Consider the following 243,793-nt stretch of genomic DNA (forward strand, 5'->3'; position numbering starts at 1 on the left):
CCCAAAAAGCTTCTGTGCTTCTTTTCGACTGAGAAAATGGGTCAGTCACCAAAGGGGCCCATCTCTGCCACAGTTGCTGGGTGGCTCTCCCACAGGGTTGGAAGGAGGCTGCTGGGCACTTGGGCACAGGTTGGCTACCCCTGATCATTTCCCCAGGAGGGCAGGCTTCCGACCCCAGCCCCTCCCTGGCCCACCCTGGTGAGTTCCTCCTCCAGCCCCTCCCCCCCCCACCCCCACCCCCACCCCCACCCTCCGGTGTCTTTTGGACGACAATGAGGATCATCTCAGCCCATTAGTGAGACTAATACCATGAAGCCTCATTTAGGGAAGATTTTCCCACCACTTCCCAACAACTTTTGAGCTCTGCCCTCCAAAGAGTTTGGATGGAATGGTCTCATACTCTGAACTCTTGGAAGCCCCCAGAGTCTGGGGTGCTCTTTGCCTTACATGTACCTGACCACAAGGAGCCACGCAAGGGGGTCTTCCTAAAGATCAGTCCTATGCTCCCCTGGTGGCGCAGTGGTTAAGAATCTACCTGCCAATGCAGGGGACACTGGTTCGATCCCTGGTCCAGGAAGATCCCACATGCCGCGGAGCAACTAAGCCCGTGTGCCACAACTATTGAGCCTGCACGCCTAGAGACTGTGAGCCACAACTACTGAACCTACGTGCCACAACTACTGAAGCCTGCGCACCTAGAGCCCGTGCTCTGCAACAGGAGAAGCCACTGCAATGAGAAGTGTGCGCACCGCAAAGAAGAGTAGCCCCCACCGCAACTGGAGAAAGCCCATGCACAACAACGAAGACCCAACGTAGCCAAAAATAATAAATTTTTAAAAAAGATCAGTCCTACTGCTGGCAGCTTCTATTTTTAATTTTTAAAACGGAAACGTTAGTTTTCTGTGAATGGGCAATAAATTTCACTCAAAAATCAAAAAATACAAAGGGATACACAGTGAAAAGGCACCCTCCAATCTTGTCCCAGCCCCCCGCTTAGGGACAATATTAGGGACTAGCCAATATTACAGTTTGGAAACTGATAATACATAATCTTTTTCACACCTTGTTTTCTTTAATTATCATCCCATCTCAGTGCATAACTTGGTTATATCTTAACTTATTTAACCCATCCTTTATTAGCTTGTTTCCAATCTTTTGCTAATCAGTCAACAGTACAACAAATACCCTTATAAAGTCAAAAGGGTTCTGCACCCAAATTCCAATGTGTAGATAGGGGTTTTCCCCCCACACCACCAAGCAATGCTCTGACACCAGCTGGGTATCCTACAGTTCAATTCAGTTCTACACTATCTATCTGATAGCATCAGATTGCACAGGTTAAGGGCTCAGTCCTACAAGACTGCCCACACCCCCCTTCAAAGGCTGATCACAAGCCTAGGTTATTGCCTGTACTTCTGACTGGCTACAGATCAGAGGCTCCAGCAACCCCCTCCTTAGTTTCAATTAATTTACTAGAGCAGCTCACAGAACTCAGAGAAACATTTTACTTACTAGATTACTGGTTTATTACAAGAGGATTTAATTCAGGAACAGACAGATGGAAGAGATGCATGGAACAAGGTACTTGGAAAGGGTAAGGAGTTTCCATGCTCTCTCCCAGAGCGCTACCCTCACCAATCTCCGTGTGTTCACCAACCCGACGCTCTCAGAACCCGCTCCTTTTGGGTTTTTATGGAGGCTTCAGCACACAGGCATGATTGATTAAATCATTGGCCATTGGTGATTGAACTCAATCTCCAGCCCCTCCCCCTCCCAGGAGGTCGGGGAGGTGGGACTGAAAGTTCTAACTCTCTAATTACATGGTTGGGTCTCCTGGCAACCAGCCCCTAACCATAGGTCATATTAACATAACAAAAGACACCTTTACCACTCTCCTCACTTCGGAAATTCCAAGGGTTTTAGGAGCTCTGTGCCAGCCACAGGACCAAGACCAAATGTATAAATCACAATATCACAAAAGGGCATCATTGCTCATGATAAATCAATGAGTTAAATGGTAAACGTACCCACCTAACTCATAGATGGTGGGATGGGGATTCAAACCAAGGTTCTCTAAGCTAGGGTTTAGGATCTTAACCATGAAGCTAAACTGCATTTTTGGTCCCTCTCAATCTGAAGAAACAGAGTGTTACTGTCCAGGTAATTTTCCAATGAATTGCTCTTAAAGTGAACATTTTTAACATGTTTAACATGTTTAACATTTTAACATTTAACATGTTAACATTTAACATAAACATAACATTTAACATAACATAACATTTAACATAAACATAACATTTAACATAAACATTTAACATGTTTAACATTTTAACATGTTTAAGAATATTTTGTTTCCTTTTCTGTGAAATAGCTCTATATAGTCTTTGACCATTTTCCACTAGGTTACTGGCTTGTTCCCTTACCAATTGTAGAAACTCTTAATATATTAGAGAAATTAGCCCTTTCTGTATTCAAAATCGAAAATGTATTTCACTGTTTGTCATTTTTCTTTTGACAGCTTGTATAGAGGTTTCTGCCATGAAGAAATTAGATTTTATATGATCATATTTATTCATTTTTAAATTTTATGGATGCTGGACTTCGTTTCATACTTGGACAAGATTTTCATTTATGAAATAATAAAAAAATTCTCCAGTGGATTTTTCAAGTATTTTTATAGTTTCTTAGGGGGTTTTTTTTGGACATCTAAATATTTGGTGATCTTGAAATATGTCCTAGTTCAAGATATGGATTTGAGGGTTTTTTCTTCCAGTTGGCTACTCAGTTGTCCCCAACACTGTTTTTTTTTTAGTTATCTATATCTCCCATTAATTTATATACACTTATAATATATCAAATTTCACTGAAAACATTCAAGTGATACCTTCTTCTAGTTTATAAAAAAAACTGAGTATAGACACCCCTTATGAATACCAGGGACACCTTAAATATTTGGTATCAGAGACCACCAACAATAGGATTCTGGTTAAAGCGTATTCTTGTAAATCTCCCTGATGAAATCCCTTTAAAGCGATGATTAAAAAGAGTATGTCAAAATGTAGGGGAAATGCTTCTGATGCAAATGTCAAGTGAAAAAGGAAGGATATAAACTTTATGCAAACCAAGAATATGACCACATTCTGAAAACATGCATAGCAAAAATCATATGAGCAAAACACCAGAGGATAATAGTGGTTTTGTTGGGAGGAGAGACAAGAGATTCCCCCTACCTTTTTTTCCCTGAATTTTTTGAAAGCGGTGGTATAATTTTCAAATTTAATTTTTAATAATGGCAGACTGTCCATATGGGTTTTTCTCCTCTGTCTCAGGAGACCTCATTACAATGATAGTAAAGAAATAAAAAGATTACAAACCTATGAGGAAAGAAGAAAAACAAAGGAAGCAAAATATCTCATGGTTGAAAAATTCCAACACATTTTTGGGAGAGGGCAAGCTGGTGGAGGAGTGGTAACAGACACCACAGAGCTGTGAAGGAAGCGACAAGAAGGCGCTGGGTGGGGTGGTGATTAAAGTAAAACATGTCACTTGTGGACAGGACTCCAGACTCCCCTCCTGGGAGATGTCGCTGACTCACTGTGCGTGCCCTCCAGCCAAGACACTTAGAAGTGCTCCTGCCTCTTTTCTCCCAGCTGAACAAGGAACACTGTGTTTAAAGTCTCTAGCTTCCACTTGGGGCTGTGGGGAGGTTAATTACTATTTGAGAAGGTATGTGAGCTGGTGGGATAAAAGACCCAACAGGCAGGAGGAGGGTTATTACCAGTCATGTAACCCTTTAAATCCCATGATCCTCTCATGCACCCAGGAGGCCAGCACTCTGGGTTTAGAGTTGGGCAGTGCAGGTGCAGCCTAATGCACGCTGTGGCCAAATGGTCACATCACTATCAGAACAGGGCGGGGGTGGCCAACTTAAAGGTATGAATGGACGTGAGACTCCCAGCCGGGATACCAGCCCAGGCACATCCTTGAACTAGTGACCTGTCCTCCTTGGTCCCCTACCCAATGCCCCTGTTCCTCCCCAAATCTGGAGCCCTGTCTTTTTAAAATTTATTTTATTGAATTATAGTTGATTTACAATGCTGTATTAATTTTTGCTGTATAGCAAAGTGATTCAGCTATACATATATATATATTCTTTTTCATATTCTTTTCCATTATGGTTTATCACAGGATACTGAATTTAGTTCCCTGTGCTACACAGTAGGACCTTGTTGTTCATCCATTCTACATATAATAGTTGGCATCTGCTAACCCCAAACTCCCAATCCATCCCTCCCCCACTCCCCCTTCCCCTTGGCAACCACAATTTCGTTCTCTATATCTGTGAGTCTGTTTCGTAAATAAGTTCTTTAGTGTCATATTTTATTTATTTATTTATTTGGTTGCGCTGGGTCTTAGTTGCGGCTCGCATGCTCCTTAGTGGTAGCAGGCGGGCTCCTTACTTGTGGCATGCGAACTCTTAGTTGCAACATGCACGTGGGATCTAGTTCCCTGACCAGGGATCGAACCCGGGCCCCCTGTACTGGGAGTGCAGAGTCTTATCCACTGCGCCACCAGGGAAGTCCCTGTGTCATATTTTAGATTGCACTTATAAGTGATACCATATGCTATTTGTCTTTTTCTTTCTAACTTACTTCACTTAGTAAGATAATCTCTAGGTCCATCCATGTTGCTACAAGTGGCATTATTTCTTTTTTTTTTTTTAGTTTTTTTTTTAATTGAAGTAAAATTGTTTTACAATGTTATATTAGTTTCTGCTGCACAACGAAGTGAACCAGCTATATGTATACATATATACCCTCCCTCTTGGACCTCCCTCCCACCCCCTATTTCATTCTTTTTTATGGCTGAGTAGTGTTCCATTGTACATAAGTACCACATCTTCTTTTTTTTTTTTTTTTTTTTTTTTTAATTATTTATTTATTTACGCCTGTGTTGGGTCTTCGTTTCTGTGCGAGGGCTTTCTCTAGTTGCGGCAAGCGGGGGCCACTCTTCATCGCGGTGCGCGGGCCTCTCACTATCGCGGCCTCTCTTGTTGCGGAGCACAGGCTCCAGAAGCGCAGGCTCAGAAGTTGTGGCTCACGGGCCCAGTTGCTCCGCGGCATGTGGGATCTTCCCAGACCAGGGCTCGAACCCGTGTCCCCTGCATTGGCAGGCAGATTCTGAACCACTGCGCCACCAGGGAAGCCCCACATCTTCTTTATCCATTCATCTGTTGATGGACATTTAGGTTGTTTCCATGTCTTGGCTATTGCGAATAGTGCTGCTATGAACATAGGGGTGCATGTGTCTTTTTGAATTAGAGTTTTTGTCCAGATATATGCCCAGGAGTGGGATTGCTGGATCATATGGCAACTCTATTTTTAGTTTTTTAAGGAACCTCCATACTGTTTTCCATACTGGCTGCACCAGTTTACATTCCCACCAACAGTGTAGGAGGGTTCCCTTTCTGGAGCCCTGTCTTAAGTTCTTACTTAGAGCTCCTTGCTGCCCTGCCTTAATCCTACTTATCAAGACAAGTCCAGTCTCCGCACGCTGGGAGCCCCGATACCCTAGAATTGCTACTCAGAATGCAGTGCTCTTGTCAAGATGTCCAAATGTGGTACAATTTGGTGATCTCCAATAAATTGATGGTGTTAGCACACCACACACACACACACAAACTTGATTTCAAGAACTTGCCAGTGGGCTAGGATCCAGTCTCCTTTCTATGGCTTGGAAACCAGATGGGACTAAAAATATTCATGTATTTATTCAGTCAATTGTCTTCATTCTTTCTTTGAGGGAATGAATTTCTAAGCCCAGAAATGTAGCTTTGAAGACCACAATAATCATTCATTGAAAATCCGCTCTATAGGTCAGTCCCTGTCCTAGACCCTATGAAAATGCAAAGAAATACAACTCCTACCTCAGAGCTAGCTAGACTATTTACACTCCTTTTAAAGATCTAAGCGTTCTTTTCTCAATGAGGGCGGGAACCATGTCTGGCTTATTTGTGCTGTATATTGCAGTAATTCATCCAGTAGATATTTACTGAACACCTACTATGTGCCAGGCCCTGATTCAGGCACTGGAAATACAACAGTGAATGAAAACAAAGTATCTATTCTCAATCTAGATTCTAGTAAGAGAGATAGACAATAAATTAATGAAGAAAGAAACCCGTAATATGTGAAGCAGTGATAAATGCTTAGGAAAGATTAAGAAGGGTAAGGAGACAAAAGTGTTGGAGGATGCTATTTCACAGAGGTTTGTCAGGGGAGAGTTCTCTGATGAGGAGAAGTTCAAGCAGAGACTTGATTAGGCGAGGAAGCAGGCTGTGTAGAGATCTGGAAGCAGAGGGAGCTGGAAGTACAAAATCCTCAAGGGAGGAACAACCAACAGTGCATGTTGGAGAACAACATATTGAGTGGAGTGAGCAAAGTTCGGGTGCAGTCGGAAATGGGGGTTGGGGAGAGGGAGTGGCATTGCCATGTAGGGCCTTTTAGATAAGGACTTTGTGTAAGCTTTGTATAGAAATACAACACAGGTAGAGAAAAGTACACAAATTGTAAATGTACAACTCAATGAATTTTCACCAACTGGATCCACCCATTTAAACCACCTTCCCAACTGAACTTCAGAACACTGCCAGCAACCCTGAAGCCTCTCTCATGCCTCCTTTGTCATTATCACCCCAAGGATAACCACGACTTCGACTTCTATTACTGTAGATTAATTTTGCCTGTTTTTGAACTACATGCAAATGGAATCATACAGTATTACCCTTTGGTGTCTGACTTTGTTCACTTAACGTTATGTTCGTGAGATTTGTCCATGTTGTTACGTATAGTCATGGTTTGTTTTTCATTACTGTGTGGTATTGCGCTGTGTGAATAAACTACCATTTCTCTCTCTATTCTACCACTGATCAGCATTTGGATTGTTTCCAATTTGAGGACTATTTCGAATAATACTGCTATGAGCATTCTCGTTTGTGTCTTTTGGAACACGTGAGTATGCATTTCAGTTGAGTAACTATCAGGGATGGGATCTGGGGGCATGGGTTTTTCTTTGGTAGACACTACCAAACTGTCTTCAGATTTTGCTTTTTAATCTGAGTGAAAAGGGAAATCATTTGAAGGTTCAAAGTAGAGAAATAGCATAATCTGACCTACATCTTTAAAGGATCACTTACTAGAAGTCTTTAAAGATTACATTTTTCAAAAGTTCAGCACATGAAATAAAACCCAAGCTAGCTGGAGCCAGCACTAAAAGCATGACTCCAAAGTTATATCTCTAGCCAGGACCTCTACTCTGAACCACAGACCCATGTCTGCAAAGCCTACTCGACAACTCTACGTGGATGTCTAATAGGCATCTCAAACTTTCTATGGCCAAAACCAAATTCTTGATATTCTTCCCCGGACCAGCTCCTCCTACAGGGGTCCCCATCTTAATTAATAGCGGCTCCATTCTTCAATTTACTTGGGCTAAAAACATTGGTGTTATCTTGGTCTCCTTGTATTTTTTCACACCCTGTATCCTATCAGCAGATCCTGTGAGCTCTATCTTCAGAATATTCTGGAACCACTGGTCACCATACCCCCTGCCCTACCTCTCTAGACCATCATTATCTCTCCCCTAGACTATTGCAGTGCCCATCTAAGTGGTCTCCTAGCTCCCTGTCACTCTTCTATTAAAATTCTCCTGTGGTATCCCATATCACAGAGTGACAACCAAAGTCCTCACTACTACTCACAGGTTACAGCATGGTGTGGTTCCCTTTACCTCTCTGGCTTTGACTCCTGTGCCTTTCCCCTCCTCACTCCATTGTAGCCACACTGGCCTTTCCCCTGTTCACCAAACAGCCCAGGCACACTTCCACCTCAGGGCCTTTGCACGTGCTACTGCCTCTGCCTAGAATGCTCTTGCCCCCCACTGCTCACTCCCTTGCCTCCTTCCAGTCTTTACTCAAAACTTCCTCTTCCAACAAAGACTTCTCGAGCCACCTTGTTGAACATTTCATGCTTCTCTCTGTGCTCAACATTTCACATTTGCTTTCCCAGCTTTGTTTTCTCCACTTAGCATTTATCACTATCTTACATGCCATAATTTTTATATGCTTTATCTTGTTTATCAGCTGTCCCTGCCAGTGGATCATACCTAATTGCCATGAGGACATTGATTTTTATGTTTTGTTTACCTCCGTAGCCCAGCATCTAGAATAGGCTTGGCACATAGTAGGTACTAAATAAATATTTATTGTCTGAGTGAATGAATGGATGGAAAGGATCCTTGCCCCAGATCCTTTCTTGATTACCTGTGCCTGAGAAGCTGATGACAAATCAGAGGTGGTTTCTAAGCATCTCCAGTAAGTTGGAGTTGCCGATAGAAACATTTTCCTTCTATCCTCTCCCTTCCTGGCATGCAGGGACCTGGGAAAAGCGGAGATGCTGATCGATATCTCTGACTGGGAAGGAAGATGGGATTAGGTACTAGAAATTAGAGGAAGGATGTCTCCGCCCGTCTGCTCCCAGCAACAGAGGCTGCGATCTGCCTGGCAAGTCGCCTGCTCTCAGAAACAGGATGTGTCCAGAGAGGAAGTGACTGCAGACATGGTTGGGGGGGAAATGCCCTGTGCCTGAGACAGAACACTTGAGGCTAGTCATTCTGGAGCCTTCCAAGGGTCCATTCCTGGGGGATGAGTAAATTCTGCTCCATGGTCTCGTGGTGACTCACTGTATCTTGGGGAATGTGCAGCCCAGCCCTAAGACAGGGCGAACAGGTGTTTCCTTCTTTGGGGTTCCCAGCTTGGGTGACTGATTGCTGAAGGGGAGAGAATGTTGATTCCAAGCCCACAGCCAGCTCTGGTGGGCTGCGAGATTAACCTGCTTCTGTGCCAGCGTCTTCCTGGGGATGGTATGAGCGAGGAAGTGAACACTTGGCAAGGCAGCAGGTCTTGGTGCCGTGTCTGCCATCTGGGGGAGGAATAACTCAGTGACAGAGAGAGGATCGAGAGCGGCTGTGTGAAGGCTCTGTAGGAAATGTCAAAGGGAGTAGCTTTCTAGCAAGTCGTTTTACTAATCTTGATTTGAGGTCAGAGGTTAGACGGTCTAAAAGCCCATTGCCCAGGGATCTCTAGGAAACCTGCTTTCTGTGCCTTTCCCCAGAGTGGGCAAGGAAGCAAACTTGGCCTGAACGAGCCCGGGGCCCACGCTCAGGGGCCCCAGCAGAGGAATCTCCCAGCATTGCTGAGGTGGTCCAGCCTCAAGACCATGGAGGCTGTGGCCTGAAGTCTTATTTGGCAGCCAGGAGAGAGAAAAACAGTTCCTGCAGACTCTCCACAGCAGCTCTGCCCTGGTGGGCTCAAAAATTTGGACTCTGCATTTTGGCCAAAGGGCATTAATGTCATAAAACCCGTACCAGGAAACTTTTGATGAAAAATAGCTTGGCCGTTTAAGGAAAGAACCACAGGGCTTCCCTGGTGGCGCAGTGGCTGAGAATCCGCCTGCCAATGCAGGGGACATGAGTTCGAGCCCTGGTCCGGGAAGATCCCACATGCCGCGGAGCAACTAAGCCCGTGAGTCACAACTACTGAGCCTGCGCGTCTGGAGCTTGTGCTCCAGAACAAGAGAGGCCACGACGGTGAGAGGCCCGCGCACCGCGATGAAGAGTGGCCCCCGCTCGCCACAACTAGAGAAAGCCCTCGCACAGAAACGAAGACCAAACACAGCCAAAAATAAATAAATAAATAATAAATAAATAAATTTAAAAAAAAGAAAAGAACCACAAACACAGTGCTCAGCATAGAAATGGGCTGATGCATCAATTCAAGTTCCCAGAAGAACAGAAAAAGCAAGAAAACTCTCTCAACACTTGGCGTGACCACAGCAATCTCCAGACAAGCTCTGGGCCTTGTGTTTATGGTGAAATGCAGTGAGCAGCTCAAAGCTTGGAATGTTATTATGAACATTATGATTATTATAATAAAAGCTGAGGTATTTTTTTTTCTTTCTCTCTGAAAACCAAAGCAAGCATCTTTAAGCTTGTCTTTGATAAGACGTTAAAGGTAGCAGGAGGTCTTATCCTGCCAGGCTTCTTCTAATACATTTATTTACAGAAAAGAGCTCATATGGTGCAAAGCATCTGCAACCTACTTTTTTTGCTTAAGCAATTTGTCATGAGCATCTTTTTACGTCAATATGTAAAAATCTACATTCTTCTATGTGCTTCCTGTAGACTGAGAAACAAAGGGATCTTTCTTGATGGAAGACATGGAATCATCTTGGGAATGGCCTGGAGGTGGGCCCCAAAGCAGGCATCCATTCTGCTAAATTCTCTTTTAAATGTTCCCACAGGAGGAGCTCACCACCCCAGCCCTTGGTCACGTTTAGCAGAAACTGGTCCATCTTTTTTCTGAGCCCCCTCTTCTGTGTGACAGCCAGAAAGGTGGGAACACCTCTAGGCCGTCTTGAGTTCTCCCCTCCTGTAATTTCCCTTCACCTTACTCCCATCTCACTTTTTCCTTTCTAGAAGCTGGAGATGGAAGGCTAAGCAACCGATCTTTCCGGTAGCGTGAAGAACCCTTCCAGTTTGCCTGAGAATGAGGGTTTTTCCCGGAACATGGGACTTTGAGTTTTAAAATCAGGAGAGTTCCAGGAAAACCAGGAAGGTTAGTCACCCTATTCCCAGAATCATGGGGGGTGAGGGGAGACATGGTCAAATTTGACTAAGTTGCTAGAGATCCCCTTTTCACAGTTCTACCCAGGTCAGGTTGGAAGTTTCTGAAAGGCACGCTCTCTGAGATTCGACTGGGCCTGCTTAGGTCCCAAGTCCACCCTGGAAACAGTCGCCAGGACAGGGGATGGATGCTTGGGCGGCAGAGGAGAACTAGCCACCAGGAAGGGGACCCGCTGAGGACGACGACCCCTTCCACTCAGCAGAGGCTTCACGGGGCTGAAACCAGCCACAACCTCTCCCCAGACTCTCCCATTTGGCCTCACGTGAAATGGCTTAATCTCACTGAGCCTCTGTTTCCTCATCTGAAAGTGAGAAGAGGATTAGGATGCAGTGACATATGTCTGGCCCTTAGCAATATCGAGAAATCTCTAGTGACATGTGGAGGGCTCTCCAAGGTGCTGGAGTGGAGGTCAGGGGACGGTTCAGTAGAAGGTCATGCTGTCACCGCCCACCCAGCCGGGCAGTTCCCCTTGTCCTCCCAGAGCCAGCCAGCCATTCACTCATCTCCACTAAAGGCAGCAAGGTCAAGGGCCATTCAGACCCTCTGGGTCAGTTTGGTTAGGGGGCGGTTTGCACAAAGCTTTGCTTGTTAACTTTATTGGGCCCAGAAGGCGCACATTATAGAACACAATGTTCATGCCAGTGTCTCCGACCACAAACCCCAAGAGTCCAAATGTAGAGACACTCAGGAAGTCTAAAGGGTCCTCTCGTCTTCAGAGGCCCAACCCAGCTCACAGGAATGGCATGCATCAAAAGGCAGGAAGTCCCTACAAGTCTGTCCCATCAAGCCACCAGACACTGGTCACCTTTCTGTGGCTGCACAAGAAGTCAAGTTCTCAGGGAGGGGTGAGGTGATCTGGGACCTTTGAGGCCAGGGTGGAACCCATGCCTGAGAAACGAGGCCACCACAGGAAGCGGGCTCCCCTCTGGTGATAGAGGGACTCAGAACTGGGCCTCAGCTCCCTCATGGGATAAGTGACATTTTGGTTCCTGTTTCCTTCCCTCTCTGTTTTTCTTCTTTTTTTTTTCTGCATACATTCTCCAAGGAAGTATCAAACATGTACTGCAACTCCCAGGAACAAGTCCCCAGAGAAACAGGGAGAAGAGTGGGTGGCCTTCCTTCAAGATCTGATGTATCAAAGGCCCGGGACAGTCCTGGCCCATCACTCTCCACTGCCACCCGTGCCTCACCACTGACTTGGTGGCCCAGGGTGCCAGCTCCCTGTCCTGGGCTTCCTCAGGGGTAAGAGGGAAGGTAAAGGAAGAGAAACGGGATGGCTTGCACCAACGGGATGGCCTGGCGGGTCACAAAGTCGGGCTTGGTCATGATGGCTCCGGGGGGATTTCTCTGCAGCCCATGGTCCGGTCCCGTGAAGAGAGAAAGAAAGAGAGAGAATCTCTTAGTGAGCTGAAGCAGCATCTTTGCAGAAGAAGGGAGAATAAATAACACGTCGGCCAGGAAGACCTCCTGGCCTCCTGAAGGCATCTAAAGGTAAAACACACCAACTGGTCATAGGAGTCCTGCTTAAGGCAGAAGCAACCCAGAAAGTGAAAGTAAAGAAGGCACAGGAGATCAAGAACAGGATGGGAGGAAAAGAGAGGCAGAGAGGGAGACAAATCCTTAGGGAGAGAGGGCAGTGGTGTGCAGCTCCTATTGGCTAAAGCCCTGTCTAGGCCACTGAATGCTGCTAGAAGATTTAGTTATCACAGCATCTTACACATAAGAAAACCGAGCGAATTCCCTGGCTGTCCACTGTTTAGGACTCAGCGTTTTCACTGCCAGGACCCAGGTTCAATCCCTTGTGGGGTAACTGAGATACCACAAGCCATGCAGCACAGACAAAAAAAAAGAAAAAAGAAAAACAACAACAACAACCAAGACCCATGAAGTTAAATTCTTCACCCTAGGACCACAGGCAGGTATTAGCTGAATCAGAATTTGAACCCAGGGCTGTCTGACTCCAAGGTGCAGGCTTTTAATACAACTCTACACTTTATCTGTAATTGCCTCAGAGCTGCCTGCTTTGGGTCCACACTTGATCCATGGCTGCTTCTCGTTGCTTATAATTTTTAAAATAATCACCATGTAAAAGAAAATTTTAAATCATAAGGTTAAGTCAATATATACTGAATGGTATATTAAATAGGAAATGGATTTGGCTGCTGTGACAGAGAATCAAAATAACAGTGGTTTAAAGAAACTAAGTTTCACTACCTAACAGCATACACAAAAATAAACTCCAAATGGCTTAAAGACTTAAATATAAGACCAGACACTATAAAACTTTTAGAGGAAAACATAGGAAAAACCCTCTTTGACATAAACCACAGCAAGATCTTTTTTGACCCACCTCCTAGAGTAACAGAAATAAAAACAAAAATAAACAAATGGGACTTAATTAAACTTAAAAGCTTTTGCACAGCAAAGGAAACCATAAACAAGACAAAAAGACAACCCTCAGAATGGGAGAAAATATTTGCAAATGAAACAACAGACAAAGGATTAATCTCCAAAATATACAAACAGTTCATGGAGCTCAATATCAAAAAAACAGACAATCCAGTTAAAAAATGGGCGGAAGACCTAAATAGACATTTCACCAAGGAAGACATACAGACGGCCAAGAGGCACATGAAAAGATACTCAACATCACTAATTAGAGAAATGCAAATCAAAACTACAATGAGATAATCACCTCACGCCGGTCAGAATGGCCATTATCAAAAAAGCTAGAAACAGTAAATGCTGGAAGGGGTGTGGTGAAAAGGGAACCCTCCTACACTGTTGGTGGGAATGTAAATTGATACAACCACTATGGAAAACAGTATGGAGTTTCCTTAAAAAACTAAAAATAGAACTACCATATGACCCAGCAATCCCACTACTGGGCATATACCCAGAGAAAACCATAATTCAAAAAGAGACATGTACCCACAATGTTCATTGCAGCTCTATTTACAATAGCCAGGACATGGAACCAGCCTAAATGTCCATCGACAGATGAATGGATAAAGAAGATGTGGCACATATATACAATGGAATATTACTCAGCCATAAAAAGAAACAAAATTGAGTTATTTGTAGTGAGGTGGATGGACCTAGAGTCTGTCATACAGAGTAAAGTAAGTCAGAAAGAGAAAAACAAATACTGTATGCTAATGTATATACATGGAATCTAAAAAAAAAAAAAAGTGGTACTGATGAACCTAGTTGCAGGGCAGGAATAAAGAGGTAGGCATAGAGAATGGACTTGATGACATGGGGTGGGAGGGAGAAGCTGGGGAGAAATGAGAGTAGCATCGACGTATACACACTACCGGATGTAAAATAGTTGGCTAATGGGAAGCAGCAGCATGGCACAGGGAGATCAGCTCGGTGCTTTGCGATGACCTAGAGGGGTGGGATAGGGAGGATGGGAGGGAGGCTCAAGAGGGAGGGGATATGGGGACACGTGTATGCATATGGCTGATTCGTTTTGTTGTGCAACAGAAACTAAAACGGTATTGTGAAACAATTATACTCCAATAAAGATCTATTAAAAAAAAAAAAAGAAGTTAAGTTTCTCTCTCTGTTAGCAGTCCTTAGCTGTCGGGGCCAGCCTCTTTCTGTCTTGTTGCTCCTCCATCCCAAGAGCATGGTTCAAGATGGCTCAACCCATGACATTCACACTCTAGCCAGAAGAAGGGGGCGAAAGGAAGGGGAAGGCACAACTTTCCTTTAAGGACACAGCCTGGAAGTTGAACACATTATTTCTCCTCACATTTTACAGACTAGAACATGGTCATAATAACCACATCTAGGGGCAAATGGAGTAGAGGTGAGCCTGAGAGGGTGGTCCCCTCGGCCCTTCAGGCAATTAGGGGAGGCCAGCATGGTGGGTATCTCTAGCCACAAGCAGCCTGGTGGATTACCCCAGCACACCATGCAAAAGTCCAACTTTCTGTGTGTATCATGATGTGCAAATGTTGGGTTCCATTGACTTGTAAGGCTATAACTAGGTGGCATAGAGATCTGGAAAAGAACAGGAAAACATTACAAAAAAAAAAGAATAGGAAAATATTCTCCTGGTATTGTATGGTGGGGGATGGATATTAAGGACAAGAACGTTAGGACAAACCCCCTTGACTCTCACAAAAAGAAGAATCACCGGTACAAGGACATTTCCCTCAAAACTAATTGCAACTGGGGAAACGATCCTTTAGTTGGCTAGAAAATAAAAACAGAGAATTAAAAATCCCAAACAATATATTTGCCGAGTGGAGTCATTAGGGACTAGAAAATAAATTAAAATGATCAAGTAAGATTGATCTCAGGAATTCAATAATTGCTAGACATCAGAATTATACATATGATAATAATAACAGTCTTGCTGGACGTTTTGACCCTTCAAATCCACTCTTCACCCTTCCCCATCCTGTTTTATGTCCCTGGTATCTAAGGGCCACATCAATGGGCTTCCTCACCCTGGTTTCTTTCTTTTTTATTTATTTATTTATTTATTTATTTATTTATTTATTTATGGCTGTGTTGGGTCTTCGTTTCTGTGCGCAGGCTTTCTCTAGTTGCGGCGAGCGGGGGCTACTCTTCACCGCGGTGCGCGGGCTTCTCATTGTCGTGGCTTCTCTTGTTGTGGAGCACAGGCGCTACACGTGCAGGCTCAGTAGTTGTGACTCACGGGCTTAGTTGCTCCGTGGCATGTGGGATCTTCCCAGACCAGGGCTCGAACCCGTGTCCTCTGCATTGGCAGGCAGATTCTTAACCACTGCGCCACCAGGGAAGCCCCCCTCACCCTGGTTTCTGATAGGCTCAGCCAATGGGGGCACCAAGAGAACACCAGAGGAAGGGACCATGGTCGGGGTGCTCATTCCTCTAGCTGCCTGTCTGAGAGCTTGCCACCGGGCTGCTACATCCCTCGACCGAAGGTCACAGCTCCTGTCAGGCAGCCCTCTCCATCTCTGGATTTCAGTCACCACTCCTGCCCTTGCCCTTTCAGGACCAGGCATGGCAAAGCATTCCACTCTTCCTTGTTGTTTTCCTCATCTTCCTTTCATTAAACTCTCCTCATATTACCCAATTTGAATGGGCTACCTGTTTCCTGCTAGTAATTGGTACCAGGGGTGGTCCAGTACCAAGGGCAGCCCCTCAAAATAGAATCCCGTGATGGGTTGCTTATATAATTGAGGAGAGCGGCAATAACCTCCTTGTAGGAGTGGTGGGCACAGAGGGGTCATGTGTAATCAATGGCATTCAGTGGCATTATCATCACTCAACTTATTGGGGGTGGCATGGGATGAAGGGCAGGTAGAGGATAAGGCACTAGGATCTGGAGTGACTTGGGCACTTTTATACTATGGCAATAATGGTCATTATAAAGATTGTGGAGTCACTTGGCTTCTACTGACATCACCAGAGAAAATACGTGGGGAAAAGGAAAAACTGAAAGCTGTGAATGTCGAACTGAGAATCCAATGGACAGTGAGAAAGGCTTGGTGGCAGCTTTGAAGGCGCCCTCATTTCCTGTCCTTGCAGACTGTATATGGCTGAAGACTGAACCCAGGACCTCACTCTACATAAAGCAGAAATGCAGCTCCAATTAAATGTTCAGGGAAGGGCACAGTGGGGAAGTGGTGGGACCCTGAGGCTTAGGATGGGGACATCTGAGTATCTACAGATAAGGGTGAGAAGTCTGAACTCTCAAGTCCCCTTGAACTTTGCTTATCATCTCAGGTAATCCTTCTCCTGTCTGGGGAACCAACTCATCCCTGCCTTCAGCGATTGCGTTTAGGATGGTTGCTTCACAAAACGGATGTCCAATCTCCTCATTCCTCCAGGACCAAAAGGAGTGTTAGATTCCCAACTTAGCCCAGCTGGCCTGCTCCAGAAGGAGATGGCCTACACACGGAAAGAGTTGCAGGACCTTGCCAATTCAAAGGAAGAGTCCTGGGAGCATATATGTCTGGGAATGGATTCTAAGCACGATAACCTAAGGAGGGTAAATAAAGGTTTGATTGGGTTGAATTCACTGACATGGATGTAGCCAGGTTCGGGCATTGGAGTTTGGCATGAATAATCTCCTACAATGGCTAATTCAGACTGAATTTAATTGTGACCTAAAGTTAATGAGGTTGAGATGCCGAAAATTCCCCGGCATGCTGAGTGTAGAAGAAGGAGTCTGAAAGCTCAAAGAAATAGGGATGTTTAAATGAGTCAATTATATGTGACCTCTCAGCCAACCATATCTCCCTTCCTCTACCTCAAGGCCTGGACGATATTCCCTTTACCAAGACATTTACAGAAATGTGACGGGGGCGCCAGTCTCCTTCAGGAGCTCTGTGGTGACTGTCACTGTGGACTGGAGATGAGGTCAAGGGTGTCACAGAGGAATAGGAGTCTTTGATCTCAATGAGAATAGCCAAATGCCAGAAGGGTAGAGGCCAGGTGGGTGTCTGTCAGACACCACATGGCACAATTACTACTTAATAAACAACAGAGAGGAATAGTAATCAGACTACACTGACTTGTGGGGATCTATATTGATGGCCAATTGATCACAGGGTTCCTGGGAATTAAGTAGGTGAGTGGCCTCGTAAGATGCTACTTGACACGTAAGGAGGAAAAATTCCAGGTCTGTTGGGTAGAAATCTAACTCAAGTTTCCCTGATAGTTACCATGGCCTCCTGTGCAGTTCCCAGAGCTACCATTTTACAGGTCCAGGTCCCACTGACTGAGAGAGAGGCCAAGACCTTTTGAGACAAGGTCTGTAATGCAGCCACAGGTATATACTGTGAATATTTCCCCAAACCCTCCATAGAGGGCCCCAGGGCCAGTTACCATGGTGGCTGTGCTCTAGGGGAAAAGATACATCCAGACTTTCTTGGGGTTCTTAGATATTGGCTCTGAATGGATGTCTCTGGAGACCCCAAAGACCACTGCAGTCTACTGGTCAGAATAAGAATTTATGGAGACCAGATGTAAATGGAATCCTGGCCCAAGTCCAGGGCCCTGTGGTTCTTTTCCTAGTCTCTGAATGTATACAAGGAAGACACACTTCGTGTGGTAGGCAGAATAATGGTCCTCCCCCGCAAAGATGTGTGCATCCTTATCTCCAGAACCTGTGAATATGTTACTTTACCGGGCAAAGGAGAATTAAGGTAGCAGATGGAATTAAGTCTGCTAATCAGATTTCCTTGAAATAGGGAGATTCTCCTGGAGAATGTGGTCCCAATGTAATCACAAGTGTCCTTAAATGTGGAGGAGAGAGGCAGAAGAGTCAGTGTCAGAGTGATGCAGAAAGATTTGACCAGCCATCTCTGGCTTTAAAAATGAAGAGGCCACAAGCCAAGGAATGCACACAGCCTCCAGGAGCTAAAAAAGGCGAGAAAATGGATCCTCCCCTAGACCCTTCAGAAAGGAATGGAGCCCTGTGGACACCCTGATTTTAACTCATTGAGACTCATTTCAGACTTCTGACCTCCCAAACTGTGAGATAATCACTATGCGTTGTTTAAAGCCACAAAATTTGTGGCAGTCTGTTACAGTGCCATACACTCAGTAAAGGGCAGAATTCCCACATTGGTGCTCTGACCCGCGCAGTGAGGATATTATGGTAGGAATGGCCAGATAGAAGCTATGGAACTTCCCTCTTACCCAATGCCCCACCAGCAAATCAAAAACAGGACCACACCCCAATGTTCACTGCAGCACTATTTAAAATAGCCAAGCCATGGAAGCAACCTAAATGTCCATAGACGGATGAATGGATAAAGATGTGGTGTATATATACAATGGAATATTACTCAGCCATAAAAAAAGAATGAATTTATGCCATTTGCAGCAACATGGATGGACCTAGAGATTATCATACTTAGTGAAGTAAGTCAGACAGAGAAAGACAAGTATCATGATATCACTTATATGTGGAATCTTTAAAAAAAAAAAAAGATACAAATGAACTTATTTCCAAAGCGAAAGAGACTCACAGACATAGGAAACAAACTTCTGGTTACCAAAGGGGAAAGGGAGGTGGGGGGAGGGCTAAATTAGGAGGTCAGGATTAACACATACATACTACTATATAGAAAAACGATAACCTACTGTATAGCACAGGGAGCTATACCTGAATACATATATGTATGTATGTACAACTGAACCGCTGTGCTATACACCTGAAACTAACATGATATTGTAAATCAACTATACTTCAATTAAAAACAAAACAGGACTTGGGCTTCCCTGGTGGCGCAGTGGTTGAGAATCTGCCTGCCAATGCAGGGGACACGGGTTCGAGCCCTGGTCTGGGAAGATCCCACGTGCCACGGAGCAGCGAGGCCCGTGAGCCACAATTACTGAGCCTGTGCGTCTGGAGCTGGTGCTCCGCAACAAGAGAGGCCGCGATAGTGAGAGGCCCGCGCACCGCGATGAAGAGTGGCCCCCGCTTGCCACAACTAGAGAAAGCCCTTGCACAGAAACGAAGACCCAACACAGCCATAAATAAATAAATAAAAACAAATACTTTAAAAAAAAAAACAAAAAAAAACAAAACAGGACTTCCCTGGTGGCACAGTGGTTAAGAATCCGCCTGCCAATACAGGGGACACGGGTTCGAGCCCTGGTCCAGGAAGATCCCACGTGCCACGAAGCAACTAAGCCCGTGTGCCACAACTACTGAGCCTGCGCTCTAGAGCCTGTGAGCCTCAACTACTGAGCCCATGTGCCACAACTACTGAAGCCTGCGTGCCTAGAGCCCGTGCTCCACATCAAGAGAAGCCACCGCAATGAGAAGCCTGCGCACTGCAATGAAGAGTAGCCCCCGCTCAACGCAACTAGAGAAAGCCCACGCACATCAGTGAAGACCCAATGCAGTCAAAAATAAATAAATAAACAGAAAAAAACAAAACAGGGAGTTTCTGGCGGGCCAGTGGTTAGGACTCGGCACTTTCACTGCCATGGGCCCAGGTTCAATCCCTGGTCAGGGAACTAAGATCCCGCAAGCTGTGTGGTAAGGCCAAACAAACAAAAAACAAACAAAAAAAACCAAAAACCAAACCAGGACCAAACCCCTAGGGAAACTGCAGTAATTAGTGTCACCATCAAAGACCTGAAATATGCAAGGACAGGCCCTATAACACCCCTGTCTGAATAGTGTAAGTCCCAAGTGGTTACGGAGAATGTCAGGAGATTTACCCAGATGTAATCAGGTGCCAGCTGTGCCAATTATAGCTACAATTCTAGGCACTTAATACATAGCTACTCACCAGAAAAACACTTTTTCCCTATGCCCATCAGGAAAGAAAATCACAAGGAGGGACCAATACAGATGGTCTTTACTGTTTTGCCTTAGGGTTCCCTTAGCTCTCCTTTCTCCCCCATATTCTAGTCCTGAAAGCGTTGATAATCTTGATAGCCCACAGAACATCACGTTGGTTCATTACAGTGATGAGCTGCAAGTAGTAATCACCTTAGATATCTTAGTAAACCAACACATTCCAGAGGGTAGAAGATAAACCCCATAGCCTTTCAAAGCCTACCATATTGTGAAGTTTTTAGGGTCCAGCAGTCTGGGGCATGTGAGAACATCCCTTCTAAAATAAAAGATAAGTTTTTGCACTTTGCATTGTTCACCATGAGGAAAAAGGTGCAACCCTGGTAGACCTCTGAATTTCAGAGATGGCATATATCACATCTGGACATGCCACTCTGGGTGACCTGAAGTCTGCCAGTGTTGGTGGGACGTGGAGTAAGAAAGAACTCTCTAGCAGTCCATGCTACACTGCAGACTGCCCTGCCTTTGGGCCTTATGACTCAGCACACCTAATGAAACTGGAAGAGATACTCTCTGGAGCACTGACAAGCCCCAACAGGAGAGTGACAGATTGGAGAAAGGTCATGTCTTCTTCTACCAGCAACTATTCTCCATTTGAAAAGCAGCTCCTGGTTTGCTTCTGGGCCCAGGTAGAGTGTCAACACATGACCACAGGCCACCAAGTCACGTGCACGGCAGCGCTCCAGCGTTCCACTATCGAATGCAGTTGGTATACCTGGATCCAGGCCTGAGAGGATCCAGGAGGCACAAGTGTTCATATGAGCGGGTGACAAGGAGTTCCTGCTGCTTCATCATCTTTCCCTCAATCCTATACCTATGGACTTGGGGCAGTTTCCTTATGACCAGTTAAAAGAGGAGGAAGAAGACCAGTAGGCCTGGTTTCTGGCTGAGTTCGTACTGTATGCTGGCATCAGCTGAAGTAGATGACAACTACATCCTACTCAGGCATAGCCCTGAACAACAGTGGTGAAGGAAAATCTTCCCAGTGGGCAGAACTTCAGACCAAACAACTGGTTTGTCCCCTTCGTGTGGAATGAAAGGTGTCCTGTGATATGTCTCCACACTGACACATTGCCGGTGGCTGATGGGCTGGCTGACTGGTCAGGGGCTTAGAAAGTACAAGACTGGAAAGTTGGTGGCAAGAAGTTTCTAGAGAATAAACCCACATACCTACAGTCAATTAATCTTTGACAAAGAAGGCAAGAATATACAATGGAGAGAAGACAGTCTCTTCAGCAAGTGGTGTTGGGAAAGTTGGACAGCCACATGTAAATCAGTGAAGTTAGAATACTCCCTCGCAGCATACCCAAAAATAAGCTCAAAATGGCTTAAAGACAAATATAAGACATGACACCATAAAACTCCTAGAAGAGAACACAGGCAAAACATTCTCTGACGTAAATCGTACCAATGTTTTTCCAAGTCTCCCAAGGCAATAGAAATAAAAGCAAAAGTAAACAAATTGGACCTAATCAAACGTATAAGCTTTTGCACAGCAAAGGAAACCATAAACAAAATGAAAAGACAACCTATAGAATGGGAGAAAATATTTGCAAACGATGCAACTGACCAGGGCTTAATTTCTAAAATATACAAACAGCTCATACAACTCAATAACAAAACAAGAGAACTATATCCAATCTCCTGAGATAAACCATAATGGAAAAGAAAGAATGTCTCTATGTGTATAACTGAGTCACTTTACTGTACAGCAGAGATTGGCACAGCATTGTAAATCAACTCTACATCAATTAAAAAAAAAAGTTAAAAGACAAAAAAAAAACCCCCAAAAAACAAAAAAAACAAACAACCCAATCAAAAAAATGGGCAGAAGACCAAAATAGACATTTCTCCAAAGAAGACATACAGATGGCCAATAAACACATGAAAAGATGCTCAACATCACTAATTATTAGAGAAATGCAAATCAAAACCACAATGAAAAAAAAAAAAACCACAATGAGATATCACCTCATACCAGTCAGAATGGCCATCATTAAAAAAGCCTACAAATAACAAATGCTGAAAAGGGTGTGGAGAAAAGGGAACCCTCCTAGGGACTTCCCTGGTGGTCCAGTGGTTAAGAATCTGCCTTCCAATGCAGGGGATGCGGGTTCGATACCAGGTGGGGGAACTAAGATCTCAAGTGCTGCGGTGCAACTAAGCCCATGTGCCACAACTAGAGAGAAGTCCGCGTGCTGCGATGAAGATCCCATGTGCTGCAACTAAGACCCAATGCAGACGAATAAATAAATAAATAAATTTTTTTTAAAAAAAGGGAACCCGGGCTTCCCTGGCGGCGCAGTGTTTGAGAGTCTGCCTGCAAATGCAGGGGACACGGGTTCGAGCCCTGGTCTGGGAAGATCCCACATGCCACGGAGCAACTAAGCCCGTGCGCCACAACTACTGAGTCTGCGCCTCTGGAGCCTGTGCTCTGCAACGAGAGGCCGCAACAGTGAGAGGCCCGCGCACCGCGATGAAGAGTGGCCCCCGCTCGCCACAACTGGAGAAAGCCTTCACACAGAAACGAAGAACCAGCACAGCCAAAAATAAATAAATAAAAAAATTAATTAATTAATTAAAAAAAAAAGTGTCTGTTAAGAGCAGACATTTAAGAGAAAAAAAAAAAGGGCTTCCCTGGTGGCGCAGTGGTTGAGAATCTGCCTGCCAATGCAGGGGGCACAGGTTCGAGCCCTGGTCTGGGAAGATCCCACATGCCACGGAGCAACTGGGCCCATGAGCCACAACTACTGAGCCTGCACGTCTGGAGCCTGTGCTCCGCAACAGGAGAGGCCGCGACAGTGAGAGGCCCGCGCACCGCGATGAAGAGTGGCCCCCGCTTGCCGCAACTAGAGAAAGCCCTCGCACAGAAACGAAGACCCAACGCAGCCAAAAATAAATAAATTAATTAATTAATTTAAAAAAAAAAAAAAAGGGAACCCTCCTACACTGTTGGTGGGAATGTAAATTGGTGCAGCCACTATGGAAAACAGTATGGAGGTTCCTTAAAAAGTAAAATAGGGACTTCCCCGGTGGTCCAGTGGTTAAGACTCCGTGCTTCCACGACAGGGGCCATGGGTTCGATCCCCAGTTGGGGAGCTAAGATCCCACATGGCTCGAGGCCAAAAAACCAAAACATAAAACAGAAGAAATATTGTAACAAATTCAATAAAGACTTTAAAAATTGTCCACATCAAAAGAAAAAAATGTTTTTAAAGTTTCTGGGGGAGACCTATGTGGATGGACCCTTTGGAATGGGCCCAGGATGTGAAAATATTTATGCCCCACATATATGCTTAATAAGAGCCACATATATGCCCATAAATGAGGTGGATAGGATGATCCACCCTGTGGATGTCATTTGGGCTCTTCTTCCATTCACCCCAGTGCTTCCTCAACGCCCATGGCCAAAGTGGCCACGGCAGCCAGGATGGAATCTACGCCTGCACTCAGCAACAAAGACTTCCCCTTACCCAAGCCAATCGGACTACTGCTACTGCTAAGGGCCCTTTCTGCGAACAGAGGTCAACACCCATCTCTCAATATGGCATCCTTCCCAGGGTGGAGAGACCAGCCAGCCACCTCGTAACATGTGGACTCCTTCCATCACGGGCAGGGCTGTGCCTTATCCTCACAGGAACAGATGTATATTCCAGGTTCAGATTACCTTCCCTGCTTGCAGTGCTTCTGCCAATACCATAATTTGTGGATTTACAGAATAGCTTATCCATCACTGTATACTCCACAAGATGTCATCTCCAAACACTTTTTTTTAAAATTAATTAATTAATTTATTTATTTATGACTATGTTGGGTCTTCGTTTCTGTGCGAGGGCCTTCTCCAGTTGTGGCAAGCGGGGGCCACTCTTCATTGCGGTGCACGCGCCGCGCCTCTCACTATCGCGGCCTCTCTCGTTGCGGAGCACAGGCTCCAGACGCGCAGGCTCAGTAATTGTGGCTCACGGGCCCAGTTGCTCCGCGGCATGTGGGATCTTCCCAGACCAGGGCTCGAACCCGTGTCCCCTGCATTGGCAGGCAGACTCTCAACCACTGCGCCACCAGGGAAGCCCCAAACACTTTTAATGCAAAAGAAGTACAGCAATGGGCTCACATCCACAGAATTCACTGGTCTTAACACATGTCCCACCACCCAGAAGCAGCTGGTTTGGAAAAGAGAAGAATGGACTACTGAAGACTCAGTTATAGGATCAGCTAGGAGATGACACCCAGTGGGGTAGGTGTGTTGGCCTACCAGGTGTGACTTTATGTTTTAAAAAGCTGCCAATACTTGGAGTTGTCTTCTTCAAAACTAGAAAGCATAGGTCTAGGAAACAGGAGTCGCACAGGAATGGCCACTCTCACTCTTATACCTAATAATGCACTTGAAGAAGTCCTGCTTTACCTCCCTTTGGCCTTGGATTTGGGGGTTTGAAGGTTCTAGTGCCTGAGGTGGGGATTGTTTCCACTAGGTAATTGTTCCACCACACTCATGGTTCTAAGGAATTGGAAGCTTAAACTTCTCCCTGGCCATTTGGGGATCTTCATGTTACTAAACCAGCAGGCAGAGAAGGAGATCCCTGTACTGGCTGGGGTGATTGATTCTGATTTCAAGGGAAAATTTGATTTCTGCTGCAAAATGGAGGGGAAGAAGGACCATGTCTGGAACCCAGGAGATTCACTGAGTTGTCTCCTAGTTCTTCCTTTCTCGGGGATACTGATCAATGAAAAACTGTGGTGCCCAATAAAGACCAAACCACCAAGGTCTCATCAAGCAAAGACCCTGTCCAATGGAGCTGGTAGAAGGTAAGGGGACAATGGAGTTAGTGGTAGAAGCTGGTGGCTCTGGGAGCAACTTGGGCCTCATGACCTGTTACAGAGGCTGGGGCTGTCACCTCTTTTTTCTATCCTTTAGCTTATATGAAGAAAAGCTGAAGTTTCAGCTGAGAGTGGTAATAGGACCAAATTGACATCACTATGCAATGACACAATATTAATGAGACTCAATGGGCCCCCTTTACCAAAGCCACTCATTTCTCAATGGATGAAGGAAGAGTGCCTGCTGACAGGCAAAATTGCAGACTGGGATGATATCTTCTGTTTGTCCTCTCCTCCAGATTCAGTTTCCATCCTCCTCTGTGCCCTGCTCTATGCCATAGGAGAATGCCCTGTGTGAACTACAACGAGGGGGCCCCTCACCTCTGGTGACCACTCATGTTTGACCAAAGGGAGTGCTCACAAGAGATAGGAGAGTGGGTTCCCTTTTCTCCCTCCCTGAAGGGTCACTGTAGATTGGCTGCATCCCTTGACCAAATGCCCTGCCAAATGAGCAGTCAAGGGGCCCAATCTACACAGCCTTCTCTACATCTATATCCCAGTAACTGCCCCTCTTCTTACCCCTCCGGGTCCAAAGGTGGTAAAGGCTGCCCAATGTTCTTAATCCTGGCCACCTCTACAACTACCCCACACCGTAATGGTTAATTTTATGCATCAACTTGACTGGACTTAGGGATGCCCAGACAGCTGCTAAAACGTTATTTCTGGGTGCACCTGTGAGGGTGTTTCTGGAAGAGATTAGCATTTGAATCAGTAAACTGAGTAAAGAAGGTTGTCTTCACCAATGTGGATGACCACCATCCAATCCACTGAAAGCCCAAATAGAACAAAAAGGCAGAGGAAAGGCCAATTTGCTCTCTCTGTTGAGCTGGGACATCCATCTTCTCCCACCCTCAGACATTGGCATTCCTGGTTCTCAGGCCTTTGGACTTGGACTGGGACTTACACCATTGGCTCCCCTGGTTCTCAGGCTTTGGGGTCTCAACTGGAACTTATACCACTAGCTTTTCTGGGCTTCCAGCTTGCAGATGGAAGATTGTGGGAATTCTCAGTCTCCATAATGCATGAGCCAATCCCTCATAATAAATCCCTTTCTATATATCTATATCTATATCTATATATCCTATTGGTTCTGTTTCTCTGGAGAACCCTGACTGATACACACACCTATGTAAATAATCCCTTTATTAAACTCGCCTCTAATTTCAAGTGGGATCCTAACCAACATAATAGCTTACATAGCTTAAATAGCATTTTATACGCCAAGTATTGGTAATAAGATCTTTACATACATCAATTCATTTAATCCTCCCTAGAACCCCATGAAGTAGCTACTGTTGTTATCCATAATTTACAGATGGGAAACTAAAGTACAGAAAAGTGAAGTAACTTATTCAAGATCACACAGCTACTGACCTAATGCAAGTTGGCTCCAGAATCTATGCTCGTAACCACTGCACTAATCTGTGTCCCTTAATGACCAAGCTAGCTAGTGGGGACTTGAGTGTTTATAATTGTAGTGGGCATTTCTCATTCTTTTTGGCCACCCCGCATCTGAACCCTCTTCCCATGTATCTAGGGTACAAGCATATGACCTAGGCTCAGCCATTCAAAAACATCCAGCCCAGAGTTGCATGGTCCATGAGTAACTCCATCTCTAGTGACACAGGATAGAGTTCTTGGCTTAACTGTGGCAGTCCTGCTGGTGGATTCACCACCATTTAGTGCTTGAGGTGTCAGCAGTGTATCTAGAACTCAAAGGACTGGTCCTAAAATTCTGAAAGAGGCCATTCTCCTCCTCAAGAATTGTTTTTCTGCCTAAATCAGCTAGAGTTGATTCTTGAATCCTGCAACCAGGAACTCTGATTGGTGCTCTTGTTTGTTCTCTATTTCTCTATGTTTGATGTATTTCATAATAAAGAAAATGAATGTAATCTACTATATTAATAGCTTAAGGAAGAAAATGATCATCTCAATAAAAGCAGAAGAAGAATTCAATAGCATTCAACATTTGTAAATAATAATAAACTCATAGGAAACCAGACTAGCTGCCAACTTCCTTAACCTGATGAAGTTTTCTATCAATGTGTTTAGGAAAAATAATGAAAACGCGGAAAGCCTTCTCTCTGAGACCAGAAAAAGAAAATGAAAGCCCATTGTCAGTAATTCTCTTTAACATTGTATTGGAAGGCCTAGGCAATGCAATAAAGATAAGAAAAAGAAATTAAGAGGTATCAATTAAGAAGGAAGATACAAACAGCATTTATTTGCAGAAGATATAATAACTACATAGGAAACTCCAAGAGAATCTTTGGACAAAATACTAGACTTAAAAGAGTTGAGAATGGTGTCTGGATATAATATCAGAATACAAAAACCTGACAGCGTTCTTAGACAATGGAATAATCAATTAGAAAAAAAATCCCTTGTATAATAACAACATAAGCTCTAGGATGCTTAAGAATAAATCTATCAAAATATGTTCAAAACCTCTATGGAGAAATCACCTACCATTATTGAAGGGCATAAGAATAAGACCTAGGGCTTCCCTGGTGGCGCAGTGGTTAAGAATCTGCCTGCCAATGCAGGGGACACGGGTTTGATCCCTGGTCCGGGAATGATCCCGCATGCCGCGGAGCGGCTGGGCCCGTGAGCCACAATCACTGAGCCTGCGCATCTGGAGCCTGTGCTCCGCAACAAGAGAGGCCGCGATAGTGAGAGGCCCGCGCACCGTGATGAAGAGTGGCCCCCACTTGCCACAAGTGGAGAAAGCCCTCGCACAGAAACAAAGACCCAACACAGCCATAAATAAATAAATAAAAATAAAGGAAAAAAAAAAAAAAAAAGAATAAGACCTATATCCACAAACAGAGAAATATAACCTGTTCAGAGATGGCTCAATATTGTAAAGATGTCATTTTCCCCCAAAATTAATCTATACTTTATAATCTATAATGAAACTTCAATAAAAATCTAAATAGTTTTTTCTTATTGAATTGATAAAAATTTTTAAAAGGCTAAGAAATAGCTGAAGAAGAACAATGTAGTGAGACTTGCCCTTCCAAATGCTGTAATAATAGTATAATAAAGACAGAGTGGTATTCATGCAGGGAAAAACAAAGAGACCAATGGAACAGAATAGAGAGGCCAGAAACTGACCCATATCATATAAAAACAATATATGGCAGAGGGGACATTACAAATCAGTGAAAATAAGATGACTATATCATTTAAAAGTGGTCCTGGAAGAATTAGTTATACAAATGGGAGAAAATAGTTAAATCCTTACTTCACAGAATACACAAAAATAAATTCTGGGGCTTCCCTGGTGGCGCAGTGGTTGAGAATCTGCCTGCCAATGCAGGGGACACGGGTTCGAGCCCTGGTCTGGGAAGATCCCACATGCCGCGGAGCAGCTGGGCCCGTGAGCCACAGCTACTGAGCCTGCGCGTCTGGAGCCTGTGCTCCGCAACAAGAGAGGCCGTGACAGTGAAAGGCCCGCGCACCGCAATGAAGAGTGGCCCCCGCTTGCTGCAACTAGAGAAAGCCCTCGCACAGAAACGAAGACCCAACACAGCCAAAAATAAATTAATTAATTAATTAATTTTAAAAAAATAAATAAATTCTGGATGGATTGGAGAACTAAATGCTGAAGCAAAACTTTAAAACTTTCAGAAAAAAATATAGAGAATAGTCTTTATAGCATTGGGTAGAAGAAGATTTCTTAAATAAGACACAAACAGGATAAACTATAAAATTGGGAAAAATAAACACTTCTGTACCGAAAATAAGAAAGAAAGGAAAATAAAAGACCATAATCACAGCAAAAATAAAGTCACAGACTTTAGGATTCATTTTCAGAAGAAATAAAGAACTCCTATCAAAGCAAGAAGAAAATGACAAAAAAACCCAAGTGGAAAAATGGACAAAGGATTTTAAAAGGAAACTCAGAAATGGTCAAGAGTGTGAAGGAAGAGTTCCTAAACTCATTAACAGGAAAATGCAAATTAAAATCACCCTGAGAGACCACTTTACATCCTTTAAATTGGCAAGAATTTAAAAGACTGACAATGTCAAGCTTTGGCAAAAATGTGCACAAATAGGAACTCACATGCACTGCAGGCAAGAGTGTAAATTGGTACAACTACTTTGAATAAAAAGTTGGCCACAGCTAGTGAAAATCAATGGTGAACAAATCCTTCAATCCAGCAATTTTCTTCTGGGTTTACACCATAAGCAAGCTCTCACTCACTTACCCAAAGAGGGAGAAACAAGAATGTCCACTGCAACTCTGTAATAGCAAAGACACTGCAAACAACTCAATTATCCATCAAAAAAATACTGGATAAGTAAATTGCAGTAGAATTGTACATGCCCAAATACCATGCAGAAGCTTAAAAAAAACTAGAGCTACATATATCATCATGGATAAATTTCAGAAACATAAATTTGAAAGCATGCTGAAATAGGGACTTCCCTGGTGGCACAGTGGTTAGGAATCCGCCTGCCAATGCAGGGGACACAGGTTCAAACCCTGGTCCAGGAAGATCCCACATGCCGCAGAGCAGCTAAGCCCGTGCGCCACAACTACTGAGCCTGCGTTCTAGAGCCCATGAGCCACAACTACTGAGCCCACATGCCACAACTACTGAAGCCCACCCGCCTAGAGCCCATGCTCTGCAACAAGAGAAGCCACCTCAATGAGAAGCCTGTGCACCGCAACGAAGAGTAGCCCCCGCTCGTCATAACTAGAGAAAGCCCGCGCGCAGCAGCGAAGACCCAACGCAGCCAAAATATAAATAAATAAATAAATAAATTGAAACATGCTGAAGTATAATATATACATGATGTAATTTAAATAGAGTTAATAAACAGCCCAAACAACAGTTCTATATATTATTTGTGGATGCTATATATGTTGTAGAATTATGAAGACATCATAGAAATTCAGGAGAGTAGTTACCTCTGGAGAAGGGAGGAAAGGACACAAGATTGGTGAGAGTTACACTTCAGGACTAATGGTAGCAAACTCTATCTGTAATGCTTCATTTCCTTAAAAATAAAATAAAACATTGGAAGCAAATATAGCAAAATGTTAAAAGTTACTCAAATAGATAGTAGGTGCAGAGGAGACTATACTAAACTCTGAACTTTTGCTTAAAGTGTTTAACAATTTTTTTACATAGAGCCCTTTTTTGCAGAAATTGACAAGCTGACCCTAAGATTCATATAGAAATGGAAGGGACACAGAATAACCAAAATAATCTACACAAAAAAGAACAAAGTTGGAGGACTCACACCTCCCAATTCCAAAACGTACTACAAATCTACAGTAATCAAGGCAGTGCCCTACTGGCATAAAGATAGACATATAGATCAAAGGAACAGAACTGAGAGTCCAGAAATAAACCCTTACATTTATGGTCCATTGACTTTCAACAAGGGTCCCCAGACAATTCAGTGGGGAAAGATTAATCTTTTCTATAAATGGTGTTGGGACAACTGGATATCCACACGCAAAAGAATGAAGTTGGACCCCCTACCTCACACCACGTATAAAATTTAACTCAAAATGGATCAAAGACCTAACTGTAAGAGCTAAGGCAGTAAAACTCTTAGGAGAAAACATAGACATAAATCTTTGTGACTTTGGATTAGATAATGATTTCTGAGATATGACACCAAAAGCACAGCAATAAAATTAAAAATAGATAAATTGGACTTCATTATAATTTCAAACTTTTGTGCTTCAAAGGACACTGTCAAGAAAGTGAAAAGACAACCTACAGAATGAGAGAAAATATTTGCAAATCATATATCTGATAAAGGCCTAGTGTGCAAAATATACTAAGAACTCTTACAACTCAACAATAAAATGACAAATAATCCAATTAGAAAGTGGGTGAAGGATCTGAATAGACATTTCTCCAAAGAAGATATACCAGTGGCCAATAAGCACATGAAAAATACACACAACATCAATAGTCATTAGGGAAATGCAGATCAAAACCACGAGATACCATTTCACACCCACTAGATTGCTATAGTCAAATAGATGGATAATAAGAAGTGTTGGGGAGGATGTGGAAAAACTGGAACCCTCATACATTGCTAGTGAGAATGGAAAACATTTGACAGTTCCTCAAAATATTAAATGTAGAGTTGCCCTATAACCCAGCAATTCCACTTCTAGCCATATACCCAAGAGAACTGAAAACATATGTCTGCATAAAAACTTGTACACAATGTTCATAGCAGCATTATTCATAATAGCCCCAAAATGGAAATAACCCAAATGTCCATCAACTGATGAATGGATAAACAAAATGTGATATGTCCATATAACAGGAATATTATTTGGCAATAAAAATAAATGAGGGGGGGCTTCCCTGGTGGCACAGTGGTTGAGAATCTGCCTGCTAATGCAGGGGACACGGGTTCGAGCCCTGGTCTGGGAAGATCCCACATGCCGCGGAGCAACTGGGCCCGTGAGCCACAACTACTGAGCCTGCGCGTCTGGAGCCTGTGCTCCGCAACAACAATGGCCGCGATAGTGAGAGGCCCGCGCACCGCGATGAAGAGTGGTCCCCACTTGCCGCAACTAGAGAAAGCCCTCGCACAGAAACGAAGACCCAACGCAGCCAAAAATAAATAAATAAAAATAAATAAATTATTAAAAAAAAAAAAAATAAATGAGGAACTTATATCTCAACAAAGCTGTTGAAAATTTTTTTAAATGTTAAAGCTCAAAAAATAAATAAATAAATGAGGAACCGATACACGCTACAACATGGATGAACCTGGAAAGCATTATGCTCAGTGAAAGAAGCCAGACATAAAAGTCCACATATTGTATGATCCCATTTGTATGAAATGTGCAGAAGAGGCAAATCCAGAGACACAGAAAGCAGATGAGTGGTTGCTTATAGCTGGGGAGGAGGGGTAAACGGGGAGTGACTGCTAATAGGTACGGGGTTTCTTTGGGGAGTGAAGAAATGTTCTGAAATTAGATAGTGGTGATGGTTGTATAACTCTGTGAATAGACTAGAAGTACTGAATCATACACTTCAAAAGGGTCAATTTTATGGTAAATGAATTATACTTTGATTAAAAAAAAATGCATTGCAGATCCTACGTTGGAGTTTGTAAACCGCTCTTTCCCTCCCCCACTTCTCCCCCGGAGAAGGCTCAGGACAGCATACAGGTGTATGACTTAGAGGTTGCTCAGACTCCTGTCCTCCCTGGGAGACCATGAGGAAATGAAGCTGGAGCCCTGTGTCAGAAGTCCAGTCTTACAGGCTGCTCTGTGGCATCAAGAGTGTTTGCCACTTTATCCCATAGCCAAGCAAAACACACACTCGATTGCCGGAAACAGATGAGCTCTGGAGTGCATGCGATGGCTTAAAAAGTTGCTCCATATTTAAGATGGCATCATTGCCTTGAATGTACATGTGAGGCTGCTCTAATCACGTCATGATAATCGGTGGTGGTCTCTCGATGCGCAATCACTTTCACTCGTTTCATGAGCAGATCTGAATACAGTTGCATTTCAAATATCTAAACTATTTGTAAATAAAAATATGCGTATTTCATATGTGTGTGTATTCATTCACTTATCCATCCATCTAACAAATAGATGTACCTAACAAAGGAGCACCTATTACTTGCCAGGCACTGTTCTAGGCACTGGGGAGACGAGATGAACAGAGGAGAAAATGCTCCGACTCTAATGGAGATTACGTTCTAGTCGGGGAGACCGAAAATGAACATAGATCATATAAAGCAGGTGGTGATAAATGCTATACTGTCAGCGAGAGCAGGTTGAGGGGATCAAGTATCTGGATAGCGGACAGGACATTCACGGTTGGCTTCTCTGACAGGGTGACGCTGAGCAGAGATCTGGATGAGAGGCATGGGGAGCAATGACAAACTTTGCACACACCAAAAAGCACACACGTCCCGAGGTGGAAGCAAGCTTGGTGAGTCTGAATCACAGAAAGGAGGCTAGCATAGCTGGAACGGAGTGAACAAGGGAGAGAGGTGGTAGAAGGTGCAGCTGGGGAAGATGCTAGGTGCCACCCATGCCTAGATGTCACTATCCGGACTTGGCATAAATACAAGGTGACATGGGAGGTCCAGGGAGGGTTGCAGGCAGGGAAGCCATATGTTCTGCTTTGTATTAAGAGGCCGGCCCACTGTGACTCTGTGCAGAGGATGGAGTGTAGGGGGGCAGGAATGGAGGCAGAGAGACACAGCTTTCCATGTACAAGCAGAGATAAAGGTCAGACAGATACATAGCCAACTCTCAGTGCAGTTAACCTCCAAGTCACATTTAACTTTCTATTCTTTGATATAGTTTGGATTTGTTATAATGGGTATGCATTAATTTGGATGTTAGAATACAGATGTTTTAAAAGGTAACCTCTCATCTGGAACCCTTGTGCATTGCTGGTGGGGATATTAAATGATGCAGCCACTGTGGAAAACAGTATGGTGGTTCTGCAAAATGTTAAGCATAGGGACTTCCCCGGTGGTCCAGTGGTCAAGACTCTGTGCTTCCAATGCATGGGGCACAGGTTCGATCCCTAGTCAGGGAACTAAGACCGCACATGCCGCGTGGGCAAAAAAAAAAAAAAAAAAAAAAGTTAAGCATAGAATTACCGTATGATCTAGCAATTCCGTTGCTAGGTATATACCCCAGAGAACTGAAAGCAGGGACTCAGATACCTATAAGTTAATGATCACAACAGCATTATTCACAATAGTCCAAAAGTAGAAACAACCCAAATGTTTATCAACAGATGAATGGATAAACAAAATGTGGTGTATATATGCAATAGAATATTACAGCTTTAAAAAGAAATGAAGTTCTGATACATGCTGCAACATGGATGAAACTAGAAAGCATTATGCTAAGTGAAATAAGCCAGATACAAAAGGACAAATATATGATTCCACTTATATGAGGTACTAAGGCTAGGCAAATTCATAGAGACAGAAAATATAACAGATTAATAGGGGCTGGGGGCAGGGAATGGGGAGTTCTGTTTAATAGGTACAGAGTTTCTCTTTGGGATGATAAAAAAAGTTCTGGAAATGGGTAGTGGTGATGGTTGTACAATGTTGTGAACACACTTAAAGCCAGTGAATCGCACACTTTAAAATGGTTAAGATGGTCAATTTTATGTTATGCATATTCTACTGCAATTTTAAAAATCTGAACAAAAAGAAAGACGATAACCATTCAGGAACAGTTAGGAGACAAACCCCCTTTCCCCACATTTATCAAAGAAGGGTGACATTTAAAGACGGTGGGGAGAAATCTGCATAAATGCTGTCTAGAGAGCAGACACTTGGGATGAATACGCTTCTGCAAGATAATGACATCATATGTCTAAAACTCTCCTCTATTAAGAAAAAATGCCTGTGATGTGGTCTACAGCAGCACTGTCCAGTAGAAATACAATGTGAGATGTGTGTAATTTTACATTTCTAGTAGTCACATTAGAAAAAAAAAAAAACCAACTGGGAGGAGGATTTATTTTTACAAAATATTTGTTTAACCCAGCATATACAAGATATCATCTCAGCTTTAAATAATATAAAAAATCAGTAAGGAGATATAGTACTTTCATTACTTTTTTCATACTAAGTCAAGAGCCGATGTGTATTTTGCTCTTGCCATCCATCTCAGTTCGAACCAGCCACATTTCAACGCTCAAGGGCCATATGTGGCCCCTGGCTTCCATCCTGGAAAACTCCAGGCTAGTTTGAGGGGCAAGATTCTGAACGAGCACTCAGTCCCCTGGCCTCCTGCTCAGCTCCATCACTAACAACCACGGGGCCTATGGAAAGTGCCTTAATAGCTGTGAATCTCAGTCCTAGTCCTGAGAAATTCCTAATAAAATGGAGTTAAGAGTTCACCTGCCTAGACCATAGGGTTATTGGAAGACTCCAGCGAGACAATATACAACTATAAAGGTTCATACAGTTGTGATGTTTGATTGAATCTATGTATCAATACCAAAATGCAATATATTAAAATTATAGTCGGAACTTCCCTGGGGTTAAGGATCCACCTGCCAATGCAGGGGACATGGGTTTGATCCCTGGTCTGGGAAGATCCCACATGCCGTGGAGCAACTAAGCCCGTGTGCCACAACTATTGAGCTCACATGCCACAACTACTGAGCCCGCATGCTGCAACTACTGAAGCCCAAGCACCTAGAGCCCGTGCTCTGCAACAAGAGAAGCCACCACAACGAAGAGTAGCCCCTGCTCGCCGCAACTAGAGAAAGCCTGCGCGCAAGACCCAACGCAGCCAAAAAAAATTATAGTCTTAGGTAATCATAACCATAGGCAAGATAAATACTTCTGGACAGGAATTCCCTGACAGTCCAGTGGTTAGGTCTCCATGCTTCCACTGCAGGGGCACGGGTTCGATCCCTGGTCAGGGAACTAGGATCCCGTGTGCTACGTGGCGTGGCCAAAAAAATAAAAATTAAATTAAAAAAAAATACTTCTGGACAAGTGAACTTGGGGGGAGGCATGCAGGGAGGGTGAAAGGAGAAGGTCATGGCAGTAAGCATCCGTAGACAACTCCAGACTAGTCTTCTCCAGGAAGAGAAGCCCCAAAGCCGCAGTCACTGACTTGTGAGTGTGTGGAGCCTGAGAAGCACATGGTCATAATTGCTCTGCAAGTGGATTTTCTTCCAGGCTCTAAGATGCTATTTCTCAAAGGAAGGAGCTCAGAGCCTTCTTGTTTATGAATTTATTTTTCAGGGGTGGGGTGATTTAAAGAGCCGGAGCTGTTTCCTGACAGTGTACGCTGAGCCGGCCTGGAAGCCTCAGGCCCCAGCCAGGCTGACCACGAGCCAGACCCAGAGTAAGCTTCGTCCCACACTTCCTGTCGGGTCCAGCAGCCTGAGTTTCCTGGTGACCCTTTCCTGCACCCAGCTGATTCAAAGGCCTGGCAAGACCTGGTGCCAGCCAAGAAAATCTGAGGCAGCCAGGTTTGTTATTTCAAATCTCTAACCCTGCAGACCTCTGTGCTTGGCTGGAAAATAGAAAGTTAAAACAAGGATGCACGTGAGAGCTGTGATTTATGATACAAGTGGGCAAAAATCCCTGCCTGACCAGCCTTCATTAAATTGGAAAAGTGTCAGCCCATTTCAAATTTAATGAATTTAACTAGTATGGTAAAATAATAAAAATGATGAACAGTGGGAATGTAAAGATGATACAGCCATTCTAGAAAACAGTTTGTCAGTTTCTTAGAAAGTTAAATATACACTTACCATAAGATGCAGCAGTGGCACTCCTGGGAATTTATCCCAGAGAAATGAAAACATGTGTTTTCCTGTATACCAAAGTTTATAGCAGCTTTGTTTGTAATAGTCCTGTATTAGTCAGGGTTCTTCAGAGAAACAGAACAAATAGGGAGAGAGTTTGAGAGAGAGAGAGATTTATCATAAGGAATTGGCTCACATGATCACAGAGGCTGACAAGTTCCAAGTTTCGCAGTTGGCGAGCTGGAAACGGAAGAGAGACAATGGTGTAGTTCCAGTCTGAGTCCAAAGGCCTGAAACCCAGAAAGAGCTGATGTTTCAGTTTGAGTCTAAAGGCAAGAAAAATCGACATCCCAGCTCAAGGCACATCAGGCAGGAAAATCAGCATATAAAGTTTCATAGAATTACACACCCCCCCAAAAAAGAATGCATGGCTTTTTTTTTTTAAATGATGACGTCTATAGTATCATGTTCCCAGCACTACTCTTGCAACTTTACGTACATAACACATGAAATTGAAAGTAACCATGTGAATAAACACTACTGACTCATTTTATTTTCTTTAAACTTTTGTTTAAATTTATTTTATTTATTTATTTTTGGCTGTGTTGGGTCTTCCTTGCTGCGCACGGGCTTTCTCTAGTTGCGGCGAGCAGGGGCTGCTCTTCATTATGGTGCACAGGCTTCTCCTTGTGGTGTCTTGTTGCGGAGCATGGGCTCTAGGCGCGCAGGCCTCAGTAGTTGTGGCACGCAGGCTCAGTAGTTGTGGCTCGTGGGCTCTAGCGTGCAGGCTCAGTAGTTGTGGCGCATGGGCTTAGTTGCTCTGAGGCATGTGGCACCTTCCCGGACCAGGGCTCGAACCCGTGTCCTCTGCACTGGCAGGCGGATTCTTAACCACTGCACCACCAGGGAACCCTACTGACCCATTTTAAAGAGGAAGAAACATGCTCAGAGAGTGCAAGTACCCACATACAATCACACAGCAGGGAAGCGGCAAAACCAGGACTTAAACCGAATCTGTGTGACTCCAAGCCTTTTGCTCTTCCCCCTGCCTGCCTCAAGTAACCTCCTAATCCATAAATAAACTCCAAAGAATGGAGCCTCCATCGCTCACACAGTAGATCATTCCAGCCCTGATGTCATCTCAAGCCACAGCTGAGCATCCTACACTTGTCCTTCTCACACGCCCTGAACCCCTCACAGCTGCAGCTGGGTCTTGAGATAAATGCAGAAAATCCTACTCTATGAAAAGGTGGTAAGAATTAGCAGAAAGTTGAGGCCACTGAAGAGTGAACTACACGACGAGTCCAGATAGGCAGATGGCTCAGCCCAGGGTCAGGGGTCCCGGAGTAAAGGGAGCAGCTTTCCTCCATAAACCTTACTTAGATGGTGACTGGCTTTTTAAGGGTGTGTGTGTCTCCTTCAGCATGCCTCCCCTCACCCCCTCCAGGCTGAGCTAGGAGCCCCCGCTTCAATGCTCTCATCAACAGGATTTATCAGGGACTTACCATATGGTTCTAGAATCACTAGTGTGTATGCTGATGATCTAGGAGCCTAGCACAGAACTTGGCCTGAGTAGGGGCTCAGTGAGCGTTTGTTGAGTGAATAAATAAACTATAAGAATCTAACACAGGGGTTGTGGACGAAAATCCCTTCAGAAGCCAGGCAGGATGGACCAAGACATCATCATACTGAGTGAAGTCAGACAGACAAAGACAAGTATCTTATGATATCACTTATATGTGGAATCTAAAAAAATGGTACAAATGAACCTATTTACAAAACAGAAATAGAGTCACAGATGTAGAAGACAAACTTATGGCTGCAGAGGGGAAAAGTGGGGGGGGGGGGAATAAATTGGGAGATTGGGATTGACATATACACACTACTATATATAAAATACATAACTAATAAGAACGTACTGTATAGCACAGGGAACTCTACTCAATACTCTGTAAGGACCTGTATGGGAATAGAATCTAAAAAAAAAAGTGTATATATGTATATGTATAACTGATTCACTTCGCTGTACAGCAGAAATTAACACAACATTGTAAATCAACTATACTCCAATAAAAATCAATTAAGAGAAAAAGAAGCCAGGCAGACAATACAAGTGATTGAGGCCGAGGGTGGTGAGCAGTAGGGAGTGGTGAGGCGTAGAGTGAAACGGAGCACACACGCCACGTCTAAAGAGGCAGCCACTACTCAGCTCCAGCCACTTGCTGCCATGGGGGAATGTGGACCATCTATTGCCTCATCTGATTTTTCAAGAGAAGCCAAAATCCAGACTTTTATGATGAGCTCCTGATTTTTTTCATGTTGTGAACTAATTTTACACTTTTTAAATTAAGTGAGGGCCAAACAAAACACATATGCTGGTTGACCACTGCCCAGAAGACATGTTTAGAACTTCTACTCTGAAACCTAGGATGTTCTGCAGTTTCTGATGCAGTGATAGTGATTTTGCTGATAACTGATAGGCAAAGAGGTCAAGAGCAGGCAAAGGAAAGCCAATGTCACCATCATCCATAAGCCAGTTCCATTTGGATGGCCTCCTCTGTAGGTGTCCCACTGGGAGAGGTCCAGAGAGCAGGCAGAAACTCTGAAGGCCGGGAAGGAGGGTGGGGGGAACAGATGGCCTTGTGACTGCTAGCTGGTTTGGTTATAGGATTCTTATATAACTCATGGAAAATGCATCTTTTTTGAATCATCAGATTATTTTCATCCTGGCACTAGAGGCACAAAGACCAGACAATCTCATCTAATGGACAAAAGATGGGCTTGCCAGCTCTGTTTAAAGAGGAGCCCTCATTGCCTCTTGCACCAGACACAGGGAATTTAAGACAAGACTGGACGGGGCTCTGGGGAAGAGACCATGGGTGGTGAATCACCCTGGCTGACAGAACTAATATGGATGTAAAGTCTCCCCACATCCCACCCTTCACTTCAATACCAGGGACCTTTCTCATCTCCCACACTGGCCAGTTCTTCTTCTCAAACAAGGCAAGTGGCACAAAGCTCAGAATGGTGCAGTTTCAAATCCTCCCTCCACCATTTCCTGGCTGTGAGTTTAGGCAGGTGAAAGCTTTGGAATCTCAGTTTTCTCCAGCTTTAAAATGTAACTAACACGTGTGATATGACACACCCCTTGATAAGCTATAATAAGAAGGGCACTTTATCTCTTCGGTATCTGTTCCCAGAATCTACATCCCCAGTCTTACCATGAGAAAACATCTGACGAGCCCAAATTGAGGAACGTTATACAAAATGTCTGAGTGGACTCTTTGATAGTGTCAAGATAAAGAAAAACAAGGATTGACAGAAACCATCATAAATTGGAGGAGACTAAGAAGACGGGACAACTCAGTGCAAGGTGGTACCTGCGATTGGATGCTGGGATCGGAAAAGGTCGTGAGTGGAACTGGTGAGACCCAAATAAAGTCTGTAGTTTAGTTTTTAAATCATGGGACTGGTAGCTCTTCCTCTTCAAATCCCTTTCCCCTTTCTCTTCTTTTCTCAAACAATTCAGTCCTCAAACTTAGTTGGGACAGAGCAAGGTGGGCGTCCACCGTCAAAGGAGGTGGGGAGCTGTGGTGACCCAGAGTGGGTGCCCACGGAGGGGGAACCTGACATAAGGAGTCAGAGCCCGAGCAGCGTGGGAAGAGTGTCCATCCAGGAGCGGCCTGGAATGAGGGGTCAGAGGCCAACAGTGAGAGGAAAGCATGGCTGTTCGAGAAGAGAGTGACAAGTAAGGAAGGGAGAAGGCTGGAACGAACCCCGTGGTGCTGGATGGGAATCGGACACATCAGTGTGAACTCATGGCTCGCAGGATGTACAGAGAGATACATGAATCATTACAGAGGTGAGTGTTTAATAGGTCGAGTTTCAGTTTTGCAAGATGTGGACGGATGGTGGTGATGGTTGTACAACAATGTGAATGTACTTAAGGCCGCTAAGCTGTACACTTAAAAATGGTTAAGATGGGGGACTTCCCTGGTGGTCCAGTGGTAAAGAATCCACCTTACAATGCAAGGGGCTCAGGTTCGACCCCTGGTCAGGGAACTAAGATCCCACATGCCGCGGGGCAACTAAGCCCGTGCACCACGACTACTGAGCTTGTGCGCCTCAATTAGAGAGCCTGCGTGCCGCAAACTACAGAGCCCACGTGCTCTGGAGCCTGCACGCCACGACTAGAGAGAAGCCCGCGCACCACAACGAAAGATCCCGCACGCCTCATTGAAGATCCCGCGTGCCGCAACTAAGACCCGACGCAGCCAAAAATAAATTAAAAAAATAAAAAGGTTAAGATGGCAAATTTTACATTATGTTTATCTTACCACAGTTTTTTAAAATGATAAATAAATGTAGATGTAAATGATTGTGTGTGTGTCACGTTGTATGTGTGTGTCATATTGTGTGTGTGTGTGTGTGTACACACCTACATTCCCTCCCTCTGTCCACTGAAAAGGACTGGGAGGCCTTGCCCTGGTAGCAATGAGCACAGTTAGTATTCAGATCTTGACTTCTAAATACCATTTTCACTAAAACCAACCATGTTCCTTGGAGAAATGGCTGATCCCAGGGTTGAGACAGGAAAATACAAGATGAGCCTAGAACATCTAGTGCTAGAAAGCTCAAAGAATGACAGGTCATGGCCAAAGGACACAGCAACTAGCTTGAATGGGCTCCCACCAGCCACACAGGGAATAATTTAATTATCAAAATAAGTAATGAGAGTAACGGACTGTAAGCCACTGAATCCACGAGCCCCTGCAGACATAAATAAAGTACGTGCCCGAGATCATGAGGGGGAAGGTGGACACTCACTCTCTTTTTCCTGTTTCATTTTTTCCTATTTAAAAAAAAAAATGCTTTGAGTGGAAAAGATATGACACATAGAGCAAACTAGAGGCCCATAAGATTCCTAGAGAGACAGTCCAGGACATATGGACTTCTGAGATCTGCCCAGTGTCATTTCCTGTTGGTGGGGAGGGAAGGTGCAGGAGGTGCCAGTGAGGCATGGGACGTGGGAGGGGAGCGGGAAGGCGGGGATGGGGCTGGGCTACCAGCTGCTGCTTCTGACGGCCCCCCGCAGTGGTCTCTGCCCTGCAGAGTGAGGTGCTCCACCTCTGGTTCACATCGAAGGGTAAAAGCAAACGGGTTTCTGAGCTGGAAGAAGCCCGGAAGACTTGGCCAAGCCTGCTGCTTAGACACGAGGACACAGCATCACCTCTTCCGTGGGTCACCGGGCCTGGCCAGCTCCCCAAGGCCTGCAAAGGGGCCGTGGTTGGAATGAGGCCATCTGCTTGGAACCCCATTATCTGGGCCCAGTTCTGCCTAATGTACAAAACAGCATCATCATGTGTACAGAGGGGCAGGTTCTATGCCTTGCTGATGACTCATTTCAGGACCGGAATGAGGCTGGAGCTGCGCACACACCAAATGCAATCGCCTCCACCTACAGGGCTTGTCTGTGCCTCCCGTGGTACCTCCCTTGACTGGGAAGGCACAACTGCTTGCTGTGGAATCTTGAGAAATTTCTTAACTTCTCTGAGCCCCAGTTTTTCCATCTGGAAAATGGGAACAAAAATTCCTTCCTCACGGGCCACAGTAAGCCTATTAGAGTCACGGGACAAAAGGCCCATTCAAACCCAGAAAGCTCTCCATCCGTGTCTACCATTCCTATTGGTCATTTGTATACCAGTATTCTCTCTTCTATTGCGTAGTAAAAATCTTAGGGGGGAAAAAAAGGACTTTTTCTTCCAGGCTTTGTACCCCAGCAATTAGTACCATCTCTGACAGTATGAGGCAGGAGACAGACAGATGACATTTCAGTTTCTGGTTTTACTATTTGGTGGCTGTGTGACTCCAAAAGGAAGCTTCCTTAACCTCTCTGAGCCTCAGTTTCTTTCTCTGTAAAGGTGGAATCCTTGCCCCTGTGACCCACATGTTTGTGAGAATTGAGAAAGGCAATGCATGTCAGGGTATATGTGCTATTTTCCTTCCCAGGCTCATATTAAAGGCTCAAAGAATAGCTGTTGAGTTGAAGGAACGCACATCAGGAAAACATCTCTTAAAACCATCCAGCTTTGGCCCTTTCTCTGCCTGGCATTAGTTCTTTCCTCTTCAAATATTGGCAGCTGCCAGAAAAGAGCTGATTCATTCTGAGGAGAGCTCTGAGTCTCACATCCCAGCCAGTGGAGGTCTCAGCTTCCTACCTTGGTCTCGCCTGTTGCTGTCCTCAAATATATAGAAAGGGCATCGCCTCTTTGCCAGATGCAACCAGCTTCTCTTCTCCGGTGCCCCCCTGGGTGTTCCCTGGGAGCCACGTGGCTTCAGTGGGACTCTCATCTGTGGCTAAGAGCCCCGGCCGGAAACCAGGTCTGCAGAGCAAAAGGGTCTGGGTTCTGGGGTACCACCTTCCTTGGTCCTTTGGACCAAGAAGAAGGTGAAACCAGAGAGGCTGGTTACACCTCAGCAAACCATTTGGCCTCCTTGTGCCTCAGTTTTCTTATCTGTTAAAAAGGCTTATAGATACTACCCACCTTACAGAGTGCAATGAGGCTTCCTTAGAGGTTCGAGTATGTAAGGGGCATACTTAGTACAGTACCTGGCACATAATAACTGCTCACTCAGTGATCACTATTATGAATGTTAGCTCTCATTTGGAATCTCTCCAGCCCTAAATAATTCCTCCTGAGTAGCTTAGAAGTTGCCAGGGTTCAAGCTCAACTCTGCTTTACCAGAGGAACTGCGGGAGAGAGTTAGTCTCTCACTTGGTTTCTCTCTCTTCCTTTCACAAGTGAGGAATCCAGGGACTTCCCTGGTGGTCCAGTGGTTAGGACTCTCAGCTTCCACTGCAGGGGACACGGGTTCGATCCCTGGCTGGGGAACTAAGATCCCACGAGCTACACCGTGCAGCCAAAAAAAAAAAAAAGTGAATCATCTGATCACCCAGATCCCAATACACCCAATGAACCCCTCTCCTCCTCCAAAAATTATATAAATCCCTCAAACAATCACCCACTCAACTACCAGCCACAATCTAACTACCCCCCTGAAACTTGGACACTGCTCAGTGTAATCAACACACAAAATTGAAAGCTTTTGCTTTAAGCTCTTATTTGAAACCTTGAAACAAGAAAAACAGCAGAAGAAGCAGCCTTCCCCATCTCTGTGAAATCCTAAGTTAAAAAAAAACTCAAAATAAAAAACCAAAGATAAATTTTATATATAATTTAAAAATATAATTGCATACTCTATTCCATAATACAATTATTATATATTAACAAAATAATTCTAGAATATACATCATTTCCATGCGTGTGTATACACTCAACCAAAGGCTAAGAGAAAGCCTGTCGCACTCAAAAGCGAAATGGAACAAATTACACAGCCTTTGCATGACAAGAAAGAGCTAGAGGAATAACTTTGTGGAGGGCCGCCAAGTTTTCTCTGAAGCAGCTGTTGAAATTTGCTTCATGATTACAGTGGGATGTGATTGTAGGTGAGGATTGGGGACAGGTTCTTTGAGTAACTGTTTAGATCATTTTGCACAGCCTTAAATATATTGTGCTCTCAAAAAAATCTATTCACTTATCTATCTGTCTGAAATTTGTCTCCCTCCATCCTTAAACTCCTGCTTTTTAAAATTAACACTAATTGAGAGCTTACTTGTTTAGCTGTTTATCTATTCACCCTTAAAACATCCCTAGGAGTTTGATACTAGTTTCATCCCCAATTGGCTGACTTGGAAGGTGAGGCACAGAGCAGTTAAGTAACTTTCTGGAGGTCACACAGCTATGCAGTGCCAGAGTCAGAATTCAAACTCAAATCTGTCTGATTCCAGAGCCCACACTCTTAACCACTAGGCTCTACTGCCTCCCTGTGGTGGGTTTTCCAGTCAGGAGGAAGCCACCAGCTTTCACAAATCCCTCCCTACCCGATAACACACAGAACTCAGTGCCCCCCTGTTGCTTCTCATAACAAGCCCCACACCTTGTGTTTACATTTTCAACACGCATAAAATATTAATCCACCAGGAGAAAAAAATACATTGGTTTGAGTTTTTTTAAACCAATAACTTCCACTTTCTCTGACTCTAGGCCATCGTAAGGAAAGCATTTTTTTCTCACCCTCCTATGTGAAACCAAAAGAATTTACTCACTGTCAACTCTGGATCTGGGGTAGGTTACATCTCCGAAGTTTTAGAAACATCTTGCTCTTCACATCGGTGTTTCAGATACCTCCAGATGGCAGGGAGGCAGGTTTATTTTCCTCCTGCTAAAACTTTTAACGTTTAAAGCAAAAGTTTTTGGCCTCGGAGGCTGGTTTCACGCTACGGTGGGTGAGGCTTGGGGTGGCGGGGGAGGAGGGTCCTGGTGGGTGGGGCTGGTTTGATGTATCTGGTGGGATTAGGAGCAAACGTGTAGAAGATTAGAACAGAGCCGACGGGGTCTGTGTGAGATGGATTGAATTAAGGCTTGATTAGCTATTTGGTTCTTTACTATTTACCAAGTAATGTGGAGGATGACAGAAAAGCAGCCCAAGAAAAGGGCAAAGAAAAGAGTGGGGGAGGTGATGCCACCTGGGACGTATCATTCCCCTTCTCTGCGCCTCGGCTTACCCATTTGAGAAAGAGGAGGTGGAATTAGTCTCTTCTCTCCCTTGCGGATCTAATTCCATGACTGATATGTGCCTTCTCTTCATTTCTCCCAAATTGTTGTCCCAGTTTTCTGAGTTTTCACTGGTACCATCATGAAGGCACTCTGTGCCCATCTATTGGGAAAGTAAGTGTGTGCGTGTGTGTGTGTGTGTGTGCATTCAGTGTGAATGACTGTTTTATGCATATCATATGCCTGCCACTGTTTTGGGTACTGTGATTAGTGCAGCAGACAAGGTAAAACCCTGTACACACAAATATCCAAGTCCTCCTCTTCCTGGACACACCACTGAACTACACTTCCTGGCCTCCTGGGAAGTTAGGCAGAATCACAGAACAGTTCTGGCTGGTGAAATGTGGGCAGAAGTGATGTATGTGATTTCCAGGCCTGGTTCCTAAGAACACAGCTGTGGTCGTCCATGCTCTGTCTATCTTCCCTGTTTGGTTGGTCAGATACTAAACCCCTAGAAAATGACAGAGCCATTTGTGGATGGAAGAAACCTGAGTCCCTGAATGAGCATGTGGAGCAGAGCCCCCCCACCCCCGCCCCACACACAGACACACGAACCTGCATCAGAATGTGATGTGAGCAAGAACTAACCTCTTTGTGTTAAGCCACTGAGATTTTAGGGTTCTTGGGCCTATAAGCAATGCTCTTTTGGGAAATAAAAGCACTGCAAACAAAGTAAAGGGATAGTGATTAGGGAAAGGGGTGATGTCATGAAGGTTTTAGGAAGAGGTAACATTTGAGGCAAGACCTAAGGATGAGAAGAATGAGTCACATGGAGATGTGTGGGGAGACTACCTCAGGAAGAGGGAACAGCACAAGCAAAGGCCCTGTGGCAGCAGCAAGGTTACAGTTTGAGGAATAGAGGCAAGGCCAGTGTAGCTGGAGCACAGTGAGCTTGGGAAAGTGTGAGAGATGAGGTCAGAGGGGTGGGTGCCCGATGGCAGCTAGTTCACAGAAGGCCTTGTAGGCTGCAGTGGGTTTTATTCTAAGTGTGATGTGAAGCCATTGGAAAGTATGAAATGGAGGCATGATAGGATTTGATTTGTGTTTTTAAAAGACCCCTCTGTGGCTGAAGTCAGATTGGTGGTTACTTCTGGCAGCTGGGGAGTGGGGACTAGGGGCTAAGGTTATGGAGGGGAGGGTTGAGGGAAAGATTAGTAGGTGATTGACTGGAGAGGGGCCTGAAGGAACCTTCTGGGGTCCCAGAAATGTCCCATATCTTGATCCAGATGGTGGTTACCTGGGTGTGTCCATAGGTAAAAATGCATTGAGCTATACGCTTAAGATTAGAGCATTTAACACACATTACTGTGGGTATATTTACCTCAATAAAATCAAATAAAGACAAACGAAGCAACCTAATGTCCATCGACAGATGAATGGATAAAGAAGATGTGGTACAGGGACTTCCCTGGCGGTCCAGTGGTTAAGACTCCGCGCTTCCACTGAAGCGGGTGTGGGTTCGATCCCTGGTCCAGGAACTAAGATCCCACAGGCTGCACAGTGCAGCCAAAAAAAAAAAAAAAAGAAGCAGATGTGGTACATATATACAACAGAATATTACTCAGCCTTAAAAAAAAATGAAAAAATGCCATTTGCAGCAACATGGATGGACCTAGAGATTATCATACTAAGTGAAGTAAGTCAGACAGAGACAGACAAATATCATATGACATCACCTATATGTGGAATCTAAAAAAAAAATGATACAAATAAATTTATCTACAAAACAGAAACAGACTCACAGACTTCAAAAACAAACTTATGATTACCAAAGGGGAAAGGTGGGGGGGCCGATAAATTAGAAGGTTGGGATTAACATATACACACTATTATATATAAAATAGATAGGACTTCCCTGGTGGCGCAGTGCTTAAGAATCCGCCTGCCAATGCAGGGGACACGGGTTCGAGCCCTGGTCCGGGAAGATCCCACATGCCGCGGAGCAACTAAGCCCGTGTGCCACAACTACTGAGCCTGTGCTCTAGAGCCCGTGAGCCTCAACTACTGAAGCCCGCGTGCCTAGAGCCCATGCTCCGCAACAAGAGAAGCTACCGCAATGAGAAGCCCGTGCACCGCAATGAAGAGTAGACCCCGCCCGCCGCAACTAGAGAAAGCCCACGCGCAGCAACGAAGACCCAACACAGCCATAAATAAATAAATAAATAAATAAAATAAAATAGATAACCAATGAGGACCTACTGTATAGCACAGGGAACTCTCCCCAGTACTCTGTAATAACCTATATGGGAAAAGAATCTGAAAAAGAATGGATATATGTGTATGTATAACTGAATCACTTTGCTGTACACCTGAAACTAACACAACATTGTAAATCAACTGTACTCCAATATAAAATAAAAAGTAAATTTTAAAAAAGTCATGGGAATTCCCAGGTTGTCCAGTGGTTAGGACTCCGAGCTCTCACAGCTGAGGGCCCGGGTTCAATCCCTGCTTGGGGAATTAAGATCCCTCAAGCTGTGTGTCACAGCAACCCCCCTCACCCCCCCCCCAAAAAAAGTAAATTAAAAAAAGACAAATGAAAAGGAGAAATCCAGGGGAAGTTGTTGTAAGAGTGAGCAAGTTTCGCCAAAAAACAAGTCCCGGGGACTCCCTGGTGGTCCAGTGATTAGGTTGCAGGCTTTCACTGCCAAGGGCGCTGGTTCGATCCCTGGTCGGGGAACTAAGATCCCACAAGCCAGGCGTCTCAGCCAAAGAACAAACAGAAAACAAGTCCCTCTGGCTGCTGCATGAACTGGAGGGGTACTTGCTGTTCCAGTTTTATCTCTGTTAGGGAGACAGGGAGAAGAAAGGGAGCATGTCCTTCTCATTGCCACCGGCTTGAGTTTTACCTTTTAAAGGCAAATTGGGTTCATGTTCTTCTTTTTCCCCGTTCTACCTCGAGAGACAGAGTCTCTGCCTCTACTGTCCACGTCCCGGCCCATCTCTGCCCTGCACGGCCACGTGCTGCCCTGCCTCTGTGCTGTTTCCATCCTGCAGTGCAGTGTCATCCGTCCGGGAGGCCATATTCAAACGCTGCCAATGGCCTCAATAATCAATGTAATGTAATTTTTCCCCCAGTCAAGGATCCAGTCTCAGATCAGGAACTGCATTTAATTGTTATGGATTGAATAGTTTCCCCTCAAAAAAAAAAAAAGATATGCTGAAGTTCTAACCCCCAGGACCTAAGAATGTGACTTTATTTGGAAATACGGTCTTTACAGAGGTAATCAGGTTAAACTGAGGTTATTAGAGTGAGCACTAATCCAATATGAATGGAGTTCTTTTATTTTATTATTTTTTTAAATTTTATTTACTTTTTTTTTTTTTGGCCACTCTGCACAGCTTGTGGGATCCTAATTCCCCAAGCAGGGATTGAACCCGGGCCCTTGGCAGTGAAAGCACCGAGTCCTAACCACTGGACCACCAGGGAATTCCCAAATGGAGTCCTTTTAAAAAGGGAAATTTGGACACAGAGACAGGCATGCATCGAGGGACAAGGACGCGAAGGAAGGCAGGGAGAAGACGCCATCCACCTACAAGCCCAGGACAGAGGTTTGTTACAGACCCTTCCCTCACATTCCTCAGAAGGAACAAACCCTGCTGACACCTTGACCTCAGACTCGTGGCCTCCAGAACTTGAGACAATAAATTTCTGTTCTTTAAGCCCCCCAGTTTGTGGTATTCTGTTACTGCAGCTCTAGGAGACTAAGACAGTTGTCCGGTCACTTTAATAGCCCTTCTGACTCGATTGAAAAAGAGCAGATGATCCACCATGGGCCCTGAAGCCGTAGGCTGCCTGGCTTTTGGAGCAAGTTTTCGGGCATCCATAGCACCCATCTGGTGAGATCTGACTGGACTTTCTGCCTTTAAATGTCCACCTGGGGTGTTGGGTGGGCCAGTGCCCAGGGCTGGGCCCTGGGGGAACCCACAGGACACGAAGACTTGGACGCTGCCCTCAGGCTGCCCATGGGCAGCAGGATGGAGGGGACACCCTTCCCCCAAGGAACAAGGTAGACACAGTTTGGTGAGGGCGGCAGGAGGAGGAGGCCAAAGGGGGCAGCAGAGAGAAGGGAGGGACCACGTGGGGATGTCCAGGGGGCTCCCTGGGTGAGGGGAAGGTTTCTCAGGTTTTCTCCATGAAGGACAGTTTTTAAGGGTTTTTTGTTTGTTTGCTTTGGGGTTTTGGGGGTTTTTCTGGCTGTGCTGTGCAGCTGGTGGGATCTTAGTTCCCTGACCAGGGATCAAACCTGCGCCCTCGGCAGTGAAAACGCAGAGTCCTAACCACTGGACCACCAGGGAATTCCCCAGTTTTTAAGTTTGCCAAAAAGAAAGATTGAAGTAAAATTCCTGGTCTCTGTCTATTGGCTGAATTTCCCTGTGGCTGTCTCTTGCTGAAGGTGGGACAAACGGTGACAGCCTGGGGTCTCCCTGGCAGCTGGGCCTTGAGGAAGGAGAAAAGAAATAGCTGCTTGCTGAATAGGCCCTGTCGGAGAAACAGAGCAGCTCATTCACTGCAGGAAAAACAGGACCTCAAAGCTCTGGGGCCCGACCGGGAACCGTGCAAAAAGTGGTTCCTTTTCCACAAAGATCGCTCACAAGATGCACAATGCACTTGATTCCCAGGGCACCTAGGTGCGGTGAGAGGTGCGTCTTCAACACCCCATGGTTTGGGAGAGTGTCATCACCCGCAGGGCTGAGCCCAGGAACCCAGGGTGCTTCCAGGAGCTTAGACCTAGACCTGAATGGGCTGAAAGATCACCAATGTAAGATATATGGCTAAGAGGGAGGACACAAGCCAACACTGAGTCACTTGGAACCTTTAGACCAGGGTTTTTCAACCTAGCACTATCGACATTTTGGACAAGATCTTTATTGACATTTGGACAAGATTCTTTATTGCGGGGGGTCTGTTCTGTGCATTATAGTACATTCAGCAGGATTCCTGACGTCTACACACTCAGATGCCAGTGGCGTCCCTTTCCCCAAGATGCGACAACCCTGAACGTCTCCAGATTGTCAAATATCCCCTTGGGGGTTGCAAAATCACCTTTGATTGAGAAACACTGCTTTATATAAAAATTCACCTTAGACTTGTTAAATTTTTTTGCAATTACCTGAAATCTACCTCAAAAGTCTAAATGACCCAATTTCAACACCGGTATTTGAACCCCACTGAATGCAACAGAAAGCAAATCAAGGAGGCAATTAATTACATACTGCCTAACTTGCTGCTTCCTTGTAGCTCCAGTTGCATTTGGCAGTTGGCTTTCCTTGCTCTCCACTGTTTGAATTGTTGCTGTGCAGGGCAAAAACAGCGTCGGCTCCACCTCAGAGCTGGCCGCATGTCAACAACGGCTGGGAGGACTCTCATGGGGCTTTCCAAGCTTAATTAGTTCATATTTGTCAAGTTCCTTAGGAAGCTCAGGCCAGGATGCTATGGGAAGTCCAAGTTACTGGGATTCTCGCCACACTCTTTAAAAGAACATTCCCACATAAAAAGGCCGGGGTGAGCCAGAAAAGAGCTCATAGGAGCGTGTGTGTGAATAGTGAAGGCGTCCTTGGGAAGTGCATTTGAGACCATAAAGAAAGAGAGTAATACTTTCCAACTTTCTGGCCCTCCTCCTATTCTCTAGAGCAGGAAATTATTTAAAGTATTTCCTGAACAGCTGAAGTATGTTAGAAACCTGCTAGCATTCTCTACATTATCTCCAGGAAATAGACCCCGAAGAATTTCTTTGCAACAAGAAACTATTTGGGCTCTGTTGCTCATTTCCACCTGAATGGGATGGATACTCTCATTCTGGGAACTGGAGATAGCAATCTTGTTAGATCATTTTGATGTCATACTCAGCGTATGTCTCTTAGCATGTGTGTGTGTGTGTGTGTGTGTGTGTGTGTGTGTGTGTGTGTGTGTGTGGAGACAGAGAGAAACTTTCTTTGCCAGGTAATTTAGCTTCATCAGTAATAGCTCGCTAGTTATCTAGTTGCCCCCACTTAATCTCCAGGGTGGGGTAAGAATGAGGTCAACCTCTTCTGTTTTAGGCAGAATTCTAGAATGTGCAACAAAAGGAAACTGATTAGTCCCATCCCACCTCTAGAGATTTGCTCTCTCCAAGGCTTGAGCCCATAAATCTCTCAGGGTGGGGGTCCACAGGCATGCTGCCCCCCAAGCCAAGTTTAAGCCTCCCAAGCAAATCGATGTTGGGATGTTGGTGAGGTCATGGGACAGAGAGCCATCTGGGAGCCAGCTGTGACTTTGGCTAGCAAATTTCCCCAGCCTCCTAGGAGAAGGGCAAGCATGATTACCACAGCAGAAATACCAGGGGGAAATGGCAGTCGTTACATCCAGAGCAAAGCACAAGGCCTAGAAAGAAAGCCAATTTCCGAAGAGAATGACAGATCTGATTATGCTGGTGAAGGCCAGGCAAGTTCCCTGCTTCCTTAAGAACAGTTAGGAACCATTTCCCCTGCGGCAGCCGTGCTCAGGATCCAACCCTGGGAAGTGTGTGATTTGCCTCTTGGAGACCTGGCTGTCAGCAGGAGGATGGGGAGCCAAACAGTATTTTTGTTACCGCCCACCCTCTGGGGCCTCCAGGGAAGCCAAACTTGAGGCCAAAGAGAGAAATACAAACCCCTGCCATCTTCTCTTTCCGGGGACAAAGGCACCACATTCTTCGTGTGCTTCATCATGCTTTTGGAATGAATGTCCACCAAATGCCATCTTTTAGGGACAGCCGTTAAAACTCCCGTTCAACCTGAGTTCTTTAGTCAAATTACAGCTAAATTCTTGGCCTGAGGTCTTAAAGGACTGCGTGAAGCGGGCTCAGATGGTGACGTTAAAGAACATAAAGCATGCCTCAAATGTGTAGAAAATAAATTGGAAAGATCTACACCTGAAGTTTCTAATACTTTGAAGGTGGCTACACCTTTAAGAACCTAATTTTCATCAGCGTATGAGCCCCTTTCTCAGAAAAGCTCATACTCACGTATCTAACAGTAATCTTTGCATACGATTTCAGGGGTTCATGGGCCCCTTAAGGTGTATCCTGGATCTCAGGTTATTCACATTAAAAATTTCTATCTCTACAATCTACTATGTATAAAACAAATAAGCTACAAGGATATATTGTACAGCACAGGGAATATAGCCAATATTTTATAATAACTATAAATGGAGTATAATCTATAAAAATTTTGAATCACTATTGTACAATTAGTTGTACACCTGAAACTAATATTGTAAATCAACTGTACCTCAATAAAAAAAATCCAATACTGTTCATGTGTTTAGGTAAATGCCTTGTGGTTAAATTTTTTCCTTGTATTCTTTTTTAATAAAATTTAAAATAACTTGAAAAAAAAAGAATTCCTATCTATGAAAAAATATACAATCCAATGGTGGGGCTTTAGGCTATTTTAATCTTTGTGGTGGTGTATTTTTTTAATTTTCCAAAATTAGAATTAGTTCTGTAACTAGGAAAAGTTATTTTACAAAGTTACCAAAAAGAAAGAAAAGAAGGAAGTTTCATATTCACTAAGTTAATGTTTCCTTGGAATGACAGAGACATTGGCTGAAAAGATGGGCAAAAATGTAGTGGGGGGATAGTCACTGGTCACCTAAAAGTTTGGTCCAAGCCAAAGAGTTTGAAAAGGTCTTCTCATTTCTACGTGTTTTTCCACATTTCTCCTGTTGTCCAACAGTTTTGCTAAAAAATCATATGTGTCTTTTGTAGCTACAATCAGAACAGCCTTCTGATACTGAGATATTTATATTATCCTTCAACTTTTCATTCATTTAGAATGAATTCAAAGTTTTCTGATTCATCCAGTCCTTCCTCAAGTTCCCTTGTGTTTGTGGCTAAGCTTCCAATATCTCTACCTGAACCTGTTCAAGTTCTAAACATTCAACCTTTTTCAGAGGAGAAAATACAGCTTTGTTTGGCTGTCTCACTGTGAAATGTTTGCTCACTTAAGGAACTTTATATCACTCTTAAGTAAAGGCCGATTTGTTGTGTATACTGACAAGTTTCTAAGCAAACCATCACCAGGTTGGCTTGGGTGGCTCAGATGGGGCTGTTCTCATGGCTGGTGAGACAACAGATGAGGAGGTGCCCCAAATAAACTGCTCAACAGAATTCAGAGAAAGGGGAATGGGGGCGGGGCCCAGGAAGAGAACGCAGAGCTCTTGCAGGGTTTAGCTGCAAAGGCCATCCCGGAAAAAGCTGGTGAGCCTTGGGCCAGTTCCAGTTTGGAAAGCTCTGGCAAGCCTGTAACAAACCTAAAGGCTGACAGAACATCCAACGCTGGGATAGACTCCTACCATTGAGTATAGAAACAAGCCATGTAATGTCTCATGTTGATGTATATCTGTGACTGATAAGAGGGGGAAAAAAAAGGGAGAGTAATAACAAACTTAGTCTAGGAGATAAAATGTGCCAAAATAGAGGTCTGTGGAAGAACTGAAGGAAAACTTTGCTGTTAAAAGTTTGGGAATAGCTGTTCTATGACTACAATACTTAGCTAGGATATTAATACTATATAGTAATTAGTACCTGTACTTATATTGTACATCAGAGATTGTGCTACTTTAACAGCCCAAAGGTCACTCACTCACTAAAATATAGTAGAGACAGATTTTGAACTCAGGCTGATCTGGCTCCTAATTACTAGTCCATTCCATAGCACTACCTCTCCAAACTAGGACAGGGAAAGACATTTTTGATTGTGAAAAGTGTGGGAGGAATGAACAAACTGATCAATTTAAGAGGGTTTGGTGAGTACAACTCCTACACAGTGTTATGAAACTGTCCCAAATATTTAGGAGGAACTGGGCATTTGTGGACACCAGAATTATGCTTTCAAACTATGCCCAAAACATGCCATTTAACATACAAGTGCTCAAAATTAAATTGCTCTTCTGCCCTCAAAAAGCCCTACTTGATAGCTTGAGTGTTTTTTATCATCTTTATTAGCTGGGGTTACGAAAGTTAAACCAGCGATGTTACTAAAACACTTTTCACGAACACTTTCCCTTGGGGGAGGGGAGCACCGCATGATTTGGCCAGGTTTTGTTAATCACAAATTAGGTCAACAGCCCAACCTCAAAAGAAAGCACCATTAATGACATATTTCAAGGGCTTTGCAAAATCAGCCAGCTGGGTCTTGGCAAGCTTCAGCAAGAGTGGAGGGAGGGAAGGAGTGGCCAGCTACACTTTCCTTAATGGCCTTCTGAACTTGGGGTCCTGTAGCTCACAAGGTTTCCAACTGCCCATACAAACAAAACTGAAGACTTTGCTTCCACTGCTATTTAGAATGGAAAGGAACCTGCCACTTTGGTGACCACAATTTTGGTTTTAATTCTTGGTTCTGGGAAGCTCAAAAAAATAAATAAATGAATAAACAAGAGCAATTTTAGAGGCCTAATGCTGAAGCAAAAATCCTATTTAACAATGAGGATTTACTGTAACAAGAAATTATCCAGAATTTCTTTTCAGTGATGCAGCCACAGAAAGGCTGAAGAGAGGGAGGGAAAAAAATCAAACATGGGTAAGAAAAGGAATGTTTATTTCCTACCTTAATTCTAAAAATAGTTAAGTTGCTTGATAGGATTTAAAGCCAAGATACAATGTAGCAATTTAAAGAATCAGGGACTTCCCTGGTGGCACAGTGGTTAAGAATCCACCTGCCAGTGAAGGGCACATGGGTTCGAGCCCTGGTCCGGGAAGATCCCACATGCCGCGGAGCAACTAAGCCCGTGAGCCACAACTACTGAGCCTGCTTTCTAGAGCCCGCGAGCCACAACTACTGAGCCTGCGTGCCACAGTTACTGAAGCCTGCGCACCTAGAGCCCGTGCTCCACAACAAGAGAAGCCACCACAATGAGAAGCCCATGCACCGCAACGAAGAGTAGTCCCCGCTTGCCACAACTAGAGAAAGCCCGCACGCAGCAAAGAAGACCCAACACAGCCAAGAAAAAAAAAAAAAAAAGAATCAATACTCCAGGAAATATTTAGCACTGACGTTCAATCTTTTAATGATAATGTTAACTTTTTTTTTTTGGGCTGCGTGGCATGTGGGATCTTAACTCCCCAACCAGGGATCGAACCCACAGCCCGCTGCATTGGAAGCACATAGTGTTAACCACTGGACCACCAGGGAAGTCCCGATAATGTTAACTTTTTAAAGATTTTTGCAACAAGCAAAATAAGTGTCTGCAGTTTTTACTTTTATATTTCACTAAAATTTTGTGTTACCTTCCCACCCTTACTTACAACTAATACAAAAATCAGTTATAGGCAAAGATAATTTATTAAAACCTTAGATGAGATTTAAAACTGCTAGCTTGAAAATGTAGTGTGTTAATAAAAGTAATTTAGACATTATCATTTTACGAAAGAGGGAAAAGTTGGTGGCTATAGAGTGTTTTATCACTTTTTAAGATCAAGCTGAATATAAAACCTCAAAAAATACCTAAGATTTTATCCAGTTAAGTTCAATAAAAACATACAAATGCCTCTCTGGATTTTAACTCCAAGGAAACTAGTGTTAAGAATTTTATCTAAAATATGAAAATGTATTTTTAGAAATCAGCTGCCTCCTGTCCATTACTTCAGAGTCACGCCTTTACGGTAACAAATCCAGGCCTTGTATTCTTATCAAAGTGTGTATTACACTAGTCCCTTTAAAGCCATAAAGCTCCACCTACCTTAAAGCAAAAGCCTAGGATGTCCAGGTTTACTTCCACATTTTCTCAAGTGAAAGACTTCTGGATGCAGCAACCAAGAAGGGACTTATGCTGGGGAAAGGGGAGGGAAGAAGGGGAGTGGAGCACGAGGCAGGCAGGGAAGGGAGGTCAGGCTGCAGAGCCGCAGTCTGGTTACTTCTCTCCTCCCCCGCCAACCCCCCACAGCCCCGCTTTTTAAAAAAATTTATTTTATTTATTTATTTTTGGCTGCGTTGGGTCTTCATTGCTGCACGCAGGCTTTCTGTAGTTGCAGAGAGCAGGGGCTACTCTTCGTTGCGGTGCGTGGGCTTCTCACTGCAGTGGCTTCTCTTGTTGCAGAGCACAGACTCCAGGCATGTGGGCTTCAGTAGTTGTGGCACACGGGCTTCGTTGCTCCGCGGTATGTGGGATCTTCCCGGACCAGGTCTCGAACCCGTGTTCCCTGCATTGGCAGGCAGATTCTTAACCACTGCACCACCAGGGAAGTCCCAGCTTTTATCTTCTGCGGTGGGAAAAGGCAGTGGAGGCTTTGCTCATCACTTTTCCACCAGTCAAAAAAGCAGCCAAAAATAAATTTAAAAAAAAAAGGCAGAAACTAACAGTTGTACTTTAAAGATGCATTTCGTTTTCCTGAGACTTCTGGGATACTGTAGCTAACACTCCACCCCCCAACCCCTTCCTTTTCTGCTAACAGCATAGCAACTCCTTCAAGTAGTGGCTTTCACAACCCAGGCTGCACAGATGGAGCACCTGGGGATTAAATTAAAAACTTAAGTACACTATTTCAACCCCACCCCTTACCAATTAAACTTTCCCAGCTGTTGATGCCAAGGTGCAGCCTTGAAACCACTTTCAGCCTTGAAGTTTCGGAGGAATGAATTCCACTTGTAGCTCCAGGAGAAATTTATGATTAAATTTAAGATTTTTATCCCATCTCCCTGGCCAGAAAGCCTTGAAAAGACATTGGCTGAGGGCTTCTGCGAAATTTTATTTGTTCTTTGGTGAAAACTTGTGAAAAAAATTTTTCTGACTGGTGTGAAATGGATGTGAAGACTGGAAGTGCCAATGGCCATTTTCACCAACCAAGAGGGGAAGCAGCCTGGAGCAAAGCCAGAATTCAGAAGTGGGCAGGGAGTTATCAATCTTGTATCCTTGATGACATAACAAACCTTACGTTAAATGATGTCTGCAACCAAAACTACACCCCTGGTTAGAGTCACATCCGTTCAATTCAGCTCCCCTTCATTTGCAGCCTTTAAGAGCTCTAAATTAGAAAGTAACACATCGGCATGGTGAAGTAAAGAAAAGGGTGGAATCTAATCTTTATTTACAGGACACTGCAAGGTATGAAATTCCACATAGAAATAAGAAACCCATTGAGAGGAGAGGCTTCATACAGTATGTACAGTTTGGAACTGTTCAAGTATAGTTTCTTTGTAAAAAGTGCTACAATAACAAACCACGTGTAAAGAGTTCTTAGTAGAGAAACAGTAAGACAAACTTCTACCAAACATAGTACACAACAAACAACTTTATGCCTCAGATGTACGATCTAAAAGTTGAAGGTCCCAGCAGCGCCATCCTGAACTTGGAATGTATACCCTTCAGAGGTAGTTTCTGGCACAACATTTTGATCTTCCTCTTCCTGGAAGTATTTAAAAACAAACAATATAATCCCATAAATATGGCACATTTCTAAGAGGTAGCTGCCTAGAAGTCTATATTTACTCTTTTTTCTTCTTTTATCTCAATTTATTTAGGCTAAAAACAAAAACAAAAAAAAGTTTACTCATTTCTCCCGCCTCTGGCAACCACCAATCTGTTCTCTGTATCTATGAGCTTGTGTGTGTGTGTTTTTTAACATTCCACATATAAGAGAGATCTTATGGTATTTGTCTTCCTCTGTCTGACTCATTTCACTTAACATAATGCCTATAAGGTATTCACTCTTAAAGTCTTCATTTGTGTATTTCACCTTTAATCCTGAAACACACTTCAATATCTCAAATAGTGGAGGGAGGGCTACTGAAACCTGCCTGAGAGGGGAAGGTTCTGAATGGGTTAGGAAATGCTACTACAACATGGATACAACTAGAGATTATCATACTAAGTGAAATAAGTCAGAAAGACAAATACCGTATGATATTACTTACATGTGGAATCTAAACTAGGACACAAATGAACCTATCTGTGAAACAGAATCACAGACATCAAGAACAGACTGGTGGTTGCCAAGGGGGAGGGGAAGGGGGAAGGATGGAGTGAGAGGCTGGCGTTAAGTGTAAGCTATTATACATAGAATGGATAAACAACAAGTTCCTACTGTACAGCACAGAGAACTATAGTCAATATCCTATGATAAACCATAGTGGAAAAGAATATATACAAAAAAGTATATATATATGTATAACTGAATCACTTTGCTGTACAGCAGTAATTAACACAACATTGTAAATCAACGATATTTCAATAAAAAATTATAATATTAAAAGAAAAAAATTTTTAAAGAAAGCTTCTACAATTAACAGAAAAATAGAGATTTTTTTTAACCTGTCACTTTTCAGTAGGCAAGAGCAAAACCGATTAGGCCAGAGGATGGCTGTGGGGTCGGCCTACTTCTCCAACTCCTACACAAACTCAGTCTCAAGATATTCCAAGATTCATGGGACTTCCCTGGTGGCGCAGTGGTTAAGACTCCGCGCTCCCAATGCAGGGTGCCCAGGTTCGATCCCTGGTCAGGGAACTAGAGCCCACAAGCATGCCGCAACTAAGACCCGGCACAACCAAATAAATAAATTCAACAACAAAAAAAAGATATTCTAAGATTCGTGAGGCTCTTCATTCGAAAGTAAATTGGTGACTTTTTAATATCTCAAGTTACAAAGATGGTATTATCATCAAGCCAAACATTAGAGGAGCAAATATGTATGTTATCTCCTACTTACACTGATATTTTACTGTATTTAATCAGGGCTCATTAAAAAAGTATGAGGAAAAAAAATCTTACAGGCTTAATCCTAAGTGTGTATTTTCCCAGTTCTTATTAACATTACCAGGTTACTCACCTCCACAGAGAAATACTTCTCAATCAAGTTTAATGAAGCTTTGTACACAGACTCATTTTCATGGTTTTGTAGAGCTTCAATTTTGTCCAAACCTCCACATTCTTCAATCATTATACTAAGTTTCTCAGTTTCACCTAGTTTTTCAGCAGCCTAAAAAAAATTTCCAAGTTTAGTAGCTTAAACTTTGTTCTGTTTTAATGAAGAAAACAATGTCTACATTTGACTATCAACATATATCAGACAGAAATAAACACAACAGTTCCTTCCACAATCCTATGAGATAAAACTATCTCCATTTTTATCTACATTTTACATTTTTTAAAAATTCAAGGGAATCAGACCTGTACTTGCTCTTAGCAACTACTTCTGCAGCCTTCAGCCACAAAGATCTTAGTATAGTTCTCAACCTTTTCTGTGCATCAAAATCACCTCGGCAACTTTAAAAATGACGCTATATCCAGGTTCAACTGGTCTGTGATGGGAATAGGAAATTACTAGTGTAAAAGCACCCCAGATAATCCCAAGATGTATGTAGTCAAGGAAGAGAACCATTGTCTGAGAGTAAAGATGGCCTACGGTATGTAAAAACAAATTCCCTGGACTAGATTATTTGATGATATCAAGAACCTATTAGGTGTAAGAATGATATTCTGGCTAAATATGTTTTAAAGTTCTCAACTTTTAGGAGAAACATAAATTTTTAAAAATGAAATAACTCACTTGCTTCAAAATAAAATTGTAGGGCTTCCCTGGTGGCGCAGCAGTTAAGAATCCGCCTGCCAAAGCAGGGGACACGGGTTTAAGCCCTGGTCTGGGAAGATCCCACATGCCGTGGAGCAACTAAGCCCGTGCGCCACAACTACTGAGCCTACGCTCTAGAGCCCGTGAGCCACAATTACTGAGCCCACATGCCACAACTACTGAAGCCCACGTGCCTAGAGCCCGTGCTCCACAACAAGAGAAGCCACCGCAATGAGAAGACTGCGCACCGCAACGAAGAGTAGCCCCTGCTCGCCGCAACTAGAGAAAGCCCGCGCGCAGCAACAAAGACCCAATGCAGCCAAAAATAAATAAATAAATAAATAAATTTTAAAAAAATAAAATTTTAGGTAAGGTGAGTAGAAAAAGAGGCCAAGGGCTTCCCTGGTGGTGCAGTGGTTGAGAATCCGCCTGCCAATGCAGGGGACACAGGTTCGAGCCCTGGTCTGGGAAGATCCCACATGCCGCGGAGTAACTGGGCCCGTGAGCCACAACTACTGAGCCTGCGCGTCTGGAGCCTGTGCTCCGCAACAAGAGAGGCCACGATAGTGAGAGGCCCGCGCACCGCGATGAAGAGTGGCCCCCGCTTGCCGCAACTAGAGAAAGCCCTCGCACAGAAACGAAGACCCAACACAGCCAAAAATAAATAAATAAAATTAAAAAAAAAAAAAAAAAGAAAAACAGGCCAAATGTTGACAATTATTTATGCTAGGTGATGGATATACTAGGGATCATTACTCTAAACTCAACTTTGATATGTACAAATTTCCATAATCTAAAGTTTAAAGTTGTTGAGTAAGACCTACCTACCACCAAACACTATGACAAGTGCCATGTGCTAGCATGCTTGGATCAATTAGGAACGGAACCAGAAGAAAAATATAATTAACTAGGTCATTCAAATTTAATCTCACCAAAATTCAGTATGAAACTGGGGAATTAAAAATTCTTGACAAAATAAATAGGTATGAATAGTGTCCACATATGTACCTGACCTCAATTCAGGTGACATCATGCACCTGTCATCTCCTTTGTATCTCTTACAATCCCTTGTCACACCTTTTATCAAGAGTGTGGCCCCCATAAATGTCTCTCTGATTCTGTGGCCCCCTGAGTAAGCTCAGCTGCCCCCACCCCGATCACCTACATAGCAAACCAATTATCAAGTCCAAATTCAAACACATGCCACCTTCTTAAGACTTACCTGAAAGATATTTGAGATGGCATCCAGAATAACCAGAATAATTTTAGTGTCTTTCGCAGTTAGGAGGTTCATCAACGGTTCTATTATGCCACAATGAACAAGGTACACGATCTGCTCAACTGTTCCGCCGCTTGTGTAGTTGGTCACAGCCCATACAGCTTCCTTTTGTGTCTTAAAGTCGGCCTAATTAACATAAGAAAACAGGTTTATTTCAGAATAGTCATAAAAATAAGATTCCAAAAGTACTGTTTCAGAAAAACGGTGACTAAAACTACCAACTGGTCCTACCCAAGCTTAAGTAAAAGAAATGACTATAATTCAGCAAAGGCAGTTAAGTAGAACTTAACATTAGCACATTAAGAATCTACCAAGTGCCTGTCCATAAACACTAACAATCCCTTATTAAGTCCTAAAACTTCATTACCTTAGAGAGAACGCCAACAAGGAATGGGACTAATCCATGATTTACAACTTGCTGTATCTGGTCCTGGCGGCCAGCCGTGATGTTTGACATTGTCCACGTAGCTTCCTTCTGAATATTAGTTTTGGAGTTTGTTAGCAGGCTGGGAAAGATGGCAAGTGCTCCTGCATCTATTACAACCTGAGTCTGTTCATCTGTCCCAGTGACAATATTCCCTATGGCTCTTAGCGCGGGAGTCTGAAAAGGAAAAAAATGTTGACGCTGGCGGTTATCTTTTATCTTTTCCAGAACTGCTCAAAATCTCTATACCCTAAAAGTTTTGACAAGTAAGAGGCTCATTATATGGCCTAAAATAGACAATATGTCAATATTAGTACCAGTTGATTATGCTCCTTATACTTTATATTCTCACCTGAAAGTTCACTTACCACAATCGGCAATTCAGTAGCTCCTAAAAGCTTCACAAGTTGGGGTACAACCCCAGTTTTCACAACCATTTCAATCCGTTCATTTGGACCATCGGTAAGGTAGGAAATAGCCCAGCAGGTATCAGCTAAAACTTCTGGATCATCGTGATGCAGGAGACGAACTAAAGTAGGAAGAATTTGTTCAACAGCATCTAAGGGGGGTGCAGGATTCTTGTTGCGACAAAGATTTGAAAGTGTCCAGGTAAGATTACGTAAGTAACCACACTGGGGGAAAAGAAAAATGCAATGAAGTGCTCTGTTTTTTGAGAATGTGGGAAAATTAGAATCAATGAATAACTTGATGTATGTTAAGTAACTTACTGCTAAAGATGACAAATCAGGAACCGCCAAAAGTGCCAACAGCGGGTCAACTGCACCATACTTGATAACCAAGTCTCGGAAAACCGAGCCATCACCTTTAAAAAAAAAAGGCAAAGTTAACCATAACTACTTGTCTAGCACCATCAATTTCAGTGACTGAGTGCACCAGTGTCTTGACGCAAAGAAAACACTCTCAGAAATTCCTTAAATTAGATGCCACTTCCACCCCTTATACGCACTGGAAGCAAGTAAGTTCAAAACCCAACACAGACATCACTATTACTTATGACAAGGCACTTCTACCAACCTCAGTGTGACTGGAGACACTCAGTCAAAAGAATTTTAAATCCAAGTACCTGCAATGTTTCCTAGAGCCCATACAGCTTGTTCACTGATGTGAGTGTGGGGAGATGCCAACAGAGAAATGAATGCTGGGATAGCACCTCCATCTACCACAGCCTTGGTCTGTTCTGATGTCCCGGAAGCAATGTTAGTGAGGGCCCAAGCAGATTCAAACTGAATGGGACTACAATCAGTTCTGCCCAAGAAGGACACAAATTTTGGAATCAAACCAGCCCGGATTATGCTGTCTATAGGGGGCTGTTTTTCCCTGGAAAGCAGTTTCCTAAGGGAAAGCAAAAAGAGAAACAAAAGTTGAAGGTGATTAACAAAACAGGTTCATATAAAAAAACAATTTAAAATGCAACTCAAGAGTTTAGAACTTTAAACCACCTTTTACAGTAAAGCACTAAATGCTGAGACATCCTGGAATTTAGGAGGAGCTGAGCAGACTGGTTGCATGGCGCTACCGTAAGTTGCGTCGTAAACTACTTTTTTTCCAAAGCTGAGATATTACCAATAATATAGAACCTTCTCTCTGCATCTCTGCAGAAATCTACTTTAGATCTTATCACTTTTTAAAAACGTTGACAATCTGATAGCATCGCACTCTGTTAATTTAATTTGCATTTCTCTACCACTAGTGAAGCTAAACATCTTTTCCATGATCATTTGTCAACTGGATTTGCTTTTCCCCACACTGTCAAGCTACAGAAATTATTAATCCTTTCTATTATGGATATCACAAATATTTGTGTAAGGTGGGAGATAAGAGTCTACATATATTTATTTCCTAAATGGATGGACCATTCTAAATAAATGTGCTAATCCCACTTCCTAAATAATTCCTCCTTTCCCTGACACTGACTTGAAATGGCACTGTGACAAAAACTTTGTAATTCTGTTAAAAAGTACACCAAAAGGTTAACAGTGATTATCACTGGAGGTAGACGGAATTACAGAAAATTTTACATCCTCTTAAGGGAAGATTCTAATGAAAATAGGCCTAGGCCTGGCTTAACCTTTACTTGACCCACACCACCTGCTCATCACTTTCCCACCAAAAAATGTAAAAAGGCTGATTTCTTAGGTTACCCATGCTATAGCAGACAAGACTTACCTAGCAGCTTGAGTAGCTTGGAGCTGGCTTTCCAAATTGTTGCTATTTATGCCTTTGACAATGTCATCAACAGACCAATTTACAGTGCCCTACAAGAAGAGTGGAATTAATTTTGCAAATTATCATTTTTAAGATTAAATACAGGGCTTCCCTGGTGGCGTAGTAGTTAAGAATCCGCCTGCCAATGCAGGGGACATGGGTTCAAGCCCTGGTCCGGGAAGATCCCACATGCCACGGAGCAACTAAGCCTATGCGCCACAACTACTGAGCCTGTGCTCTAAAGCCCATGCACCACAACTACTGAGCCCGTGTGCCACAACTACTGAAGCCCACGCGCCTAGAGCCCGTGCTCCACAACAAGAGAAGCCACTGCAGTGAAAAGCCTGAGCACCACTAATGAAGAGTAGCCCCTGTTCGCTGCAACCACAGAAAAGCCCGTGTGCAGCAATGAAGACCCAATGCAGCCAAAAATAAAATAAAATAAATAAATTTATTTTAAAAAAAGAATTAAATACAAACAATAAAATCCCAACGTGAAGACATTCCTAAGTTTATAATCAGTTACTACGAGTTTAGCCCTACATTAAAATTTGCCTGTTAATGAAATATTCATTTTTAATATGTAGAACAATTCTCAAACTTGGTGTCATGATTAAACAAAGTCTCAAGTAATGGAGTATCCCAGCATTTAGTCACTAAAGTAGCTGTGAACAACTTTAAAAAAATGAATTTGAGCACTGTGAAGGTTATTCCTATCTTAGTCTAAATCACTTGTATTTAGGTATGCTGGGAATTTTCATATCTAAGTTTGTTATCTATTCATTTCCGCAGTAGTGTTGCAAATATAAATGTATCGGTTGTGATCATAGGTTTGAGTTAACTGTAGCGTTGGTTTGAGAACCAATGCTACAGTTAGCTCAGAAAGACAGTGTCCCTTTCTCCCTATAAGCTTACAACTTAACTAGGAAAATGTGACAAGTAAACAACCATATAATAAATGGCTATATGTATAACACTATATATATAGTGTTACATGTATATAGTGTTATACAGAATTTACTCTTCTTTTTTGGTGCAGAATGGGGTGCTACAGGAATTCTGAGAAGGGAGCGTTTTTCCTGTTAGGCTAACCAAAGAGTGCTATAAAGGAGAAGATGGGATTTGAGTATAAAACTCGAGAAATAGCACATAGGTGGAATTCAATAAAAAAAAAAAAAAACACTGATAAAATACGGAGCGCTAAAGTAAAGCATAACGTGAAAAAAAACTAGGAAAGTGCCCAATATCTTTGAAAGATGAAAGACATAAATTTGAAAATCTAAGATGGGTCTAATTTACAAAAAACATTAAAAAAATAAGGATTTAAAACCATAACGTTTCTAAGGTGTTTAAAGCAGTATTTTAGGAAAATTTTTAGGTAAGTAGCATGTGGCACAGAATGAAGGGCAAGATAAAATTAGGAAACTACTGAAAGTATTTCAGTACTGAGGAAAAAGACCTGAATAAAGCTGGTGACAAGTACAAAAAATAGAGAAGAAAGAAAGGGAGGAAGGAAAAGAGAAAGAGAAAGAAAGAGGTAGAAATAAGATGGTTCTGGATACGATTAACTTTCAATTAACAATTGAACGGCCAGGTCGAGGTATGAGCTGGCAACTGGAAATGCAGAGAAACTTGAAGGGAGATCAGAGCTAAAGACAACCTTAGAATAAGCTTCAGTAGATTACGTAGGGTGGGCAGGAAAAAGACAACGCATCAGAATTACTGACTGGGAGCACACAAAAACAGATCTTCACATTTGATAGTTAAAACCACAAAGCTAGGAATGTTATTTAAATTTCTAAGAGAAGCCCCATATTGATTTTTCTGGGTTTACCGTAATTCACAAGCTAAAATATCCTTACCTGGTTGTTGCGGTTTTCCTGCAGTGGAGAAGCAGCATCGTCTGGAAAAGAGCTGACATTTCTCCTTTTCAGCATCTGGTCATCCTTCTTAGCTTTCCTGAGCTCCACATTAACTTCTATTCGGCGCCGCCTCATTTCCTTGAGAAAAGACAACATATCATCTCACCTATTACATCAGTTTTTGTTGTCAAGTGAGGGCACTTTTTCAAATTCGCTCAAAATTTTGACCCCCTTTCCAAATATATTCCCGTTTAAAAAATATCATAGGAAAGCAACAGAAGGTACTCACTGTACTGTCTTTCCCCTTGTTCTTGAATCTGTTAAGGCGGGCAGCTGGTGAATTAGCATTCTCATTGGTGGACATGGTTATCAGACAAAGGGAGAAAGCTGTAAGATGAGGGAGAGAAAAAAATTTCCCTTTTATCATTTTGATTTGCAGTAAGATGAGCATTAATGGAATTACCAAACACATACTGAGTCTACATTTCTATATTAGAGGAGGAACTTCCTTTTTCAGCACTATTAAACAGCTTTGGCCAAATGATCTTTGGCCCCTCCCCTCTGAAGGGCTGAGACTTCCTGGAGCAGTACTGTCCACCAGAAATATAATGCGGGCTGCATAAATTTAAGTTTCCTAGTAGCCACATTTTTAAGAAAGCAAAAAGGAACAAATGGAATTAACTTCAATAATATATTCTATTTAAGCCAACACGTATTTTCTCATTTCAACACGTTACATCAAAAAATTACTGAGATATTTTACATTCTTTTTTCATACTAATTCTTCGAGATCTTGCGGGGACTTTAAGCTTACAGCATAACTCAATTCAGACTAGCCACATGCGTTTGGGGACTACCACACCGGACAGTGTGCCTCTAAACTCTATATCAGACCCATAAATAGTTAATTGAAGACAAAGTAGGGGAAATGAGGTTACAGTTTAAATCTATGTCCTAGGGGCCATAAATTCAGATCCTCTGGAGCCTCTACTGTCTTTAAAAGGCCAAAACAGGTACATTCTCCACGTCTGAAAATTTTTAAAAATCGGATTTATCATTACATTGTGGAGTCTTTCATAAAATTTCCTGCCCACCCACCCTGAACACCTGCGACGCAGTTCTGCATCTTCAGCATCTCACATATATTTTCATTTCCAGAAATTCTGAGCGAATCCACTAAATTAGGCTGATATCAGCTGTGCTTCACTCAAACTCAGCTACTTAAGAACAATCTCCAAAAGAGCACAAAAGTAAACGTCCTCCTTACAAGTGGCTATCTTTAATTCCATTCTGTTCTTTTACGAAATTGTGACACAGCCAAACCAGGGCCTACGTATTAAGAGACGTTCAGAACTTCCAACTGCCACCTCCATCTCCAGTCCCTTCCCTGCCCCACCCCCCACCCCCGACCCCATTTCGGGGAAACAGCAGCGGGAACGGGCGGAGGAGGAGCCAGAGGCGCTGGGCCCCCTACCGAGGCTTTCCTCCTCGGGCCTCACTCTGATTCTCTCTCAAAGACGATCGCGGCTGTTCGCAGGGCCTCGAGCCCTAAAGCCAAGCACTCGCATGGTGCAACGCCCGTCTCGTCAACGAACTACGCCCCCGAGGCCTCCTCAACCAGAGAGGCCAAAGCCAGGCCGGGCATCTACCCCGGGCCTCCCCTCCCGCCGCCTGCAATCCGAGCGCGGCCTTGCGGGCCAGCCGTTGCCGCTCGGGCCGTGCTGCGGCCTCAGTTCGTACCTACAGAGCCGGCTCAAGCTTCTACAGGAGGCGGTGCGGGCCGCACAGGCTGCGGATCGACTGCGCTCTAAACGTCCACCACGGTCAGCCAGAGGACGGTGTGGCTCGAGCAGCCGGCCGGCGCGATTTAAATTTCCCGGTGGCCCCGCATTCCGATTGGCTGGTTCGAGCTTACGCTGTGCGCCCATTGGTGGATTTGAAAAACACGTTGGGGAGGGAGTCAGAGGGCCCCGAAGAAGAGAGGATAGCATCGCGAGATAAGGGAGAGGCCGGGCTATCCCAGAGCGCCTTGCAGTTCGGAGGGGAAAGACTCCAGATCCCGGCACGCAGCGCGAAGAGCCAGTTCCCAGTCCGCCATGGCTGGAGCGTTGGCTCTTAGCAGTGCGTTTATGCCTGTACGGTGGATGGTAGTTTCCCTGGATGTTTGCCTTAAACAAGTACCACAAATGATTTCCAAAATAATTCTCTTTCAAAATCTTGATATAGAAATATATTGCTATGCATTTTTCCCCTGATAAGACTCAGAAGGAACTTGGTCGGGGTTTCTGGCCATCAAGGAGGGGAGGGGTAAGGCAGATATGTGCTGCATTTTTTTAGGTGGTGTTGACGTTGTTGTTTAACTTGCGTCATAAAAGACTGCATAGAAGGCACAAATGTGGTAACAAAAGGTTTATTATGCCTGTTTCTCCAGTCTTATTTCTAATAATTTCAAATACAGTACAGCTGCAAATCTTTATACATATTTGCCAAATGTTAACATCTGCCACATTTACTATTTCTCTATGTAAATATATATATACACGGCTTTTACATATTACTCTTTGAACCATTTGAGAGCAAGTCTGAGAAATCATGTCCCTTTACCCCTAAATATTTCGGCTCGTATCTTGTAAGAATTCTGTTATATAACCACACCACAATCATCAAATTCAAGACAACTGAACTTTGATGTGATAACTTATTTATAGTCTGTGTTCAAATTTTGTCAATTGTTATAGTAATGACCTATGCTATATTTTATACATTTCTGAATAAAATGTTTGTATTTTCTCGTACTTTTTAAAAAAGCATCAATGATGGTTATCAGAACCTCAGGATTATGGGCCACTTTGTTGTCTTTCTGCAACTTTTCTGTATTCTGAAAAGGGTATTTTTAAGAAAAGCTGTATTAGCTTATTTTTTACTATAAATTCAAACAATGAACTTCATCCCTTCTCGCAGGCATTTTTGCCAGCCTCACTCATTGTGTAGCAGCTATGAGAGTCATAGGAGGTTGATTTCTACTCCCACCTAACCAGTCACCACAATCCTATCCCCCTAAATGCAAAAATGTGGAAGGATTTCACCTCCAAACCTGTCACTGCAAGGCATTCTCTTGGCTACTGTGAATGGTTCTGGGGCAGTCATGTGACCTAAATTCATCCAGTTGGGAAGCCTGTGCCTTTTGTTTAATGATTAGAGGTTGGAAAGCAGGCTCTGTTCTTCTGAACGGAGAGATGTGAGTAACAGAAATCTGAATTAGACAGTCCAGAAATCTGAATTAGACAGTCGTAGAGAAACCAGGATCAACAGCCTGCCTTACCTCAGAAAGCTGCAATTATATAACTTTGAAATTACATCATCCAATACATTTCCTTTGTTGTTTAAGCCCGTTAAATTGGGTTTTCTTTTTTTTTTTTAATTTCTTTTTGGCTGCGTTGGGCCTTTGTTGCTGCGAGTGGGGTTCCTCTAGTTACGGCTAGGGGGGCTACTCTTTGTTGTGGTGCGCAGGCTTCTCTTGTTGCAGAGCACGGGCTCTAGGCGCGCGGGCTCAGTAGCTGTGGTGCACGGGCTTAGTTGTTCCGCAGCATGTGGGATCTTCCCAGAGGAGGGCTCGAACCCATGTCCCCTGCGTTGGCAGGTGGATTCTTAGCGGTTGGATTCTTAACCACTGCGCCACCAGGGAAGCCCCAAATTGGGTTTTCTTTTGCTTGCAAATATTGGGTACTATGTGCCCAGAATTGTCCTAAGTGTTTTACCTTTATGAATACATTTAATCTTCACAACTCTGTGAGGTAGTATTATTTGTTCCATTTCACAGAAGAGTGGGTGGTTAAGTAACTTGTACAGGTTCGCACAGGAGTAAATGGCAGACAGGATTCAAACCCAGGCCATCTCATTCCAGGATCCGTGCTCTCTGACCACTATTCTGTACTTTCACCTGAAAATAACCTGAAACAGAAGTAAAATGTCAAAAGTGAAAGTTGCCTTCGAAAGATACAACCTTGTCCTGGGAAAGCATACACCCCAACTCTTCCTATTGTAGTTTGGATGGAGATTCAGGAGAGGGTCTGTCTGGCCTAAGCCAATCATTACATTCCATACCCCAGACACAGGAATTTGGTGATGAAGATGTAACACAATGCAGTAAAATATATACTGAGGCTTTTGTGAGATATCCCCTCTCTTCCAGTGGACTGCGTGCCGTGATGACGTGAGCCTGAGTATGAAGCTGCTCCAGAGAAGCAAACCCAAGTGTGCCCAAGTCTGAATAATTATAGTTTACCTGTCAGTCATTCTTTCAAGAACTATGTTCCACTGAAAAAGCAGCCAGTTTAGCCTGCAACTCAAACATTGAACAAATGTTTTCCTCAATTCTGTGGTAAAAGTGATTTATGCATAATTCCCATTTTGTCACACAAAATATTAAAAAGATGTGTACTCAAGGGTCGAGATTTAAATTAATAATTCTTATAGTGTCATCAAGGGTGTTCTTAAGTGAAGCTGGCCCAAATTCCCTCCCCTCCCTCCACTGCACAAAGGTGAAGAATAACGATTATTGCTAACAGTGTCACTGCCTTGATTCATCAAGGTGTCAGTTTTACCCACCATTGCTTCTGCACCATCGTTGCTATATGATTATTTATTATTCACTAATAATGTCCTAGTTTTTGTGAAAAGCATTTCCTGGATGACTCAGGATCCACAGGTAATAAAACTGACACATAACACACAGACACGTAAGATTTGAAAGATGCACACCAAAATGTTAATAGTGGTTAACTCTGAATGGTAAAATTATAATCAATTTCAATTTTTGTTTGGCTTACCCCCATTTTATACAATTTAAAAATGAACAGGTATTATGTGTCTAAGAAGAAAACAAAATCGTGTATTTTTAAAAATAACAAATGCAGCACCTTTATATGCAACAAGCATACAGATACTATGCATGGAACCAGAAAATCTCTAAATCTTTATCGAAGACCTAGCTTTAAGATAAAAACAAAACAAAATTCGTATTATTTTGTATTTAGGGACCTCGTTATATTTATTTTCCCTTCAATTCGGAAAGAAGAGATGGGGAGAAAAATGGATGTAGGTGAGCGGGTGAGAAGGGCAGATTTGAAGAAAAGCCTCTTCACCCTGGAAACTCCCAACAGCTCCCAGCACATAATGTTATCCAATTAACGTACTTTGAAAAAATGCAGGGGAAAAAAAAGGGAAGGAGGCAGCTGTTAGGGACGGGAAGGTTGGGGGGATGCGGTAGGACCTCACCCCAGAGGAAGGTCGCAGGAACTCTGCAAAATGCAGAGGCCCAGGACCGCCCTGGTAAATAGAATTAGAACGGGGAGAGACCAGGCACTGAAATTTTGTTTAGAGTTCCTCCGCCCCACACCAAGTGCGCCTAGTATGCTGCCAGGACTGAGACCCTTCCGAAAACCCAAGAGGAAACAGCTCCCCCAGAAACACCCAGAGCCACCCGCGTGCGGGCCACGCAGTACCAGGGAAAGGCGGTGGGGCAGACCCTGCGCATGCGCGCGGAGGCTCTGGCGGCGGGACGGGTGGAGGGCGCAGGAGTGCGCAGGCGCGTGCTGCAGGCACTGGGGGCGGCTCCCAAATCACAGACCGCCGGAAGGGAGGCCGCAGAGCGCGAGGGCGGTGCGCGATGATGGCATTGCGTAAGGGGACGGTGTGAGAACCCGGATCCCGTGGTGACCCAGTGGCCTAATGGATAAGGCATCAGCCTCCGGAGCTGGGGATTGTGGGTTCGAGTCCCATCTGGGTCGCAGGAAGATTAGTTTTGGGGGAGAGAAACGCGGGGATGAACACGAAAGTAGATTTTGAAATGTCGTAATTTCGCTTTCTCTACAGCGATCTCGAGGGCTATCCGATTTACAAATTAGGAAATGCATCCCCGGGTTCTAACAGCACTGTAATTGAGACCTTGCAAGTGAAAGCAAAAATCTGACCCAAAAGAGGAGCATTTACTCTTGCTTAGTTTATACTGATCTTTAAAAGAGAAAAGCCTTAGGAAACGCAACTGCCAACTGGACAGATGGCATAATCTCTTTTTCTATCTTTTAAAAATGGGTTTCATCATGGGCAGCCACACATGCAAAACTGCCTCCCCATTCTTATCCCAAGGGGTGTGTGAGCAGATTCAGCTGTGCTGGGTCCAAACATTTATTTCCAGTACTAAGGAGAATATATAAGCAACTGTGTTTTTACTTGTGTTAAAACATACAAATATAATAAATACAATTTATGGTTTCTGTCCCTAAAGTATAATGAACAACAAATTGTAGTTGGAACGTAAGGTGTGTGTGTGTGTGTGTGTGTGTGTGTGTATTTAATTTGCAAATTAGTGTAATAAAAGAAATACAATCAGAGTTTAAGTTTGTCAGACTGGTTCAGTTGACTAGCTTGAAAAGTTTAAACTCTTCTTCTAAAACTTGTACAAGAGGAATATCGAGGAGTGAATTCCTGCTTCTGAAAAACAACTTAAATACTAAGTGCGATGTGGTATCCTGGATTTGAGCCTGAAAAAGATAAAGGGCATTAGTGGAAAAACCAGTGGAATCTGAATACATTCTGGAGTTTAGTTACCAACAGTATGCCAAGTTGTGACAAGTGTACATGGTAATGTAAGATGTTAGCATCAGGGGAAACTGAGTGAAGGGTATATGGGAGCCCTCTGTTCTATCTTTGCAACTGTCATGTAAATCTGAAATTATTCCAAAATTAAAGTTTATTAAAGAAAAAAAAACCTAAACAATCAATGGGGAAATTTAGCTGATACCTTTACCCCCCACCCTTTTTTTTTCTTTTTTGGCCACGCCGAGCGGGATCTTAGTTCCCCGGACCACCCATCAAACCCATGCCCCCTGCATTGGGAGCGCAGAGTCTTAACTACTGGATCGCCAGGGAAGTGCCCCCCACGTTTTTTAAGATTAGGAATGTAGTGCTGAATTTAAAAACCGGAACACATTAACAAATAAATAAGACCAGGACATAATTTCCAGCTGCATTCTTGGTACCTCAGCGCTGACGGCCACATTAGGTCCTTGCTACAGTAGGTGCTCAAAAAATCGGAGCTGCATTGTCTCCTGACTCCTACCTGTAGGCAGCATCTGGGGACAACGGACAGTGACAATGTCTCCGTGGTCCAAAGGCAAGATTGCTCTCATACACAATACTCAGCCTGAGGACTGGGCAGGACAAACTCCTCACAGGTCCTCCCCTCTCTGGGCTTCTGACTGGCCTGCTGGGCCTCCAGCAAGCTCACCTGACCCTCCCACCTCATTTCTCTCCTTCAGCCTCTCCTCTCAGCCCAGCTCCTTCTCTCTGGCAGATGTTTTGTGACTCATTCACCATAGTTCATTTGGCTGAAGTCAATGCCTACTGAACACCCCACATTCAAGTCATTCCATGCAAATTCCACATTTTCCTCTTCCCTCATCTCCATCATCTCCCCCGTGTTTTCCCTCTTCTGTCTCACATGAAGAGATGTCTCTTCTCCAGTCCCAGGCCAGTCCCAGGCCAGTCCCTCCCTCTGATTTTGCTTTGAACCCCTCTCTCCTCAGGAAACTTGTCTGACACTTAGTAGACACTCAGAAGGTGGAAGCCTGTTAATTCCCCCCCTTGACTATGTCTTTCGTTTGCCTCTACTGGCTCTTTCCTTTGAGCCCCAAATATTCTACAGATTCTCCAGTCCTTAAAAGCTCACCCTCGGTCCTGGGCACCTGGCATGAGTCCTGGGTACCTCCCTCCATGCAGTCAGGTTGCCTCAAGGGCGGCTCCTGAGTACCCAGGGTCTCCTTCCCTTCACCTGCCATGTTCTCTTCATTCCTCTGTCGCTGGCCACACTCCTCCTGGAGAGGGACCTCTTAATTGGCAAATTTAAGAAATACCTTTCAGTCCTTTTCTTGCTTGACTTTGACCTGAAGTTTGAAATTCTATTTATTTATTTATTTATTTATTTATTTATTTATTTATTTTTCGCTGCATTGGGTCTTCGTTGCTGCGCGCGGGCTTCCTCTAGTTGTGGCGAGCGGGGGCTACTCTTCGTTGTGGTGCGCAGGCTTCTCATTGCAGTGGCTTCTCTTGCTGTGGAACACGGGCTCTAGGCCTGCGGGCTTCAGTAGTTGTGGCACGTGGGCTCAGTAGTTGTGGCTCGCAGGCTCTAGGTTGCAGGCTCAGTAGTTGTGGCGCACGGGCTTAGTTGCTCCATGGCATGTGGGATCTTCCTGGACCAGGGCTTGAACCCATATGCCCTGCATTGGCAGGCGGATTCTTAACCACTGTGCCACCAGGGAAGCCTCCGGTCCTTTCTTCTTGAAACACACCCTTTTCTCAGGCTTCCAGAAAAATGTCTTTTTTCTCGGTTCTCCAGTCAATTTCTCAATCTCCTTTGCTAGTTCCATCTTGTTTCCAACAATGGAAACAAACCAGCCCAACCTGAGCAAAGCAAGTGAGAATTCATTGGAAAGACATGGGGAAGGGAGGTGCTTACTAAATAGGAGGGCAAAACTGGAGGACCAGTCGTGGGAACCAGCAAGAATAAGGACACACCGATGGCCCCCCAAAAGCAAGAAGCTGGAAGCACAGTGACTCTCAGAGCCAGGGACACTTGTCAGGGACACTGCTGCCAGCATTGCCACTTTTCATGCAGCTAGACCTGCAATAAGTGCCTCTGATAGTTTTCTTCATCCTAGGGTCACTTGCTCCAGAATCAAGTTTCCCAGGAAAAGCTTACAATTGGCCCAACTTTCTCCTGTTGATTCATGGGGCCACAAAGGGATCACCCTCCCACCAATTCTTCCCATAAAGGGGAAGAGGTAATTCCTTAAAAAGAAAAAGAGGCATGAATGCTAACTAGCCATGCAAAACATTGGCACCTATCCTCAACACAAATGTTGTACATTTTATTTTGAGTATTCCATATTAATTGTTCCACCATGACTGTTGATTTTAGGTGATGTAGACTGGGTTTTTTTTTTTTTTCTCATTCAACTTTGTTTTAATGAGTCTCAAAATCCTCTGACAGATTTTTGGTCCAGTTGCTTCCATTAAAAAGTTCTGATTTTAAGAACTAATAACTTAAAACTGCCACAGACACACACACACACACACACACACACACACACACACACACGCAGACCTGGTAACCTTGCCATCTTACAATGCACAGGTTAGCCCCATAACAAAGAATCATCTGGCCCGTTGTCTAGGAACTGCCTTAGAAGCTTGACAAACAGGGATGGTATGACTATATCATTGATGGACCTCATGAAAAACATTTTAGGGCCTTACTAATTGTCCCCTTTTTTATCATTTTTCCTTTGACCCCAAGCAGTCTCAGGGGCAACGTGAGGAGTGGGTCAAAGGGTACAATATTAGTATTGTATTAGTCCAAATTTTCAAAACTCATTTAAGAATGTCAGAAGGTACACCAGAATTAATATTAAAATACAAGCCAATGATATTAACATTCAGAATGATCATACGTTTAAATTTTACCGGATTTCAGTATTAAAAACTACAGTAAAGTTGCCATTTTTCTCCACTCCTCTCGAAAAATCCTACAAAAGCACAAGGGGAATGAGAAGCAGAACCACAAACAACACCATCAATGAAACTAGGAGATATCTGCAACTCCTCAAATAGAAGAAGAAAGGGCTACCAAAAGCAATGAGGAACCAACACGGATAGATGCCAATTAGAAGAGGATGCTCATGGACGCAGATCTTAGGAAATGCCAGCAGAGGGCGCTTCTCCAAGGGGAGGGTCGCACCCTGAGAGGCAAAACAATAATCCCTTGTTTGCAGTAAGACTGGGATGTGCGGACAGCGTCCTGTCCTCACAGGGACAGACACGTGTTCTGGGTATGGATTTGTCTTCTTTGCCTGCAGGGCTTCTGCTAGCACGACCATTCCTGGACTTAGACACTGCCAGAATGCGCAGGTCCAGTAACCAAGGAGAGGAGGTAGGGGTGGCTTCTCCCACTATGACCCCTAATAATTCCCTGGAAGAATCTTTTTGCTTTCCTTGACAGTGATCTGAGACTCAGTGGGTCTAGAGGTTCTAGTGCCCGGTGGAGAGATCTTTAGGCCAGGAAATACTATCATGGCTCCATTCAATTGGATCTGAGGCTGCCCCTTGGCCATCTGGGACTCCTCAGGCTGCTGAATCAATAGGCAGAGAAGGGGGGTGGTCACTGTTATGAGCTGAATGTTTATGTTACCCCCAAATCGATGGGTAGAAGCCACAGTGTTATGGTATCAGGAGGTGAGGCTTTTAGATGAGGTCATGAGGGTGGAGCCCCAGGATGGGATTAGTGTCCTTATAAAACAAAGAAGGGTCCAGAGCCCTTTCTCTGTCTCTGTCTCTCTCTGTCTCTCTGTTGCGCTCTGTCTGTCTGTCTCTCTCTCTCTGACATGTGAGGAGACAGCAAGAAGGCAGCCATCTGGGAGCCAGGAAGAGAGCTCTCACCAGAGCCCAACCATACTGATACCCTGATCTCAGACTTCCAGCCCCAGAACTATGAGAAATGAATGTTTGTGGTTTAAGCCGTGCAGGCTGTGGTACTTTGTTATAGCAGCCCCAGGTATGACAGTCCCTGAACTAAGCCTTGGTGAACGATGTGATTACCAACGGGAAAACGGTTCACTACTTAGTGGAGGAAAGAGGAAATGTCTGGAATCCAGGGATTCACTGGGGCCACATCTTAGTGTACCCTTGTCCCAAAGACCCAGTTAATGGGAAAGCACAGCAATCCAATAAAGACAGGACCACCAAGAACTCAGGTCCTACGGGAAAAAAGTTTTGAGTCTCCTTACCAGGCATAGACCCCTGCCCAGCTGAGGGTAGGAGGAACAGGGAATAAATGATGGAAGAAGGTAGTTAAGATGATCAACTTAGACCTCACGGCCATTTGCAGAGGAACCTTCTAACAGCTACATTTATGTTAATTGGATCTTTTCCCTTCTCTTTAATTTCTGCCTTATATAAAGAGCACTGGTAGTAGCTAATAGTTTTGGAATCCATTAATTACTAGCTGTATAACCTTGGGCAAGTTACTTAACCTTTCTCTTATCCCTAAACTGGGATAATAAAAGTATAAGCTCATATATTTATACAAAGATTTAATACTTGGAACGGTGCTCAGTAGATGGCAGCTATTATTATTGTTATTAACAATAGATTTTCCTTCACATTTCATTGTAATATTAGACAAGGCAGTTCCCAAATTAAGAAGGGAAAGATTTCCCAATTTTATTACTCATTTCAGAGATGATTTATTGAACTACAATTGCATATTTATATGGAATGTTCCAAAATTTGTAATTATAATTTTTAAACCCCTCAAAATTAATTTGTAAGATATCTTTTTATTATAGTTGACAAAATCATAATAGGAAAAACATCCAGGAGAATGGTAGAGACCCCAAGTTCAGCATAATGATTACCTCTGGGAAGGAAAAGAAATTGGATGAGGGAGGAGCCTAAGGGGCCTTCAACTGTGTATTAGTTATTTATTGCCACAAAACGAATTACCCCAAAATTTAGCAGCTTAAAACAATGAACATTATTACTCACACTTTCTCTGGGCCAGGAATCTGGGAGTGGTTTACCGGGTGGTTCAGGTCTCTCAGGGGGAGGTTTCAGTCAAGCTCTGCACTGGGGCTGCAGTCTTATCTGGAGGCTCAACTGGGAGAGGATCTGCCTTCAGGCTAACTTACTAGCTGTTGGCAGACCTCAGCTTCTCACTGACTGTTGGCTGAAGACTTCAGTTGCTTCCTTGCTGTGGGCCTCTCACAGACTGCCTGAGTGTCCTCCCAACACAGCAGCTGGCTTCCCCAGAGGAAATGATCTAAAAGAAAGAGGTGAGAGTTCAGTCTTTTTGTAACCTAGTCTTGGAAGTGTATATTTTCACTTTTTCCTTATGCTATTGGTCACTCTGACCAGTCCTGCTACAACTACAGGGGACTTGTAGTGGGAAGGGACTACACAAGGTGTGAATACCAGGAAGTAGGGATCACTGGGGACCAGTCATCCTGGAGACTGGCTACCACTAACTATATCTGTAATATTTTAACATTAAAAAAACATGAAGCAAATATGGAAAAAATTATTAAGATTTGATAAAACTGGGAAACTGGGTCACGTTTATGCAGGTATTCATTATATTATTTTCAATAGCTTTCTTTTTTTTCTTTTTTCTTTTTTCGCCACCCTTCGCGGCTTGTGGGATCTTAGTTCCTCGACCAGGGATTGAACCCTTGCCCTTTGCAGTGGAAGCGGGGAGCCCTGACCACTGCACCACCAGGGAAGTCCCAACGGTAACATTTCTTATTTAAGATATCAAAAATTAATAGATCAGGGACTTCCCTGGTGGCACAGTGGTTAAAAATCCGCCTGCCAATGCAGCGGACACCGGTTTGATCCCTGGTCTGGGGAGATTCCACAGGCCTCAGAGCAACTAAGACCACGAGCCACAACTGCTGAGCCTGCATGCCACAGCTACTGAAGCCTGAGAGCCTAGAGCCCGTGCTCCGCAATGAGAAGTCTGTGCACCACAAGGAAGAGGAGCCCCAGCTGGAGGCAACTAGAGAAACCCATGAGCAGCAATGAAGACCCAATGCAGCCAAAAATATATTTTAAAAAAAATTTAGTAGATCAAACTATACAGCACTTCAACACCACAGAACACCTCCCCCTCTGTATTCTTTCCAGTCACTACCCATCCCCAGGATAACCATAACCTGACTTTTAACTCCATAGATTAATTTTGTCTATTTGTGAATTTATAGAAATGAAATTACATAGTATATAGTCTTTTGTGTCAGACTTCTTTTACTTGATATCATGTTTATGAGATTCATCTATACTTTGCTTTTGTAACTGTAGCTCATTTAATTTCATTGCTGTCTAGCAATGATTATGGTTCACGATTTTGTCCCCAGGAGACATCGCAATGTCTGGAGACAGTTTAGATCGTCACAACTGGAGGTGGGGGGCGCTACTGGTATCCAGTAGATAAAGCCAGAGATACCGGTTAACAATGCATGATAAAGAATTATCTTGCCCAAAATGTCAATAGTGCCGAGGTGGAGAAACCCTGCTCTAGAGTATTTCAGTATGTCTCAATGCATTCATTCCTTTGTTAACGGGGACACGGAACATTTTACAACAGCAAAAATTGAAAACAGCCTAAAATGTTCACAAATGATGGTTTGTCTAAATGAGAACATATTATGGACTTATGAGATTTCGTATCTACAAAGAGTTTGTAATAATATTTTAATTTTCATTGAATAAAAGCTGAATACAAAATTGTATACATGACAGGTGAAATGGGGAAGTGCCCTTGTCATGGTGTCATGTGAACAACAGGATCCAAAATAGTGTTGGTCCTCTGATGGCATCTGTGTGAAATGGTATCTAAGAAAGAGCCTGGAAGGAAAAACATGGGACTATTGCAGTGATTGTTGGTTTTTTTTTTTCCTTTAATTAATTAATTAAGGCTGCGTTGGGTCTTGGTTGCTGCACGCGGGCTTTCTCTAGTTGCGGTGAGCGGGGGCTACTCTTCTATGCAGTGCACGGGCTTCTAGGCACGCGGGCTTCAGTAGTTGTGGCATGTGGGCTCAGTAGTCGTGGCTCGCGGGCTCTAGAGTGCAGGCTCAGTAGTTGCGGCGCATGGGCTTAGTTGCTCCATGGCATGTGGGATCTTCCCAGACCAGGGCTTGAACCCACGTCCCCTGCATTGGCAGGCGGATTCTTAACCACTGCGCCACCAGGGAAGTGATTGATGGTGGTAGTTCTTGTGTCTACTATTTTTATTTTCCAAATTTTTCATTACAGTAACGTAGAGTGATAGGAAAACAAAATCAAGAATTAAAAAGCAGCTACTTAGGGAATTCCCTCGAGGTCCGGTGGTTAGGACTCGGTGCTTTCATCACTGCTGAGGGCCTGGGTTCGACCCCTGGTCGGGGAACTAAGATCCCACAAGACGAGTGGCATGGCCAATAAATTTTAAAAATTAAATAAATTAAATTTAAAAATAAACAGCAGCTACTTACCATTGTCTGTGGAGAGTCCATCTATAGGGCATCGAGGCTCTCAGCATCTTCCCCCATTGGGGCTCCTTCCCTAGTGTGCTGCCAGGCTTCCTGGGCCTGGGTAGATTCACATGCTCTCTCGTACCCCAGTGCCATTGCATGTGCTGTTGTCTCAGCCTGCAATGCCTGCCCTCCTTGGTCTATCTGGTGAGTCCCAGTCATTCTTCAAACCAGTTTACGTGATGTCTCCTGTAGCCTTTTAATATTGCACTTAACACTATAACGGAACGTTATTCCCCACAGCAGTCTGTGAGCCACTTGAGGGGAGGATTTATGTCCCAGTATTCCAGGACCTAGCCTGGTGCCTGTAGGAGTAAACCTAGCAGCTATCTGTGAAAGCCTGAAGAATCTGGGGAGACCTCGGCCCCAATCAGGATGGTCCTGAACTCGAACGAGAACATGACCCTAATTTACCTAATGGGAACCAGAGCAACAGTACTGTACTCTTTTTGAAGAAAGATGATGACGACGGGTATTTCCAGCTTCTAAAACGCCTGGCACATGGTGTTTCTTTGTTTTTGCTTTTGTTTTTCCTTGGCTGTGCTGCGAAGCTTGTGGGATCTTAGTTCCCCAACTAGGGATTGAACCTGGGCCCTGGCAGTGAAAGCGCCAAGTCCTAACCACTGGACCACCAGGGAATTCCCGGGGCACATAGTGTTTTGATACCAAGTGGTGGGCTGCAATTCAATTCTGACAGTAACCCCCCAGAGTTAGCGCAGACCTCACTAGTTAAAGGGCAGATGACCCAGAACAAGACTGCCCTCATTTCAGACAGCTGGGTATAAATCTAGGGGGTTCTCATGATTCCTCTCAGGCTTGATAATTCTCTACAACAACTCACAAAACTCAGGAAAGTGCTCTACTTACGATCAAAGTTTTATTATAAAGGATACAGATCAGACCCAGCCAAATGAAGAGACACATAGGGCAAGATCTGGGAGGGTCCCAGATGCTTCAGGGTTTTCTCTCCACGGATCACAGTGCATCACCCTTCTAGCACATCAATGTGGTCACCGACCAGGAAGCTCCACTGAGTTGTCAATGGGTTTCATTAAGCAGGCATGATGGATTAAATCATTGACCATCTGATTGAACCCAATCTCCAGCCTCTCTCCGCCCCCTGGAGGTCAGACAGGCTCAAAGTCCCAACCCTCTAATTACATGGTTGGTCTTTCTGATGACCAGCTCCCAGCCCTAAGCTATCAAGGGGCCCTCCAAGAGTCACTGCATTAGCATAAACTCAGGTGGGATCCAGGAAGCTCGTGAATCATTAAGATGCTTCCATCACTTGGGAAATTCCAAGAGTTAGAAGCTCCATGCCAGGAACCTGGCACAAGTCCTTTACTATATAACACACAGTAGATGCTCAACAATTATTTGCAAGGCAGAAAGATACACTCAAAATGCCAGAAATTGGCAGGGGAGAGGAAGGTAATTAGGCTCTTAGGTTCTTCCACCTGACACGTGGAAGATAGGCATGTAAAGGTGGACATATTAGGTTATGAGAAACCAATACCTTTAAACATTCCAATTATAGGACGAACTCCCCATGCTCTGGCTTATATTACCAAGCACTCTGATGATAATTTGGCTTCCCAGGTGACTTGTTTTTAGAAAGAGAACTCTAGCCAGGCTGACACGAGCCTGCAGGTCTGCCTGAGTCGATTTCTTGTTGTAAATTAATAAAGTGGCATTCTGACTTACATAGTTCAGTCTCTTCGAGCTCTCTGTGCTTTCCACCATGAATATGGCTTCTGCTCCTGCAAGCCATGTGCTGCCCAAGACGCAGCCTTGGACCCTGGTAAGTTCTTCCAGGCTGGTGCCACCCTGGGAGCCTCTGGGAGCCTTCCAGTCAGCTCTCTGCCTCTACATTTCAGGGTGTGGGCTTCAGGGCATTCACAACATTCCTGCAACAGAAGAGTTTCGGGAACACCCCAAACTGGATCTGAGTGACTTGAATATTATCTCAGGCAGCTATGTCTGAGATGTGGTTGTAACTGAGAAAGCTTAAGCCTAGTTAATTTTATTCCACTTGACTTAAAGAGTATGTGAAAGAAGGGGATCTAAGGACATCTATAAATTATAAACCCCAAAGCACGAATTTCACAGTGTTTTTTGGTCTGGGCCAGAATCTGGACACACTGACTCTGGTGTACCTAAGCCTTGCAGTGACTGAAGAGATATACTCTTTTGGAGGAAATAGAGAATTTGCTCCTCTAAAACTCAAATGAGGGAAGATTAGCCCACCTTCAACTGCAATTTGACTTAGTGCTCAACAAGCAATCTCCTGATTAATCATTAGACCTCTGAATCACCTTTGCTATATCCTCTCTATTACAAATTAATAAGTGACATTCTGGTTTATACATCTGCTTTTTATGAGTTTGGTTAACGTGAGTTGGTCCCACAAATCTAATCCACTGACAAAACTGAGTTTCAAGCTGAGGAAAGTTGAGAACTAGACTACAGACATAGTGACCCCCTCCAACATATTGTCAGCCTGTGACTAGACAGCCAACTCCTCCCTAGAACACATTTATCTCACCACATCCCTCAAACCAACACACACCGAATTCAGGAACCTGTTCTACAGTATCCCTGAGTCACGTTCTCTTTGGATACCCCCAATGGCCAGGACCTCATTGTCACAACACCTCAAAGCAGCCTGCTTTCTTGGAGATCTCAGTTGTTAGAATATTGTTTCTTAAACTGAAATTAAACCTGTCACTTCATAACTTCTACTTACTGGTTCTTTCCCAAAATATAACAAATATTTTTCTGTGCCTAGGCTGCCTATTCTCAGTTCCTCCAAAAGAACTTGACCATGATGGACTCCAGCCCTCTCACCACCCAGTTGTTTTCCTTCTAGCTTTCCAGTGTCTTTCTTGAAAACATGATCCCCCCTGCCCCAAATCTGATCGGTCCACTAGCACTATTATTTTTGAGACATAAGATATTAGTGCAGCAAAAGTTTGTTATTTCTTTTAGCAGTTGCATCTCACTGTTGGCTCACGTGCTTCAGATAAAAATGCCTTCATCTCAATGCATTTCCCCTTCCTTTTGGATTTGAAGCTATTGAAATGAGATACATGTCGGTAAGGCTGTGGGTTTACTATGGTGAGCTTACTTCCCCCTTTGGTGAATGCCGTTTCTGTTCAGTCTGAGGGACAGGGTCCTTAGCTCAGGACAAATATACAGAGCCATTTCAAGAATTCAGACCTAAGTAGTGAATGAGTTTTTCTTAGAAAGAAAAAAGAAAAATCCACCTTTCTTGAGGAAATGAGCCATCATTAGAGAGCTGGGAATGATTTTTACTTTTTTATTCTCTAGCTCCTGGTGGGTAAAAGGCACTCGCATGGGCTTGATGAATCTAGCCAACCAGCTACCAATTTCAACTGGGGACAGGGGGAGGGAAAAGAAAAGCTATTTTACTGAGGCTTTTTCCCTTTCTGATTCTAGAATATAAATATTGTATATATAGTAAAACAGTGTAACCAGACCTAGGATGTAGTGACTTGGTTCCTTTCAGAATCCCTGAGACAATCTGGGATGAATTTTCTGTCATCTGGAATCTCCTCCTTTCCACAAGCCCAAACTGTCTTAAGCTCTAATTTGCCTATTTGTTGTTGACTTAATCTAGACAAATCTGCCTATCACTCACACTCCCCCACCCTGTCCCTCAGCCCCTCAACATCCTTCTCCTCTCCACTGGCCACCCCACGCTCTCCTCCACCCAACCCCGGCCCGCAAACCCACACGGGTTTAAAGTGTAGGTTTTGATGCTCTCATTGCCCACGGATCGCAGGACAGACGTTCCCAGGGACAACTTTGAGAGGCCACGTGCTCGTCCCCCTAAGGAGATGGGAGAAATCCCTGCAGCTCGGTTTTGTTCCAATGGTCTGTTCAGTGAGTGATTCCCGTTTCCCCAAAGGCTGCCCCTCATTAGCATGAACGGGGGTGGGGGGGTGGAGAAGGGGTGGGGGGAGAGAAAGAGCAAAAGCCCAGGCTCAGTTTTAGAGCCTGGGAACCGTGTCTACAAACATGACAGCTAGAGCTTTCTGGCTCCTCTGTTTGATCGTTGGATCATCTCCCGAAGCCCCAGTGGCGGAGAGAAAAGGTAAGATCGATGAAACGCTGAGCCCTGGGAGAGGGGCTGGGATCCGGGGGCGAGCTGGGGAGAGGGCGCGATGAAGGGCGGGACGAGAAAGGGGTCAGGGCTTGCCAGAGAGGAGATTCCAGGTCCGGGTTCGTATTCGAAAGGAGCAAAATGTGTCCCCAAGATTGTGTGTGTCTTGGCAGCCTTTATAGGAATGAAGCCAGTTGTTCAGCTACTGAAATGATCTCGAGCGAGCCGGGCAGGCTGGAGAAACTTTGCATGTTAAGTAGTTGCTCCATCACAGAGGAGGGAAAGTGTCAAAAGGGGTCGTGGCGCGCCTTTCGGGGGCCGTGCGGGCCGGGCTCGCGGGACGCGGCGGGCGGCGGGCGCCCGGAGGAGCGCGGGGTCCGCCCAGCGCCCAGGTCCCCGTCCCGCCGGCGATCAGAGGAGCTGGGTGCGCCCCGCCGGGGCTGGGAGCGGAGGGAGCCGAAATCGGACCTTTCTCCCCTCTCCCTGCAGCCGCCAACCAATGGCCTTGGGACACCTGAGTCTTTAAAACACACACACACACACACACACACACACACACACACACACACACAATTTCATGCCTGAGATGAAAATTACGGAGGGAATGAAGAAATAAGAGGTTCTCTGCGGGGAGGTGTTTTTGTTTGGCTTTTACTTGGATGTTCTGTTTGATTCACTATCTCTGGGAAAAATAGCTTCCGCACCTCACAGGGTAATTTACTTTGGGTTATTTTTCCACATGGAAATTGAATGACTTCAGTGGCATTTAACCCAAATATCAGACAATCTTTCCCATGACAACAGATGGTGATATCAATGGGGAAGCAGTTGTGAGGTCAACAGTTGACAGTCAGGAATTGGATATCCACCAGAACTTTATTCAGCTGTGTATGGGCAACGTTGAACATAATGAGCCAGAATCAACCTCTCTGCAAAAACATGAACTATAATCAGCTATTATTGCTGGGTGAAAGCTGATTTTAAAGGAGACTGTCAATTTGGCAAGATAAATCACTTTAAATGAAGTGTTGCAAGAACTGCAAATGGGCAGACCAAGCTCTTCGATGCCAGAGAGAAATGCTGAAAACCAGCCGTTAAAATAATAGAAAAAATAAAGATGGGCTCTTGTGCCCGTCTGGAGGGCACAGGGACCCAGGCAAACGGGGAGGTGATATTGTGTAACTGGGCATGGAAATTGGCCCAGCTTCTAAGCTTGTTGAAGTTTGCTCAACAACCTGCCTGCAGAACTGGGGAAAATCACTAATAATTTAAAAAATTTGTTTTCATGCCGTTTGCCATTTAGGAGCTTTTCCTCCACCATGGGAAGGGGTGGGGGTCGGGCAGTGTAAGCGATGCGGGTGCTTTTACACTTAACCAGGGGTCTCTGCGCCCAGCCACGCTTTAAACCTCCTTCTAAGCTGCGGTTTACTACTAAGTGGTGTCCAAGAAGCCAGATAAAAATCCACTCACAGATGCTAGACTCTGCACAGACCAACATGACAGTGTAAACACGGATGGGAAAACCAAATAGTTCTGTTGTCAGGGGCGCTTAAACAATTAGGAGAACCTGTAATATGAGACCTTTCCCCCTGGGGTTTGCTCTTGGTACTTTCTCAACAAACTGTACATAGCAAAAAGGCGGATGTTTACATATATATTAAAGAAAGGGCAAAAGAGTTTGTTATTTAACCAAAGTTGTCAGTTATCTTTAGTCCTAGAACAAATAGGTGGTTGTAATTTGAAAAGCTATTGATTTGCAAAGCCTCCTTAACAAAATGAAATGTTCCCATGTGGTGAGAAAAATGTTCTTAGTTGCCCTCATTCTTAGAGGGCAAGACCCTCATCTCCGTCTCCTTGGGGCCTAGGAAATGTGGGCTCACCACCAGCCGGGGCGCCTTCCTCTTCCCCCTCCCGTTCTCTTTCCTTCACTTCCATGTCTGCTGCCCTCTCCACGTCGCCTCTCGCAGGTGTACGCTACGTTTACATTGTCCCCCATCTCCTCTCCCCAACCAGAGCCATTTCTTCTTCCCCCCTGTCGGCCTCTCCTCCCCTCCACAGCCTCATCTCTGACCGCCTTCCCTCCTCTCTCAGCCTCCCCGGCCTCCCCTCCCCTCCTCTCGGCCTCCCTCCCCTCTCTTCTCTGCCTCTCCCCTTCCCCCCCCACCCCCGTCCCCTTCCCTCCCCTCTCAGTCTCCCCTTTCCCCACCCCTCCCCTCTCCTCTCAGCCTCCCCGGCCTCTCCTACCCTGACGGCCTCCCCGGCCTCTCCTCTTCTCTCCCTACAGCCTCGCCGCCCCACAACCGGAAGCCCGACCCCGGCGGCGGCCCGAGTGCGGAGACTCCTGGGCCCCGGCCGCAGTCGGTCCCCGAGACCCCGCGGCGGCCGCGCGCAGCAGAGGCCGCTCCCCGCGCCTGGTCCGACCTGCGGCGCCGGAAGCCCCAGCCGGCCGCCGAGAACCGGGCCGGCTTCCGGGAGGCCGCGCGCGCGCCCGCTGGCCCGCCGAGCCCGCGCCTCTCTCAGGCCGAGAACCGTGCGTCGCCGCGCCGCGTGCCCGCGCTGGAGGACTCCCCGCGGCGCGCGCGCGCCCGGGCCCTGCGCCTCCCGGCCGCGCGGCCTCCTACGCGCGCCGCCGAGGCCCCCGCTGACCCCGCCCACCCCAACCGGCCGCGCGCGGCCGCACCGCCCCCGGAACCCGCGCCCGCGCCGCCGCCGCGCCTCAGCCCACAGCGGAGGGAGGATGCGGAGCCCGGCGCCGAGTCCTGCGCGCGCGCCTGCAGGGCGGACTTGGACGAGCGCGAGTCCTACTGCGCCAGCGAGTTCGGTGAGCCCCGCCCGCAGCTCCTCCCGGGCCCGGGCGGCCGAGCCCAGGCCGCGGGGCGAGCCTTTCCGAGCCGAGAGCGCCGGGCTGTGCACCGGGACCCCTAAACCAAACCCTAGAGAAACCCACCCACTCGGTCCTGCAGGCCCCAGAGCCGTGTCGACTATTTCGTGATTTGTTAGAAACGCACTGGGGAGAGAAAGAGGATGTGAGCGCTATGCATTTCTCCAAACTCTTTGTTTTTTGAAAGCAGCAGTCAACGGAATCGTGCATGATGTGGACGTCCTCGGCACAGGGATCCGGCTGGTGACTCTGCTGGTGGACCGGGACGGGCTGTACAAGATGAACCGCCTGTACATCACTCCGGACGGGTTTTTCTTCCGAGTCCACATATTAGCCCTAGACTCCTCTAGTTGCAATAAGCCATGCCCCGAATTTAAACCTGGTATTGAAACTCATCTAAGTGATCATTTTATATATGTTCTTTATGTCACCATTGTAACTTTGACATGTCACAGCCCGGTCTCTATCGGTTACCCCAGTACCTTTTTTTTGGGGGGGGGAGGGCTATTCTAAAATGAATAGAATTTAGAAGACAGGTATTATTTCGGCCACTCTGTGATTTAAATTCCATCAGCGCCTCCGGTTAAAGATGGGAACTGAGCGGATTCCGGTTAAAGATGGGAACTGAGCGGATTGGCACAAAGCAAACACTCAATATTTGTTGACAAGTGGAGTGAATGACGAAACACTGTTGCCAGACGGGATGCCTAAGGGGCTTTTTAAACTGAGTTTAGAGACGTCTTTTGCTGGGCGCGTGTGTTTGGGGGGGGCGGGTAATGCCCACTCCCACGTCTTTCTAGAGATGTGCTCTGTAAAATCCTGCTGGCACTGTTGTGATTAGGACCTTTGTTTCTAGTGCTGGCTGTTTACAGGCTGAGTAATCTGATTATCTTATAAAGGTCACTAGGCTATTTCCACCTGCTGTCTGAGGTTTAAATGTCTGAGATTCAGCATGTGCAGCAAGATAAGAGATTCAAGCTTAGGCATTTCTTAAAAGCCTTACATTTTCTTATTGTTACGTGGTATTTGAAAGATAACTACGAATTTATATTTTGGTTTTTTTTTTTTTCAGGCAGCAGGTATATTGTGATGGGCCACATCTACCATAAGAGAAGGCAGCTACCTACAGCTCTGCTTCAGGTCCTGAGAGGGCGCCTCCGACCAGGAGATGGACTTCTCAGGAGCAGCAGCAGCTATGTGAAAAGATTTAACCGGAAAAGGGATGGGCAAGTGCAAGGGGCAATTCACACCCAGTGCATTTGAAACATACCAGCCTGGCATTTCTGGATCATAAGAGACTTGGAATTCAGCAGCAAGACAGGAAAGGCCTATCATTAAGTAATCGGATTTTCCTTTAGAACAGGGCACACAGCTCCTTTCGGAACTAGTTGCAAAGTGCCAACTCTCATCTTCAGGTTGTCACTTTTGTACAAAATGCTTCATCAATGGTTATGCTTCTGAGCTCTGTGGTGAAGTTATTCAACTGGTGTGCCGGTTACTCACACAAGCTCAGGTAACTGACCTGTCCAGTTAACAGATCACTGCTTCATGTCGTTTATTTTTAATTATTTTAATTTAAATACATTCTTCAGTAGAAATAGTTCACAAAAACATTTCCTTGATTTTAAATATACAATTTTGAATAGTTTATATCATGTATCAAACCAAATTTTATACTAAAACCATCACATTTTAAATTCTGTACATAACAGTAAGTGCACTAGTCAGACGTATGAAATGTCATTTAGATCACATTTAGATCAAACACTAAAGTCAGAGCCCGAGACAAGTATTAAAGTTTTACATTTAGAGTACTGAAGGGCTTAGTCAAGCAAACAAATGTTTGTTCAAACAAGTGTTCCTGATGTACCAAAATATAAGATACAGTTTATTTTCATGCCTCCCTGCTTCTAAAATCCTATGTTTTGTGCCATGCTGGCAGCTATCCCAATACCAAACATATTCTGGGCGTATCTGATGTCATTTTTCTATTAAGACCAAGTATCATGTTTGTGTTTGTAAAGCAGTAAATCTTTCTGTGAAATCAGATCATGGATGCACCTGGTTTTTTCAGCCTCACTGAGCCCCAAAAGGTTTGGGAAAAAGCATTTCTCAAACTTACTCCAAAAACCCTGGAACCAATATTTAATGACGGCTTGCAAGCACGTGAATTTTAAACGTTTTCCAGTTGGCTTGAAAAAGATTTAATCACGAACTGAATTTATTATTGATTTTATACCTCAGCCCACAAAGACATTAACAATTTTTTTTTCAGAAGACCAAGCTGTGCTTTAATTTGAAACGCTGTGAATAGAGACACTGATAATCCATGGTTGAAGATTACTGCCTAAAGAAAGATAGAAAAAAGAACTCCACTGAGGAGACAAAAACAGTCCATTTGGTGTCAGATGAGATGCACTCTGGAGCTCAGGATGTGTCATTAGTCCGTAATGGCAGAGTCTTTAAAGGCCTCGCAGAAGCACTATATACACACAGGATGTCAGGACAGCACAGAGAGACTGTAAGACATAACAACTGATTGTGATGGGAGATACTGTTACCTTATTTGTCCCAAACAGGGGGCAAAGAGGTAAAATAAAAGTTGAGAGGTTGTGACTATGCCGTGGTAAAGCATTAACTGAGGGATTTTTTTAGCGAATTTGCCAAGAATGAGTTGTGCCCAAGCTTATTAAAAATTATCTTAGAATTGCTTCTTGGGAATCCACTGCATTATTACACAAACCATTGGCAGTAGATTAGAGTATGCAGTGAATGAAGAGCTTCTGGGTTAGTTTTCTTTAAGATAAAAATTAACTAAGACAGAAGTAGCACCGGTCACAAAAACCAAAGCCGAACTTTTAAATGTCACATGGCTAAGTGGTGATCCTGAGTAACATGGTGGAGAAAATTACAAAATGGCCAAATAGATAAATTATTAGTTGGATGGCCAGATGTTAGAGCATAAAGAGAAGTGTTATAAATAGCTCTGGTTTAAAAGATAGAAAAAAAGTCACTTTGATATAAGCCTGAGGGTTAGGGTTTGATTAGATTGCTTTGATAATAGTTTCTGAGAAGTTTTGGAATCACACCAAAAGTGCCAAAACTGTGATCTGTGTGATACTTGGAGGTCACACGGTTAGTATGTACACCTTGGCAAACACAAGCAGGCCAGTTTCTTAGAAACGTTGTTAAACTTAAGGCCATCATTCAAGACCAGGTTTGCAATGAGAGATGAGCGAGGCTCGGGACTTCCCTGGCGGTCCAGTGGTTAAGACTCTGTGCACTCTCACTGCAGGGGGTTCGGGTTCAATTCCTGGTCGGGGAACTAAGAGCCTGCATGCCAAGAGGCACCGCCAAAAAAAAAAAAAAAAAAAAAAAAAAGAAAGTGATTGAGGCTCAAATGAGGTAGAACAGTGGTGCATATGGGGATATATGCACAGGAGGCGGTGCACAACAGGCTGGGAATTCCAGGTTAGGCAAAAAAGTTTAAGGAGAGTCTTCTCAATATTCAGTCAGTACCTTCAGTACAATCTTTTAATTTTATGGAAAATTTTAATTCCCAAATTCACTGTAGTTCCGAATCCTTTTCTCCTGTTGATAGATTTTCCTTAGCACGTGGGTTTGTGCTCCAAAGACTAAAGGATCACGGGCACAATAAAATACCCTGTTGCCTTCAAGAGGAGCTCAACACATCCCTCCTTCCATTCAGCTGTTGGAACTCAAGCGGAAAAAAGTGTTTTTCTTTTGGTAGGGAAAGGTCCATAAAACATACTTTTTTTTTTTTTTTTTGTACTAGCTTTTAACTGTCTTTGAAAGGTATCACTTAGCACTGTTTATATTTCTCTTAAAATCATTTTTAAGGTTGATCAAACACAGGTATATGCAAACACCTAAAAACTGACCCACTACCTACAATGAGTAACTTCAGTTTCGGGTACAGGACTTTATCATTTAAAAAATATAGCACTTATTTCTTTAGTTGAATTTGGTCCAAATTGGATCAAGCGGGGTGTGATCTCCCAGGAAATGTCTTTTTCGGTATCTTGTTCCAAGTATCCAGAAGTACTTCAGAATATTTCAATTTATTAAAAATCCTTCCCCCAAGTACTTATAAGACATTACTTTGCTCATGAGAGATCACCATTCTCATTTTAAGGACAAGAAATCTGACACTTATGGGTAATGGCCTCAGTCATGAGGCTAAGTGTGTAGATTTAAAAGGTCACCGCACTGGCTCTTTAGTATCAGAAACACACAAAGATGCAGGGAGTTTGCCTAACAAATGAACAGAAATAGGGAAAGAACTTTTATTTGCAGATTCCAGGAAGGTAGATTACAAACAGCAGCAAATCTCAGAGTCTCTTAATAACACTCCAGGCCACTTGAAATATAAAAAGGTAATTGTTTTACTTTAGAAAATATCTCTGAAAGTTCACAATTTTTTAAAACTACTGCAGGACATTAACTAAAGTGCAAATCCTGCAGAATTTGGGTAGGAGAAAAAAGCCTTACCAATATTATGAAAATACTTTTTATGAAATGGTTTCAAGGATTGTGAACCTGGCAGATGAAATATAACAAGCATTGAAAATACTTTTAGCAAAGGAAATCTGTTGATGCAAATTAAACATATATACAAGCCCAAAGACTGTGTAGAAAAAGCCTAACAGTATAACAAATGTGCATTCTACTACTTGGATTATTGAAAGCAAAATAGCTGTAATACGTATATTTTATTGAGTAGCAGAAGCTTGTCAAATACTCGTAGAAAAGCAGCTTTTGAAACTCAGTATGTTATAAGAATGCACGTTTTTCCAAAAATTACTTTTGCAGCACTAAAGCTCTGTAGTTGATAAAACTATAAAATGTCTATGTATTTATATGGTGATAGAAACTGCAAAAGGCTTTATACTATTAAATACATATATGAAATTAACATATTCCTGGCCTGAGGATTCCCACAAAATTTACCTTTTTTGTACAATTAGGCAATGCCAACATCTACAGAAAATATGTTAACCAACCAACCACTATTTCATTAGAAACCGCACCAAATCCAATGTCAAAAACATTACTTTATTTTTCTAGGATGAAATGTCCTATTACGTACAAAAAGAACTGCTGTTTAAATTTGCCACAATCTCTTAAAAACATAGCAATCTATTGCCTACAGGTAGGAAAGTTCTTGCTGCAACAAATTGTAAATGATTAAGCCCATCTATATCTATATATATATGAATAAATAGTACAGAAATACTGTGACATGATGAGATGCAGAATAATTTTATAATTCATTAAAATGTAGGATTCTTGCATCAGCACAGTGTATACAATATGTAACATTTTTTAAAAGTAAAAGGACAAAATAACCTATATTTGACTACTTCCATGTTAGTATTTTAAGCAAAAACTTTGTTTCCATGTTTTCAATATTGAGCAATTAGTCTCTTTAGTTTGTAAGCATAAGTTTAAGTGATATTTTTATGTACAAAAAGGAATGGGCTTCATTAGATAAAATTAACCCAGAATAACTTGTACACCTGAGCCTGTAAGAAGAAAGAACTGGGAACTGTAGCAACATCTTTCTTTTAAGAAACTAAGGTCCGGGAAAGGTTTTGCATAGCAGGGTGATGTTAAACAGAAAGAAACTTCTAAAAAACAATAAATGGATAAATTCCAGAACTTGGTAGGACAAAGCTAATACGAATTAGTGCAAAATCTAGTAAAATTTTTGCAAAGCTGCATAAACCAACTATGGCAGATCTCACAGAAGCTATTATTACAATGAAGAAATACAACATGTAAGATTAGAACACTGAAAGGAAAAACATGCAAAATACGCCTTCCTCTGCTGCTTCCATTTTTTCCCCCTACTGTTTACACTACTTCTTCTTATGTGGGAAAAAACTCAACCAACAAACAAATACAAAAAGGATGAAGTCATTTTAAAAAATGCCCTTCATAAAATATAAGTAGTGGTCTGTAACTGATAATTTGCCTGGTATCATATAACATACAGATGAAGGCAATGTGTATTTTGTCACATTACCTTTTTTATTAGTCTGATCAATTGATGCAACAGGATTAGCACCCCTGAATATTCTTCTTCGATGTGATGACAGTGGGCTGGGAATTATAAAATGAAGGACCACTACTACCCTGGAGAAATCCAGGTACAATCAGATCCTTCTGCCTTTTATTTATTTACCTTGCAGCCCTCCCTTTCCCCTCAATGGCTTACAGAGAATCATTAGCGCACATTCAAAGACACCGTCTGTGGGAGAAAAATTATCTCCATTTATTTTGTTTCATATACATCCATAGTTGAATTTTAATACAAAAAGAAAAAAAATTAGAATCTGACAAATGTTTACAAACAAGATACCTTCAAATAGATTTTACTCATTTTAACCTGGTGCAGAGTAAATGACAAATTGTACTGTTATATTCAAGGCAACAGAGTCTGTAGTCCAGGACCACTTAGCCCAACCTTTATGCAAGCTTAATTTTTATCTACTATGAACAATAAACTCATTGTTGATTCCCAGTTGTGTGTGTGTGCACATGTGTACATAGCAGCTCCTTTCATAGAAAGAAAAGACATCTAGAGGTCGTCTTGTACTTTTACCTACAGGAATCATGATAAGATACAGAATGGATTACATGTAACCGGGGCTGGATTTTATAAGAAAAAATAATTAGCTGACAAATGAGGGCAGCAATAAAAAAGCGTCTTTTTTGCAACAATAAATAAATACAGTCGAAAGTTTTCTGTGAGACTCTAAACCAGCTTCTTCACTGAAGAGCAGACGTGGCATTTCCATGGAGTTACACTTGACCCCATATTATCATTTTTTCTTTCTTTCTTTCTTTTTTTTTTTTCTTCAATAAACAAAGTTTTCCCGCTTCTGCCACAATAGTAAAACCATTTGATCTTGACAAGATAATGGTGTCGTTGACTTTGCTTTTCCCTTGTCCGTTGGACAAAATTGGCCAAGAATATAATTGGACTGTTATGACCAATAAAAACGAAGTTTAGGTCAAGTCTTGTCAGGATAACCTGACTAAAAACATCTGGCTCCTTAATTTAAAACAGTTCAGACAACCAGATTCTTGCTGTGTTTTATGTTAGGTTAACACGCTGAACTTTAAGAAGCTGTAGACTGCAGTTTGTTGTTATGAGACCTACAGAATACAGAAAAAAGGGAACAATTAAGCACCCTTCATTTTTGAAAACAGTGATGCTTTATGTGGATGCCAAGGTCAGTCTGTCTGGGGAAAGCAGCCATGTTCTTTCATTCACCCTTGGCAAGCAAATTATATGAGAACAAGTAAGAAATTTTTACCCTACAAAATTAAAAATTTTCATTGTACACTAAACATGATAATTCACTGGAAAAAGCCAATATTAAAAAAAGAAATATAAATATATATACATATATATATGTCCAATACATTTTTAGCCAAAGGGACAAATAGAGACATTTACAGAAGCATTACCATTGTGGTAAAAGGTGTGTGTGTGTGCGTGTGTGTGTGTGTGTGTGTGTGTGTGTACGCACACGTTTATTTACATTGAGTTGGGGAATATGAAGGAAAAAAAATAAAATATTAAAAGGAGAGAAATAACAGTATTAAAATCACATTTTTCTATTAAATTTCAGAAAGTGTCCTTTCTAGTTTCACAGTTTTATTAACAACTTTTGTTAGTAAACCAAGTAACTGTACAACTGTACAAGTATGTTCTATTGCAATAGTGTATATAAATACAGTCTTCTCGGAGTTTACAATTCTTAAATACATTGTTCAACATGGCTGCTAGAATAAATTGTTTACTACTATACATCTTTTTTTAAACATTAAAAAATTATATTAACTCATCTGAACTCTGGGGGGCAATTTTGAATTAGGTAATCAAGTGGTACAATAAAAGAGTGACCCCAACATCCAGTTCTGATTCCAGTTAAAAATTCAGACTAAAGATATCACAATCTGTAAGAAAAGAAAGAACATGGATGATATAAATGATGAATTATAACAAAGAACAGTTATGAAAATAATGCTGGAGATCACAAATTAAAAATGGGGAAAATACAGCAAAGGAAACCCTGGAAATCCATAAAAAATAATATTTCAGTGACTGGCTACATATATGTTTCATTCTGCCCTAAATCTAGAAATCAACAAAAATCCCCTAACATCTCTTCACATATCATTTTATTTACATAAAGCAGACTTGAGCAAACTTCTCAGCTGGCTCCCATGTTCTTTAATAAAAATTACACAAACCAGAATATAATAAAAAGCTACATGAAACCACCAAATGGCAAGCTCTCCCGAGTGGCCCCTTCACCGTGCAGACCCAGCCTCTGGGCCTCCTCTCCTTTCCCCAGTCCCTTGGTTTTGCAGCAGGCCCACCTCAGCAGTTGCCGCCACCACCCCCCCCTCTGCGTCCTGCCTGCAAGCCTGGCAGCAGGGTGGGATTCAAATCCCCCAGCTTCTACTTCCACCAAAGGCTAAAGCCTTTTCAGCTGAAAAAAGCTGTTTTAGAAATTTAATTGGAGTAATAACTACGAGAGGTACGAAGCAAGAAGCAAAAAAGCACGGAAGGCTTATAGTAAGTTGTGGTCCTCTGCCCTATCTTTACTCAACCTGAAAACCAGGCTCTCTAGGATGAATGACTTGGAACTTTCAGTTCTTAGGTAGTTAGATTTCTTACACTACTATTTCTTATTTTATCAACTTTATATTGTTTAAATCCTGCTATGGCAAACGAGAACTGAGCTCACGTAACCATTTTCCCTCCTCCCTTCTTGAGTACAAGTTTTATTTTTCTGTAATTTAAAATTAAATCTTTCCATGCTTTGTCTGTAGACATTCCAAAAGTTGAAAATCAATGTACTGTTTACATGACTATGTAAATATTTTTCTCTGTAGCACCTACTCTTTTGCTAGGAGGGCATTCTTAGTAACCTATACAACTTTTTGCCTTTCATGGAGTTTCTAATTGACTTTCATTTCCCCCCTTACATTCTTAAGTTATCTAATGTATGAATCAATTTTTTTCCCTCCAGACGCATCCCTCTTGGGAGTGCTCCATTCTCCTGCTCCAATTTGAACTGCCTGCTGTACAAATGTCACTCTGGGTCAGAGTCGTTCTCTTTGCTTTCTTGAAATCCAAGGTCTTTTGTTTTCTTGATTTGCTTCTTTATTTTGCTAGTGCACATCTTAAAATACCTTGCTAAGAAAGTATGCAAGGAAAAGAAGCCCTTTCTGAATCCTTATATGACTTGAAAGTGTACTTATTCTGCCTCTACGCTTGACTGGCTAGACACAGACTTCATTTTTCCTCAGACTTTTGGATTTATTCTTCCATAATCCTCTAGCATTCCACGTTGCTAGAGAAAAGTCTGATAACCAGTCTAATTCCTGTTAATCTATAAGTTGTTTTATCCTCTTTACAAGCTTTCAGAAGAGCTTCTTCCATCCTTAGCCTCTGGAGATTTTACAGTGATGTGTATGTGCAGTGGACCTTGTCGCACTTGTCCAGCTGGCTTACACGTTTGTTTATCCACTCCACTCCATCTCCCTATCCCACAGGAACATGAGCTCCGTGGAGAGCAGGAACTTGGTTTGTTCTGCTGCTATAGTCAATTCTGACACGCAGCCGGGGCTCAATAACCATTTTCTGAATGAACAGTTTTGCTTGGATTTGAAGTTGTGTGCCTCTCACTGGTTTGGAAATTTTTCTTATATTAGAGTAGTCTTTTGATAATTTCCTCTCCTCTGTCTTCTCTGTTCTTTCTCGTGGGAATTTCCATGAAATGAATATGGATACTTTGTAACATTTTCTTCTTTCCTATTTTTCATCCCCTTGTCGTTTTGCTCTTTACACTGAGAGGTCCTTGATTTTAACTTTCAATGTGTGCAGTAAGTTTAAAAAAATTTCCAGTTACTCTCTTTTTCTCAGATTGTTCTTTATTTCTAATATCCTGTTCACTGTTTTGCAGATGCAGTATCTTCTAAAATTTCTCTCGGGACATGACTTAGAGGCTTGTTTTGTTTTTTTAAAGCTCTCTCTTGTTCTCTCTGGAATCTATTTTTCGGTTACACCTTGACCTTTTTCTCCTTTACACTGCAGGCTTTCCTTACCTATCCGTCCGTCCCTGTCTGTTCCCACTTATGAAGAGCAAGTTAACAGCCTAGATGGGTGCCTGGAGAACCCTGTGCATGTGTGTGTGGCTTACTGACTGGCAGGCTTTGCTTTAGATCAGAGTTTTCAGTCTCAACACAACTGACATTTTGGAGCTGGATAATTCTTTGCTGTGAGGGCTATCCTACGCACTGTGGGACGTTTAGCAGCATCTCTGGCCTCTACTGATTAGATGCCAGTACCACTAACCACCTCCAAGTGTGACAAACGGCAATGTCTCTAAACATCGCTAAATATCCCTTACGGGGTCGGGGTGAGTAAATTATCCTGTTGAGAGCCCCAGTGTTAGAATGAGGGAGCCGATCCTTCAGAGATCAGGGGAACTTTCCTCTGGGTCCCATTCTCTTCTGTCTAGTTCTCTGCAGACGGTTTATTCTCCTTCTTCGGAGAAGAACCCTGTGTTCTTCCAGTTCTTTGGGCTGCCTACGCAGGCTGCACACTGGGGTTAAAGGAGGCTGTGACTAGCCCAGATATCGATCTTCAGTTAACCCCTCTCTCCTCCTACTCTCTAGAGCCTTCGAGTCTATTTCAGAGTCTCCGTGTTGGAGGCCGTCTGGGGTCCTACTGGTCGGCAGGCTGTCACGTCTGCTGAGGAGCCCAGCCCGCGAGGAGGAGTCTGGCTGCGCTGGCCCGCCTTCGTCGGCCGGTCGCCTTCCATCTGCTGAAATCTCATCAGCTAACTAACTTCTACCATATTCCTTTCACCACTCTGAGTTTATCCCTTTCTATTCCTTTATTATTATTTTCCTGGGGACTCTGTCATATTAAAGTTAAGTCCTCTTCCATTTTAAGTTTTACAGCTAACGGGTTAACAGATAGGCAACAATAAAAATGGGAAAGTTTTAGAGATTCTGTGAAGTCTCTTGGTTGGTGGTCTATACAGCCTGCCTGCCCACCTGCTTTCCTTCCCTCCTTGCCTATAGTTTTTGACTCCTTCACTGAGAAGGTGATTGGATACTTCAGTTGTGCTTGTCCTTCACTTTTAGTTTACGCAAACTGACTCTGAAGTACAGTTCTTGATCTACCTTGTTACAGGCGAAGGAGAGAAACAAAATACCCTGAAGATTTGCCTCAGAGAAAAATGACTAGGTAGAGCACTGATTCTTATGCTTTGGTATGCAGAGTCCCTTGGGAGTTCATTAGGGAATACAGATGCCCAGACCCCGGCCCAGCCAAGATCTACCCAGTCTGACTAGGGAGGATCAAGCTTGCGGGCTGGTGGATGGGGGATGGTGAACAATGAATCTCAGGGCTACAGAGCGGTGGCAGCTCTCAAAGAAAAGGGAAACAGGCTTCCGTTGAAAGGAAGAAAGTCATGGGCTTGGGAAGGAGCAGGTGCGGAAGGTCAGAAACAGAAGGCACGAAGGTCACAGTACCTGACTAGCATGCAAAGCTGCTCAATGTTTTTATGTTACTAGAGGTTCAAAGAAAAGGTCTGTGGACTTGGATTAAAGTCTAGTTTTGCCCACAGAAAAAATCCAGAAGAATAAAACAATTTATGATTTCAAAGACACAGCAAACACAAATGAAAGCGCTTAAATCCCCACTTCGTGGTCTTCCCCTTACTCTACCCTACAGGACAGTCTGTTTTTTAAAACATTATTTTGTTGAATTCTACCAGTCTTTGAGCATTTCACCTACTATATATATGCTATGTTGAGTATTAGTTTCATAGTTTAAAAAAAATTTTTTTTGGCTGCGCGGCTTGCGGGATCTTAGTTGCCCGACCAGGGATCGAACTCCGGCCCCCTGCAGTGACAGCGTGGAGTCCTAACCACTGGACCGCCAGGGAAGTCCCAGAACAGTCATTTTTATACTTCCGTAAACTCAGTGAGAGCAAGAACTCTTACTACTACTATCTTTGTATGTGCCCCATGGCATTTAAGACAGCATCTTACATTCTGTAAGCATTTGATAAATGCTTTTTGAATTTTAAAAAGTGACTATAATTTTAAGCAGATCATAAACAAACCCAGCAATTTCTCGCTAGGAACTGAATTAGTTCAGAGCGCTGAACACATCTGCTTACCTGCTAGCCTTGAATCCTTTCAATTTCTGTACAAAGAATGATTCAAGAACTTCTGCACACTGGTAAAAAGGGGAGTCACTTGGATTGTAGTAACGACAATTATCAAAAATTTTGGTCATATCTGCTACAAATTCCGTCAGCTTTTCATAATATCTTCTTTGTACTCTTTCTTCCATGGTGGCAAGGTCTTAAAAACACAAAATGTAAAAGATTTTCAAAGCTTTAAGGTTGTTCCAATGTGAATACTGCCTGCAGTTCTGACAAATAAGAATACATAACATCTTGCCCAAGCAGTCCTGGAACCAGGCTGGTTTACCAGTGAAGACTACGTAGCAATTCTTGAAGAAAATAGAAGCACTTTTCCAATTTTGTTTTTGATTCGGGGTCTACAAGATAAATCTTGGCTACCGTTAAGAAGGGTCTTTTACTTTCAATTAACTACAGAGAATAGCTCTTTATTCAATTGGTTTGAAACAAAGGAAACACTACACCAACATGAACAATACATATCTAAGTATAACACACTTTCACATGCAAACAATTGATTAAATACCTTACATGTACAAAGAGAAGGAGGAGTCCAGAATTAAGAATAAAATCTCTGTGGTTTTGTGAGCCTTGTATTAGACTTTAATAATATAATTTTGTTTCCTTTTAAATTTTTATTGTTACCTTTTATTGGTGACAAGTGATACTGACTTACCGATTATGTTGGTAATGATATAAAGTGTCTACTTAAAATGAACTTAAGGGGAAAATATTAGCTGATATGAATAAAAATAGCAGTATGTAATAGTAGAGATAGTATGCAGAAATGAAAAAAATGACTAGGGTGGTACACAGGTAACTGCTTTGGAATACTGAGCTAAATCCACCCAAAATAACAGTGGGTCGCAGGAGAGTTGTGCTTGAAGGAAAATTCCATATACAATATGACATAAAAACCTGGGAGAGTAAAAGGTCAGTGATCTCAAATCAATCTAGGATTGATAGACAACACAATTCCTAACTAAATCTCAATAATTATTTTAGAATTTGAGAAAATAATTTTAAAGTACATTCAAAAAATAAAAGTGTAAGAATATCTAAGAAACATTTGAAAAATAAAAGTAAAGGGAGAAAATTTAATCTATGAGACATTAAAAAAAATTATAGGGACTTCCCTGGTGGCGCAGTGGTTAAGAATCCACCTGCCAATGCAGGGGACATGGGTTCGAGCCCTGGTCCGGGAAGATCCCACAGGCTGCGGAGCAACGAAGCCCATGTGCCACAACTACTGAGCCTGCGTGCCTAGAGTCCACGCTCCGCAACAAGAGAAGCCACTGCAATAAGAAGCCCGCGCACCGCAATGAAGACCCAATGCAACCAAAAATAAATAAATAAATTTATATAAAAAAATTTATAAAGCTGTGATAACAAAAAGTGTGGCATTGCACAACATGATACAAACATTAATGGAACTGAATTCAAAACAGGAACAGACCTAACTGTATTCAACGTAAGAATTTCACCTATGTTGAGGATGTCATTTCAAATAAGCAGACAGGAAGAATTCATTAATAAACTGGGTTGAGGCAACTGCCTACCTATATTTGAAGAAAAATTCTACCTCACACTATATGCCAAAGTAATCCGAGGTGGATTAAAATTTAAGGACAAAAATGAATGTAGTTAATCACTGAATTGTTCATATAAAAGTAGTTAAAATGGCAATTTTATGTTATACATATAATATTTTAACATACAAACACATCTTTGATAGTTCCAGTTTACGCAGGTAGGGGAAAAACGTGTAAACAAGAACAACTGCAAAAATGCACCCAGCCTGATTAAATTCCAAACAAGACTTGGGCGCATCCATTCTGTGTAGGTCACATAAGCTGTACAGGTAGGCAGAAAGCTTAACACAGCCTGCCAGAATATCACCATATTCAGACTTAAGTTCTGGGCACTTCCGGACTGACTAATTGTAATAAAGTATGTGAGTAGTGTTTGGACATTTTATGATTTCAACTTAATTAGTATCCCTTAAAAAAAAAAAAAAAGTACTAGGAGAACATACAGGTAAGTATTCATGTACCTGGGGTAGGGAAAAAGGCTAAAAATACAACTCTAAAGGTAGAATTCATAATGATTAATAGATTTGAATTAAAAAAATGTTAAAAACTATCATATGACCAAAAAATTGCCATAAAACATTAAAATATCCTTAGTTTATAAATAACCCTTAAGTAACACTGACAACAGTATGAATATCTCAAGAGCAAAATGGCAAAATACATAAATAGGGAACTCATGCAGAAGTACAAACAGTAATAAGCACATCACTAGTTACTGAAGACAGGCAAAGCCAAACAGTCACTTCCTTTGCCCAAATTAGCAGAAATTAAAAATTATATAACATCAGCCTATTAACAGAGGCTACCTCTAAAGGTGGATGAAAGTGGTGGTAAATTTTACATTTTACTCCCTATATCTCTGTAACATCTGCATTTGTACATCAAACATATTCTTTCAAAATAAATATTTGCAAAGAAAAATTTTTCTCCTCGAAAGAGTGATAATGCTCAGGGTTTTCAAGTGTGCAGAGAAAAGGGTACAGATATACGCTATCAGTGGAAACTGGTTCAATCTGCTGAAGTGCAATTTGAAAATACTTACCAAAAGCCTAAAAAGTATACATACCCTTTGGTACAGAAATTCTATTTCTAGAAATTTTTCCTAAGAAAACAAACAAGAACAGGGCAGATGCACAAAGATGTTCACAGAAGTGTCATTTATAGCAGCAAAAACTGCAGACTGCTGAAAAATCCATTATGGAGGGGTGATTAAATAAATTACCTTAACGTCATACAATTAAAAACGATGTAGGGGGACATCCCTGGTGGTGCAGTGGTTAAGAATCTGCCTGCCAATGCAGGGGACACGGGTTCGAGCCCTGGTCCGGAAGACCCCACATGCCACTGAGCAACTACGTCCGTGTGCCACAACTACTGAGCCTGTGCTCTAGAGTCCATGAGCCACAACTACTGAGCCCCCATGCCACAACTACTGAAGCCCATGCGCCTAAAGCCCGTGCTCCGCAACGAGACGCCACCGCAATGAGAAGCCTGCACACCGCAACAAAGAGTAGCCCTGCTCACCGCAACTAGAGAAAGCCCACACACAGCAATGAAGACCCAACGCAGCCAAAAGTAAAATAAATAAATAAATAAATTTATAATCAATCAATCAATCAATCACATTAGTCTGTATCTTTCCAGACATTTGCTATGCATCTCTAAACACAGGTACGTACCCTTAGAAAACATACAACTGTTTACTGCTTAAAACCTAGGGATTGCTCTGTAACTTTCCTATTTCTTTCAACAATATGCTTGGGAGACCTGTATTATCTGTATGTACATACCCACATAAAATGCTGTTTATCTTGGTGGTATTAAAAAAAGAAAAGAAAAAGACAGGAAAACATTCTAGCTCTTCAAGAAAAGAATTTTGGCTAAATAAGTTACAGCATATTCAATTTACAGACTATACAAAGCCATTAATATCGTGTTATTGAAGATTAATGACACAGGAAAATGACTGCCAGACACAAACATTCACTATATGATCTCAATATTTTTCTTTTTTTTTAAAAAAATATGTTTTCAATTTTTACATACACACACACACACGAGCACACCAAAATGTGGTAGCATTCAGTGAGAAAAAGATCAAAAGTGCATTTATCTTTTCTTACTTTTTTTATTTCCTAAATTTTCTATAATCATGTTATTTTTAGAAGCAAAAGACATCTATTTATTTAAATAAACACCCCAGGTACTTTCTCAAAGGAGATTATCCAAATCTGAAATGTGTATAATGATTAATTTCTTCTATCTTAGACATGAGGAGGATAGAGGTAACGGCTACTTACTTATTTATGGTTTTTCTTCCCAAAGATAAGCCCTCATTTATCTCTTCTTCATGTTTCCGCATCTTTGAAGTTGCCGTCAATACAACCCCTGTCTTTTCTTTTCTTTTATTTCTTAAAAACCTGGTTGAACTTTAATTCCTTGAATTTTTTCCTTTTATTTTTAAACTGAGGTATAATTGACATAGAATACTGTGGTACCTTTATGTATACAATGCGATGATTTTTTTTTTTTAATTTATATATTTTTGGCTGCGTTGGGTCTTCGTTGTTGCGCGGGCTTTCTCTAGATGTAGTGAGTGGGGGCTACTCTTTGTTGCGGTGCGCGGGCTTCTCATTGCGGTGGCTTCTCTTGTTGCGGAGCACGGGCTCTAGGCACACGGGTTTCAGTAGTTGCAGCACGCAGGCTCAATAGTTGTGGCACACGGGCTTAGTTGCTCCACAGCATGTGGGATCTTCCCGGACCAGGGATCGAACCCGTGTCCCCTGCATTGGCAGGCGGATTCTTAACCACTGTGCCACCAGGGAAGTCCCAATGCGATGATTTGATGTTTGTATATATTGAGAAACGATCACCACAATACTTTTATTTAACATCCATCACCGCACGCATATAGTTACAAACTTTTTTTTTTTGGTGATGAGAACTTTTAAGATCCGTTCTCCTAGCAACTTTCAAATATACAATAAAACCATACCCATTTAAAAAATGCTTAGCTGGCCATCTGGAATATTTTCATCAGCTAGAGCTAATTTTTTGGCAGTTTTGGAAGCTTTTAGCTATGTTTTAATTTCTATAACTTCTTTCGTAGATAAAGTATTTTTAATATAATCACTGGTAGCTGTTCATCTTAATACAGTAAATCCCCTACATATGAATGAGTTCTGTTCCGAGAGCACGTTCATAAGTCTGACAAAGTTAGCCTAGGTACCCAACTAACACAATCAGCTATATAGTACTATATTATAATAGGTTTGTAATACTTTTCACACAAATAATACATAGAAAACATTTTTAATCTTACAGTACAGTATAGTACTGTATACTTGAAAAGTATACAGTAGTACCAGCTACATCACCAATGCTTTTACGCTTGCTTCCAGACATCCTGGGCTTGAAATAAAGATACTGTACTACTGTACTCTATACAGTACTGTACAGTAAAGTACACAAAAGCACAACCACTTGTAGAGGATGCACACATGTGACAATGTACACCAGACACGTGAACTAACTTACAGGACTGGACATGCAAATGCACGTTCGCATCTTTGAAAGTTCGCAACTTGAAGGTTTGTTATGTAGGGGACTTACTGTACAGTTACTTGCAGCTGTTATTTAGTACCATTTTTATTTTCTGGGCAATGAGGCTATATTCTCTTGGATTTCTACCTTTGCTCTCCTTCAGGAAAAGATGAAGAAGAGGTGACAGGAAAGATGAGAGGCTCACAGGGACCCCAATCCGTTCACTGATTTCATTCATTGTACAGTAGAGAATACTCTGCTCATCCTTTGATTTAGCTACTCCTCTACTGATGGCTATTTATTTCATTTTCAGTATTTCTGCAATTATGTACACTGCTGTGATGAACAACATACTTGTGCACATGTAAATCCTAAGAGGTGAAACTGCTGGGTCCAAAGGTACACATACTTGAACTTTAATACGTACTCCCAGTTTATCCTACAAATGACTGTATACCAGTTTGGACTCCCAGCAGTCTTGCTCAGCATATCTTCAAGATATATCAATTTTTTGGATGATAAATGAAGTAGCTGCTGAGACTTCTGAAAAAACTCCATGTTCAACTCAAGCACTTACCCATAGGTTCCTTAATAACACCGTAATAATCTGGTGCATCATTAGGATCCACTGGTTCAAGGAAAGGCCAGGCCATCTTATGGGCCTATAATGAAAAAAAAAAAAAAAAAAAAAGACATCATTATTGTCAGGTGGAAATGATAATTTCACTTAAGTTCCCCATTTGAGTTCTTGCATCCATCGACCTTTAAACTGGAAAAGTCAGTTTTAAACTCGAGAGATGAAATTATTTATACTTAGATGATTTTGGCTGTGGTCACAAATTATCTCAGACGAGCATGCTCTGTGATAATGGTTCTCAAAGAGAGGTCTGGGACCTTAGCCTGCAGCGGGGATGGTGGTGCACTAGCTTAGGGGTCAAGGAATCTGTACTCTGGTCCCTTCACGATGACCTGCCAGCTGAGCGATGTTGGCACTGCAATCACACCTATTAAACTGGAGTGGGATGGATTCCAAGTGTGGAATGGTTACCTCTGCAGGCTAATGACGTGGCAGAGGTGTGATGGTGATGTTAAATAACATTCAACCACATATCGAGACTATTGTTCTCGTTTCAGTTCTTTCAACGCTTCTCATTATGATTACAACAGGAGGAAGTGTCAATCTAGCGCTCCTGTGTCTGGAATACATCTCTAATACTTACTAGTCTTAGAAGCCACCCCCATCTTCCTTCTTATTTTTAATAAGGGAGGGAAGGCTTCGGCTCAGAGCCTTAGATAAGCATTTGTATCTCACTAGAATTTAATCAAATTGCTTTTCAATCAATGGTGGTAAGATAGTTTTCTTTAAAAATAAAATTTAGGTTAAAAATAATAAGTCATTTTAAACATGAGCATCAGCTAAACAACAGCTGAGCTAGTGTGTGGCTCTGATTAACCTCACGACGTCGGCATGGGAAGGACTGAAGTCTGTGGAGCACTTCAGCTGGGAGTCACTAGATAGTCAGGTGCTCTAAGATTGTAAAGGTCAAACCCCAGGTGTGTTTCCAAGGTCAGGCTGGTTGTTCTCATCTTTAAATGCTGCACAGAGAGTGGTTTCTCACCTGTAAAGAACGCAGCACCCTCTTCAAACCCTCATAATCTTTCTCTGTTAGCGGCGTGAGCACTGTCATGGCATCCTCTGTTGACTGGCACTGTGGACAGACATACTCGTCAATGAGTTCTGCCTCACTTTGCAAGATGCCAACGCAGCGCCCGTGGTACCAATTCTGACACCGATCACAGCCAATATAAAATCTGCAAGATCCGAAATGGAAATGTGAGTTCAAAACAGATGGGATCACATTACTTATAATTTACTTTAAAAAGTAATAAAACATGCATCGAAAATATTCTAACCCTGGGATATAAAATAGTTTTAGTATTATAATTGTTTTAATACTTTTGAAGAGTGACATTCCAATGAGTTACTTTAGTATTTCTGATGTTAAGAACAAGCACTAAAGGTTTAAGAACACTGTCAAAATTGGAGAACCAATATGAAGAAAAATGTAAAACATTTAATTGACTTTAAAGCTCAAAACAAAATAAAGACAAAAATCTTTCAACTAATACCATATCAAATGGGAAGCTGATATTGGCCACCCAACTGGGAGTTCAAAATCCTAAAAGCTGTTTAACAGAGTCTCGGAGCTTGTACCCAAATTAGTGTTTTTCTAACCTGCAATAAAGCACCATTTCAAAACACTGATAAAGTCCAAACAAGTCAGGCTATTTTAATCTCATTAATTTCTACGTTACATATTGAAGAATCAAGTCTACCATTAAACCACATTTTCCCCAATGCATCTCAAACATTCACTATGAAGCAACATAAATTTTGAAGGGGAGGTAAAGAGGGAAGAAGAGAAAAAAAATTGGAAAAGAATTTGTAATGTAAGTGTATAATATATGCAGAAAAATACCTTGCTTTTTATTTTAAAACAAATAAGTAACCAGTCAGAGCAATTTGGCTTCCTAAATTATTAAATATGATGCTCTTATCAGAACTCACTGTGACTCATCATAAGGTGTTCTGCAGATACAGTACAATTCCTCACTGTTGCCCTCTTGTGCCCGTTTACAATCATTACAGATGTACACATCCATTTTCTTAGCCTCCTTTTCTGTGATGCCAACACATTCTCCATGATACCAGTTAGTACAAAGATCACAGCCAATATAGAACCTAAAAGCATTCACAATGAAAATGACAATGTAATTGTCATTTTGAGCTGCATGGTACGTAAGTCTGTCTTCCCTGTCCTGATTCACGTTCTTACAGGATAACTTTCTGCAATGAGTCAGCTAAACATCCTGAATCCAACCATTCTAACCCTGACAAACTACAGCATCTGATGCTATATCAAGTGTGGGGACATAGAGTCGCTCGCATCAATTTCAACAAATACACTGTTTAGTGAAATGTGGGTCTTTAAAAACACACTGGAATTTGAAAAAATAAACAACACACTGATGGTAATGTCTCCCTCTTAATGAATGTGTGTAAAACTGTAACAGGCACAAAAACCAAAGCCAAAGAATCAAAGACTTACATCTGTCAAACCTATGCCACAGAAGCCATTTCAAAATCAGGGCTATTTCTTAGATAGGTTTGAAAATGTATCTCACGATTTAAATTTGAAAACAAAGCAAAGCGCAAACACCAAGTAGAAGTTATGCTACAAGGAACATGCAGGAGGTCAGCCAGGTGTAGAAGATAAATGGTCAAAACATGGTATGAAGAAGAAAACTAAAAAAGGTACATGTAGTAATTCAGTTTCTACCAAGTTTTCTAAGTAAATATTGGAATTTAATCTAATTTTAACAGACTATGACATGGGCCAGTTTTTCAGTTAATAGAATGTGTGTGACTATGTGGAGTGGCCAGGTTAATTAGCTGGTGAGGATCTACTTCAATTCAAAAACAGGGACACACGGTGTGGAGAGTGATGTAAGGACAGTTAATCTAAAACCGCAAGAGGGTCTACAAGATGGGGCCGTATGAGTGTGTAACTGTGGGTAGTAATCAGTTAATTAATCCTCAAGTCTTTTGTCATGTAAGATCCCAAATGGTAAAGTGAAAAGCATCTCTATGACAAATATACAGTGTATCAAAGTGTTGACGAATGCTCTGGAGGAACGCCTTGTCAAAGTCATGGCAAGAATAAGCGTGAATTGCAGGGAACGAGACTGGCCTTGCTGATACCGTTGGTTCTACCAAGGTGTTTCTTGGCAGACTTGCCTTAGAAGTAGTCCTTCCACCTAACCTGCTTTTGAACGCAAAGGAATAATGGTTGTGTGGTGTATCCTATTGCCACTAACTTTTTTCTTTTGAATTATGACTCCCGCATGATTTTCACTGCCGCACGTGGAGGCCTTCAGGGCGTTTTGGTATGCTGCCTTCACCAGGTGGTGGGTTGTGTGTTCTGGAAGTGAGCTCAGGACCTGAATTTCAGGTTTTAGTCACTCTCACTACATTCGCAGCCTACTTTGGAACAAGAGATCACAAAATACTCCTTAAAAACCACTAACTCTTCCCAACTAGAATAGGGAATGAATGAAGCCGGTATACTGAAAATGTGAATAATAAAAAACTAAAAAATATGAAATATCCCCAAAATAATGAGGTAATCTCAATAGAATGAGCATACGTACACATGTGCCGCATCTTATGCAATTTAGGTGTTAAAAAAAAGTTGTGTGTGAAATGAATTTCTATGATCTGAATATTTTAAATAGGCCAAAACAACTTGTTATTTAAGGAAATTCCATAAGCAGATCTTTTTGTAAAGAAAGAAAATCTTTTGTAAAGAAAGTAAATTTACAAAAATTGTATTGGACTTGTACTGGACTAAGGGGAAAATCAATCAATAGGGTTCTACTTTTTATATCATGTCTAATTTCTCATAAAGCAAGACAATGAAAAGTGAAGATGCCTACACTGATCTGTGTTTGATTCAACGCACAGCTAAATCTACCAACAAAAAGTTTTGATTTAGCACTTGCAAACAGACTGTAATTTAAATAGCACCACTAAAGCAGCTTCAATGTTACAACTTAAACATCATTAAACAGACAATTTTATTTTATAAATTGATTAGGCATCCACTTACAGTAGACATTAAGCATTCCTAATTCTAAATGATCATACTTTTTTAGCACAATCAAATAAACTTTTGGGTACTGTAAAATTAACACTGTGGTTAATTTTGGCTTTAAAAAGTTGGCCTGCATTTGAATGTTGAAAATGGAAGCTAAATACCTAGTTGAGTGATAATAATGATAGGAAAAAAAAAAGTGTAACCATGCTTATGGATTACTGTCTCTAAAATCGTGTATATATCACCAAATACAAGTTACAACTGTCAAAAGCAGCTTTCAGCTGCCATGCTTATCAAATTTTTGAGTGTAGTACTTGAGGAATGAGTGAAAGAATCACTTTTTGTATTTTTCTGACTTTTGTCCCCAATAAGAAAGTGGGAACTTTGACAAAAATAATATTAGGTTACAGTATTCTAATACAAAAAACATAGAATTACTTAAAATTAAATGCTAAAAATCCAAAACCACTCAAACTCAAAAGCCCCTTGCACCATTTGTATGTAGGTCATCTTTAGGATTGGATGTAATCGTGGGGTTGGGAAGATTCCAGAACAGATGATCTCAACTTTGGGCGGTGACAGTAATACACCTTTCTCCAGACGGCATTACTAATTGATCTGGAGTTGATCCAGAGAGAAGAGGAGACAGCAAAGGAGCAACAGAAAGCTTATCTGACAGAAAAGAATATGATGAAGGACAAACACGAATCATGAACACGTGGAAAAAGAACCAAACTTTTATTCTAGTGTCAAGGTTAAAAATATCAGCTGCAAAACCACAGATGAAATATTATTATCCTTATTTTTAACTATTATTTACATTGCTACTGATATACTCATTTTCTTCAAAACTGGAAACTGAGCTAAACTTTTAAGAAAATAAACTAGAGCTCAAAAAGATCTACTCACTTAGATTCATCGTAAGGCGTTTTACAAATACAGTAAAGCTTTGTGTCCTTCTTCGTTTCCTTTGAGGTAGTAGAGATCATTTTCTTCTTCTTTGACTTGGAGCTTGAGTCTCTTTCCTCTTCTCGCTTCCTCTTCTGGGAAGCCACAGGCAGCGTGGCCGTGGCCGTGGCCGTGGCTAGGGGGCCCGAGTGCTGCGGCTGGGGCGGAGGTGGCGGGGAAGGCGGAGGGGCTGGAGGTGCCGGTGGTGCGGCGGGGGAGGTTGCAGCAACAGCTGTGGCCTGCACCATGTCTTTTTCCTTCTTAATTTTCAGGTCCCTCTTGAGCTCTTCCTGTTGTCAATCAAAGAATATAAGACCATCAACTAACTTATGTAACGTTCTGGCCAGAGGACGTTACATCACCTCCCTTGTCTGAGTAGCTCCACAGTTCACTCTAAAGTGAGGGAGTCTTGCTAACTCCGAACAAGAGGGTTCTTACTACACCTTAAACCCAATTAAAACAACTAGAAACAGAAGATGAAGACTACACAACAACTAGAAAACTGCTAGTTCTCTTCAAAGGAGGTCTGACAGAAAGATGAGCAAGTGTGTAGAAAGAACGGCCCCTCCCACATGCCAGGGTCCTGCCCTGGTCATTGCAGTCATCACTCAGGACATGATTTCAAGTGTCCTCGCCCGCTGGCTGCTTTCTTCCGGCCAATCTCCTTGTGTCTCCTTAGAGTGAGTCTCGACATGAACTGGACATGATACTCCAGATGTGGCCTGACCAGCCCAGAGCAGAGTAAGACAGATGTGCCTCATTTACTGCGCTCCTGTGGCTAGAATTTAAGACTGCAACGAGAGCTATTTTCTCAATACAAATTTTGCATAAATTAAAATACTTTTTCCCATGTGAGGTATTTTACAGACACACCTCTGCTACCTAGTGCTACAACTTATTCTTAGAAATGATGATGAAAGAACTTTTATTTCCCTTGGACTTCCCTGGTGGCGCAATGGTTAAGAATCCGCCTGCCAATGCAGGGGACATGGGTTCGAGCCCTGACCCAGGAAGATCCCACATGCCGCGGAGCAACTAAGCCCGTGTGCCACAACTACTAAGCCTGTGCTCTAGAGCCCGCGAGCCACAACTACTGAAGCCCATGCGCCTAGAGCCCATGCTCCGCAACAAGAGAAGTCACCGCAATGAGAAGCCTGCACACCGCAACAAAGAGTAGCCCCCGCTCGCTGCAACCAGAGAAAGCCCGCGCGCAGCAACGATGACCCAATGCAGCCAAAAATAAATAATAAATAGATTTTTTAAAAAAAAGAACTTTTATTTCCCTAGAGAAAAATCACTGTGATTGGCATTCATGAACAAGCTTGGTGTAATTAAATCAGAGCTATGACCAAGTTTTTAAACATCAAAAAAATCCTAACAAATAAACCAGAATGATCCTGGTTTAATGAACCTCTTTCCTCTATCTGGAGTCTAAATAGTCTTATAACTGAGAAGATATGCTGTGTGACAATTCTACAGTCCTTCTCTATTTAAAAACGAAGTCTGAACTTTTTCCTAGGGAACAAAGTAAATCTTGAGTTTCATTTTCCTAATAATATGATGTGTTTATAACATAAAGAGATGGATTTTAGGAAAATCAAGATCGTCAAGACAGGTACATACTTTGACATACCTCTTCAAGAACATTCCCATGGTAGTAAGATATAAAAAAGAGAAAACTGAAAAGACAGCCATGCTTGAATAAGATATAAATGTCTCTATGGAACGGAAACACAAAACCATGACCAGGGCTAAAACTGCAGGCCTCCTGGGCTCCAGATTCAGAACTGGGAAGTGCAGGCTCCCTGCTGGATGTTAAAGGCTGGCTGTGCTACACTAGGCTTCTCGAGGGAGGAAACAAAAACAAAACTCCTCTCACCTAAAATTCCAAATGCAAAATCAAATGAAAAACAATAAAAACATGTAATGTAAAAAAAAAAAAAAGAAAAAGAAACCAACAAAAATCAATAACCGAATCTGAATTTACTCCAAGTGAATTTTTATGTTTTATAGAACAATCTGACAAAAAACTTTATAATATGTATGAGATATTCAAAGAGTTAAATGAAGGCATAAGTTCTATTAAAAATGAGTAAGAAATATTGAAAAGACAAGCAGAGGGGGATGGAGGAGGGAGGAAAAGGTAGAAGACAACACATTTTTAGGACAGTGAAACTATTCTGTATGATACTGTAATATGATTCTGTATTGTTATGTAACATGATTATATGATATCACGCATTTGTCAAATGCACAGAACTATACAACACAAAGAGTGAAACTTAATGTAAACTATGGACTTTAGTTAGTTAATAATAATGTATCAATACTGGCTTATGAATTGTACAAATATGCCACCCTAATGCAAGATGTTAATAATAGGAGAAACTGGGGTTGGGGGTAGTATGTGAGAACTCTCTGCTTTCTGCATAATTTTTATGTAAATTTAAAACTGCTCTTAAAAATGAAGTCTATTTTTTAAAAAGGCAAGCATAAATGATATAAGAACAGGTAGATATAAAGGACCAATCACATATGTTGAAAATAAAAAATAAAATCTTTATAATTAAAAATAATTTTTAAAATATGCTAGTACATATACGTTTGAATGTTGTTCCTCAAACTAAAACATCTTAGCAATAAATTCTATAGTTAAAATAGTGCTGAACGTTTTCTTTAAGTATAATTTTTCTTCCTCATTAGATAAGCAATACACTGTCAGAGACAACACCACGACTGTATACTAGAATATTTGCGGTAGTTGTTAACATTTTTAAATGGCTGCATAGTAAGTACAGTGCAGAAAAAAAAAAATGTTCAGTATATGTTGTCTCCAGCGTGATTCTGATTTTGTTTAAAATGTGTTTATATATGAATACATTTATTAAAAATAATATGGGGCTTCCCTGGTGGCGCAGTGGTTGAGAATCTGCCTGCCAATGCAGGGGACACGGGTTCGAGCCCTGGTCTGGGAAGATCCCACATGCCGCGGAGCAACTGGGCCCGTGAGCCACAACTACTGAGCCTGCGTGTCTGGAGCCTGTGCTCCGCAACAAGAGAGGCCGCGATAGTGAGAGGCCCGCGCACCGCGATGAAGAGTGGCCCCCGCTCGCCGCAACTAGAGAAAGCCCTCGCACAGAAACGAAGACCCGACACAGCCAAAAATAAATAAATAAATAAATAAAGGAGTTCCTAAAAAAAAAAAATGTATAAGCTATATCCTAAAATTATTTTAAAATGGTCATCTTTGGAGGGAGGATGATCAAAGATTACCGGCTCTTATTTTTGTTTACTGGGACAATGGTCGTGGTCTCAGTATTTATCTAACAGTGACTACCTTACTGAACTCCCTCTTAGATCTTAATAATTTTTCTTTGGGGTTTTGATATAATAATCATATCATACATAATAACAAATTTTATCTCCTTTCTTTGGCTTAACCTTAGCTAGAATTTCTAGAGATGCTAAGAAATAATGTTGATTCTGGGCACTACCGTCTGGTTTCTGACTTCAGTGGGAAGATCTCTAATGTCTCAGAGTTATGTGCAGTGTTTGTTAGTAGGATGATCGGTGTTTTCTTAACATCTCTCACCTTCTTAAAAAGTACAAGGCACTTCTAGGGATGCTTTATATAGCCCACTTCTCTTTTAAAAAACTGTTTAAATATGTATGAATAGATGTCTTCTTTCAATTTTCAACAAATTCCCTAAGTAAGCAGAGGATTAGCCGTGCCTGTAGGATCATTTATAAGTCAAGGAAGAAATCTGGTCTTATTTAATGAGCACACTTATTTTTCTTTCAACATTATTTTGCAGTTTCTCTGTCTACCTTTCTCATGAAACGTGGCTCCTGATAACTTTTGGCAAGACTGCGTCACAGACAATAAGGGCTATTGCCAAGAGGGTCCTCGAGTGTTTTAATCAAAAGACTAACCTCTCCGAGTGGCTAGTTTAGAGATTACAATATACATGTAGATACAAAAATCTCTGTCGTGTTTTAAAAGACATTATGTCCCACTGCTTCTCACTCTAGGGACAAAAATGTAAAATCTAGAAAACAAGCTCAAATTTTAAGCTTAATCGAAATTTCAAGGGGAAAAGAAGAATAAAATTCGATGCCAAACACTGGACACAGGAGGATAGAAAACGCCTTCTTACCTGCACTTCAATTTGTAGATCTTTGTCCAGCAGCGCTCTCTTTTTCAGTATTTCGGCTTTGAGCTGCTCTTTGTGCTTGAACAGCAGTGCAGAGAGCTTGCTGGCGTTCTGTTTGCTACGTTTCTGTTCCACGCTCTCCTCTCGCTTCCGTTTTTTTGCTGCCTGTTTTTCTTCTTTATCTATCTTATCCAAAATATACTTCATCACCTGGTTACAGACAATCATCCTAGAGAGAAATACACAATCTATGTAATGCTGGGCATTTCATTCTGAAAGGCTTAAGACATAGTTTTTCTATGTCTTTACAGTTGGTACAAACTTTCTGTGACTGGGAAGCTTCAGAGTGACTGGAACCAGTTATGAGCATCTATTAGTACTGAGTGTTCTCATTTAATAAACTTCAATCAAGATAAAAACAATACAAACTCAGAACTCCTGTGTGTGTGTGTGTGTATTAAAGAGAAGAGACTGCTATACAGTGAGACCCAGTGTAATGGGTTATAAACATTTCTCCCTACCTTTGATTCTCTTCTCTTTCAGCTGGAGTCATGGTCTTTTTCTGTTTTAAATGTTCTATTACAGCATTATGCTTCATCACCACCTTCAGGACAGAACAAAATCCAAAAATGCATATTTTATAATGACTACAAGTTGGTACACAGGTAACAACAGTAGAAATCTGAGCACATGTATGTGTTTCCCAAAGAAACTAAGAATTTTATATCATAATACAAATAAAATGAGAGCTACTGTGTGGCCCGGGTGCTTATCACGTACTGGGCACTGTGCCCAGGGAAGCAGCTGACATTACCTTGTTTATTCACTGTAACAACGCTGAAAGGTAGGGACACTTTTATAAATGAGATAGTGAGACATAAAGAACTTACTAACTTGTTTGAGATTAAAAATTAATACAGCTCTAATTTTAACCCAGCTATCATCCTCCAATAACCATGTTTTTAACATTATGCTCTCCGTCCCCGGCATTCATTTTAAAGATCACCCCACCCCTGCCCCAGTGCCACCTTGTACAGAGATTAGGGTAAAGAGAGACATTGTAATAATTCTCAGTTCATGGACCATACACTGCTAAAAGCTGGATAATAGGGACTTCCCTGGTGGCGCAGTGGTTGAGAATCTGCCTGCCAATGCAGGGGACATGGGTTCGAGCCCTGGTCTGGGAAGATCTCACATGCCGCGGAGCAACTGGGCCCGTGCGCCACAACTACTGAGCCTGCGCGTCCGGAGCCTGTGCTCCACAACAAGAGAGGCCCACTCACCGCGATGAAGAGTGGCCTCCACTTGCCACAACTAGAGAAAGCCCTCACACAGAAACGAAGACCCAACACAGCCATAAATAAATAAATAAATTAATTAATTTTTAAAAAGCTGGATAATAATGCATTTTAACACATTATATGTGACGTTAATTTTTTAAGAATATTACTACACATCTTCAAAATCTCTCTGCTGCTTAAAACACTTCTAACAACATTACAATCATCAAAGTTGCTAAGAGACTAGATCTTAATTATTCCAACCACTAAAAGGAAATGAAAATTATGTGACATGATAGGGGAGTTAATTATTGCTACAATGGCAGTCATATTACAAGATGTGAATGTATCAAATCAACAAGACATATACCTTAAATTAAATTTATACAATGTTATATGTCAAATATATTTCAATAAAAAATAAAAAGTGCTTCTACATACATGACCTCATTTAATCATTACAGTAACCTTGTGTGGCTGAAAGAGAGAGAGTTTTAATGAGGATATAGCTCAGGGGAGGTCAGTGGGTTTCACAGACTGTAAACGGGAGACCCAGGAACTGGGTTCTCCTGACTTGGGAACACTTGAAACCCACACAAACTCCTGACTAGCGCGGAGCGCTGCACATTCTCCCGCAAGGCTATAGAGGACGTCTGTCACTATACATGTGGCTTCGTTTCAAGCAGAATAATTCTAACTCATCTAAATTGCCTGACTTCACTACAAAGCTACTGCACAATGCCACTTTTTATTTATGTTATGGAGTAATACTATTTAAAACTTTTTTTTTACAAAGGTGTGGCTGGAAACACAAATGAGTTTAATCTGCCTATAAAATTTGCTTAGTCTACGCGCAAACTAAGGAATGACAACTGCAAATAACTTCAAAGAAATTGCTACGATGCCTGAAGTGGCTTCAAAACTTAGTTAAACCTTCAGGTTTCATATCAATGAGACTTAAACTTCCTAAGTCCACTCTTTCCATCTTAGTTCTCCCAAAATACACGGAGTTTTTCCAGTAAGCACTGACTGTTTATATCCAACAAGAGTTCCAAACCATAACAGTCATTCAGTACGTTTTGGTCAATCCAGTGCTGCTTCTAACCTGAAGCATCAATGACTTTTGTGTCTTATTTAAGGAAAGCTAACACAACCAAACACTAAGTCTAATGCACAGCACAATAATTCAAGCTACTGAACATGCTGCTTTTACTGAGTGACTTTACCTGTTTCTGAATGATTTCACTTTGATTAGAAGCTTGGAGGGTGTGTTCCCGCTTAATCTCTATCTGCTGCTGCTTCTTCTTTTGCTGCTGGTCCCTGAGTTGCTGAACCCTTTGCAACTGCTCTTGCACACTGGCTGCCTGTACTGTGACCACATTCTGAGTCTGGTGAGTCTGCACAGGGCTGCTTTGCTGCATCTGAACGGGTAACTGGAGTTTGATCTGCTGGGGCACACCACCTTGCTGAGCCTGTATCTGAGCCACAACCTGCGACTGGATCTGGGAGAGAACCTGGACTTGCTGCAGCTGCGGCACAGCCAGGACTTGGGGCTGAGGCTGCTGTACTTGGAGCGGAGGGCGGGACGGGGACGAAACAGTAACTTGGCTTAACGTTTGTCCTGATGAAAGAGTTTGAGTTGAAGACTGTACCTGGGGTTGTGACTGTGGCTGGCCCTGGGAAGGTGGCTGAAGAGATGTGTGTGGCTGAATTGGAATCGGCTGTGAGGCTGTAGTCTGACCCTGGGACTGCTGTCCAGGAGACACTTGGGATGGAGCTGATGGATGCATTCGAGTCTGTGGCGGACTCTGGACGCGAGCAGGAGACTGTCCTTGGACATTACTCTGAGGCTGACACTGTCCTGCACCTTGGGGTTTGGAGGACTGAGCTTGGGTGGGCTGTGCTTCAGGAGGGACGTGGGAGGCAGCAGTTGCTTGGGTCTGGGCTTCAGGCTGAGCTGGGGACGGGGGTTGGGTTGGGGGCTGGGGCTGAGTTGAAGGCTGTGCGGGCTGAGCAGTCTGAGGCTGGGCTTCTGCAGGACTCACGCTCGACGGCTGAGCTGGAGACAGGCTCTTGGCTGGCTGCACCTGTGTCAGGGGCGATAATTTACTCTGTCTTTGTTCACTTGTACCTGTGAAAAGGAAAGACCAAATATTTCTTACTCTAGAACATCAGACTGTGGCTTAAGGAGAACTTGAAGGGGATTTTCTAAAGGTGAGAATTCTGCATTTCAGTACAGAAGACTGATGCCCTAGAAATGCTCCATCTAGAAACACCTAGGTCAGGACTCTCCTAAATTGGGGAACACGGGCCCTGTTCATGGCTGCCCTCCGCACATTTTGCTAAGTCTCCAGAGGGCTGGCTTCCAAAGCAAGGCGCAGTCTCTGGAAATCAGCCAGGTCTCTGGAAATCAGCCAGGTCTCTGGCCCAGGCTAAGGCCAGTCCACATTCCTCTCCTATGGCGTGGCGCCAGTGAGTGACGGCCGCTTGCAGCAGGAGGCTCACCAAGTGCTCTGGTCCTGAAGCTCCCAGTCGTAGGTTATGAGCTGGAAATACCCACCTGCCCTGAGAGCACGTCATCACTCAGTCAGCTCCTACAGGCTTGGTGAGGAGTTAGGAGTGGGCACAGTCACCACGGTACTTTACTATTTTGTGCCAACCCCCCACTTTCTATAGTTTTTAACGGGGGGTGGTGGTGACAGGGAGGCTGTCAGAGCAAGAGATCTGGTCAAGCTCTTGTGAGGCTGACCAGTCAGCTGTGACACTCACCAGCTTGAGGCACATCCTCCCAAAGATAAATACCGGTCCTCTGGCCCCCTCTGCCACCCAGCAACCCGTGACACTAACATGCAGCATTTCCGAGAAGCCCAGGTTCTACCTGCTGCTGTAGTGGAAACAGTGGTGGTGGTGGTGCTGGTTGCCGTGGCCGTTGTTGCCAGTGGGGTGAAGAGGAACCGCTGCACGGTACCGTTTGGCATCGCGGCTTGCATCAGCTGCTGTCCTGGACCGGGAAGTATAGTCACCCCTTGAGGTATCAACTGCAATTGTCCAGTAGTTTGGCCTTGTCCTTGAATCACTACTGTCAAACCTTGATTGCCACCCTACGGAAAAACACACAACATGTAAACAGTGTTCAAAGCATCGATCTGCAAGTATACCATTTTTATGTTGAACAGATCCTTTAAAATAATGAACCTATGTATTTGAATGTCTATGGAATGGTACCAAGAAAAATTCAGATAAGCTAAAATAAGAATATTTATTTTAAAAGACTGATGCTGTTTAGTGGAAAAAACATGAACTAACAATCCAGAGTTCCAGTCCGAGTTCTCCAAATGGACAGCCAGGTTATCTGTCTATAAGTAACGTCGCTCCTCTGGATCTAAATTTCACAATCTATAAAATAAGGGCGTGAAGTGAATAACTAAGGTCTGCACAAAATTCTGATTTTAAATCACCTCATTTATATTCATATTATTTTATAACTTTCAAAGCATCTTTAGACATACTTTAGACATGCCTCATTTGATTCTCACAATAGACTTGTGACTTTGTGGATTAGGGAGAGAAAATATTACTACAATCTTCCTACCAATTAGGAAACTCAAGTTAGAAAGTTCAAGTCTCTTACCCAGAGTGAGAGAGCAAGTTCAAGGTGAGATATAATGAGAAGCCCAGGTCTCCTAGTTTCAGTTTTTTCACTATGTACCAAATGACCTATGGAGTGTGTTGGTGTGTGCCAACGTATAGAAAGCTTAGGGTTCTAGACATGGAATGCAAACGCCAGGTGAGGAAGGTCACTAATGTCTGAGTAGTCATCCAAATGGGGACTAGGAACTAAAAACTCCATCTGCACTGCCTCTTCTGTCCAGGACTTCTTAATCCTCAACTATCAGGAACGTGGCGGAGAATTAGAAAGCAAACGTAAAAACAAGCCACCCTAAGTTCCCAACAGCCAAAACTGAGCAAACGTAAAAACAAGCCACCCTAAGTTCCCAACAGCCAAAACTGAGCAAACGTAAAAACAAGCCACCCTAAGTTCCCAACAGCCAAAACTGAGCAAACGTAAAAACAAGCCACCCTAAGTTCCCAACGGCCAGAACTGATGCTACAAAGTTCCTACAGTGATGCTAAGCTCCAGGCCTCCATGTACTTTACTCAGGAGTCCCTTACTACAGCGGTCCCCAACCTTTTGGGCACCAGGGACTGGTTCCATGGAAGACAATTTTTCCACGGACGGGGTGGGGGTGGGTGGGTGTGTGGGTGATGGTTCAGGCGGGAATGCGAGGGATGGGGAGCGATGGGGGGCGGCAGATGAAGCTTCGCTCGCTCGCCCACCGCTCACCTCCTGCCCTGTGGCCTGGCTCCGAACAGGCCGCAAACCGGTTGAGGACCCCTGCCTTATTCACTGTTGCTTTTCTAAAACATTTCTGTGCACAGTCAAAACTACATAAAACACCAAGTATAGTTTAAAGAATAATTATAAAGTGAACGTCTATAAAACCAGCATCATCAGGTCATCACTGCCAGTATCCAAGAAGGCCCCCACGTGACCTGCTCTGATCTTAATTCCCCTCCTTTGCCCTAGAGGTAAGCACTACTCTCACTGTTATAATAACTGCAGTTCTTCATAGTGTGGCCACTTAGGTATAGCTCTCTAAGGGCCACAGACTCACAACTTCAAGAGCACCATTCAGGAAGAATTCGGATGGTGTCCCTTCCAGGTAGGCAACGCAGCAGGCCCATAACCCTACACATGTAGCTAGTTTTGCCTGTTTCTGAATCTTATGCAAATAGATCATAATGTAATTCTGTTTGTTACTTGCTTTTTTATTTAGCTCAGCAATGTAGTTCTATGTGGCTGTAGTTTGTTCATTTCCATTGTTGTAGGAAGGCAACTTATTTATCTAATTGACTGTAGATTGATATTTGGGTTGTTGCAAGTTTTTGACTCGTATGAACAATGCTGCTGTATATATTCATGTCCATCATCCTGGTGCTCAGATGAACAAGAACTTCCCCAGGAAACACACCTAGAAGGAGAACTACTGTGACGTGGGGCATGTGTCTCAACTTTGCTACATAGTGTCTACAGTTTTCCAAGGTGGCTAAACCAATTTATACTAATACCAGATGTGTATGAGAGTTCATTCTCCTCCATGTCTTTGCCATCTCTTGATTTTGTCTGACATTTTAGTTTAAACCAATCTCTTAGATACATGGTTTTAATACGCATTTCCCTCATTACTAACAAAATTCAGCAGTTTTTTGGATTTATGGACGTTTAGATTTCCTCTTTTCTCAACAAGTTTGTTTGCTCTTTTTTCCTACTGAGCTATCTGGATTTTTTTCCTTCTTAATTTGTAGTAGTAATTCTTCATGTATTCTGCAGAATAGTCCTTGGCTGGTTGTATTTATACCTTCCCTCATTCTTTTCACTCTTTTATAATGTTTGATGAACTGAAGTTCTTATTTCTAAGGTTGTTGAATTTATAAATCTTTTCCTTTATGGCTAGTATTTTCTGTCTTTAAGAAAGCCTTTCCTGGGCTTCCCTGGTGGTGCAGTGGTTAAGAATCCACCTGCCAATGCAGGGGACATGGGTTCCAGCCCTGGTCCAGGAAGATCTCACATGCCACGGAGCAACTAAGCCCGTGTGCCACAACTAATGAGCCCGTGAGCCACAACTACTGAAGCCCGCATGCCTAGAGCCCGTGCTCCACAACAAGAGAAGCCACCGCAATGAGAAGCCCGCGCACCACAACAAAGAGTGGCCCCGCTCACCACAACTAGAGAAAGCCCACGTGCAGCAACAAACACCCAAGGCAGTCAAGAATAAAATAAATAAAATAAATAAATTTTAAAAAAAAAGCCTTTCCTACCTTCTGAAAGTATTATAGTTTTACCTTTCACAGTCAGGACTTTTATCTTCCTGGAACTGAGTTTATGAGTGAGATAGTGGTCTAAGTTCATGGTTTGCCATATATACTCAACTGACCCAGGACCCTTTATTGAAAAGTCTGTCCTTTCAATTATCTGCAATGCCACCCATGTCATATAACAAGTGTCCACACATACACATGGGTCCCTTTCTACTGTTCTGTATCTATTGGTCTATCTATCCTTGTGTCTGTACCTGACTATATTAATTAGTGAAACACCATAATAAGTTTTGTTATCAGGCTACCATATAGGGCAAATCCTCCTTTTCTTCAAAAGTGTTACAGTTATTCTTGATCCTTTAAACTTCCATATAAATTTAAAAAATCAGCTTGTCAGGTTTCAAAACATCTCTCTCGGGATTTTGATGGGAACTGCATTCAATCTATTGATTACTATTGGAAGAACTGATAATAGTATTGAGTGTGGCAAGAAAACAGCTTAATGTACTCAAATTTTATTTATCCCAAGCAAACTGGTTAACTAATTTTTTTTTAAAATAAATTTATTTATTTATTTATTTTGGCTGCATTGGGTCTTTGTTGCTGCATTGGGTCTTTGTTGCTTCCTCAACTAGGAAGTCCCTAGTTGAGGGTTATTATACCCTGCCCTTAAGAAGTATTTTGGGGGCTTCCCTAGTGGTGCAGTGGTTAAGAATCCGCTTGCCAATGCAGGGGACACGGGTTCGAGCCCTGGTCCCGGAAGATCCCACATGCTGTGGAGCAACTAAGCCCGTGCACCACAACTACCGAGCGTGCGCCCTAGAGCCCGTGAGCCACAACTACTGAGCCCATGTGCCACAACTACTGAAGCCCACACACCTAGAGCCCGTGCTCCACAACAAGAGAAGCCACTGCAATGAGAAGCCCATGCACCTCAATGAAGAGTAGCCCCCGCTCGCCACAACTAGAGAAAGCCCGTGTGCAGCAACAAAGAACCAACACAGCCAAAAAGAAATAAATAAAACAAATTTATTAAAAAAAAAAAAAAAGTATTTTTGTTTGACTCTAGGAACCAGCCATTTAAAAAAGTAAGTACATTTTTATTTTTTATTTTTTTTTTTTAAATATTTATTTATTTATTGGCTGCGTTGGGTCTTCGTTGCTGCGCGTGGGCTTTCTCTAGTTGCGGGAGCAGGGGCTACTCTTCATTGCAGTGCGTGGGCTTCTCATTGTTGTGGTTTCTCTTGCTGTGGAGCACGGGCTCTAGGCGCGCAAGCTTCAGTAGTTGTGGCATGTGGGCTCAGCAGCCGTGGCTCGTGGGCTCTAGAGCTCAGGCTCAGTAATTGTGGCGCACGGGCCCAGCTGCTCCGCGGCATGTGGGATCTTCCTGAGCCAGGGCTCAAACCCGTGTGCCCTGCACTGGCAGGCGGATTCTTAACCACTGTGCCATCAGGGAAGCCCGTAAGTACATTTTTAAACATCCAAAGATAAGTACATGTTTTAAAGCTTACAGCAAGAGTAAGTAAGATCACTTGTAAAGTTAAAATGGAAGTCACATTACTTACGTGGCCCTGTGTTAACTGGGTGAGTTGAGCCATGGTAAGCTTCACCTGTCCTTGTTGGGGGCGAGGGGGCTGTGAGGTTGAAGACTGTAGACTTGCAGTGGGTGCTCCTGAAGTTAATCCTTTCTGTGCAGGTGTTGAGGAAACTGTACTAGGGGCAGAGATCGCAGTGGAAACAGGCTGCCCTCTGATGATCTGCGTCACCACCTGTTGAGGAGTACCTATGTAAAGAGCAAAACATTAGAATGCTCCTGTGCCCTAAGCAATACTCTGCATTGAAATGTCATTCAACACTTCAGATGAATGTATTCTTCTCAATTTTCAAACAGACTTACGAGATGCTGACAGACTGATGCATTCAGTCATATATCCACACCCAAAGGACCCACCTGGTTGTCAGTGAGCCTGTTTTCACTCAGCTCACTAACAACCACTCCCCCATTCCTGCTCTCTGCAGTAGTCAAAAAATAATAATAATAATAATAATAATGCTCTTCCTATGAATCTAAAGCCAAAATGACAATAGGGAAGATGGAAGAGCCTATGTAAAATGTGCCATTAGGCTGCCTTTCCTTAGGAATGTAAATGAAAAGATAATAATCTAATATATAATTAATTCATGTGATTTTTAAACAAAACATATAGAATTTGGAATATTCTGGGCCAATTATATTTATAAATGAGTTTTTCTTACAGCTATCTGCAACTTAGTTTGGGAGAACCAAGAGGGCAAGAACCCCTGTAATCCTCAATACTAGAGCAAGGTGCTCAACAAATGCTTCCACAGTTACTGTTGAATAAACATCTATAGAATGAATGAAGTTTAACTGAAATGGCTCTATAGTCTTCTAAAAACTTCTGTTTCTCATTTAACCTGATGAAACTAGAAGAAAAAGCAGGTGGTAATTATTTGGCAGCTAATTTTACACTTACAAAATCTGAATTCATTATTAATTAGTAAATAATATTGTATTTCTGAAATTTTGTATTCACTTCCTGTTTTTCTTATGTCTACATATATATTTCTGTGTATATTTCTTTTAATGACCGGTGCCTAATATTATTGCATTATGTATAAAATTAAACCTATTTTGACATTTAGAACACTTTCCCTTTTTCTTTTTTTAAATAACACCCTGGTGAAATCCCTGCTTATAAATTTTTATGTGCTTCTAATTATTTCCTTAGAATAAACTCCTCCCAAAATTACTGGATTCATAGCAGGAACATAGTACTAAATGGAATTTAGAAAGGTTATACCCATTCATACTTCCATCACCACTGGGTGCCCATTTCACTGAACCCTTGCCAACCCTATCACTAAAGTATCACATTCCAGCAATCAGAAATAGTATGATAGCATCACAGTGTCTGCATTACTTCAGTTGGTCTACTTTCCTTTGGTATCATGCTCCTAAATTCTGGGGGCTTGTAAACATGCTATAGAAACTGGCAGTGTAAGTTTTTCATCATTACTCTTTCTTCTAAACTTTACTTGGTTATTGTTGTCCACTTATTCTTCAAGATGAATCAAAAAACAGTTAAGTATATATAGACAAGTGCTTGAATTTGAGAACTTCTGGACCCCAGCACTCTGTCCTTGTACTGCAGTTTGAGGAATAGTTAATGAAAAGTTACTTTCGTTTATCACCTTGTATTTTCTTTTTTCCATCTTTATTGGACTATAATTGCTTTTCAATGTGTTAGTTTCTGCTGTACAACAAAGTAAATCAGCTCCATATGTGTACGTACATCCTTATATCACCTTGTACTGATATGGTGTCACCATAAACACAGATGGATAAAAGGGCTGGTATTGACTGATTATATGATGGTCATTCAGATGATCCCCAATATGTACATGTTCATTTATGTTTAGATCATCATCAAAATACAAATCCAAAAATTAAAACACTTTTTATTATAACCTGGAAGTGTTCAACTTTGGGAAAGGCTAGCGTGGTGGTAGGAATAGGGATAAGTTGACCTACACACACTCAGACACACACTACACACATCCATCCACCCTCTACCTCTCTGACCACAACTCCTAAGACTCTTACTGTCTTTACTGGGCCCCACCAGCCTCACTGGCCACCTTGCTTTTCATACGACACACCAGACACACTCATATGTGAAGCTATATATTCACATATGCAAGTCTAAGTATATTACCATTTATCATCCATAAACTTTTCTTCTTCTTTACATTAGTTTTATCTTTCCTTTTAGTTGGCTGCCTAACTGACAGCTATTTTTAAACATGAATAGATACTGAATTTTACCAATTGTCTCTGTAGCATTAACTGAAATAAGGAATCATACTTTCTTCTCTGGGGTAAATTTTGCTTAGGCATTAGGATATTTCCTTAAAAAATATACTATGCTAGGTTTCATATTAGAATTATGCTAAATTTGTAAAATGAATGGGAAAGAATTTATCTACCCCTTTCCCCTTATGGCCTGCAACTATTTTTTATAAGAAGGAAATTGTTTCCTAACCATTTCAAAGAATTTTACCCATAAAACCATGAGGTCTGGAATTCTTTTTTGTAGGTAATACTATGGCAACTTTCCAAATTTCTTTCCTTGATGTGAGTCATTAAGACTTGACATTTATAAGCACAGTATATAATTACGCCTTGTTATTCAAACAGATTTAGTTCCTTCTATTTTCATTGCACTTTCTCATTCCTACTTTTTCTAAACTAGCATTTTGTTCCCTTTTCTCAAGATAAGACTTGCAAAAAAAAAAATGGTTTAATATTTGCCTTTTCTGTCTTACAATCATTACTTGTACTTTACTTCCTTCTTCCTGTTTTCATTTAAGACTTGTTTTATATATTTTTCTAACTTCTGGTTAAGATTTAATATGGGTTTTTTTTGGTCTATTTTGTTCACCAATGTGTTTCAACTGCCTAGAGCAGGTGCTCAAAAATATTTGTTCAATGAATGAATTTGCCTCTCAGTTCAGCTTTGCAGCCTGGCTTAGCTGCTACTTGATAATCTGTTTGTAATGACACAGTTGATGTTTCTTTAACATAAAAGTTACTTTTGAGAACATAACGTTTTTAAATTCCAAGCAAGTAAAGGTTCTTAGTATAATACCTTAATATTAATTTCTAGCTTTACTACAAAAAATGTAGCCTATACACATTCTACTTTTTGGAATTCATCAAGGTTTTACCTGTGGCTCATTGTAAGACCATTTTCATACAAATAGCTCATAAATATTTAAAACTAATGTGTATTCCTAAAGGTACAAAAGCTGATACAGTCTGTTTCTGGTCTACTATGCTTCTGTTAATCCCTCCTTGATTTCAAATAGTTTTTGCTTTATACACTTCAAAGACATCTTATTTAAAGACCCAAGATTGCACCTTCACTGCAATCTATATCTTTAAGCCAATATAAAGTGACTTTCTTTGTCCTAGTTATTGTTTCTTTAAAATACTGAATTCGACTCTGTTCAATATTCGTAGGATTATGCATGTCTTCCCTCCGCCTCTCCCTTCTTTCTTTCTTTTTTTGTCCTTTATTTCATGTGTCTTTGACCATCTTTTTATTTTTTATGTTTTACCTTCTGTGGTAATTTGCTTTTAGATATGTTTTTCATAAATGCACAGTTCGATTTCTTTTTTCACTCAATCTTTACAGGCTTCAACTTTTAATATGGGAGCTTTAACTTATTTACATTAAAAAGGGCAGGCACTGCCTTTGTAATCTGGTTTTATGCTTTCCACTTAAATGCTTCTTAGCCATTTCCTTGATTTTATCTTTTGCCACACAGACTGTTTTCTTTGCTTATTCTCTTTACTCCAATGATCTGAATGTATATATCCCATTTACTAGAGGTTTTAAGAACATTTTTAACAAGCATACTTGGACCTGCTTTTCTCTTATTGACAATGCCAGAAATGAAATAAAATCTATGGGTGTGTCCCATGATGAATCAGAAATTTAGTATGCTTCCAAATCTCAATTCATATTGGTATTTTCCAGTATGTAGAGTGCCAAATACAGAGTATTATAGATTTCCTAGACTGACTCTTTAGATGTAAAATGATAATACTGGATGGGTGAATACCTGGCTGTACCATCACAGGTGTTCGAATAATTGCCTTTCCTAGTGTTGACTGTTGGAGTGGTGTTCTAATCACCGTCATACCAGGGCGGATCTGAGGCCCTGTGATTACCTACAAATAACACAAAGGACAATGAATTAAAATGTTTTTAAAAGACTAAAGCATGATGGACTTAGAACAGAGATCTTTAAACATTCTATATTGATAAACATGTCTACAGAAATTACAGAGGCTCTTGGACATTACATATTAAATTATATTAAGCATCAGAATAAAGATAGAACTTTGAGGGGAGAAAATGTAATTTAAATGAGATCACATGAAATTCCTTGTCACTGATACCAAGAATAGCCTACAGACTAAAAGGAAGGATACAAGACCTAAGAAAGCTCTGCTCTATAACCACCACAGTTGCTCACAGGAAAATGATGAGTCCTATTTTCCCTGAGCTCCAATCCTTATCTGTAACCCAGAGAACACAGGTGCAAGATCAGAGACCAGAAGTTCTTTCATAATTTAAAGGAGAGACTACACAGCATATTATTTTCAGTGTTAGGTTCAGAACATTCTCAAGTCTGCAAAACATTAAACGTTTTCCATAATACTAGTGCCAAAGAAATGATGTATATAATATGTGTGCATATCAGCTGATAGACAAGTTAATGCTGTGGATTATGTTTTCACTCTACTTCTTAGCTGCAGAGCACGTCGTTTTCCTGGGTGATCCAGTGTTGCCCATTGTTTTCAATAAAGACATTTTTTTCGTAAAATCCTGGAAAGCAATTCTTATGATTCATAAACTATACTAATGTGCTATTAACTAAATGTTAAAAATTAACAGTTCACTTGAAATATAAGTAACAGATTTTTTTTAAAAATCAGTACTTTGTCACAGATTAAGTAAAAGGTGAAGAAAAATTAGAAGTTGGATTAAACCTGGAAGAGGCCATTCTAAAAACTTCAACCAATGTGGTTAACACCAAATAAACCTGTAAAGAACTCTTACTTGGGAAGTGCTTGTAGTTCCTCCAGAGCTTGAGGTATTGGGCCTAATTGTGACTGTTGCTGTCCTGGGCTGGAATGAAGTAAAGGTTTGCTGACTTGTACCTGTACTGGATGGAATGATACCCAGGACTTTCTGCTGTACTTGAACAACGCCTTGAAAAAAAGATGAAGAAGTAATTGATAACTGCCCCTTTCATAAAACATCAGGTATTGCTTGGTTCCTGAGGAGAAACAAGGTGTGGCGGGGGTTTATAGTGGGCTACATAAAATGTGAGATCCGAAGACTGAAATCAGTGAAAAGGAAATGAAAAATAATGGCAACAGTATGATCTGGCAAATGTGAATTAAAACTCTTCACATTTCCCTTACCTCCTTGCGTTGCTGGCACATTTACAGCGACAATCTTGCTGTTTGCAGGAAGTGGCAGTTTGGTAATTACTTTTCCTGCCATAGTGACTGGATTGCCTGTAATTTGGAACGTCTGACCTGTGCTGGCAATGGTTGTAGCAGATGTGGCAGCTGTGCTGGTGGCTAATGGGGTATAAGACATTTAATAAGCTTCAGATTTAAAATAACCAGCAACGTAGTGACTTCTAGGAAGGCACCAATGCATGAAATGTGGCTCATTTTGTATTTTTAAGAAAAACATTCCTCTCCACTCAAAGTAAGTGAACCATGTAAATGTTGAAAGTGAAATAATGTATAAGAGAGGAGTTTCGCTAATGTAATATTATGAATATTATCTGTAACAAACCTACTGTTAACAGTTTGTTTGCTCAATCAGCTGCAGAAGAAAAATAATTTTCTAAAGAAACATTTCATTTCAGTAGGTAAAGGACTGAAATTTCTTTTTCTTGAATGAAAGCAATCTTTTATTTAATCACAGTTGTGTACCTGAATTTGACTGGCCTTGCTTAACCCAGGTAGCAAAGGTCTGATGAAAGTTCTTGTTCTGCTGGAATGTTACTGTAGCTGGAGATCCAACTTTAGTAGTTAGTACCATTTTAGTGCCAGCTGTAACTGAGCCACTTATGGGGGCCACCATAACTTTCTGTGCTGGAGAGATGGTACTAGTTGTACTGTTTGTTGGGGAAGTGGTGGAAGCTGCAATTACTGTAGGCTTCTGCTGTTCCAATCGTTTCTAGAAAAGTCAGGGAGAGAAATCATGAACCAAAATCGTTCCAAATAAAAACACCAATCTGCATGAAGTCCAGCCACAATTCCTCTCAATCTAAGAAACTGCACCAAATTTCTAAAATATTTAACTTCTGAAAATATGCCCATACAAATTTACACTTGAATTTAATTTCTTGAGGGAGACAACACTTTTTATGACTCTAAATCACATATACTTTATTAAAAGCAGTAAGTTTTTGGTAACAAAAATTTGAAATGATCAAGTTTTTCCAGTCTGTGCAAAGGTCCAAGCTTTCAGACTGAAAGTGCAAGAGACGTGGGTGATCTTACTGGAGACAGGGATACCTTGTGATTCAGTGGTGGGGTTTAGAACAGACAGACAGCAAATGATGGGACCTGTAATGTTAATTTATCCAATCATAAAGAACACGTCAATATTTAAATATCACTATTCAAGTTGGCAAACCTGCAATCAAACAAGCTGAAAATAATAAACAACTTTTCTAGACTTATATTTTTCAGTTCAAGTATTTTTACAGAAAAATCCTTTAGACTATTTTATACAGAACGGTATAATCGGATCTTTCAGACTATAGTGTTATTAAAAACAATTTGTGTTTCTTTTCCCAGAGACTGCTGCCTTTTCCTGACAGCTTATCAACATGACAGTTTAAGTTTACACATGTAAAAACTACAACTTGATCTTTTTGAATTATGGTTTCCTCAGGGTATGCCCAGTAGTGGGATTGCTGGGTCGTATGGTAGTTCTATTTTTAGTTTTTTAAGGAACCTCCATACTGTTCTCCATAGTGGCTGTATCAATTTACATTCCCACCAACAGTGCAAGAGGGTTTTTCTCCACACCCTCTCCAGCATTTATTGTTTGTAGATTTTTTGATGATGGCCATTCTGACTGGTGTGAGGTGATACCTCATTGTCGTTTTGATTTGTATTTCTCTAATGATTAGTGACGTTGAGCATCCTTTCATATGTTTGTTGGCAATCTATATATCTTCTTTGGAGAAATGTCTATTTAGGTCTTCTGCCCATTTTTGGATTGGTTGTTTATTTTTTTGATATTGAGCTGCATGAGCTGCTTGTAAATTTTGGAGATTAATCCTTTGTCACTTGCTTCGTTCGCAAATATTTTCTCCCATTCTGAGGGTTGTCTTTTCGTCTTGTTTATGGTTTCCTTTGCTGTGCAAAAGCTTTTAAGTTTCATTAGGTCCCATTTGTTTATTTTTGCTTTTATTTCCATTTCTCTAGGAGGTGGGTCAAAAAGGATCTTGCTGTGATTTATGTCACAGAGTGTTCTGCCTATGTTTTCCTCTAAGAGTTTTATAGTGTCTGGCCTTACATTTAGGTCTTTAATCCATTTTGAGTTTATTTTTGTGTATGGTGTTATGGAGTGTTCTAATTTCATTCTTTTACATGTAGCTGTCCAGTTTTCCCGGTTCTGAAGAACCTAGGGGCAGGACAGGAATAAAGATGCAGATGTAGAGAATGGACTTGAGGACACGGGGAGGGGGAAGGGCAAGCTGGGACGAAGTGACAGAGTGGCATTGACATATATACACTACCAAATGTAAAATAGATAGCTAGTGGGAAGCAGCCACGTAACACAGGGAGATCAGCTCAGTGCTTTGTGACCACCTAGAGGGGTGGGATAGGGAGGGTGGGAGGGAGAGGCAAAAAGGAGGAGATTTGGGGATATATGTATATGTATAGCTGGTTCACTTTGTTATAAAGCAGAAACTAACACACCATTGTAAAGCAATTATACTCCAATAAAGATGTTAAAAAAAAAAAAAAACTACAGCTGGCATTGACAACAAACCTGGTGGCAAACCCTTTATGCTTCATTATCTTATTTAATGCTTGGACCAACCCAATAAAGTTGCTGGTACTGTGATTTAAAGATGAGGAAACTGAGACTTAGAGAGGTTGTAAAACTAGCCCAAGGTCACAGAGCTAGTAAATGCTGGAGCTGAGCTGTGTACAAAAATCAAATTCCAATGCTGAACTATTTCTTGCCATCAAAAACTGCTCACCAAAGACAGCATACCTAGTCTTTTTACTGTTACTTTTGTATATGTCCTCTATGCCTTAAAATAATGTGAGGTATTTTACATAATTTCTCATTCCTCAGAAGAAAAGGAGGGCTTCCCTGGTGGTGCAGTGGTTGAGAATCCGCCTGCCAATGCAGGGGACATGGGTTCGAGCCCTGGTCTGGGAAGATCCCACATGCTGCGGAGCAACTAAGCCCGTGCACCACAACTACTGAGCCTGCACTCTAGAGCCCACAAGCCACAACTACTGAAGCCCGTGCTCCGCAACAAGAGACGCTACCGCAAGGAGAAGCCCACACACTGCAACGAAGAGTAGCCCCCACTTGCCACAATTAGAGAGAACCTGCACACAGCAGCTAAGACCCAATGCAGCCAAAAATAAATAAATAAACAAACAAATAAATTTATATTAAAAAAAAAGAAGAAGAAAAGGAGCTTAGTTTTGGATTCTTAGACATGTCATCCAATTGAATCAGTTAAAAAAAAAGGAGGCAAAAAACCCAAAACAACTAAACACATAGTTATTTTCTGGGGCTATGCCTTCAAAAATTGGAAATGCTGACTATGGGAAATATAGCCAATATTTTGTAATAACTGTAAATGGAGTATAACCTTTAAAAACTGTATAAAAAATTTAAAAAAATTACAGGGGGAAAAAATATCACAGGTTTGACATGTCCACAAAATCTGCTGGGTTTGCACACATGTTCAAAAAGGCAAGTTTGTCATTAAACTCTAGCTGTCATTATTTCTCAATTTTTGCATGGAAAAAAAAAGTTTTGATCATCTTCATTGCTAAATTTGGAAAACATATTAAAATGAAGATTGACTTGTTTCAAGAAAGATATTTTTAAATAAAATTTTTGAAATAATATATAGATTAAGTATATACTGCTCTGTTCGATTAAGCTATATACAGGTGGATGTCCATCACCTCAGAAACTGACACACATAGGAAAAGCAAAGAATACAATGTTCTTGGGGGACTTAGAGAGGTAATACATCACCAAGTTCAGGTTCTGACTTTCAACAGCCAGAGAAAACCTTATTATCAAATTAAAGAAATTGACCCCCTGGCCCCCCCCAAAAAGTAATACCTTGGGTTACATCGTAGAGATGACAAAACACATCCATAAAATGAAAAACAAAACAACTAGCCAGTCTTTCTGTGAGTGGAGAGATAGACATGACAAAATCCAGAAGTGCTGTTATCTCAAACTTTGATCTAAGTGAAGATGACCTAGAGTAAACCACTGTAAAAGATACAAGAACTTGAAAAAATATTTTATAAAATATGAGGAAAAAGGTAAAACATGAGGAAATGAGTCTGATTTATTTATGTAATATGTAATTTTTAAGTAAGTTATGTGTAACTAAGTTAATGATACCTGTTTTATCTATTTCTATTTTATCTATATCCTGAAAGTTTATATATTCAAGTTTGGCTAAAAACTTTCATAGTATCTTCTTATTAGAATGAAGGGGTAATTATCTTTTATTTGGGTCCCTAAATAGTCAGGCACACGTGACACATCACAGTATGGAAATACTAAGACGCCACAATAGCTTGATGACCGCCAATTACAACAAACTCTTACACTTTTAGTACAACTCACTTTTTCATAGACCACAGAGATTTTACGGATTGGAATTTCACAGGAAAAAATTATCTTTAGAAACGACCCTTTGAATTATAAATATAATAAATAAGAGAAATTATACTTCAAACATTGTTCTTCAAATATGTACACTTTTTGCAAAACCAAAGCTTGGTATATCCACAGAGCTGTTTTCAAGTACTGAAATTAAGATATATATGAGATACACGTAAAAATAAAACCACATGAATATATAATTACTGTGCTTTTAGTGTGCACGAATTTGGCTAAAAAAGTCAATGCGCTGCCAGGTGGGACTGGTACCAACTCCCCCACCTGCTGGGCAGCCAATCGCTGCTGTTTGAGGTGAGCCTCCATTTGGGCCTGGAAGTCCTCTGCCTTCTTCTGTTCACTAACCTTAGCCTGTTGCTCAACTGCTTGTGCCTTTTCTTTCTCCACTCTGCAGGGAAAGAAAGGAGGAATTTATCAGAAACTACAGGCATACCTCATAGATATTGTGGGTTTGGTTCCAGATCACTGCAATAAACCAAATGTCGCAATAAAGCGAGTCACATGATTTTTTTGGTTTCCCAGAGCATATAAAAGTGATGTTTACACTATACTGTAGTCTACTAAGTGTGCACTAACATTATGTCTAAAAAAAAAAGTACGTACCTTAATTTAAAAAATACTTTATTGCTAAAAAATGCTAATAATCATCTGAGCTTTCAGTGAGTCGTAGTAGTAACATCAAAGATCACTGATCACAGATCATCGTAACAAATATAATAATAATGAAAAATTTTGAAATACTGTGAGAATTACCAAAATGTGACACAGAGGCACAAAGTAAGCAAATGCTGTTGGGGAAATGGTGTCTATAGACTTTCTCAATGCAGGGTTGCCACAAATCTTCAGCTTGTAAAAAACGCAGTATTTGCGAAGCGCGATAAAGTGAGTATGCCTGTATCCTACTAGGCATCTGGCATCTAATATTAAGTGAAATCTGGTTAAGTTTCACATCATACAAAAAGCATAAAATTATTTCAATTTAAAAATAAAACATCTAAGGTAATTCAAAATTGACAAGTAGATAATAACTCATAAAAATTAGAAAGAGGACATTAGTAAATGATACACAGCTAGAGAATCAAAAGGTGGAGCAAAATTAGGACATACCGAATAAACTATTAAAGGGGTAATTCTTTAATTCTGAAGTGATAAAAATCTTCAGCATCTGATCACATATAAACCATTTCCTTACCTCTCAGCAAACGCCCTGATCTCCCATAATTCCAACTCTTCCTCTGCTACCCAGGTTTCAATAATAACAGGGCCAGTTTGCTTGGGCGTTTCTGGTCTCTTTGGCCGCAATGCACTCGATCGAAGGCCTTTCCTCTGAGGCGTAGGTGTTTCTTTGGAAAAGAAATTGGAGTATTTTAAGCAATATAGATTCTAAATTATAGTACTTCTGGCATCTTCTCTTATATCACGAAAAGCAGGGATTGGCAAACATTTTCTTAAAGGGCCAGATGGTAAATACTTTAGACTATGCAGGCCAGATGGTCTCTGCTACAACTCCTCAACTCTGTATCATAAAAGGAGCCAAAGACAATACGTAAGTGAGAAAGTGTGGCTGTGTTCCAATCAAACTTTATTAACAAAAGCAGATGGTGGGTCAAAGCTCATGGTTTGCTGGCCCCTGATATAAAAGTCCTATTAGCCTTTACACAGCCTGTTCCCTCTGCCTGGAACACTACTCCTAGCCTCCTTCCCCTTCATTTGACTGGTGTCTAATTCATCCTTCAGACCACAACATGGATACAACCTTCTTCAAGAAGTGTAGCGTGTTCCTCCCAACTGGGCTGGGTGTCCTTGACATGTACAACTCTGGCGATCTGTATTTCCCTGTCAGGGCACTGAGAAGAGGGACTGGAGAGTTACTAATGTAAAGGAGGGATCGGAAACTATTAAGAATAGATATAATCTCCAGTGATAAGATTCTAAAAATAAAAAGTAGGGACAGACAAGCATTGAACCTTCCCATATGTTCAGGAAAGAGGGAAGCAGTAGAATCACAGGCAAGCAACAGAAGGAAACTGAAACAGCAGCAGGACCTGGATTGTATGAAGTGATACAAGAAAAGAAAAGTGATTCAAGGAGACAGCAGTGGTTTGCATCAACGGCTGTGGAGTCAAGACTGACGACTGGTCAGGAATGCCTTCTTCCATCTTTGTGTCTTTGCCTATCAACTGAGCTGTCTATTCCTGTTCCAGGACAACATTGTTTTAATTATACTAATATTTCATCATCTATTAGGACAGCTACCCCCTTATTGGTACTCTTTTCAAAAAAGCCATTCTCATTTATTCTCCAAGATGAGCTTTTGAGTTGATTCAATCAAGATTCAAAAAATTAAATTTATCCATTTGGGGACAATTAACTTCTATAAAATAGTAAGCTTCTATTTATAGACAGCATTTTCTTTTTACACGTTTCTTCATAGTTGTTCCCCTAGGTATTTTTACTACACATGTAAAATAAAATTATTGATTTTTGTCTAATTATATATCTTGACTCTGGACACCTTACTGGACTCTTTTTAGTGTTAATAGTTTTGATTCTCAAGTATAGAATTATCATACCTTTTCTTTGCCTCCTTTAGAATAGGGGCTGGATCCCATTCTTCTATGTATTTGCCACCTAGGGCCTATCATGTAGGTGTCTACAAATGTTTCCTGAGTAACTCTTTATGCCTCTTAGGTTACTTCTACCCTGAGCACTGAAGTATTACACAATAGCTTGAACGCTTGAGTCAACAAATCTTCACTGACCACTTATGTGTCAGATTCTGCAGCAGGTTCCAGGACTACAGTCAGACAGACTCAAAGGCTTGAGTCTTGGAGCTGACGGTCTGGTGTCAACCACTGCTCCTTATCTTTAATTACTGATACAAGAGGTATTTGTACCCTTCCTCTGCCTGGTACCTTGACTGTAGGCATCACTGTGTGTCTAGTGGAATTTTGCTATGTTTATTAATTAAATATCATTTTAATAACAGAATAGTTTGTGACGAAAAAGTATTTTTTTCAAAAGTTGAATAAAGAGTTAAAGAAACAATTATAATCAAACTTCAATTCATAAAAGATATGGCTAACAGGTAAGTAATAAAAGAATAGAATTCTTTCTACTCCTTACCTTTTGGTGCTTCTGGAACTCCAATGGGGCAGATGATTTTCCTGATACAATATTCAGATCGAATGCCATAAGGACCAACATCTCGCCTCTTAATTATTTCTGTTGTTGTGATTTCAGTTTCAGATGTTTCTATGGTGATTTAATTCACATAGTATTAATAACCACCCAAAATATTCAGAGAATAAAAAGGTACAACATCTGGTACTTTAAAAAAGAGACTAAACCTTTGGAAACATTTGCTTGATGAACAGCTGCAGGACCATCACTAGACTGCAACAATACTGAGTTTCTTCCTCACTGAAAATTTCTAAACTGAGCAAAATGCTGTTTGGGGACAGCTTAGTTCCTGGTGGCAAAATTCGGTCAAAATAATAAAAACCCTAGGAGAGCAGCAGCAAGCACAGGGTTCCAGATGTCCCAATTTAAATGATTTATACTGTGCGGTAAGAACTATCTTTTAAAAATTCACACTGGTTCACACATTAGTGACTCCCCTTATAATGTGAAACCCCCCTGCCCGGCCCCCAGGATTTTATAGCATGTGCCGCTAAACTTGACAAAAGCCTTGTTTTTAAAATACTAGCACTATATTTTAATAAATAACAGATATGCCTAAAATGAAGTGAACCGTCAAGAGGTTTTTCTCTTTTAAACTTAAATTAGACAATAAAAAACCGCTACCCGTCCGTGTAGTCCCTCCTCCTGGAGGAGCCTTGGCTGCCATGTCATCCCATCTCAGACTTGCCCACAGTAACCGCAACATAAGACTCACTCCAGCTAAGGACTTCACAGTCTGAAGTCTATACCTGAAAGAAAAACCCAAGAAAAACGATGTATGTATACACACACACACACACACACACACACACATACACACACACACACACTCTACTGAACTGAAGGATTGTTTTTTGTCCTCATTGTGACTTCAATATTTATCATATGGCTTTATAAGCACTTTGGTTATTATATGTCCCTTAATAAAAGAACTTTCTTGTTCCCAGGCATAACATGCATCTAACAATTCACAAAGGGGCTGTAGTCACCTCAAATGCCATATAAATATGTAAAACAAAGCATGTTTCATTGTAAGACTGATATGGCAACAATTCACAAAGATTTTATAAATTTAGCGTAATTCTAAAATATGTGTTAGAAAAATTATGAATGAGAGCATATATGGAGAAATAAATAATTGTGTGACAATGTGATAAGTGATCTGAAGAAGAATAAAATCTTAACTGATTTTTGCTGAAACAAACTGAAAATGTTTCAATTTTCTCAAAAAGCAAAACAAAAAGACCTCACAAATCCAATAAGACCTTTCCAGATGGACAGAAATTCTGTACTGAAATGGTGGTTCTGCAAAACACGAAGTACTGGATGATGAATGCTGCTAATACTAACATTACTTTAACAACATCAGTGTAGTTTTAGAATCTTATGATACAATGAATAATAAAAAAGGACATTACTATGTTAGTTACTAGTCAGGAGACAAAAGAATCTCCTCTGTGTTCAGGTTTTTTCTAAACACTGCATACAAAGTTATTGAACATTTTAGATATTCTTTTAAAAATAATATTAAAAACACATTTCAGAATGAATTTACAACTGCAATGAATATCATGTCTTAAAATGGAGCTAACCATAGAACATTTTAAAGCAGCTCTAGGCTGCCAATTCTCTATTAGTGGTTTTGTATAATTAAATATTTTATTAACGTTTCCACATACTTAAATGAATATACTGATTGATTGTACTGTAGGGAAAGCCTATGAAACGAAATAATTTCCTCCTCTAATAGAGGTACAAGGTAAATCTTAGACAATTTATATTTGAAAAGCAATGCTTTCTATTCTTAACGTTAAGTTAGAAAAGCAAACAATGTGAGAAAGAGAAAGCTCTAGCCAAAAAGTTGCTGCAATTTCTTAACTTCCCCTCTCCACCTGTGACACCATTATTTTCTTTGTTGTGCTATCACCCTGTGAATCCTCTGACCTGAACAGACGGTTATTAAATGAGAGGGCAAATGTTAATCAGTGCAAGGATGTCCTGAGAGGGGGAAAGTGTCTGTCACTTTCAGACCACACACCCTAAAGAAATGCCTAGGGAACTTTGGACTCATGGGAGAAAACAAATGAATATTTATTTGGAAAGAGAGTTGTTTCTCATTCTCGCTCTTCTTCCTCCAATCACTCTCAACAAACAACAACTTGAAAGCATCTCTATTTTACAATGGAAACAACACCACGTGGGGAACACGTCTCATGCATTGGAGCGTGTTCATTCATTTATTCATTCAAAAAATACTTGAGTGTCTTCTGTGTGTTAAACTAAGTGAAAGGAGCTGGAGACACAGAAATGAATTATAATGTCTTCCTGCATCCTCGGGAGCTGTAACAGAGGAAAGCACAAGGGAGTGGTACCTGATTGGGCCCAGGGATGGGGATGAGAGCTTTGCTGGAGTCTCAGAGGACAAGGGTGAGGGGGCAGCTGACCAAAGGGCAAGGGGGCACACATGTGCCGAGGAGGAAGGTGCACAAAAGCACACACTTCTTCCTGAAAACCACATCCGGTGTACTTTGGCTGGAGGGAAGGGGTGTGAAGGTGCAGCGAGAGAGGAAGCTGGCACGAGGGAAGCAGGCAGAAGCCAAAATGTGCTGCACCAAATGGAAGGGTTAAAGAGCATGAGGGGCCATCTATAAGGAGATCTCTGAAAGGTACCCAGTTTTGCGTGGGTTATAAAGGGGAGCCCTTCTCGTAGCCGGGGTGGACAGGTGACAAATGCTTTCCCCTTCCCAGCCCCGTGGTGGTGAACACATCCTCTTTAAATGCCTGCTCAGCTCACTCAGAACATTCACAGGATAGATCTGCATTTTTAGGAGGATCCTTCTGACAGCACCGTGGAGAAAACTACTGGTTCAAAGTGATCATGAAACACAGAATCAGGGCCTGGGGAAAAGGGAGTAAGGGAATGGACAGTGTGGAGGGAAAAAGAGGCCCTAATGAGTCAAGGAGACAAGTTTCACTTTTTCAATACTGCTCAGCCTTAATGTTAAATTTAATAAAGACCAAACATGCGCCTTTGGCCTTCTTAGCTCCTACTCTAAGCATCAGACATATTTTATTCAAGTGTGAGTAGAAAAATGCATTTCACATGCATGGTTTTTATAGCGATACATTTTTTAAAAATGCATTCTAAAGTCAAGAATCATTTACATTTTTACCCATGCCTCCGTTAGATAGAAGGGATTATGTTTCTCTCAACCTCAGCAAATTAAGACGTTAGCATATATCTGAAGGCAGTATCTGTTTAAAACGTACAGGAAGGTACTTCCTTCCATTAAAAAATGAGAAATTAACTAAACAGATAAAAACTGTGCCCCCAGTGCATATTAAAACATAACAATACAAGGTTTCTGAAACCCAGCCGTGCAGAAAAGGGCCCTGGGCAACACGTGAACAGAACTGGTTCAGAGAAAAGTGCTTCGCAGTCAAGCCTACCTTCCATTTACAGAATAGAAAAGAGCAGAAAGGTCGGCCTCCACAACTGCCAGGTCACTTTAATTAAAGTATTTGTACATAGTAACTTTTCCAGTGGGAAAGAAGTTACCTGCAGGACAGTCAAGGATACATTTTGGGACCGCTCTCAATGAAGAAAGCAGAAAAGTGCAGAGTAATCCTACAAATCCATGAACTGTAATGAAGAGTTCCTTGATTCCCTGCAGGATTCTGCAAATCCTTCATTGCAGGCCCTGCAGAGAAATTGTACTTTTCAGCTGTCTCTATTGAATGTGTAATGGAGTGATGATATTTTAATTCAAATCAAAAGATGAGTTATTAAAAACTTGGTCAAACCAACTATGACTGGTCATATTAATTAATTCCTTTATAGAGAGTACTCATTTACAGTCTTTTTTTGTTTTTAATACTAGCTAACTGTAATATAAAGAAAACAAGAAAAGTATGATTTCAACTTAAAGGAACCATACTAAAGACACACAGAAATGAAGCCTAAAGTGAAATGGAGTCTGCCCAGGAACTTGCTGACGTCATGAACTTCAGGATCCTAGCGAAATCTCACTGCAAACAAGACCGTGCCTAGTTTCTGAGCATGTCCCACAGAACTCTTATGTTTTCAATGTTCACGTCCCATCCTTTTCAATTTTAAGGGTGAAAAGATAAAAAGACAAGGACATGGAAAAGCACAAAGCAAGGACAAATACGTGAAATGTGATATAGAAGATAAAGTACTGGACTGGGGTTTAGGAAAACCAGGCACTATTCCTAACTCAGTCCCTCTGTGACCAGAGGCAAATTATTATGCATCTAAAAAAGATACGAATTTCTAAGATCCTTTCCCAACTTAAAACTACATGATCTTACAACTGCCAACTCTACGTACTTATAATTTATCCCCAAAGCTTAATGCCCAGAAAATTTTAAATTAAGACTAGTTCTGGGTTTAAAGAAACTCTCTAAGGAATCTCAGACTACCTTTTCTCACATAAATAACAGAGAACTCCAAAACAAATGTCTATCATGCAAACAAATTACATTAAGATTTCTACATTATGATGAACTTTGTGTGATTTACAGGCATGTTTCCTATGTCTTATGTTTTTATGAATTACCTAATAGAAATAAAATACAAACATTCCAGAAAGTTGGTGATTATCCAATTTTGTGATTATCTCACTCCCAAAGCAAACACATGGCAATAACTTGGAGGTTAGACCACGAAAACAACTATGTTTGACACATTTCTTTTGTCTTGTGAAAAGTGAAGCTGAATTTCATTTTAAAGGATTTTCAGTCTTTAAACATTTTTCCCTAAGTAAACTTTAGTACCTACCAGCTGGCCGAGTTAAAAACTCTCTGTATCTTATTTCCATTACTAACTTTGCCCATTAAATATATATTTCCCTGTCTTATTTCTGTTATCTCATAAATGAGATATTTTTATTAGTTAATTCTTTAAAAACTTTCTCCCTCCCCCAAATGCATTTTAAAGTACATACCTCCAGGTGATACCAAAGGTTGGTCTAGGAGAAGGATATGGCCATATATCCAAGGCAGGTTTTGCATTGTAATTAAAATAAGGGACTTCTCGGATTCCTCCTTTTCTGGCCAATTTTTTTAGGTCATCATTGGGCAAAACAAATATGCTCTTCTTGCTGCTCTTGGTGATAAACTTTCTGTACGATGGCAGAGCTGTACCTGAACGAGTCTTCTTGGGTCTTGAAAACTTCATGAGTTTCACTTTGTCTCTTGTGGAATATTCTTTGCTCACGGTCATAGATGTTACCAGAGTGCCTCCTGCGGTGGTCAGTGAGTCTGTCACTGTCGTGGTGACCACAGTTTTGCTCTGCTCCTTCACAGAGATTATGTCCACACTGCTGCCTGTGGAGGGCGTGGAAAGCTTTGTTACCGTTGTAGTGGTGGTTGTGACAGTGGACTTGGCACAATTTTCTGTGGAAGAGACCACAGTCTGCTTATCAACTTTTGCTACCTTAATTACGGTTTTTGATTCTGTGGCCACTGTGGACGTCATGGTGGTGACTTCTGTGATGACTGTTTTTCTTTTAGATTCTCCATTGACATTTTCATCTTTGTTGGTGGGCGGGCCATTTTCATCAATAAAATCATTACTGAAGTGAGACTCCTCTCCAGAAGTAACAGGAGACGAAGTAACTTTCTTAACTTCGCAGGTTTCAATTTCCATGTCTTCTACCTGATTGGCTGAACTGCTTTCTGGACAAGATGGCAGAGGCGTGGTAGCTTGGGTACCCTCAGACTCTTTGGTTGATGGCAGGGTCTCTAGGTGATCTTGGTAGTCGCCTTCAGTATCCGAAGACCTCAGTAAACATGATTTTGTTTCCAAGTTGTTTTTTTCATTAAAATCTTCCATGATGACATCACCATTCATGAATGGCTTTATAGCAGATTCTTTAACAGTCAAAGACTTAATATCATTTTCAGGAATTATCTTATTTATATTATTAACCTTTGGTTCAACGTCACAACTTCCTACTTTACTCTCAGAAATGTCTTTTAAGCATTCACCTTTCAAATATACTTTAGGTTTATTATCTTTTCCATTTATTTGAAAGGTACTTGCTTTCTGTCCTTTCTTTTCAGACTCTCGGTTTTCATTATTCCTTTTGTCAGTGACACTTTTCAGATTGATTTGATCGATACATTTATTAAGTGGTCTCTCCTCTAATTTCTGATCTTGACTTGGTTTTTTACCATTTGCTTCATTTACCTTAGCTTGCAGCCTGTCGTCACAGTTTCCAGGGGTCTTATCTGAAACAAACTCATGTTTCAATGGTTCTAAGCCTTCACTACCTTGTTCTTGAGTTATTAACTGTTCAGAAATACTTTCACTGCTATTCTGAACAATCATATCTTCTTCACTGCTGTCTTGAATAGACATAGTATCAGAACTATTTTCCAAAGTGCTATTATATTCAGAATCACATCCCAATTTTCCTTCAAAGTCTATTGCTTTTGACAGAGATGGGATATCTCTATCATCAGTACTTTTAGGTACTGATGGAAGTAAAGGGCTCTGGGAAGGAGACACAATGGTGTCATTATCTTCCTGTATGAGTGGTTTTTTGTTCTTATAGATCAAAGTACCAATTTCATCTGCACTGGCTAGTTTAGCGTCATCAATGAGAAAATCACTTCCTTTTGTTTTAATCTTACTGGGTTCCTGGCCTTTACTGGCAGGGTCAGAGAGACTCTCATCTACGTCATTTCGAACAGAATTTTGTTTCTGACAGTTTGTCTCTGCGCTCTGAATGGAGGCATCATCTAGCATTTGATCTTTTGAATAAAGTTTGTTTGTTGTATGATCAGAATCACTGATTCCAAGAATTGAGGAATCATTTTGTGAACATCCCCGAATCAAGTCTTCAGATTTATCGTTACTTGCATTAGAGCTCTGTTCTTGTGCAAGCAAGTCACTTTGACACCCTTCTTTTACTTTTGTTATTACTGGTGATTCAGACAGACTTTTCGAAGAACTTGTGGAGGTCTTTCCTATACCCTTAATTCCACCCTCCAACTTCATTTTCTCGTGGCGTTGCTTTTCTTCCAGTGTAAACTGTTTAATTCTCCTTTCAAGGAGTCCATCTAGTTTGGATGATTTGATTTTCTTTTTATAACTAGTCCTTAGATGAAAACCCTCACTGACATTGACCACATCTACTTGAGAACTTTCCTGACAATTTATATGTGACTCTATTTTCACATCACCATCTATTTCCATCGGTTCTTCCTTAAAGGATTTATCATTGTCAGAGTCTAAAACTTCTTTTACATCTGTGAAACAAAGACATTTATATAAATGTAATTTTTAGTCTGAAATGTGGAATTCATGATAATATTTTCACTTTAAAAAATACCAGTTTTTCTGATTTTTACTCAAAACCTTAACTATAAATAGCTATATATTTAAAAGTTCCTGATATGATTAAAATAGGTCAATGGACAGGGCTAAACTTTATAAAAGGTTAAAAAACACATACATTCCAAATATTTAAATATTCTGATTCCTAGTATCTAAAAATGATGGAATGCCACAAGGAAAAATAACTTAGTATGTGACAGCTATTGCATATACCAGTACCTTCGCATAAGATTTTGTACAGAGTATTTTATGGTTATAAAACATATTAAGGCTCATGCATTATCTAACTTATCTAGTTTTTAAAAAGACAACTTTTCACAAAAGTCAATGTAAGTTCCTCAAAAGGTTGAACATAGAGCTATCTCTTGATCCAGCAATTCCACCCCTACGTATTTACCCAAGAGAAATGAAAACATATGTCCACATAAGAACTTGTACATGAATGTTCATATTTCCATTATTCTTAATAGCCAAAAAGAAACAACTCAAATGTCCACCATGAATGGATAAACACAACATGACGTATCCATACAACAGAATATTATTTATAAATAAAAAGGAATGAAGTATTGATACATGCTACAACATGGATGAACTTTGAAAACATGCTAAGTGAAAGAAGCCAGACACAAAGGACCACATACTACCTGATTCCATTTATATGGAATGTCCAAAACAGGCAAATCCATAGAGACAGAAAGTAGACTGGGATTTAGGGAGGGCTGACTGCTAGTGGGTATGAGGTTTCTTTTCGGGGTGATGAAAATGTTCTAAAATTGAGTATGGTGATAGATGAACAACTCTGCGAATATAGTAAAATCCACTGAATTGTACACTGTAAGTGGGTGAGTTATATGGCATATGAATCATGTTTCAATAATGCTATTATCAAAAAGAGACATTGCAGTACCTTTCCTGCTGTGCGAACTAGATCCAGTGCTTTCTTATCACCCCCAGGCTGCCCTCCACACTTTTCTCTCCTTACCTTGGTCCTTCTTCTCAGTAACCTTTGAAATGTCCATTTCACTTTGGTCTGCTCCTTTTGTAGCATCTGAATCTTTTACCTCGCCTTTCTCAGAATCAGACTCTGTTTTTATTTTTTTTGGACTTCGTGGACTTTTTCTTCTATCTGATTCATCCATATTTTCATCCATATTATTTTTAGCTAAAAAAAACCCCAAGTATATAGTAATTACAAGTATGTCAAATATTAGCAATTTACTTTAATACACCTAGTTTAGTGGAAATTATCAAGTATATTCCAGCAATTTATACTTTATTTTTTATTCAAAAAACCCAAAATACAAAAGTTGAAGCTGTTACATTCTTTCTTATATGCTCAGGTGACCTAAAGCATAGAAGTAATGACTACAGTTTAGATGTACTTAAGAAGCCTTCACATATGAGACTATTTCAACCTGTTCACTGACTCCAGAAAGTCTGCATCAGTGGTTTCTAACATACTTTGTATTACAGAACCATATTAGAATTGGATAAACGCTATGATCCCCTACCCAGAGAAAAAGTACATACACTAACTTTTGTAATAAATTTCAATGGATTCTTGAATACAGTTGAAGTTTATCTGTAGATTCCAAGTTAAGAATACTTAAGTCTGTATCACAGAAAAGAGAAATAACCAAATGCAATGTGTAGCCTTGTTTGGACCTGATTTACTACTGGTTTCTTCCCTGCTACCAGCTGGGAGGAAAAAACTCAAAAGATGCTCCAAGACCAACTTGGTACCTGCTAGATAAAGGCCCAGCATCTGGACAATAGAAAACCCCATGCTAAGGAAAGTGGATACAAAATAAATTCGCAAAAGCCTAAATATTTTGCATATTGATAATCTGGATTTTATTACATAGGTCAAACACAATTAAAGAAAAGCTCTCTATAATTCTTTCTAAGTGCTACACAGGTAACTGGAACAATGAAATAGTAATAAAAATTATAACAATCTTTTAGAATTTATTATAATGGACATTTAGCTTGAATATAATCAGATAATGTAAATGAATATTGAATATTTCTATTTAGCAAATAGAAACAGTTATTGAACATCTGCTATATGCAAGACACTCCTAGTCCCTAAAAAATAAATTCCAGTGAGCTCTATAAAATACGTTTTTTTCTGTTAAAAGGTAATTCAATGACAACTTTCCCACATTAACAGTTTCAAAAATCTACTGGTTCAGGTTTCATGAGAACCATTCATAAGGAAGCCAAATCAGTTAGCTAGGTGTGTACATAGTACTTATTTGGCACTACAGCATGGGCTTCACAGGAAAGACCGTATCACACCATAAATTAGCAAATATGCTGCAGAGTGAACAGAACTGCTTTTGAAAATTGCTTAGATAACAAAGGAGAGACAACATGGTAGAGTGCAAAAAGGGCAACAGAAGCACTAACTGTGTGACCTTCAGTATGGCACTTAATATCTTCATGAAATAATTTGTTCACGTAACATGAGTTTCAAAATATTTACCTCCTAAAAGGGCAGTTCACCTCTAGAGTTCTGTGATTCTAAACACTAAAGTGGGGACTTCTCAGGTGGCGCAGTGGTTAAGAATCTGCCTGCCAATGCAGGGGACACGGGTTTGAGCCCTGGTCCGGGAAGATCCCACATGCAGCGGAGCAACTAAGCCTGTGCGCCACAACTACTGAGCTCACGTGCTGCAACCACTGAAGCCCGCGCGCCTAGAGCCCGTGCTCCGCAACAAGAGAAGCCACCACAATGAGAAGACCACGCACCGCTACGAAGAGTAGCCCCCACTTGCCACAACTAGAGAAAGCTCACGCACAGCAACGAAGACCAAACGCAGCCAAAAAATAAATAAATGAAGTCATTAGCCATGTAGCATAAACTGAGTTACTATCTCCTTTATGTGATAGTGTTATGGAAGCCTCTATCGCTTTCTTTCTGGTTTTGTTAAATGTTACAATGCTGAGGTCACCAGACTGTGTTTCCTCAAGAAGTCAGGTAGTACTGAATTTAAGATTTTAGAAAAACAATTAGGTAGCTGAGGCCTTCTTTCTTTTAACAAGTTCTATTCTATCATCTTTTTAAGCTAAAATCCTAGATATCAAAATCCCATGAATAAAGGTAATTTAAAAAACTTTAGAGTTTATAATTATTAAACTACATTAGTAATTTTGCACATTCTAGTAAGAATTTCAGAAAAACACTTTTATCCAAAATATAGTCAATATACTACAAATTTATAAGAATACAAATCAGAAACAATTATGCAGGAAAAACAGCTTAAATTACTTACTTTCTTCTAATGACTTTCTGTAATTCACATTAGTATTGCCTGGCAATTTAGGAACAAACCTATAAACATGAGTTTTACTAATCCAGCTCCAACCACCATATCCTGTTACTCTGTATTCCTCTCCTTTTTGTTTCCAAACCTGGTGTAAAGTGAAAACATGCTGATTAAACAAGAATGAGAATGTTTTATAAAGCACGTGTGGTTTTACACATTTTTACTAAATAAAATAAATGGTCAGACAAATTAATTTACCAGTTATTTTATTTTCACTGAGAATCAAAGATTTATGAAGAAACTTAATATTCCTTTCTAATATGAAAGATGTAAAACAATTTTACATTTATAACAATTTCTACAAATTGGTCTAATGACTCACCTATATTCTACTAACATAAACCTATGCTTATAAAATTGCCAGAAAGATTTACTTCATTCCAACTATGTTAATTAAAAGTGTGTCAAAAGTAAAAAAAAATTATTAAGTATTCAAAACTGCAGAATCAAAGTCTCAGAAATGGCTAACACAATTTAAAAGATCATACCAAAATTACCTGATGTTTAACTGGAAACGTATATTTTACCCATGTAGCTTGTTGCATTGTTTCTTCCTCTTCTTGTTTTTTCTCTTTTTTTTTGACTTTCTCCTTTTCTTCTCTTTCAATTGATGTCATTCTATGTAACCTAAGAATATATGGATAGAAAGACAGAATTACACTCAACTATGAAAAATAAACAAAAAAGATAAAAATATAGTACTGAAAATTAGGAAGACAAAAACAAAGAATGGTTAGCTATAATCCCACAGCCCAGAAAACCCAGACTCATAAAAATAAGTAGATGTACAATTCTCTAATAGGAAAAAAATCAAATAGTACAAAAAGGAAAAAAGCAGAACATGCTATCCTTCTCATATGCCTCTCCATAAGAAATATACTCACTTATGACTTATTTATGCATACACCAACATTGTAATATAATATCCTTTTTGTGTAATTATAAATACAATTACACAGTCTTTAATCAATGAAAAACTGCACTAGATCTTTCCATACCAGAAGATACATATCTTCTTTCCTTTCCCCCAAAAAGACCAACAAATCCCAAAACTCTTATTTTATCAACCAATATTCCTATTTCTACTAGTACTTGGGATTTTAAAGTCTTCAGAGGGTCCACTAACATAGGACTCAGGTTTCCTACAACCACAGAGAAAGGGACCCACAGGGCTCCTGCTTTTGGATGATGGGAAGGGTTGGGCAGGAAGGACCACATTGACTGGGCATTAATCATTAGGCACAGGGCACAGACCACACTCTTTTTTCAGGTAAGAAAATAGATATCACTGCACCTACCAGTAAGGAGATGGGCAGGTCTGTGGTGAGGTTCTACTTTAAGGTGATTAGATTAGATTATCATGAATGGGAATATTTCCCATAAAGAAGAACATTAACCAAAATCTACGAAGAAAGGAGCTCCGGTCTCTAAGAGCCCTAGTGCTAGAAGAATTGCTTTTATCATACCCTACCCAGATGTAGCCAATTTCAAATGCACAGCTATGTGAAAAGAATAAAGAGATCTTTTGTTAACTTGGCGGAGCGGAAGAAAGATGTGAGAGGGGATTTAATCCTTTTCACCTCCGTCCCTCCACCAAAAACTTCCTATCTATTTATCTATCTCCACTTTGAATAAAGTTTTGTGTCATTGTGATTACAGCGCCCTAGAATCCAGCGTCCCCCAGGCCAAGAGCTCATGCCTGTTAACTGCACACAACCAGTACAGCAAAGATTCTTCATCTCTCACTACTGATGGGAGAGGAAAGGGAGTGGATTCTCACTGGGGACTCATTTAGTCTCAGATACCATAATTTGCAACCAGGGAGTGGGGAAAGCTCTGCAGGCACAACACAGTGGATAACCTGCCAGCCTCAGCTCTCCAGAGTAAAGAAGGAGTGACTGAGCTACGACCAAGTAGTATTTCTCAACAGGGTTTTTGTGGGCTCAGCTTTAAACACCTACAAAAGGCCAGGTCTGGCACAGCAACTGAGCCATCTTCGCAGATGGTGGCCAGGAATGGAGCACTGTCTGGGGAGAACACCAGTACGGTGACACTCTGGGAACGCGCAGCTAAGCTGGGCACTCAGCTTGTGCTCTTGGGGTTCACATGGGGAACAGGTCCATCTTCATCCTCAAAGACAAAGACTTCACTTTGCTGACGCCAGGCCAGTGAGGTAGTATTGTAGCTAAACTGTGATGTCCGCTCTCCCAGAATAGACTCTACTGTTCTCACCACCTCCAACACAATCCTTATGGGAAAAGGCAGCAGGAAAGGTGAGCTCTGCAGGGGTTCAGTTCCATTTAGTTGGGCAGAAATCTTGGCTACTGCTGGCAGCCTGACGGCCCCAGGAAAGAAGCCCCATGACGCTGGTACTACGAGCCTCCAGACACCACTCCGTACTGGCGGGTGCACTGGGGGCAGGAGCTCCCTCCACGCGTCCTCGGTTCAGAGAGCCGGGCCGGGAGTGCGGACTGAGCCTCAACTCTGTTCCCCATCTCCACAGGGTTTTGTTGTGTTTCTCTTCCTATTACAAACCAAGCTACAGGGAACCATGTTTTACGTGTTTCTTAGCAAACTTGAGGAATATCCCTTTGTGTTTCCCACTGGTAGAACGGCTGAGTCCAAAGGGTATTATATTTAAAGTGCTGACAGATGGTGCCCAATTGCTCTTCGGATGGGTACGCTTCACACTGCCATCAACTATAAAGCAACCCTGCTTTCCCGCACCTTCACTCAAGTTAGTACCGAACTTCTAAATTACTAGCCCAATTGAGAGAGAAGAAATACTATCCCATTGTTTTTATTTACATTTCTTTAATTATGAGAGAAGTAACCACTTTTTTATGTCTACTGGCCTTTTATATTTATTTTTCTGCCAAATGCCTGTTCAAATCCTGTGTCTTATCTGTAATGGGCTTTTCATTTATAAAAGGTCTTTTTCATTTATAAAAGGAAAGTTTCCATTTGTGGTGTACATATTTTTCCTCAGTGTGTCATCTTTCTTTTGGATTTGATTATAATATTATTTTTCCACTCAGAATTTTAAATACATATATCCACTTTTTTCATCTATGGCATCTGGGTTTTATATCTGTTTGAAAAGAAAGTATCACAACAGAAACATAAATTAATCCACGCGCTCTTAAGTTTTTTGTTATAGTTTTTAACAATATGTTGGGTATTTTTCAATCCTCATTTGTCTGAATGTTTTTGCTGAGGCAGGAATCTGGGTGATATTTTCCCCAAGCACGCCCTCTTTTCCTTCTCTGACAGGCAAAGCTATCACAGTGGATTCCCACATGTGTTTAGGTCTATTTCTGGATTCTCTGTTTGATTCCACTCCTCTACTTCTTCTATAGTACAAATTATTTTGATTATCGTAGCTTCAAGATATATTCTAAATATCTATTCCCTTTTTTTGTAATACCTACTTCCCTTTTCTTACACATTTTCTAGAGGAAATATTAGTATCATTTTGGTCAAGCCTCCCTCTCCCTCCAGGAAGAAAACTCCTATTCATAATGTAAATGAATATTAAATTTGATAGATTAAGTTAATATAATTAATATACTGCATGGCATCTTTAGAAAAATGCAACATACATATGTAAGCATATGATGTATCTTTTCATTTACTCAAAGTATCCTTTATATCTTTTTTTTTTGGCCACTGCACGGCAAGTGGATCCTAGTTCTTCAACCAGGGATTGAACCCGCAGTGGAAGTGCAAAGTCCTAACTACCGGACTGCCAAGGAAGTCCCAAAGTAACCTTTATATCCTTAGTAAAGTTTTAACGATTTCTTTACATGCTCCTAAATATTTATTAAATATATTCCTGGCTTGAGGTGTTTTGTCGTTGCTGGACGTTTTCTTCATTGTAATTTTTAAAAATATGTAAACTGTAACCAAGTTAAGAAACAGAACCTTATCAATAACCACTACATCCAAAACTAGTGTGTCCCACCCCCAGGCAGCCATTATCCTGACTTTTGTGTTATCATTCCCTTGCTTTTCTTTATAGTTTTACCACCACCTATGTGTGTATCCCAAACAATATAAAGTTTGGCTTTTGAAAACTCAGCAAGAAGAAAACTAGCTGCATGAGCAAGAGCAATATTGTCACTATTAAAAGAAGGTTCCCAGGAAAAAATAAATGTGTCTCCAGGTCACTTTTCACAAGTCAAGAGCCTCCTGTGGTGCAATCAGAGGGCGCAGTCATAAGCAACGCCTAGAAGACAGTGCGCCCACCACACTCAGGGTACCTGGCAGGACCATGTGTAAACAGGTGCACTGCAGAGACAGACTCATGCATTGCTCTGCTCTTCCTGCTTTTGTGCCTTTTGAGGATTCTATGGCGTGACTGGTGAAATTCTCAGTTCTCCCCCACTGACTTGGGATTTGGCTTTCTTGGGTAGGGTACCACTCGTCCTCCTGCAATACTGCTTGCAGTTTTACTGGTGCTGTCTTCTCTGTTGTTCCCCTTGTCCCTGTGGGTTTATGCTTTGAAAAAATCCCTTTGCCATAGTTTTGGTGGAGTTCAGTGGGGAGCAAAATTAGATGTGCTCATTCAATTTGTTATTTTAACTCAGAACTCCCGCTGTATTTTCTTCATGGTTACTATCTGCATATATAAAAGCGACTGTTCAGTATGGGGGTCACCTTGATTAATTTTCATATTGTTTTATAGTTTTTCAGTCAAGTAAGTATACAATTAGATCAACTACATATAATTGTCCCTACATTTACCTATTTATGTTTTATTTCTCTCGGCAAATTGCATTAATACTTTAAAGAAAAGTTAAAAGATAACAGCAACAGTGGGGATCTCTGTTTTGTTCCACCTAAATGTTAATAGGAATACTTCAAGGGTTTCATCAAAAAACATGACGGTTTGGTTTGAAATACATCTTTACAAAAAAGGGGAGGGGGCATTCATCTATTTCTACTTACCCAACTTTTTTTTAAAACCAAGAATTAATAATGAACTTATATCTTCTTAATAAACAAATACCTTCTTGACATCTAATGAGAAAATCAAAGTTTTCTTTCTTTGACTTCTTAAAATAGCAAGGTATTAATAATCTCCTAAGAACAGACAAATCTTCCATACCTAGAGGAAGTCAAATTAGTCATGATTTATTATTCTTTTAATTTACTCTTGACTATATTCGCTAATGCTCTGTTTAAGATTTCTTGCATACACTTCTATTTGCTATTACTTTTTTTTTTTTAAAGAATTTTTTTTTAAACTTTGGGTTTATTTATTTATTTATTTATTTATTTATGGCTGTGTTGGGTCTTCGTTTCTGTGCGAGGGCTTCCTCTAGTTGCGGCAAGTGGGGGCCACTCTTCATCGCGGTGTGCGGGCCTCTCACTATCGCGGCCTCTCTTGTTGCGGAGCACAGGCTCCAGATGCGCAGGCTCAGTAGTTGTGGCTCACGGGCCCAGTTGCTCTGCGGCATCTTCCCAGACCAGGGCTCGAACCCGTGTCCCCTGCATTGGCAGGCAGATTCTCAACCACTGCGCCACCAGGGAAGCCCTGCTATTACTTATTAATCAATGGTAAATATTAATAAATGAGACAGGGCCATGATTTTCTATTTATCTATTTAACAAGTTTTAGAACACTTTTGTACTAACAGAAATAATAATGAACCGGATTTCCTTCTTTTTCTATTTTATGGAACAGTTGAAATAGAATTATGTTTCCTAAAATTTGAAGAACTTCCTCATGAAATCATCTGGTCCTGCCCATCTCCTTACTGATAGGTGCAGTGATATCCTTCAAACTGAACCAGAAATCCTTTTCTTGCCTAAGAGTGTGGCCTCTGCCCTACTGTCCAATGATTCAGATCAGTGGGACTCCTCCTCCCCAACCCTTCCCCCACCCAAAAAGAGGAGTCCAGTGGGGCACTTTCTCTATGGATGTAGGAAGCCTGAATGCTATGTTACTGGACTCTGTGAAGGTTTGAAATCCAAAGTATCAGTGAGAGAGATTCAGAAATATTGTTTGTTACGTCCCCTTTTTCATTCTTGATATTGGTTATTTGTTCTTTAGCCTTCCTTCCCCCCCACCCCCGCCCCCGTTCCTGATAATCTCATCAGAGGTTTGTAAATATAATAGTATCTAAGGTACACATCTGTTTTCTATTTCATCAAATATTGACATATTTCCCATCTTTGGTTTGACTCATTGAGGTGCATGCCTAGCTAATTAATTTGCAGTTTTTCTTGTTTAGTGTAAGCACTGAAGGCTACCCATTTCCCCTAGGTACTCTTTAGTTGTTTCCCACAAATTTCAATTTATGTCGTATTCTCATGAACATTCAATTCATAATGTTTTCTAGTTTCCATTACAATTTTTTGACCATTTGTTATTTATTTAGATGCATATTTCTTAAGTGTCAAGCATATAGGCCTTACACTTCTTTAAACTTTTACCACAAATGTCTACATCCCTAAACAATACAGCATTATATTAGCATACATTCTTTTAACCTTTACATAAATAGAATCACACTACATATATTTTCAGGCAAAGAACTGTTTCACTCTGTTGAACATTTCTGAGAGTCAATCTCATTGACTCATGTTGCTCTGGTTTTCTTTTTTACTGCTGTACAGTATGCTATTAGAGAACCACACCATAATTTAAACATGCCTGATTATGGGCATTTAGGGATTGTTACCAATTTTCACCATTACAAAATATTATAAGGAACACCTTTCTACATATCTCTTCATGTACAGATACAAGGTTTCGCTAAGGTTTTTAGTTAGGAACAGAATTGTATTCTCAATATTACTTTTACCAAATTGTTCTCTAAGATGGTTGTAGTATTTAGCTCTTTTATCGACAACGTATCAGAATTCTCTTCCTATTATATCACACATTTGCCAATACTCTTTAAATTTATGACAATCCAATGGAAGTGAAATAATAGCCCCTAGTTTTTGGGGTTTTGGGTTTTTTAAAAATATTTTGATTGTATTTAGGATCTGTTACTCCAAAGACACCATGAGTCTTTACACAGTAAGATCTAAGTCTGGCAAAGATGCCTGCATTGTGAGTGGTACTTAGGGACTGAAACTGTTTTCAAACCAGCAGAATCACCTCTACAAGTCCACATTCATCCTGGAATATATTCTCAGACTTTTTTTTTTTTTTTTTTTTGGCCATGCCCCGCAGCGTGTGGGATCTTCCCTGACCAGGGATCGAATCCATGCCCCCTGCAGTGGAAGCACAGAGTCTTAACCACTGGACTACCACGGAAGGCCCCAGCCCCTAGTTTTGTGGGGTTTTTTTTTGACATCTTTATTGGAGTAAAACTGCTTCACAATGGTGTGTTAGCCTCTGCTGTATAACAAAGTAAATCAGCTATACATATACATATATCCCCATATCTCCTCCCTCTTGCTTCTCCCTCCCACCCTCCCTATCCCACCCCTCCAGGTGGACACAAAGCACCGAGCTGATCTCCCTGCACCATGCGGCTGCTTCCCACTAGCTAGCTATTTTACATTTGGTAGTGTATATATGTCCATGCCACCCTCTCACTTTGCCCCAGCTTACCCTTCCCCCTCCCCATGTCCTCAAGTCCATTCTCTACATCTGCATCTTTATTCCTGTCCTGCCCCTAGGTTCTTCAGAACCTTTTTTTTTTTTAAGATTCCATATATATGTGTTAGCATATGGTATTTGTTTTTCTCTTTCTGACTTGTTTCACGCTGTATGACAGTCTCTAGGTTCATCCACCTCACTACAAATAACTCAATTTCGTTTCTTTTTATGGCTGAGTAATATTCCATTGTATATATGTGCCACATCTTCTTTATCCATTCATCTGTCAATGGATGCTTAGGTTGCTTCCATGTCCTGGCTATTGTAAATAGAGCTGTAATGAACACTGTGGTACATGACTCTTTTTGAATTATGGTTTTCTCAGGGTATATGCCCAGTAGTGGGATTGCTGCGTCGTATGGTAGTTCTATTTTTAGTTTTTTAAGGAACCTCCATACTGTTCTCCATAGTGGCTGTGTCAATTTACATTCCCACCAACAGTGCAAAAGGGTTCCCTTTTCTCCACACCCTCTCCAGCATTTATTGTTTCTAGATTTTTTGATGATGGCCATTCTGACCGGTGTGAGGTGATACCTCATTGTAGTTTTGATCTGCATTTCTCTAATGATTAGTGATGTTGAGCATTCTTTCATGTGTTTGTTGGCCATCTGTATATCTTCTTTGGAGAAATGTCTATTTAGGTCTTCTGCCCATTTTTGGATTGGGTTGTTTGTTTTTGTGATACTGAGCTGCATGAGCTGCTTGTATATTTTGGAGATTAATCCTTTGTCACTTGCTTCGTTTGCAACTATTTTCTCCCATTCTGAGGGTTGTCTTTTCATCTTGTTTATGGTTTCCTTTGCTGTGTAAAAGCTTTTAAGTTTCATTAGGTCCCATTTGCTTACTTTTGTTTTTATTTCCATTTCTCTAGGAGGTGGGTCAAGAAGGATCTTGCTGTGATTTATGTCATAGAGTGTTCTGCCTATGTTTTCCTTTAAGAGTTTTATAGTGTTCAGTCTTACATTTAGGTCTCTAATCCATTTTGAGTTTATTTTTGTGTATGGTGTTAGGGAGTGTTCTAATTTCATTCTTTTACATGTAGCTGTCCAGCTTTCCCAGCACCACTTACTGAAGAGGCTGCCTTTTCTCCATTGTATATTCTTGCCTCCTTTATCAAAGATAAGGTGACCATATGCACATGGGTTTATCTCTGGGCTTTCTATCCTGTTCCATTGATCTATATTTCTGTTTTTGTGCAAGTACCATATTGTCTTGATTACTGTAGCTTTGTAGTATGGTCTGAAGTCAGGGAGCCTGACTCCTCCAGTTCCGTTTTTCTTTCTCAAGATTGCTTTGGCTATTCGGGGTCTTTTGTGTCCATACAGATTGTGAAATTTTTTCTTCTAGTTCTGTGAAAAATGCCACTGGTAGTTTGATAGGGATTGCACTGAATCTGTAGATTGCTTTGGGTAGTTTAGTCATTTTCACACTGTTGATTCTTCCAATCCAAGAACATGGTATATCTCTCCCTCTGTATCATCTTTAATTTCTTTCATCAGTGTCTTATAGTTTTCTGCATACAGGTCTTTTATCTTCTTAGGTAGGTTTATTCCTAGGTGTTTTATTCTTCTTGTTGCAATGGTAAATGGGAGTGTTTCCTTAATTTCTCTTTCAGATTTTTCATCATTAGTGTATAGGAGTGCAACAGATTTCTGTGCATTAATTTTGTATCCTGCTACTTTACCCAATTCATTGATTAGCTCTAGTAGTTTTCTGGTAGTATCTTCAGGATTCTCTATGTATAGTATCATGTCATCTGCAAACAGTGACAGTTTTACTTCTTCTTTTCCGATTTGGATTACTTTTAATTCTTTTTCTTCTCTGATTGCTGTGGCTAAAACTTCCAAAACTATGTTGAATAACAGTGGTGAGAGTGGGCAACCTTGTCTTGTTCCTGATCGTAGCAGAAATGGTTTCAGTTTTTCACCATTGAGAACGATGCTGGCCCAACCCCTAGTTTTAATGTGCTTTTCCCCCAACTTACTAGGGAGGTTAAGCATCTTTTCACATTTCTTGGCTATTTGTGTCTCCTTTTCTCTAAATTATGTTTGTACCTCTGGCCTTTTTTTCTACTAAATAGTTTGATTTTTTTTCTTACTGAACTGTAGAAGTTCTTGAATATACTGTATATATTAACGCTTTTTTTGATTATAGTATAATAAAACAATAAAAACACCTTCAACCAGTTTAGGATTCAGTCTTTTAGGATGACACATTATTATAAAACTCAAACAACAGAAAATCATTGTTTACTGCTATATACATATGTGATAAAACTACACAGTAGAAGGAAGGGTGTAACAAAACACAGATGTAAAAATGATGGTTATCTCTCAGGACAGGCAAGGTAATATGAATGCAAAGTAAATGCAATAATAATAATGTTCTTATTTTAAAATTGGGTGGTGAATTCACAGGTGTTCATTTTATTATTACCCATTATAGCTTATATATTTCATACAATCTTATGTACATATCACATATTAAAGGTGAAGAAGGAAAGTCACTTTTAGTACTTGCACACACACAGGCATACACATGCACACTCATTCAAATCTGACAGACAGCACTCTTACAAACGAAATAAATAAAGCCTGCCTTAGCTATGTTAGGGGAGATACTGAATGAATCAAGAAGGAACTAAAACAATCAGAAGAGAAAAGGAAGGAAGTATGGCAGGAAGAAAAGCAGGAAGAAGGAACGAGTGAAAGGAAAGGCACAGAAGGGAGGAAAAAGGGAAGGAAATGGAGAAGGAGAGAGGGAGGGAGGAAGAAGAGAACTGTTTTTGCTTCAGAGTCATAAAGATAATCTCTTATATTCTCTTCTTAGAGTTTTAAAGTTTGCTTTTCACATTTAGAATTTACTCTACCTGGAACTGACTATTGTGTATAATATAAAGAATGAAGTTCAATTTACCACTGTACAGACAACTGATTTCCTCCTCATCTTCTATTGGACAGTTCATCCTTTCCAGTGCTACTTCCATCACATACTGTATTTCCATATATGGGTTGGTCTCTTTCTGGACTGTTTATTCTGTACCACTGGTCTATTTGTTTACAGCACAGTATTATAGCTATCAAGTAAGTTTTGTTACATGGGAGGGCAAGTCCTTCCACCTCGTCCTTCAAATTTACGTTTTCTATTGTTGCCCCTTTCCATAAAAACTTGTTAACCATCTTGTGAAATTCTACAGAAAGCCCAACTATAATTATTAATGTGTTTGAACTTAATTTGTATATTAAGGTGAGAAAAATTGACATTGTCAAGACACTGAGTCCTCCTATACGTGAACAGGAGATATATTTTCATTTATTTAGGTGTTCTTTAATGTTTTTCAACCAAGACTTTATAACTTTTTCAAAAAAGATCCTGCCTTCAAACCTTTACTATTGAATATCACAATAAACAAACATTTTATAATAAAATATTTGGTTGAATTTCTAGATACTGCCTTAGGATCAAGTCTTAGAAGTCTGTCACCTAAACATTTGTGACCATACTACTGCCAAAAGTGGAAGTCCTATTATTAATTTCTAATTTTCATGAATCACGGTCTCTAATTTTTTTTAAATTCAAAGTATGCTATATCACCTCATCATAATTTTAAAAAAAGTTCTTTTGTATATATTACCAGATGTGTCATACTAATACAATTCATGATACAATTTTATAACTCTAGTAACAGGTTTAAAAGACTAGTCATGGGAATTCCCTGGCTGTCCAATGGTTAGGACTCCACGATCTCACTGCCGAGGGCCCGGGTTCAATCCCTGGTCAGGGAAAGAAGATCCCACATGCCATGCAGTGCGCCAAAACAAATTTAAAAAAAATAAAATAGGATAAAAGACTAGTTATAATGACATACCAGGAGGGGAAAAAACCCTAACCAAAAAAAAATGAATTGCATTTTCATTAGAATGTTTAATATTTAGAAACGAATTTATAAAAGCTTTGACTTAGTCATTTTAAGTTATATTTGAGTACTGAAGTTTTCTTTAGCAACATTTAGCTTAGCTTTAGTTCTCAAAATATTGGTCTCTGCCACCAGAGACCACCAACACAAGTTTCAGGATGAGCACTGAAAAGGAGACTGTTGGCACAGAAAAGTTTGGGGAAAGTCTGGAAGTAAATGCAAGAAGGAAAAACAGAAATATAGGCCTCACAATTGCCTCTAACTTTCCCCTTGCTCTCCCTGCCCTGAGAAAAGGTGGCAGTGAGAAAAATACAGGCATGCCACCCATTTAGCTCTCCTCTCCTGGGCTGCACCGTTCATAGCACCTTAACTTAACCCTGTTGTGTTTTTTTTTAATCCTAGGAAGAATTAAGTCCATTCCATTTGTGGAAGCTTCTACCAGTAGCAGCAATTACATTCAAAATGGGAGGGAGAGAGGAAAGAGTATCCATAAGACTTATGGGGGGAAAACACTACAGAAAACTGAAAGCAACCCTTAGCAGATGAAAAATATTTAGCAGGCATATTTATTTTTCTTAAAATTTTTCATTATAAGATAAAACACAGGGGGCTTCCCTGGTGGCGCAGTGGTTAAGAATCTGCCTGCCAACGCAGGGGACACGGGTTCCAGTCCTGGTCCGGGAAGATCCCACGTGCCGCGGAGCAACTAAGCCCATGCGCCACAACTACTGAGCCTGTGCTCTAGAGCCCGCGAGCCACAACTACTGGAGCCCGCACACCTAGAGCCCGGGCTCCGCAACAAGAGAAGCCACTGCAATGAAAAACCCGCGCACCGCAACGAAGAGTAGCCCCCACTCGCCACAACTAAAGAAAGCCCGTGCGCAGCAACAAAGACCCAACGCAGCCAAAAAATAAATAAATAAATTTATTTATTTATTTATTTTTTTAAAAAAGATAAAACACAGGTGTAGAAAGCAACACAAAACATATTTAAATTTTAAAAAATACAGCATTATACCTTTGGAGTGGGCCCTGTAGAGGGGCAGGGAAGGTAAAAGGAGCCTTACTTTTTACATTGAATAATAATTTACATTTTTTACCATAAGCTTACATTAGGTTTGTAATAAGAACTTTTTAAAAATTAAAGTTAAGAAATAAATCCATTAGGGCTAAAAAGTAGATTCAAGTCACAAATTTATTTTTTTTGTTAACCGTCTGCTAAAGTCACACAACTCTGGGTCTACTTAGGAGCTACATGATCTTTGGCCAGATACTTGACTCTAAATAAATCAAGACGTCTAGCACATTCCAGAGTAAATATTCAAAAAGTATAAGCATTCTTTCTATTCAATAAAAATGCTTTTTACTTTAGAACATATTTTTAATTTTCATATACCTGATCTCTTCTGATCTTCATTATAATCCTATATCCTAAATAAGAACTAGTGTTTATTCAGGTTTACATCTTACATGTTTTCCTCCATCTTATAGGAGGAAAATGAGGTCAAGAAGAGTTAAGTCTTTATGATGGCCTCTTCAACACATTAACTTTCATTATTAATAGACTAGTATTCCAAAAGGGAGACTAACCCACCATTCACGAGGCTCAGGATTCACTTACCTGGTATGTCCTAAAGATTCCCGCCAGATTGGCAGCATCACAACTGGTTTAACTGCACACTCCAAGATAGCTAAAGCCAATGCAAATTCTCTGGGTTTGCTACACATCTGAACGGCCTTGATCCAATTTGCCCTAAATTTCAGAAAGGAAAAAAAAAAGAAAAAAACAAAATTTCATCTTGTTGATCTTAAATTAAAAGCACAAGAGCTGTAATTTATGAAGACTTCACCTTATAGGCCATATGTTTCTAGGCTAAGCAGGTATAAAATATACTGCTACTGGAAGTTTCTACCTCACAGAATCATAGGTCTTAAACACTGGAGGAATCTCAGAGGTCAATTCGTCCTCCAAATCTTTAAACCTTCTATGATGTTCTGGAACTCTGTCTGGACTCCATTTGGTTCCGGGAATAAAGACTCTGCTTTCCAGAAATCTTCCCAATGTTAGTGTTGGATCGGTAACTTAAGAAGTAAAGTTACTCCTATTCCTAACATCCTCAGTGTTTTGCTGACTAAAATGCCTTCATTCAATTCATTAATAATGACAAAGTGTGCAACTGCAATAATCATTTTGTAAATATTTACTATATTCACAGCAATAAATAAACCTTAGTTTCCTTTACCTGTGTGAAGCCCAGTTGGGATGAAGAAAGGAGGAAGGGATATTGTTTTCCAACTGGGTGATAGTCAGTCTCAGAGTAGATATGGTAAGAACTTTGGATCCATGGACAGAACCATTCCATTTGAACTCTCCAGCTGGAGTCAGACAGAATTTATGTGCAAGATGCCTTCTCTTATCATGGTCTTCTCTGTGCTGGTGCTTATTCAAAGCAAATGAATTGGTGGAGTACTGATTGTGGTAGACGCGATACTTCCCCTCTTGACCCAACTTAAAATAATTGTTGATATTTCCCTTCATGACCACTTCCTTTTTGGTGCTCAACCGTGAAATTTCTCCTTGAGAATTAACTACCAGTACCTGACCAAGAAAACAAAAAGACTCCATTATTTATGTCAAATATGTAAATTTGATCAATTGTCTTTCAATAATTTGTAATTTATCATTCAAAATAAGTTAAGATACATCTTACGACTGAACTTTTGAAGTTTAAAGATTTTTTTGATGTGGACCATTTTTTAAAGTCTTTTATTGAATTTGTCACAATACTGCTTCTGTTTTCCTATGCTTTGGTTTTTTGGCCAAGAGGCATGTGGGATCTTAGCTCTCCGATCAGGGATCGAACCCGCACCCCCCGCATTGGAAGGCGACGTCTTAACCACTGGACGGCCAGGGAAGTCCCTGAACTTCTGAAGTTTAAAAGCTAAAGCTAACTGTTTATAATTAAACAACCAAGATATGCCTGCAAAAAGAAAGAAGACTAAGCTCTATTAAAGTGCCTATTATATGTTGGACATTATTAAGTATTTTCATGTATCTCAAATATACACATGAAACTAATATATAAATCATTCACCAATCATTTTCTCAAGCTTACAATATACAGGGGTTAGAGACAAAAGAGGGCATGAGGGCATTACATGTACTACTCCCGTAAACATATATTCCTAAAAATACCTTTTCTTCTGCTCCTTTTATCATTCCAGCTTTAGATAAGAGCCCATGGATATGTTAAAATAGTGTTTCAAATAGTTGATTCCAATCCTTTAGTGGACTGTGAAATCAATAGTGGGGTTTATTCAGCTTTAAAAAAAATGAAACATAATACAATAGACTAGAAAAGAAAATACCAGAGTGCTTCCCACATAGTAAAATACTACTTCAGGAAACTTTTGAATGTATGTACTGGGTTGCTATGAAAAATGTCTTAGTGAGGGTCAGAGTAAAAAGAAGTCTGAAAGCCACTGTCTTAAAGCCATTTCTTTGATGTTAAAAACACTGCATTAAAAAAAAACCAAAAAAAAACCCCACTGCATAATCTTGCATATCTACCCTGCAAATAATTCTCAAATCTGAGAGACACAGCTGTGGCCCTTATTCTATCATCATGGCTTGCTGGGAGACAGAAATACTGAGTCCTAGCTTCAATCTTTTTGTTCACAGTCAGAGTTGAGATGCTGTGCTGTTCTATACACCGTGCTCTGCTATCAAGGGGGAAGTCTTACCTTTTAGCTGCAGGTTCATCTAAAATGACTACAGCCAGAACTGAGCATTAAATCTTTAATAAAGCCCACAAATAGCCTACCTGTTCCCACATGTGAAGAAGCAGCCTCTATCTCTTTAGAATTATATACAATAAAACTAACCATATAGTCAGAAACAATACTACCCATTTACAGCATTTCTATGCATGGATTGAAATTTGGGTGTACAACTATACTTAGCATAATACAAACCTAACACTTTTAATCTCGTTACACACTACACTCTCGGAAGTGAGGAAAATACAGTTCAAAAGTACCTCTACAAACTTCCTGCCCCTATTTTAAAAATGATTTTACATTCCAGAGATTTTTGTTTTAAACAGAAAAAACACACCTCTTTCCCCTCCTTAAATAATTTATTCGCTTCGTGGGCTGCGGCTGCCACCTGTTGGCTCTTCAGCTGACTCAGTTTGCTGTCTGGATTCCGTAACCTGGTGATAATCCGAGTTGAACCAGACGCTCCTCTTCCACCTCCAGGAGACTCACTTATTTCCCCATTAGACTTCTCTGATTTGAAATCACCTGTTATCAGATAAAAAGCCAAAAGTAATTGCTAACAGTAAGTAAATTACATATAGTAATAACACCTTACTTTTCCAAAACTTCTATCTGGTAGACAACTAAGATCCAGAAAATAAAAAGTCCTTGAATAGCCAAAGCAAATGCATTAATTCTTAAAGTTTTACTCCAAAGAAAGTATGTCAGAACTTTACTGTGAGTCATTTATTATTTTACAGAAAATTCAAACATGCCAGGTAATCTGTTTTAAAGCTCAGCTACTAGAAAAGAGGAAGGGCTGCTACAGATTTACAAGTAACAAACATAACTCAGAATGCACACTAATAAAATATTGCCTTATATATTCGACATGGATTTCTGTATTAAAAGTAAAGGATATAATTAATTTTAGAAAGATTTCCACTGAAATTCTGTTTAAATACCTAATAATTTAAAGCTTATAAACATAAATGCCAAGTGAATTTTTTCCTAAAGAATCTAGATAATTATCTGTGTATGCAGATAACTGTACATGTGAAAATCAACTACATTAGCTTTTTTAAATATAATAAAGGCCTCTCACATTTTCATAATATCTTAATTTTTTTAAGTGACAGATTTAACTGCCAAGGAGCAATTTCTGCTTTTCCATAAATCTCACTTCAGCTGAAAATTTCTATACGTTCTAAAACGATTGCATCACTATCCAATTTCCACTGGCCAGACAGTTGAACAAGATCTCATTTTTCTTTCTTAATTTAAAGCTTTTAAAAACTAAGACAGTGTGGCACTGGCAAATGAAAAACCAAGCAGAAAATATGGCACTGACTAAATCAAGATGGGGTAGGGGTACTGGGTATCTTGCCGTTTCAGGCTGGAAAGCTAGTAACCTTCAATGTGTGGTAGCAAAGCAGTTGGTTAGTTAGACTATCCACGATTTTCTCTCGGCTCCCAGACCATGATTGTACCCATGCTAGAGTTCTGTGCCGACACGATGAACTACAGCGGCACCTTTTTTTTTTTTTTTTTGGCCACACCACGCGGCTTGTGGGATTTTTAGCTCCCCAACCAGCGACTGAACCCCGGGCCCTCAGCAGTGAGAGTGTGGAGTCCCAACCACTGAACTGCCAGAGAATTCCCGATAGTGGCTACTTCTTGGGACTGTCTTTGAAGTCCTACAATAAAGACTTTTTCGACATCATTTAGTCAAGGCCAGACTTCCTAAAAGCAGAAAGGGAATGGTACAGCACTTTCTAAATGAAGCGCCTCAATTTAGAGCCAACAATCCAACAGGTGAGAGTCAATCCTCTGCCACTTGCTAAGTTTAGTGCAAATAAGGGAAAGGAGGCAGAAAATTCGTCCCTGGGGGTACGACTTGAAGGAGCAGAGAGAGGGGACAAGGCTAAGAGTGGAGGTCATCGTCTAGCACACCCTGCCCAAAGGCCACATTCCTGTTTAAAGGAGTGAATCACTGGGATGCAGCCTGGAGGCTGAATACAGAGCTGCCTGGCCCTAGCCTCCCTAACTCACTGTTTAATGAGTCAAGAGGCAGGAGCCTAGACAGACTTCGCTCACCTGGGGGCTGGGGCAGACAAACTGGGCAAGTAGAGGGGGTTTACCCTCAGGGACTCTGGGCAAGTTTCTGGGCATTAGGTACTAGCTGGGTATTCAGGCAATCTATAAGGGGGTGTTACTGCCAGAAAAAAACCCCAAACCTGTCACACTGGGATGTATAATTATTCAAACCTACAGCAATTTCCAGCAGGCCATCCCTGACAGAAGTCAGCTGGATCTAGGCTGTTAAAGGAGAATGGCCTCCAGAAGGGGGATCTTCCCGTATGCTTCTCACTTCTCATCCATATCCATTCTCCCAGAAAACCTCCCAGAAAAGGGCCGCCAGGTTTATCAGAGAACACCGTCCACCATCATGTTAATGAGTGTCACAGGTAGTTAAGTTCATAATTTGGCTCATGGATTGTAAGATCAAGATAAGCCACAACCAGACATAATCAAAATAATACACACAATACACAGAAATCCTAGATACAGTTAAAATGACCAGATGTTCATTTTGGGAGAGAAGTTTTTGAAAAAATTTTCAGTTGTGGGTGAGATCTTTCCATTATGTTAGGCAGAGGCATTTTTTTAATTTGAATACACACGTTTGTACTGAGCTAGGGTGGAACTGTGGATATTTGCTGTTTCCTATCTTCACAGCATCTCTCCTTCTTTGGAAAACCATTTCTACCCCACTCCAATTATATACTTTTGCTGGAGCCATCAATCATAATACCTTGCCTGCCCTGGCCACAGGAGTAGGAACAATATGTCCAAGAGAGGCCACTCAAATTCCTTCCTCCAGGACTTTTGATTTGGAGCAGGAGTAGGGGCCTTGCCTTTGGGTCACAGACCTTGGAAAGATATGAATACAAACTGCTGATGCCATCTTCCCTGCCACTTGGGGAAAGCCTGTCTGTATTAGGAGAGAATGAGGTTAACACACAAACATATGCAGATCCAAAAGGTGAGACAGAAAGAGGAAAATGGAAAGAGTTTTGATACCTGGAGGTCCAGTTATGCCTGGTGATGGCTTGGACTTCCCAGTTATATGAGCTAATTAAATTCCCTTTTCACTTAAGCTAGTTTAAGCTGGTTTGGTCACTTGCAATTGAAAGGTTCTAATTAAGACAGATCTCCATCTCATATCATACACAAAATTATACACCAGAAGGATTAAAAATGAAGTTATAGAAGTATTATGTGAAATTACTGTAAAATATATGTATGTTCTTGGGATAGGGATGGTCTTCCTTAGTAAGACACAAAATCCAGAGAAATCCTAAAGAAAAAGACTGATAAATTTAACTGCATAAAAAATGTAAAAATTTCTTTATAAAACAACAGAAAGAGTTAAAAACAAGCAATGACTATATAAATATATAGGTAAAATCAAAAATTAATACCCACAATACATAAAGCATTCCTAAAACTCATTTGGGAAAAATATCAAAATTCAGTAGAAACAAATCAGTAAAAAATATGAATAAGCAATTCACAGAAAGTTCAGCAAACACATGAAAAGAAAGTCAACCACATTAGTAAGCAGGGATATGCAAATTTTAAAATGAAATACTTTTCACCATTGGCAAAAATGTAACAGATAGATGATGTCAAATTTAGCGAGAATATGAAGAAATACACATACATGTAAATGATTAGTATAAATTCCTTTTAACGTACAATTAAGCAGTAGCCATCACTATTTTTTAAATGTACCTACCATATGATCCAGCAATTCCATTTACTGTATCTATACTGCCAGAAATACAAGTACACAGAGATATATGGTGAGGATGTTAAAAAGCACCACTAGTTGTAATAATGAAAAAACTGTTAGCCTAAATGTCCATTAATAGAGAAATAGTAAATGAATTATGGTTCATCTGTACTGTGGAGTACCATGCAGCAGTTAAAAAAAGAATAAAATCAATTTATTACATGAAAAGAACCCCTACATGTATTACTGAGTGAAAAAAGCAAGATGCAGAACAACACATGCAGAATGATCCCGTTTATATTAAAAAAAAAAAAAAAAACTTTTTGTAAACATACATACATTAATGTAACTGCACGGAGAAAGATATAAAATGTTACACACCAAATAATGGTGGTTACCTTTGGGGAGGGGGTGTGAAAAAGATGTATTTTTTCCCAAGTGCTTTTTCATTTTTTTAAAAGAAAAACACTGAGTGCAAGTGTCACTTGTGTTTAAAAAAAAAAAAAAAAAAGGAAAAGAAAATCCAAATCTTCCCACCCCCCATCGAACTTCTATTTAAAAAATTAAAAATTAAAAAAATAAAAAAGCTCCTTTCAATGTATGAAGTGTATTCTTACCTATCTCTTCTTGAATAGAGACAGGTGTATGAGATTCTCTTTCTCCATTTTCAGGATCATCAGCTGCCTTAGCAGATTCACTCTGGGAAGAATTTAGTTCACTGCTGCTGTTACTGTTTTCCAGATTAGGCTGGGTGGAGGTAGTGGTAGCACTAGTGTTACTGCTGTCACATGTCTTGTTAGGTTCTTCTAGAAAAATAGAATACCTGATTTTTAAATTCGAAATCACATCAAAAACAACTAATTGTCAGAAAAGACATTTAATTGTTTTAGGGTTGCATTACAAAGCTGGATTTTAAAAAGCTGCTCATGTATGAATAATGCAATGTATGAAAAGAAATTTGTAAACAACACCCTATGAATTGTTTTTTAAGTCTCCCAGGATTAACTCAGGCTCTTATCACCTTAGTGTATAGTACACAGCAGACGATCTTTCAGAATAATAAAGTGATATAACAATCGCACAAAATTTATGACATGCCAGATACTGCAGAATTGATTTTGTTAAGAAAATCCCTCAAAATCTGAAATTTATATTCTTTTTTTTTTTTTTTAATTTTTTTTTAAATTAATTAATTTATTTATTTTTGGCTGTGTTGGGTCTTCGTTTCTGTGCGAGGGCTTTCTCTAGTTGCGGCGAGCGGGGGCCACTCTTCATCGCGGTGCGCGGGCCTCTCACCACCGCGGCCTCTCCCGTTGCGGAGCACAGGCTCCAGACGCGCAGGCTCAGCAATTGTGGCTCACGGGCCCAGTCACTCCGCGGCATGTGGGATCTTCCCAGACCAGGGCTCGAACCCGTGTCCCCTGTATTAGCAGGCAGATTCTCAACCACTGCGCCACCAGGGAAGCCCTGAAATTTATATTCTTACTTTTCAAAAAGTATTCAAACAGTATTCGAAACAGAATTAAACAGGATTATTTATCTCTAAGGTTTTCTGCCTGAATTCTATACCCCCAAATTTAACTAGAAGGTAATGCCTAAGTGATTGTTAATTTTAAGACCAATATAATAGTATCACTAAGAGTATAGTTCCTAAAAGTATATCAAAATGAATGCTACCATGAACTGAAAGCCTAGGTCTTTCCTCGGCAGTTCAGAAATCTAGAGCCTCCCTGTGCATTTCATTTTGCCACTATTAAGATACCTTTTAAATTAATCCCCTAAATTAAAAGTCGTCGACAGTATATCACAAAGGCTATCTGTAATGTATCATGAGCTCCTAAATTTTTTTTTGAGTGAAAAAACCAACAACCTGATAGAAAAATGGGAAAAATATATAAACAGTGACGAAAGAAATGAAAATGGCGGGAATTCCCTGGCGGTCCAGTGGTTCAGACTCTGCGCTCTCACTGCCAAGGGCCCCTGTTCAATCCCTGGTCAGGGAACTAAAATCCCACAAGCCATGCGATTCAGCCACAAAAAAGAAAAAGAAAAATGGCCTTTAAACATGGAAATATGCTCACTTAATTCAAAGTAAGAGAAATGCAAAGTAAAATTGTATAGAGAAACTACCTCTCAGATACCAGAGTGGCCAAAAATCCAAGTCTCATGATACACTCAGGTAGAGAGGCAGTGGGTTAAGAGGTACTGCCACACATTGTTGTAGGACTGTAAAGTGGTGCAAACTGGATAAAAGGGAACTGACAATATCTAGAAAAATTACAGATGCATTTACTCTTAACCTAGCAATCCCATGTCCATAAATCTACCCTGAAATACACTGGCAAAAATACTAAATTATTTACTGATATTTACAGAGGTATTCACTGTAGCACTATTTATAATGGCAAAAGACCAGAAAAAACAAAATGCCCACCAATACGGCACTGGCTGAATAAAAGGTGGTACATACAATAAAATATCATGCACCGTAACAAGGACTGAGGAAATCATTATATCCACATATGAAATGATCTCAAGATTAAATGTAAAAAGAAAGATGCAGGGCTTCCCTGGTGGCGCAGTGGTTGAGAATCTGCCTGCTAATGCAGGGGACACGGGTTCGAGCCCTGGTCTGGGAAGATCCCACATGCCACGGAGCAGCTGGGCCCGTGAGCCACAACTACTGAGCCTGCGTGTCTGGAGCCTGTGCCCCGCAACGGGAGGGGCCGCGATAGTGAAAGGCCCGCGCACCGCGATGAAGAGCGGTCCCCGCACCGCGATGAAGAGTGGCCCCCACTTGCCGTAACCAGAGAAAGCCCTCGCACGAACCGAAGACCCAACACAGCCAAAAATAAATAAATAAATAAATAAAGTAGCTATAAAATTAAAACAAACAAACAAACAAAAAAAAACTAACATTTAAAAAAAAAAAAAAAAGAAAGATGCAGAACAGTACTTAGAGTATGCTAACTTCATGTAAGAAAGGCAGAGAAATATGAATTTATGCACATATTTTGCTTTTCTATATGAAAAAAAAAAAAACACTAGAAGAATAACCAAAACTTAATAAAAATGGCTACCTGTAAGGGAAAGGAAGGAAATGGTTACCTAGAGAGGGAAGGGATGAAAGTGAAAATTATCTGAATAGATAACAGTTACAAAGTTTGACTTTGGAATCATGTAAATGTTTTACATTTTTTAAAAATTCAAGCTAGAAATGCAGCCCCTAAAAACTGAAAGAAAACAGCCTAATCGTGTATCAAGTTGTTGGCATAACCACACAGAGAAAAAGATTATTTCAAGTGACTTTGGAACACAGAATTTTGACTATACATTCTTACTGGAAATATGGTATAAAGATAAAGAGCTGCAAAAAAATCTTAAATGCGGTTCAGTAGTCTTACTGTGAGCAATAATACTGGTATTATGAAATTACTATGCTATTTAAATCATTTCTTCTTATTACTATTATTAATGCACATCAAGATATTAACAATTATAAAAATAATATATATTATTAATGGACATCTATAACAGGATAAAGCAAGTATATAATTAAGTTACTGTTGTCAGGAACTAAGGCATTCAGTATAAAGGAAAAGAGATACAAGTGTAAAAAAAGAAACTAAGTATGCAATCCTCAATCTGAATTTGAAATGTCAACATGAATTGGTTTTTTTCTTTTCCAAAATACGTATTTCCTAACACTACTCAATAAAAAATCCTAGAGGCAGTGAGAGCCCAAGAGCAGTAAATACTCTTGGGTCCAGATGATGGTCTCTAAATATGATTCCCCACAATAAGGAACCAGGGCTTCTTGCAGGAATTACTGATTCGAGGTCTGGGGTAAGAAATGTATAAGATAAGCTGCATACATCTTACTCTGCCAAAAAGCAAAAAAGCAAAAGAGACTACTGGGGTCATACACAGCAAAAAGGACTCAAAAGCCAACATAAAGGGGCTCCTGAAAATCAATATAACCAAATTAATGATAACTACAACTGACTGAAACAAACTGCATACATAAAGACCTATGAGTTCAAACAGATACTTAAAATGAGAAAATCATGCCCCTCCCCCCAAAGTTCATAACTCAAAAATCACCACTGAAGGTAACTGGACACCAACTCCTGACTCTGAAAATTAGATTTTAAGAGAAATAATTAAGCATTTATTTCTGCTCTAATTATATTTCAAGGTATTCAAATAGACTTAGTTAATGAGGGAAAATTCTTTACAGAAGAATTCCAGTTAAAAAAATACTGAAAAAATTATAGAATTAGAAATCATATACTATAACTTCCAAATAGACAGCTGATTTTGAACTCACTGATCTATCTTAGAATTTGTAAAGGTAAAACATACAGACATCATGATCAGCCTTTTGATGCAATATGATGTGAAATACCCAGAACACAGCTTATGAAGTATTCTTGCCAAAAATAGTTGAAAATGAATTTAATCAAGCCTTTAGAACAAATTAAACACTAAGAAGAAGGAAAGAAAATCCTGGATGTGGGATATTCCATAGGAGGATATACTAGGATTCTTTAAAAAGTCAGGGAAGGGGAGAATGCTCTAGATTAAGAGACTCAGTAGACATAAAACCAAATGTCATGTCATGCGGGGATCTTATTTGGAGTTATTTAAAACACAGCCAATGTTTAAAAAAAATTTTTTTAAGTGAGGAAATTTAAATTGACTGGATAGTAGATGATACTAAGGAATTGCTGTCAATTTTATTAAAATGATAATGGCACTGTACTTATATAAGAAAATGTCCATATTCTTTAGAAATGTATGTAGGACTGATATAACATGATGTCCGGGATTTGCTTTAAAGTACTGCAGTAAGGAAACAACCCAAATTCACATCAACAGGAAAGGGGATAAACTGTGTTATAGTTACACAGAGGAGTACTGTAATACAGTTAATATGAAAGAACTCCAGCAACATACAACATTATATTAGTAATATAAAGTGAAAAGATTAAGTTCCCCGAAGTTATACTTAACATATACACTTACTAAGATATACTTAACACAACACACTTGCTACACAGTTTAAAACAACCGAAACAGAAATACATAGTTTTTATGTTACAAGCAAACCATGTAGATCAACTCAATGAAGCAACATTTATGTGGGTTATACATCACTTTGACCTCTAGTATCAATAGTCTTAATTCTACTGGATTTCTGTCATAAAAAGGAAAGAAAATATTAGTGAACACAGGATTTAGGGTGACAGTCACTTCAGGTAGGGTAGAAGGATGCAGGCAATGAGACTGGGGAGATGGCTCGATACAGGTGAGTTTCAAAGCAGGACTTAGACTTCTGTTTTGGGTGATAGGTTCCTAGGTGTTTATTTCATTAATAAGATCATTTCAAACGTGAATGAATAAATTAAGGGGGACTATGCAATGACCAATGATGAGTGCAATTAACTAAGGATTATGATTTATCTAATAGTGTACACCTGGGGTCAAAGGGGGGCGATTTTTAAAAATTTGAGTCCTCCCCACTCAAAAGAGCAGTTTAAAAAAAAAAAAAGCATGAGTAAAACTAGTATGACAAAATATTGATGATTTTCTAATCTAAGTGTTAAAATATGGGGGAGGGGTCACTATGTTATTCTCTTAACTTTTGTGCATGTTCATAATAAGAAAATTTTATATGAAAGATAGAAATGGCAAACTTAAAATCTGACAGCTGCAAACCAGTAATATAATCAACTAACTCATGCTGTAAAATGCATATATTTGGAAGAAAAGAAGTCTCACATGAATAGCATCAAATTCCTCACTAATCATTCCTTTCACAACTGTAGATCTAGTTTTGAAATGTGCTGTATTCTTAATTTATAATTGTCTAAAAATCATCTTCTCGAATAATGAAACAGTATATAGACATCCCCTCATTTATGAGCTCAGAATTCAGAGTGCATTTTCTCACAGAAGTATAATAAAAAGTGATTGGGTTCTAGACTAGCCCACAAAAAACTATTTCAGCATACAATACACCCCAAGTATGGTTTTAACCAAGACAATAACTCTGGGATAGGACTTAAGAGATTCCACCTAATCATATCTTAAAATACTTCATAGAAAGTGCTCTCTGCTATTAGGAAGATAATGGTACTTCATAAAAGAATAGGCAATCAATCCCATCCCAAGGTATTTTGATCTTAAAAAAAACTATTACCCCACTGAAAGCAAACTGAATTCAGAATCTATCCATTTAAACTTTCAAGGTGCTAACAAGCTGAGGACTACCATAACTCATAATACATAGCTTTTTTGTTGACCTGTCCCAAGTTAATTTGCCTTAAGTTTTCCTCCATTTCAGTTTAGAGGAATTGTTCTAGAACTCTTTACATCCTTACTTCATTAGGATTAAAGAAATCTCAAGCATTTGCTTTAAAACACCACAAAGAAGGTATCCCCTACCAATAGGCCTCACAGTTCAAATATTCTAGACTAGAAGCTAAAACCAAACACATTTAAAAGAATAAGAAACAAAAGAGTAATATTTAGCTGCAGAACCTCCAAAAGCCATTATCAATCAACTCAATGAGGTAAAGGTAAACGGGAAACACATCAGTTCAGCATCCAGTATCAGCAGCCTCTTACATCCACTTAATTTCCTTATAATAAAATCCAAACCTAAAGCAAAGTACTATCTTTTAAGATGTCATTATCCCAAAAAGTTAAGAAACAGGTTAAATTAATATGTTCTTATAGTTCAACCTTACAGATGTTAGACTTTCAATATGTCCATGGAAACACTTTCAAAGCAATTATAAATAGTTATGGAAATAAAGCCAGTTTTATCTACGGCTGCTATTTTCTTCATCCCAGGCATTAAATCTAGAGGCATAACTTTAATAAAACAAATGCTGTCTGCATTATATGTTTGAATATAAATTCTCAATAGTATATTTGAGGTTAAGATGCTAGAAAGACACATGCCCCTGTCTCTCCTTATATATTGAAAAACTGACAATCTGGTACAAAAGTTTCTAATCTAAAATCCAGAACAAAAGTGTAATTCTGAAATTGAGCTATTTGTTAACTACAAAGAAGTTATACTGAATAATAAACAGTACACTTGCTATAAGGGGTCGTTTTTGGCAACATAACCATTTTCATGAACTGAAATGAAATGTCTGGAGTACAGATGCAGCGGGGCAAAATCTGAGGAACAGATATTCAGAGATTAACTTTTTTAAGTGATGTCTACAAACATTTCCCAAAATACGGCCCAACTTTTCAGTTTAAACTTCAATCTCAGCCACATAAAATCTTTCTGAATCATACCCAATTTGAAATCATGAAATCTGCCCATTTTTCTTATGTTCTCACTCCTTTAGATTTTTAGACCACAGATTTATAATTTTTCCTTTGCATAATGTCATCTATCATAAGAAAATGATAGTGCTCTCTGACAGGACTTGACAAAATACAGCTTGAAATAAATAAATATGAATATCCATATATATGTATACATATGTGTGTATATATTTCTAAAGAAATTCTAAAGTAGATGTATTTTGAAAGAGATTTTAAATTCTCGGGTTATTTTTAAGTATCTTTCTATTCCAGAAAAGATATACAATACAAACGCTAATCAAAAGAAAGCTGCTGTAGTTTAGTAATATTATTAAAGATAAAGGACATTTCACAAAGATAAAGTTAATTCAACAATATAAAAATTATGTGCACCTAATAACACAGGCTCAAACTATATAATGCAAAAACTAAAAATATTTTAAAGATAAAAAGGCAACCCCACAGTAAATAGAAATAACTTAAAAGTATCTTGCATATGTTATAAAGCAGAAACTAACACACCATTATAAAGCAATTATACTCCAATAAAGACGTTAAAAAAAAATTATCTTGCATTGAGGGAAAAAAAAATAGCAAAGATATAGATTTCAACAAAACAATTAAAACCCTGACCTAGTTGTCCTGTACTGTACCCCAAAACTAAAAATAGATATCCTCTTCGAGTGTATATGAGACAGTTTATCAACATTAACCAAATGTTGGACCACAAGACAAGCCTCAACAAATCTTAAAGGACATAAATCACGTATAGAATGTTCTCTGACTACAGTGTGTTAAACTAGAAATCAATGAAAAAGATAACTAGAAATCTCTAGGACTTCCCTGGTGGCGCAGTGGTTAAGAATCCTCCTGCCAATGCACGGGACATGGGTTCGAGCCCTAGTCCAGGAAGATCCCACACACCACAGAGCAACTAAGCCCATAAGCCACAACTACTGAGCCTGAGCTCTACAGCCTGAGAGCCATAACTACTGAGCCGCGTGCCACAACTACTGAAGCCCGTGTGCCTAGAGCCTGTGCTCAACAACAAGAGAAGCCACTGGAATGAGAAGCCCGTGCACCGCAAGGAAGAGTAGACCCCACCCACCACAACTAGAGAAAGCCTGCGCACAGCAATGAAGACCCAATGCAGACAAAAATTAGTTAATTAATTTAAAAAAAAAGAAAAAGAAAATCTCTAAATGTTTGAGTATTAAACAATATATTTCTAAATAAGCAATGGGTAAAAAAACCACATCATAATAGAAATTAGAAAGTATTTTAAACTGAATGATAAAGACAAAATAACATATTAAAGTTTGTGAGATGCAGCTACAGCAGCAGTACATAGAGGGAAATTTATAGCCTTGACAACAGACATAGAAAAAATAAAAAATAATCAAAGCATCCACCTTAAGAAGCTAGAAGAAAAAAATAATAAAGAGGGTATGAAATATATGTATATGTATAACTGATTCATGTTGTTATAAAGCAGAAACTAGCACACCATTGTAAAGCAATTATACTCCAATAAAGATGTTAAAAAAAAAAAAAGAGGGTATGAGAGGGACTTCCCTGGTGGTGCAGTGGTTAAGACTTTGCCTTCCAGTGAAGGGGGTGCAGGTTCTAATCCCTGGTCAGGGAGCTAAGATCCCACATGCCTCACGGCCAAAAAACCAAAACATAAAACAAAAGCAATACTGTAACAAATTCAATAAAGACTTTAAAAATGGTCCACAACCAAAAAAAAAAAAAACAAACAAAAAAAAGAGGGTATGGGAAACTTCTGGAGGTGATGGATATGTTTATGTCATAGATTGTGGTGATGGTTTCACAGGTATATATTTATCTCCAAACTCATCAAGTTGTATATATTAAATATGTACAGCTTTTTGTATATCAATTATACCTCAATAGAGTGGTTTTGAAAAAAAAAAGACAGGGAAGAAAAATTCACAAAAATGAAAAAAAAAATAAAAGGAATGAAATAAAAATAAGATAAAAAACTAGAAAAAATATAGAGGATAAACAAAGCCCAAAGTTGTTTTTTTAAAGACTCATAAAAATTGTTAATAGTCTTATGAAATGACTAAGAGAAAACAGATAACCAATTTCTTGACTGAAAAAAGAGATCATTACAGATACTATACACATTTAAAAAATAGGATGTTATTATGTCAATAAAATTTTAAATTTAAATGAAATGGTAGATTCCTAGAAAAATAAAATTTACTAAAACTGACACAAGAAAACAACAGAAAATATGAATAGCCTACTATTTACCAAAGAAATGAAATCTACAATTAATAACTTTCCCACAATGAAAACTCCAGGACCAGAAGACTTTAGCAAACATTTAAGGAGTAAATAACACCAACCCACAGAAACTCTTGCAGACAAAAGGAAAAGTGGGAACTTGTACCAACTCATTTTATGAGGGCAGCATAATCTAGGCATCAAATCCTGACATAGACATTATCACAGAAAGAAAATTGCAAGTCAATCTCATTCATGAAAGTTGATGCAAAAATCCTAAACAAAATATTAAAAAATGGAATGCAACAATACATAAGGGCTTCCCTGGTGGCGCAGTGGTTGAGGATCTGCCTGCCAATGCAGGGGACACGGGTTCGAGCCCTGGTCTGGGAAGATCCCACGTGCCGTAGAGCAACGAGTCCCGTGAGCCACAACTACTGAGCCTGCGCGTCTGGAGCCTGTGCTCCGCAACAAGAGAGGCCGCGATAATGAGAGGCCCACGCACCGCGATGAAGAGTGGTCCCCGCTTGCCGCAACTGGAGAAAGCCCTCGCACAGAAACGAAGACCCAACACAGCCAAAAATAAAATATATAAATAAATAAATTAATTTTAAAAATTACTATTTAAAAAAAAAAAAACAATACATAAGAACGAGAACATATCACAACCAAGTTGTATTTATTCCAGGAATGTGATGAGATTAGGTTAACACGTTTTAAAAAAATCAATGGAGAAACTTTTGCTTCCAGTCAGGATGGAGTAGAGGGACTTGACTTAGCCCAGCCAATGAAACAGCCACACACACAAAAAAGAGACCACTTAAAAAAAATAAAAATAAAACAAATATTAAAAAAAACCAGGCCACTTGATAGAAAATGAACAAAAGAACTGACAGGCAATTCACAAAAGAAGTTATCCAAATGACAAATATATATATATATATATATATACATACATACATACATACATATAGGCACGCGCACGCACACACGCGCGCACACACACACACAAAAGGTGCTCAACATCCTTAGTCACCAGGGAACTACAAGTTCAAATCACAATAAGATATCCTTACATTCCTACCAGAATGGCTAAAATAAAGATAGGGGGAAAAAAAAAAAGGAAAGAATTACATGACATTCTTATAATACACAGAAAAATTCTTTAAGGATTTCCAATACAGTATTAACTATAATTATTGACTTTTGATAGGATTACCAGTATTTCTTTTCCTGTTTTGCTCATCTAAAGTTTCTAATTTGTTTTTCAAAAATATACACACAGCTCCAATAATAAAAAAATTTTTTTTCATTTTTAAAAAAGGCAAAAGGAAAGGCATAATAACATTCTTGGTGTGATATAACTACTTTGAGTATAATTTTAATTTTAAAAAGCTTAAAATATTTATTACTGGTTAACTTACATTTTCATGTCAAAATACATTGTGACAATGGTTTTCTATTATAACATTATGGTTTGAGATGTTGTTAAAAAAAACTTACATGACCACATGCAAACATAAAATTAATCTGTTAGTACATACAGAATTGGAATGGTCAAATCATTCAACACTGAGCCATTAGTATGTGAGTACTTAAAACCAAAATATCTGCCACTATGGTCTGGTGATAAAATATAAAAATAAGTCTATTAGACAAAAACAGCTAAATGAACTTTAAAAAGCATGAAGATTATGATGAGTTTCAAGCACTAAATGCAAGAACATCTGTCAAACTCCAAATGTTAGCTGACAACTTAGCAATCAGGGATGGCACTTATGTAAGCAAGCAGCATGAATGAACACATACTTTAAAGTTTTAGGTGACATTCAGCTTTCACTACTAAAGGGAAGGATTTCCCCCCATTACAGAGGCATTGATACACTGCCCTCTGTACCTGGCACATCCTGGGGGAGCTCAGATGCCACCTTCTTCTCTGCCATGTTGCTGCTATCATGGGTTTCTGAGAGACACCCCACGGGACTCCTCCCTTCCTCAGAGGGACTAGTCTCTTCTGAAGAAGCATTTGCTGTGTTGTCGCCAAGATTTGCTGACACAGAGTTACCTTTATCCCCAACTTCTGTTGGCTCTACAGTAAAATGCACAACAAAACTTTAAAGATATCCTTTAAAAGTGCTTTAGGACAGATGGCCACATTCAGTCAGCTACTAAAAATGAATGATCACCAAAAAACCTGGCTTCTATTCGATGGCCATTTTGAAGCAATTAGATTCTGGGATAATTTTGCAGCAGGTAATCCAAAGGGTATTTAAGAATATTTGATATATTAAGAATTTTAAGTAGTTAACATAAAAAGGAACATATTATATCACATACAAAAGTGTATATTCTGGTATAAAAACAGTGATTTTCACCAACAAATCTTATAGGGAAATGGCACCTTATTAAGAAGTATAAATAGAGATATGGGTATAACATTATAGTAAATCCACCAATATATAAAACTCATTACAATGACTGTACATGTTATAAGGAGGAAGGGTATCCTAATCTCTTCAGAAATGTAAAATTAAATAGGTGTTTGCAATAAAAAAGATTTTGCAAGTAAAACTGGAGTTTTCATAAATAACACTGATGAAATATTTCTTTTTAACCAAATAACGTTTTTACCCTCAGTTTTTCCTTGCTCAGGATCGAGGTCATCTGGCATTTTGTCATCACTGTCTTTTTCAAGACTCTGGTCTTCAAACTCCTCTCTGCTTTTCTCAGCATCTTTGGAGTTATTATTCTCAGTCTCATTTTTCTCCTTTTCTATTTCTTCTGGACTTTTAACAATATCAATGTCTCCTTTTTTGGCTCTTATAGATTCCAAAATTTCTTCTATAATAAAACAAATAAAAAATTATGTTTCCATATATACCAAGCATAAAATTACTACAAATGCCACTTAAGAGTTTCAATACAAGTTATTAAAGATAAATTTGCTAAAAGCATTAAGAACTATGAAATAAGGATCAAGATTACCAGTAACATTTTGATGTTGAGAACTCAGTCGATTTGGTTATCTTCACTTCCAGAAAATACATGCTAATATAGGCTCTAATTTCTTTTTAAAAAAAGAAAGAAAAGTTAGTCTATCTTTTAAAATTGAGATTGATATAGATTACTGTGATATCTTCTGCCACAGGAGAAAACCTGCAAGCTGACATAGACCCACAGTCTGGGCAGTGTGGTACAGTAACAAAAACCTAGAGACCCAGGATCTAGCGCAGATCTGACCTGAATTAACTACGTGAGCCTGGGGGCAGGCTAACTAAATCTTCAGGCCTCCACTGTAAAATGAGAAAACAGAGGCCCATTGGAAACATTTCTCTCTGAAGTACCATAACTTTTTGAAAGTCACTAAATCCCTAATGGCTCTAATTTTCTTTCAACTTGGGTGGAGTGATACTCCGGCATGGGTGCAGACCACAAGTTATATCAGCATAGACTCCTGTATATTAATGATGTTCTTTGGGTTATGATCCAATACTATCATTTTTTACTTTGTTGCTCAAATCGGTCCAGCTTTTGGCCATTGAGAGCTTTTCCAGGTAAGTTCTGTATCCTTTAAACACATGAGTCCTGTATCCTTTAAACACACTTCCTTCCCTCCTTCCTTCCTTCTGTGCTTCCTTACTTTCCAGCACTGCAAGATGTTCCAGACTCACCTTGTATTTTCTCTGCACCAGCCCTAGAATACACCATCTCTCAAGGAGTCTTGATTCTTTTTTTAATTGGAGAATGAGATTTAGAAGTCGTGATCTGGGCACTATGTGTACTTGGTACTACTGGGGCACCAACAGACCTATAATATATATATATGTACACTAACCTATGTATATATACATCTTTATTGTTTCTGTATCTATCTGTGTGTTGGGGGGGTATGTGTGTGGTTCATTCAAGCATTGCTCTCTTGTTTTTTGGTAACTTTTCTGACAGAAGTTCTGTTTTCATTACAATATATTTATTTGGTCAATCCTGTTATACACAGTAAACCAGTTTCAGAATTGCTAAATTGTACTCTCATGAGAAATAAATTTACCAACTAGAGTACAACGTTTGTAAACAAGAAGAAACGTCTTTAATGCCAATGCCATGCACCCATGGTACTTCTTTATGGATTTTTAAATTTCCTTGTTTACATTTCCTTTCTTTAAATGTTCTCTACCTTCCCTTTCATCAATATTTCCTAAATTGTAGGTTTCCTAGGATTAGAAAAACCTTGTAAAGTCATCACTGGAAAACACTGACCTCTCTGGTAAAGTGATTACTTTTGAGGCGGTTGGAGTTAATTCCTTACTCTCTCTCACCTTCTCTACTCCTAATTCCTGTAAGAATTCTAAGCCAATGATTATATGAACATCTAAGGACATCTGTAGGACAACAATTTCAAACAGAAGGAATCCTAATTGGTATATTTTCTGTCTTCTTCGTCATCCAAGTCACCCCGGATCCTTTTTTACATCATTTCCTTATATCCTTTTACCTATCTATACATCTATACTGTTTTCAGTTCCTATTTACCCGAGCTGCATTTACTCTTGCTAAGTACACTAAACCTATCAATGGAAGTATCTCAATCACTCTTTTTTAAAGAACTTTTTATTTAGAAAAAGAAAATTTATTTACCAATTACTTGCTTTTCTTAGAGCCATATTATTTCTTACTTTCAAACATAGCTCCCCCCTGATCTTCAACTGCCAGCTTTTCCAAACCAAAATGTTACACATTCATCCCAACTTCCCTCATGCCATTTAATGGGGATTAAACATTTTTTTTTAAACCTACAAATTAGATCATCTAAATTAGATAAAAAGCACAGGTAGGATTACCAAAGATCTCTGATTTTCTATAAAGGTTCTAATTTCAAATATTCTATCTTGTTGCCTACTCTATCAAGTATACAAATATTTATCAGTCTATATGTCTGTATTTTCAGTTCAAAACCTATGGCACTCATAGCCATAAGAAAAATAGACCAAGAAGGTCAGGGGGGGAAAAAACATTAAGGGATGAAAGAAAAAATAAGCAGTTTAGGTTGTATCTGATCTACAATAAATATGCATATTCTATAAACATGTATATTCTATACTCTGCAGGAATATTTCAAAATTAAACAGAAAGAATTCACCTACCAAACTTTAAAAATCATCTCCTCTCAGAAAAATTTATTCCAAAAATAAACTTCCTTCAAGCAAACAAAATAAAGCATTATAAAACACAGTCACCAAAAAGGTATATGATAAAACAATTTACAGTTACAAATATATAATAAATTGTAGAATCTAGATGATGGGATTATGGGTATTTATTGTATAATTCTTCCACTTCCTGTATATCTGAAATTTTTCAAAAAATAGAAAAATTCAACTACCAAAAAATAGAATTAAACTCTCCTAAAGTGGTCATATATGTATATAAAAACCAGAGGGTTTAAAAGTTGGAAGGATTTATGCTATTTGTGAAGTTAAAAATGTAAAGTCATAAGGATGAACTGTGATTCTGAAATCACTGCTACGATACTGCAAATTATTCTTGGCTATTTCAGAAGCCCAGTAGTTTGTTTTTTTAATCTCATAAAATCCCAAGTTAAAGAAAACCGCTAGATATTATTTTGGGTATTTACCTGGGCTGGATGCTCCTAAACTATCATAGCCAAGATTTTGGTTCCCAGAGAGAGCAAATAAAGGTAATGACGGCAGACCAGTGTTTTAATGGGAAATTCTTCTATCTCAATGTTTAATTCATTGCCAATACATTCCTTAGAAAGCTGTTGAGAGGATCAAAGGCTTGTATAACAACTAGATGAACACCTGGCCCACAGTAGGTACTCAAACATGTTAGTTTCCCCTTCTTCCCCATCAATTTTCAATGCTTGTGAATCCCTCCACCTCTAGTACCAGGTTGGTTGCACCTTAGCAAAAAAAAAAGGTGGGAAGGGGGGAAGAAAAAGAGAAGAAAAATGTCACTTTTTGTCTAGATCTCACCATTAAATCCAAGGTGCAGTTTACCTTATTTAAATTAACTCCAGTTGTATTAAGAGGGTAGCTGCACACAAGATTTGGCCACCTAACTTTCTAAGAATATACTGTGCCCTAACGCTCAAAGCTCTCTCTGCTATTTTTGATTATTACGAAAGGTTTAACTCATTTTTTAAAGTACAGGGCTTCCCTGGTGGCGCAGTGGTTAAGAATCCGCCTGCCGGGCTTCCCTGGTAGCGCAGTTGTTAACAATCCGCCTGCCAATGCAGGGGACACGGGTTCGAGCCCTGGTCCGGGAAGATCCCACATGCCAGGGAGCAACTACGTCCATGCGTCACAACTACTGAGCCTGCGCTCTAAAGCCCGCAAGCCACAACTACTGAGCCCATGTGCCACAACTACTGAAGCCCGTGCGCCTAGAGCCCATGCTCTGCAACAAGAGGCCCAAGCACCACAACGAAGAGTAGCCCCCGCTCACCGCAACTAGAGAAAAGCCCACGCGCAGCAACGAGGACCCAATGCAGCTAAAAATAAATAAATAAAATTTTTAAAAAGTACATTACAAGCTGAATTATACTGAAATATAATATGCTTATTGTAGAAAAATTGAAAAATATAAAAAGGAAACTAACTATAATCCTACTATGCTAATTGGTTATTTTTTAGTGATAAAAGCTGGTTATTCACTCAGTTGGTTATTCTGAGGAAGAGAATTTAAGTACCTCAATGACCCAGGTACTGTTTTTGCATGGTACCTTAAGTAATTCTCCAATGTACAGTGTTCCATCATATTATAATCCAAAATGAAATTAACCAGTTCCTCTGCATGTTTATTTTTAGTTTTACATTCCCCCAAATCAGGCCACTAAACATTTTGATTATCCATTCCTATGTTGGCTTTGTTCTTTATTTAACTGATACTACATATACAATTTTGCACACAGACAAGCTCACTCTAGAAAATATTTCTAATTTAACACTTGATAAAAACACACTCGCCATTGCTTTTTGGAGGGCTGCCTGGTTCTTTTTGATTGTATTAAAGCTGAGAATGCAAGAGAGAAAAAGGTATTTGTCAGTTTGAATGCCAGGATTCATGAAAGGAAATTAACAGGGGAAGTAACCTGGCTGAAATTAATAAAACTTCCTATTATTTGATCTATAGTACGGAGGGGAGGGAGTGAGAAAGGGATTATATCAATATGACTGCAATTATCAACCTCCCCAAAGAATTCTGATGAGTAAAACTTATCCGATGGAAAAAACACACATTTTAAAAAACAGATCTAATAAAAAAAAACTTCCAAGTACAAGATATGAATAAATATAACCCTTGGTAACTAAGTCTGCTAGTTTCTGAAGACAAAGTGTATTTGTGCGCAACAGTATTTGTATATGACACCATGAATATTGTTCTCCAAAAATAATCATGAATTCAAGAAAATACTGATGTCGAATATATGAGAACAAGCTTGGATACAGCTGAACTAAATATATTTATTAAATATAAAAAATCTATTTTTAAGCAAATAGAGAATAGGGGACTTTTTCAGTAACTGGAAAATGGAGGAAATTAATAGGATTATATGTATAGCAGATAGTATCAATATGTGTAAAAGAGGAGAACAGGCAGTTTAAGTATACTATCAGAGTCTTACCTAACCATGTTATCTACGTTAAGATTAAAAGGTACTATTAGAAAATACAGGTGATACTTAGTAAACATGCACAAACTACATCTGGCAGGATGTTTAACAATGGCATTAATGGTCGTCTCTGAAAAAAGGAAGGTAAAATTGGGGATTAAGAAGGAGAGAGACTGACTTTTCAGTGTTATAATCTTTTGTACTATTTACTTTTTAAAAATATCATATGCATTCATTATTTGTTAAAAAGCAAAGAATTTTTAAAAAGCAAAATGCTGAGCAACAAAATAAATAAGGTAGTAATTAAAATATAACCCAAGGGCTTCCCTGGTGGTGCAGTGGTTAAGAGTCCGCCTGCCAAAAAAAAAAAAAAAAAAAAGAGTCCGCCTGCCAATGCAGGGGACACGGGTTCGAGCCCTGGTCCAGGAAGATCCCACAGTGCCACGGAGCAACTCAGCCCGTGCTCCACAACTACTGAGCCTGTGCTCTTCTAGAGCCTGCGAGCCACAACTACTGAAGCCCACGCGCCTAGAGCCCGTGCTCCACAACAAGAGAAGCCACCGCAATGAGAAGCCCACGCACCGCAACAAAGAGTAGCCCCCCGCTCGATGCAACTAGAGAAAGCCCACGCGCAGCAATGAAAGCCCAACGCAGCCAAGAATAAATTAAATAAATAAATAAAATAAAATAAAATATAACCCAAAGTGTAAAATATATATCCATGAGTCCATCCTCATATAAATGACTGAATAAATAAAGGAAGAATAGACGAATCTCCTGTGCAGAAACGTCCCAAACAATGTATGCAGATAAATGCTCCCTCAAGGAGGTGCAGCATAACTCCTCACGGCCTAAGGGTGGGCTGTGCGTAGCGACTTTCTCCCCAAAAGCACAGTATGGGTGGGAGGAGTAATTTTACAACAGAGAAACCTGACAAACACTGCCTCAACCAGATGACCAAGGTTAACATCATTGGTGATAAGTCACGTTGGTGGCAGGTACTCTTGATAAGATGATGAGAAGGGCACTGCACCTCTGTGGTCTTCCTCCCCAAAATACACAACCCCAGGCTAACTATGAGAAGAACATGAGACAAATCCATATTGAGGGCATTCTATTAAATACCTGACCAGTAATCCTCAAAACTTGTCAAGGTCATCAATAATAAGGAAAGGCTGAGAACCTGTGACAGTCTAGAGGAACCTAGAGAGACACGATAACGAAATATAATGTGGTGTCCTGGAGGGGATCATGAGACAGAAAAAGGACATTAGATAAGAACTAAGGAAATCTGATTTAAGTATAGACTTAAGTCATTACAATATATCAACAATGGTTCATTAGTGATCACAAATGTACCACACTAATGTAAGATGGTGACAATAGGGGAAGCATGCTGCAGGGTATGTGAAACCCTCTGTGTTATCTTAGCAACTTTTCTGTAACTCTAAAATAATTCTAAAATTAAAAGTTTATTAGAAAAAAAGAAAGAAAAGAGTAAATTTTAAAGGAATACCATTTCTCATAATTAAAAATAGGACTCCCTAAAAGGTTTATTAATAAAATTCTTGAATTAAAGAAACAAATATAATTTGGGGAATATCAGTAATGAGCAAGGCAAGGTACAAAACACTAAAATGCACAGGATCCCTAATTTATGTTAGGATGAACAAGGTTCTCTTGAGAAAATGAAATATAGACAATTAAAATAAAATAATCATACTTGAAAATTTTAATATATTTTCATATTTTGTAGTGATTTCATACCAAGAAATGTAACAAAAAGTAAAATAAGAAAATTTCCCTCTCACCATTAGCTGCTGCCAGGAAGGATTTATTACTGCCCCGAGCCTTATTGGTCAGGTCTTCAGTTATGTCCATGTGCCGGTGGATTTCTTCACGCATTTCTTCTAGAATTTTGCAGAGTTCTGCTTCCCAGTAATCTTTGTCTAGACAGTCAATTAATTCTGCAAGCTGGACCTTTGTGCTGTAGTACCAAATTTTCTTTTCATTTTCATTTTCTGTATCTTCTTCTCTGTTTAAAAAAAGCACAAAAACACTTTGATGTTAGACAAAATGGCACTTACCTGAGAATTTTATCTATCCAGTGGAAGTTAAAACACACAACACAAAGATTGTGCACTAAAGCTCAGTATATTTGCTCATAAGAGATCCTGTCAAGTCTCATTCAAACTCAAGGTACTCATTTTATTTAAACCTCTAATTATTTTGATTTCCTAGCCCATAGCAGCTTAGGATAAAATAATTTGCTTGTAGTAGTGGGAAGAGAGGAATTAGTATAGCAGCAAAGAAAGATATCTAAAAACATGACATGCAGAAACATGACCTTAAAATTCAGAGCGTGTGAGTACTTGGTGAAGGACAGTCTTGGTTACACTTCAATCAACTTTAAGGTCATCACTGGAACAATATGAGGGGCAGAACTTTAACCAGAAATATTTAAACTATGTTCAGTACTTGGCAGGTACAGAGCAGGTTCACATTACAGTGTAGTTTAGAAACATTTCCATCCAAATGGTGTAAATGCTCTGCTAAATTCTGGTCCCTGAAGGAGTCATGTCAATCAAGTAACAATGCCTCATCTCTCTCTCTTGACGGACAATCAAAGCTCAAACTGGAGAGAAGAAGAGCACAGCAGCTTCTTTTCCTGATTAAATCTCTCTGAAGATGCCAGTCACTTGTAATGGAAGTGGAGACTTCAACACTAATAACTAAAAACATAAGGCAAATTAATGTCTAGGACCAGACTTCGAGAAACATATGTGACTCAGTTCTTCTCTCATTCAGAAGATTCAGGAGGAGTGTGTGTGAGGTACCTAACAAGAAAGAGTCTAACATTCCTGTCTGCTCAAAGGCAAACTCATGAAGCTGAAAGAAGAGCACTTTAAGAAAGATATGGCTTTAAATGGGCTCGGTCACTAATGAGATATGTGAACGTGGACAAGACACAACTCCTCTGAGCCTCAGAGACATCTTATTCACCTCACTGGTAAAATGGGGATAACAGTACCTGTCTTGAGGGACAATGTAAGATATTATAAGGTAAATAAAGGTATTATAATAAGGCATCTATCATAGTGCCTGTAAAACATCATTAGTGATCAATAAATAGAAAATATTATTGTTACTAGTAAGGTAGTAAATAAATTAAAATGTAGCAGAATTCCAGGAATGAGACATTCAATACTTCTGAACAAGGAAGGGATATATTAAATCATGGATAAATAAAAGGATAACAAAATTATAAAAAATTTTAAAGAAAAAGAGATTAATAAAGGGTCCCTGTTTTCCCTCTTTCAAATCAGCATCTGCTGACATATGATATGAATACATTTCTGTTAGAAGCTTTTTACAAAAATTTCTGAAAATCATTTTTTTAAGCTGCTCTAGATTTCACTCTACAGTGGGTATTTCTACTGACTTCTTATGACTGAGTGATAACAATGGTCTACTCCAATTTAAAATGTTAAAGATGTCAGAATCCTCTAAATAAAAAGATTAATTGGGGACTTCCCTGGTGGCACAGTTGTTGAGAATCCGCCTGCCAATGCAGGGGACACAGGTTCGAGCCCTGGTCCAGGAAGATCCCACATGCCGCGAAGCAACTAAGCCTGTGCATCACAACTACTGAGCTTGCGCTCTAGAGCCCATGAGCCACAACTACTGAGGCCCGCGTGCCTAAAGCCTGTGCTCTGCAACAAGAGAAGCCACTGCAATGAGAAGCCCGCGCACCCAACGAAGAGGAGCCCCTGGTCGCTGCAACTAGAGAAAGCCCGTGAGCAGAAATGAAGACCCAACGCAGCCAAAAATAAATAAATTAAGAAAAAAAAAGATTAATAGGGAATTCCCTGGCGGTCCAGTGGTTAGGACTCCGTGCTTTCACTGCCGAGGGCCCGGGTCCAATCCCTGGTCGGGGAACTAAGATCCCACAAGCCATGCAGCACAGTCAAAAATAAATAAATAAATAATAAAAACTAATAAAAAGCTTTCAAAAGGCAATACCATAACAAAAATCTAATTAAGTGACAATATCAAATCAGAAAGTACATAGTGAGGGGCTTCCCTGGTGGGGCAGTGGTTGAGAATCTGCCTGCCAATGCAGGGGACAAGGGTTCGAGCCCTGGTCTGGGAAGATCCCACATGCCGCGGAGCGGCTGAGCCCGTGTGCCACAAGTACTGAGCCTGCATTCTAGAGCCCACGAGCCGCAACTACTGAGCCCACGTACCACAACTACTGAAGCCTGTGCGCCTAGAGCCTGAGCTCTGCAACAGGAGAAGCCACTGCAATGAGAAGCCCGCGCACCGCAACGAAGAGTAGCCCCCGCTCGCCGCAACCAGAGAAAGCCGCACGCAGCAACAAAGACCCAATGCAGCCAAAAATAAATAATAAATAAATAAAAAGTACATAGTGAGCTTTGACCGAGCACAAGAGTTACAGGACAGCCTAATTCTTTGTTTTCTAAGATTTCAATCTTAAGGATTTTTCCTCTGTTTAAAGATATCAAATTCTTTCCTTAACTGTTTGCTTTTTTCCTCTTGATTCAGAAATATCTACAAATTTCAATGGAACAAGAAAAACATTCTATATAAAAACGTTTTTTGGGTAGAAAACAATTTATAAGCATAAGATTTCTACATGAAAGTGAGATGCTATGGGAACAAATTTAATTAAATGGACATTCTGTCCAATTTTTCAAGCAACTCACAGGCTACTGAAAGGGTCCTTATCAGTTGACTGACTCAGCCCATGCTGGCATCTGCAGAATTTCCATCTTAACAGAGAACACTTAATTTTAATTTTAATCTTAATTTTCATCTTAACAGAGAATTCACAAGTTCATATGGTGGCAGTCCATTCTAGATTGGAACTGCTCTGTTAGAAAGTTTTTTCCTTTTAAGAGATGACACACACCTAGTGTTTCCACCAATCCATCCTGATTCTGCCTGCTAGAATTCTCTGAAATAAACCTAACACCTCCTCCACACACAGTCCTTCAACTCTTTCACAACATCTATAATTTTACCCTGTTTTTTTTTTCAGGCCAAACACGTTCAAATACTTTAACCATTCCTCATACAGCATGTTTTCCAGTCGTCACTACCTTGATATTCTTCCCCTAAATGTACAGTTTTGTCAACGTCCCTCTAAAAACAGCTCTATTTGGGGACTTCCCTGGTGGTCCAGTGGTTAAGAATCCGCCTTCCAATGCAAGGGACACGGGTTCCATCCCTGGTTGAGGAACTAAGATCCCACAGGAAGCGGGGCAACTAAGCCCGCGCCCACAACTACTGAGCCCGCATGCTGCAACTACAGAGCCCACACGCTCTGGAGCCTACATGCCACAACTAGAGAGAAGCCCACAAGCCGCAACTAAGACCCGACGCAGCCAAAAATATATATTAAATTAAAAAAAAAAAAAGTAAAATCAGCTCTATTTTTTATTCTGCTCATCAAAGATAATACTCAACAATGACCATTTTTTTCTTCTTCAAGCTACAGAAGGATAAATTCATCAAAAGCATAAAGTAGCAAAACTGAGTGAACAATAACAGCTAATGCTTTCAAAGAAAAGTTTTAATATAGATGTACTTGGGCACATTTACACAGTTTATATAACCAAGATTATTTGTTCTAATTGTAAAAGTGACAACTGCTTTCCTATATGAATATACATCAATTTGTAAGTACCTTTGTTTATGGGGTTAGAATTTGGTTTCTACAGAAGCTCTGTCTCTACAACGTTCCTTCTGCACACCCAAACTGGCCTGGCTTCCCTGAAGTCACTGACCAGCTCAAGGAGCTGATAGGGTGGCAGGGGAGGACAGAATGGAATGAAAATATGGGCCAAGAATACAATTAACAGCAAACTTACAGATTATATGCCTACATTTTAAAGTCTGTTTGGCTTTTACTCAGGCAAGATAAGTAAGAGGTTAATGACTAACCGTAAGTTTTGAGTTTCATTTCTAAACAAACCCACAGAAACTAAGAGTGAGGAACGCTAGTGCGGTGGGTTGACAAAAAGGTATGTCCACCTGAAACCGTAGAATGTGACCTTATTTGGAAATACGGTCTTTGCAGATGTAATTAGCTAAGGATCTTGAGATGAAATCATTCTGGATTTAGGGTGAGCTCTAAATCAAATGACTGCTATCCTTACAAGAGGAGGAGAGGATTCAGAGAGACACGTGGAGAAGGTGATGTGAAGATGGAGGCAGAGATTTGAGTCATGTGCCTTTGCCTATGAGCCAGGAGACACCAAGGAAGGCCAGCAACCACCAAAAGCTAGGAGACAGGCATGGAACAGAGTCTCCCTGAGCCTCCAGAAAGAAACAACCCTGCTGACACTGGTTTCAAACTTCTAGCCGCCAGAATCGTGAGAGAATAAATTCCTGTTGCTTTAAACAACTCATTTTATGGTCAATTTGTTATGGCAGCCCTAGGAAACTAAAACAGATTTTGATTTCATGCTTTTTTTTTTAATGCTTTAATTTTTTTAACTTATTTTTTTGGCTGCATTGGGTCTTTGTTGCTGCACGTGGGCTTTCTCTAGTTGCGGCAAGTGGGGGCTACTCTTCATTGTGGTGCGCAGGCTTCTCACTGCAGTGGCTTCTCTTTGTTGTGGAGCATGGGCTCTAGGCGCGCGGGCTTCAGTAGTTGTGGCTCGCAGGCTCTAGAGCGCAGGCTCAGTAGTTGTGGCATGCGGGCTTCAGTAGTTGTGGCACGCAGGCTCAGTAGTTGTGGCTTGTGGGCTCTAGACCGCAGGCTCAGTAGTTGTGGCACACAGGCTTAGTTGCTCCGCGGCATGTGAGATCTTCCCAGACCAGGCTCGAACCCGTGTCCCCTGCATTGGCAGGCGGATTCTTAACCACTGTGCCACCAGGGAAGTCCCCTAAAACAGATTTTGATACTGGGAAAGGAAGTGCTGCTATAATAGATACTTAAAAACGTGGGAGTGGCTTAGGAACTGGGAAATGGGAAAAGGCTGGAAGAATTTTGAGGCACTTGACAGAAAAGGCCTAGACTTTCTTGAAGAGACAGAGGTTGGCAGAGATTGGAATTATGCTGCCAGCAAGCCAAGGAACACTTGGGGCACTAGAAGCTGGAAAGGGAAAGAAAAGAATTCTTTCCTAGAGCCTTTGGAGGGAGTGGGCCCACTGACACCTTGATTTTTTACTTCTAGCCTCCAGAACTGTGAGAAAATTAATCTCTCACTTTGCCTTGTTACAGCAGCCACAGGAAACTAATGCGGTTCAGGAGTCAGAGATTAAAGGCAGCCCAAGGAGGTTAAGAGCACACATTCTGGAGTCACAATGCCTGGGACTGAATTCTGATTCTGCCACTTACTAGTTGTATGATACTAGATAAATTACTTAACCTCTCTCTTACCTCAACTTCTCCATCTGAAAAATGGGGTGACAGTACTTACATCAAAATGCTGTTGTGAGGATTAAGCAAGTTAAAACATAAAGTGCTTCGAACACTGACAGCATGTAGTGGGTGCAACTTGCAGGGTTGCTATTATGTTCTTCATCTGATGAAGTATATGATATTTACCTTAAAACAAATAATTACAAGTGTAATGGGTGCTTTAAAAAAAAGAAGTGTTTCACGGTGCAAGAGGGAGAGAAATTCAGGGGAAAAAGCCCTAGGAAATGGCATAAATAGGCTGACTTGAAGGATAAGTTAGTCGAAAGGCTTTGCGGGTTTTTAGTTTGCTTTTTATTGATTTTGTTTTGGGTGGTGGGAAGCAAAAGAAATAAATACACAAAATTAGGGATCTGTGAACTTTCTGTTAACAGCAAATGGAAGTATGTAATTGAAAGGTTTTTCAACTTGGGGGGAAAAAACCTGATCAGAATGGCTGTTTTAAAAATAATCCAGCTATAGGGATTTCCCTGGCGGTCCAGTGGCTAAGACTCCACGCTCCCAATGCAGAGGGTCCAGGTTCAATCCCTGGTCAGGGAACTAGATCCCACATGCTGCAACTAAGAGTTCGCATGCCGCAACTAAATGATCCCGTGTGCCTCAACAAAGACCCGATGCAGCCTAAATAAATAAATATTTTTTTAAAAATAATAATAATAATCCTGCTATGGAACAGAGAACAGAATTGGGGAGTTACACGTACACCAGTTTGGAGACTACTAAACTAGTCTAATCAAGATGATGTTGACAGTGAGAACGGAGAGAAATTGATTCAATATTTAAGAGGTAATTAAAAGGTATAACAAACAACATAGGACAAAAGACTATTCCCAGGTTTCTAGCTTGAGCAGCCAGTAGGATGGTGATCCCATTTACTGAGATGGCAACACTGAATGAAGGGTAGGTAATGGGGGCAAGTGATGCATGCAGTTTTAGACATGTTATGTCTGAGGTGCCTGCTATGTGGACTTGTCCAGGGGGCTGCTGGTATGCAGAACTGGGCACAGGCAGAAGGATTACAAGCGTAGGTCTGATGGCAACTGAGTCAGCAAGTAAATAGGTGGCTTATGGCTAGAATGTGGAGGTGCAGGTGGAAAGCTGTACAGGTTAAAAAGCATAAATTAGTTCATCTGGAAAATGAAAAAATGCTGAGTTTTAAAATGATGTGTTCAAGGTAATTTTATTCAGAACAGACAGTGACAGGAAAAGGTGCTAGTCTAATCTGGCAGTTCCTATTTTACTAGAAGTCCCAATTTGAGAGCAAAGGATTGATAGAATGAAAACAATATTTAAGAAAGACTGGCCCTCTTACATAACAGATTGAAATTGATCTCTAAATTGTTTGCTCAGTAAGTATCTTGGTTCCTCAGGTAGACTATAAACTGATGTGTAAGAACTTTTCTTTTATTCCCTAACCTACTCAAATAACATATTTTTAAATGAGTATTAAACAAATAAAAGCAATAAGAGAAAAATAGTTTCTATAAGCATTACAATTAAAAAGTGTTCACTGCCCCAGACTTTGTTTTAGACATAACCCCCTTGGGCAATAAGTCCACTGATTTATCATTTTAAGCTTCTGGACTTCCAGGGAAAACATATACCAGATCTCCACATAACATAAGCTGAGCAATTTACATGGTTTCAAAACTTTCATCAGGAGTCCACATATCATCTACCACAAGGGGGCGCTTAAATGGAAATTGTTTTGATCTAAATTTTAAAATGATGTAAAATCTTTCACATTTACTCAAATTATTCACAAGGAACAACTATTATTAACAATGATATTTAGGGACTTTCCTGGTGGGGGTCCGAATGCAGGGGGCCTGGGTTCAATCCCTGGTCAGGGAACTAGATCCCACATGCATGCTGCAACTAAGAGTTCACATACCACAAATAAGGAGCCCACATACTGCAACTAAGGAGCTGGTGAGCCACAACTAAGACCCAGCGCAACCAAATAAATAAATAAATATTTTAAAAAATTTAAAAAATCTTTGTATCTGACTTTTTACAAAGAAAATAGTCAAAATGTCACAACACATGAAAAAAAGTATCATACTTGTTCATCTGAGATCTTCATTAAATTCTGTGTACTTTATTATGCAATAAGAAAGGCAGTTTGAGAGATTACGACTAAAACTTTTAAAGCAAATAAATGTAAGTGAATAGTTTCCCTGCCAAACATGTAATTTAAAGAATCTGTTCAATTTAGAAAAGTGGATTATTTCATTTCATTGGTAATGTACCACAAATCCATGCATGGGTACCTTCTTAAGTCCCTTCACTCCTGTAATTTTAAAGCTTTGCACCTATTTAACCACATTCAAAGGGTCTTCTCTTCTACTTGTCTGAGTGTTGTTTTATATACTGATATTGAATTATCAAGAAACAGAACTTTTTTGAAACACCACTTAATTTACGTCATATTTTCTAAAAATGCCTGTGTTTCAAATTTATAAGATCTCAGAAAAACCCAGTCCCAATAGAGCCAAAACCATTATACTATCTTTCTCCCCCCAGTTATAAGCATTGCTTTTAACAGCTAAAACAAGGCAAATTGCAGACTTCTCAAGATGATGTCTTGGAAACTAGACTACAGTATACAATTAGTTATTGAAAATATTCTTGGGAGTTCCCTGGCGGTCCAGTGTTTAGGACTCCACGCTTTCACTGCCATGGCCCGGATTCAATCCCTGGCCAGGGAACTAAGATCCTGCAAGCTGCATGGTGTGGTCAAAAAAAAAGAAAAGAAGAAACAAGAAAAGAAAATATTCTTATAAATAGGTCCTGAAAAAAAATTCTAGGTCCTACTTCCTAATAGCCATAGAGTCTTGGGCAAGTCCTAGAGCAAGTTATTTAACTTCTCTGAGTTTAGTTCTTCATCTATAAAATGTATAAAAATAGTACCCACATTATTGGGTTGTTGTGAGGGTTAATGAAAAAAATGTATAAATAAAATGCTTATTAGAAAACTGTAAGGCACACATTATTCTAAGTGAAAGAACTGAGATACAAAATAATATTATTATATGTTTCTTTTTATATGAAATGTTTAGAAAAGGCAAATTTATACAAACAACAGAGTGATTTTCTAAGGCTGAGAATGGGAGTAAGATTAACTGTAAAAAGATATGAGACCACTTTCAGAATGACTGAAATGTGGAGTAACCAACCACTTGGATTTGTCTCAGAAGAAAATGTTTCCTGGGATGTGGGACTTTCAGTGTTAATTTACTAAAATTATAGAATTGTACATCTACAACAATAGAATTTTATAATACATAAATTAATAAACAGCTCAGGGAATTCCCTGGTGGTCCACTGGTTAGGACCCTGTGCTTCCACTGCAGGGGGCACATGTTCGATCCCTGGTCGGGGAACTAAGATCCCGCAAGCAGCACAGCGCGGCCAAAAACAAAAAAACCAAAAAACCCCAGCTCAATAAAGCTGTTAAAGTAAGTAACAGAATAATAAAAATACTAGGTATACTTCACAAATAGTGTCTTGATTACTAAAGTAAACATACAGGGGCTTCCCTGGTGGCGCAGTGGTTGGGAATCCGCTTGCCAGTGCAGGGGACACGGGCTCGAGCCCTGGTCCGGGAGGATCCCACATGCCGCGGAGCAACTGGGCCTGTGTGCCACAACTGCTGAGCCTGCGCTCTGGAGCCCACGAGCCACAGCTGCTGAGCCCACCTGCCGCAGCTGCTGAGGCCCACGCGCCTAGAGCCTGTGCTCCGCAACAAGAGAAGCCACCACAATGAGAAGCCCGAGCACCGCAACAAAGAGTAGTCCCCGCTCCCTGCAACTAGAGGAAGCCCGCTCGCAGCAACAAAGACCCAACGCAGCCAAAAGTAAATAAATAAATAAATAAATTTTATAAATAAATAAACATACAAGCATTCACAATTCATGAAGCAATGACAATTCTCATTTTATAGGTGAAAAAAACCAGGCTTAGAAGGGTTGTAGGTGCTTTAATATGACACAGAACTTGTAATTAACAAGGCCAGGAATGCAAACCAGGGCTAGTTTCAGAGCTTTAATATTTAACCACTCTGTATGACAACTGTCTAGTAATAAATGACCTGGATAAAGACAAAAAAAGAAAAAGTAAACATACAAATTTAAGATATATATTGGGAAACCGTAAATGTCAAAAAGAAAGAAAAAGTTTCTTATATACTAAAATAAAAATTTATACACACAATTTGATTTTTTATTGTCATTTTTGAAGGTTAGAAAATTGTGTATAAAATTTTCAGAGAAAAGGCAAATTTACTATTTAGGTTATATAAAAATAAAAATGAACTTTTCAAACCAATGATAAATTAAATCTGTTACTGTCTGTAGGGCAAGTTGACAGTTTAATAAACTCCTTGAGGATCTCTCTAGATTTACCCATTTTCCTGACTGGGGATATACATTTTGTTTAAAAAAAAAAAAAAAGCTGTTGAAATTTTAACTTCCTTTTTTTCTACGTAAATATAATATGTAAAAAGCAAAAAACAAACAAACTGTACAGCATATATTAAGTGCTCAATAAATGTTGATGTTGGCTATTGTTATTACTAACCCATCAGCAACTAGTTCCACCTATAGGTCCCTAACACCAAGGCCTACACCATTGATTATTGTGTGATAAGCCTTACATTACAGATGTCAAGGCCTACCTATATGTGGACAAAGCACCTTTGGCATGTCTGGGGCCCGAAACGGCAGCACAGGGAAGGAAGTGAGAGGCAGTGAGAATGAACATCCAAAAAGGGTGAGGAAAGGCAGGACAGGGAAGGGAACATAAGAATGGGAGAACAGGAGTACAGAATAAATTTCATTTACTTCCTGATTTGTTCACAGCAATCCTGATGACTCTGAGCCCTTCCGGGAAGGCGCATGAGACTGAGTGGATAGGGTCTGTTAACTGCTGTGCTGATGAACATCTAGAGAGTACAAGCACCAGGCTCCCTGAAAGGCAGTCTCACTGACTTTTCACATAGAATGAAAGACTGCATTAAACTTCAAACCAAAATGTGGTTACAGTTATCTTTCCATTTGTAATGACCTCACCAACACAAGTTTCCATGCTACCATCTCCACAGCATGATATGAGAAGGATGGCACAATAAACACCACAACCAGATGTTTGGGAGATACGGGGCAAAAAAAAAAAAACTTATACAAAATTTTAAAATAACTGATCCAAACCAAAACATACAAAATATACTTTGTATATTTAAAACTTTTAAAACTTCATATACTGTTTCTCATATCAGTTTCTGGATTAAGGTAATAGACTGAATCCACACATCTCAGTTTGCTCCCTCTTGAAACCCTCTTAAAACCACTAAAGAAATATTTTTAAAGATCTAATCTTAAAAGATTAGAGAAAATAAGAGAGACAACAAAAAAATTTTTGGAAGCAGGAAAGCAAATGGACAAGTGATAACCGCCTTTAATAGAGCCAAGAAAGCCCAATCCGAAACATAAAGGGTGGAGCTGAGAACCAACAATCACCAAAATGAGGAGGGGAGTATCGACAGCAGAGGAGTGCTTGAAAGCTGTTTTAGGAGCAGATCCCAAGGCCACTTATCTATCCACTTAAAGCCACTAAAGGTTTAGTCTCTACAGGAGGTAAAAGTGAGGTTCTCCGGACCAGGGGACACCAGGTGCAGGTGTGAACAAAGGTACTGTACAGAAAACCAAGGTACTGAGTGGCTATGTACACAGTAAATGCGGTGTGCATGGAAAATGCAGCCTGCCTCCACCACCCAGCCAGCCAAACCCTCATGCTCCAAGCAGAACACCAGAAAAGGCCTCTCTGGGCCACCTGACCAGCTCAGAAGGAAGGACTAAAGATAGTGAGTGACATCAGGGATCACCAAGAAAAAAGACTAAGAAAATCACTCAACGATTAAGCTCAAAATTGATATGGCCCACACACTTGCTCAGAACTTCCAATCAGCTGTATAATCCCGCAGTGTTAATCAGGAGCAGAAAATTAAGGATTAATAGACATCTGAGGATGGAAGAGACAGACCAATACAAACAGCAGGAAGAAGCAGCCTGGAAGAAACAGAGACCATTCACAGTGGGAAAAAACACATGAAAAAACTATCAATAACATCCTCGAAAGTAAGAGAAATTATTATTTCCAGAAAACAAAAAACTAAGATTTTATTTTTTAAAAAGGAGGATGGGGCTTCCCTGGTGGCGCAGTGGTTGAGAATCTGCCTGCCAATGCAGGGGTCACGGGTTCGAGCCCTGGTCTGGGAAGATCCCACATGCCGCAGAGCAACTGGGCCCGTGAGCCACAATTACTGAGCTTGCGCGTCTGGAGCCTGTGCTCCGCAACAAGAGAGGCCGCGATAATGAGAGGCCCGCGCACCGCGATGAAGAGTGGCCCCCACTTGCCGCAACTAGAGAAAGCCCTCGCACAGAAACGAAGACCCAACACAGCCATAAATAAATTTAAAAAAACCCAAAAAGTTAAAAAAAAAAAAAAGGAGGATGATTTTAAGAACAAAAGAGCTCTTAGAAAATAAAAATGTGATAGATAGAAAAAATAAATAGTAGGGCTTGAAGACCAAGATAAGGAAATCTTCTAGAAAAATTGAACACACACACACACACGCACACGCACGCGCACGCGCGCGCGCATTCCAAAGAGGACAAAGACAAAGGAAAACTGGAGCGAAAAGATAAAATCAGAAGACCAAAATAGGAAGCCCAACATTCAATAAAGTAATAGTTCAAGATAAATACAACATGCAAAAGGAGAGGAGGAAGTCCTCAAAGGAAGTTCTCAGAACTGACTCAACTGTCAGATTGCAAGTGCCCACCACACACACAATGGATGAAAACAGACCCACATAAGGCCCTATCACTCTAAAACTGCAGAAAACACTGAAGGCAAAGAGAAGATTCGACAAGTTTCCAGGTAAGTCCAAAGTGGTTATATACAAGGAATCAATGAATGGATTCAGATTTCTCCACAGCAACACTACAAGAAGACAACTGTACAAAATTCTGAAATTCGCTGTTTATTCTGTACTATCTTTAAAAACTAAGGGTGGGCCTGGCTAAGATACTTCTCTGTACCTGGCTTGGCCTGACCATGTGCTGATGAAGTTCCTTCTCTCCTCTCCATGCCTGCTCTTTCATTTCATCACACCACAAATTTTCTGATTTGACCTAATTCTGAGAGCTTGAAGAAGGCTTTGAAAACTTTAGAAGCTGAGGACTTCCCTGGCGGTCCAGTGGTCAAGACACCGCGCTTCCACTGCAGGGTGTACAGGTTCGATCCCTAGTCGGGGAACTAAGATCCCACATGCCACACAGCGTAGCCAAAAGAAAATAAATAAATAAACAAATGAATGAATGAATAAATAAATAAAATATTTTAAAAAGAAAAGCTTTAGAAGCTGAAAATACAAAGTAACCCACTCCCTCTGACCATACTTCTACAGGATGCCCAAAACCAAGTCCACACTACAACCCTGCCAAGCACCCTCACTTTCCCAGGCTTCCTCCCGCCCTTCCCACTGTCCTGCCTGGAAGAATCTCTTGAAAACCCTCAGGAAAGCACAAGCCAGACTATGACCAGGAGTCTGTTGGGTTTAACTTCTCCTGGGAGGCTGCAACCAATCATGGCGGCACTGATCTTTCCTTAGACCGTTTCTTTGTTCTTGCTGCTCCATTTTATGTACAAATATAGTAAAACTAAAAAGAGAAGCAAGAAAATCCTGACACCAAAGTTAGGATGCAGATTACCTCATGGTGGGCTGCAGGGAATCTAACAGGGGAAGGGCCCACAATGGCATGTGGCCTCCCACCTAGTAAGTAACGTTCTGTTTTCCATCCTAGGCATTGAGTACAATGGTGTGTATTTTGCTTTTTTTCAGACACCCTTCTTTCCTGACAATTTTAAAAACTGTTTTAATGTACATATTCTTTCAAGTTAGAAATTATTAAACTATACAACTCATTATTAAATCACCAAGGTTTACATCACATCAGCAGCACAGCTCTACAACAATCATGAAGGAAGTTGGCTTAATTTTAAATACATACAAAAATTTAAGACCAGATTTACTCACATTATGAGTCTTCGGTTTAAGAACCAGTATTTCCTCCGACTTCTGTCATATCCAATAGGTTCATGTCGAATATATGGTTTGTTTTTTTGGATTTCAGCAACGCAGTCAGTCACACCAGGAACCTTATGTGCTACACAGACTTCACACTGCCACTCATCCTCTGGCACCTCCTCGAGAGGCGGCTTCACACATTCCAAATGGTACACTGCTGAGCAGGTCTCACAGCAAAGCAAATCCCCGAGTTTGTGACAAACCCTACAGTGGTCATCGTACTGGATCACCCCTTCAGACATCAACTCCTCACGAGCAATGTTTGTGGTAAGAAACTGATCGACTAAGAACTGCAGAACTTTGATTTTGTTCTCTACTGGTCCATAAGGATAGTCCTCTGCTTCTTGGTAAGGAAGAACATGATGGTACTCCTTGTCACTCTCACAGTACACCCGCAGCACCTCTGGCCACGTCATGCCATCGATGAAATACAGCGTGGAATTCACGCTATCTTTCAGATCGGCAGGTCCAAAGGTAGTATTGGAAGTGTCTTCTTCACGCAAAACTGCTTTCAAAAGCACAACGTGCATCTCCGCCATAAGTGTGCACTGCTCTTGACTCACCAGAGCTGCACAAAAGTCCTCAAAGCGAAAAGGAGATAACCTTAAAACTGTACCAAAGTTCCGCAGTACCTCATAAATGGCAATAACATTCATTATATGCTCGTTAGGCACCATTAAATCCTCAGAGGACTTGGGAAATTCAAGGGGTGGGATGTCTTTTTCTTCCAATATTGGAGAACGAGGCCGATGTACTCTTGGTTTTCGCCTACCTGTAAATAAAGAAATGGTATAATTACAAATCAATACATCATTTCTACAAACTAAGGATTTTCTGGTTTTTCCTATTTGGACATACACCCCCAAAAAGAGATAAGCATACTTCTATTTTTCTAATAACTGTCAAGTTAAAATAATACCAAGAAGCAATGATTTAGCTCTAATCTTTAAGTCTATAGAAAATCTAAATTTAAAGTTTTCCCATTATATCCCAAAGTAGAAGTAAAAAAAAAAAATTACAATTATAATCAGTTCTCAATTACCTAGAGGGGTTAACTGGTTTACAGGTAACCATGATAAAAAGTAACAGTGGGGGCTTCCCTGGTGGCGCAGTGGTTGGGAGTCTGCCTGCCAATGCAGGGGACACGGGTTCGAGCCCTGGTCTGGGAGGATCCCACATGCCGCGGAGCGACTGGGCCCGTGAGCCACAACTACTGAGCCTGCGCGTCTGGAGCCTGTGCTCCGCAACAAAAGAGGCTGCGATAGTGAGAGGCCCGCGCACCGCGATGAAGAGTGGCCCCCGCTCGCCACAACTAGAGAAAGCCCTCGCACAGAAACGAAGACCCAACACGGCCAAAAATAAATTAAAAAAAAAAAAAAAAAAAAGTAACCGTGAATGTGTGAAAGATCTGACAAGAACATAAATGAGAAAAAGACATCGCCAAGGAAGAGGACACGTGTAACGGGTCTCACGTGGTACCAGCTGCACTAAGAAATGCCTCTCAGCAATCAGACAGGAAGTTCTCTGGTGCAGCACACCCTTTCCTTGGCCAGTTCTTCCTGAGAGCCATGTAATGGGGAGTTCCACAGTGAGGCACAAGGTTAGGGCTGAGACAGAAAGGAAGAAGGAGTAAGGAAGGGAGAAGAGAAGCAGGGTTCCAATGCTGGGAGAAAAGGGTGGGGGCGGGGCTCACTGAGGAAACAGACAACAGATTATAATTTTTAGCTGTAAATTAAGCAACAGGAGGCGTGCCTGTTCACCAATTTATGAAATGTACAGTCCAGGAATATATATGTATGTAAATGTATAAATATATAGCTTTTGAGAGCTTAGTTCATAACAAGCAAGCAGATCTCATTTAATCCTCTGAACAAGTCTATGAGGTATTTTAATAAGAAACTTATGGAAAGAAACAAGTTTCTCCAGAATTGCCATGCCCATGCCTGCATTACTATTATTACACTTTCCAATGATATTTACAGAATAGGAAACGTACTTTTAAATAGCAGACTTTTTATGAGATTAACATTAAATTTATTTTTGTGCAATTGTTTTATTAACTAAGATTTATTAACTATGGTTTTGGGTTGCTGGTCACGTCTTAACTGCCTCCTCCCTTCCCCATTCCTGCGCCCTCCTCACATCTAGTTAACTCTCATCATGTACAAACTAAAAGGGTACAGGGCACCAGGAAAAGAAAGTATGCTATAGAATATAAAAGGTCAAGATCTTTTATTTTATACAATGTACCCCCTCATATTCATTCACTGGAAAGATTTTCCAAATAAGATTATATCCATTAGTTTCTGCAGAAAAAAGTCCAAGGGATCACTCTGGGCCAGACTTTGCTGGTGAGCCTACATAGTAAGAAAGAAACCTCCTCCATCTCAGCAAATATCCATCTACTACAAAGACGCAGTTTTCACAGATTCAATTAAATCTCAGAATCACCATGCTAGTAATAAGCATCACGATGGTAATCCAGTCCATTTCACTGTCTTCTGGAAGTTATTTGGGCCTCATCTGCATAAGCACAAATGAGAGAAAGCAGAAAAGGATTAAAGGGAAGACTGAACCTAGAGGAATACCCTCAAATGCAAGAGAAGAAACACAAGTCACCAACTGAGACAAACCTGCTTATAGAAACAGTCCCTGTGTTCCTCTCAGCTGTTTATGCAAAATGCTGTCAAACAGAGTCCAAGTAAAGGATTACAGAAGTTAAGGCTGGAAAAGTAGTTCTAGGATCAGAACACGGATCCTTAAATGTTAGGTTTAGGCATTTGTACAGCACTTTATTCTGGCAGTAATGTAGGTTGATGGCTTTGAATGAAGTAATGAAGACTTTTTGAGCAGGGCAGGGACATGAGAAGAATGTTCCAGAAAGACTTCTCTGGCTTCAGTGTATACAATGAATAGGACAGGGGGAACAGACCAGACACAGGGCATCTTCTGAAATTACCCAGAAGATAAAGACCTGGATTCAGAGTCTGGCTGTGGGAATGAAGAAAAAGATGAATAAAAGTGACCTTATGAAGAAAGAAACCAACTGGTGTGGAACATAACACCACCACCCTAAGATTTAACTCTGGTACCATTTCCTCCAAAAGACTATTCGAACTCCCCCAAACACTTCTGAATTCTCATAGCCTTCTCTGAATCATTTGTTACCCTACAATTTACCTATTCATGGTATCCATTCCACCTCCATAGCTGAACACCCACCTCTTATGCCAAAGAAAGATCTGGCACGTTTGTTTTATTGGAAGCATTTGCTAGCATCATTCCCTTCAGAGAATTACCCTTCCCCTACACCATGTGATTCTGATGGGGCCCCCAAACACAGTATTCCATCTCTTGATCACTGGCAAGGCAGGCCAGTGAGAGTCTTGCCTGGGATTTTATATTCAGATGCTGAGTGAGAAGTGCTCTGAAGCTCGTTCTTTCCATGAAGGTGGCCAGAGGCTGTATGTGGCTAACCCACCTTTACCTCCCTTGTGGAAGAAGGGAATAAGGACAAGAGACAGAAGCAGAAATGGGAGATAAGTATTGATAACTCACGAGTACTGACAGAACCTGTCATTCAAATTTCCCAGTCAGGACTTCCCTGGTGGAGCAATGGTTAAGAATCCGCCTGCCAATGCAGGGGACACGGGTTCAAGCCCTGGTCCAGGAAGATCCCACAGGCTGCAGAGCAACTGGGCCTGTATGCCACAACTACTGAGCCTGCAGTCGAGAGCCCGCGTGCCACAACTACTGAAGCCCGCGCACCTAGAGCCCGGGTTCTGCAACATGAGAAGCCACCACAGTAAGAAGCCCACGCACCACCACGAAGAGTAGCCCACGCTCGCCGCAACTAGAGAAAGCCCACGCACAGCAACAAAGACCCAATGCAGACAATAAATAAATAAATAAATTTATTTAAAAAAAACAAATTTCCCAGTCACACAAACCAAAAACCACTCCCCTTTTGCTTAAGTGAACATGTTGGTTTTCTGTTGCTTGCAAATAAAAGAGTACTGATTAAAACAGTATCTAACACTGTATACAAGCCTTTTATAATGAGAAACTCAGTAAACTGCTATTTAAAGACTATCAATGAGAGCAGTTAATGTTTAAAAAAAAAAAGACTGTTGATAGTACTCTTTTGTAGTAAATTAACTTAGACAGTAACAGAAGTAGTCTAATTTAATTTGATATCTAATTTTAAAATATCAGCTTTCACAGATTATGAAAGATTTTGGATAAACATGTATTATTCTAATATTTAACAGTTCATTTAGCTTTATATTAAGCTAAAGTCTGTTAGCTTTCTATTAGTTTTAGAGGTAAAAGGAAGAAAGGCAAAAAAAGGTTCATAAATTCTACATTCTATCATCTAGCTGGAAACCACAAAATAGCATCTATTCAAACTACAACTACATACATACTGAAAAATGTGAGCACTTTTACAAGTTAACATTAAATACTGGTCAGTTCATTCTGAAGCATTATTGGGAGTTTAGATCGATTCAATTTTTTTAAAATTTATTTATTTACGCTGCGCCAGGTCTTAGTTGCGGCACAGGGGATCTTTTAGTTGCAGCACGCATGCGGGAATAAGGTAAAATTCATGTGCTGAAATAAGAAATCTTTAAGACATATTATTAAGTAGAGGAAAAAGCCAGCTACAGAACAATGACTAGGATGTCATTTGGGAAACAAAATTAGAAACAAAAAAAGAAAAGAGAACAATAATAAAGTGTATACATCGAAGAGGTCATATATGAATCTTTTTAAAGTAGTTGTTCCCGGGGAGGAGAAATGGAAGAAAAAAAAGAAAGAAAGACTAATTTTTTTATCCTTTTATATTCTTAAATACCACATGCATATATTTTTATTATAATATTTTAAAAGAAAAATATTGGGCAGATATCTATACAAATATATAAAAATATTAATATTTAAATCAATAAAATGATGCTGCTGGTAATGGCTACTGATGGCCTTGTATGAATACAAACATAAGGTCATTATGCCAAATTCAAAGATTTGGGTTTACAGAACTGAGCACAGATCACCGTGTATAAAGAGAAAACTCATAAAATTAAACCACTTAAGCCCCTCAACTGTCAATCATTAGTATTAGCAAGTCAAGTTATTTAAACTATTCAGGGAAATGTATTTATAATATACCACTGAGGATTACACTCATTACCATTTTCAACACTGATCTAGTATCTAGCAGATAAAGTATATTAATTTTCCTGTATTAAAAAAAAAAGGGATTAACATCAACCTCACTAGCCATCAGGAAAAGGCAAATTAAAACCACAATGAGATACTGTTTCATTCTCATCAACGGACAAAAGTTTTAAAGTCCATCCAAACAAACTTTTGGGAAGAACGGAGAACAACAGAGACACCGGTATACCACACTCGGGACTGTAAAGTGGCATCACCACTTTGGACAGCAATTCAGTAACAGTCAGGTTAAGGTTGTGCACACAACCCTGAAAGGGCGGTTTGAAAATTTTTTGCCCATGACCCAAAGTAAGAAATACATTTTACATTTAAATCTAGTACACACCTACCCCAAAACTAAAGTTCTACAAAGCATTACTTTTATACTAATATCTTCTCTTCCATCCCATTCCAATACTTTCTATTCCATTCTCTTTCTGCTTTTAAATTATGCTGGTTGCAGCCCACAGTTTGAAAAACACTTCTCAGGAATTCCCCGGCAGTCCAGTGGTTAGGACTCTGCGCTTTCACTGCCGAGGGCCCAGGTTTGATCCCTGGTCAGGGAACTAAGATCCCACAAGCCACACCCCAACCCACCCTCCCAAAAAAAGAAAGAAAAAGAAAAACACTTCTCTAGAGAAACTCTCCTTATACATATGCAGAACACTGAACATTGCGTATAAAAGCAAGCAGTCAATCAAGCTGGAAACAACAAAAATGTACATCAACAGGGGGGGGAACGATTAAATTGTAGAACATTCATTTGATAGAATACTTTTTTTTGGGCCATGCTGCTTGGCTTGCGGGATCCTAGCTCCCTGACCAGGGATCAAACACGGGCCCTCGGCAGTGAAAGCGCAGAGTCCTAACCAGTGGACTGCCAGGGAATTCCCCACTTGATAAAATTCTATAGAGCAGTCAAGGGCTACATATGTCGGCATGGATCAATCATAAAAACACCATGAAACAAATAAAATTGCTACCAAAAAAAAATTGCTACTAAAGGATAAACAATTTGAAACCATGCGAAAGTTTTATCTACTGCTTATGGATGAATGGATGTATATATATAATATATATATGAACTAGTAGTTAACATCACCACTAGAATGTAATCTCCTTAAGGGCAGGGAGTTTTGTCTGTGTATTTTTGCTGCTGTGAATACTTCAATAAATACTTACTGAAAGAATCAGGAGTTTAGTAGGCACACAAAAAGATGCTCATCATCACTAATTATTAGAGTAATGCAAATCAAAACTACAGTGAGGTACCACCTCATACTGGTCAGAATGGCCATCATTAAAAAGTCTACAAATAATAAGTGCTGGAGAGGGTGTGGAGAAAAGGGAACCCTCCTACACTGTTGGTGAGAATGTAAATTGGTGCAGCCACTATGGAAAACAGTATTGAGGTTCCTCAAAAAACTAAAAATAGAGTTGCAATATGATCCAGCAATCCTACTCCTGGGCACATACCCAGACAAAACTATAATTCAAAAAGACACATGCACCCCTATGTTCATAGCAGCACTATTTACAATAGCCAAGGCACGGAAGCAACCTAAATGTCCATCCATCGACAGGTGAATGGATAGAGAAGATGCAATACACACACACACACACACTGGAATATTACTCAGCCATAAAAAAGAATAATGCCATTTGCAGCAACATGGATGGACCTAGAGATTATCATACTAAGTGAAGTAAATCAGAAAGAGAAAGACAGGGCTTCCCTGGTGGTGCAGTGGTTAAGAATCTGCCTGCCAATGCAGGGGACACGGGTTCGAGCCCTGGTCCGGGAAGATCCCACGTGCTGCGGAGCAACTACGCCCGTGCACCACAACTACGAAGCCTGCGCTCTAGAGCCCATGAGCCACAACTACTGAGTCCACGTGCCACAACTACTGAAGCTCGTGCGCCTAGAGGCCTTGCTCCGCAACAAGAAGCCCCTGCAATGAGAAGCCTACACACCGCAACGAAAAGTTGCCCCATTTGCCGCAACTAGAGAAAGCCTGTGCGCAGCAACAAAGACCCAACACAGCCAAAAATAAATAAATAAATACATTTTAAGGGAAAAAAAAAAAAGAGAAGGACAAATACCATACGATATCACTTACATGTGGAATCTAAAATATGACACAAATGAACATATCTATGAAACAGAAACCGACTCACAGACATAGAGAACAGACTTGTGGTTGCCAAGCGGGGGGCGGGGGTGGGGTGGAGGAGGGAAGGATTGGGAGTGTGGGATTAGCAGATGCAAACTCTTATATATAGGATGGATAAACAACAAGGTCCTACTGCATAGCACAGGAGACTATATTCAATAGCCTATGATAAACCATAATGGAAAAGAATATGAAAAAGAATATATATATGTAAAATTGAATCACTTTGCTGAAAGAATCAGTAGTTTCAAACTCTAGCCTATGCAATTACACAAGAAAATGATGTCTTTACATTATTTGCAGATCTTAGAAATGTGTTTTTACTCCTCACTATGTAAATAAATAGAGGACTACAGTGAGAAGTCCTAGAACAGTGGTCTTCAAATTTTGCACATCAGAATCACCTGGAGAGCTGATTCTAATTAAAACAGCTTCTGATTCAAAGGACTAGGAAAGAGTCTCAATTTGCATTTCTAACAATTCCCATGCGATACTAACTCTGCTGGTCTGAGGTCCACAGTTTGAGAACCACTGCCCTGGAACTCAAAAAGGTTATCCCTCTGAGATTCAGTTGAGTAAAAATTAATACACATCAGATGAAATTCACTAATTCCAGTTACCTTCAAAGCTTGCCACTCAAAATGTGATTGGCATTATCTATGAGGCTTGAAATAAAGTCAGAATCTCAGGCTTACTAAATTAGGATTTGCAGTTTCTCAAAATCTTCAGGTGATTCATGCACACATTAAAGTTTGACATGCTGCCTTGAAAACTATCCATCCTAAAACTAGAAGTGCAGCAAAATCACATGGTAAACTGTTAAAAGTAGAGTATCAAAATGCAATTCAAATTTACAGAACCCCAGGTGAAGCTCAGTAATCTGTATTTTTATCTTTCTCCCCAGATAATTCTGATGTGCAGCCAAGTGTGAAAATTACGGCTTTACCGAAATTGGATATTCCCGCTACCAAGCAGAAAGTGGGGCTTTTTTGGAAACTGAAACAAGAGAATCAAGAGGCTACCTAAGAAGGTATGATTAGAATAGGACAGGTGTGAAAGGAAGCTGAAGCCTAATCAAAGACATTAATAAGCCTACAAGAAGAAAACGCTACGGATGGAAAGTGGTCTGCATGGGGGTGGGGAGCGGGTAGGGGAACCAAAGAGCAAGAATTTGTCAGTGAATTTCCAACACAGTCAAGGTTAAGGGAAAGAGTTTCTTTTTTTTAATGTATTTATTTTATTTATTTTATTTTTGGCCGCACTGGGTCTTCGTTGCTCCACACGGGCCTTCTCTAGTTGAGGCGAGTGGGGGCTACTCTTCACTGTGGTGCACAGGCTTCTCATTGCGGTGGCTTCTCTTGTTGTGGAGCACGGGCTCTAGGCGTGAGGGCTTCAGTAGTTGTGGCACGTGGGCTCAGTAGTTGTGGCTCGAGGGCTCTAGAGTGCATGCTCAGTAGTTGTGGCGCACGGGCTTAGTTGCTCCACGGCACGTGGGATCTTCCCGGACCAGGGCTCGAACCCGTGTCCCCTTCATTGGCAGGCGGATTCTTAACCACTGTGCCACCAGGGAAGCCCAAGGGAGAGAGTTTCTTGACTAAACAAGGATTCTGGCCCATGTGACAGATTATCACCTTAACAGAAGAATTATGCTACTATGCACATTATTTGAACGACCTGACAGTTGCTAAAGCAAAACTTTCCACTCCTTTGAATTCCACAATAGAAGTCTACTTAATAGGGTCTACAGGGATGCTCTCTTCTCTGCGCTCTTTGGAAGAACTGGTCAACAATACTCACCAAGTGTTAACTGTCGCTTGGGGTCCTTTTCTACATGCCTCGGTTTTTAAAATATGCACCGTGGGGCACAATCTGTATTTGTTAATTTCTCCCTTTTTTAATTTAAAAACTTCTCTATACATTTTAAGCAGATATTGCCTTAATTTGCTGAAGCTGCAAGAAATCCTAGAGCTTTTCCAAGGCCCTGATCAAATGTCGCCTCTTCTGTCCTCTCCTGTGCCTCCAGGCACTGTGCTTCTCTGACACTTTGTACAGCTCTCCATTATAGTGTGAGTGCATTTATATTACAGGCAATTACTCATGTGCCCCAAGCTCATTTATTAACTCCCTGAGAGCACAGACCATGTTTTATTGTAATAACCAAAAAAAAAAATGTGTTCAACAAATGATACCCAGAAGCAAAACTAGAAGTCCAGGGGTGAGGTCACGCCAAGATTAAAATCCAGACGCCACAGTAGATTTTTCAGTTTGGCTCATACATTTTTACTGTATTAATTCTAAGAAGAATATTTACAGTGTTTTCATACTTCTAGACCCCGTAACTCTCTATATAGTGTGCGTTTCTATCGGAAACAATCAGATAAACCCAGTGAGACATTCTAAAGACAATTGGCCTGGCCAATGAAAAAATGTCACTGTCACAAAAGAACCCTTCCCTCTCCAAAAGTGACAGAAGAGCTCTAGATTAAAGGAACAAAAGAGATGTCAACTAAAAGCAATACATGACCCTTGACTGAATCTTGGATAAAGAAACAAAACAGCAATAGAGGGCAATTGGGGAAATTTGAAATGTAATATTACATTTGAAATGTAATATAAATGTAATATATCCAGGTTAAATTAAATGTCTTAAGTATGCTGAAGTATTTAGAGGTGAAGTGCTATTATGTCTGCAACTTACTATTCAGTGGTTCAGCAAAAAGAAAATTTTAAAAGACTGAGAAACCAAATATGGCAAAAATGTTTTTAAAAATTGGTGAATCCGGGACTTCCCTGGTGGCACAGTGGTTAAGAATCCGCCTGCCAATCCAGGGGACAAGGGTTCGAGCCCTGGTCAGGGAAGATCCCACATGCCACGGAGCAACTAAGTCCGTGCGCCACAACCACTGAGCCTGCGCTCTACAGCCCGCGAGCCACAACTACTGAAGCCCCCGCACCTAGAGCCCGTGCTCTGCAACAAGAGAAGCCACCGCAATGAGAAGCCCGCGCACACGAGGAAGAGTAGCCCCCGCCTCGCCGCGACTAGAGAAAGCCCACGCGCAGCAACAAAGACCAACGCAGCCATAAATAAATAAATAAATAAATTTATAAATTTATAAATTTATAAAAAACAAAAATTGGTGAATCCAAGAGAAGGGTATACTGGGTGTTCATTGTACTATTCTTTCAGCTTTTCTGCATATTTGAAATTATGTAAAGTAAAAGCAAAAAGTTCAGAAAATCTGTTCTAAAGTTCCTTACTTCTAATTGTTTCAATTATTTGTTTCAATTTTTTCAATATATATAGCTAACAGGACATATCATGTTACAGCCTAAATACAGAGTAAGATTAAATAAGATTATTAAATTAACTGCAAACTTGTGAACATCAACTGATACCTAGGACAGAAAGTGCTGTAACATACCACCTGTTTTACCTAGCCTCTCTTTGAAAACATCTGACATATTTGGCCACAACACCCTTCTTGAATTTCCTATGCCACCCAGGACTCAATTTCCCTGACCAGCTGTCCCTCTGCCAAACACCTCTCTTACACGTGCAAATTCCCCAAAGTTTAGTCCTCAGCAGATTCTCCTGCTTTCCCCCAGTTATCAGTGGACTCAATTACCACCCAAATATCAATGACTTTCTAAATGCATTTCTCTACCCAGACCCCGCTTCAGAACTCCAGAGACATTATTTCCAACTGCCTACTAGCGATTTTCAACAGGATGTCCCAGGTACACTTCACTTTGTAGGAAATGGAAATAAAAAGAAGTTACAAAAGTTTAATTTAAAGAAAAAATTTTTAAATCCCTAAATGGAACAAAGATTTTGTAACGATAAAGGATGCAGTCTACAATGAAGATATAACAGTTACGAACAACTTAATAAAAAGTAAATATGATTGTGCCAGTCCCCAACTTTAAGCCTTTCAGTGAGTCTCCACCATACTTGGATTAAAATCCAAACTCCTTCCTGAGACCTACAAGGCCCTCTGTGAGGTGCGCCCTGCCTACTGCTCCGAACTCAGCCTCCCCCTCTCCTTTCTGCTTCAGCCACACTGGCCTCCTGGATCATGCAAAGCTCGCTGCCTCCCCACAGCTGTTCTCTCTACCTAGAATACTCCCTCCCACTCTGTGAAGTGGTCAGCTCCTCATTCATTCAGGTCTTTTCCCTCATAGTATTTTATCACACTTAAAACTCTTACAGTTTCATTCAATTAACATATGCCTCCACTGGACTGCAACTTCCACAATGGCCAGGACAATTTTTTATTTACTTATTTGTTTGTTTGTTTGTTTATTTATTGGCTGCGTTGGGTCTTCGTTGCTGTGTGCGGGCTTTCTCTAGTTGCGGTGAGCGGGGGCTACTCTTTGTTGCGGTGCGTGGGCTTCTCGTTGTCGTGGCTTCTCTTGCTGGGGAGCACGGGCTCTAGGCGGGTCGGCTTCAGTAGTTGTGGCACGTGGGCTCAGTAGTTGTGGCACGTGGGCTCAGTAGTTGTGGTTTGCGGGCTCTAGAGCTCAGGCTCAGTAGTTGTGGCACACGGGCTTAGCTGCTCAGCGGCATATGGGATCTTCCCGGGCCAGGGCTCGAACCTGTGTCCCTTGCATTGGCAGGCAGATTCTTAACCACTGCGCCACCAGGGAAGCCCAGGACAATTTTTGTTTGGCATCTCAGGCCTAGTACTTATTACACTTCCTGGTACATGGCAGATGCCTGAATTAGTTGCTGCATGAATTAATAAACCAAATAAACTGGCATCAAACAATATAAGGCAAAACTATAAGAAATCCAAGAAGAACTGGACAGAAACAGAATAGTAGCAGGAGACTTTAAGACACTTCTTTTTAACCTTAACAGCTCTAAATAGCTAACATGAATGCAGGTCACAAATTCAAATGTCCACAAGGAGGAGGTAGAAGAGTGAGTAAAGAGGACAGACAGGCAATCTACAGGGCCCAACTAGAACTAACCTAATCAAGAAAAGGTGGGACCAAGCACAATAAATAGAATTGGTGACGATAAAGGGGAACTTGCCACAGGTACAGAAGCTATTAAAAGAATGCTAATAAAGTCTAAATCCTGAGTGAAAGGATGACTGTAAGAGAATTACTAAACACCAAAACTAAATCAAAAAACAGAAAACAAACCAATAATTATGGGAGAAACTGAAGAAGATGTCAGCGAGCTCTTACCCCTAAAACAGCACCCAGCCAGGATGGTTTTCAAAACATTCCAGAGGACAGAAAAAGAAGAAAAGATTTTAAAAGTCCTCTTAAAAAAATCAGGATAACAGTGACACCAAAACCTAATAACAAAAGACATGTACCCCCCCCTCCACAAAAGAAATGATGGGCCAATCTCAGTTATTAAAATAAAGTTAAAAATAGCAAATAAAATCCAAAAGCATACTATGTGTAAATATCTATGAAAAATTACAGAATAATACCTACCTTTTAATCTATCAATCCCCTTTCTAAGAATTTACCATATAACATAACTCACATGTACATTCATTTTGGCACTGTTTGCAACAGTGCCAAAGCTGTAAATAACTTAAATGTCCACCAGTAAGGAACTGGCTAAAACAAAAAACTGTAACATTGTACTTCCGCACAAGGGAACACTATGCAGCTCACAAGAAGAATGTGGTCCAAAGCCAAGATGGAGTAAGCTCACTGGAGCTAATGGCTCCACTAAACTGCAACTGAAAACTCTGGACAAAATACAGAAAAAGCAACCACCAAAGGATTATGGGGGGGAAAAAAAAGCAAAAGCCCAAGGACCAGGTAGGGGAGTCGAAACTAGAAGAAGCAACAACAAACAACAAGCAGCGGTCTGTTTCCCTATTTTCTCTCCTGGAATAGAACAAGCTCACAGTGAATCTACGGCAAAAACCATGAACAGAAAAACCTCAGAGAAACCCTGTCTTTCAGGCAGAGGACTGAGGAAAGGGTCCCCTGTGAGCTGAAGAGCAGGAGGGAAATCCCCTGTTTTGTGGTTATTTTACTTTTTTTTCCCCTCTTCTGGCCCCTGCCTCAAGGGAGGCTCCAACTACAGAATCTACAAGAAACTCACATCTTTCTAGCCAGTAGATCAAGAAAAGGGGCCCCTGCAAGCCAGAGTATGGGAGGAATTCCAGAACATATAGCTAAAGAAAAATCTACAAAGCAGCAAGAGAAAAAACAACATTACATATGAGAGAACAATAATTCAAATAACTGCAGAGAATAGGACATCTTTAAAGTGCTTAGAGAAATATCAACCCAGCATTCTATATCCTTCAAAAATACTCTTCCACAGTTCAGGCAAAATAAAAACATTTCAGATGAAGGAAAACTAACAGAGTTTCCTAAAGCAAACCACTCACTCCTTGATCTTGGCTCTCCTGGTCAGAATTTTGTGCACTCTGTAACATCTTTGGTGGTGGTAGTCCAGTTCTTCTAGTAACTTTGTTAATGTGCTGTAGAGGACTGACAATTTTAGTATGTAGTGTATGTGATATTAAATTGTGAATTAGTGGGACTTAACAATGTAACAGCATATCAATATTTGAAGATACTGGCACTTGATATCCTGTCAAGGAAAATTTGCCTCCAAATTTTAAGCTGGAAAGTCACTGGAATAACTGTTCAGAAAAGAATCACAACTACATGATTTTTTAGAGTTTGGGTATGTATGTTAAGAATTGTGAAAAGAAAAAAAAAAGAATTGTGCACAAATTGAAATGTCTGTGTACTGATCCTCAAAACAGCCAATAAAATCTCAACTATGAAAGAACAAAAACAAAAAAAACAAATGGTAAAAACGGTAAAAGAAACAGAAATGATACCAGAGTGAAAACTGGACTTTCAGGAATAAAGGAAGAACAATAAATTAAAACACAAACAAAAAAGGTTGTTTCAACTCTTAAGCACTTTAAAATATGTACCGTGGTTGAGAGCAAAAACTGTAACATCATCTAGTGGAGCTTTAATGTATGTAGAGTCTGATACAGAGGGCCGACCATACGGTGCCACTTTACACAAGGGATCTGACATCCAGAGATTCTGGTACCCACAAGGGTCCTGGGAATCAATCCCCCACAGATACAGAGGAACAACTGTAGATATATATGACACTTATAGCATTGGGGAGGGGGCTAGGATAAGGGAACCTCTATGGTTGTGACACAAATTTTACTTAAAGGGATAAAATGCTAACTTTAAGTAGATAAGTATTTTGTAATTCCTAGAGGAACCACTAAAAAAGTAGCACAGACATAACCAAAAAGCTAATAAATTAAAATAGGGCAATGTTCAACTAATCCAAAAGCAGGCAGGAAAGGGAAACAGAGGAACAAAAAAAAAAAAGAAAAAGAAAAGAAAAGATGGGAATTTCCTGGCAGTCCAGTGGTTAGGACTCCACGCTTTACTACCAAGGGCACGGATTCAATCACCGGTCAGGGAACTGATCCTGCAAGCCAAGCCTTGAGGTACAGCCAAAAAAGAAAAAAAATAAATAAATAAATGTAAATAGTCTAAATTCACTGTCAGAAGACTGGCTTTTTAAAAAAACAAAACAGGGAACCCCTTTAAAATATGACATAGTAGGGACTTCCGTGGAGGTCCAGTGGTTAAGACTCTGCGCTCCCACTGCAGGAGGCATGGGTTCAATCCCTGGTTGGGGTAAGATCCCGCATGCCACGCAGCACAGCAAAAAAAAAAAAAAATATATATATATATATATATATATATATATATATATATATATATATATATATATATAAATATGACATAGTACATATGACTAAAAGTAAAAGGGTGGAAAGAGATACACCCTGCTAACACTATTCAAAAAGAAAGAAGCTGAACTGGTTATATTAATATCAAACAGTAAATTTTAAGCAAAGAATATTACCAGAGTAAAGAAGGTCATTTCATAATGATAAAGGGGTCAAATAATCAAAAGACCAACAACCATAAATGTTTATGAACCTAATAACAGAGCCACAAAATATATGAAGCATAAACATACAGTACTGCAAGGAGACAGAGAACAAATCTATAACAGTAGTTGTAGATTTCAACACTCCTCTCTTAGTAATCAACAGAACAAGTAGACGGAAAATCTGCAAGGATATAGAAGACTTTAACAACACTACCAACCACAGTTAATCACATTTATGGAACACTCTACCCAACAGCAGCAGACTCTTCCTTCCTAGTACACGTGGAATATTCACCTAAACAGACAATGCTTTGGGTCATAAAACAAATCTCAAATGACTTCATTTTTTAAACATTTAGTCATACCCAGTATGTTCTCTGACATATGAAGTTAAATTAGAAACCAATTTTTATGATAGCCAAGACATGGAAGCAACCTAAGTGTCCATCAACAGAGGAATGGATAAAGAAGATGTATATATATACAGTGGAATATTATTCAGCCATAAAACCACAAGGAAACAATGCCATTTGCAGCAACATGGATGAACCTAGAGATAATCATATTAAGTGAAGTTAAGTCAGACAGAGAAAGACAAATATTATATGATATCACTTATATGTGGAATCTAAAAAAATAGTAAAAATGAACTTATTTACAAAACAGAAACAGACTCACAGACATAGAAAACAAACTTATGGTTACCAAAGGGGAAGGGGGGGCAGGGATAAATTGGGAGTATGGGATTAACAGATACACACTACCTTTACATAAAACAGATAAACAACAAAGATTTACTGTATAGCAGAGGGAACTATATTCAATATCTTATAATATAATGGAAAAGAATCAAAAAAAAAGAATTAAATAAAACTGAATCACTCTGCTGTACACCTGAAAATAACACAATATTGTAAATCAATTATACTTCAATAAGAAAAAGAAAATCTATCTTGGAAAAGGAAGACATAAAATCATCTCTATTTGCCAGGCAACATGATTACCTATGTAGAAAAACCCAAGAAATCTACAAAAAAAAAAACACAAACTACTAGACTGACAGTTGAGTTTAACAAGGTCACAAAGATCAATACACAAAAATCAATTGTATTTCTATTATAACAATAAATAACTGGAAATACAAATTCAAATTTAAAAAATAAGTACTAATTGTAATAGCACCAAAAATCATGAAATACTTAGGTACAAATGTAATAATATGTAGAAGACCAGTATGCCAAAAACAATAAAACACTGATGAAAGAGATCAAAGACTTGAATTAATGGAGAGACAGAATGTGCTCATGGATTAGACAGTTAAGAGAGTGAAGGGCTTCCCTGGTGGCGCAGTGGTTAGGAGTCTGCCTGCCAATGCAGGGTACACGGGTTCGTGCCCCGGTCAGGGAGGATCCCACATGCCGCGGAGCGGCTAGGCCCGTGAGCCACAACTACCGAGCCTGCGCGTCTGGAGCCTGTGCTCCGCAACGGGAGAGGCCGCGACAGTGAGAGGCCCGCGCACCGCGATGAAGAGTGGCCCCCGCTTGCCGCAACTGGAGAAAGCCCTTGCACAGAAACGAAGACCCAACACAGCCAAAAATAAATAAATAAATAAATAAATTTATTTTAAAAAAAAAATAAGAGAGAGTGAAACACAAGCCACAGACCAGGAGAAAATACATGCACATCACATAGGCAACAAAGCACTTAAATTCCAAACCAAAATGAAATACCCCTTTATGCTTATTAGGATAGCAAAAAACAAAACAAAATAAAAAAATCAATGGTCAGCATAACAATTAACAGTGAAATATTAGCATCAGTCCCATTAAATTTAGAAAGTACACTAAGATGCTTCTCATTTCAACTAGTATTTAACATTGCTTTAGAGGTGGTAGACAATGCAATTTGAAAAGAAACAAAAAGGAGGTATAAATATAAGAAAAGCAGATGGATGTATATGATTCATGTTTGAAGATGATGAAATGTTATTCCTAGAAATTCCAACCCAATCAAAAACTAAGCTATTAAAAACAATTAGAAAAGAGGTGGCTAAATACAAAATTAACTTTTAAAATCCATGAGCTCGCCACCAGAAGTTCCATGAGAGCAGACATTTTCATAGACAAATTATTTAAAGATACAGTAAGATTTCATGGTATAAGGGAAAAGATTTATAAAACCAATTATGCATTATCCAATTTTATAAAAAATATGTACGTTTCTACACATGTTAAGTACTCCTCATATGAATACACACACACTCACACAAAGCTGGTTATCAAAGGAGAGTGACCAAAATATTAATGTTATCTCCTGAGTTTTCTAAATTTTCTGTATTTCTTCCCTGATAAAGAGAAAAAGCAAAAATAAAATTTGAAGTTCTTACTAGACTTTCAAAAGTGTTATTTTAAAAATTCAAAGCTTTTTCCCTAACCTAGTTATCCAAATCACAGATTAATGAATATCAAGAGCTCAGAAAGAGGCTGGCAAACTATGGCCAGCCACAGACCGTTTTTACAAATAAAGTTTTATTCAAACACAGCCATGTTCATTTGTCTACTTATTGTCTCCAGCTGCTATCATGTTACAATGGCCGAGTTGAGTAGTTGCAGCAGAGACAGTGTGGCCCAAAAAGACTAAAATATTTACTATACAGCACTTTAAGAGAAAGTCTGCCAATCCCTTGCCCATTAGATCACCTAGTCCAATCTACACTTTACAGGTGAGTAAACTAATAAGGCCCACAGAGGAATGACGTCTCTAAGGTCAAATTCAAGCTAAGAAGCAATAAAAAAAATTCCATTCCCACTTGGCCAGAAAACTCTGAAAAGAGACATCTGTCCCCCAGTTTAGGAGCTAAACCTCAGGCTTTCATATTATAAATAAGTGAATTTACCAATAAATTGATGAGGAAAGGATTTTGGGCCTAGTCTATATCCAAAAACACCTGCTAAAGATCTGAGTAAACTTCAGTAAGTCCCAGAAAAAGTCAATTTAAAAGCCACATAAACACAGATTAGGGAAGGTCTAAGAACAACAGTAATGAGAGTATAACCTGGTTCAGCCTATTAAATGTAACCCAACAATCCTACCCTTAGGAATCTACCTTATAGAAACACCAGGCTGGGCGACTAAAGATACATCTCTAGCACATTTAGAACAGCACTGTCTATAAAAGCAAAAAGGGACTAAAATTCCAATAGGGTTAGTTTTTCAAGGCAAATAAACTTTAACAGCAAATGCAGTTTTGTATTAATAAAGAAAAAAAAAAAGGCCACTTCACATCTTTAATTTACTTGGACCCTGCTGCATTTGAGTTTGTGTCCCCTGCCATAAACAAGCTCCCATTGTTAGGTTTCTCCTGAAATGCAGGGAGATTTTATAACTCAAGCTATTTAGGCAATTAAGGATAATAATATATCTGGATAAAGGCAATCTTCCAAGTTTACAGAGAATCAGAAATTTGAGGCATTTCACTCAGATAATTCAAACTAAAAAGTTCAAATATGTATCTGAAATTACAGTAAAATCACTTTTTATTTTTTTAATTATTTGCATAACACTGTGAAAGCAGATTATGGTCATAAGTTGGAGAAAAGGGTAATTTACTAAGACTGCAAGGCCTGTGTGAAATAATTTTGATGTCTAGAAAAACAGGGAAAACTGCACTGATAGGAAGGGCTAAAATTTTATTAGCTACTTTAAATGCTGGACTATTTCCTCAGACAAGTCTCAATATAGCTATGCAAGCATTAGAAGGAAAAAGGACAAGAAGAGAAATTCCACACAGATTAATATGTGCGTTTCTGAAATGCTTTTTAAGTTCCATAAATAGAATGCACTGTAAACAGACCTCAAAGGAGGCAATGTTAACATCCTGAAATCAAGCAGGAAGCCACAGCAGCAAAATGTAGAAATTGCACCTACTGAACACTGTCATTCAGTATGAATCACTTGGCCATGCAGTCTCCCAAGTGTGTGACTTCTAGAACACATCCATGAGTAGAGAAGAGTGTAAGCATGAGCTTTCTTAGCAAATCTTCTGAAGTTCCATAATTGCAATTTAACATCGGTTAAGTAACAAAAGAATTCCACTCAAAAAGTGATGTCTTTTCCTTGAAAACTATTGAAGTAATTAAATCATTTGTCCAGAGACTCCTGAGAAAGAGGTTTTATATAGGAGAACTCAGACAACTGAAACAACACACCAGTATGTGACAATTCAGTTCACATACCAACTTTTACAATATAGGAATTCCCTGAGTTAGCAAACTAAATTTCTCACCTAAAAGTCTCTGAATTTTAATTCTTCTTTCCCTTTTGTCCTGCATCTACGTACGACTTGGCTTAGTTTTCTCAGGACCATGGCAGATTTTCTAAAACTGAAGGTTAGCTGACTACCTCTTCCCCTACCCCAGAGAACAACAAATGATGCCATCATCGCAAAGATGAGCCCAAGTCTCACTGCAGAAATTCAACACCATCACATCCACAAATAACGCTGGGCTGACAGGCTTAACAGAGACGAACCACAGCCGAGTGCTGGGGCTACCCAGGCCGTGCAGGATTCAGAGCAAATAAAAGGCTAGAGGAAAAGGGATGCTAGGTAAATTCTCACAGTTTAGCAGAAGCAGACTGACGACAGTAACACGGTCAGCCCAAGAGAACTTTCTGTGATGATATGAAGTGACCCAAATGTTCTACATCACACATGGCTACTGGGCACTGGAAATGTAGCTAGTGTCAATGAAGAACTGAAGTTTGAATTTTACTTAATTTAAATTTAAATAGCCCCACGTGGCTAGTGGCTGCCATACTGGACAGGGCAGAACTAAGGGTGAAAAGAATCTAGAGATTTTTTTTTTGACTCATACACTCAGTTCAACAATTACCTGTGCTGCCTATTGCATGCTAGAGACTGAGCGGCACTAAGGAGAGGAGATGAATGAGAGCCTCCCTGCCCTAAGACAGGTTCGGAGGAAGGAGAGAGCCAGATAATTAGAGTCCATTTCAGTACAATGTCTTAACAAATAAAGATATAATGATGAAGGGGTTAAATAATCCTTCCTAAATGTTTATGTACTTAATAACAGAGCCTCAGAATACATGAAGACTAACAGAACTCCAAAGAGAAATAGGCAAATCCATGACAGTATTCGTAGACTTCAACAATTCTCTCTTGGTAATCAATAGAACAAGCAGGTAGAAAATCAGCAAGGATACGGAGGACCTTCATAATGCAACCAACATGACCTAACTGACACTTACGGAACACTCTATCCACCCGCAGCAGAATACACCTTCTTTCCAAGTACACTTGGAACGTTCACCTAGACCGACAACATTTTGGGGCACAAAACAAACCTCTAAAAATGTTTTACAAAATTAAAGTCATACAAAGTATGCTTTCTGAACACAATGAAATTAAATTAGAAATCAGTAACAGAAAGAAAGAAACCTAGAACACCTTCAAATATTTGGAAACTAAACAACATATAAATGCACATGGTCCTGGGGGGTTAGGGAGAGGTAAAGGAACTTAGTCTCACCTAAGGAAAAGGGAATGGTGACCAGAGAAGACAAGCTGGAGAAGGTGATGGATGGGTGACTAGGAGTTAATCATCACAGCAGTGAATAACTGAGGTGTTTTTTTCTTTTAATAAATTTATTTATTTTGTTTATTTATTTTTGGCTGTGTTGGGTCTTCGTTGCCGCACGCGGGCTTTCCCTAGTTGCGGCGAGCGGGGGCTACTCTTCGTTGCGGTGTGCAGGCTTCTCACTGCGGCGGCTTCTCTTGTTGTGGAGCAAGGGCTCTAGACGAGCGGGCTTCAGTAGCTGTGGTGCGCGGGCTCAGCAGTTGTGGCTCGCGGGCTCTAGAGCACAGTCTCAGTAGTTGTGGCGCACGGGCTTAGTTGTTCCGTGGCATGTGGGATCTTCCCGGACCAGGGATCTAACCCGTGTCCCCTGTATTGGAAGGTGGATTCTCAACCACTGCACCACCAGGGAAGCCCCACTATGAGGTGTTTGAGGGGAACTTTTACAAAGAATTCAGTATTACCTGACAATCAAATTCAAGGTGAAGAGAAATAAGTTGTGATTAAAGAGAGAAATAAAGGAGATTTAGAAGTCAATTCAACCTTGACCATATCCCAACTAACCAATCTATCACTAAGATGTGACATCCTAAATACTAAATTATTTTTTGAGTATTTCTCTCCAAGGTACAAAATCTGTCACCTGGTCTACTTCAACAGCCTAATTCCCTTCATCAATTCTTAACCCACTCCAATTCATTCTCTATTCTATAGCCAGAGGGACTTTTTTTTTAAAAAACACCAACCTGCTCACAGCACTGCTGACTCTGAAATCCTTCCTGGTTTTCCCTCCAGTCCATTGCATGTGGTGATCCTATGGCCTAGAATCCTCTTTCCCCTCCCCTCCGCGGGCTACTTCCATTTGGAGCTCACCTGTCACCTCTTTAGGGAGGCCTTTTCTGACACTTCCCCCCCCACGCCCATGAAGTCATTCTCACTTGCCCCTTTTGGAAGCACTTCTCTCACTGTTACACTGGCTACCTTCCCTGCTGTTTCAGGGCAGGGGCCATATCTGCTTTATTCGTGGCTGCATCCCAGAGAGTGCCTGGAACATAGTAGGTTCCCAACAGGTATTTTTTAAATAAGTGAACAAATAAATGAAGCAACAGAAGATGAGGCTGGTAGAGGAAGCAAAAGCCAAGTCAGAACTATCCACCTACACTAAAGCACATCATCATTTTCCCACAGAAGATTTTTAAGAAAGGGCATAACATGGTCAGATTTGTCTCAGAGCAGAGCAGTATGTACGTGGAAGATGGATATGAGAGATGAATGGACAAAAGGAGGCCAGGCAGGCAGGCAGGCTGTTTCCTTAAGAGGCCAAGTAAGGGATAAAGAAGGCCTGATTTAGGTAACCATTCGCACGGATGGACAAGAGAGCTGAAATACATTTAAGAGATATATAAGATGTAAACGTCACAGGACCTGGTGACAAGCCTGCACATGGAGGGTGAGGCACAGGGAGGAGGCTGGTACTTCCTCACTTCTGACTCGGGCAGTTCAGTGGGCAGTGCCATTATTCACTGAACAAGGAAATGGGAGGCTAGGAGCAGTCTCTAAAGCATGAATTCTATTTGGAACATGTTGAATTGGATGTGCCTACAGGACTTCTAAGTGGACGGGTTCAAGAAGTATTCACTCATCCATTAGTTAAAACACAGGAAGGAAACCATGACTACCGAGATTTGGGTGTCAGAGGTCATGAAAGCATTAAATTGTATTAGTCAAAAAATGCAAATTCAAACAAGAGAAACAAGAGAGCTTTTAACCCATTGGATGCAAAGATGGTTTATAAATAACCGGTGCTGGTGAAATGGGCACTTTCATACACTGCTGGTGGAAATATATTTCTAATATTTATAATATAATGACACATATTGTATTATTATAACATGTATATTATATATTACCTAATATATATGTTATATAATATTTATAATATATTAGTAATACATAGTAAAAGCCTTAAAAAAAAACAGGAATGTGAACCAAGATTTATCTAAAGGTTTAGTCACTACAGGTAATCACAGCAAACGCAAACAGTTGGCCCTCCGTATCCACAGGTTTGGCATCCAAGGATTTCGAGGGCCAACTGTACAACACCATTTTATATAAGAGTCTTGAGCACCAGCAGATTTAGGTATCATGGCGGGGGGTGGGGGTGGGGTCCAGCTGCCAACTGCCCGCAGATACCAAGGAATGACTGTACAGCACAGCTTAACTACTTGGTAAAGCCTTAGGATGGGATCTTATGTAGCTATGAAAAGTTATATCAGCCCCCTCCTACTCCAATAAATCCTATACACCAAAGCCAGATTATTTTTCAAAAAGCTCAGCTTTTTTTTTTTTTTTGGCTGCACCACATGACATGTGGGTCTTAGTTCCCCAACCAGGGATCGAACCCATGCCCCCTGCAGTGGAAGTGTGGAGCACTAACCACTGGACCGGCAGGGAATTCCCAAAAAGCTCAGCTTTATCATGACATACGCCAGTTTTAAAACATTCAATGACTACACACTGCCTACTAAGTTCAAATTCCTCAGACTGGCATTTATTCAAATTGGACCAAAACATAATCTCCACTTCTCTACAGTCTTGCCTCCTCCACACTCAGACCTCAAGTACGCAGTCCCTGAACGTTCACCTTCCTGTCATCTGTTACCTTTCACCTCCTCCTTTCTCTTTCTGTTCAACCTCCACCTGGAGAAATCCTACCCAATCTTCAAGAAATATCTCAAATTCAACCTTGTTCTTGACACCATTTCTGATCTTCCAAATATATAGAATATGATCTCTCTCCCTAATTTAATTCTCTGTTTTTCTTACAGCACTTACCACAGCCTGCCCTGTATTATTTTATATTTATGCACTGTGTTATTATTCCCTCTTGAAAGAATAAAGACCTGAGAGTAGGGACCATTTCTTATCCATCACTGGATCTCTTTGAAGGTTTTAACACAGTACCTTGCACGCTGAATAAGTATTAGATAAGTTATTTTTTAACTGTTTTGTAAAGAAATACTTAATGAGACTTCACTTTATATATGATAAATATGTAACATGAGCTAATATCCTTTTCCTCTCAACACTTGGTAAATTGACAACAAAGAAGTACAAAAGGTAAAAACATACTAGAACAAAGAGAAAACCACAATGAGGTATCACCTCACACCTGTTATTATGGCTATTATCAAAAAGACAATAACAAGTGTTGGTGAGGATGTGGAAAAAAGGAAACCCTTATGCACTGCTGGTAGGAATGTAAATTGGTGCTGCCACTATGGAAAACAGTATGAAAGTTCCTCAAAAAATGAAAAATAGAATTACCATATGATCCAGCAATTCCGCTTCTGGATATATCCAAAAGAAAAGAAACCACTATCTCAAAAAGACATCTATACCCCCCATGTTCACTGCAACATTATTTACAATAACCAAGACATGAAACAACCTAAGTATCCATTGATGGATGAATGGATTAAAAAAATGTGGTGTATACACACACACACACACACACACACACACACACACACAAAATATGGAATATGATTCAGCCATAAAAAAAAAGGAGGGGCTTCCCTGGTGGCGCAGTGGTTGAGAATCTGCCTGCTAATGCAGGGGACACGGGTTCGAGCCCTGGTCTGGGAAGATCCCACATGCCGCGGAGCGGCTGGGCCCGTGAGCCACAATTGCTGAGCCTGCGCGTCTGGAGCCTGTGCCCCGCGACGGGAGGGGCCGCGATAGAGAGAGGCCCGCGCACCGCGATGAAGAGCGGTCCCCGCACCGCGATGAAGAGTGGCCCCCGCTTGCCGCAACTGGAGAAAGCCCTCGCACGAACCGAAGACCCAACACAGCCAAAAATAAAATAAATAAATAAATAAAATCAAGTAAAACTTTAAAAAAAAAAAAAAAAAAAAGGAAATCCTGCCATTTGTGACAACATGGATGGACCCTGAGGGCATTACGCTAAGTGAAATAAGTCAGACAGAAAAAGACAAATCCCATATGATCTCACTTATATATGGAACCTAAAAAACAAGCCAACAAACAAGTTCATAGATACAGAGAACAGACTGATGGCTGCCAGAAGCAGGGGATAGGGGGTGGGCAAAATGGGTGAAGGGGGTGAAAAGACATAAACTTCCAGTTATAATATCAATACAAATAAGTTATGGGGATGTACTGTGCAACATGGTAACTATAGTTAAGAGTGCTATATTGTATATTTGAAAGTTGCTAAGAGAGCTGATCTCAAAAGTTCTCATCACAAGAAAAAAAACATGTTTTTGTAACTATGTATGTTGACAGATGTTAACTAGACTTACTGTGGTGATCATTTGGCAATGTATATATATATCAAACCATTATGTTGTACACCTGCAACTAAGATAATGTTGTATGTCAATTACACCACACTTGAAAAAAAAAAAAAAGTTGGCTCAGGGTTCCTAACAGGGAAATTCAGTTAAGTGTGCCTACTCCAAGGTGTGAGCCCTAGTCACCCTCCCTCATCTGGCTTCCCAGGATATTGGTCACGTGCCCTCGGACCCCTACTCCCAGCCCCAGGAAAAAAGATTTAAGAAATCTTCCCTTAAGAAACCGAATAGACTCACAGGAGAAAAAAAAACAAGAGTGAAAGAGAAAACAAAAATACACAAAAACAAAAACAAATATTGATACCTGGGGTTCCACTGCCCAATTACTCTGCAGTGAAACCCACCAGCTGACAACCCATGGCCACCCACAAAGTGCTAGCCAGTGCTTCATCCTAAATATGAAGAGTTGAGGATCACGAGGCGTTTGAAAGATGTCTCCAATATCAAAGAGAAAAAACTAAAACCTAAGAATGGAATCTGAGGAAACAAAAGAAACAGAAGAAAACTTCAAAAAAAAAAAAAAAAAAAACTATAGTAAATGTCCTTAGAGAGATAAATCAGGATGTTGCATCCAAGAAGAGAATGCTCTGAAAAAGGAACAGAGAAAAGAGCTTTGGGAAATTATATATCATAAATAATATTTATGTTAGCTGAACTTTCCAAATTCAATAATAAGAAAACCACCCAGGGCTTCCCTGGTGGCACAGTGGTTAAGAATCCACCTGCCAGGGCAGGGGACACAGGTTTGAGCCCTGGCCCGGGAAGATCCCACATGCCGCAGAGCAGATAAGCCCGTTTGCCACAATTACTGAGCCTGTGCCCTAGAGCCTGTGAGCCGCAACTACTGAAGCCCACACGCCTAGAGCCCGTGCTCCTCAACAAGAGAAGCCACCACAATGAGAAGCCTGGCACCGCAATGAAGAGTAGCCCCTGCTCACCGCAACTAGAGAAAGCCCGCGCACAGCAACGAAGACCCAATGCAGCCAAAAATAAATAATAAAATAAAATAAATAAATTTATAAAAATAAAAAATTTAAAATTAAAAAAAAAAAAAAAGGAAAACAACCCAATTACAAACTGGGCAAAGGGAGTTCCCTGGTGGTCCAGTGGATACGACCCTGCGCTCCCAATGCAGGGGGCCTGGGTTCAATCCCTGGTCGGGGAACTAGATCCTGCATGCATGCTGCAACTAATTAGTCCACATGCTGCAACTAAAGATCCCATACGCCGCAACTAAGACCCAGCACAGCCTAAATAAATAAATAAATAAATATTTTTTAAATGGGCAAAATATTTCAACAGACACTTCACCAATGATTTTCTTCACAGACAGCAAATAAGCACATGAAGAGATACTCAGCATTACTAATCATTAGGGATGACTGACTGATAAAGATACAGTGATATGGGAAAACCTTGCCGTATATCAAGGAAAAACAGTTTGTTTAGTGTCATCCTAGTTATAACTTTTAAAAACTGTGTAGATAAAAGCAGGTTACAGTAAATGGAATAAAAAATATATATATATACACAAACATGTCTAGTGAGTATCTTTGGTTGGTGGGATTAGAGATGATTTTCATTTTCATCTTTATATTATATGTACTTTCCCAAAGGAGTAAATCTACACTATTTTTAAATTTTTCACTGCAATTTTTAAAAACAACTTGAGAATAAATGAGATCTCAGGGGAAGGAGGGAGACAGTGAGGGGGCCAGGGGCTGGTTTGAAAACCTGGAAACCTGGTGTTTAAGGAACAGGCGGAGGAAGATGGCATGGAGGAGAGGAACTACCAGAGAGCTGAAATTATCAAGAGCACTATTTCTACTTTAACTGACCCCTGTAAATAACTAAAGTAAATGTATTATTTATTATAGTTCTAGAATAAATCAGATGTTAGCTAAACTGAATGTTTTGAATGGGTAAGTTAAACATTTAGTAACTCTTTTAAAGGGGGGAAATAAAGCTCTATTTTAATGTACATTTTTATTTAATGTGGTCCTTAAAATATTTTTATACCTTGTGAGTCAGTTGACAGCTTTCGACAGAAGAAGATACTACCTCACTACATTGTAAGAAAGGTCCCTATATCCCTACAGAATATCCACTTTCAGTTCAGGAACAAATCGACAGACAATAATAGCTACTATTTATTGAATCTTTACTATATATATGCCAGGCACTGTTCTAGGCACTTCACATGCATTAACCCATTCAGTCTTCACAACACCCTGAATTCAGTACTATGATATCTCCATTTTACAAAGGAGGAAAGTGAGGTACAAAGAGTTAAGCAAAATGCCCATCACAGAGCCTAGATTCAAACCCATGAGGACTGGTTCCAGATCCTTCACTCTTTAAAACTCTGTGCTACATGCTACCTCCCTAGATCCTTGACATTCATAAAAGATTTATCTAAAATCCTGAGACTCTCACGTATCATGACAGCCTAAGATTCTGTGCTGGGCTGACACATGTGGGTGCCTCCAAAGCCTGCCAGACGCCCTCACACTGACTACGTGGAAAAACGACTCCACTTACACTGCTCCTTCTCTGACAAACCCTGGTATAAATTCTCCAAGCTGACCTAAAGCAATCCAAAAATCATAGATATTTTGGAAGATTTACAAACCAGCTCTCATTCATCCTAAGAGAACTGTTTTAAAACTACTGTAATGAACAAAATAAGTCTGGTTATAAAGATTCTATTAAAATTGTATTTGTAGGCTTCCCTGGTGGCGCAGTGGTTGAGAATCTGCCTGCCAATGCAGGGGACACGGGTTCGAGCCCTGGTCTGGGAAGATCCCACATGCCGCAAAGCACCTAGGCCCGTGAGCCACAACTACTGAGCCTGCGCATCTGGAGCCTGTGCTCCGCAACAAGAGAGGCCGCGACAGTGAGAGGCCCGCGCACCGCGATGAAGAGTGGCCTCTGCTTGCCACAACTAGAGAAAGCCCTAGCATAGAAACAAAGACCCAACATAGCAATCAGTCAATCAATCAATAAATAAATCTTTAAAAAAAAAAAATTGTATTTGTAATAATCCAGCTATTCCACTCCTAGGATATACCCAAGAGAAATAAACACATCTTGTCCAGACAAAAACCTATACATGAAGGTTAGCAGCAGTATTATTCATAACAGCCAAAAAGTAGAAACAATTCAAATGTCCATGAAGTGATGAATGGATGAGCAAAATGTGGTATATCCATATAATGGAATATTATTTCAATATAGTGCTGTTACATGCTCCAAGATCCAAGAACCTTGAAAACATTATGCTAAGTGAAAGAAGCTACATATTGTATGATTCCTTTCATAAGAAAGTTCCAAAAGAGACAAATCAACAGAGAACGAAAGTAATGGTTGCCAGGGGATGGAGCGGGGGAGGGAGAGAACAGGGAGTGACTGCTATGGATATGGGTTTCTTGTTGGGGTGATAAAAAATGTTCTGGAATTAGGTAGGGATGATATATTCACAACTCCGTGAATATACTAAAAACCACTGAATAATACACTTTTTTTAAAGGGTGAATTTTATGGTACGTATACTGTATCTCAATAAAGCTGCTATTTTAAAAATGCAAAAAAAATTTTTTTTGTATATATATATATATATATATATATATATATATAAAATTAAAAAAAAATTTTTTTTGCCACGCCAGCTTGTTGGATCTTAGTTCCCCGACCAGGTATTGAACCTGGGCCCTCGTCAGTGAGCGCTCAGAGTCCTAACCACTGGACCACCAGGGAATTCCCAATTTTTTGGCATTTTTTAAATGCAATTTTTATTAAATACTGCTCGAAAATAATTCAGTAATTTAGATGTCCAATGTTAGCTCTTACTGTTACTATTTTTAAAAATCAACCAGCAATCAAAAAATACTTGAGGGGCTTCCCTGGTGGCGCAGTGGTTGAGAGTCTGCCTGCCAATGCAGGGGACACGGGTTCGAGCCCTGGTCTGGGAAGATCCCACATGCCGCGGAGCAACTAAGCCCGTGAGCCACAGCTACTGAGCCTGCGCGTCTGGAGCCCGCACTCCGCAACGGGAGAGGCCGCGATAGTGAGAGGCCCGCGCACCGCGATGAAGAGTGGCCCCCGCTCGCCGCAACTGGAGAAAGCCCTCGCACAGAAACGAAGACCCAACGCAGCCAAAAATAAATTAAAAAAAAAAAATTCTATGAGAACAAAGTTTAAAAAAAAAAATACTTGAGGAATGTAACTTAATATCTAGAAAAATATATAAAATAATTTGATACATACCAGTAGACAAAATTAAAACATTATATTTAGCTATATGCATTTTAATACTATCTGCATTTTACTATCTTTTAAAGTGCATTTTGTAAGTTTTTCGTTTTTAAAGAAATGTTCTGTCTCCTGAGGCTTATCATTTTAAAGAACTGAAAGCATGAAAAAAATTAGAATAATGAGGGTCAGTGCTAAACTAGTGCTAAATTATGAAGATGAGGCTATAACTGCTATAAGAGGCATTCAAAGAGAAGAGAGGACTTCCCTGGCAGTCCAGTGGTTAAGACCCCGTGCTTCTACTGCAGGGGGCGCGGGTTCGATCCCTGGTTGGGGAACTAAGATCCCACATGCCAAGCGGTGCAGCCAAAAAAAAAAAAAAAATAGAGAGAGAGAGAGAGACGAGACCAAGGTGAGCAACAGAACTCTGGGAAGACTTCTAGGAAGAGATCCCCAGAGCATGGTTAAGGACCAGGGAGGGAGTAATCTACCCAATGCAAAGAGGGCATCTACTAGGATTTGCTCCTGTCTATGTCACCCAGACTACCAGTCTGCCACCAGTACCACCACCTTCTCACCCCTGGCACCCCCCCAACAAGGATCTGCAGTCACAGGGAGGACATGGGGTCTTGAAGAGGAAGGAAAGGCAGATCTAACGTAACAGACCAGAGCTCCTGGCCTTAATATCCTCAATCCTGCTGCACACACACATTTCAATACCCAGCTCCACTTCCAAATATACACCAGAAGAGTACTGAGCCTGAGCTGTACACAAACCATCTATTATTGCATACCTCAGACGCACCTCTCTAATACCCACAGGTCATGTTGTCCAACTTTTTAATAACTCTTTGGGGTCCGCATTTTCTTTCTTTTAATTCTCATGTTTAACCTCTTCAGGTACCAATACCTGAAAACAGATCTCATTGATTTCCCTTATAATCTTGAACTCCTATTCCTACTGAAAGCATTGCCATTCTTACAGAGGCATATCTGATGCATTCCTCTGTCTACACTTCTGATGCTGGAGAATTCTGAAGTACCTCCTGAATTGATCTTCCCATCCAGGGCTACAAAACCCATCCAGATCCCCACCAGTTATCTGTCCTCTTCCAATCCATCCTGCAGAACAGAAGTAATGCTAAACTTCCTGATGTCCCCCTGAAATCATATCCCACTTGTTTCCAAATCTTCCAATTGATCCCCAATACCCACAAATGAAATAGATCTGAAATAGACGGGGGGGGGGGGGGGGGGAGGGGAGGAGGCTTCAGAAATCACCTCTTCCATTAATTCTCTCAATTTGTGGGGGAAAGAACTGGCTGCATCGGTGATTTAACAGTAGCCACGATTTGATTTGGTTTTGTTTCATGCTCCCACATGGTGCTGATAGGAATACAGCAAATCCCTTGGGTGTTCCAGGAGTGAAAAATGACTGAGGATCACTGATCTACCCCAATTGTTATCCTACAGATGAGGGAGAGAGGAGATGCTATAGCCTGGTTCTCTAAGTACTGCCCAACAATGGTGCTTTAGTTTTTTATTTCCTATTCACATACTCAGGCTCTTGCTAAACCAGGTTACTTAAGACTGCCTGCACTTTAGAATCAGCGCCTTGCTTCATGCTGCTCCCTCCCTTCTTCTGTCCATCCTCACTAGCCACATGCCCATCCAGGAAGCATACGCCCACACCAACTCCCCCAAATAGGGTATGATCTCGCCCTCCTTTAAATCTCCACTGCACTTTGTACCTCACTTGTAGCAATCAGGAATTCCAAGTACAATGAAAAAGATATTTGGTTGACACCGGTGAGAATAAATACTGCCACCAGGTGACAAATTCTGCTTCAGATAAATCTACAGTTCACTCATGGCACCTACGCCACCCATCTCCACTGTCATAATCCTTAGAGCACAGGTCCCCAACCTTTTTGGCACCAGGGACCGGCTTCATGGAAGACAATTTTTCCATGGACGGGGTTGGGGGGTGGGGGGATGATGGCTCAGGCGGTAATGTGAGCGACGGGGAGCACAGACGAAGCTTCAGTCCTCGCGCTCACCTCCTGCTGGGCAGGCCGGTTCCTAACAGGCTGCGGACCAGCACCGGACCCGGGGGTTGGGGACCCCTGACTTAGAGGACATAAATCACGAACTCTCCCAGGGCAACACCATAGCTTTTGCTTTCTGAAGTCATCAGAAGCTCCAAATTTCAAAATACCACCTAGGTATTCTTAGAAGTTCCACACAAGTTAAATGCAAGAACTATTCTGTTTAAAGTCTGATTTAACTTTTTTGAAGTAGCAAATGCTTGATTTCAAGGTGCTGTCAGAACTTTACCAAATGCCTATTCAAAATAGATTTTCTATACAATCCTTCTCAATGTACTGGCAAACTATGTCATAAAACCTACAGGCTAAAATAACTAAATTTTAACAATAAAAGTAAAAGCCTTATTCAACCAAATGCCTTGAATTTAAGCAAAACTAGATGATTTCAATTTTGTATTAACAAATTGTTATACCTCTAGTAATATCTGTCATGTGAGTACCTTACGTACCCATTTAATATTTCTGTCCATTAAAAGGAAAACATTTCACCTCCAGTGAATAAACTTTTTTAAATATATGGTTTTAGAAAATTAAGCTAGTAACATCAACCAATGTCTTCGCATCAACAGGTATATTACCTACAAAGTACTCAACATATGAATAGATGAATGAGTAATTTCTTATACTAGGAATTGAATATTTAGTACTTAAGCCAACATTCTAGTTTACAAAGCTTAATCATCTTCTCTAAATTACCAATAAAGTATATTCCTCTCTGAGCCCTGACAATACAGCTGGATTCAAATCCACCAAACATATTTATTTATGAGCTTTGGGGATATCTTAAACCATCTAGAACATTTTTTCCTTCCAAAGCATATACATACACATTTACCTAGAAGTACAGACAATAAAACTAATGATACAAGTGCTTAGCCTAAACAACTCACTGTCATGCATTGTTATTCTAGGCAAGTAGACATATTCTAAAAGTTTAGAATGGCAAAATGTATCATCTGTTCTACAATCTTGAGAAATAATGTTTCAAAAAGTAAAACATCTAACAATCTTGAGAAATAATGTTTCAAAAAGTAAAACATCTAACACATTAACACCACATCCAATAAAGAAAGGAAAATGCCTGGCAAGCAATATGAAACAGCAGCTCAAAACACACTAACTCTGCTACTAAAAACATTCCCTGGTCAAAGTATCAAAATCTAATTAGACCAATATTTAGTTTCCCCAATCCAAAATATTTAGGAATTCTGGCACCCACAGTAGAATTAGCCCAACTTCATCCATTACAAGTTCTCACCTACTAACAATCATCTGTCCAACCAATCTCTGATGAGCACCGGCTGTGTGCGAGACGCTGTACTAGGAACTGCAGGGGGTGTTAAGATTACTATAAAGATATATAATCCATAATTTCATGTAAAGGTAGGACAACCATACACAAGGTAGACTACGAATGTCATCAGAAAAAACGAAATGTCATGGAAGTACATAAAGATATAAGCATCTTTTTAAAAAAGGAAACCAAACAACAAACTGTAATTTAACTCAGCATATACATGGCTCTCAACCCTAAATATTATTTGCTAGGCCTTCAAAGAGGAGTTAAAGTTAGCTGAACCACCCTGCCAAAACGCCTTAGCTCTGTCTCATCTGAGAAAACTTCCTCCAGTAGTGTAATTTACTCTCCACAGGTCTTTCCATTCTGGGCTCTTGGTAGAAAAGACCACATGTGATTTCTTAAAGTAAAAACTATTACTATAAAAGACGTACTAAAATTAAGCTGGCAAGAAATGAAGAATGGTGTGTAGTCCCTTCTACATACAGGACACGAACACTTGACATTTGATTCATTCCTTTCATTCTCCTCCCAGCTCTCCCCACACCCGACCCCAAAGACAGGCAGATATTCTGTCAGGCAAAAGAAATTACCTTTTTCATGTGCTGTTAGGACAATCTAAACAGGTTTACATCTGACTTAATACTCATACTCCTCCAATGAGTATTTAGGCATTTATTAAAAAACAGACACATTTAAATATAACTACTTCTACTATCCTAGTCTCTTTTAAAAACAAGTGACACACCTTTATCACTTTGTTAAGATCCTATTCCCTCACGAACTTCACTTTGTAAATGCTCTGAAAACTGGATTCTAATTTAGTTAATCCAGATTAACAAAAATATAAAGGAAAAGTCTTGTAGGTTATCGCTATAAGTTACGGGTTTTTTCACAATTTAGTAAGCCGCAATTACGTATTTAATACAAAGCAGCCATTGTGTGTGTGTGTGTGTTTTAAATAAACAAAATGCATCTCAGCACCAGCCTAGAGGAACTCTGAGAAAACAGGAGAGGAGTCACCATGGAGAAATTCATTACAGATCAGGGAGGACTATTATCCTCAGAAACAGAATGAAAATAAAAAGTCATTTTGCAATAAATCTCCCTATACTTCTGCTGTGTGACTTGGGAGTTGGTCCAAAAGTTCATCTTCAGCAATTACGTCTGCATGATCAACTACACGTCTCTGCAACAGGTGACAGGAAACTGCATTTCTCAGGCAAAGGGATCAAATTAGTTAAGACGCATGTTCCTGAGGTCTCTTACTTTATTTTGCATTTTACCAAAATGATTTTGAATCAGATGAAATACTAAATTTGTTTTGGTTTCCTTTGGTTTTTCCGCTTCGCTTTTTAATCGGCCATTTACTCGCAACTGTTGCACGCGCCCATTAGCACTCAAGAATAAAAACAAACACACAGGACCAGATAAGGCTCCCCTACTAACCCAACTGATCCATTTCCTTAAGACACTTTTAAAACCACACAGCTCGGGGTGTGAAGAGAAGCATCTTTTGTGTGTGTTTGTATGGCACAATCTGTCTAAATCCTGAATTCCCTTTTTAGGAACAGATATAGAATAAAAATCTAAAAGAAACCACATTAGAAATGCAAAGAGGTTTGCAAAAACAAGAGGCTTCTTTCATTCCAAAAAACCAAACCAAAACAAGGGGAGAAAAATGAATGCAATGGATGTGTGTGTGCCAAAGTTTCAACCCTGCCCGGTGGAGACACTGCACTGGCACAAATTTTTAAGAGGAAAAAGAGGGGGTTGGTGGGGGGAGAGGGAGAGAGAGCGCGAGTGTGTGGCCTGCGAACTGCAACAATGCAATCTCCATTTTGAACAATGCGCCTCTTTCCTCTTGTAAATCTAGTTTTTTGCCACTTGATGTGCCGTCGCATTTCCCCTCTGTCTGGGGGGGGAGGAGGGGGTGGGGGGAGACCAGAGAGGGAGTGAGCGAGGGGAGAAGGGGGAGGAGGTGGGGAAGGAGTCTGCAGCAACTGGGCTGGGTGGGTACCTGGAGTGCTGCTATAGGTGCTATGGCTCCTGAAGCTGCTTTCCGTGCAATAACTGGCGTCGTCGTCGTCGTCGTCTTCCATCTCCTCCGGATAATCGGAGTCATCGTCGTCCTCTTCCATCTCATCCTCCTCGTCGTCCTCAGAATCCTGGGTCTCCTCAGCCTCGCCGTCCTCCTCCTCCTCCTCCTCCTCGGAGACCATGTCCTCCTCCTCCTCCTCCTCCTCGCTCTCGTGGTCATCGTACACCACTTTGTTGACGGCCCTCCGGGCCGGGGTGGTCCGGGCCAGGTGGCCGCCGCCGCCCCCGCCCCCCGTCCTGCCGCCCCCGCCTCCTCGCCCCCCCCGGCCCGGGGCGCTGGTGCTAGGGGGGGCCGGCGGCGGCGGCGGCTTCCTCCGGCTACTGCTGCCCCCCCTGGGCGAGCTCAGCCGCGTCTTGGGCGCCACCTCAGCCTGGGCGGCGGCCCACCTGCCCCGGCTGCTGCCGCGGTGCCGCGAGCGGAGCCCCCCGATGGGTCCGGACGTGGGCGGCGGCGGCGGCGGCGGGGCCGGGGCGCAGCGCTCCGCAGCGGGAGCCGCGGGCTGCTTGGGCGGCCTGCCCCGCCGGCCCCTCATGTCGGAGCCGAGGCGGGGGGAGAAGGGAAAGCGGAGGGGGGAGGGGCGGGCGGAGGGGTGGCGGTGGGGGGCGCCGGGACCGGGTGGGGAGGCCCGCGGGGCCGGGCGGGAGGGGCCCGGCCGGCGGAAGCGGGTGGAGGGAGAAGGCTCAATCCGAATTGCTGGGGCCCCACTCCGGATCGCCTTCAGCCGCCATCTTGTTTCTTCCCTCTCGCTCGGTGACTGGGGGAACCGACAGCGGCCGCAGGCCCGGAGCGCGGTCACGTGAGCTGCGCCGCCGACGAGCCTGGGACGGAGCGAGGCCGCACGGCGGCCGCTAGGGGGAGCGCGGCAACGCCGGGTCGGGGGCGGGGAGCCCCGGGCCCCCTCCGCTCGGCGTGGCTGGACTGCAGCCGCCGGCGGGGCTCCGGGCAGAGGGGCGCTCCCTCGCGAAGTGCCGCGGGCCGAAGGCCTCGGGAGCCGGCTGCCGAGCCTGAACTCACAGGGCCTCCTGCCCGCATCTCCCCTTCCCCGGCTCCAAGACGAGGGCCGGGAAGCCCCCAAGTTCGTCCCCCTCCTGCCCCCTTGGGGAAACTGATGCTGAAAGAGCCAGAGAGGGTGTCGGGCAGAGGGGGAGACTCCAGCGACCGAGGGGGCAGGGCAGCTCCAGCAACGGAGGGAAATTACCTGGGGGCGGGGAGACGAGCCCCCAGAAATGTGAAACTCCGAAGGCTGGGCTCTGGAGAGTCCTGAAATTGAGCCCGGTGACAACTGCTCGGGGGCTGTGCCAGAAGCCACGCCCAAAGCTGCCAGACCCGGAGCGAGGGTCGCTCTGAGACTCTTCGGACAAAATCCCCACCCAAAAAGCCTTCGATAAACTTCAGAATGCAACTACATTCCAGTCTCCTCCACCTTTCCCAGGGTCCCAGCTAGAAACTTGACCACCTCAGAAAGAACTTTTTTATTTGCTGTAGAAAGGGTAACTTCCCACCTCATACCTACTTTAAAATGTTGTATGTTTGTGTTATCAGGAAATAATTTTAATCTCTACCTGACAAGTAACCAAGTCTCGGCTAAACCCAGGGAACGAATCATAATGATGAAATTTTAGGCATCCCCAGACCAAGGCAGGGAGACTCAACTCGCAGTGGTCTGGGGCTAAGAGCAAGGTTTTATAAACATATTAATATTTATTGAAGCACGTGACCACCAAAAAGTGATTTAAGGAAAAATAGTTAACAGGATTCTGTCCACCAAGTGGCTTATTATAATGGAGTTAGAAGGATAGAACGCATATGTGAAATGAAAATGAACGTACAAGCATTAACTGCCAAATTCATTTATTCAATATAATTCCTTTGAGCAGCAAGGGTGGCAAACTTACATGCCTTCAGGGACCAGGTGACTAATGAAAGTAAATCAGGTGAGCAAGGTGAGGACTTTGGCGGATGGAAGTGCCTGTTTTGTTTAAAGAGCGCAGCTTTGGGAATGTGGGCCTAAAATGGCCAGATCTTCGAATTTTTCAAGAGAAGGTGGAAATGTGCATTTCACATGAAATCTCTTGATTTTTAAATGTTGGCAACTGTCAGTTTAAAAAAAAAAAAACACTTCAGATTGATCAAAATGAATGCAGTTCAGATATAGCCCAGTATCTACAAGTTTGCAACCTGTATCCTGCACTATATAAAGTACAACGCTATGTACTTAAACAGAAAGATATTAAAAATGGTGACAGCCTTCAGAGTTTACAATCTCATAACGGAGGAAACCTACTTTAAAATAGGTTCTCGGGACTTCCCTGGTGGTGCAGTGGTTAAGAATCCACCTGCCAATGCAGGGGACACCGGTTTGATCCCTGGTCCGGGAAGATCCCACATGCCACAGAGCAACTAAGCCCGTGCGCCACAACTACTGAGCCTGCGCTCTAGAGCCCGTGCTCTGCAACAAGAGCAGCCACCGCAACGAGAAGCCCGCGCACCGCAACGAAGAGTAGCCCCCGCCTCGCCGCAACTAGAGAAAGACCGCGCGCAGCAACGAAGACCCAACGCAGCCAAAAAATATAAAATAAATTAAAAATAAGTAAATAAAATGGGTTCTCATTAGGTATTAGAAGTGATCTAGAGATGATTTAAAGTATATGGGAGAATGTGTGTAGGTTATATGCAAATACTATGCCATTTTATATAAGGGACTTGGGCATGCTTGGATTTTGTTATCTGGGGGTGGGAGGGTATAGGAAGAGCTGTCCTGGAACCAATTCCCCGAGGATACCCAGGGACCATTGTAAATAGAATCCAAGCTCTCAAGCTCTTGTCTTCCAGCTGGCTCAGTAGGCGTGAATTCCCTGGGTCATTCCACTATTCCTTAAAGCCAGCTGCTTCTGGTTGTCGGGGTCCACAATACGGGGCTAGTGAATCTGATAGGACAGCCAGTTTCTTTACTTATTTCACTGTAAAGTTAGTTCCTTGGTCAGATGCTGTTATGGACTAAATGTTTGTGTCGCCACAAAATTCGTAAGATGAAATCCTCCCCCCAATGTGATGTATTAGGAGATGGGGCTTTGAGAGTTAATTAGGATTAGGTAAGATCATGAGGGTAGAGCCTGCATGAATGGGATTCATGCCTCTATAAGATTATGAGAGAGCCTGCTTCCCATCTCTGCTCTCCTCTGTGTGAGGATATAATAAGTCGGCAGTCTGCAACCCAGAAGAGGGCTCTCACTAGAACCCAACCACACTGGCATCCTGATCTCAGACTTCCAGCTTGTGAGAAATAAATTTCTGTTGTTTATAAGCCCCACAGGCTATGGTAATTTGTGATAACAGCCTGAACTAAGACAGATACCATGATGTATAAGATACCATGATGGTGAATAAAGTATTCGGTAAACCCATTTAGGATGAGGATGGTAAAGGCATGGCTGGTAGGAAAGGAAATCCAAATTCAGTATAAACCTCACCCCAATGAGGTTGACTCACTTAACCACCGTGACAGAAATAATACATGATAATGATTCCTTCTAAAACGGGCACTCTGCAGTGGCAACAGTCAGACCAGCCTTGCGGAGGAGAAGCCTGTGACGAGCTCATGACCCCAGTGAGCAGGCAGTCGGTTGACTAGGAAAAGGTCTTCATCCACCTGACCAGTCGTCTTGTTCACTAATTTATTAAAGCTTCTTTAGCAGTGGAGACATTTTTTTTAAAAGTTATTTTATTGGGCTTCCCTGGTGGCGCAGTGGTTGAGAATCTGCCTGCCAATGCAGGGGACATGGGTTCAAGCCCTGGTCTGGGAAGATCCCACATGCCGCGGAGCAACTGGGCCCGTGAGCCACAACTACTGAGCCTGCGCGTCTGGAGCCTGTGCTCCGCAACAAGAGAGGCCGCGACAGTGAGAGGCCCGCGCACCGCAATGAAGAGTGGCCCCCGCTCGCCGCAACTGGAGAAAGCCCTCGCACAGAAACGAAGACCCAACACAGCCAAAAAAAACCAAAAAACATTTATTTTATTTTTGGCTGCATCGGGTCTTCATTGTGGCACGCGGGGTCTTTGTTGCAGTGCTCAGGCTTCTCTCTAGTGGTGGCCTGTGTGCTCAGTAGTCGTGGTGCACGGGCTCAGTTGCCCCGCGGCATGTGGGATCTTAATTCCCCAACCAGGGATTGAACCCTCGTCCCCTGCATTGGAAAGCGGATTCTTAACCACTGGGCCACCAGGGAAGTCCCAGGAGTGGGGACATTTTGATAAATATTCATATAGGATACAAGTACTCTCACTTTCTAGGTCTATTCTGAGGTTCATTTACAGCTACATCCTCTCTCCCAAACCTCCTTGTCACCAGCCTAAGTCCTTACCCACCTGGCCCATGAATTGGTGTAGAGTCTTTCTCAAGGCAAAGAGAACCACAAGAGTACAACTCAAAGCTCTGCCCACTGGGAAGACTTCCTTTTGCCACTTCCAAGACCATTTTCAAGCCATCTCCAAGTGTAGCTAGAACACCTTAGCAGTCCACTGCCAGCTGATACCATCTGTTAAACCAAGCTCAAATGTCTTCCTTAGTCACCTAGTCACAGGAGTTTTCCATAAGGCCACGGTGTGAATTGAGGGAGGAGTGGCAGTAAAATGGTAATAAACATACAGGCATACCTCATTTTATCCTGCTTCACTTTACTGCGCTTTGCAGATACTGAGTTTTTTTACAAATTGGAGGCCAACGTGGCAAGCAGCTGGCATGTCAGCTCCCATAAAGTGGAGGGTTCCTTCAATGTGAGAGGGGATGTAGGTTGGGTGAGATACGACAGAGAGAGAAGTGAACATAAGTTGACTTGGACTTGGGTAACTTGGAGAATGATGTATCACAGACCTACAGGTAAGACTCAGCAAGTCAGCGCAGGAGCTCGTTTAGGAAGGAAGTGATTAGCTCTGTGACCTTAGATGAGTCACCCTGACTGGGCCCCAGTTTCCTCACAAATAAGTTAAGGTGCTGGGTTAGATCTGTACCAACCCTTTCACATTATAGCACCCAATGAAAACTAGAGGGGCTTACTGAATGTGATAAAATGTTCTCTTTATAGAATGTGATTATAATAGAAATTAAATACATAGCATTAGAGACGATATTAAATTGTGAATTTGTTAACACTTTTCAAAAAGTCATTTTTATTAAATGAGAAACTTGAACTTGAATCCTAGTACCTAATTTTATATTCTCAGCTTTGTGTTTTAAATAGCTCGTTCTTGACTGAGACTCTTGAACAGTGATCTCTTTAAATGACAAGGAACTGTGTAGCAGTAGGTGACCCAAAGAAATTTAAACCATCTTTGATAACCGTTCAAACATTTACAACAGTAGAAATTATATTTAAGTTATATTTAAGGCTCTTCCTCTTCTTTCATTGACAAATGTGCTTATAAAATTTCTTGTGGATTTTTGATCCAATCAGCCTTGTTCATAGCTAGTATTTCAAAACCATGATTGAAGCCCTGGTTTACAGAACACGGACACTATTAGAATAGTCAGTTCACAGTTTGGACATCATTTGTGGCACACTGGCCACAAACAGACAAAATTATCCAACATCAAAGTTTGTGGAGATGGAGTTTCTGAGCTGTCTGCACAGAACCCCCGCCACACACGCGCACTCATTCACAACTCCCTGCCCGCTGGCTGCTCCTTACGTTCCTTGGGCACCTGGGACACAAACTCCTCCAGCATCTCTACGTAGGCAACGATGTGCCCTGCATCTGGCTGCCAGTGGTGGCCTCTTGCTCACTCTCAGACCCCGCCCCCCTCTCTGAAGGCCATCAGAGGATGAGGCTGTAGTGAACAGGGGTGACTGGTCCAGAGGCTCCAGCCACGCTGGGGGCTGGGAGGATGAACGTCTCCGCCCGCCCATACCTCATTCGCTGTGCACTAGTGTGTGTCATAGCTCCCTGGTTCGGCAGGTCTGGATTAGATCATCTCTATGGTTCCTTCCAATGCTAGCATCTGTGCTTATGATCCTGCGATGCTTCTTATTTAGGTAGGCTGGATTTGGCTTACTGATGGGAAAATGAGGTGGAAATGTCTAGGAGACAGTTTGAAATGTGGACCGAAGCTCTAGCGAGATTAAAACTAGAGGTATGATTTGGGAGCCAGACTTATTGAGATGAAAGTGGCAGCCACGTGGATAAGTTAAACTACTATGAAAGGAAGTGCAGAGAGAGAAAAGAGCACCTCATATAGACCTTGGAGAATCATTTACATTTCAGAGATGAAAGAACAGGAAGAGAAGTCTATTCCATGATGTAGAGAATGATCAGTCAGGGAATTCCCTGGCGGTCCAGTGGTTAGGACTTCGCGCTTCCACTGCTGGGGGCACGGGTTCGATCCCTGGTGGGGGAACTAAGATCCCACATGCCGCGCTGCATGGCCAAAAAAAAAGAGAGAGAGAGAGAATGATTAGTCAGTATCAACACTAGCTTTGGGGGCCTTCCCTGGTGGCACAGTGGTTAAGAATCCACCTGCCAATGCAGGGGACACGGGTTCGAGCCCTGGTCCGGGAAGATCCCACATGCGGCAGAGTAACTAAGCCCGAGAGCGCCACAACTACTGAAGCCCGCGCACCTAGAGCCCGTGCTCCGCAAGAAGAGAAGCCACTGCAGTGAGAAGCCCGCGCACCGCAACGAAGAGTAGCCCCTGCTTGCCACAACTAGAAAAAGCCCGCACACAGCAACAAAGACCCAATGCAGCCAAAAATAAATAAATAAATAAATTTTAAAAACAAAAAACAAAACAAAACAACAACAACAACAAAAACACTGGCTTTGGGGTAAGGCATAACCAAATGGAAAACAAGGGCTGATTGAGGAAACTGTACCCCAGACCTGTGAACCTCAAATCCTACTTTCCCTCTGATCTCTTTGACCACTCCCCTCAGTTTCTTTTGTGGACTCATCTCTCTCCACCTACTGGCTCCAATGTCATTATACTCAGACTTCTGTCCTACTTACACATCGCCTGGACCCTCTCACCCACATCCGTGACTTCTGTTGCCACCCAATGAGCTCATGTTTCCCAAACCAGCATCTCTTGTCCAGACCTGTGCTCTGATCACCTGTTTCTCAAGCAATCATTTGATTAGTTTTCTCACTTCCCTGGTACCAGAAGTAAAAGCCCTCTGAATTTAAACACAAATATTCTGCTCACCCATCAGTCCTTATTTAGGGAGGAACACAGCCTGCCTCCAGCTGAGAAAACAAACGCCATCTGGGGACCTAAAATGTTTGCATCTTTGGAAGTATTCCGTGCAGTGAAATAGAGTCACCAACTTATCCCGATCTGCCAAGGACTTGCCCAGTTTTAGCCTGAGTCTTGCATCCCAGGAAACCTCTTGGGTCCAGGCAAACCCGGTGGTTGGTCACCTTCCACGGAGGTGTCCACTGTGAAGTACTAGCAAGGGCAAAGTTCTGGAAAGAGTGGCTGTGTCTATAAGTACAGACATTTGATGAATATTGGGGTGGCAGGGGAAAGCAGATATGCTCTAGCTATTCCCTAGGGCGCCCAGAACATTTGCAAAGGTCTGCAGGAGCAGGTGGGGGCAATGAGGCAGAGAAATTTGGGTACAAGGTAAATGTGGCCTCATTTAAACCCACAGGCTGGAGAGGCCCGGGGACTCTTGGAATATAATTACATAGCCAAGATGACACCACATACACAGTTTTGTCTAGGGCTTTTGTATTTGTAATTCTACAATACAGACTCACAATTTAATGGCTGCATAATATTCCAGGAGGATTTTGAGTTTGTTTCAATGTTTTTCCTATTACAAATAACACTTCATGAATATCTTTGTGCTAAAAGGTTTTCTTCTGTATTAAAATGTTTTTCAATAGTAATTTACAATTATCATTGATGGCACGTATACATTTTGAGATATTATCTCATTTAATCCTCTATATTAAAGCACCACTCTGGAGCAGGTATTATCTTCCTTAGACAGAAACTGAAGCCCCGAGGCCATGTCATTTGCCCATAAGCTAGAGCATGATGGAGCTAGGGCTCGAAACCAGCACCACTATACACCTTTTAAAATATGCCGATGAATTTTGATAAGTTCAGGGCCGCATTGTCACTTGCCTGGGTTTGTTCTACTGAACCTCCCTGAGCCTTGCATCTGCATCTCTTTATTTCTGGTTATATGTGTTGCCCAATTCATCACATGTATTTCTCTTTTGCATTTCTCCCACTGTGTTGTATTTGCTTGTTTACACATCTGTTCCACCTGCAGGTGGGGAGAACCCACCAAGGGTAGAAATGCATCTTATTCATCTCCTCCCAACATACCTAGCAGAATGGAGTAGAGACGAGCGATTTGTTGTTGAATGTGCAAAAGGAGAACCAACTGGTAACTTAAGAGTGAAGGATTATGGGACTTCCCTGGCGGTCCAGTGGTTAAGACTTCGCCTTCCAGTGCAGGGGGTGTGAGTTTGATCCCTGATCTGGGAGCTAAGATCTCACATGCCTTGCAGCCAAAAAACCAAAACATAAAGCAGAAGCAATATTGTAACAAATTCAATGAAGACTTTAAAAATGGTCTGCATTAAAAAAAAAAAAAAATCTTTAAAAAAAAAAAAAGAGCAAAGGATTATTACAGGATTGAAGGGACTGGAACAACTTGATGGGTGAGAGCTGATGGTCTTGTATGTGCCCAGAGAAAGTGACATCATCAGGGGCCAGGGGGGAGGGGAGGAAGGACTCAATCCAGGCAGACAAGCTATTCTGGACTGCAGGAATGGAGGAAGCAAATTTAGGGCGGTGGGAATGTCCATGGATGCCTTCACTTACTCACTCACTGGACCCAGCATGTTCGGGCAACAGTAAGAAGAATAAATGGAGATTTCCCTGGCTGTCCAGTGGTTAAGACTCTGTGCTTCCACTGCAGGGGGCATGGGTTTGATCCCTGGTCGGGTATCTAAGATCCCACATGCCACGCAGTATGGCAAAAAAAAAAAAAAAAAAAGACTAAATGTGTTGGGGCAGCTCTGTAATCCGGGGCAGGTTTCTTGACCTCTATTGTGTCATATGTAAAATGGGGACAATGACCACTGTACCCATCTCATAGGGTTGTTATGCATATTAAATAAAAGAATGCACATGAGGAGCCCAGTACAGTGCCTGAAACTCAGCAAACGCTGCTTAAAGTTAGGGATAATAATAATTATTATGATTCTATAATTATTATTTTATTAATAGGAGAACACTGAGAAGTGTGTGTACAGTGACATGGAATTGTCCAATGTTAATACTCAGGAATCAGGTCTGGATTCAGCCCTGGGGCTACCACATAATAGCATGATTTGCATAATTCTTTAACCTCTCTAAGTCCTAGTTTTCCCAGCTGTTAAAAATAAAGAATAGTACTTATTGCTTAGGACTGTTTCAAGGACTAAATGAAAAAAATTCACATAAAGCATTTAACACAGAGCCTGGTAACATGCGAAGTTCTCAAAAAGTTTGTCTTTTGATTATTATCTTTTAAGTACATGGAGGTTAAATCTCTACCATCCCATCGTCTCCCTGGGAAGAACACTGCAGTTCACATCTGCCCTGAGCCTTGCTCTGACTTACCCTTAAACTCTGTTAGCTAAGTGAATAATCTATTTGCAGTGACAGCACCTTAGATATGTTTTGTTCTTTACATTTGATGCACTTCTTTTGTAAAATAATTATTTTACTAGTTATACAAGAAAAGAATTAATATATTCTCCTGATTTAAACAATTAAAATATTATAAATTCAAACCTAAGCCAAAATGAGATCCACTAGGATGGCTGTAATTTTTTTTTTTTTTTGCCAAGTTGCTGATTTCTTTTTTTTTTTAATAGTAATCTTTTATTTATTTATTTATTATTTTTTTAAAAGAATTATTTATTTATTTTTGGCTGTGTTGGGTCTTCGTTTCTGTGCAAGGGCTTTCTCTACTTGTGGCAAGTGGGGGCCACTCTTCATCGCGGTGCGCGGGCCTCTCACTATCGCGGCCTCTCTTGTTGCGGAGCACAGGCTCCAGACACGCAGGCTCAGTAGTTGTGGCCCACGGGCCCAGTTGCTCCGCGGCATGTGGGATCTTCCCAGACCAGGGCTCGAACCCGTGTCCCCTGCATTAGCAGGCAGACTCTCAACCACTGCACCACCAGGGAAGCCCCCTATAATTTTTTTTAAAAAGGAAAATAACAAGTGTTGGTGGATGTGGAGAAATTAGAACCCTTATATATTGTTGGTGAGAGTGTAAAATGGTGCAGCACTGTGGAAAATACGTTGGCAGCTCCTCAAAAGGTTAAACATGAGTTGCCATATGACCCAGCAATTCTACTCCTAGGTATATAGCCAAGAGAATTGAAAACATGTTCATGCAAAAACTTGTACACAGATGTTTACAGTAGCATCATTCATAATTGCCAAAAAGTGAAAACAACCCAATGTCCATCAACTGATGAATGGATACATCCATACAATGGAACATTATTCAATCTTTTATTTATTTATTGGCCGCACCCTGCAGCATGTGGGATCTTAATTCCCCAACCAGGGATCCAATGCGGGCCCCCTGCAGTGGAAGCGTGGAGTATTAACCGCTGGACCACCAGGGAAGTCCCCTATTCAATCTTTTAAAGGAAGGAAATTCTGACATATGCTTCGACAAGGTTGAACCTTGAAGACGTGCCAAGTGAAATAAGCCAGACGCAAAAGGATAAATACTATACAATTCCACTTATATGAGGTCCCTAGAATAG

The 243,793-nt window shown here is 40.9% G+C and overlaps 3 protein-coding genes and 1 non-coding gene across 17 annotated transcripts; 2 read left to right on the top strand and 2 right to left on the bottom strand.

Moving 5' to 3' along the window:
• Positions 1 to 56,878: 56,878 nt before the first annotated feature.
• Positions 56,879 to 67,054, bottom strand: KPNA2 (karyopherin subunit alpha 2). Its single transcript, XM_007185947.2, has 11 exons — positions 66,923 to 67,054; positions 65,472 to 65,569; positions 65,183 to 65,320; positions 63,282 to 63,370; positions 62,179 to 62,447; positions 61,823 to 61,917; positions 61,463 to 61,726; positions 61,038 to 61,271; positions 60,614 to 60,796; positions 58,651 to 58,800; positions 56,879 to 57,230 (listed from the first exon to the last, which is right to left on the bottom strand). Exons 2-11 carry the CDS (start codon positions 65,544 to 65,546, stop codon positions 57,138 to 57,140), a joined length of 1,590 nt encoding a protein of 529 aa, XP_007186009.1. The 5' UTR covers positions 65,547 to 65,569; positions 66,923 to 67,054; the 3' UTR covers positions 56,879 to 57,137.
• A 3,844-nt stretch (positions 67,055 to 70,898) lies between these two features.
• On the top strand, positions 70,899 to 70,971 carry TRNAR-CCG (transfer RNA arginine (anticodon CCG)). The gene has a single exon. It is a non-coding gene; the product is annotated as a tRNA-Arg (tRNA).
• A 12,315-nt stretch (positions 70,972 to 83,286) lies between these two features.
• C20H17orf58 (chromosome 20 C17orf58 homolog) lies at positions 83,287 to 88,359 on the top strand. Its single transcript, XM_007185946.2, has 4 exons — positions 83,287 to 83,422; positions 85,716 to 86,252; positions 86,503 to 86,694; positions 87,385 to 88,359. Exons 1-4 carry the CDS (start codon positions 83,347 to 83,349, stop codon positions 87,573 to 87,575), a joined length of 996 nt encoding a protein of 331 aa, XP_007186008.2. The 5' UTR covers positions 83,287 to 83,346; the 3' UTR covers positions 87,576 to 88,359.
• Positions 88,360 to 92,587: 4,228 nt separating this feature from the next.
• Positions 92,588 to 233,761, bottom strand: BPTF (bromodomain PHD finger transcription factor). Of its 14 annotated transcripts, none has more exons than XM_057535422.1 (33): positions 232,937 to 233,761; positions 197,916 to 198,738; positions 184,176 to 184,399; positions 177,363 to 177,572; positions 176,629 to 176,820; positions 165,761 to 165,946; positions 164,160 to 164,339; positions 161,703 to 161,890; positions 159,829 to 160,184; positions 159,207 to 159,338; positions 146,546 to 146,675; positions 145,995 to 146,133; positions 143,699 to 143,878; positions 140,315 to 142,625; positions 135,972 to 136,096; positions 135,291 to 135,419; positions 133,357 to 133,507; positions 132,429 to 132,552; positions 128,183 to 128,429; positions 127,658 to 127,819; positions 127,290 to 127,441; positions 126,286 to 126,394; positions 122,202 to 122,419; positions 117,635 to 117,857; positions 115,983 to 116,887; positions 113,998 to 114,080; positions 113,480 to 113,705; positions 109,284 to 109,612; positions 106,286 to 106,459; positions 105,336 to 105,528; positions 104,294 to 104,378; positions 98,555 to 98,741; positions 92,588 to 93,497 (listed from the first exon to the last, which is right to left on the bottom strand). In XM_057535422.1, exons 1-33 carry the CDS (start codon positions 233,547 to 233,549, stop codon positions 93,461 to 93,463), a joined length of 9,723 nt encoding a protein of 3,240 aa, XP_057391405.1. In that variant the 5' UTR covers positions 233,550 to 233,761; the 3' UTR covers positions 92,588 to 93,460. The 14 variants fall into 14 exon arrangements, with proteins under 14 accessions (XP_057391405.1, XP_057391407.1, XP_057391416.1 ...); XM_057535424.1 differs by having other exon boundaries at positions 132,510 to 132,552; positions 165,761 to 165,949; XM_057535433.1 differs by having other exon boundaries at positions 116,409 to 116,887; positions 165,761 to 165,949.
• Between the last annotated feature and the right edge of the window lie 10,032 nt (positions 233,762 to 243,793).

Source organism: Balaenoptera acutorostrata, chromosome 20 (genome assembly GCF_949987535.1).
Source record: "Balaenoptera acutorostrata chromosome 20, mBalAcu1.1, whole genome shotgun sequence".
Taxonomy (NCBI): Eukaryota; Metazoa; Chordata; class Mammalia; order Artiodactyla; family Balaenopteridae; genus Balaenoptera; species Balaenoptera acutorostrata.

Excerpts from the sequence above, each read along its gene's own strand:
- KPNA2 (XM_007185947.2), bottom strand. The coding sequence starts at position 65,546 with ATGTCCACCAATGAGAATGCTAATTCACCAGCTGCCCGCCTTAACAGA. Across the intron at positions 60,797-61,037 it reads TTGTTGGCGTTCTCTCTAAG|GCCGACTTTAAGACACAAAA; the intron begins GTAATGAAGTTT and ends TATGTTAATTAG. Across the intron at positions 57,231-58,650 it reads AGAAGTATTTCTCTGTGGAG|GAAGAGGAAGATCAAAATGT; the intron begins GTGAGTAACCTG and ends AAATACTTCCAG.
- C20H17orf58 (XM_007185946.2), top strand. The coding sequence starts at position 83,347 with ATGACAGCTAGAGCTTTCTGGCTCCTCTGTTTGATCGTTGGATCATCT. Across the intron at positions 83,423-85,715 it reads CCCAGTGGCGGAGAGAAAAG|CCTCGCCGCCCCACAACCGG; the intron begins GTAAGATCGATG and ends CTCTCCCTACAG. Across the intron at positions 86,695-87,384 it reads ATGCCCCGAATTTAAACCTG|GCAGCAGGTATATTGTGATG; the intron begins GTATTGAAACTC and ends TTTTTTTTTCAG.
- BPTF (XM_057535421.1), bottom strand. The coding sequence starts at position 233,549 with ATGAGGGGCCGGCGGGGCAGGCCGCCCAAGCAGCCCGCGGCTCCCGCT. Across the intron at positions 165,950-176,628 it reads GCTCCCCCAGGATGTGCCAG|AAGAACCTAACAAGACATGT; the intron begins GTACAGAGGGCA and ends CTATTTTTCTAG. Across the intron at positions 127,442-127,657 it reads TGTGCCAGCAACGCAAGGAG|GCGTTGTTCAAGTACAGCAG; the intron begins GTAAGGGAAATG and ends CTTTTTTTCAAG.